This window comes from Peromyscus eremicus, chromosome 20 (genome assembly GCF_949786415.1).
Source record: "Peromyscus eremicus chromosome 20, PerEre_H2_v1, whole genome shotgun sequence".
Lineage (NCBI taxonomy): Eukaryota > Metazoa > Chordata > Mammalia > Rodentia > Cricetidae > Peromyscus > Peromyscus eremicus.
Window position 1 is genome coordinate 4165687 of NC_081436.1, and position 272369 is coordinate 4438055.

At 48.1% G+C, this 272369-nt stretch overlaps 6 protein-coding genes, 2 long non-coding RNA genes and 1 pseudogene across 24 annotated transcripts; 6 read left to right on the plus strand and 3 right to left on the minus strand.

The window, feature by feature from the left end:
• Positions 1-506: 506 nt before the first annotated feature.
• Bcdin3d (BCDIN3 domain containing RNA methyltransferase) lies at positions 507-35238 on the plus strand. The gene is made up of 3 exons (XM_059247980.1): positions 507-632; positions 28440-28841; positions 33509-35238. Exons 1-3 carry the CDS (start codon positions 507-509, stop codon positions 34130-34132), a joined length of 1152 nt encoding a protein of 383 aa, XP_059103963.1. The 3' UTR covers positions 34133-35238.
• Positions 35239-71405: 36167 nt separating this feature from the next.
• Nckap5l (NCK associated protein 5 like) lies at positions 71406-83772 on the plus strand. Its single transcript, XM_059247383.1, has 11 exons — positions 71406-72843; positions 73225-73293; positions 73379-73417; positions 74047-74166; positions 76405-76518; positions 77503-80126; positions 81583-81739; positions 81895-81976; positions 82236-82544; positions 82630-82772; positions 83040-83772. Exons 1-11 carry the CDS (start codon positions 72733-72735, stop codon positions 83247-83249), a joined length of 3978 nt encoding a protein of 1325 aa, XP_059103366.1. The 5' UTR covers positions 71406-72732; the 3' UTR covers positions 83250-83772.
• LOC131896636 (uncharacterized) lies at positions 72450-74764 on the minus strand. Of its 3 annotated transcripts, none has more exons than XR_009375478.1 (4): positions 74300-74764; positions 74032-74091; positions 73276-73525; positions 72450-73015 (listed from the first exon to the last, which is right to left on the minus strand). It is a non-coding gene; the product is annotated as an uncharacterized LOC131896636 (long non-coding RNA). The 3 variants fall into 3 exon arrangements; XR_009375480.1 differs by having other exon boundaries at positions 74032-74049; positions 74431-74758; XR_009375479.1 differs by lacking the exon at positions 74032-74091 and having other exon boundaries at positions 74431-74755.
• A 12102-nt stretch (positions 83773-95874) lies between the features above and the next one.
• On the minus strand, positions 95875-115854 carry Tmbim6 (transmembrane BAX inhibitor motif containing 6). 4 transcript variants are annotated; one of them, XM_059246893.1, is made up of 11 exons: positions 115026-115272; positions 114684-114813; positions 104982-105064; positions 104516-104624; positions 102187-102307; positions 101090-101138; positions 100905-101002; positions 100630-100709; positions 99983-100083; positions 99211-99286; positions 95875-97572 (listed from the first exon to the last, which is right to left on the minus strand). In XM_059246893.1, exons 3-11 carry the CDS (start codon positions 105035-105037, stop codon positions 97549-97551), a joined length of 714 nt encoding a protein of 237 aa, XP_059102876.1. In that variant the 5' UTR covers positions 105038-105064; positions 114684-114813; positions 115026-115272; the 3' UTR covers positions 95875-97548. The 4 variants fall into 4 exon arrangements, with proteins under 4 accessions (XP_059102876.1, XP_059102874.1, XP_059102873.1 ...); XM_059246891.1 differs by having other exon boundaries at positions 114684-114860; XM_059246890.1 differs by lacking the exons at positions 114684-114813; positions 115026-115272 and adding an exon at positions 115727-115854.
• An 85-nt stretch (positions 115855-115939) lies between these two features.
• LOC131896307 (uncharacterized) lies at positions 115940-120721 on the plus strand. The gene is made up of 2 exons (XR_009375431.1): positions 115940-116095; positions 118370-120721. It is a non-coding gene; the product is annotated as an uncharacterized LOC131896307 (long non-coding RNA).
• Positions 120722-143560: 22839 nt separating this feature from the next.
• Positions 143561-196670, plus strand: Fmnl3 (formin like 3). The gene is given in 28 exon segments (XM_059247690.1): positions 143561-143827; positions 175178-175261; positions 177608-177688; positions 178341-178417; positions 181234-181317; positions 184207-184359; positions 185454-185562; positions 185718-185794; positions 185972-186065; positions 187473-187547; positions 187663-187773; positions 188053-188202; positions 188622-188723; positions 189636-189918; positions 190350-190418; positions 190501-190625; positions 190839-191041; positions 191814-192048; positions 192151-192219; positions 192327-192407; positions 192496-192625; positions 193145-193305; positions 193845-193946; positions 194276-194368; positions 194641-194764; positions 195492-195509; positions 195512-195614; positions 195616-196670. Coding segments are annotated over 28 exon segments (3345 nt in total). The 5' UTR covers positions 143561-143701; the 3' UTR covers positions 195842-196670.
• Positions 196671-196890: 220 nt separating this feature from the next.
• Positions 196891-220264, minus strand: Prpf40b (pre-mRNA processing factor 40 homolog B). 12 transcript variants are annotated; one of them, XM_059247685.1, is made up of 26 exons: positions 220150-220264; positions 212356-212436; positions 211517-211660; positions 211201-211266; positions 210526-210553; positions 210270-210295; positions 210044-210154; positions 209624-209744; positions 209509-209533; positions 209094-209303; positions 208778-208904; positions 208631-208695; positions 208025-208189; positions 207815-207923; positions 207350-207500; positions 205625-205758; positions 205002-205116; positions 204768-204859; positions 199212-199328; positions 198905-199042; positions 198600-198695; positions 198417-198503; positions 198104-198281; positions 197774-197835; positions 197537-197680; positions 196891-197454 (listed from the first exon to the last, which is right to left on the minus strand). In XM_059247685.1, exons 1-26 carry the CDS (start codon positions 220150-220152, stop codon positions 197362-197364), a joined length of 2688 nt encoding a protein of 895 aa, XP_059103668.1. In that variant the 5' UTR covers positions 220153-220264; the 3' UTR covers positions 196891-197361. The 12 variants fall into 12 exon arrangements, with proteins under 12 accessions (XP_059103668.1, XP_059103664.1, XP_059103666.1 ...); XM_059247681.1 differs by having other exon boundaries at positions 197537-197701; XM_059247683.1 differs by having other exon boundaries at positions 198405-198503.
• Positions 220265-230052: 9788 nt separating this feature from the next.
• Positions 230053-248280, plus strand: Fam186b (family with sequence similarity 186 member B). The gene is made up of 8 exons (XM_059247516.1): positions 230053-230324; positions 233096-233321; positions 234722-234904; positions 237946-239542; positions 240339-240531; positions 244736-244914; positions 245572-245754; positions 247947-248280. The coding sequence occupies exons 1-8, from the start codon at positions 230229-230231 to the stop codon at positions 248173-248175; spliced, it is 2886 nt and encodes a 961-aa protein (XP_059103499.1). The 5' UTR covers positions 230053-230228; the 3' UTR covers positions 248176-248280.
• Positions 248281-269375: 21095 nt separating this feature from the next.
• Positions 269376-269498, plus strand: LOC131897297 (small nucleolar RNA SNORA70; annotated as a pseudogene).
• Positions 269499-272369: the final 2871 nt, after the last annotated feature.

The window sequence follows — 272369 nt, forward strand, 5'->3', positions numbered from 1 at the left end:
AGATGTGGGTGGTCAAGCCCTGGCATCTCTAGGGGTTTGTTATCCCCCCACCCCCCATGTCACCCAGCCTGGCACTCCAAGATGCTGAACTGAGGTTTTCACTCCCTGGAAGACAGCTGGGAGGCAGGATTCCTGGCTTCTGATCTGGCCTGGCTGCCCATGGACTTGTGTTTTGTCCCCAACCAGTGCCAGTGTGGGGCAGGGAGAGGCACCAAGACACTTCCACTGATTTCCTTCTCTAGTTCTCCACCTGGAGGGCCTCTCCTAATCTCTGGCTTCAGTACTAGAAAGGTTTAAAGCACCTCCCCCACTGACCTGCCACCCTCACACTGGCCAGTTTCCCAGAATCCACTTGTCCAAGTCCTCCTCTTCTGGGATAATCTATGCAGAGACTGAGGGCTGAGAAATTTTTCCAAGGCTAAGTTCCAAAAAAATTGGGGGGAGGGGCAAGCCCTCAACCATAAATAATGTGACCCGGGCGGGCACCAGCCACAGTGATCGCAAGGATGGCTGTGGAGGTGGGGAGGCCCAGCAGGGTTCGCTTCAGCCTGCCACCCAGCCCGCAGCTGAACGGGCAGTGGGGCCAGAGGAAGCCCTGGTGTCGAGCCCTGGTGTCGACCCCTGATGGAGCAGTGAGGAGACCCAGGAACACCTGGGTGGGTCTTGGCAGGAGGAAGGGCGGGGACAAGAATGCAGGATTATGAGGAATGTGGGATTATAAGAAACCAAAGCTGGGCAGGTGTGGCAAGCCGTGAAGGAGGAAGGACTCCCACTGGCCCCTCACATTTTTAGCTTGGGTGGGGCCGGACCTATGACGGGGTAGGTTGAATTTCCTAAGGTTAGAGGGAGCCAGGAATCTATCTGTGATGAGAGGTACAAGGTCCCCTGAGGTACCGTGGGCAGATACGGAGGTCCCAGGAGGGAGTAGTCACATTAAATCCCTCACTCCCCACACCAATTCCTGGGTCCGTGTACAGCTCTTTTGGTATAGCCCGAGGAAGCCACAAGATTAAGAATCTTGGTTCTTCCATTCCATGCCCTTTCTCCTGTGGGAGTCAGGGTCCCTCAAGCACCCTCATTCCAAAAGGCTGAGAGGGGGTGGCAAGTTGGGAATTTTCCATAAGGACCTTGCTGCCCCCTTCTGGCTGTTAGAGGAAAAGCAGACTCTGGCTTTTCAGATAAAGAATCAATCCCTGGTGATAGTGGTGAGGGGCAGGACTTAGGGCCCCTGTCCTGAGTCGTGTCCGCCCCCCCCCCCCCCAGTGTCAGAGGACAGAGATCTATCTGCCACACACCCAGATACTGCTGCCCTTTTGACCTCAGTTCCCACGGGCTCCCCAGGGTCCCCTGTGTGCCCTTCTTTGACCTCACCTGCTCAGGACGTGTGACTGATCGGAAATGAGAATAAAAGCATTTACTAAGACACCTGAACTGTTTGCTTGTGGCCTCCGCCGGCCTTTGTAGAGCGTGTGAAGTGTCACTCAGCAGTGGGATGTAGCTTTCGTGCAGAAGCTCGCTGTAATTCCCATCTTTGTTTTCGTGGGGGGAAGGTGAGGAGGGGTCCTCGTACTCAGTTACACCCTTTCCTGAGAGCCTTCTGCAGACAGACCCAAACTTGCCTGGTCTGTGAGAGCCTGCCTTTTCCGGGCCCTTCTGGCAGAGGAGCCTTCCTTATTTTGAGCAAAAGTGTTTCCTTTAAGTGGAGTATCCAGGCATCCCCCAAAGCCGCAGCTTTGAACCTGTAAAACTCGAGCTGCGGGCGAGTGGGGTGTGTGTGTGTGTGTGTGTGTGTGTGTGTGTGTGTGTGTGTGTGTGTGCACCCCAGAGCCACACAGCTTACAGCACATGGGCAGAAGCACCGTTTGAGAGCAGGGGGGTAGAGATCTACGCCAACCCTTTTATTTTACATAAGAGGAAATAGAAGCAAAAGTTTCAGTGTCCAGCCCAAGCTTACGAACAAATTACCACCTGGGACGAATCAGTAAATGATTCTGTCCAAAGGTTCCATGAGTGACAGATAGTTTGTTTTTGTTGTGTTGTTTTGTTTTGTTTGTGTTTTTTTGTTTGTTTTTTACTTTTTGGGTTTTTGGGGTTTTGTTTTTTGTTTTTTGTTTTTTTGGTTTTTGGTGTGTTTTTGTTTTTGTTTTTTGTTGGGTTTTTTTTGGTTTTTCGAGACAGGGTTTCTCTGTGTAGTTTTAGTGCCTGTCCTGGATCTCATTCTGTAGACCAGGCTCTGTGTCCCTAGTGCTGGGATTAAAGGTGTGCTCCATCTCTGCCTGGCCAAGTGATGGATAGTTTTATGTCAACTTGACACAAACTAAAGCCAGAGAGGAGGAACCTCAATTGAGAAAAGGCCTCTGTAAGATCGGGCTGTAGGCAAGCCTGTAGGGCAGTTTCTTAATTAATGATTGATGGGGAAGGGCCCAGGCCATTGTGAGTGGTGCCATTCATGCGCTGGTGGTCCTGGGTTCTGGAAAGCAGGCTGAGCAAGCCAGTAAGCAGCACCCTCCACGGCCTCTGCATCAGCTCCTGCCTCCAGGTTCCTGCCCCATTTGAGTCCTGTCCTGACTTCCTTCCATGATGAACAGTGATGTGGAAGTGTAAGCCGAATGAACCCTGGCCTCCACAACTTGCTTTTGGTCATGGTGTTTCCAAGTATGTGGGAGGGGACATGATCACACTGGGGGAGAATATTATCCAATAGAAATTCATCTGGGGGCTGGGCACTCGGGGGGGGGGGGGGGCAGAGCCAGGCAGATCTCTGTGAGTTCGAGGCCAGCCTGGTCTACAGAGCGAGATCCAGGACAGGCACCAAAACTACACAGAGAAACCCTGTCTTGAAAACTATCTGGGGCCAGGAAAGAAGTGGTAGCAGGAGTCAGGGATGGTGGAACATTAGTAGCTTGCATTAGGCAGCCGGTGCGTACAAAGCATGCCAAAGCAGAGGACGCACAACAGCCTCAAGTCCTGAGGAAACACTCCTCCTTCTCTTCCTTCTTCTCTCCTTCCTTCCTTTTTCTTCTTCCCTCCCTCTCTTCCTTCCTTCCTGTTTTTTGATTGTTCTGTTTGAGATAAGAGTCTCAGGTTAAGAGCACCGACTGCTCTTCCAGAGGTCCTGAGTTCAATTCCCAGCATCCACGTGGTGGCTCACAACCATCTGTAATGAGATCTGGCACCTTCTTCTGTATACATAATAAATAAATCTTAAAAAAAAAAAAAAAAAAAAAAGAAAAAATGAGAGGTAAACAAAGAGTCTCACCGTGTAGCCCAGGCTGGCCTCGAACTCACAGTCTTACTGCCCTGAGCTGGGATTATATGCATGTATCACCCTGTCTGGCCTGTACATATTCATTAATGGAACCCTAGAAAGAACCAGTGCTGAGATAGAGTACAGGGGACCTGGGGACCTCTGACTCAGGCCTCTGATGGAGCAGGAATGGTGGGGAGGGAGGGATGGAGCGGTCTAGGTTGGGGAGAGGGAACACTGGACTCCTGGGCTTCTCCCAGCCACCACAGCCTTCAGCCTCCTCCTCTCATCCCCTGACTGTCTCCATCAGTCTCCTGGGGCTGCTGTAACCAACGGTCATGAACTGGGTAGCTTAAGACAACAGAAATGGTCTGTTCCACCCCAGTTGTGGAGGCCTGAGGCATGCTCGTGCCCTTGGGCGGTACTGAGGACTGCTAGTTTTCTTTACCACCGTCTTCCAGACTCTACCTGCTTCATCCCGAGGACTCTCCCCTGCCTCTCCTCCTCCTGCTTGAACCTATAGCCTGCTGCACATCAGGATGATGGGCTCAGGACCAGATCCTCCTTCTAGAAAAAGACCCAGTTTCCACGAGGTCCCATGCACACATATGGGGTTGAGGACTAGGACATATCCAGGTGGACCACTGTCAGCCCACTACACAACCCACTCCCTCTGGAGGCAGCTGCTGACTCCACTCCCTCCCCTATGGCTGAGAGCCTTCATTCCCATTGCCAGTAAGGCTGGACAAATCTCACAGCCTGGCCCAGCTCACATATACCATCCATCTCTACTCAAGTATGTCTTGAGTAGAAAACCTGCTTGCTGACTCCTGGACCATGCCCTCCTACACCCCACAGAGAGTCAAGACACTTTCTTCCCAGCCCACAACCCCAGCCCCCTCCATTCTCTTTTCTGGGAAAAACCCCTTCAAAAGCAGCAGCCTTGCTGCCCCTTACCGTAACACCTCTAGTGCCTTTTGCTGGCTGCTGCCTCTTCTCTCTCGAGCCCTTATATAAGTAGCCCAAGTGCCCTGGGCTACCATGCTGGAGAGACCATGGGCAGGTACTCTCCCAGGAGCGGCAGCTCAGCCTTCCTGCCATGCTCACCAAGGTGGCAGCCACATGAGAAAGAAGCCAATTTGGAAGCGGCCACTCTAACTTCAGCTGCTTCTGGCTCAGGCACTTGAGTCTTCCGGGCTGAGGTCCAGGATGTCATGGCACGTGGATGAATCTGTCCTGTCCAAATTCCTAACCCACAGACCCTATGAGCACAGTTAAATGGCATGGTGTCGGGGTGTATCATGTAGTACAGGTCGGATGAAGAAAGAAGGTGCTCCAAGATGAAATTTTAAGGCCTATGTGGCAGCAGGAAGATCCAGCCTCTTCTGATGGACTGAACCCCAAACAGCCGTACAAATGTATATTTATTGAAAGTTACACAAAGTATTTCCTCATACCAAGGTCCCTAATCTTAATTCACATGTCTTACTGAAGGAGAGCATCACATGCCTCCATGACTCTAGTCCTTTATTATGTATCGTGTGCAACACACAATAATACAAGAGCCTCAGGTGTGTCACAGACCAAAGTCATGGGATGGCTGCAAAGCTCCTTCTGCAAAACAATCACTGTTTTCCACAAGGATTCTTCAAGGTCAAAGCACTTCTGAAAAAAAAAAAAAGTTGTTCATTCTGATATCTACCCCATACAGCATGGTTTTGGGCCACTAAGTCTAAAGTCATTTGCCAGGCAGCAGGTCCCCAAAATCATATGCTGTGTGGGGGTGGCATATGAGGGACTCGAAAATGTGTCTTCCTAGTTCAGACTGAGAGGGATCTTATTCAAACCAACCCGGAGGAGAGCTGATTTAGATGTAATTCTAGACCTCAGGCCTGAGGCTGTGCTGGAATGGGATGGGATCTGGGGAGGTCTTGGTGGGGAGTGAGTGTATTTTTGCTGAGCTGGAGGCTAAACTGGAGCATTTAAAAGAATGGCTCCAAATTCTTTGCTCAGTGGAATGTGCTGGAAGTGATATGTGTGAGTCTCGAGAGTTCTCTGGCCCATCGATTTCAGCAGTAGTTCTAAGCAAACTCTGACCGGCCCTCCATGGTTCACACGCTTTCTCTTAAGCAAGTCACCATGGCGTTGAGGTAGAAGGCGCTGCTCTGATTGGTTGTGAGATATGTATTTGCCCCCAGCAACCACGAAGTGCAGGCCTGAAACACCGGAACTGGGGGTGGAGACAAGGAGACTCTGGGAGCTCACTGGCTGGCCAGCTTAGCAGAAATGGTAAGCTTGCAGTTCAGTGAGAGATCTTGTCTCAAGGTAATAGGGTAGAAAGAGACAGAGCACTGGTTCTCATCCTGTGGGTCACGACCCCTTTGGGAGTCACATAACAGATATCCTGCATATTAGCTATTTATATTATGATTCATAACAGCAGCAAAATCACAGTTATGAAGTAGCAAAGAAAACAATTTTTGTGGTTGGGGCTCACCACATGAGGAACTGTATTAAAGGGTTGCAGAGTTAGGAAGGTTGAGAACCACTGATACAGAGGATGCTATCCAATGTCCTGCTTTGGCCTACATATGTGCATGTTACCTACAAATTTCATGTGCATGCCCCATCTCTCTCTCTCTCTCTCTCTCTCTCTCTCTCTCTCTCTCTCTCTCTCTCTCTCTCTCTCTCTCACACACACACACACACACACACACACACACGGGAATGGCTAGCTGCCTAGTGTAGTTGGAGCACATGGGATATGGAAGCGAGTGGGGAGTGAACTACAGAAGAGACATGTTATGGAGAACCTGCCATGACTGCCAAGGAAGGGAACTCAACTCTGCTGGCAGAAGGCACATGGAAAGTGGCTAAGTAGAGGCATAACGGAGTCAGATCAGTGTTTGAGAAACCACTCTGAAAGACCATTCATTCTCTGACTAGAAATCGTATTTCCAGATGTATAGTTGGAAGTTTCTCTGGTCCTGCCCTGCCCCCCACCCCTGCGTCCCACAGCCACTTGGTCCCAAGTAAAGACACAGAGGCTTATATTATTTACAAACTGTATGGCCTATGGGTCAGCTTATATTAGCTAGCTCTTTCAACTTAATTCAACCCATTCCTATTAATCTATACGCTGTCACGTGACCATGGCGTTACAGGTCTGCTGGCATCTTGTTGCTCCTTCGGCAGCTGCTGGCATCTCCCTCGACTCCACGCTCTCGTCTTTAGCTTGGATGGCACCGCCTAACCTCATCCTGCTCTGCCATAGGCCAATGCAGCTTTATTTATCAACCAATCAGAGTAACACATATTCACAGCATACACAAAGACATCCCACAGCATAGATGTTCATCCTAAATAAATAATTTCCAAGGAGGAACAGGGTTGTTCACAGGAATATTATTCATAGGCGTAAAAGTTGGGGCAAGTAAATATTAAATAATAAAGGCTGCTCAACAAACTGTAGTGTGCATTCCATTAAACATTTATCAGCCACAAAAAATTATGAAACAGGTAAACATTTACACAGTGCTCTATAGTTTGAATATGAAATGCCTCCCACAGGCTCCTGTGTTGGTGCTAATTTTTGGGGTGCTCAGGAGCTTTGAGGTCAGGCCTAGATGCAGGAAGCAGGCACTTAGGGGAACACTGCTAGAATGCAACAGGCAAGGCCTCTCGTCTAATTCCCAACGGAGTTCAAATCTCTCACATCCGTAGTCTTTGCCATCTACACCCCTGTCGGCATTCTAGTCTTCGGGGCTCCCAGGATCACTCCTGGGCCCCATGACAGCGTTCTGAGCCCCAGGACTAGATCTTGCCTCACCTTTTCCATTTTCTCTCCGCTCTCTGCCTTCCACAAAGCTGGCTGCTCTCCAATGTGCTCCCACCATGGCGCTCAGCCTCGACTCAGGCTCACAGAAATGGAAAGAGCTAACCCCAGGGCAAGGCCGCCGAGTCAGTTGGTCAAATACAGCCTTCTCAGCTTGAGCTGTGGTGTCAGATATTTTGCCACAAAAAGCCTAACACTGGCCGGGCGGTGGTGGTGCACACCTTTAATCCTAGCACTCGGGAGGCAGAGGCAGGCGGATCTCTGTGAGTTCGAGGCCAGCCTGGTCTACAGAGTGAGTTTCCCAGGAAAGACGCAAAGCTACACAGAGAAACCCTGTCTCGAAACACACACACAAAAAAAAGCCTAACACTGAAAATCAATAGTGGCAGCAAGACTGTGTCTATGATGGCACAGTCATATGGATCCTAAGCCTTTCTGGTTATTTTGCAGGAGGGATTTGGTAAAGTTTAACCAGGCTAGAAAAAGCTTAGGGTGCTCTACTGGGGCTTACTGAGTGATCCTGGGAGCTCAAAAGACCAGAACGCTGACGAGGATGTAGACAGAAAAGACTATGGACATGAGAAATTAGAACTGTTGGGAATTTAGACCATAGACCATTCCTGTTACATTCTGGCAATGAACCTGTCAATATTTTGTCCATTCCCTAAGACTTTGAGAGAGGCTGAGTTAAAAGGTAATGGTCTAATTAATAAGGTGGGGGAAATTTCAAGGGAACCCAACACTCGGGCTGTGGCATTGATATTACTCGTTGCTTTTAGTCGAGTTTACAGTACTGAGAATTATGACCAAAAAGGAGAGGGAAAAGGTTTTTTAAAACTTGCAGTGTTTCCAGAAAAGAAGTATGTATAGGGGCTGGAGAGAAGGCTCAGTCATTAAGAGAATTTGCTGCTTTTGCAGAGGATCTGAAGGGGCCTGCAGAGAGCAGGAAAGGAAATGTACCTGCACATGTCAGGAAGCAGAGAGGGAAAGGCTGCAGCCTCCGAGAAACCAGCAAAGGAACGTGCCACAGGAGAAGGGAAGCCTGCTGCATTAGCAATTTGAACCTGCTTCATTCCATAAAGAGCAAAGGGAGACAGCAACCCATTTGAACAAAAACCCAATGAAAGAAAAAGAGAGGTGTAAAGTTGGTACCAAAGAAATGTGTGATGGCTGAAGAGGTTGAGGCCTTTAAAAAGAAACTAAGTATTTTTGCATTGGGAAAATAGGAAAGACATCTTGGGCTCATCACAGGAATTGACTGGACCTCACCAACTGCAGTTCAAGGATGGAATGGAGAAGCTTCGCTGAGAGGGTGGAGCCTTCTGCTGAGAGGGCGGGGCCTTCTGCTGAGAGGGCGGGGCCTAAGCTGCCACAGCGCCTCCAGAAAGAGGAAAATGTCAGGAACACGGACGCAGCCAGGAGGCTATAGGTGCAGGGCTAGCCAAGTCCTCTGGCACTTACATCATGCCATTGTGTGCCCTGGAAGCCAGACACGGAACTACAGGCTCGAATGTTTGTCGTGTTGTGTGTCCATCTTGTTTTGCCCTGATTCTTCCTTGCCATTCCTGTTCATCCTTTTTCCAATGGAAATATGCACACTGTGCCACAGATTTTGAAAGTACATATGAAACCTTAGATTCAGAAATATAGGATAGCTAGAATATCTTTAATTTTGCCAAATACAAATAGACTAGACATTGTAACTATAATTCTTGCTTGATAACTGTTTATTACATATAATTTTATTTATATTATTTTATATATTATATTCATTTATTATATTATATTATAAAACTAATAATATATAATAATATTTATATATATTAAAGTTAAAACCTTTCTTTTTGATTAGATAAAATAGGGGAAGTAGTGGGAGTTGTCTTTCTGTACGCTGTGAATATATGTTGCTCCCATTGGTTAATAAATAAAGCTGCTTTGGCCTATGGCAAAGCAGCTTAGAAGCAGGAGGGAAATCCAAGGAGAGAGATAGGAAAGAGAAAGGTGGAGTCTGGAGAGACACCAGCTGCCACCCAAGGAGCAACATGCCAGTAGACCAGTAAAGACACAGAACACATGGCAAAACAGATTAATAGAAATGGGTTAATTTAAGATATAAGAGCTACCTAGCAAGAAGCCTGCCATTGGCCATACAGTTTGTAAATAATATTAAGCCTCTGAGTGATTATTTTATAAGCAGCTGAGGGACTGGGGGGTTGGGCGGGACCGGAGAAAACTTTCAACTACATACATTATTTTCTTTCTGATTCTACAGTGGTGTAGAATTTGCCTTAAGAGAGTTTGCCTTAAGTCTCAAGAGACATAAACCTTGGATTCCTGGAGAGTGATGCAGCTTTCAAGACTATGAGGATCCTTGGAGATGGGCTAATCACATTTTGTACTGTGAGATAGACACAAGCCTTTGTGAGGTCATGAATGGGATACTGCTGTTTAAAGAGATATATTTTGGTGTCAAGTTGACAGGGGATAGACTCATAATGGTTAGCTTCGATTGACAGCTTTGGATAGAGAAGTACCCGGGAGTTTAGTAGACTCATCTGAAGGGGCTGTGAAGTGTTCCAGATGCGATTAACCTCAGGAAACCCACACTGAGTATGGCTGGTGCCATCCCATCATCTGGGGACCTGGACAGAATAAGGAGTGGGGAGGAAGCATCCAGCTAGTGCAGGCATTTTCTCTCTGCTTCCCAGGCTCGTGATGTGAGCTGTACTCTGCCAGCCCTTCCTGAAATGGACCGAAACCACTGAAGCCAGAATAACTCTCTCTCGAGTGCTCGCATCAGGCATTTTGTCAGTGACTAGGACCGAGCACAGACTCACAAAACTGAGTGATGCTCAATTAAAAAGCAAATTACAAGGGGTCGGTGGACCTGGAGAGTTTTCTCTCCGGGTTCCACCAAGCCCCGGCAGTCCGACAGCCCACTTATAAAATAAACACACAGACACTTATATTATTTAAACTGTTTGGCCTAATGGCTCAGGCTTCTTGTTAACTGTTCTTATATCTTAAATTAATCCACTTCCATTAATCTATACCTTGCCACGTGGCTTGTGGCTTACTGGCATCTTCACATGCTTCTTGTCATGGCGGCGGCTGGCAGTGTCTCCTTCCTCTGCCTTCCACTTCCCAGAATTCTCCTCTCTCCTTGTCCCACCTATACTTCCTGCCTGGCTACTGGCCAATCAGTGTTTTATTTATTAACCAATCAGAGCAACACATTTGACATTTGTCGGTAAGTTCAGTGGTTCAGTGGTTAAGAGCACTGGCTGCTCTTCCAGAGGACCCGGGTTCAATTCCCAGCACCCACATGGTGGCTCACAACTGTCTGTAACTCAAATTTCCAGAGTCCTGCCACCCTCTTCTGGCCTCTGTGAGCACCAGGCACCGAAGTGGTGCAGAAGCATACATGAAAGCAAAACATACACATAAAATAAAAGCAATAAAAAAATTACAAAGTAATATGTATAGTCCTATTTTAATGAAAAATATTTTTGCCGGGCGGTGGTGGCGCACGCCTTTAATCCCAGCACTCGGGAGGCAGAGCCAGGCGGATCTCTGTGAGTTCGAGGCCGGCCTGGGCTACCAAGTGAGTTCCAGGAAAGGCGCAAAGCTACACAGAGAAACCCTGTCTCAAAAAACCAAAAAAAAAAAAAAAAAAAAAAAAGAAAAGAAAAGAAAAATATTTTTATAACTCTTCCTTATAATCAAATGCCAACTAATAAAGTTTTTTAAATTTATTTCATGTGCATTGGTGTTTTGTCTGCAGTATGCCTGTGTGAAGGTGTAGGATCCCCTGGGACTGGAGTTACAGACAGTTCTGAGCTGCCATGTGGGTGCTGGGAATTGAACCCGGGTCCTCTGGCAGAGCAGCCGGTGCTCTCAACCACTGACCATCTTCTTGCTCCCTCCAACTAATAACATAAAAGGAAGAAAATAATTATAAAAGTATCACATCGCAAAGATCAAAGTGTGACTGACTGGCCAAGAACCATCAACGGATGTGAAAACTTTTCCATCAGACTTTGACAGAGACTTGTTTCTCTTCCTGTGGTGCTGGGGATAGAGCCAGGGAAGCCAGAGAGCACTCTACTGCAGAAAGGTAGTTCCGGTCTTTGTGTTTTCTTGGTGGGTTTTTTTTTTTCTTTTTTTTTTTTTTTTTTGAGACAGGATCTCATTACCCCGGTTGGCCTCCCACGCATGCTCCTCCCACCTCTGCTCACAGACCTGAGTGCTGGGATCACAGACCTGAACCGCTTCCTTTTGTTTAAGCAGCTTTGTTGGTAAACAGTTCACGAATGGATATTTCACTCTTTTAACATGCTCCGTCAAGTATCCGAAAAGTGACACAACCATCACAACCTAATTGTTGAGAGTCTTTGCTCCTGTTCTCATTACAGTGAGCACCCCGTCCCTCCATCATGCCTCCTCAACCACTGCAGCCAATAATTTATTTCCTGCCTTCAGAGACTTCCTTTCTGCCTTCCCTCCCTCCTTCCTCCTTCCTTCCTTCCCTTCCTCCTTTCTTCCCTTTCTCCTTCCTTCCTTTCTGTCTTTTTTTTAGACAGAGTCTCATTAGCCCAGGCTGTCCGTGAACTCACCAGGTAGCCAAGGATTACCTGCAGGATCCTCCGATGCCCATCTCTTGAGTGCTTGGTTACAGGTGTTGCCAACACATCCAGTCTTATGCAGCACTAAGGACTGACCTGGGGCATCCTGAATGCTCAGAAGAAACTCCACCAAGTGAGCTATTCCCATCTAGAAATTTACTTAGTTTGAATATTTCATAAAATATTCTACCGTATAAATCTACCATGTTTTATAAATCAATTGAGAGACATTTAGGTTATTATTTTTTTCTATATGTAATAATATTGCTATGGATATTCTTGTACTTTTTTTTTTTCTTTTTGGTTTTTCGAGACAGGGTTTCTCTATATAGCTTTGGAGCCTGTCCTGAAACTCACTCTGTAGCCCAGGCTGGCCTCCAACTCACAGAGATTTGCCTGCCTCTGCCTCCTGAGTGGTGGGATTAAAGGAGTGCGCCACCACCACCCGGCTCTTGTACATTTTTTATGTGGGCATACTTTCTTTTCCTTTAGAAACATATTGGGGACAGGGCTAGGGAGATGGCTCAGTCTTAAGAGCACTGGCTGCACTTCCAGAGGACCACGGTTGGAGTCTCAACATCCACATGGTGGTTCACAACCATCTAACTTCAGTTCCAGGGAAATCAATGACATCTTCCAGGCTCGGTGGGTACCAAGCATGTAAGTGGTCACAGACACACATGCAGGCAAAATACCCATACAGGTAAGATAAAAATACAAATAAATAAACCTAGAAATAGACTTTGCTGGGTCAAACGTTGCATCCTTGCATGGTTCCAGAGATGGACCTGACGGGGGCAGCAAGGGAAAGAAGGAATGACAGACACTTACCAGACAGAAAGCTGGAACAGAGTGGACTGGGCTCTTGGATGGAGAAACCTCAGCACCCTGGAAGCTCAGTGTGTTTATTACACAGAGAGATGGCGTTATTGTGTATGGCTGAACAAAGAGCGGGGTTTACGGTAAAAAGCTGGATCAAGGAGGCAGTTAAGTTGATCTCAGTAAGAGGCTGGCAGGAAGCAATCTTCAGGACCTAGACACCAGGAGAAAGCTCCAGAGGACATCCTCTGCACACTCTGTCAATGTCTGCCTTGCTGTTTCCCTCTGAACCTCAGCCCTCAGGTGGGGTGGTGGTGGGGTTGCTAATTTGCCATGGTTCTGAGGCTAGGATTCATGGCATGGCCGGCTCATGTCAACAGCACACATTCACTCAGAACTTCACACTCTCAGGGCTTCCTCTGCTCAGGGTCAAATGTGTCTGTGTTTAACCTTTTGAAGAAATGCTAAGAAATATTACATGCTTCCAAAACGGCAGGACCACTTTAGACTCCTACCAACACGGTGTTCTGATTTCTCCAACACCCAGGCAATTCCTGACTGCCTCAGCCATTGTGGTGAGTGAAGTGTCTCGCTGTGGATTTGCATTCACTAGTAATTAGTATTTATTTGGGGTTCACAAATAAACTCTTTCCACGGATTAATTTTTTATTACAAAATAGAAAATTATAACATGACAGCAACTAGATTCTACCATAATCACGAATCTAAGTTAACATGGCAAATGATGGCACAAGTTGATGCCATGTGCTAGAAAAGACACAAGTCTACTTACAAGATAACTGCTGGGAGTGTGGCATGCACCTCTGAGCCCGTCATTCCAGATGCGCCGGCAGGAGGAGGATCACGAGTTCCAGATGAGCTATGCGATGAGATCTTTCAGAGAATCAAGGCCTGGGAGCATAGCTCAGTGGTGGAGTGCTTGTCTAACACACACACACACACACACACACACACACACACACGTCTCTGGGTTCAATCTCTAGCACTGGAAAAACAAAACTCAATAAAACATCATTCCAAAGCCCGAGTCTCAGCTGCAAGAAACATTAGACATAGTCAGATGAAGGCTATCCTGCCAACTGATTAGCTTATATCCTCAAAGATGTTCTAGAATGTACACCCATATGAAACCCTCGAAATATTCTTTCTTTGGTGCTGTCTTCAAAGGAGAACATTCCCACAGTTGTATTTGAATAACATTAAAGGCTTTATTTGTCTAATGTTTATTGAATATACACACACATTTTATATTTGCTTACAAATAGTGGGGGATCATAGAGGGATATACATTAAAATGTTAATCGTGGGAGCTGGAGAGAGCTCTGTCAGTAAAGTGCTTGCAAGAGGACCTGAACCCACATTAAAAAGATGCTGTGGCTGCAGGCTTGTGAGTCCAGTGCTGAGGAGAAAGAGACACATGGACTCCAAAGATCACTGGAGATCAGTGAGTTCCAGGCCAGTGAGAACCCTTGTCTTAAAAGAAGACAATGGCTGGAGAGATGGCTCTGTGGTTAAGAGCACTGGCTGCTCTTCCAGAGGACCTGGGTTCGATTCTAGCACCCACAGGATGGCTCACAATGGTCTGTAACTCCAGTCCCAGGGGATTAAATACCCTCTATGACTGCCACAGATACAGATACCAGGCATGCATGTGGTACATAGACACACATACAGGTAAAACATCCCTACACATAAACAATTTCAAAAAATATCAGGATAAGCATGTGGAGGCCCACAAAGGTTCCTAGTGAGATCTGAGCTTGCTTTACCAGCAGGGCTGCATAAGAGGATGGTTGGACCATGGACCTGGGTGGACCACGGACCATGGGTTTGGAAGGGTCTACACTTGGTTGTATCTAGCAAGGGGGAGGTCTTTTGCCTCACCACTTGGCATTGTTATAAAAAGCCCTTTTGAATAAAGTTCTGGGCCAGTGGATAAGGATCCAGGCCCTCCCGAGCTATCCTGTGTTTCTGTCTCCCCTCTCCCCTCTATCCTTCTATATAAATATTTCTCACTTCTACCTCCTCAAGAGTACCCTGGGGTAAAAGTGGGAGCAGGTCCCCCATATAGGCAGCACTTGAGAAACAAGAGCTGAGGGTGACTTCTAATCTCCATATGCATGTACACACACCTATGCACACACACACATACATACATACATACATACACACACACACATTTATGGTTATCTGAAGAAAGTAGGTAAGACTAGGTCTTTTCTGCATACTGTCTACTAAATTTTCTATACTGAATTTATAATTTAAAAAAATTTTTACTTATATTTTATGTATGCATGTTCTGCATGTATACCTGTGTGCCAGAAGAGGGCATCAGATCCTATTATAGATGGTTGTGAGCCACCATGTGGTTGCTGAGAATTAAACCCAGGCCCTCTGGAAGGGCAGCCAGTGCTTTTAACCGTTGAGCCATCTCTCCAGCCCCCTGAATTTATAATTTTTACTAAAGGATTTATTAATGTTTCTATACTGAATGATTATATAACTTACATAATAAAATATATTCTAAAAGGAAGTTTAAAAATTACATAAATACAGCTGGGTGTGGTGGCTCATGCCTGTAATTCTAGTAACAGGAAGCTGAAACAGAAAGATCGTGAGTTCAAGGCCAGCCTGGGTGACACAGTAAGTTCCAGGTTAAGCAGGATTACAGAGCAAGCTCCCCCTATACACACACAAGTCAATAAAACAACAAAACAAAACAAAAAAAAACAGAGGAAAAAAAAAGAAAGGAAGGAGAGAGAGGACAGAGAGAGGTGGCCTTACAGCAAGCCTCTCTCCTCGGTACACAACTGTCCTTTCCTGAATATCATGTTCTCTGTCCGCTTTGTAACACTGCAAAAAGTGTGTGCTTGCCTTCTTGAGTGTGTAACTTGTGTGCACTACTTGTGCTCAGGAGTCCATGGAGGCCAAGAGAGGGAACTCTTACTGGAGACACAGGGAGGCTCAAACAACATTCTGAAAAATCCACCGACATTTTCTCTAAGAATCAGAAAGGGGGCTGGAGAGATGCCTCAGAGGTTTAAGAGCACTGCTTGCTCTTCCAAAGGTCCTGAGTTCAATTCCCAGCAACCACATGGTGGCTCACAACCATCTGTAATGAGATCTGGCGCCCTCTTCTGGCCTGCAGGGATACATGCAGACAGAACACTGTATACGTAATAAATAAATAAATCTTTAAAAAAAAAAAAAAAAAAAAAAAAAAAAAAAAAAAAAAGAATCAGAAAGGGAAGCGGAGGGCTCCAGAGACATGGTTCCTAACATTTTCTTTGCCATAGCTTAGGGTGAGCTCCTGGGTTTTTCACTGTAAACTAACACATGTTCATTATTGAAAGCTCAAAATATATTGTATTTGAAGAGAAAAAAAAACACACACACAACAGAGCAGTTATAGGGGATGAGGGGTCGGCTTAGCTAGTAAGACGCTTGCTGCTCAAGCATGAGAAACTGTTCACAGGGTCAAGACTCTAAACTCTGTTCACCACTGAGCTGTGTTGTACACAGTGACTGCTTTGCTTTTCCAGCGCAGTTTTGCAGTTCTGAGTGTTAACTACTGTTGTTAGTTGTTGGCTCACTTTCTGAATTTTCTAAGGCCTCATCAACAGCTCAGCGGGTGGTTCTCCTCTAAGGGGGTAAGCATTCTCTCCGTGTGTCTACATTCATTAGACGTTCCGTTAACTTCGTGTGCTGACGCCCACTGCTCTCCAACGGTCATTTGACTGTTGTGACTGGCACTGGTCACTCTGTAGATCGGACCTAGCTGCTGTCCAGGGCTGCTCCTTCCTCTCCACTCTGTGGCTCTCCTTCACCATTCTCCTCTCTTGGAAACTGCCTTCTAGAGTCTATGAACATCTCTTCTTGGTTTTATAAGTCATAATTCATTTAATTTCTGTATCTTTGTGTGTATGTGTGTGTGTGTGTGTGTGTGTTTGTGCGTGTGCAGGGAGTGTGCGTGCCACAGCACACGTGTGGAGGTCAGAGGACAAGCTGTGGTGTTTACCCTCCATCTTATTTGAGACAAGGTCTGTTGCCCTCCACTGTATGCCCAGGCAAGCTGACTCAAGCTTCTACCTCTGCTCCCGCCTCATCATGGGAGCATTGGGAAGGCAGATGCGTGCTTCACACCCAAACTCAGGTGACTTCTGCGGAGACTCTGGTCCTCATGCTTGCCTCTGGGTCTTCTTCTCTCCAGCGCATTCTCTGAGTCATTTTGGGGGAACACATTCTGCAGCAGCTTCTTAAGAAAGAACTTACAGAAGAAAATGCCTGTGGCTCCTTAAATGTTAGCAGTGTCTTCAATGTGATTTTGCACTTAACTAATCATTTGGCTATATGTAGGATGAAACATTGAAAATCGTTAGATTTTCTGAATTTCTTCTGAATTGTTAGAGCAGGGGTTGGAGAGATGGTCGGAAGTCAAGAGCACTGGTTACTCTTCTAGAGGACTGGAGTTCCATTCCTAGCACCCACACGGCAGCTCAAACTGTCTTAACTCCAGTTTCCAGCGCCCTCTTCTGGTCTCTGTGGGTGCTACACACACAGGGTGCACAGATACACATGCAGACAAAACACCAATGCACATAAAATAAAAGTAAATCTTCTGTTTTGGTTTGGTTTTGATTTTTTGAAACAGGATCTCTCTATGTAGTCCTGGCTATTCTGGAACTCACTATGTAGACCAGGCCGGCTTCGTCCGCATGCCTCTGCCTCTGGAGATTAAAGGCATGTGATTGAAGGCATGTATCACCATACCAGACCCCAAATAAATAAATCTTAAAAAGTTAAAAATAAAATATAATTGTCAGAGCATTGTCCTGCTGCTTCATGCTACCAGCATCTCTGTTTAGAAACCCACTGTTACTATGATTGTGAAGTCTGTTTTGATTCTTGAGTCCGGGTCTTGTGTAGTCCAGGCTGGCCTCAAAAATCACTGTGTAGCCAAGGATGACTCAGAACTTCTGATCCTCCAGCCTCAGCTCCTGAAAACTAGAATTGCAGGCATGTGCCACCACACTTGACTTATGTAGCCCTAGGGATCAATCATAGGACCGTGTGCTTGCTCAGTGAGTAATCTACCGCCTGGGCTGTATTCCCAGCCAAATATCTGCTTTTTAAGTTAATTTTTCATGGCGCTAGATGTATGACTCAGTGGTTAAGAGCACTTTCCTCTCTTGCAAGGACCCCCAGTTCAGTTTCCAACATCCATGTGACCTCTGACAACCCTCTGTAACTCCAGTTCTGGGGATCCAGCGCCCTCTTCTGGCCTCCTCTGGTACCGCATGCACATGGTACACAAATGTACATGCAGACAAACACTCATACACCCAAACAATAAAAATGAATGATTTTATTTGAAGACTCTGTATTCTATTTTCCATCTTTTATCTTTCTTGACCTACTTTGTGGAATACCCAAAAAAAAAGGGCAAGGGAAAGAGACAAAGAGTAGCACCATAGAAAATGCAGCTCCTGTTATAGCAGTGGCGGCGACCACTGCTACTGTTTCTGGGATTACCATTTCATAATTGGTTACTACAGTTAGCACAGTGGAGACCCTGGCAGCAAAAGTAGCTACCACAGTTAGTTAATCTTTCATTCTATTGGGCATAATAAATTTAATTCAGGCCGGGCGGTGGTGGCGCACGCCTTTAATCCCAGCACTCGGGAGGCAGAGCCAGGCGGATCTCTATGAGTTCGAGGCCAGCCTGGGCTACCAAGTGAGTCCCAGGAAAGGCACAAAGCTACACAGAGAAACCCTGTCTCGAAAAACCAAAAAAAAAAAATAAATAAATAAATAAATTTAATTCAATAATTATATACATTTCAATTGGCTTTGAAAATTATAAATATATAAACTCAAGTTCCATTTGCTTTTGGGATACCATCATATAAGGACTCCAGTTTGCAGTAAGGTTCATTAAGGAAGGGAATGGCTCAGTTGCCTTTAGCCTACTGGCGTTGGGTGGGTTAGGACTTCTGTTAGTCTTTTTGTGTCAAACACACAGATTGCAAGCCCAGCGCCACTTTGAGATCTTTGGCAGCAGTTAACTCTGGAGCTCACACATGATTGAGCCTGTATGATAATGAGTATTCAGAGATGGGTAATGCCTGGGGGGCGCTCACCAACCTAAGACAGAGCGCCTGTGTGGCCTGGGCAGGCATCTCCATGACGGTTAAGGTGACCTGCTGACTTCCCACGCAACCTAAGTCAGAAGCTTATTTTTTAGTAAAAGGGGGACCTGTAGGGCCCGCCCCCCCCTCCCCCCGTTTTGGGTAACTGTTGCCTTGCTTGCTGACCTTGATCTTGATACCCTCCCTATGCTAATTCCCTGCCGGGTTCCACCCTCCTGAATGCTTAAGGGAAGTTCCTTGTCTGTGTATCCTGTATATTGGGCATTAATAGCTTAGATGCAAGATTGTAAAACATCGGTAGTGTTTCCCATTGTACTGTAAGCCTGTATTTAAGACCTCCTCCCTCCTTCAATAAATGGCATTCAGCATTAAAAAAAAAAAGAAAAGAAAAGAAAATGCAGCCCCTCTAGGCTCTTATCCTGACAAATCCAAGCCTTAACTAAACCAACAGTTTGTATTAACACCAGACAGAGAATTCAGTCACATTGCCCACATTATCCAGAATGCAAAATACTCAGGCTCAAATGACCTGTTTCTTCAATAAGTAACCTGTAAGTTCTATATTTAGGAGACAGTCTCTCATTATGGTTCTCAGGCTGGTTCCAAGCTCCTGGACCTCAGTGGCCTTCATACCTCAGCTTCCCAAATAGCTGGGTATATGGACCACGGTGCCCCGCTCATGTATGTGTCATTTATGTTTAGCTGTTCTGGTTGACAGATTACTATTTCTAGTATATATGCATATATAACAGTATAATATATGTAATATTATTATATATTAGAAATAGCCAGGCAGTGTTAGTACACACCTTTAATCCCAGTACTTGGGAGGCAGAGACAGGTGGATCTCTGAGTTCAAGGACAGCCTAGTCTACATAGAGAGTTCCAGGATAGTCAGGGCTACACAGAGAAATTCTGTCTCAAAACAAATTAAAATTAAAAAAAAAATAGTAATCTGCCGAGCTAGATATAATGGTGCACACTTAGAATCCCAGCACTCAGGCATCTGAGATAGAATTCCCATGAGTTCAAGCCCAGCCTTTACTATATAGCAAATCTGAGGCCAGCCAGGGTTAGAAAGGAAGACCCTGTTTTGTAAAAACAAAGCAAACAAATTAAAGGAGAATCTGTCAAAATGTTTCTCAGAGTGTCTGTGCCTGTGACATTTTCACCAACAAAGTGTGCCACACTTGGTTTCTCCCCATCCCAACCACTCGAGCATATGTCCCTGTCTTAACTGATGGGGAGGAGTGTTTCATGGAGGTCTTAATTTTATAATTTCCTAAGGAATGGTTATGTCTAAAGCATTTGTATTTATCTGACTTAGTATAGCCCTTCCAGTGAGCTGCCTCCTAATCTTTTGCATATTTTAGTTGATTTTATTAAAGTTTTTTACTTTAGAGTTTTAAAAACTTTACATATTTTAGATGCAAATCCTTTTGAGATATGTGGCTTGCAGGTGTCTTTTCCCTGATTGTAGCTTATCTTTCTATCCACTTAAGGGAGTTTTTCTCAGAGTAAAATTGCTTCATTTTGGTGAATTCCCATTCACTGATTTTTCTTTTCATTTTAGACAGGGCCTCATTCCGTAGACCAGGCTCTCCTGGAACTCACTCTGCAGACCAGGCTGGCCTGGAACTCAGAGATCCACCTGTCTCTGCCTTCCACGCTCTGGGATTAAAAGCATGCACCACCACAGCTGGCCTGATTTTTTACTTTGTGAATCATGTTTGGTTTTACATATTACTCTTATTTTCTTGATTCAAGTAATGGATATATATATATCTGTGTGTGCTCATGTGTATATAGGTGCATGCATGTGGAGGTCAGAGGTCAACTTCGGGTGTTGTTCCTCAGGACCCTAGCTGGCCTGGAACTAGATATAGAGACAGAGCTAGCTTTTAACTCACAATGATCCTCCTGATCCACCTGCCTCCCCAGGCCTGGGATTAAAGGCACAGGCAAAGCCAGGCATGGTGGTGCACAACTTTAATCCCAGCACTTGGGAGGCAGAGGCAGGTGGATCTCTGTGAGTTCGAGGCCAGCCTGGTCTACAAATCAAGTTCCAGTACAGCTAGGATTGTTATACAGAGAAACCCTGTCTCAAAAAAAAAAAAAAAAAAAGGCACAGGCCATCATGCCTACCATCATCTTGTAGCTTGAAACAAGGTCCCTCTCTTGGACCTCCAGATCAGTTATTAGGCTGGACTAGCTGGCCAGCAAGACCCAGGAGCCTTCTGTCTGTGCCTCCCCAGTGCTGGGGTGACAAGCATGTACCATCATCCTTGATTTCAATATTTTCTTAAATCTTGGGATATTCAGGTTGAAATTCTCTGTCTTCACACTCTTCCTCCTCTTGTGTCTATTGATAATCTAAATTATTCCAGCACTATTTCTTGAAAGGATGTGAAAATGGCCCCCATAGTCTCATATATATGAATGCATGATCCCCAGTTGAGGTACTGTTTGGGAAGGACTAGGAGGTGTGTTGTGGCCTTGATGGAGGAGGTGTGGCCTTGTTAGAGAAGATATGTTGCTGGGGGTAGGCGTTGAGGGTTAAAAGGCCCATGCCAGGCCCAGTGTCTCTCTCTGCCTAATGCCTGTGAATCAAGACGTAATGCTCTCAACTACTTCTCCAGCACCATGCCTGCCTGCCTGCCACCATGCTCCCCACTGTGAGGATAATGGACTGAAACTTCACATACATGAGACACCATAGTTCTGTTTCCTATTTGTTTGTTTGTAACAGTTTGTAACAGTTGAGTGCCTCAAACTCACAGCAGTGGTCTTGCCTCAGCCCTCTCTCTGAGTGTTGGGATTATATTTATATAGCACCTCACTTGGCTGAGAATTCTATCATTTATTTATTTTGAGACAGGATCTCACTCTGTAGCCCTGGCTGAACTGGAACTCAGAGATCCTCCTGACTCGTCTCCCTAGTGCTGGGATTAACGGTGTGAGCTACCACACCAGACTGAGAATTCTATTTTAAACTTTTTTTAAAAAAGCACATTTTTATTTATTTGTGTGTGTGTGTGTGTGTGTGTGTGTGTGTGTGTGTGTGTGAAAGTCAGAGGACAACTTGTGGGAGTTAGTGCTCTCTTCCCACACCACCCTGTGGGTCCAGGGGATCAAACCAAGGTCATTGGACGTGGAGGCAAGCACTTAACACCTGCTGAGCCATCTCGTTGGCTGTATTCTTAACTTTTTGAGGAGCCTCCATACTGTCTTTCATCATGGTGGCACTAACTCATATTCCCACCAATAGTGTCAGAACAGCACCTTGTCATTTAAATGATACTCAGTGTCTGTCCTGTGAAGAGCAAAAACAGGCTCCCTGTGGAGCTAGTCGTTTGAGCTCAAGCTTCCAGGCTTTTGTCCCTTGAGAACTCTCCAAGAGTCTAGCGATGGTCCAAAAGCCATTAAGTTTTGCAAGATTTCAAACACTTGGCTATTTCGTTGCAGTTGGCTAAGGCAACTTATTTCCCCTTGCTCACATCTCCCTGCCTTAAATGACACAGCAGTGCCCATGAGCATTTGCGGCATCCAGCGAAGGTAAGCTAAATTGGAAATGTCCCCCCTTTGAGGCTATGTCTACGATGTCTAGTCACAGCCATAGTTACTACTCACTGCACAGTGCAGGAGCATTCTACGGCTGTATCACATCCACCCATCGTGTGAATCACCCAGGGTTGTGCCTGTGTGTACACATCTAGGTCAGATCAGGGCACTAAACGTGTCCGACAGCACCTAGAACTGGAAACCTGTGGGAGTGGAGAAGAGTCAAGGTTTTAACATCCATGAAGCCAGAATCTGGTCTGAGGGAAAAATTTCCAATCATCAGCCATGCAAAATTATTAACAGAGAATTCCATTCCATACTGACACCAGTGAAAACAAGTTTATCCTGTTGGCAATATACTCACTAATACAATATATAATTATAAAAGCACCGTGTGTGTATGTGCATGCGTGCATGCATGCATGCGTGTGTGTGCGGGCGCACACACATGAATGTGTACAAGCTGTGAACTGAACACCCAGAGCCTTGTGCTTGGCATGCTGGGCAAGCATTTTACCCTGAGCTAGATCCCCAGTCCTCATTTTTTTTTTTTTTTTTTTTTAGATAAAGTCTCGTTATATAGCTCAGGCTGACCTCCGAGTTTTAACCTTCCCGCTTCCGTCTCTGAGTTCACCACCACATCCAGTTCATCCTTTTCCTTTTTTATGGGAACCATACAAAACATAATTTATCAAAATTCCTGTGTTTAGACTAGCAAGGGCTTGGTGAGTACAGGAAGTTACTGCCAAGTCTGGACAGAGAAAATCAATTTCCAGAAATTGTCCTCTAGCCTGCCCCTGTGCATCATGACACATACGTGGTTTTTAAAAAAAAAATGTAATAAAAAAAATTAGGGCCTGGAGAGATGGCTAAATGGTTAAGAAAATATCCTGTTCCTACAGAGAACCCAAGTTCAGTTCCCAGTACCCTTGTCAGGCCGCTCATAACCAACTGAGACTCTGGCTTCAGGAGATCCAAAGCCCCTCTTCCTGCCTCCTCTGAAACTACACTTGTGTGCACAAACTGTCCCTACCCCATACACACACTCTAAAAATAAAATCTTTCTTTAAGTCTAAAGAACTCTTATGTTTAAATGTTTGATGACTTGACGTAAAATGCTGCTCTCAGTGCAAACGAAAAGGTTTGTGTGGCGGAGGGGGCTGCAGAGACAGCTTAGCTCCTGCAGAGGACCCGGGTTCAGTTCCCAGCACCCCAGCAGGCAGCTCACAACTGTCTGTCACTCCATGGGTGTCACTCCAAAGCATCCAACACTCTCTCTGGCCTCCTCAGGCACTACATGCTGCACTTACATGTAGGTACATAAAAATAAAATCACAATAAAATATTTCTGTTTTTAAAGAAGTTATGGGCTAAAAGAAAATTTAATCACATTTTTAGAATATGACCATAAACTTCTGATTCCTCTTGCTCCTACCTCTAGGGTGCTAGGATTGCAAGAATTCCTAGTTTTTATGTTGCACTGAGAAAACACTCTATCAACAGAGTTACATTCCTAGTACTAGAAACTTTTAAAAACTCAAACATGAGGAGAAATTTAACCCTTTATGCTAAAATAGAAATGGTCCCATGGGCCCAAAGAAACTGGCACTGTTGGGAGGTGTGTGGTTTTGTTGGAGGAAGTGTGTCACTGGGGGCAGGCTTTGAGGTCTCAGAAGCTCAAGGCAGGCCCAGTGTGTCTCAGTCTCTTCCTGCTGCCTGTGGATCAAGATGTAGGACTCACAGCTCTTTCTCCAGCACCATGTCTGCCTGCATGCCGCCGTGCTTCCCACAATGCTGATAATGAACTAAACCACTGAACTGTAAGCCACCTCAGTTAAATTTTTTCTTTTATAAGAGTTGCCGTGGCCGGGCAGTGGTGGCGCACGCCTTTAATCCCAGCACTCGGGAGGCAGAGCCGGGCGGATCTCTGTGAGTTCGAGGCCAGTCTGGACTACCAAGTGAGTTCCAGGAAAGGCGCAAAGCTACACAGAGAAACCCTGTCTCAAAAAACAAACAAAAAAAAAAAAAAAAAAAAAAGAGTTGCCGTAGTCAGGGTATATCTGCATAGTAATAGAAACCCTAACTAAAACAATGCCTTTAAAAAAAAAAAAAGGTAGATGGGCTGTAGAGACGGCTCAGCACTTAAGAGGACTTGCTACTCTTCCAGAAGACCCAAGTTCTATTTCCAGCACCTATGTTGGGCAGTTCAGAACTGCCCATAACTCCAGTTCCAAGGGATATGATACCCTCTCCAGGCCTCCAAGGGCACCCACACACGTGGCATACACTCACATAGACACACAGTATACTATATAAAAACAAAAATAGCTGGGCAACGGTGGTGCACACCTTTAATTCGGCACTCGGGAGGCAGAGGCAGGCGGTTCTCTGTGAGTTCGAGGCCACCCTGGTCTACAGAGCGAGATCAAGGACAGCCAGGACTGTTTCACAGAGAAACCCTCTCTCAAAAACAAAACAAAACAAAAAAAAACCAAAATCATCATCATCATCATCATCATCATCATCTTAGGAGCTGGAGAGATGGCTCAGCAGTTAAGAACCCTTGCTATTCTTGTAAAGGACCAAGGTTTGGTTCCTAACACCCACATCAGGTAGCTCCTGTCTACCTGTAATTCCTGTTCCAGGAGTTACTGTCCTCTTCTGGCCTCCAAAGGCATTGCATACACATGGTGCACATACATATACTCAGGTATGTACACAGACATATCAAATAAGTAAATGTTTAAAGATAATAATAACAGGCCGGGCGGTGGTGGCGCACGCCTTTAATCCCAGCACTCGGGAGGCAGAGCCAGGCAGATCTCTGTGAGTTCGAGGCCAGCCTGGACTACCAAGTGAGTTCCAGGAAAGGCACAAAGCTGCACAGAGAAACCCTGTCTCGAAAAACCAAAAAAAAAAAAAAAAAAAAAAAAAAAAGATAATAATAACAATCTTTAAAAAATAAGGTATAGAGCACACTAACATCAACCTACACCCCACACACACACAGAGAGGTATCAAATAGCATTCAGCAAAAAATGGGGGTAACATTCTAATGCAACCATTACTCCAACTATTACAGGAATTTTTAATGATGTTTTTGATAAATGCTAATGTTTAAACTATGTAATTATTATAAATGAGTTTTCTCTTCTATAATTTGATGTTTATAACTTGGTGGTTTGTTTTAGTTTTTGTTTTTTCTCACAGAGAAATCTCACATCCTCTGTCATTAGTCCCAACTCCTGACCCAGTGAATGGCCTATGGCATAAATCAGATGCCACAAGACACAGCTGACCACAGTTCAGAACAAGCTCCCAGGAGCTGCTGCAACTGTTTGAGACTGGTTCTTCACACAACAGGACCAGAACCCCAGGCTGATCAGATGCCATACAATGTACACATTAAAAAAGGTAGCAGAATGGGTCACATTAAAATGCTTCTTTATGGGGCACCTCTAAAGCATTTTAGGTAGCCAGTAGCATCATTAGGCCAACACCTGTCTCTGCTTCTGGAAGATCCTATGTGGAATACTTTTTTACACTGTGTGAATATATGTCACTGTGATTGGCTTAATAAAGAAGCTGACTGGCCAATAGCTGAACAGGATAAGGTTAGGCAGGAAAGCCAAACTGAGAATGCTGGGAGAAAGAAGGGCAGAGCTGAGGAGTTGCCAGCAGATGCAGAGGAGAGAAGCAAGACGGGCATGCTGTACTGAGAAAAGGTGCCAAGCCACATGGCAAAGCATAGATAAGAAATATGGGTTAATTTAAATGTAAGAGTTAGCTAGTAAGAAGCCTGAGCTATTGGCTGAGAATGTATAATTAATATTAAGGCTCTGTGTTGGTTATTTGGGAACTGGTGGGCAGGAAAGAAAAGTCCGACTACCACCCTGCCCTTCACCCTCTCGCCTGTTGCCCATTTGTCTCGTGACCGACAGCGTTCTGAGAACACAAAGATGTGCCCACCTCCTAGTGAAATTAAATCCTTACTGACGAAAGCAAAGGACATCTAGCACCTCCACCGAGTGCTCAAAGGTGTTTAGGGAAGGTGACTCAGGAACCTGAAGAACTGAGGGTTAAGTGTTTGTCATAGTGTCCTCTAGTGACAGAGCAGGGTTAACTCAGTTTACCAAAACCTGTCCAGCACAGGATGTCTCCCACAAGTCATTCCTGTACTCAGGAGACTGAGGAAGGGTAGCTCAAAGCTAGAACAGGCATGTAATGAGCTCAGGCCTGACTGGAGGATAGAGTGAGACACTGCCTCAAACAATCTAATGACACTTATCTACGACAGAGAGAAACACTGTTGGTTTTCTCCCTAGACTTTCTGTTTTACTCAATTCCACTGTGACTTTTGGCCGTTACTTTGTGTCTTTGAATCTTATAAGAAGAGAGTGAAATAGGAAATCAGGCAGAGATGAAAATACAAAGTAAAGACCGGCAAGAAATAAGGACCTCAGCTGGACATGGTGGGCCTATTATAATGTGGGAGGCGGAAGCAGGAGGATCAGGAGTTCAAGGTCAGCCTCTGCTACACAGCAAGTTCAAGGCCAACCTAGACTCCAGCATGAGAGTCTGTTAAAAAAAAAAAAATTTAAAACAAAACACACCCAGTCAGGCAGTGGTGGCGCACGCCTTTAATCCCAGCACTTGGGAGGCAGAGGCAGGTGGATCTCTGTGAGTTCAAGGCCAGCCCGGTCTACAGAGAAAGATCCAGGACAACCAGAGCTGTTACACAGAGAAACCCTGTCTCAAAAAAAAAAAAAAAAGAAAAAGAAAAGAAAACACACTCATGCACAGGGGTGAGGTAGGGTGGGGGTGTCCCTAGAGACCTATTTGAACCCTGTTGGGACTTCTATAGAGGTCATGCTGCGATCTCTTATAGGTTTAGCACATCATTGGCCTAATAGAGTGGAAGATATCCATAAGACGGGCTGGTCAGAACACAACTCCACTGGTTGATTCTGTCTGACATGCTGGGCCATCCTCACTTCTAATCTGAACTTGCTTCTTAGGCTTTGCGGTGGTTTGAATAAGAATGACCCCCCCATGCTCATATATTTGGATACCAGGAAGTGGAACTCTTTGAAAGGATTAGAAGGATTAGGTGTGGCCTTGTGGGAGGAAGTGTGTCACTGGGGGTCGGCTTAGAAGTTTCAAAAGCCCATGCCAAGCTCAGAGTCTCTCTCATTGCCTATGCATCAGGATGTAGTTCTCAGCTACTGTTCCAGTGCCTGCTTGCATACCTCCATGCTCCGCACCATGATTGTTAGTTTTTCGGCTGCATTGTGTTCTTACCCTGCAAGGAAATGCCACGAAACACGACAGAATCCGCTAACAAGAGTTTTATTAAAGGTAAAGGGACAGAGAGTGAACAGGCCTGCAGGAAACACGTGTGTGGAGAAGAAGAAGGAACCGGGAACATGGCGCCAGATTTTAAAGGCTGGGCGTGGACAGATCAGCATCACTACTACACGCAAGTGCGTAGATCACATGGCCACGTTGCGCGCCTACGTGGCTAGTGGAAAGTCACGGATCTTGGTCAGGCGAGATGCCCTGACCCGGAAATGGCTATCCTGACCTGGACCTGGCTAGTCGGAAGTGTCCGCCAGGCATATGCGAACACGCCTGACTGTGGGGGCTTGTTGTAAACCTTTCAATGATAATGGACTAAACCTCAGAAACTGTAGCAAGCCTCCAGTTAAATGCTTTTTTTTTTTAATGTAAGAGTTGCCGTGGTCACGTGTCTCTCCTCACCAGCTTCCCCCGTCCCTAATCTCTGGTTTAGACCACATGTAAAACGTCGTAAGTATTACTATTTCTTATGTGCCTGTACATGTGTGTGGAGGCCAGAGATTGGTGTCACGAGTCTTCTACCTCTTGCGACAGAATCTCTCAATAAACCTGGGGTTTACCAGTTCAGCTGGGCTAGCTAGCCAGAAAACCCCAGGGACCCGCTAATTTCGGCTTCCCCAGCCCTGGGATTACAGGCATGCCCCACCACACCCAGTTTATTACGTGGGCGTTAGGGATCCGAACTCGGGTTCACATGCTCACACAGCAGGCTGAATCTACACTGACTGAATCTACAGCCCTCAGCCCACTTTTCGGCTGACTTCATCCCAGCATCTCTCTTCCAATTTAACTTTCTCCGTTCCACTTCGTTTTTCCCCAAATAGATCCGGCGGTGTGGTCACCGATTTGCACCCTGTAGAGTTTTCATCCTACAAATGAAACAGCTGAACATCTCTGATCCCGCGGACCTCTCCCCTAGGCGCACGCGCGCTGGCGCTGCGCTCACCCGCCGCAGGTCCCGGGCTTCCGGTTCCGCCTGGGCCCAGGGACCGAGGCTAATGGCGTCGGCGGCGAAGTCGGCCCCAGAAGAGGCCGTGGAGACTGAGGATCCGGGCGCTCTGCAGCCCGGAGCCGCCCCGTTCGGCAATTTCCCTCATTATTCTCGCTTCCACCCTCCGGAGCAAAGGCTCTGCCTTCTGCCCCCGGAGCTTCTTCGACAGCTCTTCCCTCCCGAGGGTCCCGAGAGGAGGCCGATCCTAGGGCTCGACGTGGGGTGTAACTCCGGGGTGAGTGACGCGGGAGGGATCGGAGCGCCGGGAGCCCAGCAGGTGTCGCCTCCACGTCCCCTGTGGTTCTGGCCTGGGCGCAGCATCAAAACTTGCCCATAGTGGGCTTTTAAAGAATAGCATTGACAGACACGTGCACGTCCCAGCGCCCTCCCCCCCCCCCCCCCCAGTTAGGAATTTTGAGTAATCCACAAATTCATTCCAAATTCCCGCCGGACCCGCGGGGGAGGAGGACCGTCTAATCTCACTTCCGGCATTTGCCTCCTCTACTGCTTTGCTGGCCTCCTGGCTGGGGAACGGGGACCCACATCTGGGAACATTGGTTCCTAGAAGAGAAGAGCCAGGGCAACAGAATCATGTCTGAAACTTAAGGCTGCAAATAGACAGTGCAGGCCAGACCTGGAGCCAGGTGCGTATTTACTTAAACCTTGTGCTAACAGAGTATAGCAGTGAACAGTAGAAAGGATCAAGAAAGAAAATAGATCGTTCTGCTAGAGGAGGGAGGCCGTAACCACCCTGCCCACCGCAAAGTGTTTTTAGGCATGTAATGATTATAAGTCAAACCACATGCAAAATAAGGAAATGCCAATCTCACCTGTTCATAGCCACTGGGATGTCTTAATGGAGCAGGCAGTTTTACCCCATGATTGCAAATGCTTCCAAAGTTAGGGCCAATCCCCATCAGTCCAGAGTGGGAGCTAGAGGGATGTGGAGGGAGAGCTTTACTCTGATGATGGCGGAAGAGACTGGGGTTGCCAGCGTGTAATGCTAGCATTCAAAAGACAAGGGTGGGCATCCCCACAAGTTCGAGGCTAGCCTGAGCTATATGAGACCCTGTTTCCAAAAACTACAGAGAGAGAGAGAGAGAGAGACATTGGTAGATGGCTGAAGACCAAAGCTCCCGTTGAGTGGAGCTTTGGAGCTAAGCAGGTGGGCTTTGTGTCCCTGTGTTCCTATACTGTGGGAAAACAGATAAAAAGATTTCCTGAAAGGAACCTGGAAACCACCGAAGATTTTAAAGTTGAAAGCAGCGTCTATAAAAACACACAGTTTTTATAGAAAAGACACAGTTGCAATTGACCAAGGCAGATGTTCCCAAATATGCATTTTTTTTTTTTTAATTTTACATAGCGTCTCACTGGGTAGCCACACTGCCCTCCATATGTGTAGACCATGCTGGCCTCAAACACAGTTTCAGAAGGAGGAGGGAGGTAAATTTAGCGGTGTGGTGTGGGTTCTTGTGCCTTCCAGTGTGACTTTGAACTACATTGTTAGCATGACTTCACAGTTTATTAGAAATCAGACTCTCAGCCTTTACCCCACATCCACTAAGTCAGCATCTGTATTTTAAGATGACTCCCTGGATGACCTGTATACCGTTGAAGTTAGAAGGGGTGCTAGAGATACAGCTCAAGTCTTCAGAGTGCTCACTGCTCTTCCAGAGGAGCCAAGTTCAGTTCCCAGCACCCTCGTCAGACAGCTCACAACCACTGTAACTCCAGTTCCAGGGGATCAGATGTTCTCTTCTGGCCTCTCTGAGCACCCGCACACATATGGCATATGTAAGCACCAAGACACGTGCACACACATAAATAATAAAAGTAATTTATTTAAAAGATAGGAAAGCCTGGTGTGGAAAAAGGAACTTAATGTAGCCTAAGTCTTACTATGTCATTGGCCATGTGACTCTAGATAAGTAAATAACCTGGATCCATATATATATATATATATATATATATATATATGTATGTATGTATGTATTTATTTATTTATTTTTGGCTTTTCGAGACAGGTTTCTCTGTGTAGCTCTGGCATCTTTCCTGGAACTCACCCTGTAGCCCAGGCTGACCTCAAACTCACAGAGATCCACCTGCCTCTGCCTCCCGAGTGCTGGGATTAAAGGCATGCGCCACCACCGCCCGGCTTGATCCATAATTTTTAAAATGCAGAGTTTTTGGTTAATTATACCCTCATTAAAGCACATAAAACGTAAGTCTGTACTTTATGATTATAAGGCAACACCTTTATAACCACTGTCAGAGTAAAGAAAAAAAAATAAAGCATTGTCTGTACCCCAGAGGGTCTTTATGTGTGCCATTTCCTATTTATAGAAGCCTTCTTCACCCACGGGTGACAGCTAGCCTGTTATCACCTTGCTTTTGTTTATAGCTTACTCCTTCTCTATCCCTGAACAATCTAGTTTAGCTTTCCCACCTGGGTTTTTTTTTTTTTTTTTTTTTATAAAGGAAAACTTACATGTCCATTATGTCAGTACATGTCTGTAATACCAGCATTTGAGAGGCTGAAGCAGGAGAATCACAGAGACCAGCTTGGTCTACATAGTAAGACTTGTTTAAAAACAAACAAACAAAAACAAAACAAAAAAGGAAACTTGCCATATGTTTTCATTGTGACTTGATTTTCTAGTCAGTAGTATGGAGTTGAAAATTCAGTCAGTGGTAGAACTGAAAATACTCTATTTTGGTGCATTAAGCCAAGGTACTCAACTTTATGCTGTCAGTAATATTCTATCTTTTTTTTACCCTCTTTGGATTTTTGAGACAGGGTTTCTCTGTGTAGCCTAGAACTCACTCTATAGACCAGGCTGGCCTGGAACTAACTCAGAGATCACCAGCCTCTGCCTCCCGGACGCTAGGATTAAAGTGTGTGCCACCACAGGCTAATCTTCATCCTAATGACTCTTATTCTTACTTGTCCATGCTACTGTTAATGGACACGTGAGTGGTTCCCACTGTGGACGGTCTTCCCTGCATGAAAAGTTGCAGAGGTAAGAACAGGAAACACCTTGGAAGAAACTATGTAAAACAACGTGTTTGAATTCGCTGTGGTTGCATAACTATGGTTGGTTACGCAGGGATGAGAGGGTGCCGTGTTTGAGAGTCAGGGGCATGCTAAGATGGTAAGAATCGTGTCATTACACATGGCTAGAAAGACTCCCAGCGACTGGAGCTGGTAAAAGGTCAGGCAGTAGAAATGAAGGCTGTGGAGCTGAAGGCTGGATTAGTACTTCTAGAATCCGGACTTTGCCATCTACCTCTGAGAAACAGATTTTTACAAGATGCTGCTTGCTGTATTCACCACCTTCCTGATAAGGGACACCCCTCACGCTTCTGAATTCCTTTCCTTTGGCGATGAGACACCCGGAAAAAGAGAATGAGTTTGCCAGTGTATTGTTTAAGCTGGAAGACACTGCTCTGGGCTCTTTGCTGCCTTCGCCACATCATTTGGGCTGTAACTTCCAAGTGCACAACTCGATCTGTGTCAGTGTCAGGATATAGGTGGCCAGGCATCGTGTGTGCATGTAATCCAGCAGTCAGGAGGCGGAGGCAGGGGGATCAGGAGTTCAAGGCCATCCTCAGCTATATAGTGAGTTTGAGGCCAGCATGAGCCACTTAAGAGTGACTCAAAAAAATAAAAACTATTATGAGGGTGAGGAGAAGCATGAGGGCTTTTGGAGGACGTGAGAAAGGAGAGGAGGTGAACTACTTGCTATTCAGCCTCTCTGAAGAGCCGAATTCCACCTTAACCTTTGAATCTTGAGTTCTTTAGAGGGACAGGTTTAGTTAAGTTCCCTTTGTAGTAGCTTTGCAAGAGTCAGAGCCTGAGGGCACAGATTTCCCCCTGGCTGCGGCCCTTGTGGCCTGACCACTGCTGGTAGTGGCACAGTTGCTGCTGCTGATTCGGACAGCCATGGCTTAAAAGGCAGCAACAATTAAATAAAAGGACAACAGTTGGCACCCCACACTGGGTGCCAAATTGTTTTTCTCTTTTTGGGGGGCTCCCCTGCAACCCAGGTCCCAAATAAATCACTTGTGGAGGCTTCTTCTTAATTATAACTGCCTGGCCTCAGCTTGGCTTGTTTCTTGGCAGCTTTCTTTGAATTGTGCACCTACCTTTTGCCGCTGGGCTTTCCCCGTTCTCTTACTTTGTAAATCTTTTTTTTTTTTTTTTTTTGGTTTTTTCGAGACAGGGTTTCTCTGTGTAGCTTTGTGCCTTTCCTGGAACTCGCTTTGGAGACCAGGCTGGCCTCGAACTCACAGAGATCCACCTGGCTCTGCCTCCCGAGTGCTGGGATCAAAGGCGTGCGCCACCACCGCCCAGCTACTTTGTAAATCTTACTCTCACTCCGTGGCTGGCTGGGTGGCTGGGTGGCTGGGTGGCTGGGTGGCTGACCGCTGGAGTCCTCCTCCTTCTCTGGCTACTTCTTTTTCTTCACTCCTCCATCTCTTTTCTTCTTCTTCCTCCCAGATTTCTACTTCTATTTATCCTCTCTGCCTGCCAGCCACGCCTGTCTTTTCTCCCGCCTTGCTGTTGGCCATTCATTTCTTTTTTCAGACCATCAGGTGTTTTAGACAGGCACAGTAACACAGCTTCACAGAGTTAAACAAATGCAACATAAACAGAAGTAACACACCGTAAAATAATATTCTACAGATTATAGGGTTTAGAGCAGGTGCATTACAGCCTGCAGCCCCTGGAGGGCGCTGAGAGTCTGCTCATGAAAAACTGTGGCCTCTTCAGATTATTATGTTAAGAGCCTCACATCCGGTACAGTCAGAGGTAAGGGGCAGTCTCAAGGATGAGAGATTTCTTTTTTACTGGCTGTTTGGGAGCTGCAGTGACAAGGCTCTTTTGGATTCCTCTAGGACCTGAGTGTGGCTCTGTACAAACATTTCCTTCCCCTGCATGATGGGGAGACCTGCTTAGGTGCCTCCAGAGAATTCCGCCTCCTCTGCTGTGATATAGACCCAGTCCTTGTGGAGCGAGCTGAAAAAGAATGTCCTTTTCCTGATGCTTTGACCTTTATCACCCTGGACATCATGGATCAAAGGAACAGAAAGGTTCCCCTGAGTTCGTTCTTAAGCCAGTTTGGGCGTTCAGTTTTTGACATTGTCTTCTGCATGTCAGTAACCATGTGGATTCATCTGAACCATGGGGACCATGGTCTGTGGGAGTTCCTGGCCCATCTCTCCTCACTCTGCCAATACCTCCTGGTGGAGCCACAGCCCTGGAAATGTTACCGGGCAGCTGCAAGGCGCCTCCGAAAACTGGGACTCCATCATTTTGATCATTTCCGCTCCCTCACCATCCGAGGCGATATGGCCAGCCAGATCGTGCGGATCCTGACGCAGGACCATGCGATGGAATTCGTGCACTGCTTCGGCAATACCAGTTGGGACCGAAGCCTTCTGCTGTTCAGAGCAAAGCACACCATGGAGACTCATGCAACCCCTGAGTCGCCGACAGAGAGACAGAAAGGAACAGATTAGGGTCCTGAGGACAGTAGAAGGACACAGCGGGAAGACAGAAAGACACTGAAACTTTCATACTGAGAACTGCGTTCGCATCCTGGAGCGATCGGCAGCCTCCAGACCTGGCAGGGGCTTTTGGCAAAGTGTCGAAGCAAGCAGCTGAAAAAGAATTGGTGTCTGTGTTCCCTATTGTTTGGATAGGCCCCGAGGGGAATGAATTCATAGAGCAGTGAGCTAGGCAGTCTGGGTAGAGATTGTGGTCCTGGGAAATGAAACTGCTTTTGGAAGTTGTTTTTGTTTGCTGGGGATCAAACTCAGGGTCTTTAATGTGCTAGGCAAATGGTCTACCACCAAGCTACATCTCCGGCTCTAAGGGGTTATTTATAAAAAATAAGACCAGGTTAATCTTAGACTGTGTCATCTTTCTCATTTTTATTTTTATTTTATTTTTATTTTATGTGCATTGGTGTTTTGCCTGCATGTATGTCTGTGTGAGGGTGTCAGATCTTGGAGTTACAAACAGTTGTGACCTGCTATATGGGTGCTGGGAACTGAACCCAGATCTTCTGGAAGAGCAGTCAGTGCTGTTAACCCCTGAGCCATTTCTCAAGCTCCAAACTGTCATTTCTTTGAACTCCTTAAGTCCAATCTGGTGTCTTCAGGCATTTTCTGAACCTGCTAGGCCTGCCTTGAAGCAAAGCCTCACAATGAAATCTGCAATAAGAGGTCCTGGACTGGCTACAGGAAGTGGCCAGTAGGGAAGGCAGCTTACCTTTCTAGAGCAGGCCAAGCCTCGAACAGTAGTTATAGACACTAGAAAGATTCGCCAACCAGCCTTTAAAAAAAAAATACTTAGAAGTACTTAGACACTGGGTGTAGTGGCGGATGCCAGCACTTAACAGACAGGGGCAGGAAGATTGGAGTTCAGGGCCAGCTTCAGCTACATAGTTTGAGGCCAGCCCGGGCTATAAATTAACACCCTGTGTTTAAACAAACAAACAAACAAAACCAAAGCAATGACAGCAGGTGTTTAGGGCTCACAGTAAAGCTCAGTTGCAGAGTGTTTACCAGATACCTGTAAGGTCTGAACCCGAGCCTTCGTCTCATCCCCCATCACCTCCTCAAAAAAATTTAGTTGTGACCCCTGAGGTAGGTGGAGATTTGTGATTTGGTTCTGCAATACAGCTCAGCAATCTTGCTTTTCCTCCCTCTTCCCCCTCTCTCTTTAGTTTTCAAGACTAGGGCTCAAACACAGGACCTTGCACACACTGGTGAGTCTGCCCTTGCACACACTGGTGACTCCATCCCGGCCTGGTTTGGTTTGGTTTTGCTTTTTTTAATTTTTGTTTTGTTTTGTTTTGACACAGACATCTCTATGTAGTCTTGGCTGTCTTGGAGCTTGTTATATTGACCAGGCTGGCCTTGAACTCACTGAGATCCTCCTGCCTCTGCTTTCCAAGAGCTGGGATTAAAGGTTTCCACTGTCATGCCCAGCCTTGTATTCTTTTATTGTAGCAAAATGTATGTGACAAAATTTGTCATGCTAGCCATTTTTATTTACTTTATGTGTATTTTGTTGTTCTGCATGTATATCTGTGCACCATGTGCATGCAGTGCCCAAAGACACCAGAAGAGGGCGTCGGATCCCCTGGAACTGGAGTTAACAGATGGTGTGTGGGCCATGGGTCCTCTGTGAGAGCAGACAGTGCTGTCAGCCACTGAGCCATCTCTCCAGCCCCCGGGCTGGCATTTTTAAGTGTACAGTTGTGTGGCCTTAAGTATGTTCACAATGAAGGTTCTGTGTTTAGCAGGCGCCTTGATTCTGACACAGGTGAAAGAGATACCACTGATGATTTAGGATTCCATCTAGCCTTCTGCATATTTTTCCTGTTACTTTAACTTACCCACACCCCTAATGGCTCTTAAATATCCTGGGAGCTCCGCCCCCAGGGCTACAGACTAATACTTTCCTGTTTTGTAATCATAATCCCCTGAAGTAGTTATTAGGCATCTCAAATTCAAAAGATCCCAAAAGCAAACTAATCCTATTCCAACCTAATCCTGTTGTGGCGTTCATTCATCGCACACGCTCGAGAATCCAGTGGGTTCCTCCTGTCTGCTCCCCACACTGAAATCGGTGCACAGTCCCTCCAATTCGGCAACAGCACGTGCATCCCATTCACTGCATCCGTGTGGCAGCACCTGCCTTCCAATCCGTGCCCTGTCTTCAGCCAGTTTACCTACACACCTGAAATAGTGCCCTCCTCCTTTTCCTGAGCCAGACAAGCCAAAGGATCAGAAGGAATTTTTCAGAATAAAGTATTAAACAAAAATAAGGTGCTGTCGCTTTGTGATGACAGTCTGTCAACATGCTGCGGGCAACAGTTATGCTTGTTAGAGCAAAGGCTTAGAGGGGAAATGGCAAAAAACAGGAGTCTTACTTGTTTTCCAGGAGAAGGAAGTGTTACAATGAGGAGCTCTGATTGAGGGCCACAGAACATTTTAAATGTTGGAGAGCGTGGGAATGGAAGAACAGAAACAGCGCTAGCTTGGGGTGGTCTCAGAATGGTCACAGTTGGAGACAGAGCTAAGTTTCCTCCTCTGTATATCTTTTTTTTTTTTTTTTTCAAGACCAAGTTTTTCTTTGTATAGCCCTGACTGTCCTGGAGCTCACTCTGTAGACCAGGCTGGCCCTAAACTCAAGAGATCCACCTGCCTCTGCCTCCCGAATGCTGGGATTAAAGACGTGCGCCACCACAGCCCGGCTTCTCTGTATATTTTAAGTCTACCATGCAGCTCTGCTGGGTGCTGTCTGTCACCGTCACCAGAAGGGTGCAAAGAATTTAATCCGTCACTGTGTCGGGCTGCACAAGACTCACAGCGTGTCCACATGCCACCCCGGGAGGCTGTGAGTGTTAGTAGAAGGGACTTTACTGTGTGATTAGGGTCCTAAACTAGGGTGGTTAACTGGGATCCCCTAAAAAGAGGGGCAGAGATTTACCCACAGCAGAATGACGGAGGCCACAGGTTGGGAGATAATGAGGAAGGACTACAAACCAGGGGATGCAGGCAGCTTCTGGAAGTTAGAGCAGGCAGGGCATGCATCCTTCCCTGCGTTCTCTAGAAGGCATGCAGCCTGCTGATCCCTTCACCTTCGATTTCTGGCTTCCGGGATTATATGAATGTTTCAAGCCACTAAGCTTGTGATTTGTCACAGCAACAGAACGGCACTAACGCGAGCTTCTCTCTGTGGGACTGACTGAAAGCCTCACACGGAACCTGGCCCAGATAACTTCTGCTCGTTCTTGTCTTTGTAGCCCAGGCTGTCCTAGAACTCTGTAGCCCAGGCTGGCCTCCAACCCACAGAGATCTGCCTACATCTGCCTCCCGAGTGCTGGGATTAAAGGTGTGCACCACCATGCCCAGCTGTCCCAAACCACTTGATGCAGGAAATGGTCTCAGTGACCAAAGGATGTGCAGGAGCTTCATCTCCACAGTTAGAGGGGAGTACTTCGACCATGAAAGCCTTTAGGTCTGAGGCCGACCTGTTCACTAGTGACATGCTACTGAACGAGCAGTTGCTTGATCAGTTAGGAGGAACCGCTGTACTTCATTACGAACTGCATGGCAGCTAGAAGAAAATGTGTAATTAGTGCTCATAAAGATGAGGCCCTGGATCCAAGCAAATAATGACTGCTTAATTGCTTATGAGAGCCGTGAAGACCACGAAAATACCTTTTCTCTGAGAAGAGATCATCTGTATATCAAACCAGTGTGACTAAGGCGCTGGCATCAGTAGGTTGAGCCTTTTCAGGCCTCAGGACAGATATAAACAGAGAAGGAGGCTGGATATACTTTAACGTTTGTAAAAAGACATGAGCTGGGTGTGGGGGCTCCGCCCATAACCTCTGCACTTCGAGGCCGAGTCTGAGGACAGTGTGGAGTATACATTGGAGCTGCAGGCCAACCTACTATGTGACAAGATCCTGTATCCAAAAAAAAAAAAAAAAAAACTTTAGGTATGTAATCGAATATCTCCAAAATGTTTTCATTCAGTTAGCAGCAGAGTGAGACCCACCAACCCCCCCTTACACTGATGATTCCAGGTCTGGCATTTTTTTTTTTTTTTTTTAAAGATTTATTTATTTATTATGTATACAGAAGAGGGTGCCAGCTCTCATTACAGATGGTTGTGAGCCACCATGTGGTTGCTGGGAATTGAACTCAGGACCTCTGGAAGAGCAGTCAGTGCTCTTAACCTCTGAGCCATCTCTCCAGCCCTGGCATTTCAATACAGGTGAGGTTCATCTCCATTTGGATCAGTTGTATTTCAGATGTTCATTGGCGTGTGGCTAGTTCATGTACTTTTATGGCAAATTAGGAGGTTTCCTGTTAGGTCCTTCCATACGCCTGTCAAGCTCTTAGCTGCCCTGGGATAGCTGGCACCCGGGAGCAGATTAAACCCTGTTTAATTCAGCCTGTTCTACAAACTAAAGTTAACAAGGAGAAGCTGATAGCAGCTAATGTGGTCATAAGCTTCAGGAAACGAAGTCCGTCAGCTACAGTGGGCACAGGAGACTGGGCAGGAGAGACAAGCTGTCACTGACAGGATGTGGAATGATGGGCAAGGAGCAGTCCCTGTGAGTCTGAAGAAAGGGACCTTTGGCCAGAGCAAGAACACACAGGATGGGCTGGTGACAGGCAGGTGTTAGAACGGAGCAAGTGTAAATTTTGTAGTACTTCCACATATAACAAAATACTCAGAAGCCACAGGCATTTGACTAAAAGAGGGACAAAATAAAGCTTTATGAGAACCAACTAAGACAATTATTATTATTATTTTGTTTTTGGTTTTTTTGAGACAGGGTTTCTCTGTGTAGCCCTGGCTGTCCTGGAACTCACTCTGTAGACCAGGCTGGCCTTGAACTCACAGAGATCTGCCTACCTCTGTCTCCTGAGTGTCGGGATTAAAGGTGTGTGCCACCACCACCTGGCAGAAAATTACTTTTAATATATCTGACAAAGGACTAATCTCATACACAGCTTGTGATTAACTTGCAGACAAAACACCCACATACACAAAATACATAAATATTAAAAATAAAATAAAAAAAAACAACAGGTTGCAACAACTAGCGGCCCGTGCACTTGGGAGGCGCAGGCTGGTGGATCTCAGTGAGTTCAGCTCCAGCCTGGTCTACAGTTTCAGGCCAGCCAAGGTGACATAGTAAGGTCTTGTTCAAAAACACCAAGGTGAGCGCTACTTAGGAATGACACTCAAGTTTTCATCTAGCCTCCACATTCACACATATTCACACACGCATACGCACACAAACTCGAGCGCATACGCACACATGCACACGTTGAGAAGGAAGGGTCTCCAATATAAGGATGATGTGAATGTAAAGTTCTGCTTTTGGCTGGATGTGATGCACTAATGTAATCTCAGCGCTCAAAAGACTAAAGAGGCTTTCAAGTTTGAGGACTATGGGACAGCCTGGGCTACATAGCCATGCCTATGGCAAAAGAGGAATGAAAGAGAAAAGATCCTGCCTTTGTTTCTTTCTTTCTTTTTTTTTTTTTAATTCGGAGCTGAGGACTGAACCCAGGGCCTTGCGCTTGCTAGGCAAGCGCTCTGCCACTGAACTAAATCCTCAACCCGTGCCTTTGTTTCTTTTTAAAAGAGTAGACAACACAGGATTACCAGTGCACTCGAGGCAGGGCAGTGAGTCCAAGGCTAGCCCGCCGAGCTTGTCAAAAAAACAAACTAGGGCAGACAAGATGGTTCAGCAGGTAAAGGTGCTTGCCACCAAGGCTGACAACATGAGAATCCAGAGCCAACACAAGAGAATGAACTCCTGGAAGCTGTCCCAATAGCCACACGTATACTGTGGCATGTGTCCTCCATGACAATAAACGAAGAAATCTAAGAAAAAATGGAAAAGAATACATACATTCAAGGTAATAAAAAAATCAAAGCACCCTTATGAACAGGTTTAGTCATATCAAAGGACCAAGGAAAGGATAAAATGGCTCATTGCTGGAGATGGAAAACATAACCAAAAAATCGAAAGTGTCTTTGTCTTAGAGTATGTGCACTCATTTTTATTGTGTATGGGGGGGGGCACATGTGCGTGCAACAAGGCCAGAGGTTGGTGTTGGAAGTCCTCTTCAACAGCTTCACCTTATTTTTTTAATGTATTATTATTGCATATAGTATGTGTGTGTGAATGGAGTGTGTGTGTGTGTGTATGAATGAAGTGTGTGTCTATGAATGCAGTGTGTCAGAATGTAGTATGTGTTAATGCAGTGTGTGTGAATGCAGTGTGTGTGTATGTGAATGCAGTGTGTCTATGAATGCAGTGTGTCAGAATGTAGTATGTGTTAATGCAGTGTGTGTGAATGCAGTGTGTGTGTATGTGAATGCAGTGTGTCTATGAATGCAGTGTGTCAGAATGTAGTATGTGTTAACGAAGTGTGTGTGAATGCAGTGTGTGTGTGTGTGAATGCAGTGTGTCTGAATGCAGTGTGTCAGAATGTAGTATGTGTTAACGAAGTGTGTGTGAATGCAGTGTGTGTGAGTGTGTGTGTGTGAATGCAGATGCATGTGTGCCATGTAGATGTCAAAGGCCAACTCAGGAGTTGATCTCTCCTTCCACTGTGGCTCCTGGGATCAAACTCAGGTCACCAGGCCTGCATGACAGTAGTATTTACCTGCTAAGCCATCTTGCTGGCCTTTAATTTTTTTAGATAGGGTTTCTCACTGAGCCTGGATCCCACTGATTAGCTAGACTAGCTGACCAGTAATACCCAGGGATCCTCCTGTGCCTGTCCCTGCCTCTGCTTCCCCAGAACCAGGATCACAGGCACACGCTGCCTCACAGGCAAGGTTTCCTGTGGGTGCTGGAGATCCAAACTCAGGTCTTCAGGCTTGCTCCTCCCCAGCCCCTGTGTACACTGTATGTGGTGTAAGTGTGAGGCACGTGGGGTGTACACACACATACAGTGTGGGTATGTGTGTGTATGCAGGCTTATGGTGGCCAGAGATTGACATCAAGTGTCTTCCTTGATCACTCCATCGTAGTTTTGGAAACAAAGTCTGTCCTTGAACCTGGAACATATTAATTGACTAGGCTGGTCAACAAACTCCAGGGATCCATCACCCCACGCTGCTGCTGTTACAGATGTGCACCACCACACCATGCCTTTCTATGTGGGTGCTAATGGTCTTAACGGAGGTCCTCACGTGTGCCTGGCAGACACCTCCCTGACTGCACCATCTCCCTGGCCCTGATGCACATACTTTTAAAAGATTAAATTTAAATAATTTTCTAAATTAAGCAATGCTTTCCTAAAGCTGACTAAAACAACTCTTATGGATACCCTATTGCCTCATTCCTGTTCACCTATATCTGCCTAGTTTTTTTTTCTAACAGCACAGCCAAGATGTTTGGAAGGTTTAAACACTTCCTGTCTCCATTACTGACTACATATTTCTTTCTCAACCATTCCATATCTGGTTTTGCCGGTCTCCAGTGATGTGTGGCTAAAGTCATAAGAATGTCTGTGCTGACCCCACCTCGGAAGCACTGGAAACTAGTTGGTCTTTGGACATCTGGCTTGGACTCTGGTGATGACATCCCTCTGGTTTCCTTTCTCCTCTGGAGACCCCTGTCTAATGTTGGCATTCCTTGGGGTTCTGTTACAGCACCCCTTCTCCTTCTGCATGAGTTCCTCCACCCTGTAGTGCCCCCAATTTTTTAAAAAAATTTATTTATTTATTATGTATACAGAAGAGGGTGCCAGATCTCATTATAGATGGTTGTGAGCCACCACGTGGGTGCTGGGAATTGAACTCAGGACCTCTAGAAGAGCAGTCGGTGCTCTTAACCTCTGAGCTATCTCTCCAGCCTGGTGCCCCCAATTTTAATAACTCGTAGATTTCTTTAGTTCAAATCCTCTCTTGAGCTTCAAAATTATTTACCAAAAGCCAACGTTATTGCTTCTCATCCTTTATTTTTTATTTTATTTTACCTTTTATGTGTATGAAGGTGTTTTGCCTTCATGTGTATCTGTGCATTACATGTCTGCCTGGTGCCTGCTGGGCCAGAAAAGGGTGACAGATTCCCTGGAACTAGAGTTACAGACAGTTGTGAGCCTTCATGTGGGTGCTGCTGGGAATCAAACCCAAGTCGAAGAGCACCCAGTGCTCTTAACCTCTGAACCAGCTATCCAGCCCAGCCCCCAACTCCCCCCGCCCACTGGTATATATTCATTGTGCATAATATATCATAAAAAACATGTATTTTGACTGTACTCATCCTCCCATACCATCCTTCCCCCCATTTCTGCTGGTCTCCTTTCCCCCAGTCTCTCTTCTGCGTTCATGCCATATATGGACGTGAGTTTTAGCATCCTAATCTTTTCATATCATGGCACACATAGGAAATGATGGGATTTTCTATCTTGGATGATGCAATACAGCATGGACAAGCTTGTCCTAAGGATTGATGTGCAGCATGTCTGTACACATACCCCCCTCCCCACCCCCGGGAAACAGCACTGGTCAGTGTGCAGCATGTCTGTAGCCTCCCCTGGAACAGCACTGGTCAGTGTGCAGCATGTCTGTAGCCTCCCCCGGGGAACAGCAGCAGTTGGGAAGGAAGTACTCACCCTGGACAGGCATTTCCAGCTGGATGTCTTCTGGGCATTTCAGTGTCAACCTGTTTGGAAGTAAGCACGCCATCTCCTAAACCTTCTTTCTCCAGCATCTTTTATTTCAGTGTGTGGTCCTACTATCTGCAAAGTATACAGTTGAAAGGTCTGGCCTCCTCTCCACTTCCTTCCACTTATAATCCCAAGGTCCATTGCCTCTATTGCTATGAATTTCATTTTCTTCCCCCCCCCCCAGATAGGGTTTCTCTGTGTAGTTTTGGTGCCTGTCCTGGATCTCGCTCTGTAGACCAGGCTGGCCTAGAACTCACAGAGATCTGCCTGGCTCTGCATCCCGAGTGCTGGGATTAAAGGCATGCGCCACCACCACCCAGCAGTTTCAGGTTTTTTGAGACATGGTCTATTATTCAGCCCTGGCTGTCCTGAAACTCCATAAGTAGACCAAGCTGGCCTTGAACTCCCAGAGATCCATGTAGCTCTGCTTCCTGAGAGCTGGGATAGAAGTGTGCCACACCAGGCCGAGCCTGCTATGTTTTAAGTCATCTTATACCCATCACTTCTATTATTTTCTACTCCAGACCACATCCCTTCTCCTTTTTCTCCCCAGTTGTTATAAATATTTTCTGTCTGGTGTCCCTGACTTCAGTCTTACCTCTGTCCACATTGTGACCATAGTGGTCTTTCCAAAATATAAATCTGAAGTCAGGTTTAGTGACGTACTTTTGATCCCAGCACTTAGGAGGCAGAAATAGGCAGCTCTCTGAGTTCGAGGCCAGCCAGGTCAACATAGGGAGTTCCAGGCCAGCCAGGACTACACAGTGAGACCCTTTCTCAGAAAAACAAAACACAAAATACAAATCTGATTTTGCATCCCTCCAGCTCTATCCCCAACCCTCACCTAAAACCATGCCAAGGCTCTGCTTTGCTCCTAGGATAAAGTATACCTTTTACACTGCTTACTTTTCCAAAGTCATCCTTGCTACTCAGCCTAATACTGTATGCATAGGGCCTAACATAGAGTAAAGGCTCAGCAAAAATTTGGGGGACTGAACCCAGGACCTCACACATACTAGGCAAGTACTCTACCACTGAGCTGTATCCCCAGCCCTTTTTTTACTTTTTGTTTTGAGATGGAGTCTCATTTAGTTGCCTAAACTGGCCTTTGAAATCACTCTGTAGCCCAGCAAGCCTTGAACTTGTGATCTTCCCAAGTAGTGAGGACTACAGGCCTGAACCATTGGGTCCAACTCAAAAAAGAAGTTCAAGGATGTGAGCAGACCCATCATTATCTTGCAGGTGAGAGATTTCAAAGTATATTGGCAATGACTTACTCCTACTGAGAAAATGAATGAAGCACTAGCCAGCTCCTTTTTTCCTCTTACTAGGTAGTAGTAACGTCTAGATTGTGTCCTGGAGTTGATCCAACTTGAAGACTAGGCAGGTAAGGGTGTTCTGAGAAGCCAGTTAGCAACCTGACCACATCTTAATGCCAGAAGTTCTAAATCTAGGTCATCTTATCAACTGATATAACAACAGTAAAGTGACTATGGTGTCAGCCTCTGAAGATGCCCAACACTGAATGGCTGACCACATGGTATCAAAGCAGAGAATCTGGGGAGATGGCTTTAGTGCTTATGAGTACCTGTTCTTGCAGCGGACCAGAGTTAAGTCTCAACACTCACAAGGTGTCTCACAATCATCCATAATTCAGTTCTGGGGGATCTGATGTCCTCCCCTGACTTCTGTAAGCACTAAGCACTCAATTGGTGCACAGATACCTATGCAGGCAAAACACCACCCATGCGCAAAAATAAATCAATCTTTAAAAACAGTAAGAGTATGCTATTCAAATGCTGGTGTGAGTGTTGAGGGCGTGGCTCTCCAAGGTCATGATTACTATACACATAGTTATGCCATACCATCACACAGGGTTTGTAAACAGCAGCCTGCAGCTCCAGACAAGGAAAGGACATGATTAGTGATGGAGAATAAGAATGGAGAATCAACTTTGGGACTTCCAAGTTTTAATAAACTGATTAAAAACTGAGTCAAAATGTAGTAAGCCTCTTCAAAGAAAATAACCATGGAGCATTGCTACAGTTTCACATCTTGTCTCTGGAGGAAGGTCTGTGAAGCATAAAGTCTGCCAAAATCTGACAGCCAAAATATCCAGTGTGTGAGAGCCTGTACGGAGGGCAAGGACAGGCAGATGTTCTGTCTATGTTTATTAAATAAGGGTAAATGTGAATGGAGAAAAAATCCAGACGTGGTTTGCTTCCAAAAGTTCAGTTACTTGCAAATATTCCAAAGTAGTCAGAAATGCCTGGCAGACTCAAGATTTCCATCCCAAGCACAGGATACAACAGATACATCATTCATATTGGACTTTAAAGCCCTTTGAGGGAAGAACTGTGTCTAATTGTTGTTATACTCCTAGGATTAGCCCATTAATCCCCATTCAATAAATACCGATGACTGGGCAAGGATTAATTAGTCCTGTAGTGTTCCAAAGATGCCATAATCGAGCATCAAGAAATCCGGTGAAAAGGGAATGAAAGGCCATGGACTTGGCCCCATATCGAGTGCTTGCTTGACCTGGGCATGGTGGTACACCTGCAAATCCTAACACCTAGGAGACTGAGACAGAGGAATTACACAGTGAGAACCTTGTTTGTTTGTTTTGTTTTTAAATCCAAAAGACTCCTTTATCCATATGTTCATTCTGTTTTCCATACAAAACTTCCTTCACTAACTCCCACTGGCTTGCTATCCCATGCCGGTAGTTAGCTCTTTACCGCTCTCTTGTCCTGCCTAGATCCTACCAAGTTTTCTGTCTTCAAAATCCCGCTTTAAATGAGATGCCTTCTTCAGAGAGGAACTCTTTAATTAATCCCAGCCAACCTGACCACCCTATGTTCTCTTATGGTTTATGTCCCTTTACTGGACTAATTTCACTTTAAGGCTTATCCTGTACACATACGACAGAAGCCATTTTAATAAAATATACAATGTATACCCATTGGACATCCAGGCCAGTTAGTACAATGCAGGTTGCGAAGGTTAATCTTATCCTCAGAAGGGCAAGTAAGTGTTCAAGGACCAAAACGGTGGCAGAAGCTATAGGATCACAGCAAGTTCGAGGTCAGCCTGGCCTATTTCGTGAGTTCTTGGTTAGCCAGGGTTATATAGGGACCCCGTCTCAACAAACGCCTAACAGCAAATAGACCAACGAGAATGGTCCTGAGCTCTTAGGTTGCTAGGGCCTGCGTGAGTTAATTAGCTTGTTTCCTCTAGCCAGTGGTCTGAACTACACTTCCCTCTTCCCGGATAGGAAGTGGTTAAAAACCAAGGCAGTATCCTATTTCTGCGCTAGAGATCTGCCTGCCTCTGCTTCCCGAGTGCTAGTGTGAGGATTAAAAGTGAGAGCAATCACGCCTGGGTCTGCCTTGCCTCCTAAACCTGTACTGCTTTCTACAAATGGTGCCTGTCCCTCGCCCAGTTTCCAGCTATCTGGGAAGACCCCGACCTAGAGAAGGAAAAGAGAGAGCATTTAAGGCCAAGGAGACACTCGGGCCTCTTCCCATAGATTTACTCCCAACACGTAAGCAGGAATGGCAAATTACAAACACGCTCTCAACCACATACACGTGCACGCCCAGACCCACAGAAGCTGACGCGCATGCCCGTGGCCGCGGGAACCTACTTAGTTTTCTCTGTTCTAAATGCCCCCATTCCCGCCCCGCTCGGCGCGGCCTGGCATCCCCAACCCCGGCACTGGGAAGGTTTTGCCGGTCAGCTCGGGCCTGGCGCAGAGTGTGTCTCCGTCGAGGGGGAGGGGAGGCCCTTCCCACCCGGGCGGAAGCGGCGCGCGCCGACCGGGCAGACTTAGCTCTCGTCCTGGGAACATCTGGACAGAGCTGGGAGGGGCGCGCGCCCAGACTGAGCTTGGATTGGCTGCGCGGGAGGAGGGAGGCGGGGCCTCTCCGAGGGGCGGGGCTCGCTGGCCCCTTTAAAGCCTTGACATCAAGAGGCGGCTCCGGTACCCCCCTTTTTCTGTCCCCCCCCAAGATGCGGCCATGGATCCGGCGGACCAGGCCTGCCGGGCTCAGCACCTGATCTCGGTGAGTTCAGGCCTGTTTAGCCTTTAACGGGCTGTGAGGCGGGGGGCCGTACGCCCTGGGCGGGGGCCGGGGAGTGTGGAGTGAAAGGCTCTCGTGGCAGCTTAGGCTCGAAGGGGCCGCGAGGCTTCCGGCCCACACCTCGCCGCCTGCCAGTCCCTCCCGCCGCACTCTCTCAGGAGGGGGTCCTGCTGTGACTTTGTCCACCCCCCACCCCACCCCCTCCCGCCCCTAAGCGCCATCCTCGCGCACACTCGGTGGCCCCGGAAGGGAAACTTTCGGGAGTGGGGGATGTTCCGGTGGCGGGCCTCCCTCCCTCTTTGAAAGCACTGACCTTGCCCCCACTGCGCCTCCCACCCTACCCGTATCCCGCGGTCCCGGTACTGTTTAGCGGTGCTGGGTTGCCGAGGGAGGGGGCTCTCCCCAAAGCGCAGGCGCACACCGGAGCCTGGGGGCACCCCTTCGTACTCCTTCAGTCCCTGTGGCCCGGGGCTGTAGGGCGTGGGGGAGGCGGGGAAAGGCGGAGTGACCGGGTCTTGGGAACAATCCTACTGAGGCTCTGAGGGGCTGGGGAAGGAGGGAGCTGAATAGAGGCTGAGGGGGCAGAAGGGCTGGGCTGGAGCGTGGACAGGGCAGCCCCGACAGAAAAGGCTTTCTGGGTTTGGGCTGGGGTGCTAAAAAAAAAAAAATGCGGGGAATTTATCTGTGCCTGACAGTCCCTTGGTTTAGCAGGCCCGGGAAAGCGGCGGTTGGGACCCCAACTCTCTCTTTACATCCCGGGCAGAAGGCCCCTCTTGTCTCTCTAGCCCTGGCGCTGTCCCAAGGGCACAGAAGGCCTTCACCTCCCCATAGGTCTGGCTTTCCAGAGGGTTCAGCCAAACCCACCCAGCCTGCCTAGCAGCTGCCTTTTAAAGACCCGCTTCCTCAGGAGCTAGGGGTCTTAATTAGGCTTGAGGGCTTCCTTAGCTTTAAAGGCAATCTGTCATTTTCCTCTCCAGGAACTCTCTTTTGCATTCTCCAGTGGGTCCTCCTGCTTAAACACAATTGTCAGCCAGAGGAAGTGGTAGGAGACAGAGGCCGGGACCAGAACTGGTTTGAGGAACCATGGAGAAAGAGTCTGTCTCACTATTGTGTGCCCAGTCCTTTGAGGGGAAGTGAGCAATTGCTTTGTTGTAGACCCTCTTTTATCTTACAGACACACACACCCCCAATCTGGCCTGAAAGCCTGGCTCACGGATTTTGAACCCCAACCCCAGGGTGAGATGAATGGACTTTCTTGCTCCAGAGAGACCACGAGTATTTTTGTCCAGAGAGGTATTCCCACAGTAATCCTTTGGTTCTGCCTTCAGCGCCTGTGGTCTGTGCCTAAGGTGTCTTTGGCTTCATAGTACCCTCCTCCAGCTCCAGCCTTTGGAGGGAAACCCTAGACAGGGAGACTGCGGTCTCGGGCTGCAGAGAACTTCATCAGCAGGCAGGGAAGGTTTGTGTGTGCGCACTGAGTTGCTGTCAAGATGGCCAGAGTGAGGAGCTTTGGGCCCTGCGCTCCCAGCCTTCTCTGACCTTGAGCAAGATAGTTTGCTTCCACGGGGCTCAATTTCCTTCATCTTCAACACTCAGCAGTAGGAGCAGAAAGATCTAAAAATCCCTCCCACTGGTGGGCGACTGGAGAGGGGTGGAAGGTCCTCCAGCAGGGTGTCTCCATTAAGAGCTAAAATGCTGGGCCACAGTTGGTGAGGATTAGACTTTTGGATTGAGAGAAGAGAACTCTGTTCTGCCTCTGAATAGTCCTTTCTGCTCACCCTGGTGCCTTGGGATATGAACTCCTGCTGGCTCAGACTCGGCCCACCCATCAAGGTGAGACATCATGACTGGGCCAGTCTTTGAGTTGGATCTTTGGGGAGGGGTTGAGAGAGGAGGAGGCAGCCAAGGGCCAGCGGGGTAGGCAATTCCCAGGAGACAGTTTGCATCTCAGCTGTTGGGACTTGTTTTAGGATCTGAGCCAGAGAGCCCAGCACATTCATCCACCCTCTTGTGGGAAGAGGGCAAGGAGGGCCCCACCGCTGTTGCCCATCCTACCTGCTGGCTCCACACACTGCACCTCTGTACTCGCCCCAGCTCCCAAGCAGCGAGGAGGAGACGCTGCCACAGCCCTGTTTTTCCCAGCCCCCTTACCTCTTTGAGGTAGGGCTCTCTCAGGACTCTGGTATTCCAGGTTAGGACTTGCTTTCCAGCCCAAGAGCCAGAAAGCTTCATGGTCTTGTTTATTTTCATCCTTGGTCTCCCAGGTGAAGGGGAGTATTGTCGGAGACTGTGGTAGTTAAAGAGGCCCTGCATTGTCTCTTACTCTGCCAGCTGTCCTAGGCCTGGGGAGCCCGCTAGCCTCAGCCCTGCTACCCTGTGTTAGGAAGCTTCTGCAGGAGGCTTGTAGGTTAAACCCCAAGAAACCTCCCTCACGGCTGTGAAGCCCTTGAAATGGATAATGGAAACTCCCAGGGAGGTCAGTTTCCCAGAAAGCAGTTCCTGGTGGAGTTCCTATCAGAGTGAAGGATGCAGCTGTTGCTAGGCAGACGCGGCAATCCCATCTTGCGGAATGGCTCTGAGGCAGGCCAGCCCGAGGCCCTGTGGAGGAGAAAGGACAGCCCAAGTGAGGGGTGAGGGGCCCCGGCGGTAGACCCAGGTCACCAGACCTCTGTCTCCTAGAACAGGTACTCTTTTTCACTCCTGCTTCCCTCAGCCCCTCCCCCCAGTCCCGTTGCTACTGCCGTCTGTCCGCCTTGACAACCAACCCAACAACCCTCGCCTCCCCTGAACCTGGCAGCCCCTCCAGCCTGTCTGGCTGCACTAATGGAGTGATTGGATTTTCTATACTTGGAGTTTGGAGGTTTTGATTGAACATGCAAATTTATGTAAATCAATCTGAGATCTGCCACCACATCAAAACAATGTCGAGCCTCCACAGGCTGGAAGGAATCCGAGAGAAGAATCTAGTCCAAGGCCTGCCTTCAAGTTAGAAATGGGGAAACTGAGCCGGGTATGGTGGCCCATGTCCTTTAATCCCAGCGCTCAGGAGGCAGAGGCAGGTGGATCTCTGTGGGTTTGAGGACAGCCTGGTCTACAGAGTGAGTTCCAGGACAGCCAGGGCTGCACAGAGAAACCCTGTCTCAACACCCCCACCCCAAACAGGGAAGCTGACAGAAAAGAACGTGGTGGTGAGTGCCCCAAGATGGGATTCAAGCTTCGCGCCTCTGGTTTACGTGGTTTTCTGCCTTAGTCTCTCATTCATGAGAGAACTGGTTGTGTTTAAATCAAAGAATGCTGGTTCTTGAACTGAAGTAGCTATTTAGAGCGTTAGCCTGGGGTTCCCTGGGTGCTTTGGTCAGCTTCTAACTGGCTGAAGAAAAGCTGGAGCAACAGATGAGATCATTGATGGCTTCCTGCCTTGGCTCTTCCGGTTCCCTGGGAGCTGAGGTTTTTGTTTCCAGCATCGGCACAGGACTAGGCACACACAGTAGGCTGTGCTAGGCACACACAGTAGGCTCTGCTAGGCACACACAGTAGGCTCTGCTAGGCACACACAGTAGGCCGTGCTAGGCACACAGTAGGCTGTGCTAGGCACACAGTAGGCCGTGCTAGGCACACAGTAGGCTGTGCGCATAGCTGCAGAATCTTGTTATCCGCGATCCTAGTTTGAGTTCCCGCCGCTTCCCTCCTTGGATACAAACGGGAAAGGCCTACTGCGGGTTTCCACCTGCCCTCTTGGATATGGGGCCAGCAGGGCATCCCCTGCCGAGCCCCACTTGCTGTGGGAAGGATCGCATCATTTGAAGACCATTGCCAAAGGTGGATAGGTGCTATGGTGATAAGCTTGTTCCCAAGAAACAGTTTCACAGTGACATTTTTTTTTTCCTGTGCCGAGGATTGAACCCAGGGCCTTACAAATGCCAGGCCCTGTCCTCACTTCTTGACTTGCTCCACTCCCTGACACTCCATTGCCTCTTGTACTGTGCTGTGACGTGCAGCTGTCCAGAGCCCTCTCTTATCCTGTGGTCCCCTCGTTTAGGGATGATGGTTCAGGCAGCCGTGGGCCTGCTTCTCTGCACTCCAGGAGAGTAGAGCAGGGACTCAAAGACAAAGGCCATCACTCCCTGCCAGGGCTGCCCACTCGGTCCTGCTGCAACCTTGTGAGAAAGCGTGGGACACACATCTGGGGTCTGTCTATGCCTTCCACCCCACCCACATCTGGAGTAAACGCACTTCTCGTGAACATGTTCCTAAAACTGCCGGTGCGGAGCCGACATCTCCAGTTCCCAGCTGCCCCACAACTTTCAGCACCGGTGTCTTAGCTCCAGTGGAGCAAGGGCCTTCTCCCTGGGCCTCAGTTTCCCAGCCAGGGCTCATGAATTAATAACACATCATCATTGGGGTGTGGCACCTGCTCCATAATTACCGTTTTTCTCAGCTCTGGGAGTTACGCAGATGAAAGAGGTCTGAAGGGGGCAGGCTGTTATTAAGGTGAATTATCATTGTTGTTATTACTGATTTCTAAAAACCCAGTAGGTGCTTAGAAGAACCCAGTTAGGTACAGCATCCTGAACCTTGTGCGGGTCCTTGAGCTCTGGGAGCTTAATAGTACTCAACTAAGCTTTTTATTTAAAAAAAAAAAAAAAAAAAAAGAAAGAAAGAAAAGAAAAAGAAAAATTACAGGGCCAGGGATGTAACCTAGTAGTAAAGAGCTTGAAAAGCCCTGGGTTCCATCTCGAACACTGGTTTGTTTGTTTAAACAGCTCTTTTAAAAGGAGGGTCGATCCATGCTGGTGTTTGTATTGTCACCCACAGGGCCTGAGCAGTAGGTCTGCATTTCTCTTCCATCTCAGCCTAGATTTGCTTCTGACCCCAGGGGGAAGCTATGAAGGACCCTAGAACCCCTGGGGGTGTGGTCCTGGGGTTCTCAGGGGCTAAATTTCCAAAGGCTGGTTCACTTTACACCAGCTGGATTGAGGTAGGGGCTGTTATTGGTCTTTTTTGTGCAGGGATGTGTTGAGACATCCCTGTAGAAATTGCCCACAGCAGCCCTGGGCATTTCTAGCAGTCATTTGCCTATCTTATTCCCACCTGACTTAAAAGTCTCCCCTGGATCAACCTCATACCTCTTAGTACCCAAGTTGTATGTGGATTGGAGGGTGGTCTGCTTATCCTGCTGTCTGACTGAGACTTTGCTCCTTCCCAAGGATCTAGATTAGTGGTTCTCAACCTTCCTAATTCTGCGACCCTTTAAAACAGTTCCTCATGTTGTGGTGACGCCCGATCATAAATTATTCTTATTTCTACCCCACAACTGTAATTTTGCTACTGTTATGAACCTTAATGTGAACATCTGATATGACCCCTGTGAAAGGGCCGTTTGACCCCTCCCCCAAAGGGGTCTCGACCCCCCAGGTGAGGACTGCTGGTCTAGATGGCACATAGCTCTCGCCACTTTCTGAGTAGTGCTGCTGTGCCCTCACCACAGACTGGGGACACAGCAGCCTCTCTTACCCCGGAGAAGAAAGGGAGCCAAGACGTTGGTACGCATGGTCAGAGTCCACACACACACACACACACACACACACCTGGCCAGGCTGCCTCACCTGCTCCGGGGATGTTTTCTCTGCTTATTCGTGCAGGACTGTGGCTAGGCACAGCTGGGAGACACTTTAGAACGAACTTGGCTAGCCCATGGTGATGGTACAGGCCTGTGATGCCGGCAAGACTCCCTCAGAATGGCACTTGGTCAAGTAGTTTGTTTGTTTTTTAATTGTTTTTGTTTTTTTGAAAGAAGTGCTTACTCTGTAGCTCAGACTGGCCTCCTGGAACTCACTATGTTACCCAGAATGGCTTCAAATTTGTAGTCATTCTTCAGCCTCCCAAGCAGTGGATTACAAGTGTGAGCCACTCCACTTATATTTATTGTATTTTTGGAGTGTTGGTGACGGGACCCAGGTCTTAAGGACATATCCCAGACAAGGGTTGTACTACCCTTGTACATCCACTGACTCCTTGAGACAGGGTCCCTCTACGTAGCCCTGACTGTCCTGTAACTCTCTGTAGGCGATGCTGGCCTTGAATTTAAGAGATCTTCCTGCCTCTGCCTCCCAGATGCTGAGATTAAAGGCATGTACCCAACCCCAGACTCCTTATATATTTCAAAAGTTATTTTAGCCGGGCAGTGGTGGCGCACGCCTTTAATCCCAGCACTCGGGAGGCAGAGGCAGGCGGATCTTTGTGAGTTCAAGGCCAGCCTGGTCTACAAAGCGAGATCCAGGAAAGGCGCACTACACAGAGAAACCCTGTCTCGAAAAACCAAAAAAAAAAATAAAAATAAATAAATAAATAAATAAAAAGTTATTTTAGCCAGGCATGGTGGTACATGACTTTAATCCCAGCACCCTGTAAGTTTGAGGCCAGCTTGGCCTACGTAATGGGCCTACATAGTGAAACTCTGTCTCAAAAAAAAAAAAAATTGTATTTTAGAGCAAGGTGTTCTGTAGCCCTGTACTGGGGTCACAGCATGAGAGGTGTATGTTATGCTTGAAGCTTAGAATTTTGTTTGGTTGTTTTTTTTTTTTGTTTGGTTGTTCTTTTTTTGGGGGGGGGCGTTGGGGGAAGATGTTGTTTGGTTTTGGTTTTAGTTTTTTGAGACAGGGTTTCTCTGTGTAGCCCTGGCTGTTCTGAAACTCAGTCTGTAGATCAGGCTGGCCTTGAACTCACAGAGATCCCTGAGCCTCTGCCTCCCGAGTGCTGGGATTAAAGGTGTGCACCATCACCACATGTGCAGCCTAGAGTTTAATTCTTCAGTCGATTTTTTTTTTTTTCACAAAGTTGAAAAATCAAACTCGTTTTTAAAAAGGCGTGCAGTGAGAATTCATCCCCCATCTTCATCCCCTTCTCCTGGATAGTGTCTTACTAGTTTCTCACTTAAGCATCCAGCTGTTTTGTCTTTGCTGAGGATCCAACCCAGTACCTGGTGTGTGCTCGGCAAACCCCCTACCACTGAGCTACACCTCTCACTGTGTAGCCCGCCAGCCTGATCTGCAAATAGAAGCCTCCTGCCTCAGCTTTTCCAGTGCTAGGGTTACAGGCGTGTGTCACAGGCGTGCTTGCCCCTGCAGAGTTTCTTTATACAAGAGCAGACAAACACACGCGTGGATTCTCTTTCCCCCTCACCTACCCTGCCCGTCTGGTCTCTTACTGGTTGGCAACCCTGAGTGTTAGAGGGGTTCCCCACAATCTGGCTGCAGGCTGCTTATAGCAAAGTCACAAGAACTTCAGATGTTCTTTCTGACAGCTGTAGAGGCTGAGGGGTACAGGACCAAGCATGTGACAAACACTCAGTGTCTTGCAAAGGACGGATTTCCGGTTCAGAGATAAAGCCTTCTCATTCTATTCTCGTGTGCTAGAAAGCGTCTAGAGGTTCCTCCAGGAGTTAGACAGATGAAAGAGGCCTGAGGAGCCAGGCTGTAATTAAGGCCTCTGTGTTTTGTTTTTGTTCTTGTTCAAAACAGATCTCACTGTATTCCAGGCTGACCTTGAACCTGAACTTTGGTAATCTTTCTCTCAGCCCCCTGAGTATTGAGATTACAGGCATGAGCTACCACTACCAGTGCGTAGCCTCTCTTGTAAGGTCACTGATTTCATCCTCAAGGACACCACCCCTAACCTCGTCACCTCTCGGCGACCCCCACTCCTTTACTCCTTTACTCTCACCCTGAAACTGACAATGTCGTGGGGAGTGGTTTACAGATGTTGCAGCCAGAGCACCCCCCTCAGGTTCCCGCACTTGATTACAAATCACTGTCAGAATTCATCGGCCAAACGCTGATCTTCACTCAGATGCCGGGATTCATGTCCAAACCAGCTGCGGAGGAATTTTTAAGCTGTGCGAGGCCACTCATGAAGCCAGCAGATATTTTAGAACTTCCTATCAAGACAGCCCACATTTATCAAGCGACTAAACAGCTGTAAAATGCAGCTGTGATAAGGGCGCTAGGAAAGGCCGCGTGCAGCCCTGATGTGATTGTCACTTACTGTATACATGTAATTAGGATACCGTGCCCCATAAATCACTACAAATCTGTCGACCTTAAAGAAAAGGCCCGTACTATAAGAGTGAGTACTCGCAGGACCTGCCCCAGCTTGGTGCGCATTCATGTGAGCGGAGGCGCGTGCCGAGCTGTGTGGCTGGGCACTGCTGGAAGCAGGCGGCTGGCCAAGGCTGCAGATCTGCACCACGTGAGCTGGAGTGCTGGCTTTCACAGGCTGGCTCAGTGGTTCTGTTCTCTCCACTTCCCAAGTGTGGGGACGTCGTAGGCCCTTGACTTCTTCTGTCCGAGACGGAGACTCTGCCAGATGGTGCTAATGGTACTCCGTCTTTTCTCCCCAACCCTGGGCCCACAGCCCTGCTAAAGCTAAAACCTGCTCTCCCTCCCTGCTGCTGATGGGAAGTTTGGGGGTGCTCGCTTCTCATTTCCTCTGTAGACAGCACCTCACTTCCTGTGCCCCCTCCCCAGAAGGCGGCCAACACTCTTGCCTCTGCCCTCTACGGTCCCTTTCCTCTCCTCCCCCACTGCTTCCCTGGGAATCCTTCAGGCCTTGAGAACGGCAACATCAAAGCTGGCTGCTAGTTCCCAAAGGCACCATGAGTGACACACAAACCACACCACTATCCTTTGTGGCCGGGAGGTTCTGCCCAACCACAGTCCCTTCCACGATATCATCCTTCTGTACCCAGCTGGCAGAGATGTCAAAGAGGGCTCACTCCCATTTTACAGAGAATAAAATTGAGGTCCAGATGTGTTCATGGCCTTTCTCAGTCTCTTCTGGGGTCAGGCTCTAGCCAGAACCAGAATCCAGAAATCACACTTCCATGTGCAGGCGGATGAGAAAGAGCAGAGAGTGGGAGCCTGTTGGTGAAGTGGACCTACAGTCCCCTCCAGGTCCAAACTGTCAGCTTAGGAGGGGACATCTGGGCTTGACCCACTGGAGCTACCTGAGTGCAGAAGGCTGGCCAGAGCCTGTTTCTGTTTCAAAGAAATCCTGGTACAGAGCTTGGAGGAGCGGGTACTGGGGTTAAACCTGCGGAGCTGGAAGGCTCCCGGACCAGCTTTCTGGGACTGTAGGTGAGCCTGAATCAGCCCAGCAGTCGCCTCCACTGTCCCCTCCTTCACCTCCACTGTCCCCTCCGCAGGCCTCTGTCTCTGGCCTTCCTGAAAGCCCCAGCATGGGTCTCTGATTACACCCAGGATCCCTTCACCCCTTTTAAATGTGTGTTTGGCGCATGCTTGTGTGTGCAGGTGCGTGTTCCTAGGGCAGAAGGTGACACTGGTGTTGTGTTCTGTCACTTTCTGCCTCCTTCCCTTGAGACATGTTCTCTCATGAACCTGAAGCCGGCGGGCTCCTGGGATCCAGCCGTCTCTACTCTCCCAGTGCTGGGGTGACAAGCAGAGGTGGCCATGCCTGGCTTGTATTCGTGTATTGGGGATCCAAACACAGGTCCTCTTGAGGGAACTGCAGCTAACACTCTTGCGGTCTCCCCATCCCGTGTCCTGTATACGGACTCCTACCCAGGGATGAGAGAAGAGTTAGTGTCCACCCTAGATCAGAGCTGAAGAACACTCAGCTCTGGGCACCCTCAGATCCACTGCGCTGAGTTGTTCGGTTCACGCCTGCAGCCCAAGTTCCCTGCGTCCTTTCTTCGTGTGCACACTGCCTCTGCAGAGGGAGCAAATCAACCAGTGAAAAGTACGCACATTTCGGGTGGAAGGCACAACCTTTGTCTTTTGTTTTTCTAGACGGGGCTTCTCTGTGTAGCTCTGGCTGTCCTGTAGACCAGGCTGGCCTCGAACTCACAGAGATCCTCCTGCCTCTGGCTCCCGAGTGCTGGGATTAAAGGCGTGTGTCACCACACCTGGCTCGCAGTGTATTTTTTGTTGTTTGGGTTTTGTTGTTTGTTGTAGTAGTACTGGGGGTTGAACCTAGGGCTTTACCAAGGTACCCAGGCTAGCCATAGCCTCAGTCTACAGCTCAGAATGGCTTTGGACTTCAGATCCTCCTGCCTCAGCCTCCTGAATAGGTGAGATTACAGGTCTGTGCCACCAGGCCCAGCTCAACATGGTAGCTTGGCATGTTTTCAGAGTCACTAAATCAAGCTAATTAGCATATGCATGGTCTCCTATGTAACTGTAGCTTGACCAGTGCTGTCCCATCCTCAAGCCCCAGCCCCTGGGAACTGCCATTTCACTCTGAAACTACACAGTCCACTTTTTCCGATCTCACATATAAAGGAGAGCACGCGGTAGGTACGTTTGTGGACCTGACTTGTTTCATTTAACATAACGTCCTCCAGATTCTTCATGTGGCAAATGACAAGATTTCCTTCATTTTTAAGACTGAATAGTATCCTTTAATCCCAGCACTCGGGAGGCAGAGCCAGGCGGATCTCTATGAGTTCAAGGCCAGCCTGGGCTACCAAGTGAGTTCCAGGAAAGGCGCAAAGCTACAGAGAAACCTTGTCTTGGGAAAAAAAAAAAGACTGAATAGTATTCCGGCGTGTTTGGGTCTCGATTGGTTTGTCGTTCATCTTAGGACTCTGGTTCCGTGTCAGGCTATTGTCATAATGTGCAGTCAACACGGGTGCAGATAGCTTTGCCCGCTGGTTTCATGTCCTTCAGCTGATTGCTGGGGATGGGGTGTTTCTTTGTGGGTGTTTTGAAGGGCCTCTGTACGGCTTCCAGTAAGCACTGTACTAGTTCACACTCCTGCCAGCCACACTCCCTCTTCTCTGGGTCTTGACCAACACGTGCTCTCTTTCACCTTTTGATAAAGCTATTGTAATAAGTAGGAGGTGATATCTCATTGTGTTTTGATTTCTATTTCCCTGATGGTTGGTGATGGCGAGCATTATTTATACATTTATTGGCCATTTGAACATCTTTTGAGAAATACCATTTCAGGTCCTTTGTCCATTTAATTTTTTTTTCTAACATTTATTCATTTGTGTTTTCAGGATTGAGCTCTGGTCATCAGGCTTTGTGGCAAGCACCTTTACCTACTTTTATTTTATTTTATTTATTTATTTTTTTTCCAGAGCTGAGGACCGACCCCAGGGCCTTGCGCTTGCTAAGCAAGCGCTCTACCACTGAGCTAAATCCCCAACCCCTACCTACTTTTAAATTAGGGCATATTTGTTTACTTTGAGTTCTTCATATATCTTTAATGTTTTTATTTTTTTTTATATATTTATGGGTGTTTTGCCTGCATATCTTCTCTGTGTGCCACTGTATACCTACCTGGGGACCAAAGAGGCCAGCCGCCACATCCCCTGGAGTTACAGACGGTTGTGAGCATCCATGTCGGTGCTGGGAATCGAATCCAGGTCCTCTGGAGGAACAGGCCGCCATCCTGAGCACTGAGCCTCCTCTCCAGCACGTACACTTCTGGTATTAACCCTGTCGAGTGTGTGGTTCACAAGCATTCCCCCACTGTAAGTTATCTCCTCACGTTGCTAATCGGCTCATCAGTCAGTTAGCATGCAGCTTTCTGGTTTAATAGGATCCTATTTACCTGATTTTACTTTGGTTTGAGGCACTGTAATCCCCAGACTCCTTGCCCATAGAGTTCTGTGGGGCTTTCACACCATCCTGCTTTGACTGCTGTAGCTTTGGAGGAGAATTTTCAGTTAGGCCTCCGGTTTGGTTCTTTTTGCTCAAGATTGCCTTGTCTACTCAGTCTTTTATGGTTTCACACAGACATTGACCTTTTTTTCTCTGTTTCTGTGAAAATTACCATTGGGGTTTTGATAGGGGTTGCATTGAATTTGTAGATCGCTGACTAGCCTGGAGACTCCAGCAGTGCAGTCCATGGACATACGCTGTCTTTGCGTTTAGTCATCTTTTCTTCAATTTCCTTCATCAGTTTACAGGTTTCTGTGGAGAGGTCTTGTATCTTCTTTGGTTTATTCCGAAGTATTTTACTGTTTCGTGGTTATCATTTTATTTTAATTGTATGGTGTTTGCCCGCCTGTATGTCTGTGTACTACCTGCCCGCCTGTATGTGTCTGTGTACTACCTGCCCGCCTGGTGCCCTCAGAGGGTAGAAGAGGGTGTCAGATCCCCTGGAACTGGAGTTACAGACAGTTGTGAGCTGACATGTGGGTTCTGGGAATTGAACCTGGGTCCTCTGGAAGAGCAGCCAGTGCTCTTAACCACTGAGCCATCTCTCCAGCACCCTTAACTTTTTTTTTAAGATTTAAACTTTTTTTTTTTAATGAGTTTATGAGGTTTGAACCTTTGGGGGGTGAGGGGTTGAGACAGAGTCTCGATGGGTGCCCCTGGCTGGCCTGGAATGCACAGGGATCCACCTCTGCTTACGTAGTTTCCTGGGACTGAGCTCAGGTCGTCAGGTTACTCAGCCAGTGCTGTCTACTCAGCGAGCGTCTCACTGCCCTTATTTTCTGCGCCACATTATAGAATGCTGCTGGCTTTCATACGTGTGTATGTTACACCCTTACTGGACTGCAGAGTCCAAGAAATCCAAGAAGAGCTTGTTTAGCTCTGAGCGAGCGAACTGCCCGAGAGCCCAGCATCGTGTCCGTCCAGGTGACGTGTTGCAGGGTTGGAGAGTGTCACCCAGGCCTGGGCAGGAGCTGAGAGCTTTTTGGTTTTGTTATGTTCTCTTTCACAATGCTGGAAATTGAATCCAGGGCCTGGTGCAGACTAAGTGAGCACCTCAGCCACTCAGCTATGTTCCTAGCCAGAAAGTAAGGACATGCTGGCGGGGCGGGGCATTTCGAAAGGACATGAGAGAAAACCTGAAACTCAGTAGCAAGCTGGAGTCTGAAATAGTGATGTACTACTGGATTATAAAACAAAAAACAAAACTTAATTAATCCCAATAATAGACATATATAATTAAATAAGTGGAGATAGGGGTCAACTTTTCCTTACGGAAGAACTTCCAGTTAATGAGTGTACGAGGAGTGAGGGAAATTGAATCGTAACACTTCCCATAAGCAAGATCGATTGATGAATTCTAGAATCAGTAGGTGGAAATATGAGAAGCAGAATGGTTGTATAATCTTAATGTATTGCTTTCCAGAATATTAATTGCAAAGAGAAAATATAGTTTGTTTTGAGTTTGGATATTTGGTTTTTTGGAGTGTCTCACTATGTAGCCTTGGCTAGCCTGTACTTCCGGTGTAGACCAGGCTGGCTGCAAACTCAAATGTGATTGCCTGCCTCTGACTCAGGATCAAAGGAGTTCAATGCCAGGCTGAACCAAGCGTCGTTGTTATTATTATTATTATTATTATTATCTTGCTAGGGATTACATCCAAGAACAAATGGAAGACCAGTCACTGTGCGTGTGCAGTAGACGCTACAGGTGACTGCCACCTTGCCGAGAGACCCCAGTGAGAGCACCCTCCCTCCTGAAGTGAGCACACGCTGAGAGGCGCTGTCTGCTAGCCCTCTCCCGGCATAGCCAGCTTGATCAGCAAGAGTTAGCATCATGCAAACCCAAGTTAGGAAGATAGTCTGCAAAACGTTCCAGTTCCCTTCCAAAGTATCCAGGTCCTGAAAGGGGGGGCAAGACTTAAAGAGCTGCCGTGACCTGGTGACTGACTGTCGTGTGGGATTCTGGGAGAGCAGTAGGAAAGCTGGTATGATGTGAGTAAATCCTGTGATTTCATATTCTAAAAATTGTTCTGCTAAAGAAAGCCATACAAGTGGTAACATGCTACTATATATTTTAAATATACACACAAACACACGCACAGAATAATATGAGAAGTTGGAAAGCTGAGAAAAGTCCAAGATCAAAACGACCCCCTTAAGGAAATAACTGTTCTCCCACAGAATGGGGTGAAATATTTACAAACCACAGGTCCTAAGGGGTTTCTCTCTAGGACATGTAAACACTGATGTCTAGAAAACCCAGTTTGAAAATGGACAGAGGATCAAATAAACACTTCTCCAAGTAAAACTTTAAAAATGGGGGGGGGGGGGGGGGACACAGAAAGATGGCTCAGCTGTCACTGGCTGCTCTTCCAGAGGACCCAGATTCAGTCACCAGCACCCACATGGTGGCTCACAACCACCTGTAACTCCTATTCCAGAGGATTCAGCTCCTCTGACCTCCCCGGGCATTGCACAATGATATACAGACTTAACATGCAGGGAAAATACCCACATATGTAAAATAAAAAGAAATTAAATCTCAGCGCCGGGGGTGGGTGTAGATGGAGTTTTCCTGCCTGGCCCACAGTCAGGACAAATCTCTGTCACCCGCCAGCCCCACAGTCCCTCAGACCCAACTAAGCAAACACAGAGACTTATATTGCTTACAAACTGTATGGCTGTGGCAGGCTTCTTGCTAACTTTTCTTACAGCTTAAATTAATCCATTTCCATTCATCTATACCTTGTCACATGGCTCGTGGCTTACTGGCATCTTCACATGCTGTTTGTCATGGTGGCGGCTGGCAGTGTCTCTCTGACTCAGCCTTCCACTTCCCAGCTTTATTCTCCTCCTTGTCCCGCCTACACTTCCTGCCTAGCCAATGGCCAATCAGTGTTTTATTTATTGACTAATTAGCAACACATTTGCCATACAGAACATCCCACAGCAGGTGGGGGCTGGCTAAAAAATGGCCAACATTGTAGATCACCTGGGATTTATAAACCAGAACCACAAGAAGAACTGGTATGGTGGAATGCATATTTAGTCCTAGCACTCAGAAGGCAGAGGCAGGAAGATCTGTTGTGAATTCAAAGCCAGGGTCTACATAGCAAGTTCCAGACCAGCCAGAGCTATATAGCTACAAAACAAAACCACAGTGAAATACCAGTTCACACTGTCAAAAGTGACTGGGGTCAGAAAACGAGGTAACAAGCGGTGAGGGTGTGAAGAAACTGCAGGCCTCATCCTTTGGTGCAATGTCAACACTGTGTCTGCTTTGAAAGACAGTCTGGTGTTTCCTGGAACAGCTAGACCTGGGTCCTGGGGCCCAGCATCTCCGTAGATCGCTAAGAGAACTGAAACCGGCCGCCATACACAAACGTGCCCATAGATGATATGGTTCCTACCAGGCAAGAGGCGGAGACAGCCCCAGTGCTCACCTTCAGGTGAGCGGGTAAACAGAACGTGGGCTGTGCACACAGACTCGGCCATAAAGAGTTTACAGCAATAAAGCTTACAACATGGGTGAACTCTGAACACACTGTAAACAGGGTGAAAGGAGCCAGTCACAACAGGCCACTTACTGTGTGACTCCATTCCAGCACAACGCCCAGAATAAAGAGAGCATGGAGACCGGAGACAGACAGTGGTTCCCTAAGGCTAGACTGTGGGAGCTGCTAAGGAGAAAGACAAGAATGTCCTCAAGTGGGTGTGCTTGGCGCCCTTACCCGAGTAAGGGAAACCTGTTGAGTTGTCTGTCCTTTTCTGTGGATGTCCTACTGAGGCAAGGGCCCAAGTATCCCAGGCTGGCCTTCAGCGTGAGATCCTCTCATCTGTGCCGCGCTCATCTGAGCATGCCGAGATGGTGTGCCACCGTGCCCAGCGCGTACACTGTGAGTGGTGGACGGTATGGATGAGTTCTGCTGCCGGGAACTGGAGGAAATGCAGGAGGAAGTGCCCAGAGACGGGAAGGGAAATGCTGGCTGGATGTGCTGTTGTGGTGATGCTGCTACTCAGGACCTGAGTACAGAAGTGAGAGGCACTTCGGATAGTTTTGGTTTTGTTCTTTGTAGTGTTACATTTGGTTTGGTTTTCTTGGTTTTTGTTTTGTTTTATTTTGTTTTTGAGAAACTTGGTGTTGTGTGACAAAACTTTTTCTGGAGAGACACAACACACACATCTACTCACCCCAGATAGGGAACCCACAATGGACCAGAGTATGGATACCACCAAAGCCCAGCTTGGCGAACCATTCAGTTTTATTGGGGTCACTTACAGGAGCAGAAATGACTCACAGACAGCTCTGTCACGGAAACGACTCTAGCATGAGTGACAGCTCCCAAAGCTGGGGACCTGGAGCACACTGCACAGCCTGCGGGCAGCTTGGAAGGTTGGAGAGCGTCCCTTCCAGGTGCCCCAGGGTTTTAACCCTCTCCAGGCAGCTGGGCTGATCTCTGCTTCTTCCTGGCAGCTGCTCTGGTCTCTGAATCTTCTTTGCAGCTTTTCTCCGCTGGGAGTCTTCACTGCAGCTTAGCTCTTTTGGTCCGAGGGACTCAGCTTTTATTGCTTACTCTAGGGGATGAGTAGGTAGGGAGGATTCCTTTTGAGGGTCTTACCATGTAGCCCTCAAGGGCTGGAACTCAGTGTGTAGACCAGGCTAGCCATGAGCTCATAGAGACCAACCCTCCTGCCTCTCTGCCTCTGGAGCTCTGGGATTAAAGATGTGCACCATCATGCCTGGTGAGAAGATTCTTATAGGACTAGAAAAAATGTCCCGGCATGAAATTAGAGGGGACTCCTACTGATGGCTTCTTAACCCTCTGGGGACATGGGATGGGTAGCCAACAGGAGCTTGGCTCTTCAAAACTGGTTCAAGCCTGGACGGCAGTGGCGCACGCCTTTAATCCCAGCACTCAGGAGGCAGAGCCAGGCAGATCTCTGTGAGTTCGAGGCTAGCCTGGTCTACAGAGTGAGACCCAGGACAGGCACCAAAACTACAAAGAGAAACCCTGTCTCAAAACACAAAACAAAACAACAACAAAAAAGCTGTTTCAATCTGGCCCTTGTGAACCCCTGGAATCTCATGACTAGGGAAGTGGGAGAGCAGGAGTTCAGGCCAGCCTCAGCCACCGTAAAATGGTAGGTGGGTGGGTGGGTGGATAGATGGCTAGATAGATAGATGGATATGATCCATATGATGAATGAATAGATTAGATAGATAGATAGATAGATAGATAGATAGATATGATAGATGGATAGATAGATATGATGGATGGAAAAATGATAGATGGGTGATGGATGGATAGATAGATACAGATTATAGTTAGATGATAGATTGGATGGATATGATCCATATGATGAATAGATAGATTAGAGATAGATAATTGATAAATTATAGATGATAGAGAGATAGATATGATAGATGGATAGATAGATGAATAGATACATAGAACTTAATTTCTCAGGTTAGCCATCATTCCCACCTGTAGGTAGTGGTAACATGATAAACTGAACGTTTCCTCTCAATCCTGGGTGGCTCTGTTCTGGAGGTGATGACTGTGCAGTAGCCTGGCCGGCAGAGTGCTCATCCCTGGGTTTGATCTCCAGCACTGCAAAGACAGAATGAGACACAACAGCCAGATGTGCTTCTCAAGCCATTCGGTGTGTGGGCTCTCTGCCTTTTTCTTTAAGGGAAGACTGATTTAGTCTGTAGTTTATGTGCTTCATTCAAACCGTTGCTTTAGACCATGGCAGGATAGAGATGTGGTAGCCAGGAAGCAGCAGGAAAGAACCCACTCTGCCCTCCTGCTGGCCTTCCACTGCTAGGTTAGAACTAAGAGTGTTAAATATTTCATTCACTTAAATATAAGGTGAGTGGGGGCCGGAGAGATGGCTCAGCAGTTAAGAGCACTGGCTGCCCTTCCAGAGGCCTGAGTTCAATTCCCAGCACCTGCATGATGGCTCACAACCATCTACAATGTGATCCAATGCCCTTTTCTGTCATGCACACACACAGAGAGAGAGAGAGAGAGAGAGAGAGAGAGGAGAGAATAATAATAATAATAATAATAATAATAATAATAATAATAATAAAAACCTACCTGCGCTAGGTGGTGCACACCTTTAATCCCAGCACTCGGGAGGCAGAGGCAGGCAGATCTGGTCTACAGAGTGAGTTCCAGGACAGCCACAGCTACACAGAGAAACCCTGTCTCGAGAAACCAAAATAAATAAGTAAATAAAACCTATCTGGGCCCTTAATCCGGGTAATCAAGAAGCAGAAGTAGACAGATCTCTGAGTTCAAGGCCAGCCTGGTCTATATAGCAAGTTCCACCCTGTACCAGGCTTTTTCATTTGGGCCACCAGCCAGCTCCCAAATCACGACACAGAAACTTATTAGTTTTGAATGGTCGGCCTAGCTTAGGCACATTTCTGGCTAGCTCTTTTAACTTAAATGAACCTGTTTCTCTACTTGTTGTCTTGGGCTTATTACCTTTCTGACTTCTGTCTGTCTTACTTTCACTGCTTCTCAGTGGCTGGCCGGCGGCTCCCTTGTTCTCTTCTCCTCTCATTCTTCCTTCTCCTGAGCCTCAAGAGCCTAGCTGTCTCCTCCTATTTATTCTCTCTGCCTGACAGCCCCGCCTATCCCTCTCCTGCCTAGCTATTGGCCATTGAGCTTTTTATCAGCCCAATCAGGTGCCTTAGGCAGGCAAGGTGGAACAGATGCAACACATCTTCTCATAATTAAACAAATGCAACATAAACAAAAGTAACACACCTTTACACAGTTAACGTAATATTCTGCAACATAAACAAATGTAACACATATTTGCCTAGTTAAACTAATATTCCACAACACCACCCAGCCAAGGCTATATAGTGAGAGCTGTCTCAAAAAATAAATAAATAAATAAATAAATAAATAAATAAATAAATAAATAAATAAATAAATAAAAAAAAAAAAAGTAAAATAAAAATTTAAGAAATAATAAAAGTGATAACATATTTTATGAAAATAGTTATATATTCTGTAACAAAAGAGGGGATGTCAGTGTTGTCAATTTTTGCAAATCTGGCATCTGATTTGGTAGAAAGCCGAGAGATATCACATCTGCTTCCATGTCAGTGTGTCGTCATCATCATCATCGTCATCATTGTCCTCATCGTCGTCGCATAGTCTTTGGGAAATGCCACTAGAGACAGGAGAGGAGGCGAGTAATTAAGGTAGACAGTGTCTTCTTATTATGAAAATAGTTTTTACCTTGTGGACTACTTGACAGGGCTTCAGGGTCCCCAGGCCACTCTTGGAGAGTTACTGTTCTAGAACAGTCTCCACGTAGTGGGAAAGGGCTTGTTCCTGAGAGATTGAATGGCCTTAAGTCACACAGCAGCTAAACTGTGGAGCTGGGCCGGACTATGCCCCCCCTGCCTTCTGGTCTGAGGTTTTTCGCATCCCCTTAGCTGGGCCGGGCTGGCTCTTGGCTGGCCTTTTGGGAGTGGGGCCTAGGCTGCCTGGCTGCTGGGCCCCTGGTGTGTGGTCCTGTAAACAAACCTCTCCCCTCTCCCCACCCCCAGCAGCTGCTGTTTTTGTTGTTGGGTTATGCCTTGGACAGGGAACAGCAGAGCTCTGAGAGCCGAGGTGAGGAGTGTTGAAATCTAGAAGACTTAGGGGGCTAATAACATGCCGCCCTGCCTAGGAGGGTAGGCCTGGTCCTGCTAGGAATCGGGTTTGGAAGAACTTGCACCTCTGTGGTAGGATCTTAGAGTGCCCCGAAAGGAGTTGGAGGGAGGATGCGGCAGGCGTTACTGCAGAAGGACCACTGCGTCTCTGGACCAGTTGTCTGACAGGACACACACACACACACACACACACACACACACACACGCACGCACGCACGCACGCACACACGCACGCACCACTCTTGTCTGCCTCCTTTCCCAATTCTGGTCAGAATCCGTAGGTACTTTGGGCTAGAGATGCAGTGGACTCTCAGGTCTTCCCCTGCTCACACCCTCTGCAGCCCAAGGCTGCTCCTAGCATGCTGTGTGCCTGCTGTGGGTGTGAAGGTTACTGTTTGCAAGTGGAGTCCTGGGTGTGACAGACTGGGATTCCAGAAAGCAGCTGGCAGAGGAGCTGAGCTGGTTGGTTTCCCAGAGGATTCTTTTATTTAAGTGAGTCTCTGCCTCCCTGCAGCTGCCCACCCCACCCCACCGCCTGCCCCTGGCTTTTCTCCCAGGAGGACTGTTGGGGGAACAGCTGGGAAGTGAGAGGCTCCTCAGGGCCAGAAGGTCTTGGCTGATGGCCCAGGTGAGGAGACACACACACACACACACACACACACACACACGCACACGCACACGCACGCGCACACACACACACACACGCACACTGACTAAATGCCAGTATTGCAAGATCTCTTGAGGTGCAGGAACTTCTGCCTTTCCTAACCATCTAGATTTAAGGGGGAGGGGGGAGGCAAAGGCCCTGAGCTTTGTATGCACCAGACCTGGTGTTGGGATTGGGAGATAAGAGTGGTTTCATGACTGATTAGAGGTAACCATGACTCAATTCATTGAGAAAAGTCTCCAGGTTACCCAGGCATTTCTTTATCTGTTTGTGGCCAGGTTTCCTGTAGCCCAGGATGGCCGGATTCCTTTACCTCTCCCTTCTAAGGCCTGGATTACAGGCATGAGCCACTGAATCTTTGGGCTTAAAGTTTTTACTTCATTTATTTATTTTTGGTTTTCATTCATCTTGCTTTTAAGACAGGGTCTCACTCTAATCCAGGCTGGTGTGGTATATCTTACTACATGTCCCAGACTCCCTCAACTCCCAGCTGTCCTCCTGCCTCAGTGTCAAGACGACAGGTGTGAGCCACACACCTGGCCAACCAGACACATGTAACCCACAGTTCCCCCTTCCCTGTCTGCTGCCGCCTCAGCTCTCTGCTTGCTCTTCCTCCCTCCCTCCCACTGAGGTCACTTTCCTGAGAATCAGGCCCTTGTGAGAGGAGGGGCCTCTTGTTTGCAATTCTGGCAGAAGCTTCCAGTTCAAGTTAGAGTTTCCAAACCCAGCTGCCTCGTCCCTACCCAGCCTGGTTGGCATGGAGTGCTCCAATCCAGCCTTTCTGATGTACTAGGAAACCATGTGGAGGATGTCTGCAATCCTGGGATACAAGCCTGGGTTTTCCCCAGCAACTGGTGTGACCAAGCACAGGACCTTGGGGCCCCCAGGGAGGAGGAGAGTGCTTGGCCTCAGAGGCACAGTGACATCCCACAGTACAGCCTCTGGAGAGACAACTGATGCTGGCTTTAATGTGACCCGTCATCAGGAGGGTTCCTGTTGGGTTGGGCTTGGAGCTGGAGGTGATCATGTCACTCATGCGTTCTGGTATCCCCAGAGGGCCACAGGAAGTTTCTTTGAAAAATCTTTAAAATTTTTCAAGAATAAATGGCTCTCACTATGTAGCCCAGGCTGGCTTTGAATTCATAATACATCTACCTAAACTCCTAAGTGTTCCAAATTTGTGCCGGCACACTAGCTTCTTTTATAAATCTTCAGCTCCAGCACCTTCAAGGCAGCTCAGGATATAAAGTCATTTCCCAGCAAGCCTGCCAACCTAGGCCCACATGATAGGAGGAGGGAACCAACTCCCACGAGTTACCCACTGCTCGCTCTCTCTCTCTCTCTCTCTCTCTCTCTCTCTCTCTCTCTCTCTCTCTCTCTCTCTCTCTCACACACACACACACACACACACACACACACACACACACACACACGAATGTAATAAATATAAAAAAGTGTTCTGCTCACACCCTGGCCCCACATATAGGCAGAGACGCAGGTACAGATCTGCTTCTCCTCAGCACCGAGTTTAAGTACAGGACTTGTCCTGTGACCCATCCCCAGCATGGCTGACAGCTTCTTGCTCCCTGCTTTGGAAGCCTGCAGACTCCGTCCTGAGTTGGCCAAGGCCTCTGGTGAAGGGGACAACGCCGTTTCTCCCTCAGTGGGAATGACTCAGTCGTCCTTGTGGCAACCCTTGCAGAGAGCTGCAGGAGAGACTGTCACTCTGGGTGGCTTAGAAACATTAAGTCGGGGCTGGAGAGGTGGCTCAGAGGTTAAGAGGTCCTGAGTTCAATTCCCAGCCACCGCATGGGATCACAACCATTTATAATGAGATCTGGTGCCCTCTTCTGGTGTTCAGGTATACATGCAGGCAGAACGCTGTATAGATAATAAATACATAATCATAAAGGGGAAAAAAAAGAAAGAAATGTCAGGTCATCCAGTACATCCCCGCGGAACTCAACACCTGCCTCTGCATCTGTAGGGTTCAGATTTGGAGAGGGTGGTGCTTCTCTTTGGGATGTGTTGGGTCTCCACCTACTTCAGCACCTAAAACTCCAGTGACCAAGTTCTGGCCCTCACTCCTGACTGCGTTGCTTTCTTATCATTTATGAAATTACCTCTGTCCTCTTTGGGTTCTATTTCATGTCGGGCTTCCCCTAGCTTCAGCTTTATCATTTCTGGACCCTGCCCTATTTATCCCATTCGTCTCCTCCACCTTCCCAGGGCACAGATGTGTGCACATGTGCCAGCTGCTCTTTCCTGGGCCTGCTATGGAGAAAACAGTGCAAGCTAGAGGGAAATCTGGTGGCCACTGGGCATCAGGAGCCACAGACTGGAGCTGGGGGACGACATGGAGATCCCAGAGTTGAGGGTGAGGGCAGAACTGTTGAAGGGTGAATGTAACCTGGGGCCTTCTGAGTCTTAACCCTTATATGTGTGTGGGAAGGGAAATACTTCTCAAGATTGTTCTCATTTTTCCCAGGCCCCCATTTCTAAATATATCAAATGAGATAATGTCGGCAGCAAATCAAGTTATACTCAGCTCATTTGACAATGTTAACATAACAAAGGGCTTTATTTCTTCAAAGGCTTATGTGTGTGAGTGTTTTGCCTGCACTGTGTAAGTGCGCCACATGTGTGCACTTGGAGGTCAGGAGAAGGTGATGAATCCCCCGGAACTAGACTTACAGGTGCTTGTGAGCTGCCATGTGGGTGCTGGGAACTGAACCCTGTTCCACAAGAGCAGCCAGTGCTCCTAACCACCGAGGCATCTCTCCAACTGCCAGGACTGTACCTTTTTGTAGAGTGTTTAAAAATAAGTATTACATAGTTCTTCCTTTCCTGCCCACTACGGAACGCATGCACACAACAAGGAAGGAAGACTTCCTGGGCCTGGGGTTGGAGCTCAGTGGCAGAAGCTTGCCTGGCATGCCCCATGGCCTCTGGCCCTGCCCTCTGCCCCCGTCCAAAAACAATCAGAAAGGCTTCTCTCCTTTGCCTGTTATCTCTGGCCTCGAAACTGCGCCCTGACTCTAGTGTAAAGGCAGAGAGCGCCCTATGAAGCCTGCGCCTGCCCTGTGCTGACAGGCCAGGGGACTCACAGGGAAGGTCCTCAGAGGACAGAGCAGTCCAGGCGAGGCAGCGCCGAAGACCTAAGACCCTTAGCCCTGCAGCTAAGACCCGAGTGTGGAGGGCCTGGAACTCAGGCTTACTGTGTATGAGCCCAAGGTCCCAGCAGGCTTTGCTGCCTGATCAGCACGTGGTGCTAGCAGAAGTGTCCAGTGGGTTCACGCTGGACACCGTATCCATTATCTCATTGTGTCCTGCATCTGCCCTCTGTACTGAGTAGCCTTATCCCCATTTCCTAAGCCAGGAAAGTAATTCTCTGGAGTCAGTATCTCAGCTTGAGTCCGTCGAGCCGTGGCGCTCCAGGAGTCCACGCAGCAGGCTCTAGCCACTGCTAGAGCCCCAGGAAAGCTTGAATGTGTTCAGCTGAGACCACAAAGGAGGGGTATCCATGCCTGTCCAGTGTGAACCGGTCACGTGATTGTGGCAGCTCCTTTACCCTGAGAAAGCTGATAACCCCGGCCAGGGTTGTTAGAGAGACTGGATGCAAGGATACAGAAGAGTTCTGGCGCTGTGTGCACACAGGGTAGATTCAGTGTATGCTAGGGCAGCTGTTCCTCGGGTTGCTCCAAAAGACAAGCATTGGGAATAGAATTCATCTCCTCCTCTGATTGCAAAGATTAAAAAAGACAGTGTGGGCTTCAGAGGGTCACATGGGACAGTTGGTCTGACCTGTGAGGCGAATGACTTCTGGCTGAAAGCTGGGGACCTTGGCACTGGCCCTTTCCTCTGCCGAGTACCTTTCCCATCCTGGGGTCTCATCTAGACCTCATGCAGGCCCCTGCCTGTTGTCAGACCCAGGTGTTGTCTCGTGCCAGTTGGTCTGACCTGTGAGGCGAATGACTTCTGGCTGAAAGCTGGGGACCTTGGCACTGGCCCTTTCCTCTGCCGAGTACCTTTCCCATCCTGGGGTCTCATCTAGACCTCATGCAGGCCCCTGCCTGTTGTCAGACCCAGGTGTTGTCTCGTGCCTCACGGCGTCCGCTAAGGAGAAACTTTGAGAGCAGAACGGCAGGGCTCTCAGCTTGCACTTAGGCCCTGCACCTGGCACAAAGCCACAGGCCACAGGTACCGAGAGAGTGCCTCACTGACATCATCTCCCTGTTTCTTTACAGGTGAGGTGACCGATCTGGCTGCCAGAGTGAACGTGCCAGCCTGGGTGAGGGGCAGAGACCGGTGAGCAGCCTGCCCATGCTGGGGAGAGGAAGTGAGGAGAGGCCTGGGGGCCAGAGAGGCAGCGCTGTGCCTCAGTGTGGAGGACTGAGGTTTGGGCGCCGAGAGCCTCCCTTCTCCCGGATCCAAAATTTCCAGTTCCCTTTCATGGGGCCTTTAATCAGGCGAGGAGGAGGCAACGGAGCCCGTCCCACCAAGGTCCCCGTTTACAGTGTATTTATTCATGGCTTTGTGTCGCTGTGCCCAAAGTGCCTGACAGAAACACCTGAATGGGAGAGGCGTTTGGGGTTTTGGCGAAAAAGACGTTGCAGAGTGGCTTCGTTGGGTGGCAAAAGTGTGAGCTGAAAACCGTTCACAACCTACTGACCAGGAAGCTGGGAGGGTGGGCGTAGGGACTGGGCTATGTCCTCCAAAGGTCCTAAAGACCGCAGAGCCTCTCAGAATACTGCCACCAGACAGGGACTGTGTGCTCAGGACGAGCCCATGGGGGCATCTCATAGTCAAGCCATAACATGGTGGGACGCAGATGAAAGATGGAGCCTTGGCATTTAAAGCTAACAGCAATGGCAGGAGCCTCGTTGACAGGAGGAATAAATAGCACACTGCCAGCCAGAGCTCCGCTGTGCCTGTGTGGCCTGGGTAGACTGGTCTCTCGTGTTCAGTCTGTCTCCTGCATGCTCTGGAGTCCCAGGAGAGGGCCCCCTGACTGCATCCTGGGTCTATTTCACGAGGACAGTGTGAGTTTGGGCAGGGAAGTGAGTGTTGTACTCATGTGCTCAGAAGCTGGCAGTCTCGGTCAGGGAACCAGGACAGAAGCACAAACTGGGCTTGAGAGCCCAGGCGACAGTGGGAAGACCTGGCTGAGCGGAAGACAGGCAGCATCAAGGGGTGTCTGCAGAGAGGTCAGCACCGCACAGCTGCCCAAGCACGGGGACCAGTGGCGGCTTTAAGCTCTCAGGGTACCCGGGTCATTTGGAGCCAGGAGGGAGAGTGTCGGAGGCACGCAGGATACTTCCCGCTGTGCCAAGGAGGTGAGCTACTGTGTTGGTGCTGGGAACTGAACCTGGGTCCTCTGGAAGAGCAGCCAGCTCTCCAAACAGCTGAGCCATGTCTCCAGCCCACCTTACCTTTTCAGATCACCTTGGCAGACTTAATTTTTATGTGTTAACAGCGAGTAAGATCGGTTGAAGTTGGTGTTATTTTGTAAACAGGGACATCGCTTCACAGGGCAGCTGATTGATTTGCCAGTTTGTGGTGGATCCTAGCAGAGAATTGGGGGTCTAGGCCCCTAAGCAGGGTGTGGGGAAGAGCTGGGGTCGCCCAGCCTGACCTGAGTTGTTACATCACCCCAAGTGTGACGGGTCACCCAAGAGTTTGTCATCCTCCTTCTCATTTCTCCTCTTGCCTGTGAGTACCCTGCCAGGGCTTCGCTCTCTTGTTCCCAGGGCCTGACACCCAAGGCCATGGAGCCGCCCGCGGGGGGCACTGGAAGCCTGAGGCCAGCGGCTGGTGATGATTGCAGCGTGGAGCTGGGCACCTGCCACGAGCTTCTGCACCGACTTCGGGAGCTGGAGGTGTGTGGTGGCAGACGGGGTGGGGCAGCAGTGCCGGCCAGGACCCTGGAGTCAGGGCTGCCCACCCAGGTCAGTGTGGAGAAGGCTCGCCAGGCTGGAGGAGGCCGGGGGCTTGGTGAAGTTCCCCTGAAAAGCGCTTCCTTCCTCTTCACTCGCCAGCTCGGCTGGCAGCCTGGAAACAAGACACATGCACAGTGGGGAGCTAGCGTACCCCAAGTGTCTTCCCTACACTTAGGACTCTGCCGGCTCCAGGGAAAGTGGTGGTCACAGAGACTGCTGAGTAGGGCCCAGGAGTTGACAGACAAGGCAGAGCTCATCCGTCCCTTTCCGCAGTGGTAAGAATGAGCCGCCAAACTTCCCCTTTCCACCTCACCCCTGTAGGCAGAGAACTCGGCACTCGCCCAGGCCAATGAGAACCAGCGGGAGACTTACGAGCGCTGTCTGGATGAGGTCTGTGGGGTGTGCCAAAGGACAGTGCTGGGGATGGGATGGGTGGACACGGCACCAGCTCAGCTCCGCGGCTTTCTGTCCCCAGGTGGCCAACCACGTGGTGCAGGCACTACTGAACCAGAAGGTGAGCGGATCCAGGAAGCTCTCATGCTGCCACCCAACCGCCCCAGATAGACCAGGATGTAGTCGGGGCCATCCTGGGACTCCAGAGGCCTGCTCGGTTAAGCCTTCACTAGGGACCAAGAGGAATCTAGGAGGAGCCTGCCTTTGGCCCTCCCTCCTCTCCCCTACCCCCACTGTCTCTGAGGCCCATTTTTCTCTACCGGGAGGGAGGCAAGGGGGTTAGGTAAGGCCAGATCCCGTCTCTGAACTGTGGGAACTCTGGACTCAGCGCCTTCCCTTCCCCTGAGCCCAGCTGATTTCTCTAGGTTGTGATAGCCTCCAAAGCAGTACTGACGTACGAGGCTCAGTGGCCTTGACATGTCTCCTGAGGATTGCTGTGACGTGAGCCACTTGACTTTGGGGTCTCCCGTGTCTTAGGTGGCCTTTTTTTGACATGATTTCTAGAGGGAGGAAGTTAGCTTCGGAATGGTGACAGTGACAGACACTGGCCTTTCCAGCCCATTAGTAGTAAGCCTAGAGCACACGTCCCGGGGCTGTCGCCGTGGATGCAGCTGGCTGGGGGTGGTCTGCTCATTTCACTGTCCCCTCCTGCCTCCCCACCTCTGCTTCCTGTACCTCCTGGGCGGACAGGACCTGCGAGAGGAGTGTATCAAGCTGAAGAAGAGGGTGTTTGACCTGGAGCGACAGAACCAGATGCTGAGCGTACTCCTGCAGCAGAAACTGCAGCTCACAGCCAACTCCCTCCCTCAGGTGGGCAGGATGCTTCCCCTTTCTCCTCGGGGTCCGCTTCTGCGGCCCTCCCTCAGGTGGGCAGGATGCTTCCCCTTTCTCCCCGGGGTCCGCTTCTGCGGCCCTGCTGGCACCAGCACTCTGTTCTGTTCACCTCAGAGGAGCAGGGTGTGAGGTGTCCTCAACGCAGGGCTGTGGACATGCAGGGAAGACCTACCAGACCGGCAGGCCCGGACCTTAGCTGAGGGAAAACTCACTGAGTCCCCCCTCAGACTTAGCTGTCACCTCATTTCCAGGTTCTCCCCCACAGCTGGACAGCATCTTTGTTGTTGTTGGACAGGGTCTCACTCTGTAGCCCTGGCTGACCTTAAACTTGAGGCAATTCTCCTGCCTCAGCTACCCAAATCCTGAGATGATAAGTATGGCCCTCCCTCCCAGTGTACCCTTCTTATTGACAGAGAAAATTCGAATTTGCTCCAGCTCTGTGTGGGGAGTTGGGTGGAGGTTACCAATGCAGTTATTTCCAGCTCCCGGAGGCCCCTGTGGCCACTGACGTGGCCTCCTTCCTAGCCAGGGACAGGGCAGGGCTAAGCATAAGCAACCCTTAGCTTCATGTCACAGAGAGGACAAGAAAGGCTCGTCACCATGGTAACTGGATGCACACGGCTGCACATACTGGCCTCTGGCTCACACCTTCACTGGCACTGGTTTCTGCTGCAGCCTGGACCCTGCTGCCCTGGGAACAGTGGGAGGCTCTGGGGATGGGTCCCAGGTTCAGCTGTCACTGGTGCCACTCCGTCAGGAACCCTAAGGATGGGGTGAGACACAGAGAGAAGGTCAAGAATGGTCTAGAAGTCGAGGGGAGCAGCAGGTTGCTTCTGAGGGGCAGCCAGCCCCTTCCCGCATCCTGACAAGAAAAGGAGTCCTTTAGCAGGGAGGAGCAGAGCCGTGTCTGTCTGAACTTGTGTCTCTCTGAATAATGCAGCCTGGCATCCGATCCCGAGCTGGTCCCCAGTCCACAGGGCAGAGTGCAGTCATTACTGCCCTGCTGGTGTGCCCTCAGCAGGCTCCCCCAGTTTCAGTGACTGGTAACGGAGCAGAGAGCACTGGGGCCGCTGAGGGTTTGTCCAGTAGTAGATCCCTCTAGTCTGGGTTACCATGGTGCAATGGAAAATTACAGACCTTGGCCTCAAAGAAACTGGGGTTGAGTTTCTAACTGAACTGCTTCTTAGCTAAGTGTGACCTCGGGCAAAATATCAAACTGTGTAAACTATAGGTTTTCCCCTTATAAATGGGCATAAAAATGCTTACATTATGTGTTGTTGCAAGGATTAAATGAGATAATATAGAGTGCTTAGTTCACAGAAAATCAGTAAATGGCAGCAGTTTAGTGTTATTAATGTAGTTCCCAGGGTGCGCTTCGCCAGGTTGAAAGCTCCGTCGAGCAAACACTAATTAAGCTTCTCTTGTGAGCCATGCCTTTGCCAAAGCCCGAGGAACTGAACTGAATCTCAAGGTCCTGTGGGTATTAGATCCTGTGCAGGTTGGGTGTGGCCCTGGAAGGCCGAGACCACTAAGAGGCATGTCCATGCACAGCCATGCTAGAGTTAAGTGTGGCAGTGCTACTCATCCCAGGATGGGGACAGTTGGCCCTCAGAGCAGGACTAGGGGCCTGGGGAGATGACTTATTCAGTGGTATTAGTATATGTTAGGGCTGTGTTTAATCCCCAGCACCCCGTGTAAAAAGCCGGACATGATGCTGTGCACTTACAGTCCGTCTTTGTCTTCTGTGGGCTGGAATTACAGGCTCTCGTGCCCACCTGGCATTTATATGAATGCTGGGGAGCTGAATCCTGCACCTCATGGTTGCGTAGCACGCTGCCCACTGAGCCATCCTACCAGTCCTGCCTTGGTTCTCTTCAGCCCTTCCATCTCTGTGTACTCAGACCCTAGGTGGTCAGAACAGGAAGGGACCTTCATGGTAGTTTCCTTTGTAAGTGGAAGCAAAGTTGTGTTGGAGCCGAGAGGCACACTGGGTTAGATCTGCGGCAGTCCTCTGGGCCCAGGACATCCCTCCCAACCCAAATCCAGTGTGCCCGGCTACTTCCATTTCACCTGGACCCGTCCTCTCTTCGGTGCTCCTGCTTTAGGCCTACCTCACTGCAGAAGAGCCGTATAGTGGTCAGCCACATGGCTGGGGGGCAGTGGGTCGGAATGCCTGGCTCTGTGAGGGTCGGTGACAGCCGTGACTCTCTGCAGATCCCGTTCACCCCGCTCCAGACACCATCCGAACCACCAGCCTCCCCGTCCCTGAACGCTGCTGAGGAACCAGCCGCCTCGCTGCCCTTAGGACACAGTGCTGGGCAAAGAGAGGTAGGAGCGGGGCTGAGCTTCCTGTCTGACTGCCTAGAGGCTCCGCTGCTGACTCTTAACAAGTCTGAGGGGAAGGGCTGTTTCCTGTGCACAGACTCCTGTCCAGGCTGGAAGTGTCAAGAAAAACAGGCCCGCCCCTCCCCCAGCCATGGCCCGCAAGCAGATGAAGTCATGCGGCAGGAGTCAGAGCTCACACTTGCAGACTCATTCTGTGCCGGGTACCAACTCTGCAGGACGCCTTGGGGCTCTTTTCTTTTATGGGCTAAGCGTAATTACTATCTCATTTCACAACTGACACCCCAAAACTTAGGGGTCAGATGACTTGCTGAAGGTCGTGTAAATGAGGTGGACCTGGCCTTGATCCACTCTGACTCCAGAATACGTGTAGTTAACCACTGTACCAGAACAAGAAAGGACTGGGTCCCAGAGAAGGCTCTGCATGGAGTCCTCACAGGTCCCTTCTGCTGGCCCTCCTGCCTGCTGGTCGGCTGACTGGGAAAGGCCCAGGCTTGCCTGTCTGAGTGACTTAGGTCCTGGCTATGATACACCCTCCTCCTGAACATCTCTTCTTTCTGGAGCCAGAAAATCAGGCAGGCCTCCCTCCATCCTGGAACAAACAGAGCTCAGAGCAGTAGCTGGTGAGGCCTGGCGATGTAAGGAGCAGTGGGGACAGAGGCAGGACATGGGGTAACCAGTCTGCTCCGAGTGTGAGGTACAACAGCCATGATGTAAGGAGCAGTGGGGACGGAGGCAGGACATGGGGTAGCCAGTCTGCTCCGAGTGTGAGGTACAACAGCCATGCTAAGCAGGGCTCAGCCATCCTTGAGGAAACTGAGCCATTGTATCCCAAGAGCTGAGTATCCCTTCACGGGACAGACGGAGCCAGACAAGGTTGTCCCCAGGATACTCTCTTATGTTTGTCTTAAGGTCTGGGCCTTACAGGCCAGCTACACAGTCTCTTCCTCACGCCTTCTCTCCCCTCAGGTGTGTTGGGAACAGCAGTTGCGGCCAGGAGGCCCAGGCCCCCCAGCCACTCCACCTCCAGTGCTGGATGCCCTGTCCCCATTTCTGCGGAAGAAAGCTCAGATTTTAGAGGTGCTTCGAGCCTTGGAGGAGACTGACCCTTTGCTCCTGTGCTCACCCGCCGCCCCCTGGCGGCCCCCAGGCCAGGGCCCCAGCTCCCCAGAGCCCATCAATGGCGAGCTCTGTGGCCCACCCCAGCCTGAGCCCTCACCCTGGGCACCCTATCTGCTGCTCGGCCCTGGGAGCCTCGGGGCACCGCTGCACTGGGAGCGACTCTTGGGGGGCTCCGGGGAAGAAGGAGGCATCCGGCAACCCTGGGCTCCCAGCAGGGCGCCCCCACCAGCCCAAGGCCCCAGCTCTGGCCCACACTGCGCCCCAGGCAGTAGCTCCTCCTCCTCTTCTGACGAAGCAGGGGACCCCAATGAGGCACCCAGCCCTGACAGCCTACTAGGTGCCCTGGCCCACAGGCAGGTGAACCTGGGCCAACTCCTGGAAGACACGGAGACTTACCTCCAGGCTTTCCTGGCTGGGGCTGCAGGCCCTCTCAATGGTGACCACCCAGGTGCTGGGAAGCCATCCTCACCAGATCCAGGACCCCCACAGCTGTCCAAGTCCAAAGGCCTCCCAAAGTCAGCTTGGGGTGGGGGTACCCCAGAGGCCAACAGGCTGGGATTTGGTGCTACCTCAGAGGGCCAGGGGCCCCTTCCCTTCCTCAGCATGTTCATGGGTGCAGGGGATGCCCCACTGGGCTCCCGGCCTGGCCACCCCCATTCTTCATCTCAGGTGAAAAGCAAGCTCCAAATTGGGCCCCCTTCTCCCGGGGAAGCCCAGGGACCCCTTCTTCCCTCTCCAGCCAGAGGTCTCAAGTTTCTCAAGCTGCCTCCAGCCTCAGAGAAGGTCCCCAGCCCAGGAGGCCCCCAGCTCAGCCCCCAGCTCCCCCGGAGTTCTCGCATCCCCTGTCGCAGCAGTGGCTCCGACGGCAGCCCCTCCCCACTGCTGGCCCGCAGGGGTCTGGGTGGAGGAGAGCTGTCCCCAGATGGACAGATGGACAGGCTGCCCAGCAGCCCTTCACCCTGCTCTGCAGTCCCAGACTCTGCGCAGCTCAGACCCTCCCCCTCAGCTGTGTCCACTACGCTGTCCCCAGGACCAGCAGCGTCTCCCTGCTTTGACAACATCCTGGACCTTTCCCGGAGCACCTTCAGAGGGTCGTCCCCAGAGCCACCTCCATCCCCGCTGCAGGTGACCCCCTACTCACAACTGACTCTGGAGGTACCCCAGGCCCCTGAGGTCCTCAGGAGCCCTGGGGCCCCTAGCCCTGGCATCTCAGAATCCTGCCCCTATGGAAGCCCCCAGGAGAAGAGTCTAGACAAGGCAGGCCCTGAGTCTCCCCATCCCAGCCGCAGGACTCCAGGTAGCTCATCCAGGAAGCCTGGCCAGGGATCAGGGCGGCGACCTGGTGACCCTGGCCACACACCTCTGCGGGACAGATTGGCAGCCCTTGGAAAGCTGAAGACAGGCCCCGAGGGGCCTCTAGGTCCGGAAAAGAATGGAGTGCCAGCCCGGCCTGGCACTGAGAAGGCCAGGGGGCTAGGGCGGTCGGGAGACAGTACTGGAGACATGCCTCCCGCCACGAGGCCTCTTGAACAGCCAGAAGCCAAGGGCGTCCTGAGAGGAGCCGTGGCCTTAGGCACAAGCAGCCTGAAGCAGCAGGACCTGGGACTGACGGACCCTGGGGCCCGAGTCTACTCGTCCCACTCCATGGGGGCTCGAGTGGACCTGGAACCCATCTCACCAAGGAGCTGCCTCACCAAAGTGGAGCTGGCCAAGAGCCGGCTGGCCGGGGCTCTGTGTCCCCAGATGCCCCGCACGCCTGTAAAAGTGCCAACCCCAGCCCCCAGCCTGAGCAAGCCCAAGAGCCCTCACAGCAGCCCCACAAAGCTGCCCTCCAAGTCACCCACCAAGGTGGTACCCCGGCCCGTAGCGCCCCTGGGCACCAAGGAGCCCTCCAAGCCTGACAAAGGGAAGGGCCCACCTTGGGCAGATTGTGGCGGCACCGCTGGCCAGCCCGCATCCCCAGTGCACGGCCCCGCCGCCGATCCAAGCCAGGGCTCCGAGGGGCCGGCCCCACACTCGGCCATTGAGGAGAAGGTGATGAAGGGCATCGAGGAGAACGTCTTGCGACTCCAAGGTCAGGAACGGACACCAGGCTCCGAAGCCAAGCACCGCAACACCAGCAGCATCGCCAGCTGGTTTGGCCTTAAAAAGAGCAAGCTGCCGGCTCTGAACCGCCGCGCAGAGGCTACCAAGAACAAGGAAGGGGCCGGCGGAGGCTCCCCGCTCCGGAAAGAAGTCAAGACGGACGCCCGGAAGCTGGAGGCTGAGAGCCTCAACATCTCCAAGCTGATGGCGAAGGCCGAAGACCTGCGCCGGGCTCTGGAGGAGGAGAAGGCCTACCTGAGCAGCAGGGCCCGCCCACGGCCGGGGGGTCCAGCCACAGTGCCCAGCTCAGGTCTGGGGCAGGTGCAAGGCCAGCTAGCCGGCATGTACCAGGGCGCAGACACCTTCATGCAACAGCTACTGAACAGGTGAGGGCCTGGGCCCCGTCGGTAGATACTCGGTGGGCGAGGGCTACCCTGGCAGTTTGGGCTTCCCAGACGTCCAGGGGCATACAGTGCCACAGAAGCCTCTGAGCTGGTGACCTGACCAAGAAGGAGGGTTAGGATTGAGAAGAATGGGGTTCACACCCCTGTCCTCGCTGGCTGATGTCGGACACAGAAAGACTAGCTCTCTTTTGACATGCTACCTCCCTGATTCCTGCCCCCCCCCCCCGCAGCCCCTCAGGTGCCTGCATACACTAATTAAGTGTAATTAATTAAATGTTCTTCCTAACCAGATTGATGGAAGTCTACCTCAGGGAGCGGGTAAGAAAGATCCCTTTGCCTCCTGCCACTAAGGAAATTGTGGTTTAGGGAAGGGGACCCACTTACAATGTTTACTCTGTCTAGGCCAGTTGGGTAAAGGGGCTGAAGAACTCAGGCCCTGTGAAGGGCATTCATTTTGGGCTACCATGTTCTCAGAAATCCCAGGGCAGCAGGCCGGACTGTGGTATGTAGCCCCGTGTGTGAACTGGTCTGCCAGTGAGCTAGAACACCATGACTCGGGGAGGATTTGAAGGTGGGCTGCCATCTACCGCTTTTTCCCGCCCCCACTGGCTTCTCTGCTTCCCCCTGCCCATCATAAGCTTCGGGAGGCGGGGTCATCCATATGTCCCTCTCCACAGGATGGCCAGCGGGGAGTACCTCTGTAGGGCCAGTACCGTTGAAGGGTCCGAGGCTGGTCTGTTAGTCCCTTTTGAATCACTAATTAGATGTGTGTCCAAGACAAACTACTTTTATAAAGAGTTTCATTTTGGACCATGATTCTATAGATCCATGGATCATATCTGGTGATTACCTTCTGCTTCCAGAATCCTGTTATCCCAAAGTGTCATGGGATGAGATAGTGTGCATGCATGGCTCTGTTGGTATCTCTCCCTCTGAAAGCTACCGGTCACGGGGGCTGAACCCTAATGACGATGCCTAATCCTAGGACTTCCTGAAAGGTCCTACCTCTGGAAGCAGTTTCATCTTTTGTTTCTTTGTTTGAAACAAGGTCTCAATATATAGGCTGTCCTCAAACTCCCTGTGTAGACCAGGCTGGCCTCAAATCCACAGCTCCACCCGCCTCTGCCTAGTGCTAGAATTAAAGGCATGTACCACCATGCCCCACAGCATTTCCATCTTTTTTTGGGGGGCGGATTTGAAACATGGTTTCTCTGTGTAGCCCTGGCTATCCTGTCGCTCTGTAGATCAGGCTGGCCTCGAACTCACAGAAATCCACCTGCCTATTAAACACATGTGCCGCCACCTGGCCAGGGTTTCCATCTTAATACCTCAGTAGGAGCGATACATTTTAACACCTAAAGCCTTGGGAGACTCTGGCTAACTGGACCTTGGCACGTGCTAGGCACCCAACTCCCCTCACATCCCCTGTTGTCCCTAGGGTGGATGGCAAGGAGCTGCCCCCCAAGAGCTGGCCCAAGCCTGAGTATGGGGATTTCCAGCCAGTGTCCACTGACCCCAAGAGTTCCTGGCCTGCCTGTGGGCCCCGGAACGGCCTGGTAGGCCCTCTTCAGGGCTGCGGAAAACCTTCTGGAAAGGTGAGTTCTTGGGCAGGGGCTGCGTTGAGGGCCTGGCTCTATCCTTTCCAGGCACCCGCATAGTGCCTACCACCCAGCCTCCCGTACCCCCAGAGCCATTGTGGGGGCTTTAGGGAGTCACTGACTGGACACTCAGATCTCCTGTACCCACACAGCCCGGCAGTGAGCCAGGTAGGCGGGAAGAGATGCCCTCAGAGGACAGCCTGGCCGAGCCGGTTTCCACCGCACACTTTACAGGTCAGCAGGGTCCTCTTCCCCACTTCACTCCATCAGGGCCAGTGCCAGATCCTGAGTGGCATCTTGGTGCCCAGCCCTGACTCTTGGGCATGAAGATCTCAGTGGCTGCCCTTCGGGGCACCTCTGTCAAACTGAGAGAGAGTTTCAGGGGTGGGGGTGAGTTCTGTGAGACGAGCCTTTTAAGCCAGGAAGTGGGGTGGCCTGAAGCTGGGAGAGAGCACAGGACTGAGCCTCCTCCTTCTGTGTGCCCTCTCCACAGCCTGTGGCTCCTTGACTCGGACCTTGGACAGTGGCATTGGGACCTTCCCACCCCCAGATCACGGCAGCAGTGGAACCCCCAGCAAGAATCTCCCCAAGACCAAGTCAATGCGCCTGGAGCCCCCTCCAGGGGCACCCCCAGCTCGGCCTCCAGCCCTCACCAAAGTCCCTCGACGTGCCCACACGCTGGAGCGGGAGGTGCCAGGCATTGAAGAGCTGCTGGTGAGTGGGCGGCACCCCAGCATGCCAGCCTTTCCTGGACTGCTCACTGCTCCTTCCGGCCACCGAAGCCATCAGACCTGTCCTGATGGTGAGTGTCCCAGCAGGCAGGAGGACATCCCAAGAGGATCCTTCGAGCTGGACAGATGCATCCACTTTCCCTCTCTCCTGGGCAGATCCCTGTGAAGACCCAGGCCCTCCCCCACCTGTCCAACTGGCCAAGAACTGGACCTTCCCCAACACCAGAGCAGCTGGAAGCTCCAGTGACCCCTTCCTGTGCCCACCCCGACAGCTGGAGGGACTGCCTAGGACCCCCATGGTAAGCTTACAGAAGGGAGAAAAAGAGGTCTGGCTGTCGGGAGGGAGTGACGTGGAGACAGATGTCCCTGGTAAGGTGTGCTTACAGCCCGCACAGCCAGAAGGAGGCGAGGGTAGGCCTGCCCACCGGCCCACTTTAGGAGAGGGCCTCCATTCCTCCCCAGAACCTTGGAAGGGCTGTGCATACTAAGAACACCAGTCTGCCTCTGTGGACCCTCCAGCAGGCCAGGTGCATAGGAGGCGTCTCTCAGAAGTCCTTCTTCTCTAGGCCCTGCCCGTGGACCGGAAGCAGAGCCTGGAGCCCAGCTGCACATCTACGCCTCAGGGCCCAGCGTTTGGGGGCAGTCGTACCCCCAGCACATCGGACATGGGCGAGGAAGGCAGAGTGGCCAGTGGAGGAGCCCCCGGGCTGGAGACCTCAGAGTCTCTAAGTGACTCACTCTATGACTCACTGTCATCCTGTGGGAGTCAGGGCTGAGGGGCCGCACCCACTACAGTCCCTTCGGAGCTAGGGACCCCAGACTGGGCCTGCTTTCATGCTTCATCCCTCGGAGCCAGTGAGGCTCAATCTGAAGGGACCAAGGAGAAGGTGGATAAGAAGGTGACAGGGGTCCCTGGCATACCCCACTGCTGCTGTGGATGAGACAACCATGCTCAGCTCAGGGAGAGACCTCACCCCTGGTCCCTTGACTCGCCCAGAGTCAGGCTCTTCTCTAAGGGACTGGGGGCCCCAGGCTGCTTTGTCCCAGCTCCCACTTCAGGCGGAGCCATCTGTGGTGCTGGGCTTCCTGCCCGCCATCTCTGCCCAACCTGGCTGCAACCCTGCCCCAGAGCCCCCGGGGGGCCAATTTTGGAAGCCCCAGGCTTGTGGAGTTTGGGGGTGAGGGGGACAAGTTGCCTTCTTTTCTGCCCTGGTCCTCCCTGCTATCTGAATGGTGCTGCTTCCCTTCCCCACGTCTTTGGGGTCTGTTTGTCTGTCTTCATCTTCGTTTATATATATATATATATATATATATACACGTATACATATACATACATATATATATATATATATATATATATATATACACGTATACATATACATACATATATATATATATATATATATATATATATATATATATATATATATATATATATATATATATAAGCGTCTGGCCAGCCCCCATGCCCGACCCGCACAGCGGTTAATTTATCTGTTGTTAAAAAGCAGCTGCTCTGCTTCCAGCCTCTGCTATGATATCCCTAATAAAACGTGGAGGCCTCTCTCTCCCCACCGTGGATGCTGTGTGCCAGCGTCTGCCTCTGTGTTAGCTTCTATATAAATAACCCCCTGAGGTGGACGGGTGGGTAGGAAGAGCACCCCAGATGCTCTTAGGAGGCTGTGTGCCTGCCCTTCCCCTAGAGGCCTGGCTAGTCCTCTAGGAGGTGACTTGTGGGTTGGTGAAAGAGGCCCTGTGTAGATCTGAGCTTGGAGGCTGCCCCTGACGGGGCCTGGTGGGGCACAAGGCTGGGCAGCCTTGGAGAGAGATAGGGAAGAGGACTGTGATCACGCATCCAAGCCTCTCTGTGTGCCGGGTGGGGACAGGCGAGGTCAAGAGCGGCCTCACTGGCTTTGCATGCAGAGGGAGCAGTCACTGACCACCTGGGCAGAGATGGGAGGAGCCTGGTGGGAATTCTCTCACACTCCACACACCATGCTCTCTTCCCATCCATCCCTCTATGGCTGCGGAGCACTAGACCAGAAGCCAAGGGTCTTTATCACTAAAATTGCTATTTTAAAAACGGAATCACTACACACCTCGGCTTTCCCATCTGTGTATGAGATTGTGCTAGGCCAGGTGGTCCCATCGGCTGCTTCCCCGTAACGTTGGCAGTCCGTCAGTCCACATCTGGCCTCAACCTTCTTCCCCTAGTTGATGTCATCATTGAAGAAATGATAACAGTTTGCCAGCCTTCATGTCCCCGCCTCTTCCTAGGTGAGCTGAAGGAAGTCTGCAGCCTCCGGGCATGCCTCTTGGCCCGTTATTGGCTTAAGCCTGATGTATTACATCATTTCCTGTTAGAACTGCCCTGGCCTTCAAGAGGCCATCCCTTTCTGGAAAGGAGTTTGGTATGGTGGGTTGAGTCTTATCTCTTTCCCTGCAAAGCTAAGACAGAAGGGTCCGTCCATGTTCTCACCAGGGCCTGGTCGGTGTTCTCCTAGGCTCTGTTCTTGGGAATCTGAAAATACCAGGTGCCACTGGGGTCCCTGGGCCAGTGTGAGTTAACTGGAGAAATGTCCCAGGGCAAGACAGGCTGCATGAGCCATGACAGTTCCTGAAGGCAGCCTTGCCCGCCATGGTTCTCCTGCGTGATCCTCTGTCGGCTGTTGTAACAGCCGCAGCCCACAGCCATACTGTACCCACCCCCCCAGCAGAACCCAGTTCCGACTGAAACAGTTTGGGGGAGGAGTATGTTTGTTGATACTCCAGGGAACCCAGTTCAAGGAAGGCCTTGGCTAAAAACCTTCGTCCTGGCTGGGGCAGAACACTTGGAATCTCAGTGTGTGAAGCTGCTTGTAAAGTTGCTGTGACCTCACCCCTAACTCAAGAACAAAGGGCGAATGTCCGCCTTCCCAAAGTGCAAGACCTTGCCTGGCGTCCCGAACACAGGGAGCCCAGATGCCAGACACGTGCCCTTCCCCAGCCGGCAGGGCATTAGCGAAGGCCTGAGAGCAGATTCCACTCACTGCTGCTTTTCCTTCTGCCGGACGGCCAGAAATGTTAACTGAGCTTTTTGTCAGGAATGCCAGTGGTTTGTTTTCTGTCCCTGTTTCTAGTCCCCCCACACACACACACACAAATAGTATGCTTTGTTTCCTTTACCAAAAAAAAGGTTTAAAAAATTTAAAAAAACAAAAAAGCATGCTCAGGAGCAAACTCTACACACCCTCCCTCCTTCCCCTACACACCCTCCCTCCCTCCTTCCTCTACACACCCCCCTCCTTCCTCTACACACCCTCCCTCCTTCCCCTACACACCCTCCCTCCTTCCCCTACACACCCTCCCTCCTTCCTCTACACACCCTCCTTCTTCTCTGAAGTACTTCAAGTGTATAATCTCTCTGTCTCTTGTCTCTTCTCTCTTTTTTTAGTTTTTTGAGAATGAGTTTTTCTGTGTGGCCCTGGCTGTCCTGGAACTCACTCTGTAGACCAGGCTGGCCTCAAACTCACAGAGATCCGCCTGCCTTTGCCTCCCGAGTGCTGGCATTAAAGGCATTGGCCACCACCACCTGGCTATAAGTGTATAATCTCTTAAAGACACAAGTTCATGGTATGTATTTGTGGGCAAGTCTATGATTTTAGGAGCCAAACTTTCTTTAGACTTTCTAATTATTAAAGACATGCAAATTTTGGCTGGTTAATAACCATCTCTAGCCAGGCGGTGGTGGAGCACGCCTTTAATCCCAGCACTCGTGAGGCAGAGGCAGGTGGATCTCTGTGAGTTTGAGGCCAGAGCGAGATCCAGGACAGGCACCAAAACTACACAGAGAAACTCTGTCTCAAAAAAATAAATAAATAAAAATAACCATCTCTAACCCAAGTTCTTGCTGTGTGAACATGAGGACCTAGTCCAGATGTATAGCACCTACATAAAAGCCAGTAGTGAAAGTGTCTACCTGTAACCTCAGCGCTGGTGTGGGGCAAAACCAGGCAGGTCTCAGGGCTTGATAAGTAGCCAGTCTATTCAGATGGTGAGCTGTAGTTTCAATAAGAGACCATCTCAATAAATAAGAAAGCAAGGCTGGGCAGTGGTCATGGTGCCTTTAACCCCAGCACTTGGGAGGCAGAGCCAGGTGGATCCCTGAGTCCGAGGCCAGCCTGGTCTGGATCGAGTTCCAGGACAGCCAGAGTTTCACAGAGAAACCCTGTCTCAAAAAATAAATAAATAAACAAAACATGGCAAGTACCTTTAAAAGTGCAGTCTGTGGATGTGGCTCGGTTGGTGGAATGCTTTCCTAGCATGCAGGAGGCCCTGATTTCAATCCCCACCATGACAGAAACTCACTGAGGCAGCTGGAGAGATGGCTCAGCAGTTAAGAGCACTGGCTGCTCTTCCAGAGAACCTGGGTTCAATTCCAGCACCCGTACAGTGGTTCACAACCATCTGTAATTCCAGTTCCAGGGGACCCGACACCCCCTTCTGACCACCATCAGCTCCAGGTATGAACATGGTACATGCACATGCATGCAGGCAAACACACATACACATAAAATTTTAAATTGTAGAAGCAGGAGAGATGGCTCAGTGGTTAGATCCCCAGCGGCCACATGGCCTCTCACACCTGTTGAACTCTAGTCCCAGGGGTTCCTGTGCCTTCTTCTGCCCCCGAGTGCACTGTACAAATGTAGGGCGCAGACATACATGCAGACCAAACACCCATGTACACAGAATTTCCAAAGAGCAGTGAAAGCTTTGAGAATTGTGAGATTGAGGAGACAGCCACAGAAGAACGGGATTCAGGGGAAGAGAAAGTCAGGATGAGGCTTTCGCTGGATGTGGAGGCGCACATCTTCAATCCCAGCACTCAGGAGGCAGAGGCAGAGCGATCTCTGAATTTGAGGCCAGCCTGGTCTACAGAGTGAGTTCCAAGACAGCCAGGACTGCTACACAGAGAAAACCTGTCTCAAAAGAGGAAAGAAATGTGGTCTTAATGTTTTTAAGACTTTTGCTTGTATATTTGTTTGTGTTTTGAAACAGAGTCTTGCTACATAGCCCAGGCTTGCCTCAAACTTGAAATCCTCCTGCCTCTGCCTCACCAGTGTGAGGCTGACAGTTCAGTGTGTATCGTTATTACGCCGTGTTTCTGAAGCACTGGCATGTATGTTTCAATGTGGTGCAGAGGACTTTTCTCTCCTAGACTCCTTGCGAAAGGGTCACCAGCTTGTCGCTCCACCGTCTGAATGCACTGTGCTTATTTCCTATGAACAAGGACACTTTGTTAAATATTCCAAGACACCATGAAAATCAGGAGTTACTATTGAACAACCCCCTAGGCCTGGCTTGGGGCATGTACCATAGTACTAGCTAGTTCGGAGGCTAAAGCAGGAAGACATTGGAACCTAGAAGTTTGAAGCCAGCCTGTGCAACATACTAGACCAATGTCCTGAATAAACAATACGCCTGCAAGATGGCTCACCGGGTAAAGGCACTGGCCACCAAGCCTCAGGACCTGAGTTCAATCCCTGGAACCCACATGGTAGGAGGAGACTGTTGGCTGCAAATTGTCTCTGACCTCTAAACAACAACGTAACTAGGTTAGCTAATTAAGTTATTAGTGTAATAATAAGATATCGTGGAAGATCTTCAACTAAACGGAGTGATGGAGAGAGAGGTGTTCCTAGTTGGAGAAGAGGGGACGATGGGAGTAATCATCTAGTTTAAAAACACAACTGGAGCCGGGCGGTGGTGCACACCTTTGATCCCAGCACTCGGGAGGGGGAGGCAGGCAGATCTCTGTGAGTTTGAGGCCAGCCTGGTCTACAGAGTGAGTTCCAGGACAGGCACCAAAACTACACAGAGAAACCCTGCCTCGGAAAAAAAAAAAGAAAAAAGAAATTAAATTTCGGTCCTTGCCTAGTGGAAGTCAAGCAGGTAGCATGAGAGTGTCAGGGAGGGGTGTTTCTCTAAGGTAGGAGAGCTCCTTGGACTAAATTTTATTTTATCTTTCTTTTTTTTTGAAGACAAGGTCTCATTATGTAGCCTAGGCTGGCCATGAATTCATAACAATGTTCTTGCCCGTGCTGTGGCCCCTCCAGGCCTGAAAGTGTAGGGCCACTATACCACGCTTCCGTTCTCTAAGCAACAATAAAAAATCCTTTCTTAGCAATTGAGAAAACGTTGCCAGTAGATGGTGCAAGGGAGGCAGCTTCGTGGTTTGCGGGGCTGCACTGCCACCGTGCGGTGAAAAGCGGAACTACAGTGCGTTCTCCGACTCGGGGACAAAGCACGGAGAACCTGCATGGAAAGCCGTCCCTGTCCATCTTCACAGGGCTGGAGCTCTCCTTGCCAGTTCCCTCCACCAGCCTTGCGTCACCGGAGACACATTTCCTACAGCCAGTCTCAGTGTAGCTGGGGCTGGCAAGGCAATCCCTTGTGAGGTTGGGACCCTGCAGGTGAACTTCCACACCACACCTGTCCTTTCGTCCCTTTTTTTATCCAGTCCCGTTGCGTCTGTAACAGACACTCCCTGGGCACCCAGCAGGTGGGAAGCCCTGGGCGGTGGACACTGAATGTTTGCGGCACTGTGGACCGGCGTGTGGCGGAGGGCACCAACACAGCCGCCAAGTTAGTCTCGGGGAGGGCTCTGAGAGGACTTTCTAGACAGGCTTCAGATGCTTAGTACACTCTAAGTGGTGGGATTCCTGAGACTCTGTCCCGCTGCCTTCCCCTCCACTCACGTCCTCAGCTTTCTGGAGACGGTAGGATGCCTTCCGATGCGTCTGTTGTTGCATCTGCCATGATTAATGTCCATACCGAGGATGTAAGGTTTGTTTATTCAGTCAAAAATGGAAGAGTAGCCGGGCGGTGGTGGCGCACGCCTTTAATCCCAGCCTGGTCTACAGAGCAAGATCCAGGACAGGCTCCAAAACTACACAGAGAAAAACAAAACAAAACAAAAAAAGAAGAATAACTGAATTGTTGCCAGTTTTAGGTTATTAGAACTAAAACTGGAGATGGGGATATAGTTCATTTGATAGAAAGCTTGCCTAAAGTGCACAAAGCCTGACCTGGGTTCAGTTCCCAGCTCTGCATAAAACAAGATGCAGTGGCAAGGACCTGTAATTCTAGAACTTGGGAAACAGGCAGGAAGGTTAGAAGTTCAAAGTCATCCTTAACTACATAGGGAGTTTCAGGCTAGCCTGGACCATGTGAGACCTCGTCTCAAAAATGAAAATAAGTAGGGACGGTTCAGCAGTTAAAAGAACACACTGTTCTCGCAGAGGATTTTGATTTCCAGCATCCACATCAGGCAGCTCACAGTTGCCTGTAACTCCAGCTCCACCGGATGTGACAACTGTGGCCTACACACACACACACACACACACACACACACACACACACACACACAGGTACGGGGTACAGCTTTTGTGAGAACGTAGTTTCTTTTTCTCTAGGATACCCAGCATTGCAATTGCTGGGTTGAACGGTTAATGTAAGCACCCTAAAAAAAAAAAAAAAAAAAAGTCCCCCTGTAGCTGGGTTGTGAGCGGCTGGGTTGTGAGCGGCATGGCCTAGGTGCTGGGAGCAGAACTCAGGTCCTCTGCAAGAGCAATACAAGCTCCTAACCACTTCTCTCGAGCCTTCTAAGTGGCCTCTTAGCATATTAGACAATACACCAATCAGCCTCATAGTATAGAGGGGCTGAGTTTGAGGTCTAATTTATGTTTGATTTTATAAGAGGCTGCACCCCCCTCCCATCCCCAGTGATTCAGAGGGGGCCGGCTGCTCCACACTTTGAACAGCACTCAGTGTTATCAATACCTACATATATGTACACATACATTCACACACATATATACATACATATTAGCCATATTTCATGCCTGCTTTAGTTTATATCCCCCTCATGCTTGATGAGCTAATTTCCCATGACATCTGGATTAGCCTTGCTCCTGATCTCTGGCTTCCCTCCACCTCCCAAGTGCTGGACTTACAGCTCAGGCTAGCCTAGAACTTACTGTGTAGCTCAGGATGGCCCCTAGCCCCTGGCAGTCCTCCTGAATTAGCCTCTTGAATACTTTGATTACAGGCATGAGTCACTACATCTGGCTAAAATTTTCTTTTTTTTAATTCAAGATTGGACTCAGGGCATCACACATGCTAGGCACCCTAAAATTAATTTTAATTGACAAATTATATAATGATGTCTATATACATTGTAGAACAAAATCACAAACCTCTGGCCTCATCCTAGGCATTACCAGACAAGAGCTCTGCCACCAAACTACATGCCCAATGGCCCCATTTTTTTCCTAGTTTACCACTTAGTGTTTTTTAATTGAAATTTTAATTATTTTCTTATTTTTAATTATGTGTATTTGTGTACATCCATGTGTGGGTATGTGCTCATGAGTGCAGTGCTCACAGAGGCCTGAAGAGGGCATCAGATCTATGGGCCCTGGAGCTACATTGTGAGCCACTGGACATAGGTATTAGGAGCTTAGTTACTCTGGAAGAGCAGGAAATGGTAGTAACTGCTGAGTCCTCTCTCCAGCAGCACCCCCCCCCCCACTCCCATTACTGGTTTTTACTCATCACATCTGGGTGGTGGTACTTAATGTTCCTGTAATGTCTTTCCTGTAAATAGTATCTAGATCTAGAACTTCTTAGGATTTAGATTTAATTGTCATTAAAAAAAAAAAAAACCTTATTGGTAGTGCGGTCTCCTTCTGCCTGGAGTAATAATGTCACATTGCCTCTGTTAACATGACCCTGGTGAAGGCCACCATCATCTGCCTTCTTACATCACAGGTTTTCAAATTAGGGATACATTAACACTGTAATTCCTTCATCCCTTATTGGAATATTTCTGCGTGGAAATGCTTGCTCATGTTTCTAGAAATAAAGTTAGGAAGGCTAAAATGCTGTTCCCCTTTCCAAATATTTAGAGTGGCTAGTTGCTAGGTGCCTCCAAAGATGACTGATAAGATAGTTTAAGAATATAGTGAAATGGGGCTGGAGAGATGGCTCAGAGGTTAAGAGCACTGGCTGTTCTTCCAGAGGTCCTGAGTTCAATTCCCAGCAACCACATGGTGGCACACAACCATCTGTAATGAGACCTGGTGCCCTCTTCTGGCCTGCAGGGATAACATGCAGGCAGAACATTGTATACCTAATAAATAAATAAATAAATCTTAAAAAAAAAAAAAAAAAAAAAAAAAAAAAAAAAGAATATAGTGAAATGGGGCTGTGAAATGGCTTAGCTGGTGACTACCAGGACCGCAGAGATGCATATGGTAGAGATGTGAGAGCTGGTCCTCTCACTTCCACACATGGCTAGTGTTGATCAACTGAGCTACACCCCAAACTTTAAAATTATTTTTAAATTGACAGACATACTCAAACACACACACACACACACACACACACACACACACACACACAAAAATAACAATTAAAAGTTACACACACACACACACACACACACACACACACACACACACACACCGCTGTAGCTGAGGATGTAGTTCAGTCGGCAGAGTGCTTTCTCAGCACACACAAAGCTCCAGGTTCACACCCCACCACCAAATAAAACCAGATATGGTGGTGGCAGATGCTAGCAACTGCACCACTTGGGAGGTGGAGGCAGGAGGATCACAAGTTCAAGGCCATCCTAGGCAAGTTGGAGACCAGCTCGGGGTGACATGAGTCCCTGTTTCAAAAGTGAAAAAATAAACACATACTTAGATTAAAAAAAACAAAACAAAACAGGGGGCTGGAGAGATGGTTAACGGTTTAGAGCACTTGTTCTTAGAGAGGACTCAGGTTTGATTCCCAGCATCCACATGGTGGCTCACAACCATCTGTAACTCCAGTTCGTGTGCCCAATGTCCTCTACTGACCTCCACTGGCACCAGGTATGCATAGGGCACACACACACGCACGCACGCACGCACGCACGCACGCACGCAAAACATTCATACCATAAACTAAACCTAAGCAAAAATTCAAAGGAAAAACAGGCATGATGTCATCATTCCAGCACTTGTGAGGCTGATGCAGGGAGATAATTAGGTCAAGGTCAGCCCGGGCTACATAGTAAAACTGTCTTAAAAAACCAAAAGGAGGGGCTGGAGAGATGGCTCAGCGGTTAAGAGCACTGACTGCCCTTCCAGAGGACCTGGGTTCAATTCTCAGCACCCATGTGCTAGCTCACAACTGTCTGAAACTCCAGTTCCTGGGGACCCGACACCCTCACACAGACCTACAGGCAGGCAAAACACCAGTGCACATAAAAATAGGGGGAAAAAACTTTTAAAAACAAAAGAATTTTCTAGTTGTTTCCACTGTAGTTCTTACGGATGCTTGTATCGTTCCATGTTGAGCGAGCAGCATTTTCCTTGGGTCTGCCTCGGAGTCTGGTGCTAGCCATCATAGAGTTCACTATGTAGCCTAGGCTGGCCCCTAACCCTAGACCAGGTGGTGGGGCTCAGCTAAGCTTGCTTTGGACGGAGCATCCCAGGCTCACTTCTTGATGTAGACCTCTCAGCACCAACAGGCAATCTGGTTGACTCCAGCTGGAAACAGGGACTGAGTCTGGAAAAGGCCTTTTGCCTGCTAATCTCTGGTCGGCAGGGTGTAAAAATCAGGCTTTTGGGTTTCCCAGTGTTCTCTGTTGCCCTCGGGGCAGCCAACTCCTTACTGCCTCCTACTGGAGTCCTTGGTAACTGCCTAATTCCCATTCCCAGTTATTCTCCTTAACCCACACAACCTGTGCCTCCTCTCGCCGCCCCTTAGCCTGAAGCTTCCATTCCTCCAGCCTTCCCCAATCTCCCTTCACCGCACCTCACTTCGACTCAGCCTCCAGGATTTAGCCTTAGCTCGTATCATCTCCAAAGAGCATCCCAGACCCACCAGGACTGTCGCAAGCCCACAGTGGTCACCTGTTCAAACATGCAAATGTTTGTGTGTACGTGGAGGCCTGAAGTCACATGTCTTCCTCAATTGCTCTTCGCTTCATGAAGCAAATCCACAGCTTGACCTTCCAGTCAGGCAACTTCTTGTCCTGGCGACTCCACCTCCGCCTCCCAGGCTGTCCATGCCAACCCTACTTTTACAAGAGTTCCGGGGACCGGAACTCAGCCAACTTGTACTGCGAGTGTTGATCCCCTGAGCCTCCTAAACAGGAGGTATTTACAGGTAGCTCTCCTGTGCTAGAGGACAGTGACTGTCCACACTGGGAGAAAAGACACCCCTAATACAAACAATGGGGACTGTCTTAGTTAGGGTTTCTATTGCTATGAAGAGACACCATGACCATGGCAACTTTTTTTTTTTAAGATTTACTTGGGGTTGGGGATTTAGCTCAGTGGTAGAGCGCTTGCCTAGCAAGTGCAAGGCCCTAGGTTCCGTCCTCAGCTCCGACAAAACAAAAAACAAAACCAAAAAAAAAAAGGATTTACTTATTATGTATACAGTGTTCTGCATGTATCCCTGCAGGCCAGAAGAGATTACAGATGGTTGTGAGCCACCATGTGGATGCGGTGAATTGAACTCAGCACCTTTGGAAGAGCAGCCAGTGTTCTTAACCTCTGAGCCATCTTTCCAGCCCTGACGATAGCAGGTCTTACAAAGGAAAACATTTAATTGGGGTGGCTAGCTTACAGTTTAGAGGTTCAGTCCAGTATCATCATGGTGGGACATGGAGTAGCAGTCTCTTACATCTTGCAGGCAACAGGAAGTGGTCTGAGACACTGGGTGGTATCCTGAGCATAGGAAACCTCAAAGCCCACCCCCACAGTGACACACTTCCTCCAACAAGGCCACACCTCCTAATAGTGCCACTCTCTGGTTACGGGGGGCCAATTACATTCAGACCACCACAGGGAGGCTCCTCGTCCAGTGCAGAAGCATCCACTGCTGCAGCCCATGTCTTCCTCACTCTGGTTCTGGCCGGGAGAAGCTCCCGTTGTCACCCTGGGATTAACGTTGCTGAGGGAGGCTGAAACGAGGTTCACTCCTGCAGTTCATATTGGTTGCAAAGATTCGGGGAATTGATGCACTTTCCCTCACCCAAAGGACAGAAGGCTGGCAACGCCCCGGAACTCTCCTCAGCACACAGGAAGAGATTAGGACTCTGGCATCGACGGCTCCTTGTTTTGTTTTTCTGGGCAGACAATTACTGCTACCTTGGTGTGACCTTGAAGTTAACTGATCCGATGTAGTTAATGCATCACCTTCTCTGGCTAGTAAGACAACAGGGTTGAGATGAAGTGGTGGTGGAGACCCAAGGCCAAACCCCGAACCCATACAAGGGGGAGAACCCACTCCACAGTTGTCCTTTGACCTCCAAACATGTGCCAAAACCCACCCCCAACAATAAACTAACAATCCTGAAGACCACCTCACAGGTGCACTTACATGTCACTTTGCATGGTGCCTGATGTTTAAGAGTCAAATGTGGTGTGCTGAGCTGGAGAGGACCCTGCAGTTAAAGTACACACTGTTCTCACAGAGGACTCTAGTTCAACTCCCAAACCCACAAGCAGTTTCAGCATCCTGTAATTTCAGCTCCAGGGGCTCCTATATTTTGAAGTAAAAAATCTAGTGCTTGTGCCTCCCTTCCACACAAGGATAAAACTAGGTTTTAAAGTCCTTAGGATGAGCCTTTTTTCAGTGGAGGTTCAAGAGGAATTTTCTCAAGGTGAGAACGTGTCTGTGTTTAGCTGGGACAGGGTATGGTGGTTTGATGTCCCCGTAAGAACTACTGACCACTTGGTCCTCAGTTGGTAGAACTGTTGGGAAGTGTGGTCCTGTTGTCACTGGAGGTAGGCTTTGCCCGTTAGAAGATTCTTACCATTTCCACTAACTAATCTCAAATAAACCCTTCCTTCTCCATGTTGCCCTGGCCACGGTGTTTTATCACAGCACAGAAAAGATACTACAGATGGTGGTGGTTTACGGGGTCCAAACAGACCACCTGGAAGCAACCTGGATGGCTAAGAGCAACCAAATCCTACAGTCTAGCTGAATAGAAGAGTTCAGCTAAACAGGGCGAGAACGGACCAAGCTCGTCTTACACACTTACAAGGATTTTATTCACTGGTGCAGAGTCAACTCAAGTACTTGCAGGGCGAGTGATCTGCACTCCCCAATTTGGAAGCCGGTGCAGATCCTAACTAACTCTACTAGCCACTACCACCATCGAAGGTTGAGGGGAGAGGTGCAGGCCGTGGCATGCTGGGGTTCCAGGGCGGGAGGCCTAAGTGTGCTCCTTGCTTCTGCTTCTATGAGAACATGGTGAGTCTAGTTAACTCCCAGCTCCCACCAGCAATATCCCAAACCGTACCCCAACCCCCACCCAGCCTGCCCTTAGAGTCAACACACTTAGACATCAGGAAAGGTTAAGGAATTTTCTTTATTTTTTACAAATTAAGACTATGTAGATATATTTTTTAATCAAAACACCTTTGTCTTCACAGTATGAGTTAGAGAATGCAGCCTGAGCTGGAAACTGAAGAACTAGGAAGTAAAAACGGCAACGACCCCTGTATTAAAAACCCGTTAGGCGTTTTCTTTAAAAGTAGTTTTATATCTTCTCATTCTTGGCACTGTTTCTAAAGAAAAACTCCTTTATCCCAAGCAAACAAGCACAAGAGGTGGGGCTACGTCAGATCCTCGGGCCTTGCAAACAAGCCTTTTCCTGCAGAGCTGCTGATGTCCCTTAGGTCAAGGCCAAGCCAGGGCGGAGACAGCAGGCCTACAGGGCAGTACCCGTGGCACTGAGCCCGTCCGGGGCACACCACTGCACAGGCAGTGTCCCGGACAGTAGACAGGAGCCACCGTGTTCAACTGCCCTGGCTGTGAGCAGGAAGGCGAAGGCCATCCCGCTGGTAACGGGCTCTCAGTGGCTGGGTTCCGTGAACTGAAACCACAAACAGCCAGGGCCACGGCAACTCCCGGTGCCGCTCTGTGCAGACTGGGCCCCCGGTTTGGCCACCTGGCTTCTGCCTAGACCACAAATTTCTAGAAACAGGTGAACAAACCAAACTAAAGTGCATCTGTAAGTGAACCTCCTGCCTCAGATCTCTGGCCTGAGGCTCCACTAGGGTCCAGGCAGACAGACAAAAATGCACTGAAGAGCCGTGGAGTGCCACCTTCAAGTCATCACAGTCAAGACTCCCGCAAGGCAGTGCTCGGCTGGTGGAGACTTGTCCCTTGCTGCAGTCCTTACAGAGGCTTTTCTGGGAGGATTCAGTACAATCAGCCTTGAGGCTCAACCATCCCCCTTTCCTATCCTTCCCCCAAGACTTAACCATAGCCACCCAGTGGAGGCCAATCAGTAACAAAGGTGATCATTTTAAAAAACCAACAACAACAAAATACAATAGGGAAACTTGAGAGCGGCCATATCTACCTTGCCATACATACAGAGCCCTTCACGATGCCCAGCAACAGCTGTTCTGCCCTTTGTACACAGGCCTGCCCACCCCACAGATGGAAAGTAGGTGAGTCCCTGAGGGCCCCTCAGGGGTGGGAAAGGGAACACCCACAAATCCACATTCCCTCCATCATGGCAAGGGAGAAAGGCGTTTGCCAGACCAATTCAGGCAGCGGAGGAGGAAGAGCACCCACCAGAGTCGCTCTCTGGCAGGCCAACAACTCAGGGCAGGTGAGCTCCTTCCCAGGGCAAACACACTGCCCAGTCTCACTGGACTGTGAAAACCAAACACAAGGCCCTAAGAGGCTCCAGCAACAGTCCAGAGGGTCCATCTGCAGAGGCGTGGCAGGAAGGCGGACATCTGCTCCTCACTCCTCATCTGGGTGGACTGGCTGCCTGAACAATGCAAGCATGGGCTGACAGAAAGGGAGCGTGGAGAACCTCAGGAATATGAAGCCAAACTCCAAACTATATCCACTAATCAGTTTTTTGATCAAAAGATTCAAAATAGAGAAAACCACAAAGTACAAAAGCTTTTCTGATGCTTTTCATTATCATAGAACACGACACCTGTAATGTGTGCAGAGGAATGAGGGGCAGGAGGAGTCAAGCTGGGGAGGCCGACAACCAAGTCACTTCTTCTCTTTCTTCTTGTCCTACAAATGAAAAAGAAAATCTACCTAAGTGTTTTTTCCCCCGACAGGCAAATCCAAATGAGCACAGGCAAAGGCCGTGAGGGATCTGGACAAAGAGGATGAGAAACGCTTGCAGGAACTCAGTCTCCCAACCTCAGGTGCAAGCCCAGACAGGAAAGAACCGAGTTCAGCAGCTGAGAGGACAGCGTTATCTCCACGGTGTCCCGTCCAAACCGCGGCCAGCCCAAACAGACCCCAACCCACCTGTCCCTGCCTTCAGCCGACTGCACTCACTACCTCGTACTCCTGAGCCAGGCTTAGAAAGGACAGCTCACGGGCTCACTGGTTTCTCTACAGTGGGACTAGACTGACTAGTAAACTGCTGTTTGGGGAAAAATTATTATTATTAACGAAGGGATGGGACTGGAGAGCCAATCCAGCAGTCGCGAGCCCTGGCTGCCCTTGCGCAGGACTTGGGTTTGATTGCCAGCACCCACACAGTGGCTCAGAATTGTCTGTTGAGGTCCTAACTGTCTCTAACTCCAGTTCCAGGGAATCCAATGCATGCAGTATACATGGATACATGCAGTCACTCATACAGATTCATAAGAAACTTAAAACACAATTGAAAGAGATTAACAAGTGGATAAACTGATCTACTTCTGACAAAGGACAGCTGTCATTACACAATGTTTTCTACAATACCTTTTTTCTGAGTCTTAACTATCTTTGTAACCTTAAATTCTTCGTAAGGGCAGGGCAGTGGTGGTGCATGCCTTTAATCCCAGCACTTGAGAGGCAGAGCCAGGCAGATCGCTGAGTTCGAGGCCAGCCTGGTCTACAGAGCAAATTCCAGGACAGGTTCCAAAGCTACAGAGAAACCCTGTCTTTTTTTTGGGGAGGGGTGGGGGTGGGGGTGGGGGGTGGTTTCAAGACAGGGTTTCTCTGTGTAGCTTTGCACCTTTCCTGGATCTCACTCTGTAGACCAGGCTGGCCTCGAACTCACAGAGATCCACCTGCCTCTGCCTCCCGAGTACTGGGATTAAAGGCGTGCGTCACTACTGCCCGGCAAGAAACCTTGTCTTGAAAACCAAAGAAGAAAAAAAAATTCTTCCTAAGGTACACTGCTTTCACAGCCACCAAAGCTGTCTGCCATTTGAAACTCATCCCTGGGATTAGTTAAGATTTAAGGAAACTGTTTTCACTTGGTCTTTTTTCTTTGTTAGTGAAGACTGGGTTCACCCCCATGGTGAATACCAACTGTCCCCACCTCACACGCACACAGGTGTGCACAGCTGCACTAACCTTCAGCTCACACGCACACAGGCGTGCACAGCTTCACTAACCTTCTCACACGCACACAGGCGTGTACAGCCGCACTAACCTTCTCCTCACACGCACACAGGTGTGCACAGCCGCACTAACCTTCACCTCACATGCACACAGGTGTGTACAGCCGCACTAACCTTCACCTCACACAGGCATGCACAGCCACACTAACCTTCACCTCACACAAGCGTGCACAGCCGCACTAACCTTCTCCTCACACACACACAGGCGTGCACAGCCACACTAACCTTCTCCTCACACGCACACAGGCGTGCACAGCCACACTAACCTTCTCCTCACACGCACACAGGCGTGCACAGCCACACTAACCTTCTCATTTAAAGCCAGGACCAGCATGAGCTTCCTGAAGAGTGTGACAAAGTCTAAGAAGAGGTCCACGCAGTGCCTGAAAGACAAGAGTTAGCTCACTCACAGCACTTCCCACACCTCCACCCGGAAGCCCCCACAGTGCCAGGCAGAATGCCCATCTGGGAGTCACTCCCTCCAACACTCCAACCCCCTGTCCCCCAGGAAACAATAGTCTGCTATCCTTTTCAACTCAACAAATCCACGAGGCATCATGAGACCAGGCTTTGTACTGAACAGAGACCAAGTCTGAACCTGGAACTCCCAAGAACCAATGACCAGTGAAGAGCCCCCAAAGGACTGTTCTACTTAAATTATGCACACCCTCTCATCGTTCCCACTGAAAACAAAAGGGAAAGTCCTTTACTCCTGGATGCTGGGGCGGAGGCTCTTCAAACTGTGCCGTGCTGGGGTCCTAACCCGGCTCCAGTGCCACAGCTTGTCTGGACTGTTTGCCCAGCACGGTGAAGCCCTGTATCTAATCCCCAGCATAAACCACTGGCACATGCCTGTCTGTAATCCCAGCACTCAGAAGTAGAGGATCAGAAGTTCAAGGTCATCCTCAGTTACACTGTGAGTTCAAGGCCAGCCTGGACTACATGAGACCTTGCCTCTTTAAAAAAAAAAAAAAAAAATCAAAAAAAAATCAACAAAATTTCACATGCGTGTATAGCTATGGAATGGAACAGTTTGTGTCAACCTTTATTCAATGCAGACCAATTCTTCTCACACTTACCAGATGTAATCCTTATCTCCATTTTCAGCCTTCTCAATAATGAGCTGAGTATCAAAAAGGACAAAGCCGCACATGACCAGCAGCCCCATATACAGATTTGCCTAACAAGAGAGACAGAGAGAGTTACATGTGGTAGACGTAGTAGTGGGGAACCACATCACATGCTAACCCACAAGACAGCCAAGTCTGAATCCCTTCTCAAGACACAATTCTGTTTTCACCCCCTCAGGTCACTATTCTGGACTGAGGGGAACAGTCTCTGAGCAAGTGATTCTCCTCAGCTGCGCCCAACATGGCAGAAGGAAATGTCTCTGGAAGTGCTGAAGGTCTGTCGGGCACTGCCCTAAGAAAGGGAGGGCTCTAGAGAAGTCACCTCTTTTTCTTTTTTAAAGGTTTATTTATCATGTACAGTGCTCTGCCTGCATGTATGCCTGCGCATACCAGAGGAGGGCACCAGATCTCATTATAGATGGCTGTGAGCCACCATGTGGGTGCTGGGAATTGAACCCAGGACCTCTGGAAGAGCAGCCAGTGCTCTTAACCTCTGAGGCATCTCTTTAGCCCGAGGAGTCACCTCTTTGACTTAGAATTAGGTGAGAAAAATGTATGGGGCAAATGGCTGCTGGAAATTCTATATAAAACCTCACCTGGAATAGCCAAATGGATCCAAAGAAAAGGTTCCCCAGCGAGGACAAGAACATGAGGCTCATGGCTGACATCAAGATGCCTAGTAAGACAAGGCAAGAGTCGTCACGAGAAAAGCCAAAGCAGGGCAGAGACAATCTCATCAAGGCCATTTCTAACCGTCTCCCCAAATGAAGGCTTTTAATGCTAACCCGAGTCACGGGAGACCAGAGGTAGAAAAGGGGGCCACTGACAACTCTACCAGAGCAGAGCCCAGAGCTTGTTTTATGGTCCATACCTCCCAAGAAGAGGTAGCTCCGGCGCCTGGCGTAGAGTGCACTCAAGCTGAAGCAGGTGAAGATCATGGCCGTGCCCATGAAGGCAGTGGGGAGGATGCTGGGAAAGAAGAGGCCTGAGTTGAGAGCTGCAACTGTGTTTAGAAGGCATATTCACAAAGGTACAGAACACAATCCAACCAGTTACCTGGGATTGATAGCAATGCACAACTCCAAAGCAGGGCCCAGGCCAACTCCTAGAAAAAAAAAACCCCAGAACACAAAATTACCATCGATTCTGATCACAGGCATTCATTCTCATTAAAAACAAAAACAAAAACCATACAACTAACATATGAACCAAAGCAATTCTTTTACTCTACCCTTTCCTCATTTCAAGAGGATAGATAACTGAGTTAATTCATCGATCTCTCTCTCCCGTTAGCTCAAAGCCATGGATGTTCTCAGGAAGGACAGAAATTAGAAACAACGAACAAGCAGAAATGTCAAGTGCCATGTATCCCTGAGACTGTAATGTGGGCCAGATCAGTAAGAGGATGGAAACAGCCTGGCAGCCAGTGACCCCGCAGGATCAAGACCCCTGCAGTGAAGAGCGGCCAGACCAGTTTTCCAGGGGATCACATGACCACAGGAGAGCAACCTGCTGCAGCCCAGCATTTCTCCTACTCTGGCTATTTCCTCCCTGATAACCCTCCACACCTCCAACAACTAGTGTTCCCTGAGCCTAGTCTTCAATCTCTTCCTTTCTAAAATATCCTGAACACTGCACAGACTAGCAGAACCCGGTGCATTTGAAGTCCTTTATTCTATAGCTCCAATCATGTTTCCCTCACTGAGAATTCTAAAATCTACCTCCAACAAGGACGCAGTACAAAGCCCAAACAAAGTAAACACTCAAATCCAAGTGTGACTGACTGGAGGCTACAGATTAAGGAGACCAAGGGGCTGGAGAGATGGCTCAGGGGTTAAGAGCACTGACTGCTCTTCCAGAGGTCCCGAGTTCAATTCCCAGCAACCACATGGTGGCTCACAACCATCTGTAATGACATCTGGTGCCCTCCTCTGGCCTGCAGGGATACATGCAGGCAGAACACTGTATACGTAATAAATAAATCTTAAAAAAAAAAAAAAAAAAAAGAAAGAAACCACAGCGGTGTGATGGAATTTGGGGAACCGCTACAGAGAGAACTGTTCAGACAAACAAACCTATGTTACCAGGATAAGTCAGAGTTAAACAGGTTTTTAACACCTCTTGTGGCCCCAGTAGACAACCTCTTCACCTACCTGTGAGGAAAGCAAAGCCAGCGAGAAGTCCCAGTCTCTTCTGCTCAGTTTCATGGCTATGAGGTGTTGCCATCAGCCAAATCATCAAGCCCAAGGAGCCCAAGGCAGAGAGCAGGCCAGCCTGTAGAGCCAGTCAACACACAAAAATTCAGTTTCCTGTTTCCTAGGTTCAAATACTCATCTGAAATTTCTAACATTTGCTTCTTTTTCTAGCGGCAGAGGAAAAGGTAGTACGTTCTCAGAGAGAATGGAGGGAGAGAAACCAGGCTAAGACCACGATCGATGGATGCCAAAGGCCCTCTGAGGTCCTTACAGAACTACTCAGGTCGAGCCATACAGAAAAATTCGAGAAGCACACTGCATCTGTAGGACAGCAGCAATGACCCCTTCATGTTCACTTAAGAAGAAGGAAAAACGAACAATAAAAACACCAGCTGACCTGCGTTATTTAATCCCTAGGACCCAAATGGTTAAAGGAAGAAACTCGTCCCTGTGGCGCAGCCAGGTTCACACACACCCAGGCTCTCACACTCCTGGCTGACAGGATTAGGGAAAGTCTGGGGGAGGCTTGAACTCGGGATCCCGCAGCCTCTGCTCTGCTGGCATTACAGATGCACACAGATGTCTGGCTTCTGGAGGGTTAAAATCGCCCAGCTATTTCTGAATTTCCTACAGTAACATTACTTTTACAACAAAAATAACATTTTTAAAGGGAAACCCAGCCATGGGTATTAGGAGGAAACCACTGAGGATAATCATGGGCACTGCAGTTCCTGCCCTTAAAGAAAGGCACAGTTTCATCGCGGTCACTGTGTGAGAGGTTATACAGTTATGAAGTGGATGCTGAATGAGTGTAACTGAGTGTCCTGGGAATATACAGAGGTTTCTACAACGCTTCGGTCAGATTCTCACAAAATGATTAACACAGAGCCTTGCTGTATGTGTTTCTTTTTCTTCTTCTTTTTTTGTTTATTTATTTATTATGTATACAGAAGAGGGCACCAGATCTCATTACAGATGGTTATGAGCCACCATGTAGGTGCTGGGAATTGAACTCAGGACTTCTGGAAGAGCAGTTGGTGCTCTTAACCTCTGAGCCATCTCTCCAGCCCCAATATGTGTTTCTATTCATTCACAGAGCTGCTAAGGGTGTCTTCTCCCTGAAGTAAATCAACCATTGTATGAAGACAGCACTTTAGTACCATGTTGTTTCTGGCAAACTCAGGAAAGCAAAGGCAGGTCAGGTCATGGCAGTGTACACTTTTAAGTGCAATGCAGTACTTGGGGCAGGGCAGAAGCAAGCAGAACATCCAGCCAGAACTACATAAGAGCCGATCTAAAGTCTAAACCAGGCTGGTGTGCAGCTCAGCGCTAAGAGGTGTGTATGAAGGCCTGGTTCAATCTGGCACACACAAAAGAGCAGAAAGGTGGCATTGGGCCTGTAAAAGCAACACGTGTGAGTGAAGCATGATCCTGGAGTAGCTGAAATCCCAAATGCAAAGTCAGTCTGTATTGAGAACCGAGTGCATTTTACATTACTTCAAACAAACAACAAAAATACACAACAACCAGAAAGCAGAAAGACCTAGAACTTGCTTTGAACTCAAGGATCAAAGCCTTGTCCTTTTGAGTGCCTGGAGCAATTTTTCATATAACCCTTGGCAGGTGATTCCTGAACAAAAGGACAGCTCATTACAGTGGCAAATGTCAACACAGATATACCTCAGTATTTACGCTACAAACAGGCACTCTAAAGTCGGGCTACTAGGGAAACTTCAAACTTTTTGGTTATTCTTTAAATAAAAATAAAAGTGTGCCTCTGCTTCTGCGGGTCAAACCCACACTTCCCTCCCAGGACTACGAGCTGCTGGAGGTTTCTCCCAAGCATGAACATAATTCAATGGCCCAGTCCATACAAGTCCCAACCTTGCCCATTCTGACAGTGAATTATGTAACTGGTGTTTTGTTCCAAGCATTCCACAGTCACTGAGGCAACAAAGAAGAAAAGGTGGACGGGCACCGTGCCAAGGAGTGCCGGCACCTGGTTCACGTCTGAGGATGGGGTCTCGTGCGTCAGCCAACATCAGCTGCACACCTTTAGGGCCAAATACCCAGTGAAGAGATTTCTGTGTTCAGTTTCTAAGAGAGAAACAGTTGCCAGAACTGAAAACTTAAACAGTTTAATAGTGTCCTGAATTACTAGCTGGCTGAGTTCTGATATCAAACTACTGATAAAGATATTAAGGAGGGGCATAGGAATCACTACCCCCTTAAGCTGTTTTTTCCTAATGGAGTCTGTTGCCGCCCCCAGAGAGAAATGTGCTCTTACCTGAATGAAGTGTGTGACCACATGGACATAGGCCCCTGCCGCCGCCACAAACATACAGAGCGCAAAGCTGGCATAGACCTTCTTTAGGTGCTGCTGTGTCGAGGGAGTTCTAGGAAAGAGTGTTTATAACACATCATGTCTGGACTCATCTCTAATCTACAAATCGTTTCTCTGTAAGTGAAAGTTCTATTATGAACAGTTAGAGATACTTTGGGAAGATATTATAATAAAAAGAATGTTTGGAAAACGGGTTAACAGAATCTGCTAAAGAGCCCAACCCCAAATGCACGAGCATCAGTGCCAACCAGAACAGGTGACTTGTACAGAGAAGCCCCTAGAACCTGGCTTCTCCGCAATCTAGCCGGCGATTTGTTTACTGACATCTATAAAGTTACCCAACCAGGGAAAGAAACGAGGTATGACAAGAAATGCAGCAAGGGACCACAGTCAAGGTTAAACCACTTACATGTGGGAAAATTTTAAGAGGGCGTCAAAGTTGATCTTCCGATCAAATACGTTCATGGTTCCGAAGTCTGCTCTGCACACCTGCTGAAAAGAAGAAAAAGATTTTATAGGCACCGGGACATTTAAAAGCACAGGCACATTAAAAAAAAAAAAAAGCTTTTTTTGCAAGCTTTGAAAAATTAAAAGGCCCCATCAACTCCTTTAAAGAGGACAAAGGCATGAAATCATCTTCTCCCTAAAACTATTTTACCATCATGTGATTTCCATTATTTCAGAAGGTAATTACAATTCTTAAAGGACAACCATTTTTACCATTTTTAAAGGACAACTTCTGAGAGTTAGTTCTCACTGTCCACAGATGGACTAAGTGTTAGGGACTGAACTCAAGGTTCTCACAGCAAGGGCTTTGCCAGCCTTAGAATAATTACATCACTGTCTCCAGATACTAGAGAACTGTCTCAGGAAAGTACCTCAAAGATGTAAAAAAGAAAAAAAAGAAAAGAAAAAGAAAAAGTTGTAAGACCATTTATTTATTCCTTTCAGACGTGGTCCCACTATGTGAGCCCTAGCCAATACATAGACTAGGCTAGTCTGCAACAGAAACCCGTCTGCCCCCACCTCTGGAGTGCTGGGATTAAATGAGTGTGCCACCACAAAGGAATGAAGTCAACTCTTGTGCTAGGGCTTGCATTCTAGCTATATACATGCAGGCAGGCAATTTCCACTAACACACTTTAAACATGTCACGGAAGTCACAATTTTTAAAATTTCTGTATCTCCATGGAAGATACACAAGGTGGTGGTGCACACCTTTAATCCCAACACTCAGGAGGCAGAGGCAGGAGGATCTCTGTGAGTTCAAGGTCAGCCAGGTCTACAGGGTGAGTTCCAGGAAAGGCTCCAAAGCTACACAGAGAAACCCGGTCTCGAAAAACCAAACAAGTACACAAGGAAGAAATTTCTGTTTTGTCTATTTTTATAGTATTAGAACCTTTAAAAAATGTCACTGTTTTACTTTATGGGTATGTGTGTCAGCTGATGTGGGTGCTGGGAGCCAAATGGACCCTTGTGAACAGCTGCAAGTGCTCTTAAATGCTGAGTCACCTCCAGTTCCTGCCTAGTCATCTGTCTAAGACTCGGCCTTACTAGAGGCTCAGACTAGACTGGATCTCACTACACAGACCAGGCTGGCCTGGAACTCAGACATCTGCCTGTCTCTGCCTCCCAAGTGCTGGGATTAAAGGCGTGTGCCATCATGCCTGATTTCCTTGGAACCTTTCTTACAGAAAGATTGTTAATTGTATAAATATTCCCTCTATTTTCTTTTTAAAATCTTTGTTGTGCCAGGCAGTGGTGGCGCACACCTTTAATTCCAGCACTTGGGAGGCAGAGGCAGGCGGATCTCTGTGAGTTCGAGGCTAGCCTGGGCTACAGAGTGAGTTCTAGGAAAGGCACAAAGCTACACAGAGAAACCCTGTCTCAAAAAACAAACAAACAAAAAAAAAAAAAACAAAAAAAAACCCAAAAAACTTTGGTGTGTGTGTGTGTGTGTGTGTGTGTGTGTTCTCTCAATGGTGATGTATGCCACTGTGGACATGTGCTTGCCACAGCATGCATGTTGAGGTCAGAGGATGCTGAGCTTGGGTCTTGGTCCTCACTTCTTCCACTTTAGACAGTCATCTGTTGTTCACTACTGGAAGCTCCAGGCTAGCTGGCCTGTGAGATGCTAGGGATTCTATTGTCTCCGCCTCCTCTCTCCCTGTAGGAGCACTGGGGTCAAATATGGGAGCTACCTCGCCTGGCTTTTACATGGGCTCTGAGGACTCCCATTTAGGGCTTTAACATTTTCATGGGAAGCACATTACCCACTGAGCCACCTCATCAACCCACCTGATATTCTCCTCTTAGATTTCCTAAATATTAAAATTTGGCTTTGCCCTCCTCCACATTTAACAATATTTAATATAAATACTTAAAATATTTTTCTTAAACTGTGTAGACAACGCTCTAATAAATGCGTGTATCCAGAAAACACTCATCAAAACCAGAAAATAATGATGCAATGATCACCTGATTTACAGACCTTATTCAGATTTTCCCAACAGTTCCAGTAATTCAGACTGCATTTTAAAACCGAAGCAGGGCCTCTACCCACCTCTTTCCACTGTGACCTTGTGAGCCAAACATGGGCAGTGCAATACCCCACACCCATTTAAAAGCAAAAACTAAAACCCAACCAAACCATATCCAGTTACATCACACCAAGACCATTAAGCCGGATTAAGTTTTGCTCCTTCTATCTCACATGCAATCCCAAATAAACGCATTCAGTCTAAGAACTAAGATCTGATCGAGAGCTTTCATCTTTCCTAAACACACACACATACACACACACACACACACACACACACACACACACACACACACACACCAGTTCTTACTAAACACACAATGCCTACTCTATTCCCAATCCACCGAAGAAAAGGGCAGGGGGAAGGAAAAGAACCATTAGCCTGCAATCAGTTACAACCCTAAAGTCAACTTCTGAGGACTCATGGCCGCAGAAAGATGCAGTTTGGAAAGGTCGCCGCCGCCGCCCCAGGGGTTTCCTGAGGCTCTCTTCCCTCCAAAGAAGCAATCACAAAGGTACAGACTGGCTTTCTCAGACGGCCTCCTTTCTCATTACCACCCTACTTACCCTGGCTCTTGTTAATTCAGGGTAAGAACGGATCTGGTGAGAAGCCGCAGACCTCACCAAGCTGCTGCTCTCCTCTCCAGTCACCGGCCTCTCTCTGCGCCCTCTTGGTCTACATGGTGCAATGATTGCAGACTGTTGCATGGCCAAGCAGTCTTCCACACCCTGAAGAGTGCACTCTCCAGAGAGCACACTTACAGGATGGCACAATCCAGCAACTGGAAAGTGTCTTAAGGCTTCCATTAACACTCCTAATGGCATCCCCAGAGAGAACCTGCAACCTCCACAGCCAGGTTTCTCAGTACTCCCAGTACAAGTGCTACAGCACCTCTTGCTTCCAATTTCAATCAGCAATAGGGGGAGGGGGCCTGAATACCCAGGGGATGTTAGTCAGAAAGGGGCAATACTCATGTAACCAGACCCTCTGAGGAAAAGCTCTGAGAGAACACAATGGCAAAAACTCTTCTTTCCCAGTTTGCTCTTTGACATGTTCCAGAAAGTACTGACTGCCTCTTTCTGGGGCTTTCAGTTGATTAAAAAAAAAGTAAGAGAGAGGCTGGAGAGGGCTCAGCAGCTAAGAGCACCTGCTACTCTTTCACAGGATCAGATTCAATCCTACCATCCACATGTCAGTTTACAGCTGTAACTCCAGCTACAGGGGCCGCAACTCCCTCTTTGGAACTCTGAAGGCACCAGGCACACACATGGGGCACAGACATATTTGCATGCAAAACACTCAGTCTTTAAAAAAAAAAAAAAAAAAAAAAAAAAAAAGCCGGGCAGTGGTGGTGCACGCCTTTAATCCCAGCACTCGGGAGGCAGAACCAGGCGGATCTCTGTGAGTTCGAGGCCAGCCTGGTCTACAAAGCGAGTTCCAGGAAAGGCACAAAGCCACACAGAGAAACCCTGTCTCAAAAAACAAAAACAAAAACAAACAAACAAACAAAAAAAACCAAAGGTAAAGCAAAGTCTGTGTAAGAATGAGGATTAAAGGCCTGCACCGCCATGCCCAGTCTATTTCAAACATTAGGTGAAATATGCTAACTACAGCAATTTACTACTGTTAGTGCAGAGGGGTGGGAGGGTAATGAAAGGTCCAAGGGGCAGCTCATATAAAATAAAAGCACTTGCTTTGCAGGCCTAATGCCTGAGATCCATTCCCAGCAAAACAGTGCTGACTCTCACAAGTTATCTTCCAGCCTCCACACAAATGCTGTGTCACGTACACACCCATGGTCACATACACATCACATACACACAGTGATAAAACTTCTGAACTTATTTTTAAAGTAGTAATGTACTTACTTAATGTATATGCCATGTTTCATTTTGGAAATGTTGAAATGTAAGGGGAAAAGCAGGTCTCAGAAGGCAGGAAATGTAACTGTGCTCTAGAGTTGTTCCAAATTGAGCAGAATAAAGGTGTAACTGGAGATAAAATATTCCCTCGAGGTTTTTTTCCCCCTTTCCTCTTTTCTTTTTTGAGACAGGGTCTCACCATATAGCCCTGGCTGGCCTGGAATTCACAAAAGAAATCCACCTGCTTTTGACTCCCAAGTGGTAGCATTAAAGGTATATGCCACAATGCCTGGCCCTGACCTATACATTAAAAAAAAAAAAAAAAAAAAAAAAAAAATCTAAATTAGGATGTTTTGTACAGCCAGACCCTCTTCTGTATTGGGCCATGTGTTGGATTTTCCTTTTTTTTTTTTTTTTTTTTTTTTTTTTTTTTTTGGTTTTTCGAGACAGGGTTTCTCTGTGTAGCTTTGCGCCTTTCCTGGAACTCGCTTTGGAGACCAGACTGGCCTCGAACTCACAAAGATCCACCTGCCTCTGCCTCCCAAGTGCTGGGATTAAAGGCTTGTGCCACCACCGCCCGGCGGATTTTCCTATTTTTAAAGAGGCAATGCTTTATGTTTTTGTCAAGGGAAAAAAGAAATACTGGACTGAAGGAATAGCTCAGTGGTAGAACACCTGCCTAGCACAAGTGAGGCCCTAGGCTCAGTCTCAGATACTACAAAAATACACATCATTCCAGTGTATATGGGGGTCCAAATTGCTCCAAAATTCACTGTAGTATTTCTGACATACAACTAAAATTATTACAAAAATCAACAAGCCAGGTATGGTGGTACACCTCTGTAATCTCAGTACTTGGGAGACAGAGGCAGGATAAATTTAACATTGAGGGTAGCCTGGGCTATATAATGAAGCTTAGTTTTAAAAAGAAAATCAGCCGGGCAGTGGTGGCACAAGCCTTTAATCCCAGCACTTGGGAGGCAGAGGCAGGCAGATCTTTGTGAGTTCAAGGCCAGCCTGGTCTACAGAGTGAGATCTACGAAAGGCACAAAGCTACACAGAGAAACCCTGTCTCGATAAAACAAACAAACAAAAAAAAGGAAAATCACTGGTCTATCTCATCATAAACTATAATTCATACAGAAACCTAGAAAGAGATCCCTAGTTCTAGAAATACTAAACTCTGAAATAGTATGAGGGATTATTTACACAAAATTAAATGACAGTGCCTTCTGGGGCATTGGGAATTTGTTTATACTGCATGTATAAAGGAAAAAGAAATGCTCAGATGTTTTAGTTACAACCAAAATTCTTTGACTCTGCACCTCATTTTATGGCTGTATCTTTAAGGCAGCATAACTCCAAATATTAACAGAGCCTATCAAAATTTGTTATGCACATATTGCTAGAGTTTTGTTGAAGTGTCACCAAAACTGTGGTGACAGGGGCAGCCTCCTCTGCTAGAGCCAGCCCAAATCACAGAACAAAAAGCAAGAGCTGGGAGGAACATAACGAATCCAGCATGGAAGGTTGGACAGGGCAGGGGTTCAGCAGTGCCCTGGGTTTTATAGTTGAGACCTACTAAAAACAAGACCACCCCAGCCTGAGGGCACAGGGCTCAGAAACAGAGCACTTGCTGAATATGACCAAGGCCCTACATTCAATCCTCAGGACTCACGAACACACAAGCACATGCATGCACAACAAAAACTCCCGGCCCTACATCAATCCTCAGTACTCACAAACACACAAGCACACGCACGCACAACGAAAACTCCCAAGCTTACTGCACAGTTTTACCGTGACCTCCTTTGCTTGGCAGGATAAAGCCCAGCCTGTCTTGTCAAATCCCGTTTCTGTCCCAGGGACCTTTCTTACCCTTGTCCTAAAACAAAAGATTATTATCTAATAGTGGTCATGCCTTCAAAGCCTGACTGAATACGCACACACAAACCCTGTAAGCACTGGGGACAGCTCAGTGACAGAGTGCTTTCACAGCATGTAAAAGGCCCTACCACCCATCACTGAAGAAAAAACAAAACAAAACAAGTCATTTTGTTTCAACACATATACTAAATACAGTACAAATGAAATATGCAGAAGCCTCTAAACCTACTGCAAACAGAAAGCATCACAGTTGAAAACTACAGGAGTTATTGCCTCAATGTACACAATCTAACATTAATAAGTCCAAGAGACACATTTAGATATAGATGCTAGATTGTGAATTACTATTTTGTTTTACCCTCCCACTATGTAACTTCAATTTCAACTATCTTTTTGTTGTTGTTGTTGTTGTTGTTGCTTTTTGAGACAGGGTTTCTCTGTGTAGCCATGGCTGTCCTGGAACTCACAAAGATCCACCTGCCTCTGCCTCCCGAGTGCTGGGATTGAAGGTGTGCACCACCACTGCCTAGCTACTTCAACCATCTTGACTGCTCTCCTGCACCTCTATAAGGGACCAAATTGGTAAGTAAAGAAAAATCCCAGGGCTGATGACTGATTAAATGTGTTCACCACCAAACCAGACACACAGAGTTTTTGATCCCCTGGCTCCACACGTAAGAGAAAACCAACCCCTGACTGCTGTACTCTACTCTGACCTCTATACACAGGCTCCCCCCCCCCCCAGGAAATGGAATCTTAAAGGGAGGGACTAGTTTCCGCCTCCGTATACCCACATCCGGCCTTTGAACATCCGGTGGCACTGCAGATGGAGCGCTCATCAGTCCCGAGCACCAAACAAAACCAGACCCTTCACTTAGAAGCTTCCACAGCAAGCTTCCGGTACTGAACTTCACTGTGCTCCAGTGCCCTCATTTACAAACCTGTAACATACAACACTCTACTTCATGTGAGATGGTACAACTAAGAGCATAGAGTATCACACTGTGCATAGGACAAGCTCACCAAAAAGTCTGGGTTTAGTAGACTTCTATTTAAGCCTGACTTACATAGATCATGAAAACTATTTAAAAATATGTAACTCTCAGCGGGTACATCATGAAGGCTTAATACTTCTTTATCAAGAAAGTGAAGCAAATAGGTAAGGAGGAAGTCCAACAAACAAATTTGAAGGGTCCTAATAAATCCCATTCCTAGTTAAAACTACTTCTGTTTAAATGGCATACCTTTCCTCTAACACATTTACTGGACCTCCTGCCCCAGAGGGCCACTAGGTGCTTTGATAGGTGGCCATGGCAGTTTGTTCAAGTTAACTTAGTTACCAGCTTGATGCTTTTGCTACTCTAGGAGGTAGTCGGCTCCGTTTCCAGATCATCCAAGGTACCCTGTTTCTGCGAGGGCTGGGCCTACATCATAAGGAGACCCGAACCCTAGAGCTCTCTCTTAACTTGACCCCAAATCCCTGCATTTCTCTCTGGAGAGGGCTACCCCAGAACCAGTCATTACTGAAGGGATGCCTTCCACTTTCAATTCTTCTGAGACAGGGTCTCTCTATGTATCCCTGGCCATTCTGAAACTCTACGAACAACCAAGCTGGCCTTGACCTCACAGAGGTCTGACGGCCCCTGCCTCCTGAGTGCTAAGATTAAATGCGTGCACTGCTACACTTGGCTCAAATTTATTTTTTTGAACCAAGTCTGAAACTACTGAATCTCCCTCTCTAAAACCACAGCTCGGAGAGAGAAGTGAAACATTAGAAGGTTTCAACGTCCTAAATACATAATCTTCCATTAGAAACCAGTAATCTCTCCCCAGCTAATACCTTGTTTATCCCCCCCAAAAGAACAAGCATAGGGGCTGGAGAGACGGCTTAGTGGTCAAGAGCATTGGCTGTTCTCCCAGAGGACCCGGGTTCAATTCCCAGCACCCACATGGCGGCTCACAACTATAGTTAACACCCTCACACAGGCATACAATCAGACAAAACATCAATGCACACCAAATAAAAATAAGTTATTTAAAAAAAAACAAGCATAAATTAGGAACAAAAGAGTCCTAGAACTTCAACATTCCTTAGCTGGCCCACTCATAGTGGAACCCACGCAAATGCAACGCAGTCTCTACAGCCTTTCTCTCTGGTCTTGAATACTGTATTTGGAGAATATGTACTTCCATGAAATTTGGTTAGAAACTTTAGAGGAACAAAACTGGAAGAGACAGAAGACATTTGTACCAGATCCTATAGCCAAGTCAAAATAGCAAAAAAAACCTCAGACATGAGAACATCATGAGTGGTTTTCCCAAAGGGGACTAATACCTTTGGGTAGTTTATGAAACAAAGTGAAACTCTTCAAGTCAGTACATTATCTCCAATGACAGTATCAATTTGATCCCTTCTGGATGTGCAGGGACAGAGTTCAAGATGGGAGAATTAACACAGCAGGAGGACAGAAAACAGGCAACTCACAATCTAGTATTTAAATGTGCGAAAGTGTTTCACTTGTACCTTAGTTGTTAAATTGCACACACTGAAACACAACCCCTATTATCTTCACAATTAGTCCATGAAAAAAAGCAGGAAACAGTCCCACATTAAAGTTTATTTTAGTAACAGTGTAATAGTGGCAAGAGAACCAGACCTAGAGTTACATATCCTGCCTTTTCTACCACATAACCTTGAGAAAATAATTTTAATTTAACCTCCTCTTCAATTTTAATATACACACAATTAATACCGGTTCTACCAACTCTCAATAAGAAAAATATGTATACCAGGCAGTGGTGGCTCATGCCTTTAATCCCAGTAGCACTCAGGAGGCAGGGGCAGGCAGGTCTCTGGGTTCGAAGCCAGCCTGGTCTACAGAGGGAGTTACAGGACAGCCAGGGTCATACAGAGAAACCCTGTCTCAAACAAACAAACAAACAAAACAAACCAAAAAAAAGGTGTATGATTTCTTTGTAAGGCGCTAAACTGACATTAGTACTGACTTGACCAACATAGGAAAGTTTTTGGTTTTGTTTTTGTTTTCGAGACAGGGTTTCTGTGTAGTTTTGGTGCCTGTCCTGGATCTTGCTCTGTAGACCAGGCTGACCTCGAATTCACAGATATCCGCCTGGCTCTGCCTCCTGAGTGCTGGGATTAAAGGCATGCACCACCACCGCCCAAGCCAACATCAGAAAGTTAAAACAGGTGAGTCAGAACCAGATTTAGGTCTCCTGATCTTTACAATACACTGCATTTCACCCACAATAGAAAAGTAAACTTTGATTAAGGCAATTTCATAACTCTCCAAAACATGTTGATCCCTACCACACTGGTGTGTTTTTTTAGCACTTCTACAAAGAACATTAACTATATCTGTAATGAGGAAAAACTGGAAATGCTAAGTATTCAAATTAATTTTTCCTTTTCCTAGTCATTAGGAAAGGCAGTCTTCGTTCAGAACAACAGAGAGAGGAGAACAAGGTTGTGAAACCGTATTTCCACATAATGAATAATGGAAAATCCAAGTTACAGACTGTATTTCTCAAGGACTCAAACCATTCTCTACTGGAGGAAAACCGAAGAGACTCTAAATGTCAACTTACTCTCCAAGCTAGAACAGAAACAGTATTAGACAATAAAGAAACGCCAAAGAAAATAAACGTAACAATTACAGACTTGAGTGTAATTCAGAAGCCATGAAAACGTGATTATGCAATCCAGAGAAATCTTTCTTGAACCGTCTCTCTTAAACTACCCCTAGAGCCCCAAGGTAAATTGTACATAAATATCAATAAGTAACTAGATATTCTGCCATTGACCTTTAACCTTAAGTGCCTTGTCTGTGTTTCCGGCAGTCAGCTCTTCTAAAGTGTTACACATTCACAAGTGTTTGTGTAACTGGAGAGTCTCAAGTTCAAAGTGTTTTGTTGTGGTTTGGTCAACGGCAGCCTGATTGGACAGGAAATGCAACCTGGCCTAGCACGAGACAGCTTGCTCTTGTTGTTGGTAAGAAGAAAAAGGAGGAAAGAGAAACGACAAAGCCTACTTATCACAGGGTTAGTTAAGTCGCTCCGAGGGAAAGAACCGCCCATCGCCACCCTTCCGGAGCAGACTTTGAGACTCCCACGGGGTTCAGGGCCAAGCGATCAAGGCCACCTCACCTGTCCAGAGATAATCTATCAGATCAGAGGGGGGCTGCTCCTTGGGGCTGGGAAGCCGGGCCAGCCCCGGATCTTCTCACCTCCGGCCTCTACCGTTGGCTTCCAGGTAACCAAGGGACCCCGCGTGTCACAGAGAAGTGTGACATCACCCGGCCCGCCGTGACAGGGCAGTCTGCCTAACCAGGCCTACCTCGAGTCCCCGACCCCGGCGGCTCACCAGGCCGGGCGGAGGGAACCCGAGAAGGCGCCGCGGGGCGGCGACCGCGGGGTGGCGACCGCGGGGTGGGGCGGGAGCGCGCACACACAACACAGCTTTCCCTTTCGTTTTCCTCCAAGCCAGGAGCGGGGGGGAAACCTGCCTCGAATTCAAGCCCTGAGCACAGCTGAGGTGGAAGACGGTGGGAACCGGAAGGGAGCCTGCAGCAAGCGAGGGTCGCTCCGAGGCCTCGGCCACAAAAACCAGGCCCACACGCCCGGGAGACGCCGCAGACTCGCCCCCGCCCCGCCCCCGCCCGCGCCGCTGCGCATGCGCCGCACCCGTTCCTCCGCGTCCCTCGCGGCCCAGCTCCGATCTCGACGCAGAGCCGGCCGGGTTCCGAGGGAACTGAGCTGTCCGAACACGGAAGCTAACTGCCCACTCCCGCTCTTGCTCCCCCGGCTTCCCTCGCTCCGGGCTCGCCTAGGCCTAGCTCCGCACGTACCTTCGCAGCCCGCCGCTCAGGAGCTTCCCAGCTCTGCTAAAACCGGATGCGCTCTGAGTCTCCCGGAGCTGGCTCTGGGGCTCTACCCACGCCCGCCCCCCATGGAAGCCCCGCCCCCGACCCGCCCAGGAGAGTTCTCATTGGTCCTCGGCGGCACGGCTGCCTTTCCGTTGGCTGTACGTTCATAAACAGCAGCTGCTGACGTCAGGGCCATCCGCTTATGCCCTTGTCAATCAAGACTATGGCCACCAACCGGCACCGTAGCCCTAGGCCTCCGCCTTCTTCCCTGTCGGAAGGAGGATGTCTGTCGGTCGCCCCATCGAGTAGAGATAGTGAAGTGGGGTGTGTCAGTCCCCAGACCGCTGCCAAGTGAGATCCCATGACACTATCGACCATAGCGCTAAAAAGTCCCAAGATGCTGGTTTAGGCCTCTGGTGGAATAGTAAAGAGGGGAAACGAAGGCAGCCCAGCCGACCTCCTCCCTGGGACCTTCTAACAGGGGATATAGTGGAGCTCAAGCTTCGTTGCACCTTTGAAGGTCCAAGGTCCCCAGGCTGGAGGTCACTGTCTAAGGCCACATGGTGGTCCTGGAGCCCCAAGCGAACGACCGCCTTCCTATTCACCTGCAGGGAAGTGGGTGGTTCTTCATAGTTACCAAGTCAGGTGTGAACAGGGCAGCCAAGACTGGTCTTGCAGTCCTAACCAGCTCTTTGGAGACCTGGCCAAGGGAGGTCAAAGAGCAGGCGTTTTCTTTAAGGCGTGTCCCTAGCCAGAACACAACCGGTTCTTGGCCAGCATTGATTACACAGCAGAATGTTCCCTCTTGGGAAAGATTAATTTATCAAAATGAACAAAAATATTTAAAATTAAGCTATTATGGCTAAAGAAGCTCCATTTTATGCTAGGCATCCATCTTGGTAACCACTGGACCAGTCCCTGAAACATAATTTCCTAATAATGTGTGTGACTCAGTGAGTGCCCCCCACCCAAAAATGTACAGCTGTGACTATCTACTTGTTATGACTAACTGCTTCTTTTGCTTCTGTAACTTGCTTACACAGACACCCAAAGATTGTTTTGAGTTGCCTTAATCACTTAAAGGGCAGAACAGAACAGTTTTTATTGACTTGCATAGTGAAGCCCTTCTCCATGCCCCTCCTTCACAGCAATCTCAAATTTAGCCCACAGATTGTTCTTCCTGCTAGCGGTTCATCTTTATTTATTTATAACTGGATTGAGTCTATGGTCTTTTCCTAGGACTTCCAAACTCCATAACAAAACAAGAAAGAAAAACTAACAAAACTTTGATTTTTTTTTTTTTTTAAGGATACGGAGTCTAACTCAGGCTAGCCACAAATTCAGTGAGTATTACACTTTTCAGGCCAGGCATGATGGCACAGGCCTTTAATCCCAGCACTCAGGAGGCAGAGGCAGGCAGATCTCTGTGAGTTCAAGGCCAGCCTGGTCTACAAAGTGAGTTCCAAGACAGTCAGGGCTACACAAAGACATTCTTGTCTTAAAAAAACAAACAAGGAAGCAAACAAACAAACAAACAAAAAACCCCAGGCGAATAGACAAACAGAAAGTAGTATAGCCATACAATGAAATATTACTTAGCCATAAAAAAGATTGAAGGCTAAAGTGTGGTAGTAATCCCAAACGTTGGCTACATAGTGAGTTCAAGGTTAGCTTAGTGTCTTAGTCACTGTTGGATTGCTGTGAAGAGACACTATGACTAAGGCAACTCTTATAAAAGGAAGCATTTAATTGGGACTTGCTTACGTTTTAGAGGGTTAGTCCATGATCATCATAGCAGGAAGCAGACAGGCATGGCACTGGAGCAGTAGTGGAGAGCTTTACATTCTGATCCACAGGCTGCAGGCAGAGTCTTCCTATGCCAGCAGCTGCTCTCAAATAACAATTCAGAGTCTTAATATTAATTACAAATGCTCAGCCAATAGCTTGGGCTTGTTACTAGCTAACTCTTACATTTAAATTAACCCGTATTTCTTTTCTATGCTTTGCCACGTGGCTTGGTACCTTGTCTCAATTCAGCATGCCCATCTTGCTTCTCTCTGTGTCTCCTCACAACTCCTCTGACTCCACCCTTCTTCTTCCCATCATTCTCAGTTTGGCTTTCCCACTTAATTTTGTCCTGTTCAGCTATTGGCCAGTCAGCTTGTTTATTAAACCAAACATAGCAATATATATTCAAACAGTGTAAAGGAATATTCCTCAACAGGCAGCAGGCAGAGAAACAGGGGAGGGGGGTTGGCTGGGCTCCCCACATCAATCATCAATCAAGAAAATGCCCCACAGGCTTGCCCACAGGCCAATGTAGTGAGAGTATTTTCTCAATAGGAATTCCCTCTTCCAAAATTACTCTAGCTTGTGTCAAGCTGACTTAAAAGTAGTCAACACACTGCCGGGCGGTGGCTGCGCATGCCTTTAATCCCAGCACTCGGGAGGCAGAGCCAGGTGAATTTCTGTGAGTTCAAGGCCAGCCTGGGCTACCAAGTGAGTTCCAGGAAAGGCGCAAAGCTTCACAGAGAAACCCTATCTTGGAAAAAAAAAATAGTCAACACAACAGTATACTAAAAAACCACTAATATATGTCTTTGTTTTGTTCTGCTGGAATTAAAGGTGTGTGCCATCATACCCCACATTTATTTACCTGTTGACCAGCCTTTGGGTACTTTCTACTTCCTATTATGAACAATGCTGCCACAATGCTGCTGTAGAAAACTATCACCAGATGTGAGCCCTTGAACAGCTATGCACTAAATAAACATCTTTTCCTCATAAAGTTATACAGCCTTGAGTATTTTGCTATAGTATCACAAAAAGGACTAAGCCAATTGAAAGTTCAATTGTTAGGTCATATTGTAACTTTATTATTTACACGTATTTATTTGAGAGAGAGAGAGAGAGAGAGAGAGAGAGAGAGAGAGAGAGAGAGAACCACTTTACTTTCTCATCAGCAGTACATGAACGTTCTAATTTCTCTATACTGGTAGTTTAAAAGTAATTGGCCCCATTATCTCATAGGGAGTAGTGCTATTAAGAGGTTGCCTTTGTTGGAGTGAGTATGGCCTTGGTTGGTGAAAGTGTGTCACTGTGGGGGTGAGTTTTGAGGTTCCCTATGCTCAGGATACCACCCAGTGTCTCATTTGACTTCCTGTTGCCTGCAAGATGTAGGACTCTCAGCTACTACTCCAGCATCATATCTGCTTGCAGGCCACCATGCTCCCTGTCATGATGATAATGGACTGAACCTTTGAACTGTAAGTGAGCCACCTCAATTAAATGTTTTCTTTATAAGAGTTGCCATGGTCATGGTGTCACTTCACAGCAATAAAAACCCTAACTAAGACAATTACTGTTCCAAAACATAGTGAAGGGAGCATAGTAAAGAAATACTGGACCAAAGCAAGACTGAAAACCAGCTGGCAAACTCCAAACTCTGCATCTCCATGTCTGATGTTAACACACTCTTCAGATCTCCAACTCCATTCAGTTTTGTGGACTGCAACACACTTCTTTCTCTTGGGCTGGTTCCATTCCCTGTTAGCACCTTTCCTCGACAGGTATCCCACGGCTCTGGCATCTCTAACATCTTGAGTTCTCCAAAGCAATCCAGGCTTCAACTTCACAGCTTCATGCAATGGCCTCTCTACTAGGCCTTCATTCAGGGACACTCCTGACACATGCCTGGTCTCAGCGGCTTTCTTTAGGCACAGAGCAAATTCCATAACTCCTTTCTTCTATCCTTAACTCTAAAGCCACATGGCCAAAGCTGCCAAGTTCTGTTGTTTACTAGGGTTGGAACATGACTCCCTAGTTCAAGCACATCTTTACCAGCTTTCTATCCTTCACTGCCTAAGCTTGGCTGTCCTGAAACTGGATCTCTAGACCAGGCTGTCATCAAACTCAGAGATTGCCAGCCTCTGACTTCCCAGTGCTAGGATTAAAGGTGCCCACCACACCTGGCTCTAAGCTTTTCTTTAGTTTCTTTTCACAAATTGGAAACTTAGCTGAGTGGGATCTTGCCCTGAGGTCACCGTGCCCTATATTCCATTTCCTAATCCGTTTATCTCCTTAATCATAGGATTTAGCTCCATTCCACTTCCTGGTGCTCTTTTTCTCCTCAAAATTTACAGTTTGTAATTTACCCTGCTCAGCTTGCTCCTTTTCATTAATAATATTTATTAAGCATGAACACTAGTAACCATACGATAGTCTACAACTAGGCTGTTTTGAGATTTCTTCTGTCAATGGAATTAATCCAAAACTCTTCACTTTAAGCCTCAGGCAGACTCTTCTGACAAGAGCAAAAGGCAGCCACTTTCTTCACCAAAATATGACCAGGGTGTCATCAAACTCGGAGGTTGCCAGCCTCTGCCTCCCCATTGCTGGGTTTAAAGGAGTGTGCCACCACCATCTGGCTTGTGAACTAATATCTTACTATGGCTTATTTTGCTAATGATCAATTATGTTGATTATCTCTTTGTGTATTCTTACTGCCCATTGAATATCTTATTGGGATAAATGCCTATTCAAATCCCTTTTCCATTTTTAATAGTAGCTCATTTACCCCTTTTATGATTGAGTTGAAAATAGTCTTTGTGTGAGATAGGCTTTCATGTATCCCAGGCTGGCTCTGAAATTACTGTGTTGGAGAACGGATCTGAACATTTGCCTCCTAAGTGCTGGAATGATGTAGAGCTGGGGAATCACACCCAGGGCCTCGAGCATGCTAGGCAACACTCTGTCCACCGAAGCACATCCCAAGTCCTGTAAATGTTCCTTATATAGTCTGGGTACTTGTTAGATATATGATTTGCTAATATTTTCTCCAACTTTATGAGTTGTTTTTCTTGTTGATGGTTCATCGAAGCAAAAACAGTTTACTTTTGATATAATCTATTTTTCTTTGGTTGTTTTATGTGACATTATAAGAATGCAATACATTTTAATTAAAAATGTTTATATAGATTGGATCCACAAATCATTTTCCTGAAGCCTCTCGTACCTTAAACAAAACCCTGTTTGGGAGGCTGGGGAGATGGCTCTGGTTGAAAGACTCTCTGCTAATCCAGAAGACCCTGGTTTTATTCCCCACACCCACTTGGTAGCTACAACGGGCTGTAACTCCAGTTCCAAAGGATCCAATGCCCTCTTCTAGTCCTGGTAGGCAGTAGATGCATGTAATGTACACACATACGTGTAGGCAAAACATCTGTACATGTAGCTGGAAGTTTCGCTGGTCCTGCTTGACCTGAGGTCGGGAAAAATCTCTCCCATCCACATCCTGCAGCCACTTGGTCCCAAGTAAACACACAGAGACTTATATTAATTACCAACTGTATGGCCTTTGGCAGGCTTCTTGCTAGCTAGTTCTTTCATCTTAAATTAACCCATTTTTATTAATCTATGTTTCGCTGCATGTTCCGTGGCTTTACCTGAGTCCCATTACATGTTGCTCCTTGGGCGGTGGCTGCCGTCTCCCCTTACTCTCCTTTCACTATCTCTCCTGGATTTTCCCACCTGGCTCCATCCTGCCATGCCATAGGCCAATGCAGCTTTATTTATCAACCAATCAGAGCAACACATATTCACAGCCTACAGAAAGACATCTCACAGCATATACACATACACCTAAGTAAAAATAAATACAAAACCTAACCTTGGTTCCACAAGTGAGGAGTGGGGAATTACATCATGCCTTTTAAAGGCTGGTGTTACGGTTTTACCGAAAAATGTTCCCCAAAGGTTCATGTTTGAACACTCGGTCCCAAGCTGGTGATGCTGTTTGGGTAAGTTATCGAACTTTGAGGAGGTGGGACCTAGATACAGGAAGTGGGTTTCTGGAAAGTGGGTCTTAGGTGCTGTAACTAGACCCTCCTTCTAGCTCTCCCTCCTTCTCTCCCGCTTCTCGCTACCCCAGTCCTGATTCCCTAGCATCTTGAGGAAGTGAGGAATCTTAGCCACATACCCCTGTGGGGCCACCCTACCACTATGCCTGCCCCCCTGTAACAGGGCCCCAGATCTTAGCACAACTGACTCCATGACTGAGGTACCTTCTTCTAGGCCATAATCAGCATGTAAACAGCATGTAAACCTGCCAAAATGAGAACAAAGACCTAATCCATCAAAGTCCACAGTTTTGGGAAAGTCTCTGAATGTACTTTCATCTAAATGTACTTCATTTATCCCTGACTGGGTGGACAAGAAGAGAACACACCAAGAACATGCCAGTCCACCAAGGGCTCAGCCAGCAGTGCACCAGAGAATGAACCAGTTTCAGAGTAATTATGAAGCCTTTGTCCGGCTTCTTCCACAGCTCTGTAAAAACCCTAGACAAGGAGGTTCAGCAGCTTTTCCTCCCTTGGAAACCCCTCCCAGGAGTTTCTCTCACTTTAACATCTCAATTTTCCTTAATTTGCCACTTTCCCTTAAATATCTCTTAAATGTATTAATACTACTATTATTATTAGTGTGCGTGTGTGTGTGTGTGTGTGTGTGTGTGTGTGTGTGTGTGTATGGGTGTTTTGCCTGCATGTATGTCTGTGAACCACTTGCATGCAGTGCCCTCAGAGGCCAGAAGAACATTTCAGGTCCCCTGGAACTGGAGTTACAGATGGTAGTGAGCTGCCATGTGGGTGCTGGGAATCGAACCTGGTTCCTCTGGAAGAGCAGCCAGTGATCTCAACCACTGAGCCATCTCTCCAGCCCCTCCTTAATATCTCTTAATATATCTTGCATTCCACTTTGCTTCCAAAAGAGTCTGCATCTTTAACTTCATTGGTGTGAGACAATGAACCCAAAGCCCCTGTCCCAGACAGACCTTTGGCTGCTGTGAGTATTTGGCACCTTAGGTCCTTGGGTTAAAAATAACTTGACCAAGAAAGGTCCAGGTGCACTCAAAACTCAGGTTGTTGTAGGCCCTTGTCTGTTTTGTTTTGTTCTGTTTTTTGTTTTGTTTTTTAATTAATTTATTTATTATGTATACAGTGTTCTGCCTGCATGTGCCCCTGCAGGCCAGAAGAGGGCACCATTACAAGTGGTTGTGAGCCACCATGTGGTTACTGGGATTTGAACTCAGGACCTCTGGAAGAGCAGTTGGTGTTCTTAACCACTGAGCCATCTCTCCAGCCCCCTGTTCTGGTTTTCAATACAGGGTTTCTCTGTGTAATCCTGGCTGCTGTGGAACTCACTCTGTAGACCAGGCTGGCCTCGAACTCACAGAGATCTGCCTGCCTCTGTCTCCCCTGAGACTAAAGGTGTGCACCACCACCGCCCAGCATTGTAGGCCTTCTTACCTGAGAAATGGGGGCTTTTTTTTTTTTTTTTTTTTGCAGGAAGCAGTTTATTGTGACCCAGCACCGTCTTTCTATGGCAGTGGTTATCAACCTGTGGGTGGCAACCCCTTGGGGTAGAATGACCTTTTCACAGGGGTCGCATATCGGATATCCTGCATATCAGATATTTACATTACAATTCACAACAGTAGCAAAATTACAGTTATGCAGTAGCGACGAAGTAATGATATGGTTGGAGGTCCCCGCAGCTGTATTAGAGGGTCACAGCATCAGGAAGGCTGAGGACCATGGCTCTGTGGGAATGTTCATCAAAGCCTGAGACAAAATTTCCAGAACAGATTTTTATAGGTTTCTGGTTTGTCTCCGTTATAGGGTGATTTACATTCTGATTTGATACATTCAACTACTGGGCAGTGAGGCTAAAGACTCATAATGGACAGAGATAGGAAGGAAGGGGCTTTCAGGAGATATGTGGTAAAGTTGCATGTACAGTCAAGGGCAGTGTGACCCCTTCCTGTGTGGCCCTGTCTTAGTCAGTGTTCTAGTGCTGTGAAGAGACACCACGACCACAGCAACTCTTATAAAGGAAAGCATTGAACTGGGGCTGGCTCACAGTTCAGAGGTTTAGTCCATTATCGTTGTGGTGGGAAGCATGGCAGCATGCAGGCAGACACGGTGCTGAGCGGTAGCTGAGGGTATTACAACTGGATCTGCAGGCAGTAGGAAGAGAGAGCCGCTGCCAGGCTTGGGCTTCTGAAACTTCAAAGCTCAGCCCCAGTGACAGACTTCTCTAACAAGGCCACACCTATGAGCCTCACTCAAACCAACACAGGCTCTTTCCTGTTTTCTTCCCCTTGGCTCACAGGGGCAGTGTCAAAAGGAAATGTTTCTCTCAGGTTCAGACAGTCAAGTACTCCAAAACCGCGGCAGCTGTGGTAAAAGGAGATCAAGCTACTCTGGGGGTTGGTGGAGGGATGGGGTGGGGAATGAGTTGGGGGGCAGTTGGGAGGACAGCAGAACTTGGCATCAGCTACAGGGCATTAGTTCTGTAGGCATGCAAGATGGCAGAGGGTTGTGTAGCAATTTCCTCCAAATTGAAAGTCATTCCTGGAGAGGCTCAGGAAACTCGGGAAGTAAACAACCTTAAGTCTGGAAAAGCAGAAACACAGAGTTTACAAGGCTCCTCCTCAAGGTTGTAAAAGCAGTAAACAAGTGCTGGGCAACAGAGACTCTTCCCCAGGTCCAGTGGCTTGCCGGAGAGTTTCCAATCTGCCAAGCGCCTGCTGCGCATTGTGTGGGGAGCTCCAGGGACGGAGCTCTTAAGTTTTCACTCGTGCTGGTGACTTAACTTCCTCCATCACCCATGCTCCTGTAAGTAACCCCTGACCGGTATTCCTGTAAGTGACCCCAATAAACTCATTGGTTTGCCAAGTTGGACTTGGATGGAATAATTTCTTTGGTCTTGCTATCTGGATATGTAGACATCGATTTATTCATGTTTCCGCAGGAAAAGTCACGAAACAAAGAGTGAGAGGCCCACGGAGGTTTACAGCAGGGTTCCAGAAAGCCACTGAGACCAGTGGAAAACTAGGGTTTTGTTAATACATTCCAAAAGTGTGTGTGTGTTGGGGGGGGGGTGTTATTTGTTTTTTTATCTGTTAGGTCAGGCTTAGGAAGGTGGGGCAAAGAATGCCTAGTTGTAGGATAAACACACCAAAGATAAATTGTAATTAGGCCCTGAAACATTCCATGCTCCTCATACCACTGAAGTTCTGGTCAGTCTTTGAAGGCCTAGCTTCTCCCTAGGATAGGGGAGGGGAATGGTGCCCGTGACTATGTGTGCATGTATAAATGGAGGCCTGAGAACCTCTGATGTCATCTTCACAAATGTGGCCTATCAGCATTAAGCCAGGGTCTCACATTAGCCTGGACAGAGTGGCCAGCTAGCCCCCGGGATCTTCCCATCTCCACCTCCTTGCCTTGTGATTACAAGTACAGGCCACCATGCTCCACACTTTCAGGGGATCAAAGTCAAATCTGTATGTTTGTGAGGCGAGCACTTTATTGAGTGGGTTATCACCCTGCCTCTAGACCCCCTTTTCTTATAAGTACTCAAATTTAGGTACTTCATTATAGTAACAAAAATAAACTAATAGACTGAGTCTATGGCCTCACTCCTTGGATCTCCACACGTTTCTAGCAGTTTCAAGCAATAGGTTACAGAATAGTGATGCTGTGTGACTTCTAAGGCACACAAAAAGCTACACACCCTAATCCTAGATCTCTCTGCTTTCGGTGTATGCTTCTGGCTTGTGAGCTTGAGAGTCTTTAAGGGAACACATGTGGGTGCTTTGGCCAACAGTCCCAGGTGAGCCCAGTTTGGTAACGGAGCCCCCAGATGATCTCCTGTGCCTGGACCAAGTTCCTATCACAGCATCCATAGGCCAAGTGAAATAGTGGTTGTTTCATGTGACTAAGTTTGAGGTGTTAATGGCACACTGCACATTCTGTAAATTAATAAGAACAAAACCAACACAAAACAGGCAGATGTCATCATCTGGGTAATTAACAGCCATTGCAATCAGGGATGCATGTGGTGCAGTCATACATGCAACCAAAACACCTATATACATTAAAATTTTTTTAACTAAAAAAGTTATTAAAACAACATTTGTGAATTGTAAGCAACAGGTACAGGAATACTTATTATTCTCTGCATTTTCTCTATTCCTCCCACACTTTTCATATACATATAAGTCAACTTGGTAGCACTCTAGCTTTAACTTATAAAGAGTTTATTCTGGCTGGTATTGGTAGATGTCTCAGTCTGAGAACCAGTGACCTCATTTTTTCGGGCCTCTTGTGTGGGTAGCACACCATGTTGGGAATGAATATTGGGGCCAACCACTTTTATCATGAGCCAGGAAGAAAAACCATTTTAAGGAACCAACAGGGGTCCTGCAATCCCCTTCATGGACATGCCCCCAATGATGTAATGATCACACATGGCTTTACCTCCTAAAAGTCCTACTGACTCTTAAGAACCTAGGGACCAAGCCTTTAATGCATGAACTTTGGGGGAGACACCATCATTCAGATCACAGCAATATATAAATGACTTTTTTTTTTAAAGGTTTATTTATTTATTATGTATACAGTGTTCTGCCTGCATGTGTCCTTGCAGGCCAGAAGAGGGCACCAGATCTAATTGCAAGTGGTTGTGAGCCACCATGTGGTTGCTGGGAATTGAACTCAGGACCTCTGGAAGAGCAGCCAGTGCTCTTAACCACTGAGCCATCTCTCCAGCCCGACTTTTTTTTTTTTTTTTTTTGAGACAGTATCTTGCTAGGTAGCCCAGGCTGGCCTTGTATTCACAGTCCTACGGTGCTAGGATTACCACAGGAAGTAACCACAGCAAGCTAACCAAAATTTAAATTAAAGGACCCCTATTTGCTCCAGGTGTGTACTATATGCATCAATTTTGAGTTTGTGTTGATGACATCAGTTTAAGAAGACAGAACAGGGATGGACGAGACAGACACGTAACAGACGTTATCTGCTTTACCCGTTCATATTGTCCTCCAAGCTTAGAAGGTATTAGAATTTGCCTGGCCCAGAAATCACATGTATCCATGCACTCTGAATTCTAAAGACCTCTCTCTCCTGTGCTGTCCCAGACCAGAGGCAGGGATCTCTTAACTGTCTTTTGGTCAGGCAGTGGTGCACACCTTTAATCTTAGCACTTGGGAGGCAGAGGCAGGTGGATGTCTCCGAGTTTGAAGCCGACCTGGTCTGTAGAGTGAGTTCCAGGACAGTCAGGGCTGCACAGAGAAACCCTGTCTCCAAAATAACAACTAAGAAAACACTGTCTTCTGTTTCCATCTAAGGCACAGTCTTGCCCTTCAATACGCTGCCAATGATGCAGACTGTTTGGCACGCGATATTTGGTCCCGAAGCTTGCTTTTCTTGCCATATTTTTCTCCTGAGGCACTAAATAGAAAGGCAGCTAACTGTTTGATAGGGAATTAAGAAGAGATGGAACAAGGGCAAATACCCTTTTTTAAAATTTCTGTTTTGCTACTTTATGTGTTTGGGTGTTTTGCTTGCATGTATATCTGTGTGCTAGATGTGTGCTTTGCACCTGTCGGGTCCAGAAAAGGGTCTCAGATCTCTTGGAACCGGAGTTATGGACAGTCGTGAGCCACCATGTGGGTGCTGGGAATCAAACCTAAGTCCTTTGGAAGAGTACCCAGCGCTCTTAATGGATGAACCATCTCTCAGCTTAAGGCAAGTATTTTTTTTTTAAAGATTTATTTATTTATTATGTATACAGAAGAGGACACCAGATCTCATTACAGATGGTTGTGAGCCACCATGTGGTTGCTGGGAATTGAACTCAGGATCTCTGGAAGAACAGTCAGTGCTCTTAACCTCTGAGCCATCTCTCCAGCCCTTAAGGCAAGTATTTTAAAATGTCATCTAAGGTATTCAACTACTGCTAACGTAGGCGCTGTATTCTAGATCCTTCTATAATTTTGCCTTGTCAGCAAGATAGCTTAGTGGGTAAAGGTGCTTGTCACCGAGCAACACAACCTGGCTTAGTCCTTGGAACCCAAATGGTGGAAGGAGAGAACTGACTCCTGCAGCTTGTCCTATGACCTCTACTCTTGAACCATGACATATAAGGGCGCCTGAGTGCAACATGCGCACACGTGTACACACACACACACACACACACACACACACACACACACACGTGTACACACACACGCACACGTACACATGCATGCACACACAAAATAAATATAATAAAAATTAAAACCTCAAAAGATTCCTAAATCTCCCTTATTTTTCCATTCCATTGCCTGTTTTTAGGTTCCTAGTCTAGCTGCTAATATCAAGCTAAGTTATGTATATCATTCCCCACCAGAGCCAGGAAGTTGTTTTTCAGAAATCATAAAAACATGCTTAGGAAATGGTCCAAGGAAACTCTGTGGCTCTATAGGAGAAGTGTCCAGGGAATGTCTATCACCCAGACTGCTCTGAAAATTCTCCATGTGCAGATGTCTAGGATCCACTTGTAGATCCACATGTAATCAACCATCCATTTGCCAAAACTCATTTCTAGAAATTGGGACAGGCAGATTACAATAGCTGGTCTTGTTGGTTGTTTTTGCTCTTTTGGGGGGCCTGCCACCCACCCCCCAAATAATCACACACAGAGGCTTATTCTTAATTATGAATGCCTGGCCTTAGCTTGGCTTGTTTCTATCCAGCTTTTCTTAAATTATCCTGTCTATCTTTTGCCTCTGGCTTTTATCTTTCTCTATTCCTGTACACCTTTTCTTCTTACTCCGTGTCTGGCTGTGTAGCTGTGTGGCTGGGTGGCTGGGTGGCACTGGGTGGCTGAGTGGCGCTGTGTGGCTGGCCCCTGAAGTCCTCCTCCTTCCTCTCTTGTTCCTTGATCTTTCTTCTTTTTTTCTTGCTCCTCCCAGATTTCTCCTATTTATTCTCTCTGCCTGCCAGCCCCACCTATTTCTCTCTCCCGCCTCTCTATTGACCATTCAGCTCTTTATTAGACCATCAGGTGTTTAAGACAGACAAAGTAACACAGCTTCACAGAGTTAAACAAATGCAACATAAAAGACTGCAACACATCTTTGCATCATTAAACAAATGTTCCACAGCATAAACAAATGTAGCACATCTTAAAATAATATTCTACAGCAAGTTGGTCACCCTAAACTCAGGGTGGAGTTGGGCGCAGAGGTTGGCGGGAAGGTAGCAGGAGAGGCAAAAGCTGGCAAGCTTCTCCCACATAATGAATTTGGAGGAAAATCTGCTGAGTTTGTAATCATTTCAGAGAGCACAGATATGAATTACGGGGAGCAAAAATGAAAGGCTTTGGAAAGGCCCTTAAGCTTTGTAACTTCCTCATATTTGTAGTCTGAGACCCTTATCGGTTTCCTGTTAGTGAGCAAATTACAGCCTTGTGATTGCAGGTTGTTTGAATTTTCTCCTTAAGTCAGGAATGGTGCTCTGTGCCTGCAGTCCCAGCTACTCAGGATGCTGAGGCAGAGGGTTACTTGGATTCACAAGATCAGGCCTGTGCAGCTGCAGCATAGAGAGGTCCTCTATCTCAACTCTCCTTTGACCAGCTTTGGCTGGTCTGGAACTCGCTATGTAGAATAGGCAGGCCTCAAACTCACAGAGATCTGCCTGTCTCTACCTCTTGAGTGCTGAGATTAAAGGCATCTATTACCACACCTGACAGTTCTTTTCCTTTTTAAAAAATATTTTTTGTGTAGGGGGGCTGGAGAAATGGGGGGCTGGAGAGATAGGAGGCTGGAGAGATGGGGGGCTGGAGAGATGGGGGGCTGGAGAGATAGTGCACTTGTTACTTTTGCCTAGGACCTGGCTTGAGTCCCAGCACCCACATGGTGAGTCCCAACCATCTATAACTCCAGTTCTAAGTGATCTGATGCCCTCTTCTCACCTCTATGGATATCAGACTTATACACATATGTATATTCAGCAAACACTCATACACAAAAATAATCTAAAAAATTAAATGTATTTTTGGTTTTATTTATTTTTTGAAGTGCTAGAGCTCAAACCTAGGGCCGTGTGCATGCCACTCTACCACTGAGCCAATCCATTTTTTTTCTTTTTTGGGATTTTGCTTTTTATAATAGCACTGACTAACAACTGTTGTGTACATTATCCAGTGTATTCATGATGGTTTCTATGTAAAACATTCAGTCCTTGCGATCACCCTGCAAGGTAGGAACAATGATTACATTACAGATTAGAAAAGGTTCCAAAAGTTTGCTCAGTGTCAGGACCTGAACTTGAGCTCTGGGCATACCACTCTGGAGCCAGGCTGTTAATCATTACACACATTAGTTACACTTCTCACAGCACAACATTGTTAATGTAACTATAACATTCTATGAATTTTTAAAAACAAAACCTTGGTAAGAAAATGGTAGTTCTACTTAACTTTACCAGGGGAAGAGAGAGCAGGAGGGTATGTAAGAAGAGAGAAGCAGATTCTATTTTTATTTATTTATTTTTAAATTTATGAGTGTTTGCCTGCCTGTATATACACCAAATGTGTTCCTGGTGCCCACAGAGGTCAAGAACTGGAGTTGTAGACAATTGTTGGGCTGCCATGCTGAGAACTGAACCCTAGCCTCGGCAGGAGTGCCCTTAACCACTGAGCCATCTCTCCAACCCTAGGTTCTGCATTTCTGAAGCTAGGGATCTGGGTGTGCTAAACAGAAGACACAAAGCAGGTTGAAGCCTCAGTGTAGGGCCAGGATGGAAAAGATAAAGTGAGGACACTGGGAATGACTGAGGTCTTAGTCTAATTTTAACCTTAGTGAAGGTAGGGTGGCTCCTCCAATAAGTGAGGATAACATGGCTCCCCTAAAGTCATTTCTTTTTCTTGGACCTGTCCTTATCTACTTTTTTCAATTTTCAGATTTGTTTTATGTGTATGGGTATTTTGCCTGCATGTGTGCCTGTACACCACCTACATGTCTGGTGCCCAGGGAAGTCAGAACAGGACATCTTGGATCCCTTGCAACTGGAGTTATTCTTTTTTTTTTTTTTTTTTTTGGTTTTTCGAGACAGGGTTTCTCTATGTAGCTTTGCGCCTTTTCCTGGAACTCACTTGGTAGCCCAGGCTGGCCTCGAACTCACAGAGATCCGCCTGCCTCTGCCTCCCGAGTGCTGGGATTAAAGGCGTGCGCCACCACCGCCCGGCAGAACTGGAGTTATAGATGGTTATGACCCACTACACAGTTGCTGAGACTCAAACCCGGGCCCTCTGCAAGAGCAAGTGCTTCTTAATCATTTAGCCATCTCTCCAGCTTTGTCACCATTTTCCCACCCCAAACAGATTGCCAACCCCCTTTACTTCCTCTGGTCTCCTCCAGCATGTTCAGCAGGTAGACCAGATGGTGGATTGCCAACCCCCTCTACTTCCTCTGGTCTGCTTCCAGCATGTTCAGCAGGTAGACCAGATGGTGCATGTGTGTAGCCATTGCTCTACACTAACCCCTGTAGCATCAGTCACAATTGATCTTCTAAATCTTTGCTGCATTCTTAAGGTTTCAATGTACTCTCTACTCCTTGTCTCTACGTAATAGCTTTAAAACAGCTTCACAAGTTGAAACTCCTCCCTTTGAGAGAGGAACTCTAACTCTCGTCATTTAACTATTGGCTAGATTTAGTGACTTGGTTCTTTCTTTTCCTTTTATTCCTTCCTTTTTTTATTTTTTTGAGACAGGGTCTCTCTACAACTCCAGCTGTCCTAGTATTCACTGTGTAAGCAAGATTGGCCTCACACTCACAGAGGTCTGTCTGTCTCTGTCTTCTGAGTGCTGGGATTAAAGGTGTGCTCCCCCAGGCCCAGCTAGTGACTTGTATCTGACAAACAGTGGAAGTGATGGGGTGTGACTTTGGAGACTAGATTGTGAAAGGTCCTGTGGCTTTCTCTTTTCTCTTCTTTCCCTTGGATCATTTGTGGACATCTGTTGTGTCAGGGAGACATTCCAGCAGCCTTGTGGAAAGGTCAGGGTGTTAAGCAACCACATGTTGGTCAACAGCTTGCAAGGAACTGGAGCATCTTATTGACAACCATCTGACAGTGTGTGCGTGCGTGTGTGTGTGTGTGTGTGTGTGTGTGTGTGTGTGTGTGTCTATGGATTAAAGCATTCTACCACTGGTCTATAGTATAAGTCCAAGTGAGACATCTAAGGGTGGTCAAGAAAGAGCTGGAGAGATGGCTTGGCAGTTAAGGACACTTGTTTTTGCAGAGGACCTGAGTTTGGTTCCTAGCACCCATGGTAGGCATTTTACAATAGCCTGTAACCCCAGCTTCACAGGATCTGATGTCCTCTTATGACCTTCACAGACATCTGCCTCAGGTGCACATACATGCACACATGCATACACATGAACAAATAATCTTTTAAAAAGACTTCAGATTGCATCAGCCAATGCCTTTATTGCTGCCTTCCAGGAAACCCTCAACCAGAAGCTCCTAGCCTAAGCCTTTTGCAGATTCCTGACTCAGAAAGGTGTTTGTTTCAAGTCTCCAAGAAACAGAATTCATATTCTTACTCAGCTTCCTTTGTAATGTAAGAAGACTTGATAATGTAACAAAGCTTGAACACATCAGAGGTGCCACCCCTTCGAGTGAAGAGAACAAAATGACACGCGTTAGCATGGAAGGAAGTGAGTTGGTGACTACGTATCACCGACCGGAAACAGCTCAAGTGGGGGAAAGGCTAATTTATGCTCATGGTTACAGAAAGATTTTGGTCTGGCTCAGCAAGGAATGCACAGCCAAGTTCAGGGCAGCAGAAGCTACGTGGGTGTGGTGGATAGAGCCTCTTCCATTATGTCCCCCCAGGAAGCAGAGAACACAGGCTGGAAGCAGAAGCAGGCAAAACCTTCTGAAAGCCCACTCCCAGGGGCTGCTTCTGCCAGCCTGGCTGCGCCCACGAAAGGCTGCACAGCATTCTAAACAGTGGCAAACAGTGAAACAAGTGTCGAAATGTGAACCTGTGGTGATCATTCCAGATTCTAAGCCTAACATGAGGCCTGTGCCTGGAATGGCTTTGAAACGGCCATTCGAGCTAATCTGTGGCAAATGGGAACAAGCGTGGTACCCAGAGAGGGGAGTTCAGCTATTGGAACGGAGAAAGCTGGCTTGGGTGAGGCTGGCAAATGGCGAAGGGGGAGCCAGGAGAATGGACGTTGTATGTGGGGAATAAACAACCTGGATTTTGTTGGAATTTCATTTTATTTTTATTGTTTTCAGTCGCCAGTGCTTCTGACTGCTAAATCCAAAAACCGAACGGCTGTTTCTAAGCTTCCTCTAACGTGCGACTACGTCTTTCTCCGGCTCCTCACGCTGACTCTTTCAGGCAGTTGCCCGGGTTGCTTACCAGCAACGCATTCTCCCTTTCCTCCAAGGTCAAACTGGAGTTGTTCCCAGCTCTCTTCTCTTCAACAAATATTTGCCCCGTCTCTCTTGTGAGCCAGATGCTGAACTAAATATTAGACATGGCCTTGTGCAAATAGGCATGGTCCTAAATCTTCTGAAGTTTTCACTTTAGTGGGGAAGACAGATGTCCAACAAATAATCGTATAAATTAAGTAAATACAGCCAAAGCCTAGGTTTTTCCCCCAGTTCAAATGTCTGCTTCCTTTTTTTTTTTTTTTTTTGTTGTTGTTGTTGTTGTCCAAGACAGGGTTTCTCTGTGTAACAGCCCTAGCTGTCCTGGAACTGGCTTTGCAGACCAGGTTGGCCTTTGCCTTTTGAGCGCTGGGATTAAAGGTATGTGTTGCCACCGTCTGGCTTCTGTCTGCCTTCCTTTTAAAATAGTTTAATTTAGGCATAATGGACATATAGCAAATGGTAAAAATATATGTAAACTTCAATTTTGTGAGTTATTTATTTGTTTTTTTGAGACAGGGTTTCTCTGTGTAGCTCTGGAGCCTGTCCTGGAACTCACTCTGTAGACCAGGCTGGCCTCGAACTCACAGAGATCTGCCTGGCTCTGCCTCCCGCGTGCTGGGATTAAAGGCGTGCCCCACCACAACCCGGCTTCAGTTTTGTGAGTTTTGACAGGAAATCATGATCATAGCCGTATACCCGCCCCCTGCCCCCATCTCCTCAAGCCTCTTTGTAATCACTCCTACCTTCGTCATCTTCTATCCCCAAACAATCACTGGTCTGCTATCATCATGATAGATTAATTTGGATCTTTTCAAATTTTACAGAAATGGAAACATTGGTTTGACCTCTTTCACTCGGATGTACTATTTTCAGATTTGGCTATATTATAGTATACTAGCCCATTACTTTTAATTCCTGAGAAGTATTCTACTATATAGATTACTATAAGGTATTTATCTATTCACCTGTTGATGGACTTGTGGATCATTCCCAGATGTTGCTTTGTTTGTTTTGAGACAGAGTCTGACCATGGAGTTCTGGCTGGCCTGAACTGATTCTGGAGAGCAGGCTAAGAGATCTACCTGCTGCTGTGTCCAACTATTGGAATTCAGATTATTTCCCATTACACACCTTTGGGTAAATGGCAAACAAAACAAAAACAAATGACTGCTATCACATGAAAGATATATGCTTAGCTTTTTAAAATACTTATTTTTACTTTCCTTTTTTTTAAATTTTTATTTAGTTTTATTTTATGTGCATTGGTGTTTTGTCTGCAGGTCAGATCTTTGAGTTACAGACAGTTGTTAGCTGCCATGTGGGTACTGGGATTTGAACCTGGGTCCTTTGGGAGAGCAGTCAGTGCCCTTAACCTCTGAGCCATCTTCCAGCTCCTTATTTTTACTTTCGTGTGTGGGTGTCTCACCTGCATGTGTGTCCCATGTCCTTGAGGAGGCTAGAAGAAGGTTTTAGATCCTTTGGAACTGGAATTTGATGTTTTTGAGCCAATGTGGTGGTTTGAAGGAGAACGTCCCCATAGGCTAAGATTTCTGGATACTTAGTTTCCAGTGGTGGTGCTGTTTGGGGTAGGTTTAGGAGGTGTGGCGGTGCCGGAGGAAGTGTATCACTGGAGGTGGGCTTTGAGGTTTCAAATCCAGGAGCCTGTTCACATCACTCCGCTTAATGCTGATGGCTGGAGATGTAAGCTCTCGGCTTCCTTCTAGCTGTGCCACCATGCCCCCACTCTGCTATCATGATCCCTTAACCCCAAATAAACTCTTTCTATCAGTTGCTTTGGTCACGGTGTTTTATCACAGCAATAGAAAAGTAACTAATAAAGTCACTGTGTGGGTGCTGGGAACTGAACCTGTGGCCTCTGCAAGAGCAAAGAAAGCTCTTAACCTCTGGGCCATATTTCCAGCCCCTATTTTAAGATGTTAAAAGATTATGTGTCTGAGTGTTTTGCCCGAGTGTACATATGTGCATACAGTTCCCGTGGAGGCCAGAAGAGGGCATAGGATCCCCTGAAGCTGGAATGACAAACTATGATGAGCCACTGTGTGGCCTGAGAACAAAGCTCTGTCTTCTGCAGGAGTGACGCTGGCCCTGACGTCTGAGCCATCTCTCCAGCCCCATATATGTCTAGATAACTGCCAAACACTTTCCCCAGCGTGGCTGTATCATTTCATACTTGTACACAAGCCGGCCCCGGAAGTTTAATTTCTCTCTGTATACTCACCAGTAGTATAGTCAGACTTTCAATTTTTAGATATGCAGCATTAGCTCATTGTAAATTGACTAAATAAGTCTTTAATTTTTTTATGGTGCTGGGATTCAAACCCAGGGCGTTGTGTATGTTTTAGGCAAGGGGCAAGGACTCAACCACTGAGTTACATCCCTTGCCTTTCCCTGTAATTTCAATTTGTACCTTTGTAATGACAATGATGTTAGATTTTTTGGGGGGAGGGTACTCAGATAAACTAGGGCCTGAGCTGGGGCCTTGCAGGTGCTACCACTGAGCTACACTCCCAACTCTAGTCACTGGTTTTAGTTCTTGAAACAGTGCCTTTCAAAGAGTCTTAGTAAGTCACACAGGGTGGCTCATGAATGTAATCTTTACATTCATAAATTCAAGGTCATCTGCAGCTACAGAGTGAGGTCCAGGCCAGCCTGGGCTAGATCTTGTTCCAAAAAACAAATAGTTTTAGTTTTGCTAGGTATGGTGCCTCATGCCACTTGGGAGACTGAGGCAGGAGTCTTGAAAATTATTATGGTCCAGCCTTAATCATCTTCTTCCCAGGGGCCCAGAAAAGAAGCTACAAATGGTGTGAATTATTTTTGGGAAAAGAATCTAAGTACATCAAGCTCTTAGTCCACTTACTTCATTCCTCTGGGATAAAGTTCTATCTACACAGATTCTATTCTGCTCTCATGTCTAGCTCCTTTCTTGCCTGATTTCTCTACCTTTATCTGCTGTCCCCTCTAAGTTCTACCTTAATTCTCTCATCTTAGTTCTGCCCCATCTTGGTCTTTCTCATCTGGCTCTTCCCCATTTGGCTCTTTCTTATCTTCCATCTCATTTTTCTAGTTCTCCAGTCAAAATCCTCTCTCAGTCTCTGAGGTTTACAGTTATAAACCCATGCAATAGCTATGCTCTAGCTAAAGCAAGGTCACCAGGCTTGAATTCCTACAGGGTTATGAAGGCAGACAAGAATTTTCCTCGGGCAGTGACTGTTAGGCTTTCTTTTACAACCCAAAAGGGGAGTGGTAGGAGGAGGTGGTCAACTAAAAGCTAAAATCTGTTACTATATCAGAAAAAGGGCATTTATGTGCTCCAACTACATTCCTAGAAGTGATTAGGTAAAAATGTTAGGAGTCTATAATGTTAGTATAAATACCACTAAGGCTGTGTAAGAAAGGAGGGTCTGAGCTTAATTTACCTTAATTTGGAGATCATTTGGCCTTGGATGCTTGATAGGAATTTCAGATAAAATACAGTTATGAGTTCTTGGAAGCATACATAGCATACAAGAAAAACATTGCAGGAATCCGCTAATGTGTATACAAAAGCTAAAATATCACCAAGACTTCTTAAGCCATGGCTTGACCTTTGGAAAAGTTCTTGACCTTTCTTAGTAGTAGCTTTGTGATTGTAGCTGAATTCCATTACGTTTTCCTGTGGCTAGCAGCGCCGGAGGATTGACGTAGGTTCAAGGACAGCCTGAGGAACAGAGTGAGACCTTGTCTTTATAATAAAAGAATTTTTAAAAAGAACCATGACCCATACAAGATCCTATACCTTTAATACATTTGAGGTCTCTGTGTTGAATTCCTAGAGGGAAAAAAGCACTTTTGTTTTTGTTTTTCGTTTTGAGAGAGTGTCACTTTTGTAACCTTGGCTGGCTTCTAGGATTATAGGCAGGAGCCAGTCTCATGGACGTGGGTCACATTCAGAAGGGACACAAAGGACAGTTGGCCAGTGCACCAGGCGTTTTCTTTTGGGCCACCAGCCAGCCAGCTCCCAAATCATGGCGCCGAGACTTAATATTAGTCATGAATGCTCAGCCTAGCTTAGGCTTGTTTCTGGCTAGCTGTTTTAACTTAATCTATTTCTCTTTATTTGCCTTTTGCCTTGGGGCTTTTCACCTTTTCTTTCTGTATGTCCTACTTTTCCTGCTTCTTCCATGGCTGGCTGGCTGGCCCCAGGCATCTCTCTCTCTCTCCCTCCCTTGCTCTCTTCTCTTCTCTTTTTCTTTCAAACCTAGATTTCTATTTATTCTCTCTGCCTGCCAGCTCCACCAATCCCTCACCAATCCCTCTCCTGCCTAGCTATTGGCCATTCAGCTTTTTATTAGACCAATCAGGTGCCTTAGGCAGGCAAGGTGAAACATATGCAACACATCTTTTCATAATTAAACAGATGCAGCATAAACAAATGTAACACACTACTACACAGGTAAACACAGGTAAAGTAATATGCCACAGCATAAACAACTGTAACACATCTTAGTATAGTTAAATATTCCACAACAGCCTAGGTTTTGTTTGTTTTGAGACAGGGTTTCTTTGTGTAGCCCTGGCTATCCTAGAACTCACTCTGTAGATCATGCTGACCTTGAACTTACAGAGATCCACCTGCCTCTTCTTCCTGAGTGCTGAGATTAAAGAGGTGCACCACCACTGCCTAGTGCTTACCTAGTTTTTAATTCTGGTGAATACCAATATATTTATTCTTTTATAGATTGCACATTTAGAATCATAGCTAAAATATTTTGCCAAACCTAGGAAATAGAAAGGGTCATATTGTACCCTGAAAGGCAGACCTTAGGCCAGCACCAGACACTAAAGCAGCCACTGGGTGAACACTGGGCAAGGGATGTAGGTGCAGAGGAAAAGACCCAGTTTCAGACAATAAAACAAGGAGTGAACTTGCAGAGAAGCTGTGTCATAGCTACGGTGGTGAGCATTTTCCATCCATCCCCACAAGCCAGTGTACTTCCACCACAGTGGCTAGAGGGCTAAGACTGTTTCTCAGACTGAGTTGCAGCCAGCATCATGGACTTGGGTCAGATTCAGAAGTGACACAAAGAACATCATCCTGCCGGGCGGTGGTGGCGCACGCCTTTAATCCCAGCACTCGGGAGGCAGAGCCAGGTGGATCTCTATGAGTTCGAGGCCCAGCCTGGTCTACAGAGCGAGATCGAGGACAGCCAGGCCTACACATAGAAATCCTGTCTCGAAAAACCAAAAACAAAAAAAAGGACATCATCCTGATCCTGACCCTTTGAATATTTCACAAGCAGGGTTGCGGAAGGTTCCTTTCTGCAGCAGCGATTCTGTGATAATCGTAGCCTTGCAAACATTGAGAACTGGTTGCATCAGCATCAGCTCTGCCAGCATCCTGATGTAACTGCAGGATCCCTGGATTGCAGCTGCAGCCCGTGCTCCTAAACCCAGCCATCAATGGAGATCTCCAGGGGCCTTTCCGCTCCTGACGGGCAGGAGCAATTTCTCTAGTATAGCCTTTCTATCATCATCTAGAAGTCATTTCTGGAGTTCCAGATCACCTACTTCCTGTAGTTCCACTATTCTGGACTTTCCAAAGGATTTTTAAAGTACTTACAGTGTGTGTGTGTTGTGGGAGGCTAGCTCTCCCTTTTTTTTTTTTTTTTTTTGCTTTTGTTTTTGTTTTTGTTTTTTGAGACAGGGTTTCTCTGTGTAGTTTTGATGCTTGTCCTGGATCTTGCTCTGTAGACTAGGCTGGCCTCGAACTCACAGAGATCCACCTGGCTCTGCCTCCTAAGTGCTGGGATTAAAGCATGTGCCACCAGTGCCCCACAGAGGGAGTGTTTCTAAGCACCCAAGAAAGGAGGTAGGAATAATAGAGAGGCTTTCTAGATGCAGGGTGAAGGGTGGTGTTGGGGGTCTGTGGAAGGCAAGAATGGGGTGGAGAGAGAGGCAAGAGTCAGTACCAACAGTTGGCTTAAGGGAGAGTCTGAGGGACCAGAGAGATGGCTTGGTGGTTGAGATTGTGAACTGTTCTTGCAGACAATGTGAGTTCAGTTTCTAGAACCTGCTTTCGACAGCATGTAACTCCAGCTCCAGGGGATCTGATGCCTCAGGTCTCTATGGATATCTGTACTCTGCACACACACACACACACACACACACACACACACACACACACACACACTTTTCCCTTAAAGAGAAAAGCCAGGTGTAGTGGGCACCCCTTTAATCCCAGTACTCAGGAGGCAGAAGTAGGTGTATTCTATGAATTGGAGGCCAGCCTTGTTCCATAACAAGTTCTAGGACAGCCAAGCCTACATAGAGCGACCCTGTCTTAAAAAAACTGGAAAGAGAGAGAGAGAGAGAGAGAGAGAGAGAGAGAGAGAGAGAGAGAGAGAGAGAGCGCATTCTGGGCTTCCTAAGAGACTAAGGTTGTGTGTTCTTCACTTGATCTTAGCCAAAAGGCCGAGACGCAGTCAGGTTGTGTATTCCTAAACTAGCCTCAACTCTTCAATCTTCATTATTCTCTCACTTCCTAGGAGAAAATTAGAATGATATGAAAATTTGAAACTAAAGCCTAGGGTTGGAGCCAGGCTAACCGATGACTTGCTAGATGGCCTTTTAGACTGTTTACTCGCTGACAAAATTAGGATAACATCTCTGGCTCATGTTGTAACGATCAAATCAGACGATAGACAACATTTCAAATTATAGCATGTACCAGAGATGGCTCCGTGATAAGGAGCTTGCTGCCAAGGCTGATGACTTGAACTTAATCCCCAGAACTCACATTCTAGAAGAACGTAAGCTGCCCTCTGACTTCACGAATATCACATGGCATATGCACACACACACTTACACAATTAATTTAAAGGCTGCCCAACATGGGTGCTAGGAACTGAACTCCAGTCTTCTCCAAGAGCAATTATGCACTCTTAACCACTCAGCTACCTCTTCAGCTGCAAATACATTTTCTTTCTCTCTCTCTCTCTGTCTTTCTTCCTCTGTCTCTGTCTCTGTCTCTCTCTCTCTCTCTTTCACAATATAGCCTGGCAAGACTGTTTGGGCTAGTGACCTGGGTTCCAGCCCCAGAACCCACATAGATGGGTGGGGAGAACCAACTCCACAAAGTTGCCCTCTGACTTTTGCACGTGTGTCATGTCGTGCATGTGTGCACGCGCATGTGTGTACACACAGACACACATCCTCTATAAATAATAATAAATTTACATTAAAAATTATAAGACATGCCTTACCATTATTTATCTCATAGTTAATAACTCTGGTTGATTTAGTTACGACTGTTCTCAATTCTTCTCCTTCCCTGATTGGGTTCAGCTCTTCTCTATTCTCCTCCATACTGTTTCTGTAGACCTTTCTGGATTCTGAAATGCTCTTACGGAAATCTTCCCAGAGAGTGTACTTGAAAGCTGTCCAAAAACTGAGTGTAGTGGCAAACACTTGTGATCCCAGAACTTGGGAACCTAAGGCAGGAGAATCATTAGTTCAAGGATGGCCTGGGTCATGTAGGGAGACTTTACCTCAAACAACCAACCCTAACTTGGACACAGAGCTATCTCTAGAGCCCTGTACAAGATTCTCCTTCAATCGGCTCCAGCCTGCCTTCTATTCTCTCTTTATACACTCTGTGCGTTGGCCTAATTAAATCTTACTATTGCTCAGCCTCCCACATTCTTTATCGTCCATTTCCTCCACTCCCACAAGGCCTTGCTCCATTCCTGGTCAACATTCCTTCTTTCTCCTAGGCTTTGTCTTGGGTTTTCTCAGTAGCACTTTGTATGCATTCCTGTCGCAACATTTATCATACTGTTTGGTAAACATTAGTTTGGGAGTCTACTAGACTCCAAACTTGGAGCCCCTGGAAGAAAGACACCTGTTTATCACTGGTTATTCCTTACTGTTGGGACAAATGGACATTTCTGGCTGAAGAAAAGCATTTATTTGAAGGACTGGAGGTAGTAGGTAAGATAGGAAAAGTGGGATAAAGAGGCATTAAGGCTTGAAGATCATTATATAGATCTTTTAATACCAGGAGGGAAAAAAAACCATTGGCTATGAGTAAGCAGGGAGTTTACAGTGAAAGCAGTCCTCTAGTGAGCCCCAGAAGATCCCCAGAGTATGTAAGTCTGGTAGTTAAGCATGAGCAACCAAAAGCAAAATGCTGATGACTAAGAGACCACACAGGGACCAAGCATGCTGTCGGGCATCCTGTCAAGTTTTTTTTTTTTCTTCTGCTGCATGTTACTTGAGTATCCATGAGTATGATGAATTAATAGTGATTTATTTTCCCCCTTTGGAGTCTCAACTTTTGTTTAGTCCGAGTCTACAGTTTTATCATGACGTGTCTGCTCTGGAAGTGTCTGTAAAAGGAGTCGGGAAGGGGGCTGGAGAGGTCGCTCAGCAGTTACGAGCATTTACTGCTTTTCCAGAGCGAATGAATCCAGTTCCCAGCACCCACGTCAGGTGGCTCACAACCACCTGTAACCCCAGCTCCAGGGAGTCTAACACTTTCTTTCTCAGGTACCCTTGTGCACATGCAGACACCAAGACATAAATAAAAACAAAACAAAATTTTACAAAAAGTCCGGTAAGTGTATGTTTAGGGTAGTGGGGAGGGAAAAGAGAGAAAGATAGAGTTTGGCTGATTTGCCCAACGTTAGAAGAGGACCACATCGGGAAGAAGGCATGCTGTTGGGCATGCTCCCAAGTTCCTGGTACGTATTACTTGAGTATCCATGATAAATGAGTGTGCCTTTTTGCTCACAGATGCATCTTCAATGCTCAGAACAGTATGGGACATAAATAATCTTTTCAACAAGTACTTGTCGAACCAATGACTAAGACATTTGGGTGATAACTTGGGGGAGGTTAGATCCAGTTTCTCAGTATGCCATTTGAATTCTGCCTGGACCGCTCCGCTGTTCTCGGCACAGGGGCTCCGTTCTCAGGCGGGTTTGGGGGTGATGAGCAAAGGCAAGGTAAGCAAGAATAACTGCAGGTTTGCATTGTAATGATTCAGAAAGCCCAAGTGACAGAGCCTCTTCCCTGACTCTTCCTTAAAAGCCTCGAATAGTCCCACACACAGCTGGGCTTAGGTCAATTTACAGTCTCCAAACTCGGGCAGTCCTGGGTCAAGTCCTGCTCCTTGAGTAGAGGAGCAAAGTCCAGTTCCACTTCAGCTGAAAACAGGAACTAGTGGTTCCCTAAAAGAAAATGGGGTTCTGTCACCAGAAGAAGGGGGACAAAGGCTGACAGAGATGACAGGTGTCCATCGCCCTGTACATAAATCTTTCCTTCCTCTCTGTTTTCATACCAGCCCAGTGAACCTGTGCTCGTTGATAAGATCTTATTCTAAATGCCACCCTCCCATCTCTGCCTGTCTGCAAGAGGCCTTCCTCATCCCCGGATGCCTGGTTCAAATACATCTCCCTCATGAGTCTCCTTTTGAACGGGGTCCCATCCTTCTTAATACCAAATTCAGGGCCAGGGAAGGGCATACAGACTCTGCTGCATGGCATACACTGAATCTCCTGACCTGTCCGGAAAGCAGGCATTACCACATTCACAGTGTCCATGAGAGCACCAGGGTCCAGAGGTCTGTCTTCAGTTCCAGCAGAGCTGAGGGCCCGTGGGCAGTGGAAGGACCACACCAATCTCTTTCTACCAAGCCTAGCCATTTCCATAATCCACCCTTCATTCTCCAGCCATGCTGTCTGTGTGTCCTGTTTGCATTGTACCGGAACTTGAGACCCGGAGAAGAAATAGTTTACTTAAGGCTCCAGGTGCGTTAAGGAAGGTTTGCAGAAGACAGATACCATTGTTGGATAATAAAATCCTTCCGTGAGCCAGGTCTGAAACAGACATTAGGGCACAGTAATCATTTTTTTTTTTGAAATGTGCATTAGTGTTTTGCTTACATGTATGTCTGTGTGAGGGTGCCAGATCCCCTGGAAATGGAGTTATAGACAGTTGTGAGCAGCCATGTGGTTGCTGGGAATTGAACCCGTGTCCTCTAGGAGAGCAGCCAGTGCTCTTAACAGCTGAGCCATCTATCTCTCCAGCCCTCATAGTAATCATTTTAACCATCCTTTCAAATGGATGTTTCCCCCCTCCATTCGATCAAGGCTGGGAAAGTGGTGTTTGTAACTTCTCTGGGGTTACATACACTGCTCTCACGATTACTTATTATTTTCTGAGACAGTCTGGCTGTGTAGTCACAGATGGTGGTCTCGCTCCTGAGCGCCCGCGTGTTAACTCTGCAGTCTCCGCGCGCCCTATGCCAGCCTCCTGCAGCAAGCGCGGTGATTGGGTGCCCCGCGAGGGCCACCAGGGCGCGCTCGCAGCTAGGCGCGAGGCCGCCGAGGGCGGGAGGCTCTGTGATTGGGAGGCGCGGCTGTCAGTTAGCCGCGGGCGGGGCGGGGGGCGGGGGGCGTGGCCTGCATGAATAAGGCGCGCTTCAGCGCGTCGAGCGCTTCGCCGCCGCCGCCGCCGCCGCCGCCGCCGCCGCCCGCCGGACGACGAGGCGCCCCCTGAGGGGCGGAGGAATCGGGCCTGGGGAGCGGGCGCTGAGGGAGGAGCCAGGTCGGAGCTGCAGAGGGCCCTGGCGAGGAGGTGGAGGGCTGAGGCCCGGAGGAGGCCCCCGCCGCGATGGGCAACCTGGAGAGCACCGAGGGCGGTCCGGGCGAGCCGCCCTCCGTCCCGCTGCTGCTGCCGCCCGGCAAGACGCCGATGCCCGAGCCGTGCGAGCTGGAAGAGAGATTCGCCCTAGTGCTGGTGAGACCCGCGCGGCTTGCTGCCTTCCCGCCGCCCCCCCAAACCCCCGCCGGGGCCCGCCCACCCCCCGCTGCCCGGTCAACCCCTGACCCTGCCAGCAGCGCCGGCTCGGGCGGGGGCTCGCACGGAGCAGCCCGTCGGGGGTCGGGGAGGAGGGGTCCCCAAGCCCCGGACCTGCCCGCCGTCCAGACTCCTCCCCACTTCCCTCGGACTTCCCGGTCCGCGGCCGGAATTCCATTCCCGGGACCTCGCTGGCGGGGCGATTTCGGAAGCTGTTGGGTCCCCAGCCCAAATCAGGCTTTTCCTCCCGCGTGAGAGTGGTTCTCGCGGCCCGACGAAGATGTTTCGGGGCGGGGGGTGGCGGGTGGGGGCGGAAAGGGAACGGAGAAGGGGCTGGCTGTTCTTGGGGGGTGGGGTGGATGGAGTACGGAGTGATGCCATTCTTATTCAGAACCGCATCCTGCTAAGTTAGAGTGCCTTTGCCTGGGTTGAACATGTGGATAAGCCATTTGACTAGGCAATTTTTTCCCCCCCAATTGAAACAATACACAAACCATTCCGCCTGATTTTCCCCCCCCTCGTTTCTTGTTAAGCCTTGGTGACTGGTTTGTGTTCCTTTGCCTGTGGTTCTTTGTAGTCCTTCTGTGGTTTCAAAAGGGATGGTCTATAAAGATGCACTTTCAGAGCCGACTTTGGGATTCTCCTTTGCTCTGGGACTTGGACACTGATGTGAATGGCTTTGTGACTAGGGAGATAGTATAGCAGGTACCACTGAGATGAAGCTGGACCATGTGTTGAAGCTAAACGTGAAGCTTTAGAGAAACTTGAACATCTGCTAAGAGAGAAATCTAGAAAACTCGGGGAAATAGCTTTAGTTCCCCCAGAGAACTCTTAGTAATAATTCTGGTGCATTGTTGGTATAGCCCGAAGGGCTGCCTCTGCCGGTGAGGAGGGATAAGTTGTAGACTTAGCAGCCTTCTTGGATTTCATCTGCCTTGGAAGAGGGAGATTGCATCTGTTGGCAGCGGTGGAGCTGTCTAGAGATCCTGCCTCTGCAATGTGGAGAGCCTGACATCAGCTCACTGGCACCAGCTCGGACTCAGAGAGTCCAGGATGTTCCAAAGAGTTGTTCCAAGGGCAGCAAGCAAGGATCCCAGCTTTGGCACTTGTTTCACATCAGGGGACACCTAGAGGGGACCACTCAGGAACTTCAGCTGCCCCTGGGAAGAAGCAAGATCAGTATGCTCGCACACCTGTGGTGTATCTGTACCGCATAGACGGACGCCTTGGTATAAGGCACTGGCTTGGATTAGGACTCCTGGGATCAGTGTCCTGAGCAAATCACCTCAGGCCGCAAGCTCTCCAATCTCTGCTGACCCGTCTATGTGGGTCAGATTATGTGTCTCCACCAGAAAGCCAGGCGTCTGTGGTCTTGACTCAGCACTGATACAACTTCCCCAGCCAGAGTGTTTTTTAGGGGGGTTTCCGTAAATGCAGTGGGGTTTGTGAAGCCCTCCTCCGACAAGAGCAGGCATATCCTGTGACTGGGTATGTAGCACAGAGTAGCTACCTTCCAGCGCTTTCTGAACCTCAAACTCCTTCGGGGGAATACAAGTGATCTCAGATCTGAGTCACTGTTGAGATCAACTTCAAAGTTGACATTACTGAGCACATAGTGCATGGCAGACTTCCACTTTCATTCAGTCTACACAACAGCCCCATGTGGTAAGTGCTGTTATTACCCACATTGTAGAGGAAAGTGGGACTCAAAGGGATTCAGTAGTAACTTAATGTTAACTACCTGACCAGAGACTGAAGAAAACTGTTTGAGTTAATTCTGACTTGAAAGTCCATGTCCTAAACCAGGATTCCAGGATGTCACTCTTCACCTATCAAATAGCTTTTCCATAAACCCAATCTGTTGCTTCGAAGCTGACAGATTGGGAAAGAAGGTGACAAAGGAGCAGCTTGTCTGTTTTATATCATCAAGAAAAGAAAGTAGCCTACACTGAGCACCTACTCAGTGTTGATACGTTACACTGTCTAGTTCTCAGTCCTACCAGTTCTGCCGGGACCAAATCATCAGCTGCAGCTCCTGTTTGCCATCATGAGTAATACTGCGGCGAATACTTGCCGTGTATAACTTTCCTTAGGATAGAAACTTTGAATTGAACTTGATGAATTATAGGGCTATAAATTGTTTTTTATTTTCTAAAAAGTTTATTTATTACTATCATGTGTGACTCCACAGATGCAGGTGTTATGGCTTGAATGTAGAAGTCAGGGGACAACTTTTGGGAACCCTTCCAACGTGGGTTCTGGGACTCAGGTGGTCAGGCATTTTTACCTGCTGAGCCATCTTGCCACCCCTGTAAATTGCTTTTAAGGTCCTTAGTGTAGGTATTTGCAAATTGTCTTTCAAAAACAACAGTGTGGTTTGGTATGGTAGCCATGCCTGTAGTCCCCCGTGAGGCCAAGGGAGTAGAGTCGTGACATAGTGAGTTACATCGTGAGCCACTGTCTCCAGAAAAAAATGAGTGTTCCTCAGGTGAGGGAAGAGGATTGGGGATGGCTTTTTCCCTCTTGATTATAAAGTAATATATTTTAATTAAGCAGATTTGGAAATTACGGAAAGAGATGACAATCATCTGTATTAGTAATTTTTTCCTAGTAATATTTTGACAAACTTAAATATATTTTAACAATTAGGATGATACACCAGGTTGTATTTTAAACTGAGTTTTTCTTTACAATTTTAAGCATTTTGTAATTTTTTTGGTTTTGTTTTCCAAGAGAGGGTTTTTTTTTTTTGTTTGTTTGTTTGTTTTGTTTTTGTCTGTGTAGCCTTGGCTGTCCTGGAACTCTCTCTGTAGACCAGGCTGGCCTCGAACTCACAGAGATCCGTCTGCGTCTGCCTCCCGAGTGCTGGGATTAAAGTGGTGGGCCACCACCGCCCAGCACCTATTTTGTAATTTTTAAAGTGTTCTTAGTATCATGGCTGTATGACTACATAGTACTCCACAGTAGAGTATTTTATTACTACCTTATCTTGTAAATTTCTTTTATCTCTATTTTGTTTTGTGATGAATTTCCTATGCACAAATATTTGTCATCATCTCTGATTGTCTTAGATAAATTTCTAGAAATGATGTTATTGGGCCAAAGGATAAATGCTTTTTTGAGGCCATAGAGACCTATGCTTTTTTAGGTTTTCGAGACAGGGTTTCTCTGTGTAGTTCTGATGCCTGTCCTGGATCTCGGCTCTGTAGACCAGGCTGGCCTTGAAGTCACAGAGATTCACCTGCCTCTGCTGCCCGAGTGCTGGGATTAAAGGTGTGTGCCACCACCACCCGGCAACCTATGCACTTTTTAAACATTTATTTTATGTGTGTGACCATGTTTGTGCCGTGGTGTGTGTGTGTGTGTGTGTGTGTGTGTGTGTGTGTGTGTGTAAGTCAGAGAGCAATTTTCAAGAGTTGGTTTTCTCATTCCGCTGTGTGGGCTCCCAATATGGAACTCTGGTCATTAGACTCTGAAGCAAGTGCCCCCACTCACTGAGCTATCTGGATCCCCAAGACCTAACTATACCTTCTGTTAATTCTATCAGTGACATTTTCTGTCCACCCTAGTAACAGTATTTTCTGTCTACCCTAGTAACTTAGTATTTTCTGTCCACCCTAGTAACTTAGTATTTTCTGTCCACCCTAGTAACTTAGTATTTTCTGTCCACCCTAGTAACTTAGTATTTTCTGTCCACTCTAGTAACTTAGTATTTTCTGTCCACTCTAATAACCTAGTATTTTCTGTATACTCTAGTAACTTAGTATTTTCTGTATACTTTAGTAACTTAGTATTTTCTGTATACTTTAGTAACTTAGTATTTTCTGTATACTCTAATAACTTAGTATTTTCTGTATACTCTAGTAACTTAGTATTTTCTGTATACTCTAGTAACTTAGTATTTTCTGTCCACTCTAGTAACTTAGTATCTCATCCTCCCTCCCTTTCCTCCTTCCTTACTTTCTTCCCCCTTCCTCTTCCCCCACAGTGCTTGGGCTCTAACCCAAAACTTCCTTCATTCTAGACAAGTGCTCTATTTATTTGTTAGTTTGTTTTCTGAGACAGGGTTTCTCTACATATCCCCAACAGTCCTGGATCTCACTCTATAGACCAGGCTGGTCTTGAACTCACAGAGATCTGCCTGCCTCTACCTCCTGAGTGCTGGGATCGAAGGTGTGTGCCACAGTGCCCTCGTTTTCTTTATAAGCTACTTCTGGATGGTTTAGATTTTAGGAACTTTTGTTTCTTTGATTATTACAAAATGCTATGTTGTTTTACTTTGCGTTTTTCTGAATGTTTTGTCGTAAGTGTTGTCTTTTGTTCTTTGTTGGGGGTTTATTCTGTATCCGTGTGTCTATGTAATAAACGTATGTTTTGTACAGTTTCACATTATGAATCTTTTTCACACATGAAAGAGCATAAGTAACTGTCCTGTAAGGATAAAGTATGTGGAGTTCTTGGAATTGCTCCCTGCCCCTTATGCTTTTCACCTTCCCTGGAACGAGAAGCCTCTAGTGCTGGGCTTCTTGAGTCTGTGTGTCCCACAGCTGGGGCAGTCCAGGTGGCAGGCACACACTCTGCCACAGTTGGTGAGAACAGTGGAAATAACTAGTCTTCAGTGAAGTGAAAAGAGAAGCCGAGGTGGAGAGGAAATGAAACCGCAGATCTTCCCCCGAGGCTTCTTGGGAAGGCTAGGCAGAGTCAAGGGCTACCCTGTGGTCAAGACCAAGGTATTTGCCCCAGAGCTGACTCTGGTGACCCCATAGGACACCAGTGCTGTCAGCCTGCAGTCAGCATGTGGCCTGCTCTGCCGGGCATCTGGCCTCCATTTTGGGGAGACGTTTCTCCTGCGTTGGAGCTGAGCTGCTGTAGTGGCAGGGAAGGCCGGGGTTCATTCCAGTTTTGGAATACTTTTTTTTTTTTCTCGAAATACTTTTGAAAAAGAGAAAGTATCTTTTGAAGACGGGGAAGGTGCTGGGGTCACTTAGCCTCCCTTCCCTTGTCCCCTCTGGACAAGAGACTTCAGGACTCACTCTGTGAATAGCTGTAGAGGGAACAGGGTCTTAAGGTTCTCTGTCTGTGGGAAAGTGGGGTGGATAGGAAAGTCTAGAATGGAGCTGAACTGGGTAGCTCCAATCCCTGAGTTTTCTCTGCTTTCCTTCCACCCGGGACAGAGAATCTCCTAAGAAAGGTGTGGAGGCCTCCCGCTGACATAGTCCTGCTGGTGCGTCTGTCTGTCTCTGGAGTTTACCTCTTTCTGCCCTCTCTCCTCCTGTCTCTGTTCTCTTCTGTCTCCTCATGGCACAGGTGTGGCCTGGGAGTTTGTGTGGTGGGTAGGGAAGGACCTAGAGAAGATTTGGCATGTGTGGGAGCTGCGTCTCTTCAATCGTGAACTTTACTAATCTCCGTAGGCTCAGTCTGTCAAGTTCTTTGAAAAGTACTGTAAATGACTTCAAGTATCCTAAGGGACTGGCTGAGTTCTTGGCATGGCAGGATTTAGGCTGTGCTATACCAGTGGAGTTTAATTCTTGTGTGCCTCTCCTCCTCTGTTTTTTAAATCACCTCTGATACTCCTCCAGGGCTGGAGTTGCAGCCTGTTGGTTTTGCCACTGGGTGCCTAGTGCAGTAACAGGAAAGATATGTGCTTCCCGTCCCCTTTTCCTCTGTGTCAGCTCGGAATGGGGACTGTCACATCCTTCGGTTACCCAGCCCTTTTCTAAGTGAGAGCTGGGCTTGTGCCTGGGGTTTGGTTATTTTAAGAGATGGTTATTCTGTTTTAAGAACTGCTTAGACTTCAGAGTTTAGCTGTTTTTATCCATTTCCTTGCAGGGAACTGGAGACCCAGTCACTCTGTATAGTCCCTATTTCCCATGAAACCATTAAAAAAGTGTCCCTCACCTCTCCAGTCCCTCCCTTCCCACAGAGGAAATAGCTGGTTGGAGATTTGCTGGCTCAGACTTGGTTTTAAAGAAAGGCTGTTAGTTTTATAATCAGGAGACTTAGGTTCTGGTCCAGTTTTGTAGTCTCTTTTTCATCTGAAAGTCTGTGGACAAATCTTATAACTTAAACTTTTTTTTTTTTTTTTTTTTTTTGGTTTTTTTCAAGACAGGGTTTCTCTGTGTAGCTTTGCGCCTCTCCTGGAACTCACTTGGTAGCCCAGGCTGGCCTCGAACTCACAGAGATCCGCCTGGCTCTGCCTCCCAAGTGCTGGGATTAAAGGCGTGCGCCACCACCGCCCGGCTAACTTAAACTTTTTTTAATTTAATTATATTTCAAGTCATTTATTTTGTGTTTGTGTATGTATGTGGACACATGTCTCTTCTCTCCTATCCTGTGGGTCCCAGGGATTGAACTCAGGTTGTCAGGCTTGGTGGGAAGCGTCCTTACCTGCTCACCGTCTCACCATCCCACATCCTTAGCCACTTTTGTTCTTTATGACATGAATGAGGATAACTTCTTACTCACAGCGTTTTAAGGGTACTCCTGGATCCTAACGTGATTTTCAGCTGAGGGAAGGGTTGGCCTATGTTGGAGTCTTGGGGAACAAGCAAGGATGTTTAGGTTATTACACTAACTGCTGTTGTGTTTGGTAGACAAGTCCAGGGATGTTAAACATCCAAAGTGAATGGATATGGCCCCACAGTTGCTTGTAATCCCAACCCTTGGGAGGCTAGCCTGGGCTACAAAGGGAGATTTTGAAAACTTCTATTGTAAAGGAATAAAAGTAAAGATAGAGCCATAGCTTATGAACTTATACCTTAGGAAAGAAGTAGACCTTTTTATTACCCTTGTCTACGGGTAGTGCTCGGTTCTTCTGATACAGTAGGTGCTATCCTAAAACCTGTCAAAGACTTTGGCATAAGCATGCTACCCCTTCCCTCTTGTCAGCCCATTAGACCAGTGTAAAATCAAAGGTTTTTAGTTGGGAATGTTTTATCAAGAAACACTTTTGTATGGCTAGGATAGAGTTAAGACAGGATCTTTTGTAGCTCAGGTTAGCCTAGAACTCCTGATTCTGGCTTCTACCTCCCAAGTGCCAGTATTACAAGCATGTGGTACCATGCCTAGCTGAATTTGCAAGTGAATTTGATAACTGTTTTGACAATTTGATAATTGTTTTTTGAATAACAGATCCCTTTGAAAGTCTGTTCAAACCCATGGCCTCCCTCATGCTCATGTTGCATGTATGTGGTGTTTTGAGGGCTTCGGGGCCTGTTCTCGGATCTGCCAGGAAAGTCCTGGCTTTGCTTGTCAGAGAGGGGAAAAGGATAGAGGGTGAGGAGACGCTAATCCAACAGTGATCTGAGTGTGTGGTAGGAGGGAACCCTAGTTAATCACTCCGATAGAACGATGCCTCTGCTAGTGGTAACGACAAAGGCATCTTGTTGAAGTTTGCCTGGTCCCCATTCAGAGTGAGGCGTTCAGACTCCTGGACACTGATTTGACTTTGATTAAGGATCTTTTGTAGTGGGGATCTGGTCTACTCTTTTGAGGTAGAGGTCCAGTTCTAAAATTCTGGGAATATCCAGGTGGGAGTAATTACATTACTTTTGAGAAGTCGTGGGGAACAAGTAACCTCTCTTGTAGGGGACAAAGTTTAAGTCGTCCTGTGACTGGAGGCACTGCCTGTGAGGAACAGCAGCTCCTTTCCTCTGGGCAGTGTTCTCCCAAAGTGTCCAGATAGAAGGTAGAGTTGGCTCCCAGCACGTGCTTAAGAGGACGGGAAAGATCTGTCTTCAGCAGTTGCTTCTCTGATTAGATCTTGTCCATGTAATGACAACAGTCTGACCTGCACCTCCCCCACCCCCCACCCCCCAGACAGGGTTTCTCTGTGTAGCTTTGGGCCTGTCCTGGATCTCGCTCTGTAGACCAGGCTGGCCTCAAACTCACAGAGATCCGCCTGGCTCTGCCTCCCGAGTGCTGGGATTAAAGGCGTGCGCCACCACCGCCCGGCTTTTTTTTCTTTTTAGAGACAGGGTTTCTCTGTGTAACCCTGGCTGTCCTAGAACTCGCTTTGTAGACCAGGCTGGACTCACCACTGCCCGGCTAAATTGTACCGTTCTTGACTGCTTAGAATATTTTAAAATAGGGTTGCAGAGATGGCTCAGCTGATAAAGACTAGGCTCACAACCAAAAATAGAAGAATATTTAAAATATTTGTAAAATGTTTTTTGAACAAAATTTGACATCTTTGTGGGATTTATATTGAAAAAATACTTTGTTCAGAAATGATGGCACATACCTTCAATCCTAGCATTTGGGAGGCAGAGGCAGGTAGATCTCTTAATTTGAGGCCAGCCTAATCTACATAGTGAGACCGTTTAAAACAAAACAAAGCAAAAGAAAAAAGAAAAAAATTTTTTCAAAACAGTGCTGACTTGTTTTATTTCTGAGTAGGGTCCCCCATCTCCTTTCAGAAATGTCTGTAGGGTTTGGACTTAGCTTGTAGAAGTTGTTTTATCTGTTGGGTATATGGCGTATGCTGTTCCATGGGTGAGTTCATCTAACTCGACAAGAACTCTGTGAGGCAGTTATTTTACTTGTGCTTTACGGGGGATGAAGGCAAGGCTTTGCGTGCTACCCAGGGAAGGCGTCCATTTAAATGTCACGTAGGAAGGCCTTCCTAAGACATGTTTCAGTTGGGCTTCTGTTGGTGCCGAAAGGACTCCTAGAAAAACCACTTCCAAAATGATGCTTAGTCTTTGTTTTTCTTTATAGATTTCAAATCTGCAGAAAATTCTTGACGAGAATCTGAATAAAACCCCAGGCATGGTAGCATCTGCACCTGTGATCCCAGGTCTGGGATTCTGAACCGTGCTCTTACCCACTGAGCTGTCTCTCTCTCAGTATATGTTATTCTCATCATTTTCTTTTTCTCTGCTGCCACTGTTTCCATACAAGTCGGTATCAGTAGCTTGTATTCCAGCCAGGCAACCTTCTTCTCTTGTCTCTCTCCATTCTTCCATCTGTTTCCACAAAGCAGCCTAATTTAAAGTACTAGCCTTTCATCCAGAACATCCTTTCTACATTAGGGCCTTTGTACAAGCTCTACCTGCCTAGGGCGCCTTTTGCCTGAATCTTTCAATGACTCATTTTAGTTTATAACTTAGGGCTTCAGCTTTTGAATCACCACCTATGGCTCAAAAGCCAGCCTTGCTTATTATTTTCTATCTTAGAATCCTGCTCATTCCATTGTGTTATTTTTCATTTTGAAATTATTTAATTGCATATTTATCTTCCTACATTACTGACTCCCTGAGGGTGGGGACATTATATCTGCTTATCATTGTACAGCCAAATACCTGGTATAGGTAAACATCATTTAATTTTTGTGGCTGATGGAAATCTCCAAGATAGGAGTGTGTGTGTGTGTGTGTGTGTGTGTGTACAAAAATAATAATCTAACGAGGTAGTTCACACCTTAATGCTTTATAATAGACTACATGCTTGTGTGTAAATATGTAGAAAAAAGGCCTAGAAGACTCACTACCTAATTGTGTTGACCCCTGGAGGGGAATGAGTAAGCTGGGATTGAATAAGACTGTAAACATCAGGGTAGATTGAATTACTCAAAGAACATACACTTTTCTGTTATGTATCCTTCTTTTAAGGGAAATGGAAGAATAAAAATGGAGTTGGATGGGGGAACCTCAACTTTGAATGATAATATTAAAAAGTTTCTCTTACTTTACAGTGAGCCAAAAGATGAACAGGAGAAAGAAAGGACACCAATGAGATTGGTAGCTAGGTCCTGCCCGTGACATGCCCTGTGGGGACCTGTGCATCACGTTAGAGAGAGGCCCTTCTGCCCTGAGGCTGCATTTTAGATTGTTGAGTGGAGGTATCCTGGTTACTCAGACACAGGCAGATTGTATATTTTCAGTCTCTTGCATTTCAAGTCCAGTTAAATGTTCACCTCTCGCCTTGGCAGAGGTGTGGTGATGTCAGCCAAGGAAATAAGCTCCGTACTTCACTGAACTGAGCTCTTCAGGGTTGGCTCAGCAGCTCTGACCCCTGTGGAAGTGATTTTCTCTAGATTCTTGTCTCTTAGGAAAAGGACAACTAATAGTGTTTTTAAATAATGACAAACAGGAAAAGAAGATATAGTGAATGTGGCCACATTGGGAAGAGGGACAAATGACATCTGGTGACCTTCCACCGAGGGAATCTTGCAAATAATTCTTGATAACTTTTATTGGGTGGTAATGGAATGCCAGCACCAAGCCATCACTCTGGCAGAAACATCTCATTTCTTCACCATGATAGTATAAAGCAGGACTTGTTAAAGCTGAATGAAGGGTCTCAAGCATGCTGTACACATGCTCTACTACTAAGCTACGTCCCCAGCCTGAAGCAGTTATTTCTATTTTGTAGATGGGAGAACTGAGGTCCAGGAAGGTTAAATGGTCCAGGATTAACAAGTAATAAGTAGTCAGGATTGGAATCCAAGCATTCTGACTCCAAAGCCATTGTTGTAGTTCAGTTTGTTTTGAAACGTGATCTCACACTGCAGTGCCAGACTAGCCTGGAATTCACTAGCCCACACAGGTGTGTAACTTGTGCCTCAGCCTCCTGAGTGCTGGAATTACAGCCTCATACCACCACCCTGCCTCCAAAGCCCACATTCTTAACTCCATGCTCCTCTGCCCAGAGTTGACCTCTCCTTGCTTGCAGTTGGACATGGTGACGCACACCTGTGATTTGAGCTCTTGGGAGATGGAGGCAAGAAGATCAGTAGTTCAAGGTCAGCCTCATCTATATAACATGTTTGAGGACAACCTGGGATAATAAGAACCTGTCAAAAAAATGTAATTACAAGATAGGAGCCAGCCCCAGTGTGATGGCGCATACACTTGGGTGGCTTTGAGGCAGGAGGATCAGGTCAGGGTCATCCTGGGATTCATAGTGAGTTTGATACCAGCTTGGGCTATATAATGAGTTTCGGGGCAGGCTTGGATACATAGCAAAGTCTTGTCTCACAAAACCAAATGAAAATAGAGATAGGATTATGTCTTTGGGAGGCAAAGGATAGACGAAGCGTGAAGCAAAGGCCTCATTTAGGTCAGGAGTCTTAGATCCTCACTTTCCTTTCTGTATGCACGGCACTCTCCTAAGTGCCCTGGAGTATACCAAAGACGTAGACGGTGCTACCTGAGTTGGAGAGACAAAATGGGTATTGAGGACTGTAGTTTGAACTGGAGCATTAAGCCAAAACGTCTTCTCAGGTCATCTGTGGAGCCTGTTGTAGGAAGTCAGACACTGCTTGACATCTTGTCTTAAAAGTGACTAGGGTAGGTCAGCAGAGAGACAAGAGCAGGATGGGAGGAGACTGAAGAGGAAGAATGAGCCAGCTGTTGAGAAGAGCAGCCAGAAGCCTGCCTTTTGTAATAGAGGAGCCTATTTACAGAGACATGAGCTTGGATCAGGTTGGACCACCAGTCCACAGAGAGTTCGGCCTGAAGATTTACTGATGCTAGAAAAGGTTCTTTGGAGGCCCTGCTGCCCAGCCTTTCATCGGGGAATGCGATTTGAGATGAGTTGGTAAGTGGCCCCTGGCCATTCATGAGTTTACTCATTAAAAGTTGGATGGTTGAAATACATGAGAAATAAACATTTGATCCTCAGAGGTTAGAGAAGCAGAATATTTTTAAAAAACTAGATTGGAAAGGGTCCCACACGTTACACTTGAACCTTATGTAGATGCTTCCATTTTTAGTAACCAAACTTTAAACTCATTTTCTTTTTCTAAATCTGTCTTTCCTTTTTTAAAGGTGGAAGGGCATCTTGTCCTAAGCAATTTCTGTTATTAACAGTGCTTAGGGGTGGGGAGATGGTTCAGTTGGTAAAGTGCTTAGGGCCTGAGTTTGATCTATAGCACCCATGTAAAACGTTGGGCAAGGTGTTCATAGGCCAGTAGTCCCAGTGCTGGGATATAAGAGGATCTCTGGGCCTTGCTGGTAAGTCAGTTTTGCAGAACCTGTGAGCTCCAGGTTCAGTGAGAGATCCTGTCTCAAAAAGTTAGATGGCAAGCCATTGAGGAACACACCCAGTGTCAGCTCTGGCCTCTGCAGACATGTTCACACATGTGCGTAGATACACATGGTACATACAAATACACAGAATGCTTTGCTTGTGGTAGATTCTCAACAGATGTACTTCACTGCATCATGACAGTGATTAGTGTTACTCTCCGACTGCTGCTAGTGGTGTGCATGCTGTGTGTTGGGAGGTGAGGGTGAGAGAGTCCCTTTGCTAGCTAATTATGCAGGCTAGGTGTCTGGGGTCCTTCTGGACTGCTGCTCTGTCCACCTTCCCTCTACGACTGCCACTCTTAGTTGGCCTGTTTAATGAACTTGGTGGTTTCCCTGTTTGAGTCGTGCAGGACCTAACTCTGTTCTCCATCCATCGTCACAGCTATATGCTAACTTCTGAGGTGTGTTGGAGGGAGTGTTCTTGGAGTAATGAAATTTCAGGAGACGGGAAACAATTGCACATTCAGGGAACTGAGAGGCCAGATTGGTTAATGAGGATCTTAAAGAGGTCTGAGAAGCCATCAATGGTGAGCAGGACCCAGACCATGTGGGGGTTTGCCAGTCTTAGAAGTTTGAGAACAGTTACGGAGATGCTTTTCAGGCATGGTAAAGCTCTACCCTGCTCTGTAGTGTTGGGAGAGTCCTGGAATCTCTCCTGCTCTGGTCAGCAGCCTGCCTGAGGGCCGGGATCCTCTCTAGGCTCTGCGGAGAGGGGTGGCCCTCTTGATCATTTCAGGTTTGACTGGTGCTCAGCCCTCAACTGCTGTACTAACTAACCCTCAGGCCAAAAAGGGCCGTGTCTCTGCTGGGCTGTCCCAGGCTTGGCGTGCCTATCCGTGGCCGGGGCCTATAATTTGGTGGGTTGGCTGGTTACAAAAATAAAAAGTGCGACCTATAACTAAAGCTGAGTGGATTCAGTGAAGAGGGAGCTTTTAATTTGCCTGGGCTGTACTTACCAGAGAAGTAAGGCGTAGTTCCAGGTTCTGCTTTAGTACCTGCTGTAGGGCCCACTAAGGGCTTGTGCCTGGTGCTGAGATGTGGGGACTCTAGGGGAGGGATTTTGAGGGGGTGTTGGGGTTCAACCATAGGCTTGATACGGTTCCCTAAGAAGTAAACGTTATTCAGTCTTGTCTCTCACATGTGTTTCTCCTGTTTGATTGCATTAACATCCATCCATCCATCCATCCATCTTTGTTCAACAGTATTGAGTGCTTTTTGTATTTTAGGCATTAGTGATATCACGGTGATCAAGAGGGACAAAGACGCTGGCCTCAGAATCCACATTGTTGTTGAAAAGAACAATAAATCAATGTACAAGCATATAAAATAATATTCAGTGCCACATAGGAGGAGGGAGACGGGGAGTAATGGGGATGATGTTTTAGTTGAGATGGTCATGTATTTTCTGTGGTCGCTGAGGTATAGGGAAAGGGTGAAAAAGCAATAGGCTACGTGTGTAGAGCCTGGATCCCAGCACCTGGAAGTGTCTCGGAGGAAGAGGCTCCTGTGGCAGTGCAGTCAGCCTGGGTGGAGATGAGAGGCAGTGCCCCTCTGGGGCCCAGCTTGTTCCTAGTCCAGGTGGACCCAGTCAGAGCCTGTGGTTGTTTCTTCCGGGCTCCAGATGTCAAAACTGTCTGCAGGGCCGGCAGGGTGCTGATTAACTGTAAATAGATGCCTGTCTTCTCAGGACTTCTCAAGGCTGATTCCTGGGGTTTCCTGAAGGGACTGTTCTGGACAGAGGAGGAATGTGAAACCGGCCTGGGGAACAGCTGCAGGGGTGATGGGTTCCTCCTGACTTTATCTGGGTGCATTTTTGTAAGAGCTGAGGTGAGGGGGTTTGGATTTGAGTCTTTTTGTTGTTGGTTGGTTGTTTTTCGAGACAGGGTTTCCTGTGTAACAGCTCTGGCTATCCTGGATCTTGCTCTGTAGACCAGGCTGGCCTTGAACTCACAAGACATCTGCCTGCCACTGCCTCCCGAGTGCTGGGATTAAAGGTGTGTGCCACCACCGCCCGGCTAAGATTTTTTTTTTTTTTTGAGTCAGAGTTCCTATGTCCCAGACTGATCTCAAACTCCCTAAGTAGGCAAGAATGAACTTGAGTTTATGATTTTTCTGCTTCCACCTTCTGAATACTGAGATTACAGGCATGCTCCACCAAGACCAAGTGCAGTGCTCAGGATCAAACCCAGGACCTCATGCATGCTAGGCAGGCACTCTACCAACCAATTCACATCCCTAACTTAAGAAGAAATATTCTAAAAGCATTAACCTTTTGAATCGGGGGTCTTGTATTAGGAAGCCAAATGAAAATGCTCAAGAAATGAATTATTGGGACTGGGTAGATGACTTAGCACTTAAGAGCATTTGTTGCTCTTGCAGAGGACCTGGGTTCAATTCCCACCACTCATATAGTGAGTGACTCATGAACATCTGTAACTCCGGTTCCAGGGCTGACCTCTGTGGACACTGGGCACTCGTGTGGTACGTATACATATGTACAGACAAAACTTCATACACATAAAAACAGAGAGAAAATAGAGAAGAAGTATGAATTACCATTCATGGGTGGAGACTGTTTTCTGTATCTCTAAGTTGCAGAATCACTGAACTGCCCACCACATTTGTCACTTGGCTTTGCCATCTGATGTTAGCCTAACCGTGACTTGTCCATAGGCTTTAGAGACTGTCAGGGACAAGGGTGACCCTGGATTCCTGTCTGTCTGCCCTTTAGTGCATTTTGTTTCTGGTGCAGCCATGGAAGGTTCTGATTTTTAGAGCATTCCGAACTTCGGTGCATATATTAAGGCCAAGACAGCCATCACAGGCCTGCTGAGGCTGAGGATTGTGTCTGTACTGTATTGAACTCTGGGTTGTTGTTACATGGATTCATTTTGTGGGCTGGAGATTCCACATCCCTTTCTCCTCAGTGCAAACTTTGGGGATGATACTCTAGAATGGATGGACCAGAGGATACACAACTAGGAAAGCCTCCCTGTACTGTGGACAGACTTCTTGTTTGTGGTTATTTTGTTTTCACTTGCTACTCAGGAGGATGAGCCTCACACAGCACACATGGGCAGGTCCTTGGAGGCAGGACTTTGTGAATCCTGCTCTGAGAAGAGCTCACATCTATCTGCTGGCTTTATTTGGGCACATCTGGTATGAGTTCTAGATTAATAGTCCAATAGCAGCTCTTAATTGCTTCCTTTGGGCTTTTTAATTACTGCTAGCATGGTGGGTGACTAAGGAATTAAGAATCTCTTGAACATTTATAGACCAACAGGTTCTGGTATGTTCCCAAAGCATTTATCTGTCATTTCCCCAAAATATCCATGTTTAAAGTTGTGAACATAACCTTTGGACTTGAGGGGTGGCCAGCTGAAGAATATCAGGAGGCCTTTGCCTCTCCGTTTACTCCTTCCAAGAATTGTAAAGAAACTGTCTAGTACTTTCTGCTCCAGATACTTAGGGAGATGTCACGACAAAGGCATAACAGCCTTGGTGTTGCCAGCTGCTCCTGATACCTTAGTGGCATGGAGCTTACTCCTCCCACCTTTTTTCTGAAGCAAGGCTGGTGAAGGTTCCCTTCGGTTTCCTGCAGGGACTCTGAAGCAGTGAGCTGGAGATGGCCAGTGTCATCTACCCTGCCTAGAGACAGGGACAGGGACAGTGTTTCGGCCATCAAAGGCTCAGCAGGTCTAGTGTAGCACTCATTCACTCGGCAGGCATTTATTGAGGGCTTAGGACTGTGTTAATTGCCAGAGAGCTAAAGATGACTAAGACGGTGTCTACCCCCAGGAGTTCAGGCTGGAGGGGGAGCCAGATTCACTGAACATATAATTACATTATGTAGTTGGTTAGGTTCTGGTATAGATGGGCAGGAAGCATAGGTATAGGCCTGGGAGCACTGCCTGCAGGAGGAAATCCCTGCTGGCCAATGGGATGATAGGATTTGGACAGAGCAGGAGAGAGAATGCACTCCAGATAGAGAGAACAGCATGGTCATAGACTTGTGAGGGAGACAGAGCGTGATGTGCTCCAAGAATCTTTTCAGAGCAGCCCACTGCTCTTGTGTAGTGCAGCTGAGAGCAGTGGGAAATGAAGCCAAGTTGGCCAGGAGGCCTTGGATGCCACATAGAAGGAACTGTACTTCATGCCTTTTCCAAGAGAGTGTTGTGGTCACATTCTGAGTTGTGTGTAGGTCAGTTCGATGCCCCATAGGGAGGAATCAGCAGGGAGGAGTACTTGAGTAGTATATGACGGTGGAAGGCACACTGGAGACCGTAGGACAGATTGAAGTTTCAAGACTGATTAGGTTGACATTGGGAGGATGGCATCTGAGACTTCTAGCTTTCTGGATTAGTTAAATGGAAGTTCCACCAGCTGAGGGAACACAGGAGAACGACCTGAGAATGGAAAAGATGAGGCCAGTCTTGAGACATGTGAAGTCACAGTACCAATGGGAATCTGGGAATACCCCCTCCTGGGAAGCTGGAGATTTATCGGGGGAGCTCGAAAGAGATTTTGGAGACTGAATGTTGTAACTGGTCAAATAAAGCCTGAGGCCTTTGTATTCCCCCATTTCAGCCCTCTAGGAACAGGAAGGGACACTGAGAGGACTTACATAGTGTCCCTGGGAACAAAGCAGAATTGTTGAGATAGTGAGGAGGCTGAAGAGAGTGATTTATGCTCGAATGAGTCTGCAGGTTTGCAGACCACACGTTGAGCCAGAGGAAGTCAGAGGCGGCTGGGAAAGTGAGGGATTAGAGGTAAACCAAGAATGCTAGAAATAATCTGCTAACATCTTCCCCTAATCTCTACAGATAGGCAAGCTGTGGCCTCAGAGTTTCGTGAATTGTCCCAGATTCCCCCAGCTGTTCTGATAGCGGGGCAGCTTAGTCAGTGCTTCTGGTCTGTTTCCTGAGCTCTGGTCCTGCCTGTGCTAAATCCCTGGATAGCATGTATACAACTGCTCTAACCCGCAGAGCGCTTGGCTTGTGTCCTGTATTAGCTGTTCAACTGCGTGTGCATATGCTTTAAAGCATCTTGATGAAGAGGTTGTCGTCTTCTTATTTTACGGATGGGAAAATTGAGGCTTTGATAACTTTTCTAGGATCTCATGACAAATATTTTAAAACAATATGACCCAGATTCATGATCTTAGTCAAGGTCTCCTGACCAAGATTCAAATCTGAGTCAGCTCTTGCTTCCAAAGCCTAAGCTATTTTTTTCTTGTTCAATTTTTTTTTTTTTTTTCTTCAGACAAGGTCTCACAGTGAGTTCTTGGCTGGCTTGGAACTCACTGTATAGACCAGGCTGGCCTGGAGCTCATTAAAACTCTGCTTGCTTCTACCTCTCAAGGCTAGGATTAAAGGTACATGCCACCACATCTGTCACAGCCTAAGCTGTTGTTACTGCAGTATTTTGTACAATTTAGGATGTTACTCGGCTCTAAGACCATGTGTCTAGGAGGACAGTTTCTTGTCTCTGGTTGTGCAAGGTAACTCTTACTGAGAAACTTTAAACTTCAGGTGCACTTACGCATGCCGTCAGCTGCTTTCACTCAGTCCTGCTAGGCAAGGAAGCATCGTTTAATGATCAAAGCTGCCAAACAAATCTAGTTGGACCTTCTTGAATTAGAAATGGAGTTTCCCACCCTCCTTCATAAAAGCTGATGGCAGGACATGGTAGAAAAGCATGTAAATCTGGGTTCTGGTACTTTTTTTTTCTCCCAGTTTTTTTGTTTGTTTGTTTTTGTTTTTTCTTTTTTTTTTTTTTCCAGTTTTTTCGAGACAAGGTTTCTCGGTGTAGCTCTGGCTGTCTAGGAACTCTCTTTGTAGACCATATTGGCCTTGAATTCATAGAGATCCACCTGGCTCTGCCTCTGCATCCACTTCCAGAGTGCTGGAATTAAGGCCTGCACCACATTGCCCACTGGGCTGGTTCTGGTACTTTCTGTATGACCTTGAACCAATTGGTCTCTAGTTCTTCCCTTACTGGGTTAACAGGTGAAGGAGCATTCACCTCCAGGGGTTGCTAAGGGCAGTAGATTGGAAACAAGTGCCTAGCGTATGAAATGCTCAGTAATGTTTCCTTCTAATCTTTGATCCTGAGTAAAAGGTCTCACTCTGTAGCCCTGGTTGGCCAGGAACTTGCTATGTATACCAGGCCTCAAACTTACAACAACAGATCCACCTACCTCTGCCCCACTAGTACTGGGATTAAAGGTGTATGCCTCCGCACATGGCCAAGAGCTATCAGGATCTCTTTAATTTTTAAAATGCCACATATACATGTTTTTGTTTTTGTTTTTTTAATTTTATGTGTGTGGCTGTCCATATGTCTGTGCACCATGTGCTTGCCTGGTGCCTGCAGAGGCCAGATGAGGGAACTGGATTGTTGGAAACTGGAGTTACAGATGGTTGTAAGTCTCCATGTAGGTGCTGGGAATTGAACCTGTGTCCTCTGGCAGAGCAGTCCTTGCTCTTAACTGCCGAACTACCTCACCAGGCCCTCGAGGTCTCTTTAGATCATAGGAGAGGAATTCTTAGTGGTCCAATTACAACAGGGAGGTATTCTCATCTAAGTGGATAGTCCAGTGCAATATAAAAAGGCTGGAACAACTGAATACGATGACATTGAGATGTGGGTAGCTGTCACCTCTGTCAAGCTGTGGCCTTGAAGGCATGAGGGGTGACAGCTTTGGAAGACTGAGATTAAGAGTGGACTGAGTTCACTGTAGTTCCTCCTAAAGAGGATAGAAGCCAGGAGCACTGTAGACATGCTCCATTTAAGAGCCGTTCAGAAAGCAAGGAGGACAGAGGGCTTGGAATGCCTCTTCTCAGCTGATGTGATATGTGACAGATATGTGATATGTGCCTGGGCTGGGCCTCATCTTACCCTTCTATAAAACAGGAATCCTGCCCCTCCCGCATGTGTTTAGAAGTAGGAAGGGATTCATTAAGTTTTATGGTTGGATAATAAGCTCCTAGATTTATTATGAGACTCCTGGAAAGTCAGAGCCGGGCCAAGGCAAGTGCACTGGGTGCTGGCTGGAGTGCTGCCTCCCGTCAGCCTCCTGTCTCCTTGGACAGCCCACAGTTTCTACTACATTTCTTCTGCTTGTGCCTCATACCCTTGCCTAGGAGCACGTGTGTTTCTGGGCCAAGTCCATACCCTCATGGAGTGGGCAGTCTAGTTCAGGAAATCATGCAAAAGGTGAACAATGAACAACTGAGGAAAAAAGTGTTTTTTCTATGAAACCGTGTAATTAAAGGGCTGAGCAGAGTGCCTGGCCCAGAGCAGATGTTTATAAACTGCAGCTTCCCCTCGCTGTAAATACACAAGAGTTTTTGTAAGGCAAAACAGATTTTCTGGTGAGATGGCTCTGTGGGTAAATGACCTACCTATGTTTGATCCCTAGAACACACATAGTAGAAGGAGAGAACTGACTCTGACTTACACACACACACACACACACACACACACACACACACACACTCTAAAACAAGAACAGGTCCCCCTCTCCCCCGGCACAGTGTGGATGTAGAAGACACTTAACAGCTGTTAAAAGAAAGTCTGAGGTTCTGCAGATGCTGTCACCTGGCTTCTTGCTGTCATCTGTGTTCAACTCTACAGTATTTCTTGACGTCGCTGTAGATGGCAAGGCCTTGGGCAGTGTCTGCTTTGGGTTGTGTGCTGACAAAGTTCCAAGGACAGGAGAAAACTGCAATTTTCTGAGCACAGAATACAAAGGACTTGGTTACAAAGTTTCTCTTTTCACAGAATTATTCCAAGATTCATGTGCCAGGGTGGTGACCTCATACCCTATAGTATCACTGGCTTCAAGTCTGTCTACAGGGAGAAATTTGAGGTTGAGAACTTTATTCTGAAGCATCCAGGCCCTGGCATATTGTTCATGGAAAATGCTGGACCAATGCTAATAGTTCCCAGTTTTCACCCCACCCTCCCACCCCTCCACCCCCGCCAAGACTGAGTAGTTGAACAGCAAAGCCTGTGGTCTTTTGGAAGGTGAAGGAAGCCGTGTAGCACTTTGTTTGGGTCCATGGACTGCAAGACCAGCAAGAGGATAATTATTGCTGACATGGACCACTCTGTACTATTGACTTGTATGCATCTTAACCAGCAGATCGTTCCTTTTCATAGCCCTGGAGAGAAACCCTCCACCTTATCTGCTCCAAATATCTTCTGATGCTTTTTGTTCTTACTGTAGTATTTTTGTTTTGTGTGTAGTTTTGTTTTGTGTATATAGTTTTGTTTTGTTTGTTGTTTTCTTGACACAGGGTCTATATTTTGTAGCCCTGGCTGTCCGGAGCTCCCTTATAGAACAGGCTGGCCTCAAACTCACAGAGATCCACCTGCCTCTGCCTCCCGAGTGCTGGGATTAAAGGCGTGCGCCACCACCACCCGGCCTCGCTGCAGTTCTTTAGGCTCCACATTTTTTTTAGTCCTCTCTAAGTAGCTGAATTGTAAAGTTCATGATTATGAATGAAAACTAAGCAAGAAAAAAATGTTTGCCTATAATTGCTAACAGGGAAGTGAGCCCTTCAGAAACTCAGAGGAATAAATAGTATACAGAGGTCTGGGTTGTTGGTGAGGGGAGGGTTCAGGAGGACAATTATAGTTATCCAGCTGAGCCCTGAAGGGCATACAGGTTAGAAAGGCAGCTGAGAGGGCTAAGGCACTTCCTGGACCCAGAGTAGGTGCTATGTAGGAGTAAAGTTCAGGATTGGGGTTAGATCTAGATCCAGTTCCAGCCCTCTCCCATACTCTGTGTGACCCCAGGCAAGTTCCACAGCCTTACCTGTAAAACAAAGAAGTTTGTTGTTGTTGTTGTTGTTGTTGTTGTTGTTGTTGTTAGGATTATGTGTGGTGACCCACAGAGTGCTGATGACGGTTTTCTCAGTAAATGTTAGCTTTGCTCATCATTACTATTATAATTTAAGTAGTATAGTACCATCCTACTCACTCCTGCTTGCTTACCTCGGGGTTCATAAGCCCCTTTGTTATTGGACTGTTTTCTGCCCATAATAATTTCCTAAGTGCACACTATTACGCAGATCACTTGTAGACTCCTGGCCTTGTTATGATGTTTTTGTGCTTGCAGACATCTGCGATACATGTTCTGATCTAGAGTATCACCATCTTTTCCATTGCTTTGCCTGACCCTCTCCTGCTTGATGTTCAGAACAGAATCCTGAAGCTTTTCTTCCAGTAATCCCTGCTTGCTTCCTCATCTAATCAGATGCTATCTCCCAGGGACCCCTTGGGCAACCTCTGCCTCTTCCTCAGCAGAGCCAACCACAGCTCACCCTAGCTTTCTGGTCGACCTTGCCTCAGGATATAAGCTGTCCAAAGATAGTAATCACTCCTTGTTTGTTTCCTAGTCCCAGATTCTAGTTTAGTGTTTGATGTGTAGTTTCATAGCTAAGTGTTGGAATAAAAAGCCCGAGCAAAGTTTGCATTATGTGTAACATTTTCTATGTGGGTTCTGATGTAGATGTTTACATACACTAACTTAACTTCCCCAGTCTCCATAGCAACTTTGCTAGGTAGGCACTATTCCTATCCCCATTTCACACATGAGGAGATTGGGTCTCACAGACATGAACTCCTTTCCCAAGGGTACAGTAGTAACAAGTGATGGAGCCAGGACTCCATCCCAGACACTGTGCCTCTACAGTCCTTGTTCTCACCACTCCATTCTGTTCCCAGGAGTGTCACTGAGAGCCATCGAAAGGATGTTTATTGAAGGTCCAAGATAGGGTGAAGGAACATTAGTCATAAGTCACAACTCTATGGCCACATTTAAAAAGAATTAATAAATGTGTGGAGACTGTTGGAGCAACTCTCACTTAGGGGAGATTTGTTAGAAGAGGCAGGATCTCACCTGCTGTGAGCTGGAGGAGGGGTGAGGCTAGGTGTCGTGGAGAAGGAGACAGATGGCAGGAGGAAGAGGAGTGTCTGCATGGAGAACGAGGTTTGCTCAATCTCTAGTGAGTTGGTGGTGACTCTGTACTCAGAAGCCATCGCCTAGCAGGCTCTAGAAGGGTGACTGTGGTTAAGGAGAAGAAAGGGAGAGAATAGGCTTCGATGGCGACCTGAACTGAGACTTGGAGTGAGCGCAGGAGTTCACTGAGGGAAAAGCAGCCTAAAGAACACAAAAGGTAGAGTATAGGTGAGTGCCCGGAAGTTCCAAGGACGGTGGTGAGATGTCAAGAGAGTTCTCTCTGTTCTCGAATAACAGGAATGGAGCAGGACCAGAACAAGGGACCCAAGGGACCCAAGGGACCTGGTGGAAGGCTGGGCATCAGTCATTTACTAAGCACCATCATTATTCGGAACAGAAGCCTGACCTTTGCTTTGAGGGATTCCTGTTGTAGTTGTGCCTGGATGAGCAGAGAACAAACAGGAAGGCACATCATATGGAATGTATTCGGACTGCACTGATGGTCCACGGCTATGGTCACAAGGAGCACGTCTTCCTGTCCTCCCCCCAGCCCATCCCTGTCTTCCTTCTTGGAGATAGTCTTGCTCAATTGCCCTGGCTGGCCTTGAATTCACAATCCTCCTGCCTCATCCTTCCAAGGAGCTGGGATTACAAGTGGGTACCACCGTGCCTAGTGGCAGTCACCATAGCAACCGCTGCTTTTAGTTTTTCTCTCTTCAGTCCTAGGTTTGTCCCTAGAGCCTTGTGCACGCCAGGCAAGTGCTCTACCACAGCATCACATCCCCAGACCCAGGGAGTTTGGTTTACTATATAGGAGGCTTCAGTTCCAAAGCCACCTCTCTTGGTTCAAAATAACTGCCAGAGTCCAGCCATTGTGTCTGTGTTCTGCCCAGCTGCAGACAGAACTGAGAAAGGAGCGTCGGCTTCACCCCTTTAAGACTCCTTTTCAGAGACCGCACACTCTGTTTACATTCCACGTGGTCACACAGCCAAACTGAAGTGAAAGAGAAAGCCATGGAGGAAAGGAAAGCTAAACACTGCTGAGGAAGAGGAGAAGCTGGGGGAGAGCAAGTGGGCCTGGCTGTGTCGTTTGGACATGCCATTATTTGAGAGTGTGATTTGTGACAGCTGTTGGGTTTTGATACAGGTAATAATGGGTAGGAGGGATCTAGAAGGCCAAGGAAGCGTTGGTCACAGGCAAATCGTGGGGCCAAGAAATAGCAAGAGGGCTGGTTCCGTGAGAGCCCAAATGGTAAGCTGTTCCGAGATGCTGAGGCCAGTCTGGAGAGAAGCTCAGCTCCCAAGCACGTTCTGGTAAGATGTGAGGAGCAACCAGCCAAGGACTTCTTTTTTGTAAATGATAAGGAACCAGAGTTGTTTTTTTTTTTTTTTTTTTTTTTTTTTTTGGTTTTTTGAGACAGGGTTTCTCTGTGTAGCTTTGGAGCCTATCCTGGATCTTGCTCTGTAGACCAGGCTGGCCTTGAAATCACAGAGATCTGCCTGGCTCTGCCTCCCGAGTGCTGGGATTAAAGGCGTGCGCAGGGTATTTCTTTCTTTTTTTTTTTTTTTCTTTTTTTTTTTTTGGTTTTTCGAGACAGGGTTTCTCTGTGTAGCTTTGCGCCTTTCCTGGAACTCACTTGGTAGCCCAGGCCGGCCTCGAACTTACAGAGATCCGCCTGGCTCTGCCTCCCGAGTGCTGGGATTAAAGGCGTGCGCCACCACCGCCCGGCCATGCGCAGGGTATTTCTGAATCAAGAAAAACTGCGGGGGCTGGAGAGATGGCTCAGAGGTTAAGAGCACTGGCTGTTCTTCCAGAGGTCCTGAGTTCAATTCCCAGCAACCACATGGCGGCTCACAACCATCTGTAATAAGATCTGGCTCCTTCTTCTGGCCTGCAGGGATACATGCAGGCAGAACACTGTATACATAATAAATAAATAAATCTTAAAGAAAAACTGCGATTCACCTTATGTGCCTGGGTGTTTGGAAGCCATCCTCATTCCTGGGGAAGAGGGAAAGAAGTGCTGGAAGTCGATTCGCAGTAGAAGGTCAGGTGCCCCTGAGCGCTGAAGTGAATACTAAGAACATCGGTGTAGTGACGGTGGGACAGGAAGGGAAGGCTAGGTCAGAGGCCTTGTAAGGGAGACTCACTGTGTCCCAGTGAGAGAGCTGCTGTGGTGTGAGGAGAGAGGGATGTGACCCCAGAAATCCTCTCGGGACTCCCAAGGAGTTCCAGGGAAAGAGGGAGAACCCTGGTCGGCTAAAGGAGAGTGGCAAGCTGTGCCCAAGACTCCTTGGCTTTGGAAAACCTGTCACCCCCCCCCCCCCTCGGAATAGTTTCCATTCTGCGTAACTGGGGAGTGTGTGGGTCTGGCTAACCACGAGGAGGGGCTGAGGAACCAGTGGCTGGATCAAGTTGCTGTGGTGGTAGTTTCATTGGGCCAATGGTTCAACTGGAAAATGACATCAGCAGTTTTGTCTGAAATGGGGTACTCCTCAACTGGTAGGCAGAAGGGTGTCCTCAACCAGGAGCTGGGCCCAAGCCATCTGTAGAAGTTACCTGATGCTCGGTGTAAGCGCAGTAGTGTGGTGGAGGGTAGAGAGGGCTTTCCTGGTACTGGGGACACTGTCATTTTCTTTTGCCTTCTCAGCATCCAGTAGAGGAATCCTCCAAGGTGACAGAGAGGCCTCAGGGGTATGATTGCTAGAAAAAGTCATCTCTGTCTGAGTTGTGCCGGCCTTCAAGGACCCTTCCTTCATCTGATTTGTCTGGCGTGAATTGCAGAGCTCAACTGGAGACATCTGCTGAATCCATTTCTTTTTCCTCCAGGCTGCTTAGAGACTTGGCCCATAACTGTTCAGCAAGTCATTTCTGGTTGTAGAGTCATCAGTGACCACAGGAGCACGTTCTCCAGACATAGTTCTGTGCTGGCAGCTTGTTCCCAAAATGATGGCTTCAATTAAAACAAATCCAGAAAGGCAGACTTAAGCCACTGCAGACACTTAAGTCAAAGAAAATCACACCCACTTTTCTGATGCCGTAAGGAGGAGCCCCAGCAACTTTGCTTTATGTCTCCTAGTAGCTCAGGCCTCGAGAAAACTGTTTGGCAGAGCTGTGCACTCTATGGACTCCTGTGCATAGGGTCCCTTTCCAAGGAGTGGGGGAGTGGCATGGGGTTGGGTCCCTGCACTGTGAGCCTATGGAGAACAGGCTGGAGTCTCAGGGTCCGGGGAGGTGGCTGTTGCCCTCCCTGCCTCCTGTTTTAGAATACTGCTGGGCAGGGGGGCTGGCTGCATTGTTTGCCCGCTCGCTCCTCAGTCTGTGCTTTGAGTGCCCTTCCTATGATTCTCTTTCTGGAGCAGAACAGCTCTTGTCCAGAATCTTTTGTCCCCGACTCAGACTCATTCTCCAGATCCCTGCTCTGGAAAGGATAGAGGAAGTGGGCAAGAGGAGCAGTCTTGAGCTTTGTTTCCCAGGCTTGGCAGTGAAGACTGGATTCTGGGTCGGCGAGGGCTGCAGGGAAGTCTGCCTGTCCATGGGTTTCATCTCCACTCCTGCACTACCCCAGCCAGTCATGGGCCTGGGGAAAAGTGTGGGTGTTTGAAGGGGCTGCTGCGTTTCCTCTGTCTGGATGTTCTAATGTTAGCTCCCGGACCTTTGATTGGGCTCTGATTTGTCTGTTTCCCTTTGACAGGACTGCAGTGTTGGGGTGTCGGGAGGGGCGGTGCTGAGACAGTGAGATAAACAGTGATGCAGAGGTGGCAGCAGCATGGGGCGGGTGGGGCTGGCCGGGCAGCCCGCTGTCTGGGCGGGCTGGGTGGAGGAGGACTCCTGCCCGGCACACTGGCCAGCTGGCTTGTGTTAAAGCACTGGCTGAAAATAGCTCTCATTGTCTGGGAGCTGCTACTGCAGCAGGGCCAAGGTAGGAGGGCCTGATGCCTCTTGAGCGCTCCCCCTTTGGTCGCAGTGCCCAGCCGGCCACAGCTGTGCCCGTTACCTACCGGTGGAGACCTGCGGAAGGCTGGCTGGGCTGTTCCAAGCCTGTCCTCCTGATGTCTGGTCACGGCCCTTGTGCCTTGTGTTGCCATCTTTGTCACTGGCTTTGGGGCAGACTTGTGGGTTGGTGAAGGGGATCCCATTAGGAGCTCAGGCTGGCAACAGTGCTAACTCTCCTCCTACAGCAGCCTCCTCAACTTCCAGGCTTTTACTTCCTGCCCGTTTCCTACCTCTGCTCCTCTGTCCACTAGGTCCATCGACAGATGCCAGGGAGGCTTTGGTGGCAGCTGTATCTGGGGCACAGCAGCATGCTGAGAAGCATGTGGTACCCAGGAAAGCACTTTCTGTTCGCTGTGGGGAGGCTCTAGATTCAGCTCTCCAGGATTCTCCATCCCATGGCCCGAGCACAGGGCCTGGAGCATCTATGCTCGGAGACAGGCCCAGCTTAGGAAACTTGTTGGGAGGTGGTTCTGCAAGAGAAAATATTAAAAAGAATCACCAACTCTTCCTGGTTTTGCTGAAAGTAAATACCATTTGTGGCTGTCCCTAAAGTCCTCACAGCCCTTTTCCCAGGGATGTTCCAATGTTTCTAGCCTGTCTATAGGTGCTACGCCATTTTCGTGTCTGTTCCTAGATTTGTCATGATCAGCTGGGGCTAGAAGTAATGGAGCAGGGAGTTTTGGGTGCTTCCTATTTCTGTATGTTGGGTTTTCCCCAGGCTTGGCCCAAGAAGACTGGCAGAGCAGGGGTGAGTCCCAGAGTAGGCGTGTAGCTTTTAAGGAAACTCCAAAACGCCAGTATTTCCCCTTCCTCGGAAAGAAAGGAGGAGGGGCTGAGTGGACTTGGGGTGCCAGGCAGGCAGGAGAAGGGAACCTCTGAGAGCAGACCCCGCCCTTCCTCCTCCTTAGCTTTCCTGGGGCAGACAGGGATCAGGTTGGGGGACGTAAGGAGACATGGTAGAGGAATAGGACCCCTTATTTATACAGGCCCCCAAGTAAGAAGCAAGCCCAAGCAGCCTTGCTGGAGAAGCATCAGATCCACAGCTTTCAGCTTCTTCCATCATGGGCCTCTAGTGAGGCGTCTTCTTGTTACCTCTGACAGAGACCAGGACCCAGACTTGCTTTCAGTTTGAGTTCAGCTCCCTTCTCCCGTCTCCTACTGTGACTGTTTTGGCTGTGATGTGTCTCTCTTCCTCCCTTCCTGGGTGGGGTGTGTCTCCCCCTTCCCCAAAGATGGGGTGTTTAGATTGACTCTAGTCTTAGAGGAAATCAAAGAGGGATTTAAAAAGGGCTCAAAGAATTACACTTCTTTCAGTGTTGAGAAGTGGTTGCCGAAGGACAAATGAGAACAGACAACCCAGAAGCAAGAGGGCAGCTGTGTGGATGCCAAATACCACACTGGCTTTCCAGAACGAAAGGAGTCTTTGCCAGTATCCACCATATTCCAGATGTGTGCAGGTGTAAAATAGTCATCATCTGATGCTCAGAAACCCCCGCAGGATAGTGAGATGTGCTGGATGGATGAGTCCAGTGAACTTGGTAGCTCTGAAATGCCCAAAGTGGATCTGGGGCAATCTGGCTCCACAGCTGGTGCCCTCTGCCTTCTTTCTTTCTGTCCAGCAAGACTTGCATTGAGGACTTAGCAAGAACTGAGCTTCTGTCTCTGAGAGCCCACTGTCCAAGGAACCACGGAAACAGGCTTCTGACTGAGGCTGGAGCCGTGTCTCTGGAAGCCAGGAAGTTGGCTTCCTCTGGACATTGGACCCTGCCAGATTTATGCACATTATCAGGTGGAGGCAAGAGCCATCATGCTCTTGTCTAGCAGCAAAGGAACTGCCTGGCCAGTGGCTCCCGCCATAGTCAATGCTTTGCTCTGTGAGAATGCTAGAGGTTGCGGGTTTTTCCTTCCCATCCCCTTCCTGTTGCACTCTCAGCCCTGACAAAAAGGAGGCTGGGGCCGCTGTCATCCAGAAAGCCGTGGAAGCTCTAGACAGGAGGGGGTGGGCCTGCTGTGAGGGCTGTTGGGTACTTTGCCACCTATTTCCACACTGCAGGGGTCTATCTTCTTTGAGGATTTAAATTTTGACCAGGTCCTTGATGGGTCACTGTGGTTTTAAGACAGGTGTCCCAGAGGGGGTTATTTTGTTCAGTCTTGGAGCCTGGAGAGAGTCAAGCATTTCCTCAGCAGCACACCTGGCAGGGAGATGGAAAGCCGCAGCTGCCCACAATGGTTGGCCGAAAGAGGAAGTTGGTGTAGACAGGATGTGATGTCTGCCACAGTAGCAGTAGACTATTCATGCTCTGTACCAGGGTCTGAGGTTTCTACTGCTAATGAAACAGCTGATGACCAAAACACAGCGTGAGGAGGAAAAGACCTCTCCACTTCCAATCACAGTACGTCATCAAAGGAAGCCAGGGCCGGGCCGTGGAGGAGGAGCTGGGGGCCGTGGAGAAACGTTGCTTGTGGTTTGCTCCCTCGCTGAGCCTGCTTCCTTCCGGGACCCAGGACCATCTGTGCAAGGGTGGCATACCTCAGTGAGGGGAGACCCACCTGCATCAGTCATTAAGAAAAATGCCCCACAGGCTTGCCTGCAGGACAGTCTGGGACATTTTCTCAAGAGAGGTTCTCTTCCCAAATGACTCTAGCGAATGTGAAGTTGACAAAACAAATAAATAAAAACAAAAAGGCCAGCACAACCAGCGTTTTTTTCTTCTGCAGGAAAAAATAGGAAGTTATTTTCCTGGCTCAGACGTGATAGCAGTATCATTGGATGATGGTGCTATGCCCAGGGTGTGTAGAGCCAGGATTAGTCCTGGGGACTCTTTCTGCCTAGTTTTCTCTTCCTGTTAGCCTGTCCCCCAGCTGGCTGGCCTGCCTTGGACCTTTGTGTCTGTTTGTTAAAGCGCCCCCTCCTGTGTGTCACCCACACACAGACAGTTGACATCGGCCATCAGCAAAGCAGTTCCTGAAGGCGGGCTGTGTCTGCGCATCCTACCGTCAGTTCAGTATCAGCTGGGGAGATGCAGGCCGCCTCTGTCGTGTAGTTCAGGCAGAGACCAGGGAAGAGTTGTGAGGACATTGTCTCTGTCTCGTCTCTCTAGTCCTCCGTTCTTCCATTTGTAACTAACTGGACTCCTCCACCGGCCTCCTGTTTTGAACCCTAACGGTCCTGTTTTCAGCCAGGATGTGAGCCCACTGTTCCTGGGGCCTGATAGCCATGGACCCACCATCAACTTAGGTCTCTGTAAAATGTGCTGAGAGGAGGAGACTGAATGTAGATTGCATCCTTGGGATAAGATGAGTGCACAGATGGCGTAATAGTATGTGTGAGATAAGTACATGATGGATTATGTGACAGAAGTAAATAATATTTAAGGGTTTTCCTGTTGGTCCCTTAAGTAGAATACCTGCCCCCTGGAGATCCTGAATACACCATTCATTTAAGGATGAGGATGGGGTTAGATAGGAGTGAAGCCAGTGGTCAGGCTTGGGTTACCAGGGAGTGAGAGCCGGGCTTACAGTAACAGGGAGAGGTGAGAGGGAGGTCTTCCGGGAGGTCAGGTGGGTCAGACAGCTGTGGCACCTCAGATGGGCATCTTGTTTGAGTCCTAAGTGGGGTGTGCAGGTGCTGTGATCTGATTAAAGTGTCAGACTGCTATTAGAGGCAAAGCTTGTGACCTAGAACAAAGCCAGTCATGACTTAGGGGACATCTGACTGAAGAGAGGGGGCCAGTCATGTCTGCAGGGGACACAGGGGAGATCTACACCACGTACAGGCAGACTTTAGACCTTCCTTGCACTGCACCGACTGTTCATTTAGTACATAGTAATGAGCAAAATAAAATAACTCATGGTCTATCCTTCAGTATTTTATATTAGGATGTCTTTTTTTTTTTTAATTTATATATTTATTATGTATACAGCATGTGTGACTACAGGCCAGAAGAGGGCACCAGATCTCATTACAGATGGTTGTGAGCCACCATGTGGTTGCTGGGAATTGAACTCAGGACCTCTGGAAGATCAGTCAGTGCTCTTAACCTCTGAGCCATCTCTCCAGCCCCTATATTAGGATGTCTTAACGGGGGTCTGGACAGTGCCCTGTATTGGCTAATCGGGAGGGTAATCATTTGTAATTAATAACAAGTAAATTGCTACTGCTTTTTTTTGTTTTGTTTTGTTTTTTTTGTTTGTTTGTTTTGTTTGAGTCAAGGTTTCTCTATGTAGTCCTGGCTGTCCTGGAACTAGCTCTGTAGACCAGACTAGACTCGAACTCACAGAGATCCGCCTGCCTCTGCCTCCTGAGTGCTGGGATTAAAGGCATGCGCCACCACTGCCCGGCTTGTAAATGTTTTTCTAAAAGTGTGTAAATGGTTCTCTTTGGATAAATGACCTCATTCACTTGCATCTGATTCATGATATTTGGCTCTCAGGTCATGGCAGAGAAGCAAATTGAAAGTGGCTTTCAGAGTTCGGTCTGTCTTATGCTAAGAAGTATCTTTTGGTACTGGAGAAATGGATGGTTCAGGGGTTCAAAGTAGGTACTGCTCTTACAGACAACCCAAGCATCCATGTCAGACAGCTCATAGCTACCTGTCGTTCCAGCTCCAGAGGATCTGATACCCTCCCTCTTCTGGACTCCTAGGGCACATATACACACACACACACACACACACACACACTTTAAAATTAGTAAAAAATCTTTTTAAAAACATCTTTTTTACAGTATGGCCTTTCCCAGTTTGACTTACCTCATATTACATGAAGTATCTTTTACAGTATGATTTATGTGTATATGACATATATGTGGAATGTCAAAGAAGGCTTCATAAAACATTTATACTTCCTACTTGCAATGAATCTTGGTGTCTTCTATTTAAATCTTATTTGCATTTGTAAGTATTTTGTGTGTATACTTTGCATAGGTGTGTGGGAGCAAGTGTGCCGTGATGTACTCAGGGGAGTCAGAAGACAGCTTAGAGGAGTCGGTTCTTGACTTCTGCGTGGCTCTGCTCTGGAGATTAAACTCAGGACAGACTTGGGGGCAAGCACCTTTACATAATTTTGCATTCCAAATAAAGTTAATTTTGACTCATTAGATTGATTCTCTGACCTTTAGTTTGGAAAATATTGTTCAACCAAACTTGACTGTTCTGGTGGGGAGACAGGAAGTGTCCCCCTTCTATGCTGCCTTAGCAGCAGTAAGAGGGGAAGGGGAGTTCGTGCCTTCCTGCCCTCCAGGTGAGTATGTGGTGGGAGCTTCAGCTTGCTGACTTGGGTTCTCTCCTCAGAGTTCCATGAACCTGCCTCCTGACAAGGCCCGGCTCCTGCGACAGTACGACAACGAGAAGAAGTGGGATCTCATCTGTGACCAGGTATGAGGTGGGGTCTGTGTGACCAGGTGTGAGGTGGGGTCTGTGTGACCAGGTGTGAGGTGGGGTCTGTGTGACCAGGTGTGAGGTGGGGTCTGTGTGACCAGGTGTGAGGTGGGGTCTGTGTGATCAGGTGTGAGGTGGGGTCTGTGTGATCAGGTGTGAGGTGGGGTCTGTGTGATCAGGTGTGAGGTGGGGTCTGTGTGACCAGGTGTGAGGTGGGGTCTGTGTGACCAGGTGTGAGGTGGGGTCTGTTTGATCAGGTGTGAGGTGGGGTCTGTGTGATCAGGTGTGAGGTGGCAGTCTGTGTGATCAGGTGTCAGGTGGGGTCTGTGTGATCAGGTGTGAGGTGGCAGTCTGTGTGATCAGGTGTGAGGTGGGGTCTGTGTGATCAGGTGTGAGGTGGCAGTCTATGTGATCAGGTGTGAGGTTGGCAAGGTCAGGGAGTTGACAGTCTGTGTGATCAGGTGTGAGGTGGCAGTCTGTGTGATCAGGTATGAGGTTGGCAGTCTGTGTGATCAGGTATGAGGTTGGCAGTCTGTGTGATCAGGTGTGAGGTTGGCAAGGTCAGGGAGGTAGCAGTCTGTGACACCTGGAGAAGACAGTTAAAGCCAAAGCGTGTTGGCAGGAGCCAGCCTTGATACGGGGTAGGTAAGCTGACTTTGTTCAGGGGCTGCCTAGTGTACAGTGATGCAGTGGCCTGTGCAGGGTCATCTGTGGATCAGGTGGGCAGTTCCTCCAGAAGACTGTGTTCAGTGTAGGACTGTGGCTGTACCTGCAGGCTATGCTCAGGGACTCTGTTACTCTGGCCCAGACAGGACAGATAGTGGGGTGCTTCTCCTGTCAGCCACAGACTTCTAGGAGGGAGATGCCCTTGTCCCCTTGTGTAGTCAAGGACCACAGCTGTCCTTGCATGGATAGTGTCTAGAGCTGAGTAAGAAGAGAAAGCATTACTTTGCTGATAACCAGGGTATTATAACACTCACTGCCTAGGCTCTTTCTCCTGCACATTTGTCTTTGAATGCAAAGCTCAGCATGGTGGAGACCTGGCACAGTGTGGGCATTATGTTTACATAGCACTTAGACGCTGAGCTTTGTCATGAACAAATCTGTGGGTTTTTTTTCTTTTCAGGCTCTGAAAAAAACATAATAGCTAATGTTTGAGAGCTGATTATCTGTCAGGAATGCCACATATAGTAAAATATTTCATTTAACCTCACAAAATCCTCTGATAGTCCTCTTTCAGTCAGAGAACCCAGAGCCAGATTGGTCCAAGACATACAGGTGCCAGGTCTTTGCTGGCTGTTCTCTTCTGTCGTGTCCTGTGCTTGCCACGAGCTGGCATTATGATTCTGAGGTCCACATCCAAGCTCTCGCCAGGGAAGGGTTTGGAGGACAGCAGTGCTGAAGTTACTTCCTTGATAAGCCCTCTCCTTTTGTTTGGTTTTTTGGAAACAGGGTTTCTCTGTTTAGTCATGACTGTCCTGGAACTTGCTCTGTAGACCAGGCTGGCCTAAACGCAAAGAGATCCTCCTGCCTCCGCCTCCCTAGTGCTGGGATTAAAGGTGTGCACCACCACTGCCAGGCAAATTCTTTTTTTAGGTTACATAATTGCAGTTTTTCTTGGAGTCTTGTTTGTTTTCAGGTCCTGTTTCCTAACATTATGTCATTCTCCTGGATCCTGTATGCATCTCTTCCCCTGAGCTCTTCAGATAGCTTCTTTGTGGAAGGCTGTATAGGACCAGAATGCTGAGGGGTTTGTTGAGTCTCCTCTTGGGTGGACCCGAATAGAGAGGCCATAGTCCTGTGATCTGTGGAAGGGTATTGAGAGAGAACCCAGCTGAGAACAGCTTTCAGCATTGGCTTGCTGGGGTCCAGTTCCTAGGCAAAGCACAGACAATGTACCTCCCTAAGACTAGGAACACAGCAAAGCTAGCTGAGCTCCAACTGCAGAGTTTAGAACTACAAAAGCTAGATTCTTCGGGGCAAAGCTCCCCTCACTGTGGCTTCATACCTGCCTGCCAGTTGGCCAGTTCTGTATTCACTTTAGGTACTAGTCACAGCTGGGGTCTCTGCCTCTTAGCAGGCAGTAGACTAAAACAGTCCCTGGCATAGAAAAGCATTGTAGATGCTAGGGAGCATTGCCTGAAGAGGAGCCTGCCCGCAGCCACAGGTGGGAATGTGCCCAGGGATTGGTCAGGGAAGGGAACCTAGGGTTTCGATGATGCTAAGGGGCAGGTGACATCTGGAGGCTGAGTCCCTCAAACAGCTCTGTAGGCATTCTCCGTCCTTAGACCTCCATGGACTTTGTGTTTCTGTGTGCACACACATGTGTGTTTTTTCTTACAGGAACGATTCCAGGTGAAGAATCCTCCCCACACCTATATCCAGAAACTTCAGAGCTTCTTGGACCCCAATGTAACACGGAAGGTGATGTATAGGACGGAAAGGCCCTGTCTTGCTGCCCTTCATCGTCCTGGGGGGTTGAGGCACAAACCTTTTGACTTGGAGCTAAGTCTTTTGACACTGATTTTTGAATATTGGCAGTTAAATATCTGGGCTTTGAGGCCTAAGTGACTATCCAGTACCGGAGGGAAGGTGCGTAATTGCACATTGTCATCCCCATGTTTTCTTTTCTGCCTCTTTTACTTGTAATATAAAGATGCATAGCGTATGCCTGTGATCCCAGTACTTAGGTGACTGAGGCAAGAGGATTGTGAGTTCCAGGCCAACTTGGGCTACATAGCAAGATGCTGCACACCCCCTTCCCAGACAGACAGACAGACAAGGTTGATGGAGGAAGGGAGGTTAGAGAGATGACTCAGCAGTTAAGGGAACTTGCTGTTTTTCCAGAGGACCCAGGTTTAGTTCCCAACACCCACATGGTGGCTTACAACTCCTGTAACTCCACTTCCAGGAAATCCAACATCCTCTTCCGGCCGCTATAGGCAGTGTATGCATATGTACACAGACATACATGCAGGCAAAACACTCATACACAGAAACATAAATAAATAAAATCTTAAAGAAAAGTAGTTGACAGGGAATGTCTGTCAAGTGACAAAAGATTCCATGTTTACAGAAGTTCAGGAGGAGAGTACAGGAGTCAACCAAGGTCCTGCGGGAGCTGGAGATCTCACTTCGCACCAACCACATTGGGTAAGTCAGGCCCAGCCATCCTGGCCTCGCTCCCTGGCACCAAACACTGTCAACCACACAGCTTTTGGTGCCCTTTGTTGGTTTATCCTTCCTGCCATGAAGCAAGGCTGTCCCTTGAATAGAATTTGGCTCTACAGAGCTCTAGATAAGCCCTTTCTAGCTTTTCTACCCTTCAATTCTGCCAGCTGCTGACCAGTTACTTCTGGCAAGCTTGGGGCCTCTCTTGGGGTCCTGTGGCTTTGAGTAGAAGACATTCCCATAGCAGCTAAGACTGGAGTCTGCCTGTGGTCTGGTCCTGGGCCAGGAGAGGCCCAGCAAAGGTTGGGATGTGAGAATATATTATATTGATAGATGAAACCTAGTGCCTAATTGGTGACTAGTTAGACTTTTTGGTGCACAGATTATTTGTTTGAGAAAAGAAGAAGAAGAAAAAAAAACAGTATATAAGCAGAAGAGGCTTCCTGAAGCACCAAAGAAAGATGTGAGACAGAGAGGCCTGGGCACTGGGCGTCTCCTGTCCTCATAGGTCCTGTTGCTGTCAACACATTGAGATCTGTGGGGGTCTTTCAGACCGAGTGGGGTACCAGGTGGTGCTGAGGGAGCTGAGGGCTGATGCGGCGAGGGTCGGAGGGACAGTGCCTCAGTCCCGTGACGCCGTTTCAGCAAGAGTGAGAAAGAGATGAGAAGAGGCCGACAGAGGTGTGTGCACACCTGTGCAGAAAGGGTAGTGAGGTGGGACTCCAGCACCTCAGGTAGGGGGCCTCAGTGGGTGAGCAGCAAAAGGTGAGGTGGGGTTTCTGGGCAGATGCCAGCCTAAGTCCCTAAGCTTCCTGAGAGTAAGGTGGACAGAGCCAAATGACCTCATCAGCTTTTCCTCTCTGTCAGAGCAGCAGCCCGTGTGTCTCCCTCCAGGCCAGACCTGCCTGGAGCTGTTAGGGAGAGGATATCTGTCTGTAGCCAGCTGCAGCAGCAGTCAGAAGGGAAGCGGCGCAGGAGAGGACAGGAAAGGGGACAGTTCCTGAGGTTGGGAGCTGGGCTGTGCTAGCAAAGCCTGGCTTCCACACCAGGCATCTGTGACCCAGACATGGAAAGCCATGGAGAAAGGTGTGGCCAAGCCCTCCTATCCCTCTACTTCCAAAAATCTCACAGAAGGAAAACTAGGAAAGTTCATCAGTCAGGCTGTGTGTTTGGTTAAGAGTGACACTGTGGCCGTCCTGGGCACCATCTGGTACCTGCACCAGTCCTCAGGGCCCTTCTCAGGTCTTGCAGTCTTCTGTGAGGGTGGGGGTCTGCTCTCCTTAGGAAAGGGCCACAAAGTACCAGTCCCTGTGATTGGCATAGTTCCTAGGCCCCAGGGCTTCTTGGCAGTTGCCTCACAAGTTGGAAGTCTAGAACCAGCCCCTGGCTCCCAGGGAAGAGCTTAGTTGTGACATTTTAGAAGCCCCTGCCGTCCAATCTGAGGCTTCTCTGGTTGGCTCTATGAAGAAGACAGACTCTTTCTCTTTAGGAAGTTTGTCTGGCTAGTGAGGGGTTATGGGGGGTTTCGCAGGACTGAGCCCACTGGCAGTGGATGGGGGTTCATGCTGCAGGGTGACGCTGCCCCAGCGCAGGATTCCAGAGCTCTCTAGCTCTTCTGGTTTGTATTGGTTTTTCTGCCTTGTCAAAATGCCCTTTAACCTCTCCTTCAAAGTGTCAGGATCCCTAAAATAGCAGTGTAGACTCAGACAGGAAATGAGAAGGGGGTGGGGAGCTGGAGAGCAGACAGACAGGAAATGGGAGGCCTGTCGGCCCCCAGAGAGGAAGCTCACTTCAGGCGGCTCCAGTGTCAGCTTCAGCTGAAGCTTGCTGCCAAATCAGCCAAGCCTGGTGCTCCAGGTCCAGCCTCTCTCAGCTCCGGGTGTGGCTGCCCAGCATGGAGCTGGTATCCAGCTGTGGGGTAAAAGCCCTGCAGGGCAGATGGAGACAGCTGCTTTATGTGGTCCCATGGAGATTCCAGAGTGAATAGAGCGCTCAGGGGAACAGTGGGTACAGTGGACCGAACTTGTCATACAACAATCCCACCAACTCTGAGGGAATTGGCTCTTCACTTTTATTCCAGAGATGGCATGGTCCAAAAGGAAAGCAAAAATGCCCCAGGTCATTGTCCTTCTGTCCGCCCACCTGCTGCCTTCCTTCCCACATTCTCATGTGACTGTGGGAGTCATGACATACTGGAGTTTGAGTTCCTAAGTGTCCTCGACCTTTTTCGGTTTGCCAGACTCACTCCAGTTGAACACAGAACTCACACAACAATCTTTGCTCATTGCTTCTCAAGACTGAACTCAGTGGACAGCCCCTTGGCCCAGTAAGGATCTCTGACTGAGATTTATGGCATAGGGGACTTGCTGGCTTTTTCAGACACAGCTCTCTGAGTGGTAAATGCTTTGGATGCCTCCTCAATTCTTCCAGCACACAGTGGGAAAGGGCTTTGTGCCTAGCATTGTATCAGATCAAAGGGATACAGGAAATAATTGGGTTATAGCCTTGGCCCACTAGGAGAGACTGGCTGGAATCTTGTTGGCTGAAGCTCATCTGTGATAAGGCAAGTGGTGTTGGAAATACTTTCCCTATCTCTGGCTCCCCTGCCTGTGGGAGGTCCAGCTCCTGACAAGATCACAAATCGATGTTGTAGATGTTGGTTTTCAGGATTTTCTCAGCCTGACACTAGGTTCCAGTAGGATACAGGAGCACACATTTGTTGCTAGATTGCTGGGTCAGAGCCCTCCACTAAACCAAACCAGTTTACAGACTCCATCCACTGTTTCCTGTGTCTGCAGGTGGGTGAGGGAGTTTCTCAATGATGAAAACAGAGGCCTGGATGTGCTGGTGGATTACTTGTCATTTGCCCAGTGTTCTGTCATGTGAGTACCACAAGGGCTAAGGTTGGGGACCCACTGGGAAGGAAGCACATAGTCCAATCTATTTAGAACGGTGAGGGCTGGGGATGCAGAGCAGCGGAACCATGCCTGCCATGTGCTGAGGCTGAGGGTTCAGTCTCCAGCCTGGGAGGAGATGGGGGAGGAGGAGAAGGAAGGGTGAGATCCCAGCAGAGAAGATGGGAATGGGCAACTCAAGACAGGAGGAAGTAGCCCAGGTGTTTGTGTGGAAGTGAGCAAGGCAAGACAAGGGACGATCAGGAACCAGCAAGGGTCGGCCTGTTAGCTGGAGTGGAAGGCATGTTCTGGGGGAGCGTGATGAGAACGGTATGGAAAGGGAGCTTGGAATCAAAACCCAAATGACCTAAGTGCCAAACTACAGGCTAAGAAAACATTCCCTGGCTCCTCAGGGAAATGCCTTGGTAGGGTTTATCCATTTCTACAAAATTGAATATTCATGAGGCACTGAGATGTGAGAGGGTTACTACAGGCCTGTTGTTGAAGAAGTGCAGTGAGCATGACCTTTGACCTGAGCAGATAGATGAAGCATTTGGGAGCATTTTCCAAATACCCTTTTCACGTGGAGGCAGTTAGCGGTGGGTTGGCACAGGGGTGATGGCGTGGCGAGGTGCATGAATGCGGGCTTGTGAGTCACCCAGAGTTGGGTTTGGGTCTTAGTTGTGTTGTGCGCTATCTGTGGAACCTGGAGCAGCCTTGTCCTCCTCACTGAAGGGATTAGATGAGAAGGTATGTCTGACACCTAGCATTTGGAACATAGGCCTCCTCTGTGGTGACTGCTCTGTTGTTAATTTATTACCTGGGTGATATGCCTGCCTGTAATTTCCAGATGTATGGAAAGAAGGCTGCCTGTGATGGTAAAAGACGCCACCAACATGTGCGATCTTACACCTAGACAATCAGCCTAGGGAGACTGGGTCCCGGTTTTGCTCTCAACTTCCCTTGGTGCCCTAGTATTGAATGTTCCTAGTCTGGAGAAGCCCAGGCTTGAGCCTTGGACCTTGCCTAGACTTTAGCTTTTATGCTGTCCCTGCCCTTATGCCCAGTGCGTCTCCTCAACGGTGCACACGGAAGCCTCTCCCAGATGCTGCTTCGTTGTAACCCTTCCCAGGTCATCTTCTTTAACCTAGAGTAGATCACTCTCCATCCAGATCTCTGCAGAACTCATACCTCATGATCCTCCTGTCCCTTTAAATAATCTTTTTATAGAAAGAAATAGAAGAAAACAATTTGCTTAAGTGAATTTTTAGTTCAGAACTTTTATAGTAAAAAGATGTAGATCGTTTCCCCAAATATGCCTGTCTTTCTTGAAAAGCAAACAAACCCCAGTTGCTCTCAACCAAGAATACACCAGACGTTTAATGCTTTGGTGTCTAGGGCAGTGCCTTTGAGTGCAAAGAGTCCAGGGAGTGAGAGAGAATATGTTTTGGGAAGCCTTGAGAGGAAAGAGGTGTGTCCGCTAGGTTGAGAGAAGGTGTGCATTTGTAAATGACACATCCCATGCCTAGGAGTGCCATGGTTGATGGGTGGACATCACCCCTGTCAGAACTCTGAACCTGACCGGATTGCCTGTTAACTTCCTCCTGAAGTCAGGACTCTGATGACTACTGCAGCCTCCTCTGGAGCTTCCAGCACCTGTGGTGTGCCTTGTTCCAGAAAGCCCCGGCCTTTGACACTGGGCACTCATGTGGAGCCAGATGTCCTGTGGGAAAAAGCCTTTGGGAGATATGCCCCAGTTCTTAGTGGCTACAGGGGAACAGGGGAGGAGGGATGGGCGAAACTGCTTCTCAGGGTGTGTACTCTGTGAAGAAATGTAAGGGACGGCCCGGGTGGTGTGTAATCTCGGTTATCCTCTTTGCCCTGAGCACAACTCTTATGGTAAGGGACACGTAACAGGAAGTAGCCCAAATGACACTGACTTCTCCAGCAGCTGGAATGCCCCATCAGCCTCAGCCTACGGTTTTCTTTCGTCTAGGGAAGCTGAAGCTAGGGAGGAAAACACAGAAGCCTCCTGTAGTCAATCGCAGAAAAAAAGGCCTGGAGTGTAGCTCACTGGGACCTCCTGTTAGCATACTAGCCTAGCAGGATTAGCTCTTCCTTGACACTAAAAAGCCAAACAAAGCCAGTCCACAGAAGCCAGTGGTAGGATAGGACAGTGATGTACTTCCTAAGCTTCAAGGACCAACTTTGGATTTTCAGGAACCCCATTGTTTTCCTTCCAGGCCTATCCAATTCTTGATGACCTAGCTACTTTAGGTGCTCTGAGTACTTAGGCCACTGCCGTTGTCCAGTGAGCGAGATCTGCAGCTGGTCCGTCCCTCTGCTCTCCTGAGTATAGATTTGTTTAAGTAGAGCTGTGGTGATTTGAGATGTCCCGTTTGAAGCTAGGAGCACAGGAAGCCAGCCAGCCCCCCGCAGTCCTTGGGCCACAGAGAAACCTTCAGGTCCCCCCTCCCAGAGCTGTTTGAGCCTTCTCTGCCCTGTCTGACGTCCATAGCTCCAACCAGGATTAGGTCTCTGATGCCTAATTCTTTTTTTTTTTTTTTTTTTTTTTTTTTTTTGGTTTTTCGAGACAGGGTTTCTCTGTGTAGCTTTGCGCCTTTCCTGGAACTCACTTGGTAGCCCAGGCTGGCCTCGAACTCACAGAGATCTGCCTGCCTTTGCCTCCCGAGTGCTGGGATTAAAGGCGTGCGCCACCACCGCCCGGCGCCTAATTCTGTTTTCTGCTCTTGCTGCCCTTGCTTTGTGTTGCCACAGAGGCCTGAAGAGTGGGAGGTGGGCTTGCTGGGGGCTTGGCACAGAGTTCCTCTTGTGTACGTGCCTGCGTGTGCGCATGTGTGTCCTTCCATGCTCCAGGTTTGACTTTGAGGGTCTGGAGAGTGGTGATGATGGTGCATTTGACAAGCTCCGGTCCTGGAGCAGGTCCATTGAGGACCTGCAGCCGCCCAGCGCCCTGTCGGCCCCCTTCACCAACAGCCTCGCTCGCTCTGCGCGCCAGTCCGTGCTCCGGTATGTGTGCGCTTACCCTGCCTCCCTGCCCCCTCCCCCCCAGCCCTGTCCAGGTCTTGGGAAGCCGGTGAGTGCTCATGCCCCTCCTCCACTCTTGCTTCCAGGCTCAGCTCTCTTGCCCTCTGCCTGCTCGCCTGTCTCTCATCTTCTCTCTGTCTCCCTGACACTGCCCAGCAGTCTGTCCTGGGTAAGTACACGGTCCTCAGCTGTGCCACCCCACCTGGAGTTCCAGCTCTCCCTTCCTCACTCTGGAGCCATTCCTTCCTGACCTTGGGCAGGGCTTGGGCTTTGCCGGCTGATTCGCCTCCGTGCCCTCGTGAACCAGTGGCTTGAAGCCCAGCCCCACCTGCCTGCTGCTCCTTCCTTTCCCTTCAGGTCTTTCCTAAGTCATGCTTTCATTTGTCTCTGGGTTCTCAGGAGCAGTCCTGTTGGTGAACTGGATCCCTCCTCGGAGCCTTTTACTAAGAGGCTGTCCTTGCACACCCATAGCTTTTTCCTTTGGCCTGTCTCCTCCACGGCTCTGCTGCTTTCTCTCCTTGGGTGTGTGTCTTGGACACTGCTCACCACTCTGGTCTTGCAGGAACAGATTCCATGTGTGTTTCCTCTTCTCACAAAACATTAAGACAGTGGAGGAGTGATACAAAGCCAGGCATAGCCCTAGCCTTCGGAAGGCCTGTGGGGGTCTGCTCTGCCTTCGGGGGCTTTAGAATGAGGGGAGAGCAGAGATGCACCTGTCCCCCTGAATGTGCCAAGATGTGGTAACTCACAGTGAGGGCCGGGAAGTCTCAGATATGTGTCTTTGTGATCCATCCCAAGAACCACAAAGTCCTCGAAACAGTCTTGTATTTCCGAGGGTGCCTGGGGTTAGCATGTTTGACAGAGTATAAAGCTAGGGGCCTGGGGAGTTGCTGACAAAGGCCTGTCCCAAGGAGGTGAATAAAAGCTGACTCCCCTGCCTCCTGCACCCTGGCTGTCTTAGCCATTGGTACAAGGTCCTCTTTCCCCCATTTCTTCTGCTTCAAGGGCAGCCTAGTGTCCTAGAGCCTTCATCAGCAGTCTTGGCCCCAGCCTGACCACATGGCACTTTCCCCCAGGTACAGCACTCTTCCTGGCCGCAGGGCCCTGAAGAACTCCCGCCTGGTGAGCCAGAAGGATGACGTCCACGTCTGTATCCTTTGTCTCAGAGCCATCATGAACTATCAGGTAGGGGTGATGCTCACCATGGATGCACTACTTCTTCTGCCTCATATGTTAAACCGAGACAGCTGAGCACCAGCTTGTGAAAGATTTGCTAGCGGGGGACCTGCTGGCTTCCCCTTTCCCACCGTCAAGGGCCTCTCCTCTCCTTTCCTTTGCAGTATGGCTTCAACTTGGTCATGTCCCACCCCCATGCTGTCAATGAGATTGCACTTAGCCTCAACAACAAGAATCCAAGGTGCGTTCCTTCCTTCCTCATTGTGCCCAGATATCTGAAGATCCTGACTTATCTTTGACAAGTCCTACCTGCTTTGGGGTCTGTCAGTCAGGGTCTCCTCTGCTGGAGAAGTGTCTAAAGACATGAACTGTGGTGGCTTGGATGGGACTGAGGATGTTAATCTTCCTTCATCCTTAGGACCAAAGCCCTGGTCTTGGAGCTGCTGGCAGCTGTGTGTTTGGTGCGGGGAGGTCATGAAATCATCCTTGCTGCCTTTGACAATTTTAAAGAGGTTAGTCTTCTGCATGTTCTCTTGCTGCGCCCCCCTCCCCCCCTTTGTGTGTGTTAGAGGAAAATGTGAGGATCCCATTTACTGGGATCTCTAGTGATTTTAAAATAACTGCTTGCCTGAGCAGCCTGCTTCAGAGTGAGAGCAGAACTAAAGAAAAGCAGAGCTTAGGTCTCTAGATCTTGTTCCATGACACCTCCCAGTTGGCCAGTTAATGATGCTCTGGGATAGACTGCAGTGTCTAACCTGATACTGTCAGAATCACCAAAGGAGCTTATTGAAAATGCAGACTGGGGCTGGAGAGATGGCTCAGTAGTTAGAGCCTTTGCTGACCTTGGAGAGGCCCTGGATTCAGTTTCCAGTGGCTCACAACTGCCTCTAGTTCCACTTCCAGAGGATCTGGTGCCCCCTTCTGGCCTCCACAGGCACAGTACACACATGCATATACGTTTATGTAGGCAAAACACACACGTTTTTTCGGCTCTCCTCCTGACCCCCTGGAGGGGAGCCTGGGCATCATCTTCACTTTATAAGACTCCCCAGGTGGTTCTGCTGCAGCTAGCCCACAGGTGGAATCCAAAGCAAGTATATTCTCAGGGAAGGAGAAGGCGATTAGTTAAGGAAGAGAGAACTTGGGTGTGGAATTTTCCCATCCTGAGGTCTACCTCTGAAACCCCAGTTTGCTTGAACATGGGATTCCTCAACATCCCGCCACAGCTGTGGGCCCACCCCTTCCTCCTCTCTGGGCCTCTTCCCTCGCATCCATTGTTTGGTTCAGGAAACAGCTCTTCCTCCTTAAAGTTCAGAAACCCAAAGGAGTCCCCGACCCTTTTCAGCAGAGGGCTTTGCTGCGTACTGACTCCTCCTCCGTGTTCCCCTGGGGCCCAGCCTCCTGCCACAGCCACGGCTCAGCTCCTGTCCTCCTCCTGTCGTGTGACAGCTTCCGATCTGCTGTGTGTCTTTCTGGACTACTTTAGAGACACCAAAATCCTAGGCTGTACTGGATTCCCTCCGTGGTGGAGGGTTAGAGACCCGGGGCCAGATTCCAGGTCCTGGGTTTTCTTCTGGTGTCCAAAATGGCACAGTCCCTGGTTAGAGTTAGGGTTAATTTGTTTTTGTTTTATTTATTTACATATATATTTGGGTCTCTTTTATCTGTTTGTTTGGTTTTTGTTTTTTTAAGACAGATTTTTACTTTATAGCCCAAGCTGGCTTCAGACTTAGGCAGTCCTCCTGCTTCGGCCTCCTGAAGGCTAGCTAGGAAGTCAGGTGCCAGCCACCATGCCGCACCAAGTTGTGGCTAACTGGACTGAACCATGCCTTTGCCACCGTGTTCCTGGGAACCGGAGGCTGGGGCCTTAGGTTCTGCAGGGTACAGACCCTTCCCCTGAGGAGTGTTTGCGCCTTCAGGTGTGTAAAGAACTGCATCGGTTTGAGAAGCTAATGGAGTATTTCCGGAATGAGGACAGCAACATTGACTTCATGGTGAGGACCTGGGACAGGTGCATGCCATGCCCATCAAGGCTTTGTGCTGCTGAAGCCAGGCCACACTCACAGTGTGTTCTGAGAGTCCGCCTCTCACCCCGCGCCCCCCCACCAGGTGGCCTGCATGCAGTTCATCAACATTGTGGTGCACTCAGTGGAGGATATGAACTTCCGGGTCCACCTGCAATATGAGTTTACCAAGTTGGGGCTGGAGGAATTCCTGCAGGTAAACTGGTGAGGGTCTTGAAAAGGTGAAGTGTTGTAGGGTAGAGAATCAGCCTAGACACAGCACAGAGGGCCTAGATGCTTCTGGAACCTGCCTGTGTCCTTTGGCCTGAGATGGAGGCTCTTCTGCCAGTGTCCATCTTCCCAATGAAGCAGCTCTATCAGGGCCAAGCAGGCATGGGTGGGGCTGGAAGACCCTGGCTGCATGCTCTCGGAGGTAGTTAGGAAGCAGTGATGCTTCCTCTCAGATCTCCACTGACTCCCGCACTTCTTTTCTTAGAAGTCGAGGCACACGGAGAGCGAGAAGCTGCAGGTGCAGATCCAGGCATACCTGGACAATGTGTTCGATGTGGGGGGGTTGTTGGAAGATGCAGAAACCAAGAATGTCGCCCTGGAAAAGGTGGAAGAGCTGGAAGAGCACGTGTCCCACGTAGGTATCCTTGGCTTGTCAGGAGCCACTGTGGAAGGCTGGGAGAATGGGCACAACTAGGTTCCAGGAACCCTGAGCTGACCTGCCTGCCTCCAGATTGAGCCACAGGAAGGCTCTTGAACCACTGAGTCTCTCTAGACCCCACTCTGGCCCAGGCCACTGGACACTACTCACTGGAAGGTGCTGACCTCCGTGCCTGGGTATAAGATGGCCTTAAACTGGGGACGGACTGCTACCGTTCGCCTTGTACCTGTTGCTGTTTCGTAGTATCAGGACTCCTGGCCCCTGAGAGTCATGTAGGGAAGCCACTTGAACAGACTGCCTTTGGGGCACTGCTTTTCAGGTCCTGGTTTGGCTTCAAGTTGTGCTGAGTGTTCAGGCTCGAGCACAGCCTTGAACAGGCCTTCTCCATTTTGTAGCTCACAGAGAAGCTGCTGGACCTGGAGAATGAGAATATGATGCGGGTGGCGGAACTGGAGAAGCAGCTGCTGCAGCGGGAAAAGGAGCTAGAGAGCATCAAGGTGCCAGTGGGGGACAAGTGGGGGGCTGCCGCTGACCCGGGGCCCAGTCCACAGGGCTTTCCCCTTCTAACCAAATCATGTCAAGGAAAGAAACTGATCTATCTCAAGGCACTCAGGCAAGGGTGGACGGTGATCTTGAGCTCCTCCCCTTTTCTATCTGGAGAGAGGTTGAAGCTAGAGTTTGCCAGACTCAGAAGAAAGTGGAAGCAGCCATCTTCTTCCTGCCCACTTGCTGGCTTTTTCTCCAAATGCACCTTAGCTCTGCTTACTGAGCATGCTCAAAGTAGCCCAGGTCTATTTATTAGACTGTCTACAGGTGTCCTCTGAAGGGCAGGACTTCTTGTGTTCTTGCACCTAACTTTATAATTTAATTACAAAGCCGTGCTACAACCTCCTTTTGCTTGCAGAAGAGTATGATTATTTGGCTACTGAGCTCAGCTCAGTGTGTATCTGCTCTTCCCTACTAAGTACTATACAAGGAGCTAGGGGGATACAGAGCTCACCAAGACAAGGCTTATCTGTGAGGCTTCCATCTGAGCAGTTATCCACAGACAATAATGGAGGTCTGTGGAGAGAGCAGCTGTGCCCATCTGGCAGGGGACCAATGGGAGTTTGAAATGAGGGGCATCCTTTTCCTCAGCCTTGAGGGGCCCCTGCAGTGAGAACAGGCTTGAGCAGAGTGAAGGACATATCAGGATACCCGAGGAAGCAAGCTGACTCTTCCCCCACTTGTGCCCACTACACCTCAGCTTTGCTATCCTCTGACCGGGAATTTCTTGTGTGTTGAGCACCCTCACTGAGATGACCCCAGCTCCTTGAGAGTCTGTCTATTGGGTAGGACTCCTGCCTCCCAGGGGAAGTGATTGTTAACCCTCAGCCCATTCTTCCTCAACGTTGCTGTCTGCCTGATAGGAGACGTACGAGAACACAAATCACCAGGTGCGCACTCTTCGGAGGCTCATTAAAGAGAAGGAGGAGGCCTTCCAACGCCGACGCCACCTGGAGCCAAGTGCCCGGGGCCTGGAGTCCGCAGGTGGTAGCGAGGCCCTAGCCAGGATAGGCCCTACAGAGTTGGGTGAGGGCATGCCACCCTCTGACCTGGACCTGCTGGCTCCAGCCCCACCTGCTGAGGAGGCCCTTCCTCTGCCCCCTCCACCGGCTCCACCTTTGCCCCCACCTCCTCCTCCACTACCAGGTAACTGAGACTTCCAAGCTGGGAGGGGCAGGTTTTTTGTGAGGCCAAGACCCTAGTCTCGGGGAGCAGCTAGGAAATTGCATCATTTGAGGGCTGGGGGGATATCAAGTCAGGATGAGAGGGCTAAGGGAGGACCAGAATTTGGGGAATCAGATGAAGGAATGTTGGAAGCAGGTTTTGCTTCAAGGATCTCTGGGTGCTGCTCTTAATTACTCTGAAGGTAGCCAGGCAGAGGGCTGAGCTGTGGCAGAAGAAACCCCGTCAGCGATGCTAGTCACTGTCCCGTCCCCTTCAGCAGCCTGGATTAGCTTGATCAGACTCTCCACAGCATCCTCTCTGGGTCTCTAAGGACAGGTGATGCAGGCAGAGCTTGAGCAGCCTGGAAGGAGTCTTGGGACCTCTGGGTCACTGTGGCATGTTTTCTTCCCCAGACAAGTGTCCCCCTGCCCCTCCTCTCCCTGGCGCTGCTCCTTCTGTGGTGTTAACAGTGGGCCTGTCAGGTGAGTGTCCTCAGGGCTCTGGGCAATGCTGGTGGGGTTTTCCTTGGCCCTTGCCTTACACCCAGCCTCCTTCCAAAACTAGCCATTCGAATCAAGAAACCTATCAAGACCAAGTTCCGGCTGCCAGTCTTCAACTGGACAGCACTGAAACCCAATCAGATCAATGGCACTGTCTTCAGTGAACTTGATGATGAGAAGATCTTGGAGGTGACAGGGTTCTAGGGTCCAGAAGGGTGGGGTTGGGGTCTGAGGACCAAGATGCCCTTACAGCCAGATCTGGTCTTGGAAGAGCTTTTGCAGAACAGAACTGATGTTATATCAGCTTTAGGGACCATGATTGGGTCCTTGCAGGGCATGTGGCAGCAGGCGTTGTCACAGTGTGAGCCTTCAACATCGTCCCTTCTTATCTGCTTCTGTCAGGACTTGGACCTGGACAAGTTTGAAGAGTTATTTAAGACAAAAGCTCAGGGTCCTGCCCTTGACCTCATCTGCTCCAAGAATAAGACAGCACAAAAGGCTGCCAGCAAGGTGACCCTTTTGGAAGCCAATCGTGCCAAGAACCTGGCTATCACCCTTCGCAAGGCTGGGCGCTCTGCTGAGGAGATCTGCAGGGCCATCCACACGTGAGGCTCCCACTAACGTGGCCCTGGTCCCCAGACAGCTATTATCCCAATCTCCCCACAGCAGTGGGTTCTCTTAGACTCCAGGGCTCCTGACAGGACTTGCTCAAACTTCTCAGTCATCCACTGGCCCAAACAGAGCACATCGACTCCATGCTTGGTGTCAGACACAGTGAGAGGAACTGAACATTCAGCCCAGAAGGAAGAAGTGTGGTAGAAAGAGTGTAGACGGGGTACCGCCATGTTAGCAGAGCACAGACAGGAGAGCCAGGTGGCTGAGCACTGTAAGGGAAGACGTCCCAAGGAGGGTCTTAACTAAGACTGAAGGAATTGCACAAGTTGATCCAAGTCAGGACCTGGAGGAAGCAGCATGGTATACTGAGTACTGAAACTGAAATCTGCCTTTAGTGTTTAGGCCAGACAGGGTAGAAAGTGGGCAGAGGTCTTGCAGGCCACATTCCAGTTGCTTTAACTTTCCCATAGCTGCAGAGGGAAGACATTGAAGGACTTAACAACAGGAGCAAGGGGGTCAGGCATAGTCTATGTGTCTGTAGTCCTAGCACTTTCGTAGCAGAGGTAGGAGGCTCACAAGTTTGAGACTACCCTGGACTACATAGCAAGATCCTGTCTGAAACAAACACGGATATTCCCCTAGGAGTACTGTTAACATGATGACAGATGAAGCAGTGTGCTCTGCCTCGGGCTGAATCCTGTGTGTTGGGTGAGGGAAGATGTGGACAGATGTCAGACCTAAACTGCTGCTCTTCCTGCACAGGTTTGACTTACAAACACTACCTGTGGACTTCGTGGAGTGCCTGATGCGCTTCCTGCCCACAGAGGCCGAGGTGAAGCTGTTGCGGCAGTATGAGCGTGAACGGCAGCCCCTGGAGGAGCTGGCCGCTGAGGACCGCTTCATGTTGCTCTTCAGCAAGGTGGAACGGCTGACCCAGCGAATGGCTGGCATGGCCTTCCTGGGCAACTTCCAGGACAACCTGCAGATGCTCACACCGGTACAGCCTCTTCCCTAGTCACCCTGTACTGCTGTCACTAGTCATGGCTGCGGTCCATCCTTCTCCCAGCCTGGGTGACTCGGTGTTCCTCCTGTTTTCCAGCAACTGAATGCCATCATCGCAGCCTCTGCCTCCGTCAAGTCCTCACAGAAGCTGAAGCAGATGCTGGAGGTTGGGAAAGGGGGTGACTGGGGTGCTGGTGGTCCCCAGTACTACTAGACAGAGGAGGAAGTCCTTGGGGCTCTCTCGTGACCTGCCTTCTGTGCATCTTCGAACAGATCATACTTGCATTGGGGAACTACATGAACAGCAGCAAGCGAGGTGCTGTGTATGGCTTCAAGCTGCAGAGCCTGGATCTGGTAAGGTGGCAGGGGCAGCGTGTGCAGGGCCTGGAACACCGTGGTTAGAGCCAGGGTGCTTAGCTCTGTTGCCGCCCCTGCCTTCCAGCTGCTGGACACCAAGTCCACCGACCGCAAGATGACACTGCTGCACTTCATCGCCCTGACGGTGAGGGAGAAGTACCCAGACCTGGCTACCTTCTGGCAGGAGCTGCACTTCGTGGAGAAGGCTGCAGCAGGTGAGCGGCTCCCTGCCTGCCTCCGGCCCAGGGCAGTCTCCGGAAGCGGAGCAGGAGGAACACCTGGGCCCACTTCTGGCTCTTACTTCTTCCTTACTACTTCAAACTTTCCTCTAAAGCCGTGAGCAGGGGCCACTCCAGAGGGAGCCCTCCTCTGAGCTCAGGTGGGATCAGGCTTCCCTTAGGCTGGCCTGGAGATTGCATTTCTCTACCATTTATACGATGTGGTTAGAAAACCTACACAGCCCCTACACACACGCAGTTCTGCTGTTTCTGCCCTGCCCATGAAAAACCACAGCAGGCCCAAGGCAGCTCCCGCTTGGAGACCTGCAGTCTCAGTGGTTTGTCTTCCTTTGCTACCTTGTTCATTGGGGTCATGAACTCTGGCCCTCTACTCCTTCCCACTGCTGAGAGCTTAGTCTGTTTGACGTGGACTTATGTACATGAATGTCATTGGATGTCTATGCCATGGGGGAGAATGAGTCTGCCATAGTCCTGAGCAAGCCTCTTGGTAAATAGTATCCCTGGAGAACGTGCTGCTGGATGTGAAAGAGCTGGGCCGGGGCATGGAGCTGATTCGACGGGAATGCAGCATTCACGACAACAGCGTCCTTCGGAACTTCCTCAGTACCAATGAAGGCAAGCTGGACAAGCTCCAGCGTGATGCCAAGACCGCTGAGGTGAGCCAGGATTTGGAGTAGGCAACAAACATCGAGAACAGCACTCTCCACCTGTGGGTCGTGACCCCTTTGGGGGGGTCGCATGTCAGATATTTACATTATGATTCATAACAGTAGCAAAATTATGGTTATGAATTGGCAATGAAAATAATTTCATGGTTGGGGATGACAACATGAGGAACTGTACTAAAGTGTGGTAGCATTAGGAAGGTTGAGAACCACTGGGCTAGAGCCAAGACACTAGGCAACTTTGTGTCAGCATCCAGCTACAGTTCTATGGGGCAGCTGGCCAGCTGTTAGGGAGCATGAGGTGGGCGTAACAAAGGACTTTAAAGACAGCAAACATCCATCCATGTCTGGAGTTAGGACTCTTGGGAACCTTGGGGACACCCACATTCTCTCTGGCTCACAGGGGCTTGGGGAGTTGGTTTTCCTCCCTTCGGCCCTAGGCTTTGCCTTTTGTGGGCCTTCTGTCCACGTGTGAGTGCTGGGCTTGTCGCCCCCAGGATGACCCTTCTGTCTGCCCCTTCTTTACCCAGGAGGCCTACAACGCAGTTGTGCGCTACTTTGGCGAGAGTCCCAAGACCACACCTCCTTCTGTGTTTTTCCCAGTATTTGTCCGATTCATTCGTTCTTACAAGGTAAGTTGAAAAGTTTCTAGAGGAGTTTGGCTGAGAGAAAATGAGTAGTTGGGAGAGAGCCTGTGCTTCAAGTCCGAGTCTTTTTCCAGTTCCTGAGGCCTAAGAAAGGAACCATGGAAGCTGGTGACAGGCCTCTTAACCATGAACTGGTGGGCAGGGTGGGGGCCCAGCCCCTTCCTTTCATTGTTTGGAGCAGGAAGTACCCCTCCGGAGGGTGGCCACCTGGGGTGAGCTGGTCCCTCTGCCACCCACTCTTCATGCTCAGTGTCAGCCCCTCCTTTCCCAGCCTGTGAGAGCCTCTCGCTCCCCCTCTCTTGGTTCTCTTTAAGGAAGCGGAACAAGAGAATGAAGCTCGCAAGAAACAGGAGGAGGTGATGCGGGAGAAGCAGCTGGCTCAGGAAGCCAAGAAGCTGGATGCCAAGGTGGGTGGGACCAAGGGCTGGTCTGGAGGGCAGGGCAAAAAACTGAGGATGCAGGGAGCAGGGAGCCAGAAGGACGTGGAAAACCAAGACACACCCACCCACACTCCCTCCCTTGGAGTGCCAGGAGGAGGAGTCCAGAGGGAGGGCAGACCCTGACGGACAGGACATAGGGCTTCTCTCGGTAGGGCCTCTTCAGACTGCATCTCGGGACAGGAACCAGTTGCTTGTCAGGTTAATGACGACTTCCTTCCCCTTCTAATATTTGGCCCTAGACTCCATCCCAGAGAAACAAGTGGCAACAGCAGGAGCTGATTGCAGAACTGAGGCGGCGCCAAGCTAAAGAACACCGACCTGTTTACGAGGGGAAGGATGGTACCATTGAGGACATCATCACAGGTGGGACCTTTGTCCATTGGGCCCAATTCCCAAAGCCTGAGCTCACCCCCTTTGGTCCCTCTCCCTAGTCTGTTTCCCTATAAAACCTGACCACGATCTCTCCTGGGCCATAGTGTTGAAGAGTGTCCCTTTCACGGCCCGCACTGCCAAGCGGGGCTCACGCTTCTTCTGTGATGCAGCCCACCACGATGAGTCAAACTGTTAGCCCTCAAGGCTGGGGCCCCTGACAGGTACTGGGCACCATGGCTGCCCTCTCTGCATGCCTTAGAAGCATCTGGTAGCAGCCTGCCAGGGATGGAGACACACTTCTTGCATGCTGCATGCTCTGAGAAACAGTTTATCCCCTGCATGTTTCCTCCCACTAATTCTGTCCTAGCTACTAGACCCAAGGGCTAAGGAGTCTCTGGCCAGAGTTGGAGCGAAAGGTCCTGATTCCTGAGGTCCCATTCCTGGGGTATCCAGGATCCTGGCCTCCCCTAAGAGCTCTGGCAGTAGCTGCTACTCAGGGACACATGTCCCATGACCTCTGCTTCTTGACATCTAGTTGGCTTGTGGTCTTTTCCTGAGTGGCCTTCAGATCCTATGTTGTCCTCTGAAAACAACCAGCAGCTTCTGTAGCTGGTCCTCCCTGATCCTCCTCATGGCTGACTCCTTCTTCCCTGTCCTCCAGAAGGTATTGCCCTGCTCAGTCTCCCTGCCTGTTCACATGCATATGTCTTTCCCACAGGCTTCAACCACCAGCCCATGGTCATTCGCAACCAAGCCAGGAGTGCTGTACCACCCAGTGGCCCTCCTCGGGCTCCAGGTCCCCACTGAGACCCTCGTGGAGGCAGAAGTACTTTAATTCTGAGACCTGCAAGTCTGGACAGTGGACCCAGGGCCCGAGGCCCAGCAGAAGGCTGTGCTGTTCCCGCCACAGCCACTCTGGCTCTGAGGCTGGATCTTCCCTGTGCCACTGTGGGTACTAGGGCTGTAGGGGCCTGGCACTTCTCTAGTGCCTCCCATAATACACCTTGCCCCCACCGTCTTCAGCTTCATTCAGGGCTGGGAAAAACCACTTCCAGCTTTGGCTCGTGAGGGCAGATGGCCCCTCTTCCACTAGAGTCTAATGGGATGAAAAAGGAGGATGTTGTACTCTCTCTATATTTTTTTTTCTTTTTGCAGTCCCATAGCTCTGGTCTAGAAGTATCCAGGCCTATGGATCCCTGGACTCTGCCAATATGAGATCATCTCACAGAGTAAAGCCCTTCTTTACCTGGGCTCACTCTGCTAAGCCCTGGTAAAAAAGGGTAGAGGAGCAATGTCAGGATGTCAGGCCCTCTGCCTTCTTGCACACTCTACCTGAGGCATGTTTTTTGCCCTGCCCTCCAGACCCTTGGTCCCACCCACCTTGGCATCCAGCATCTTGGCTTCCTGAGCCAGCTGCTTCTCCTGCATCACCTGCTTCTTCCAGGAGCTTCTTGCTCCACTTCCTCAAAACCAAAGGACTGTGGGGGAAGACTTGAGGCTTTCAAAGATGGAAAGGGAGGGGCTGACACTGAGTATGGAGAGCGGGGCAGTGGGACCAGCTCACCCCAGGTGGCCACTCTGGAGGGGTACTTCCTGTTCCAAACAATGATAGGAAGGGCCTGGACCCCACCCTGCTCACTGTCTTCCCACTGATTGAAGAACAGAGACACTGTCTGCACCAGCTCCAAGACTGCTAGAGGAAGGATGTGCCAACATCTCACCTTTCCTCAGCTAGGTGGATTCTGGCTGGGAGCAGGCAACATAGAGGATCGTCATAGACTATTTGCTCAGTTCCCTGTTAGGGCCTCTGACCCTGAAGGGAGTTTGGGGGCACTTTGTCTTTGTACATGTACCATTTCCTTTCTCTCTTGTACATAAACCCCACACCCTCAACAAAGTCTTGTGCACCAGGTTGTCTTCTCTTCCCTGGTTTGGGGGGGGCTAGGGTGGCCGTGAGAATGTAAGAGTGGGTGGGGGCTGTGTTTGGCTCCATCTCAGGAGTGATAGCCTAGAGGGCTGGGGAAGCCTGGCTGGGTGAGCTTCAACTCAAAAAGATGTTACAACAGTAGTGCCCTCTGCTGCTCTCCAGTGGTTAGCACATGAAGAGGACAAAGTAGTTGTAGATCATGTTATAAATATTATTTAAAAAACAAGAACAGAACACATACATCGGGTCCCAGGGGTAGAGGAAGCAGTGGTGGAGCCCCAGGGCCAGGTCAGGCAAGAGCAGGCACTGATGCTAGAGGGTGAGGACCCTGCCCTCTGCCGCCCAGGCTGTGTCCACCAGCCTGTCTCTCCTGGAAACCCCTTCTCACACTTCTTAGCTACTGGCATCACCCACCCCATGTGATATAGACTGCCCATCTCTGGTCTGGGGCTAAGGGCAAGGACTGCACTAGTTTCTGAGAACTAGGGGACCCTTGAACACCAAGAGCAACCTTGAGAGGTGCTAACAGTAGTGTGTTAGGGTGGGTAACTTTAGGGAAAGTGGACACAGACCAGACAGACGAGGAGTCTGAGGCAGATGGTGAGGATGGCCCTGGGGCCACTGCCTCACTAAGTCCCAAGGCAGAAAGTAGCTCGTGGGGTCATTGGTGGTCATCCAGCTGCTGTAGGAGTGTCCGCCTCCGCCTCTCCAGCTCCCCCTCACTCAGCTCGCTTTCCGATGTGTCCCAGCCTGTCTGTTGAGCAAAGGTGTGGCTTACCTGAGCCCCCTGGACAGTGTGTCACAGGCTGGGGCGAAAGCCAGGTCCATCCATTCACCTTCTCCTTCTTGATTCCAAAGCCTGGAGAGCGGTTGGGGAGCTCTGCCTGCCGGAGCTCCCTGTCCTTGTCCTGCTCTTGTTCCCTGTCTTCACTCTCCTTCCCAGCTTTCTCTTCGGGGTCCGTCTCACTCTCAGGACTGTTCTGTAAGAGTTCAGAGCCCATCTGAGCGACGACTGAGCAGCACCGCTGGAAGGCAGATAAAATGGACTCCAGGACCTCAAGAGTTCTACTCACCGACTTGTGTCTTCTCTTCTTAGTTTTCTTTTTTGGTTTCTTGGCTTTCCGAAGACCATGATCTATAGATTTAAAAAAATCCTTACTAAGTCTCACTGGGGGAAAGAGAAGGCTCATCCTCTTCCCTGCACATTCTTTCTAGACTCTGGCTCCTGGTCTGAAGAAGGCTGAATCTGGCTTCCCTTCCTCCATCCAGCTCCTTGCCCGCCTGGGCAGGGATGGGAAATCTCGCCCGTCGCTAGGCCCTCCCATCTTCCTAAGCCCTCGAGGGGTCTAGGACCTGCTGTGCCTCCACTGAGTCAGGACCACAGGCTCCCAGAAACCGCTTACCCGGCCCAAGGGGAAGGTGGGAGGATGGGGAGCCTGGTCCTCCAAGGGCAGCACCCCCACTTTCTACTGAATCAAGTGAGGATGAGGGTTCAGAGCCAGACTCTGAGGGGTTCCGCCGCCTCCGCTTGGGGGGCCGGAAGGATGGTGGGGGCAGTTCCTCTTCATCTGACTCAGAGCCCTGGACAGACAAGAGACACAGGTCAGCCCAGAGTTCTGTCCTTTAGAAGCCCTCACCTGAGAGCTGGGGACAGGGTCCAGAGCCAAGAAAGGAAACAGTCCAGCCTCACCCACGTCCCTCTACCTGCCGACTCACTGAGGGTGAGTGAGAACGCTTGCGATGGTGTTTCTTGCCCTTTCTGCCATGCTTTCGGCCTTTGGTGTGGAGGTGCTGGCATTCAGTCTGCTAGAGGCAGAGGGAGAGGTGAGAACCTCCCTTCCTGTCCCAGCGAGGCCTGCCTTTTCTAGGATACCCGATTCGGGTGGCCAAGTGCCTTACCTCCAGCACCTGCAGGAACTCTCGGAAGAGCCGGATCCGCTCCGACTCCAGGGTGATCTGCTCAAAGGCTGAGTCGCACACAAAGCGCTCACGGACCTTGAACGGGGAGAGCACTGCTGATCAGACCAGGCCCTGCCTGGCCCAGCTTGGACACGCCACGAGCACTGGGCAGGGCTGGGGCAGAGGAAGGAAGGGAACTGGAGCTGGCCCAGGGCTTGTGCTGTGACTGGGGTGGGCCCTCAGTGGTGGAGAAGCTCCGCTGCCCTCAGGCTTGAGGGTGACTGGGGCCAGGCTGTGCTCCTGACCTCTTCCCAGGCAGTGCCCAGCTCCAGGGCAGGCACGGCCTGCCTCAGCATGCTTCGAAAGGCAGCTTCTCGGCGTCGCGTCCTTCGTGCCTCCTCCTTTTCCCGTTCCCTCTCCCGTGCCTCTGCTTTCTCCAGCAGCTGGGGGCAGAGGGAAACAACAGGGTCAGGCATACATACTGTCAGAGGTCGGAAGGTGGGGTCTGGACTCCGGCCATCATTCCCCAAGCCCAAGATAATCAGCAGGGTAGTGAGAAGGAGCAAGACACTGGGATAAGTGAGAACCACCCAGCCCTGCCCATCCCCTCACACTATTGAAGGTCAGCTTGATGTTGCCTGCGTCCAGCGCAGCAGCCCTCTTGTCAAAGCTTATGACGTGGGCGAAGTCCTCAAAGGCTGTGTTCACCTCCACACAGAAGCCCCGGTCCTGTGGGCACAGCAGTGCGTGAAGGCCAGGGGCACCACAGGCCCAAGACCCAAGGCCAACAGGCAGAGGATCAGGCTGCAGGGCGTTCAAGCCTCTGGCCTCACAGAGGACCCACAAGACTCGTAACACACCTTAGAAACCAGGCCAAGTCCTCATCTCTCAGCCCCTTCCGACCTGTGTGGGTCATGTGGAGCCAAGGAAGTCAAGAAGCTTCTTCAGTCTTGATAGATGACTGAGTTTTGCACAATTACATCTTTTCCTCTGGCCACAGCTGGACCTTCCTGCTGCTCATGGAAGCTGCCACGCATTCCTAACATCTGGGCTGTACCCTCTGCCTCTCGTACTGAGTGCTCACTATGTAACAGGTTCTCTGCTGGGTGCCTGACCCATCTCCTCTAACCCTCTCTTCTGTCAGGTCAGCCTCTCATTTGATGCAGACAAGAGAAATGCAAGCACTTGCCCTGTGGTATCTCAGGTCTCACCCAAATCTGGCTCCAAGCACTACACCCACCCTGACTGCCGAGTTCCTGGAAGAGTTGTTGGCCATCGAGTGTGTCACTCTCCAGCAATATTAAAAACATGCCCACTATCTGAGTGCATGGCCAGGCTCTATTTCTCGTCAAAAAGCCTCCATGTCCCAGTGAAGTTGAGGTGAAAGAGTGACATGAGAGGTAAATGGAACACTGTCACAGGCCAGCTTTCCTGTCCCTCCACACAGACAGCCTCCTCCAGTCTCCCTACTTGCTGATGCCAGGTGCAGACTCTTGCTCTCCCCAAGAGTCAGGCTCCAGCCCTTCCAAGCATACCCTTCTTTCTGTAGGAGTGAGGACACAGCCAGAGGACTCTGGGTATACAGCTCAGTCTACCTCCCTTGAGACTGTGGGCCTCACAGAAACTGATGCTCTCCATTTTGGCTAAACTATCAGGCTTGGATCATGTCTCTGCCCTGCTTCAATGCTGGGGTTGCAAACACACCCAGACTTTATGTGGTGTTGAGGATTCACACTCAAGCCCTTATGCTTGTGCGGCAAGCATCACCTCCCTAGCAGTCCCTCCATAGGGAAGGCTTGACTACATCCTCTTCACTGTCCTCCCAAGGAACACACAGCTCCCTTTACTTAGATAGCCCGCCATCCTGTTTTTAGCTTCTCAAGCTAGCTGTTTCTTTTCCTCACTTTCAATTCCTTGGACACAGCACAGGGAAAAGAAATAAACATTTATCAAGAGTCTGTTATAAGCAAGACACTTGACAAAATGTTTTTTTAAATGTTATTTCTTACAATGTGGTATATAGATTCTCCCCAATTTATAGAGGATAAAACTGAGGCTCAGAAGCACAAGACAAACTTGCCAGAAGTTACTTCACTGTGAAATATATGCAGTACTCTCCTCTCCATGACTCCTGTATTGTGGCCTCTCTAACTTCCCTTGTGTGGACACATACATATGTTCCTGAGAATCGCCCTTATACTATTATTTGTATTATTATTAGTTTCTGTTTTTTGAAACAGGTTTCTCTGTGTAGCCCTGGCTGTCCTGGAACTCACAGAAAGATGGCCTGCCTCTGCCTCCCAAGTGCTGGATTAAAGGTGTGCCCCACCACTGCCTGGCTTTTTTTTACTTACCTGATCTACATTTTCCCTAGCAGTTCCGCCCCTCATCTGCTGATTTCAGACCCATACCACCTGGCTGTTCTAATGCACCACTCCCTCCCACACCCATCGTTAATCTTCTGGCCCAGACCTCCAGTCTCCTATCTGCTCAGGGTCCTGCATTGTCCCAGGAGATGAGACTATGGATGGGCCATGGGAACTGAGATCGCCTGCCCCCAAGCTGGGAGGGAGCGCCAATGAAGGAGTAGAAAGTGGAGCTGTCCAAAATAACTGCTTTCTCAGGTGGTGTAGACAGGAGCCCAGCAGGCCATTCTACCAGTTACTTTGGCTAAATGTTAAGTAATAAAATGTAGCTATATCTCAAGATAGGTATTTATAATTTGCAGGATCACCCTGTGCAAGATATGTTACTTGCTTTATTCCTTCCTGCCCTGGTTGCTTTTAAAAGTTACTTCCCAGGAATGCTTGTCTTCTGCAGCCAGTTCCTGTGTGTGTGTGGGTGTGTGGGTGTGGGTGTGTGTGGGTGGGTGTGGGTGTGTGTGGGTGGGTGTGGGTGTGTGCGCGCGCGCTTTCAAGACAGGGTTTTTCTGTGTAGCTCTGGCTGTCTTGGAACTCGATTTGTAGACCAGGCTGGCCTTGAACTCACAGAGATCCACCCTGCAGCCAATTCTTTCTGCTTACCTCTCACTGCTTAAAATCCTTAGTACTTAATTAAGTGCTGCCACCCACCGCCTGCCTTGCACCTCCCACCCTTCCCTGAACTTCACAGAATGATCTGGCTGTTCTACTTTAGTGGTTCTATCCCACTGAGTTTAAACTTTTGACTTTTTTCTGAAAAGAAAAACATTTTAAATATCCCCATCTTCTTATCTATTTTATTTATCTATAAATGTTAGAGTTCTCGGTCAGACTTGAAAACACTTTTAAACAAGTCCTTGGCAATCTCTAAATTGTTCTTGGTGACCTTGATAACCCTTTGATCAAAACTGAGGTCAGAGGGACATATAAAAAAGGTCACCTTTAAGCCAAGCAGTGGTGGCGCATGCCTTTAATTCCAACACTCGGGAGGCAGAAGCAGGCGGATCTCTGTGAGTTCGAGGCCAGCCTGGGCTACAGAGTGAGTTCCAGAACAGGCTCCAAAGCTACACAGAAAAACCCTGTCTTGAAAAACCAGAAAACAAACAAACAAAACAAAGGTCACTTTTAACTTTTACATTTTTAAATCATTTATTTTGTATGTGTATATGTGGGTATATGTGGGTACCCATGTGCCACGCATGTGAAATTGGTTCTCTCCTACCAATGAGGATTTCTGAGATCCAACTAAGGTCACTAGGCTTGGCGGCAATCCTCTACCCACTATGGCATCTTACCAGCCTAACTTTTTTTTCCCCCCAAGACCACCGGGTTTCTCTGTGTGTGTGTAGCCCTGGCTATCCTGGAACTCACTCTAGACCAAGCTGGCTTGAAACTCAGAGATTACCTGTCTGCCTTCCAAATGCTGGAATTAAAAGTATCCACCACCACACCCAGCCCAACTTTCAACTTTTTTTTTTTTTTTTTTTTTTTGGTTTTTCGAGACAGGGTTTCTCTGTGTAGCTTTGCGCCTGTCCTGGAACTCACTCTGTAGACCAGGCTGGCCTCGAACTCACAGAGATCCACCTGGCTCTGCCTCCCGAGTGCTGGGATTAAAGGCGTGTGCCACCACTGCCCGGCAACTTTCAACTTTTTTAACAAATATTTTTTAATAAAAATTTCCTATAGCACCTCAATGCACAAGAGATACAAGCTTTTCTTCTAGAAAATAAGGGAAGATCAACCTCCAAAATGTGCCACATGTATGTCAAGGAATCTATAGCCTCTTGTCTCACCTGCCAACTAGACCCTGCAATGGCTGCCTGAATAGTAATCCCCCTACCCTCTTCCATCCCTCTAACACGGTCTCTGGCATCACGGTATCAAACCTTTGTATCAAAGAGCACTGATAACAGAACAGGGATGAGTCCAGGGACAAGGGTGAGCTCAAAACTGTAGCTCCAGTACTGTTTTCACTTAAGATCTTGCGTGAGGAGCTGAACTCCCACCTCTTCACTAGCACTTCCCTAAGGACACAAGCAGACTGGGAAGCACTTCATCACCACCACCAGAGTTACCATTTACAAGATAATAATCTAAGCCTCCTCTTGGTTTAGCATCCAAAGCCCTTTGCAAAGCTCTAGTGGGCATGTGGTTCCAGAAAAATAAAGAAAATCCCAGGACAACATGGCGCATCTCACTTCAGAGTAATTTTGAAACATTCAACTCTTGGGGGATTCTTTCAGGTCTTTAGAGATAGGGTCTGTTGTGTAGCCCAGGCTGACCTGCAACTCACCATCCCCCTTCCTCAACCTCCAAGCACTGGGGTTAAAGGTGTGAGCCGCTACACTTGGTTTATTAATTCCACATTAAACAGGTAACTGTATTACAATGCAACATCCGTGGCTTTGGAAGGTGATCTACCTAACAGTACCCCATGTCCCTCTCAACTCAGACACCAAGTCACTATCTTCGGTAACCGGGTGTCCCTTGGTGGAACACTCCCCATTTTTGAGATGAGGAAACTGATGCTTAGAAAAGTTCACACAACACATAAGGGCTTTCACCCCAAGTCCTACTGCTAGTCACCGCATTGGGCTGTATCATCAAACACATATTATTTATTTGACTACTAGAATAGTATTTACTTTTAGAATGTTTGAATTACTATTAGAATTACATGTTAGAATACTATTTACTTCCATAAAGAAATACACTTTTTTCCTTTTGGAACACAAAGCTCCCTTCACTTGCTTACTCACATTTGTGACTCTGACAGACACGGACAACTATTTCTCCAGTAAAGAAAGTGGCAGGGCACCTGGGCTAGTAAATAGCAGCTGGCACTTGCCAGCACTGAGAAGACAGTAAAGAGGAGGGGAGGAGCTCCTCACCCTCTTCCTCTCCCTTAGAGGGCATGGCACCTCATCCAGTGTCCATGGCACGTCTTGTAGAATGAGCCCAGTGCTGCCAGACCACCCAGACTGGTAAGAGACACTGAAGATGCGGATTTTGATGTGCAGCCAGGCACAATGGTGCACACCTATGATCCCAGCATGTGGGAAGTGAAGTGAGGATTGGGAGTTCAAGGCCAGCCTGAGATACATAAGACCTTGTCTCAAAAACCAAAACAAACCACATTTTTGTGAAATCTGATTTTAAAACATTAGCAGTAAGTTCCAAATTCTTCCAAACACCCTACAGGCTGGAAGGAACATGACTGTGGGATATGAGTTTACAATTAGCTGTGCTTGCTTCTCAGGCCTGCTATACCCTTCCCATCCACTTGCCTTTGCTCCTGTAGCACCCCATGCTTACAACATTCTACCTCTCCCACCTACTCGTTCCTGATGGTGAGGTCACTGGGTCACTGTCAACTCTTCTGACTCCTGTCTCTGTAGTAACACTTGCCCCTGGCTAATAGTTCTCAAGTTTGTTTTAGGTCATGAGCTCCTAAGAACATAAGATGATTTGTTGCTTTGGTTTTTATTTTTCTGACACAGGGTTTCAACCTGGCTGGTACTCACTTTATTGCTCAGACTTGCTTTGAACTTGTGGCTGTCCTCCTGCCTCAGCTTCCCAAGTGCTGGGAATACTAATATGCATCACTACATCTGGCCAGAAAAATGTGTCTATTTTCATCCCCAGTGCAAGCTGCCCTTTCCTGAAAAACATTACTTAGGGAGTCCTGGTCTACAGTAGAGCTTACACACCCAGTCTCTGTCCATCCATAACACCAGGTCTCCCTCACCTTAAGAATGTCCTTTATAATCTTCTTCTCATCATGGAATCGAGCCTTCAACTCCTCCACATAGAACTTGAATAAGTCTAGAGGAGTAGAGCCTGCAGAAAGGGAGAGATGGGGGCCTGGCGGGCGGCAGCTTCCCAAGGCCCAGGGTGGGGTCAAGGACAGGACCAGGGAGTGGGGTGCAGAGGCTGGCAGGTAGGAAGCCAGACCAGACAAGGGGAAGCCTGGCTGCCTTACCCGGCTGGCCCAGCATGTTGGCAAAGCGGACATCAGTGCTGACTGCTGGGTACAGCTCCATCCAGGTGGACATGGAGTGCAGCTGCCCTGTCTCATGCAACTCGTCCAGGAAGGTCTGAAGAGGAAAAGGTCAGTGACAGGAGAATGAGATGAGGAGGGAAGCACGGCCAGGAACTAGGGAGGAGGGAAGGGGATGCAGACTTGGACAAGCAGGGGCCTCAGGCAAAGGAGGCAGAGATGAGGAGGCAAAGACACTACAAAAGGAGGAAAATGGATATACAAACAGAATAAGCCAGTCTGCAGGCAGTAAAGCAGAAACCTGCAGGCTGCACAGTTTCCTGACCTGGCTTCAATTTCCTGCTGTGACCAGCTTAGTCAACCCACTACTACTGCTCCCCAGCTGAGGACAAACTGTGTGGCTCCCACCCAAAGGCAAAGACACTTGGTCTAGCTGGCACCCATGTCTGAGGGTGGTACAAACAGCTTGTCTCCCTGAAGGGGCACTAATGCAGAGTGGCCTTAGAGGACGTGAAAGGGGCTGGTCCACAGACCACTCAGAGGCAAGGCACTACAGACTCTGGAGCAGAGCTGAGCTAACTCCGACCCCAGGAGTAGGAAGATACCTGAAAGGCCTCCCGGTTCTTCCGCTGCTCTCGCCGCTCCCGAAGCCGGGCCCGTTCCCGCTCTTCCTCCTCTTCTCTCTCCAGAGCTCGGATATGCTCCTCAAAGCAGATCAGTGCATCTTCTTTGTCCATGTCTACGTGCAGGGAGCAGGCTCAGCAGGCACCGTACCAGTGGGACAGCCCCTCAGACCCCATTTTTTTTTTTTTTTTTTTTTTTGATTTTTGGTTTTTCAAGACAAGGTTTCTCTGTGTAGCTTTGGTGCTTGTCCTGGATCTTGCTCTGTAGCCCAGGCTGGCCTCGAACTCGCAGAGATCCGCCTGCCTCTGTCTCCCGAGTGCTGGGATTAAAGATGTGCACCACCACGGCCCAGCCAGACCCCATTTCTTAAGAATGCTTCCCCTGTGGGTGGCTAGGGGCTCTCATGGGGTGGAGAAAAGGGAAGCAGAACTATTTGGGAGCAGTCACTAGTGGTAGTTCCTGGGGAAAAGTATTAATTGCATGGAAAAAATTAGCAAGTACTCAACTGATGAATTTAGCTTTTAGAAACCACTATATAAACCTAGTTATCTTAGAATCTGAGGCATCACATCTTAGGGAACTGGAAGTCAATCAGGCTTTGATGCAGCTTTAGAGGGTGAATTATTCTGTCAAGACCACAAGCCAGTAATTCCTTACTACAGTTAAGGCCCACAATACTAAGACAGTTTAAGACCATCTTCACATGAGCAGAGATACCGCCACCTCTGAGGATTTCATATTTCTATCCAAGACACACATGTGTGTTCAGGTGTGTTCAGTGGACCCCAGTGCTGGGGGTAGAACTCAGTAGTTTATTTAGCACTTGCCTGAGTACCTAGATTCAGTTCTCAGCACCACAAAATAAAAAAGTTAAAACAAAACAAACAAACAAACAAAAAGATAGAGGCTGATGTAAAATATATGTAAGGTCCAGGGCACCATCCCTACTAAAACATATGTAAGGTCCAGGGCACCATCCCTACTAAAACATATGTAAGGGCCAGGGCACCATCCCTACTAAAACATATGTAAGGGCCAGGGCACCATCCCTACTAAAACATATGTAAGGGCCAGGGCACCATCCCTACTAAAATATATGTAAGGGCCAGGGCACCATCCCTACTAAAATATATGTAAGGGCCAGGGTACCATCCCTACTAAAATATATGTGAGGGCCAGGGCACCATCCCTACTAAAATATATGTAAGGGCCAGGGTACCATCCCTACTAAAATATATGTAGGGCCAGGGCACCATCCCTACTAAAATATATGTAAGGGCCAGGGCACCATCCCTACTAAAATATATGTAAGGGCCAGGGTACCATCCCTACTAAAATATATGTAGGGCCAGGGCACCATCCCTACTAAAATATATGTAAGGGCCAGGGCACCATCCCTACTAAAACGCGTGTGAGGGCCAGGGCACCATCCCTACTAAAATATATGTAAGGGCCAGGGCACCATCCCTACTAAAACGCGTGTGAGGGCCAGGGCACCATCCCTACTAAAATATATGTAAGGGCCAGGGCACCATCCCTAGCACCACCACACAGACAGACACAGCAGCAGACCAGAGGGACGATCTCAAACACTGGACCCCAGAGTCCAAGAGAAGCAGTGACTAAAGGTTAGGGTTTTAGTCAACAGGCAGGGACAGGCTCTGAGGTCTCAGATCAGTGAGCAAAGGGCAGACAGCCAGGCTTACTCTGCAGCTGCTGGTCCTGAGCAAAACTGGGGTTGTCCATGAGGTACTGCTGGGCCTGAGACCATGTGGTCTGGAAGTTGACACTACTCATCCCATCCAGGATGCTCTTCAAGGCCTGGATATTTCGACGCCGAAGCTGCTTGGCTTGTTCCTGGAAAGCGACAGGATAAAAGTGAGGCAGGGCTGGCAAAGGAGATCTGGAAAGAGGAGGTGGTTAGATCTAGGAGGGCCAGACTTGGGACTTTGGTGTCCCAGGAAAGAGGAGGAATTCCAAGTCACAGACCAGGGTCCTCCTTTCCCTCCCCCACCCAGGGCAATTATAGGCCCAGTGCAGAAATTGGGAAGGTAAAAGTTCCACACCAGCTTTCAATTCAGAAGGGATGCTGGCTGAGCAGAGAAATCAACAGCCATGATCCACAGGAAATTAAGGGCTAGGAGAATCCAGCCAGTGACTATGACCATTACCTTCTCCTTCTTAGCCAGGAAGAAGAGGACATCATCATAAACCTCTTTTCGATCCCTCTCAGGGACCACAGCCCAGACCTCCAGGTCCCCAAAGGTCTGTTCTGCCCGCCTGTGGAGCACACGGGCTGTCAGTAGGTAGAAAACAGAACCCTGCACGTGGGTGTTCTCAGGGTTCCTGAGCCCCAGCCCAGCCTAATACAGTCCTCTGACCGGTAGCGGGTGGTGGAGGTCATCCGTTCGTGCTGCTCCAGGAAATGCTGCAGGGTCTGTTTGGCCTCCTTGGCCCTCAGCCGGGCCTCCTCTTTCTCCTCCTTCTCCCGCTGTGCCTTGTAAGCATTAAATGCCTGCTTCTTCTCACTCAGTTTGGGCAAGGCACTGGAGTGGACAAGGTGAAGACAGGGAAGGACACAGCTTGAATCACCCTGCACAGCCCACAAAGCAGGTCTCAGGACATGGGGAAAGGTCTCCATAGCACCAAGCTGGGGATCCATGCACGGACTTAGCATACAGGTGTTCAGAATATGGGAAGGGATGGGCAGAGAGGGGAAGAAATACTGAGCCCTTTTGCTTAGGTGTTCTCAAGTCACCATCAGACACGTCTTGGTAGGGCCTCTCTTCCCTAATTTTAGTTCAGTTCAAGCCAATGCTCATTCACTAAGATCTCACGGCTGTACCTTTCCCTCTTCGCATCCCAGAGCTACTCTAGCTTTTCCTTCTCCTGCATTCCACCCCAGCCACTGGGGCCTGAGTGTTGAGTTCAACATCCTGGCCCCGTTGCTTTCATGAACAAGGGCTATCCCCTTCTACTCAGCCTACCTGTAACGGGGGTCAGTGACTACCATCTTCATGGCCTGTTCCCATGAAGCATTGGAAGGGACAGCCTGGAACAGAGAGGCATAGATCTTGGAGTCTGCTCACCTTCAAACACACCACAGGACCTCCCTAGGAGCCCACACCAAGCACCTTGTCCCTCAGTAGCTCTTTGAAGGCCTGCTTTGCCTTCTCCCGGTTGCTCCAACTGAGGCTGGATCTCTCTGGTTCAGGCCTAGCGTCCTCCTCTTCCTGTGGTAGCCGATGCTGTCCAGTAGAACTGGAGAGGAGAAGGGACTCAGCCACAGGGCCCACAATCCTTAGAGTTTTCAGTGCCCTTCACTCTCAGCGATGTCTTGTCCTTTTCTTGCTCCCCAGGGAGCCCTTCAGAGGTCAAGCTCAGCTCTTCCAATGTCCCTCCCAAGGCTCTGAGGAGAATGAGGCTGCAACACACAGGGGCAGCTCTCACCTGCTGGGACCCTCCTCCCGCTGCAGGAACCCCTGCTCCACAGGCTGGGCAGCCTCCAACACATCACAATCTTCACTTCGACCTGGCTCAGGTTCCAGGAGGGCCATAGGCACTGGGGTGGGACCGGGGGGTATAGGTGGAGGATCGGGCTGTGGCTGAGGTGGCTGTGGCTGTGGCTGTAGTGTCTGCAGCTGCTGGGTCTGCTGTTTTCTGCAGGCAAGCCAAAAGGGTGATGGTATACCAAAGCGAGGACAGCAAGGTAGGGTGGGCCAACTGCTCTAGCTTGGGAAAGACTGGGTCTAAAGCAGCTGACCCCATAAAGAAATAAGACTCCTCCTCCCACTGAGGAAGGATACTGGTGAACCCATTCCCTCCCCCAGGTGCTCCAAGAAGGATACATGGTCAAGTCACTTACCCTGCAGACTCTTGTTTGACTAGGGCTGCAAGGGGAAAAGGTAACAGTCACAGAGTAGCACAGGACTCAGAGTCGCCTTGCCCAGTCTTCCCCTTCTACCTCCAGGGCCCCTCACCCTCCAGGTCATCCAGATCCTTGGGCCGGGTCCAACGGGACTCCTGACTCTGGTTGTTGTAGTAGTATGGCTTCCCTGTGTCTGATTTGTACTCTTTCCAGGGACACTGGGACAGCAGCAGCTGTAAGAGGAGGGTCAGAAGTCATTAGCAGCTGGGCGCTCTCCAGCCTGTCAGGGGAGCTCAGGGGACCCAGGGAACAGAGGACACAGTAGTCTTTAGTTGCCACCTGGCCTTGCCTGAATGGGGAAAAGTGGACTTCCTAAGAGCCTAGGGCGGTAATTCCAAGGAGCATGGAGGTGGTCAAGGATCTTGGGGTCAGAGGAACTACAATAAATATGGTTAGAGACTCAAGGAAGGCCAAGGATTTGGAAAGGTCAGAGAAGCTAAGGGAGGAAGAGCCAGAAAGCCCCACTTAGGACCTCGGCCTTGGACTTGAGCGCGCTGGGCTTCTCCCACACGGACTGCTTGTCCTCAGCGTTGTAGTAGTAGACGCGCCCGTCAGGAGCCACATGCTCACTCCATAAGGCCCTCTGGGGGGAGGCACAGAACCGTGGTCAGGCTCCTTTCCCAAAACCTCTCCTCACCCTCAAGACTTAACCATCAGCCTCCCACTTTCTACCAGAGACCTAAGCTGGAAGCACTCACCGGAGGGCCTGTCCCAGGTACAGCAGCTAGAAAAGAAGCCAAAGGAAACCTACTAAGCCCTTGCTCAAACCCCCATCTTCTCCCCACTCACTCCTCCCTTATTCCGTCCCATAAATACCCCTCTGATCCCATCAACATCCCAAAATCCCTGGCATCCCAACAGGCATGATCCAGCGTGGGCTCCAGTCCATGGTCCCCTCTCCCCTGTGCCCCCCAACCTCCGAGCCTGGGGGGAGCAGGCCCCCAGAAGACTCACAGCTGGCGGTGTCCGCACCCGGAGCCGTCTGCCGAAGAAAGAGGAGGGGGAAGGGTTGGGGCCAAGCCCAGTGGCCCCCCAGGACCCAGGCCATGGGGGATGGAGAAGCAGGCCAGGCCAGGATCTGTGTGTCCTGCTCCCAGGGATCTCGGCCCTCTAACAGTGCTATCCCTCCACCCCACCAGGGCTGTGCACTCAGACCCCACGGGGAGTCGCACAGTGTAGCTCCTTTCTTCCGTTTCCACAAGTGAGAGCATTCTGTTGAGTCAGCTCCTGAGATCCATCTCTTCACAGTAGATGCCAAAATTCTACACCCCACTCAAGACTCCACTACACTGAGCAACAGCACAAGAAGGTGCCACTGCCTCTTTCCGAGGCAAAGAGGATGTGATGTGAAGAAACCCGCTGGCATGTCTAGAACGCGGAGCATCTGAATGAGTGTTCTTTAAGGGTGTGGGGTGTGGCATGAGAGGTGACGAGAGAACATGTTGTCTTTGGCAATGAGCGGGAAATAGACTGCTGAGGACGTGGCCGGCGAGGGTTTGATGTGAGGAAAATTGCCAGGGACCAGACAGACCCAACAGGAGGGAAAGAACAGAGTCCACATCCATGCACTCCAAGTCAGACCCACATGTGCAAGACAGAGCCTGCTTCCTGCTTGTCCCTAGCGCTTACCGCTGCAGTGACAGGTACCGCTGGCATCAGCATCCCTGGCATCATTGGAGGTACCATTCCTGGAATCTATAGATACAGACCAGCAGTCAAGGTTAGAGTCAGTAAGAGCTAGCCAGACCAGTCTCTGAGTATGCCCTCGCCTGGGGCATACTCTCAAGCAATCTTCAGGTTCTGGACACTCAGCATGCCTGAGTGCTGTTTGAATCATTCAGCAGATAAATCCATAGGAGTCTGGCCCGAAGCTTCCTTCCCCCCCATTTCTAAAGCCCCAATGCTTTTCCCAGCTAAAGATCTCCCCGTGGAAAGAACAAATTACCTGTGTGAGTGGTGGTGGTGCCCCCATTGGCGGAAGCATTGGGGGCAGTATGCCAGGTGGCATGGGGGGAATGGCTGGTGGTCTCTGACTCATAGGGGGCAGCCCCATTGGAGGAAAAGGAGGTGGGATCCCTGGAGGGGGCATCTAGAAATGAGGAAAGAAAAAGCCACTAAACAGAGCACACTGTCTTCTTACGGCAGAGACCACCTATCTCAGGCACTACCCAGTCCTCATCCTGGCCCAGAGGTGATTCCAAGGCTTTCATTTGAGAAGTAAAAGGCATAAAACTGTCTCCCTCTTCACTACTGAGGAAGACAGCTAACTGAGGAGCTCCTAGGCATAATGGCACACACACAGCTTCCTAAGCAGGGGAAGGAAAAGGACACAGGAACAGTACCAGTCTGGGGAGGCTGTACTCCCCCCAGAGACCTTCAGGTGAAGGGAGAAGGCTGGGATCCCAGTCTCCTGCCTCCCGTTCTTTCTAACTCACGACCACCAATGCTATTCCAGCCCGAACTCAGAGGCTTTCATAAAGAGAAGGTAAGGAATAGTGAAAGAGAAAGAAGCCTCTCCAGCCCTCACCCACTGGAGGTCTCCCCTTCCATTTCTCCAATCTTCAGCCCCCTTGTGTCCCAAGGACAAAACAAAAAGGGAGAACTGTCACTTATGGACTAGAGCTTTAACAGCAGCTCTCCCCACCCAGCGCTCAACACCACCCACCTTCCAAATACCAAAAGGGTGTGTGTGTTACAGGTCCTTGCTGGCAACGCAGCAGTGGGAGGTGGGGGCTGAGGGTGCAGGCTGGAAAAGCCAAGCCCAGGGAAACACATAAAACTTACGAAGGGTGGTGGCATCATGGGGGGCCCCGGTGGGAAGGGGGCAGGCGCTGCTGGGGGCCGGGGACCAGAATCGGGAACCGACTGTTGAGGGAGAGAAAAGTCATAGGACCCAGGATGGGCACAGAGATGGACTTTTGCAGAAGGGAAGCAGAGGGATGAAAGAGAAACACAAGTTCAGGAGGGAGTTTCCACGCCCCATTTCCTGCCCATCCTGAGCCTGAGCCCTGCAGAGCTCTGCTCTCCAGTGCTAGCCAGAGCACCAGCTGACGGAGCCCTTCATGTCATCTGTATTCTGGGAGTTCCCATTTTGCCAAAGCCACAGCAGAGGCACAGAAGGCTCTATTACAGGCATCTGGCTCTTCCCATGACATCAACCCATCCTCCTGCACGTCTCTCAAGCCAGTTAGGGGTATGTCTTCCCTTGGTCAATTCACTGGTTGAAGATTCAATCCAAAGCTGTTGGTCCTTTACAGCCCTAGTGCTTTACAACCAGCTTCCTTCTAACCAGACTCTATCACTCATCCACCTGCTCCCACTTCTACTCCCAAACACCAACCGGACCGTCCTCCACCCGATGGCTACCCCCCTTCCTTTACAAACCCTGAGCATGGACACAGGCCTGCACAGTCCAAGTGTTCCTGTCTTCCCTCTAACAGCTGACCACATGACACTATTTAAAGTGGTTTTCTCCACTTTCTTCTCTATCTGACCCCCTTCCTTACTTTCCTCATGTACACAATTTTATTACAACGTTTGCCTGGGTATGTTTTGCCCTACTACAGGGTGATGCCATTCCACAGAAGCAAGGATCACATGACTTGTTAAAAGCTGGATTCCTGGTACCTGCCGCAGGGTCTGGCACATAATAGATACTCAATAAATACTGAATGAATTTTTTAAAACAAATGATGCAAATTTATATATAGAAGTTTCCAATTCTAAAATGTCATTCTCTCTATAGAAATTACAGATGTATAAAATGATAGATGTACAAAGTCTTCATTTTTAAAAACACAGATGAGAATAAGCTTAACTATCCATCAGTAAAGATTCATCATACACAAACATAAAATGGAACACTACACAGTCATAAATGAGAATGAGGAAACTCATTACTAAGATACGGATCAATGTCAAAATCTTTTTTTTTTTTTTTTTTTGGTTTTTCGAGACAGGGTTTCTCTGTGTAGCTTTGAGCCTTTCCTGGATCTTGCTCTGTAGACCAGGCTGGCCTCAAACTCACAAAGATCCGCCTGCTTCTGCCTCCCAAGTGCTGGGATTAAAAGCGTGTGCCACCACCGGCCGGCCAATGTCAACATCTTAAGATACACTGGTAAGTTGGAGGGAGGCAAGGTGCAGTGAAGCTTTATCACATGTATAAACATCGGTGATAAGAGAAACAAAAGAAGGAGAAAAGGCTCTTCACAGTATGCCATTTTGTGTCTTATAAATATGCACCATATGGCTTTATTACCTGCTCAAAAATATTTGGTGGTGGGGGCAGCTGGAGACATGGCTCAGCAGTTAAGACACTTGCCTGCTCTTCCTGAGGACCTGTCTGGTTCCCAGCACCCACATGATAGCTCACAACTATATATAACTCCAGTTCCAGGGGATCTGACATATTTTATGGCCTCCATAAGCACCAGGAACAGACACACATGTAGGCAAACACTTAAATACACAAAATAAATCTTTTCTTTTTCAAGTATTTTGGGGACTAGAGAGATGGCTCAGTAGGTAAGAGCACTTGCTGCATGAGTATGAGTTTGGATGCCAGAACACACACACGCACAGGCACACAAGCTGTGCATGGCTGTAACCACAGTGCAATGGAGGGCTGAGACAAGAAAATCATTAGAACTTGCTGGATGTCAGCCTAACTCAGTGAAAGGCCCTGTCTCTAGCAAATAAGGCAGAGAAGGATGGATAAAATGCTTGCTACTTTCCTCTGGCCTCAGTGCATAGACAGACAGACACATTTATTGTTTTGTGTGTTTGTTAGTTTTTAAGACAGGGTCTCACTATGTAGCCCTTGCTCATTCTGTAGACCAGACTAGCATAGAACTCAAGAGATCCTCCTACCTCTGCCTCCGAGTGCTGGGATTAGAAGTGTGCCTGCACCCAGCTCACACACTTCTTAAAAAGGTGAAGATGGAGCTAAAAGGCGTTTCTTCTTCCTAACTGGAAGCTGAGAAGCAGCACAGGAGTTCTAGGGAGAGGCAGTAGCTTGGATGAACAGGAGCCACCCTATAACTGTTTCTCAGCTAACCTATCCCGAGGAGGCCTGGGCAGTTAAAAATGCTTTCTAACCTTTATTTCTAGAAATATCTGTCTTTTACCTTGTCCTAAGTAGTTATGTGCCAAGCTACTACAATTGACCCCATTCTCTACCTTCAACTAAGGGCACTGTTCCTGTCCTCTGGAAATCTTATCTGTATAGAATGTCAGAAACAAGTTGCCACGGGAGGAAATCAAAATTTGTCTTCTACTCTTCCACCCTGAGCTACTTTAACCTGCCAAGTCATCTTTGAGTCTTATCAGGCCCTGCCCACATTATCCAGTCCTGCCCAAGACAGAGACCTGGGGGTTACTATCTACAGTGTCCTCAATAATACATCCTAAGTTCTCTTAGCTTTACCTCCAAAAGATTCCTTCAGTCCTGGTACATTTCATTTTTTTCCTCAACCCACTTTTCCATCTGATCTACTATGTGACCTCCCAAACTCTTCTCCTCTTATCCACTTTTTAAAAAGATTTATCATATATACAGTGTTCTGCCTGCATGTATACCTGCAGGCCAGAAGAGGGCACCAGATGTCATTACAGGTGGTTGTGAGCCCCATGCAGGTGCTGGGAAGTGAACTCAGGACCTCTGGAAGAGCAGCCACTGCTCTTAACCGCTGAGCCATCTCTCCAGTCCCCTCATATCAACTTCTACCTGTACCTACAATACACTCTTCAAAATGTACTTCAGACCCATAAGCACCTGCTTAGAACAGTCATTTCCTACTGTTCTGAGAGTGAACAGCAAAGCCCTATCCAGCTAGGTCGAGGAGGCTGCCAATGACCTTGCCAGCCTCTTCCATACCCATCTTCTGTGCTCCAGCCAGACTCAGGCTTCCTCCCATCTCAGGCATTCCCCTGTGCACAGAGCACCTCTTCTACGTTCTATACACACTTCACAGCCAACACACATTGCCAACCCACCGCACTAGCCCAAGCCTTCCTTCATATGCTCAATACCAACCCTTTCCTGTCAGGAGTTCCCACTGGAAGTTTACAGGCATTAATTAGCATAACTCCAAACGTGCTGTCTCATGTGGCACTAAGACATACTCTACTAAACATGGATACTCACATGTTAGATTTAATGAACTAGAACATCTAGTGGAACTCCACTAAAATGGAAACAGAGGCAGAGGTAAACTGAGCACAGTGGCTCAACACTGTCATCCTAGCACTTGGAGATAGAAGATGATCCAGAGTTGGAGGCCACTGTGGGCCATGTAGTGAGTACCAAGCCAGCCCGGGCTGCTGAGACTCTGCCTCAAAAAATAAGTAATAAATGAGTTGGTGAGATACCTCGGTGGATTAAGGCACTGGCTTTCAAGCCTGAGGACCTGCATTTGATCCCTGGGACCCACATGGTGGAAATAGAGACCCGACTTCCACAACTTCTCCTCTGCCCTTCTCACATGTACTATAACACACGTGCATTCATCCAAAATGAGTAACAGAAATTTCAAAAAAAAAATTAAGGTGGGGCAGTTGTAAGCTGGAATGGACGCTTGTTTCTTGACTTGAATAGTCTTGGTAAGTCCCACCAAACTTAAGGGCCACTGGTAAGGCCTACCATCAAGAAAACACAATTTAGAGCTGGAGGAGACCCTGAAAATCGCCCCAAATGCACGCTCCCCAACCTTGAGACAGGGCATTACTCTGTAATGAGGCTGTCCTAGAACTCACTGTATATTCTACTCAAGCTCTAGCCTCAAATTTGCAAGAAAACAACCCTCTTACCTTAGCCTCCCAAGTGCTAGGATTATAGACAGGTGCCAACTTTTGTTTTTAGTTGTATAGCCTACACTAGTTTTAAACTCCTGATGCTCTTGTCTCCACCTCCAGCACAGGAGTGCCACCACACACCAATACTTCTCTCCTGTCACATGAGTAAAGTAAGACCGTACTGGCTAACTAAAGTCTCATAGCTAGTGAGATGAGCCCCGACTGAATCTGATTTGCCTCCCTTAGAAGCACAATGGCTGCCAGAGAAAGCAGGTATTTTTCATACCAACCTTCCCTGCAACTCCAACCTCATCTTAAGAATGTGTACAGTGGTGCCAGGCAGTGGTGCCAGGCAGTGGTGGCGCACACCTTTAATCCCAGCACTCGGGAGGCACTCGGGATCTCTGTGAGTTCAAGGCCAGCCTGGTCTACAGATCGAGATCCAGGACAGGCACCAAAACTACACAGAGAAACCCTGTCTGGGGAGCGGGGAAGAGAATGTACAGTAGTGCCTATTGCCTACCCCATAAAATCCCTCAACTTACAGTCAGGTGCTGGTGGCACATGCCTTTAATTTAGGAGGCAAAGGCAGATCTCTATGAGTTCAAGGCTAGCTGGGTCTACATAGCAAATTCCAGGACATCCAGAGCTACACAGAGAAACCCTGTCTCAAAATAAAAAATAAATTAGTAAGCTGGGCATGATGGCATATGCCTTTAATCTCAACACTTGGGAGGCAGAGGTAGGTAGATCAGACTGGCCTCGATCTCTGAGTTTGAGGCCAGTGTAATCTAGCGAGGGAGTTCCAGGATAGCCAGAGTTAGGCAGAGCAACCGTCTCGAAAAACAAAGAGCTTTTTTTTTTCTTCATCTACCATCCAAAGTCTTTCTATACAACCAATCCCACACTCTGGCCCAACCCGAGTCCAGGGCTTCTCAGTTCCTTTCTGTACAGGAACAGTTCGATTACCCTCTTGTTTTGTTCAAGACGATCGTGTTCCTTTTACATTATTGCACACCCCACATATACAGTCTATGTCCTTTCAGGATAGAGTGCACCACTTTGCAGAGTGGCATGTCCCTCTAAGAGTGTTTACTGGGCTTCTGAAATTACCCACCTCTCCACTGCAGTGCGGAGTTCCCTACATTTCAGAAGTGAGCTTTCTTTTTCTTTTTCCATTTCATAATGTTTGAAGACATGTGGGGTCACATGAGCACGTAGAGACCCAAAGCAATGTTGGGAATCATCCTTGATCAATCTTCCACCTCATTCCCTGAGGAAAGCAGTCTCTCAATCAGACCCAGAGCTCACTGATGCAGCCAGCCTTACTAGATGCCCTGCTCTGGCAGTCCAGTCTCTGCCCTCAAAGGCTAGAATTACAGGGAGGTGGGTATTTTTGTAGGTTCTGGGTAGGCAGCACAACAAGCATTTACTAAGCCATCTCCTGGGCTGGGTTTTCTCTTTTTTAAACTTCCCCAATTGCCTAGATAGGGCTCTCCACCTGAAATGCTTTGATGAAACACGGTCTGATCCCTAACCTTGGTGGGGCTTTTCATACAACCTAAAACACTGTTTGCAGAGCATAGCCTGTGATAGAAACATGTAGAATAGCAGAGATTCTTTGGCTTAGGGAAAGGGAGCTGGTATCAAATACTCATGTAGGAAAAGTTACATGACAGAAAGCTGTGTGTGATCATCTTCACACTGGATGGAGACTTCTGGCCTATTTCAACCAGTTACCCAGGGAAGACGGAGCAGGGGGATGAATGTAAATGACTATGGAACTTTCAGAGCCTTCCCTTCCCTGTACTGTCCTTTCTTTCCTCAAACACCTGCTCCTCTCACTGGCCGCAATACCAGTACAATTCTGGGTCGCTAACACTTTTGTGAACTCTGAAGTGAACAGTGCAAGAGGACAGAAGGAAAGAAGCCGAGAGAAGCGGACCTGTTGAGTTTCCCTGAACAGAACACACATTTAGGGGCTGGGGAGTGACAGTGAAATTGAGACCAGAGACCAGGGGAAGCATCCTGATACAAGATGTAATCAAGTCCCAGCCTTCACATCTAAGGGGCATCTCAGAACTGAGCATTCAGAAGAACAAAGAGAGAACAAGACAAGAATGGAGAAACAGAGGGGACAGAAGTAACAGCTAATGGTAACGGTTGCTTGTCACGAGCCAGACTCACACCAAGCGTTCACTGAATCTGCACAACCATCACCGCCTGAGGTTCTGACAGACTACTCACTTGACTATGGTCCTAAGAGGTTAACTGGTAGAGGCAGGTTTGGAATCCAAGCAGTTGGACCCCCTAAAGCAGCATCCCGGAAGGAAGGATGGTGCCACAGATGACATTTCTTAGCCTCATCTTTTCCTCCCAATCCTCACACAATCCTGAGATTCTCAGATAGCCAAGTGATCCTAGGTTGGCCTGGTCTGACTCACTCTCCCTCACTGAAGGAACTGTTATAAAATGAAGGCTAGGGATGTATTTCTCAGAAAGAGGCAGCCATCATCAGAAAGAAACATCGGGGTTGGGAATGTAGCTCAGCAGTGGAGCATTTGCCCGGCATTACCCTGGTTTCAACACACAGTGGAGTCTCCACTGACCTGCTGAGCCCCTCAGGACCAGCCCCTCCCCCAACCCCTTCCGAGCCTCTACTAGATGTGTAAGCCCTAGCATTTCTTCAGCTCCCCCCAAGAGCCTGGGGATCTTTCTAGAATATAACTTCTTGTTGTTTCTGATCCCCATCACCTCTTCACTCTCCTGAAGAACAGAATCTTATGTTACTTCTGGCTCTCATCTTTGGGAGCCAGAGTTCATTCACCCTCCTCTATTTACAGAGTTCTCCCATTCCTCCAACAGGATTCCCAAGACCCAGGCCCACCAGGACGAGGCCATGAAAGGTTTAAATTTCCTCCTACCCGCAAATCCCAGGGAATTTTTCCCAGTCCAGCTGAAGGATTCCTCTCCAACTTCACGCTCCCCGAATCCTAGAACCCACTGGCCTTAAATTTCCTCCTCAAAACCCGCCCCCTTTCGGAACTGATGGAGATTCAGTAGATCATTTTCGCCCATTTTCCTTTTTAAGAGTCAATGGGAAATCCGAGGCCCAAAGAAAGGGAGTGTGACTCGCCCAAGGTCACACATGGTTATTAGTTTGTGGAAGGCTGAGCCAGGGCTGGGACCCAGGGGCCTCTCTGCTCGTCCATTCCTTGGACTAGCTACTCCAGCTCTGAGGTGGAAAACCAGGAGCCTCTCTTTCCTCCAGCAGCCCTCTCCTCACCTCAGGAGGCAAGGTCTTGTGAACGGGTGGAGCAAGAAGGGAGTCGGTCCCCTCCGGCCCTCGGTGGGCACCCGGGGCTTGGAGAAGCCAGCCTGGGTCTGGGGGAGGGGCCCGGGGCACGCCAAGTAGCCCAGGAGAGGTCCCTGCGGCCCCCACCTCCCGCCCTCTCTCTTCCCCGACCTCTCCCCACAGGACCCACCCTTCCTTCCCTCCATCCCCGTCCCCTCCTCCCGCGGAGCCTCGCAGCTCCCCGTCCCCTCCTCGGCCCCCCGGCCGCACACCCCCCCGCCATGCTCCATAATGGCCTCCCCGCCCCTTCTACCCCCACTCCCCGCCCCCACCCCCCTCCCGGGCTCCTCTTCCTCACCCCTCGGGCCCCTCGCCCTCCCTCAGGGTCCCGGGCACCCCGGCGGCCCCCCCGCCTCCCCGGCCCGAGCCCGGGCCGCAGGGGGCGCTGTGGGACAGCCCCGGGCCTCTCCACCCCCGCGCGGGGACGTTACCATGCCAGAGCCTCAGAGCAGCTGGGCCGGCTCGGCCCACTCGCCAGTAAAAACAGTTCTGATTGGCCGGGCCTCGGCCGGGAGGGCGGGGCCAGTGGGGGGTCGCACCCCTTCGTGGCCGGGGCTCCGGTTGCTCTCGCCGAGGAGCGGAGCCCCCCAACCGGCCCGGTGTGCCCGGCCCGGCTCCGCCCCCGGCACGGAGAGCCAGGCCCCGCCCCTGCGCGCAAGGTCCTGGCCCCGCCCCCCAGGGGGCGGGGCGCGCCTGCTCCCGCCTCTGCCCGACCGCGCGCCCGCCGGGCTGCGCACAGCGGCGGCGCCCGGCTCAGCCCCGCCGCCCGCGCCTCCGAGGCCGCCGCCCGCCTGCAGGGCACCATTGTGCTCCACCGAGCGGGGCTTTTGTGGTTTTTTTCTTTCCTGTGCATTGTCTGCACTTTTTATGGCGTTAATTCAAAAACTATTCACTGAACACCTGTTCCAGGAACCACGTGGGTGCATGGGGTGCGGCCGACACATGCCCTGAACCCCGCCTGGCCCGTTCTGGCGTGCACACGGGCCTTCTCGTTTAACCCCGAGGTTACTTTTGGAATCTGGCTCCACAACGTTTATAATGTGAGATAAATGTTCGGTTGTGCAGATAAGGAAACTCAAAGCCACTTGATGGGTGTGCTGAAGGTCTTGGGCTGGTAACTGACGCCCGCTAGCCAGGGCTGGATGCAGAGCACCTCTTTTCTCCCCAAAATCCGAGTGAAGACGTTTCCTGTTTCCTCTGTGAATACTGGTGCCGTACTCGATCCTCAGCACCATGGCAGGTTCCTGAGCCTGAGTCAGGAAAACACACCTTGATGTCTCACCTTTATCAATAGTTGTGTAAAGTTTCTTGGATTCCTCAGGCAGGACATCAGGGGGAAGGGAAAACTGAGGAGGGAAAGGAGCCCCTCTCCCTGGGTCCTCATAGCCTTTCCTGAAGCCATCTCAAGTAACCTCAAGTAGCTCTCCCTTTTTCTTGTTTTTATATCATGTGTTGAGGGGCACACGGGTGCCCATGCGGAGGTTAGAGGACAATTTTCTGGAGTGGGTTCTCTCCTTCCTCTCTTTGGGCCCTGGGAATTGAAATCAGGTCATCAGGCTCGGTGGCAATTGGCTTTACCCACTGAGCCATCTCTCCAGCCTCTCCCTTATTTTTTTTAAAAAAGAACGTGTGTGTGTGTGTGTGTGTGTGTGTGTGTGTGTGTGTGTGTGCTGTTGCAAGCATGTGAAGTCAGAAGGTAACCTGTAGGAATCATGACCGTTCTCTCCTTTGACCATGACCGGGGATCAAGCTCCTGTGGTCCGACCCGGCAGCAGTCGCCCTTACCTTCTGCGTCCTCTCCCTTATCTTGATACACTCTCATTTGTCCTGATAGTTTTTTCTGCAGCGTAGTCAAGCGTCTGGCTTGACCTGCCTGGACATACCTAAGGGGGACAGAACTAAGGCTCCTGGCAGCAGTGTTGGGCATCACCCCACCCCACAACTAACAGTTTAACAGTGTCTAGACTGCCCCAGACCTAGTCTAGGAGTTTACAAGCCTTTTTGGAGCACAACAGAAGTGGTTCAGAGATTCCATGAGGTGGTTGTTGTTGTTGTTGTTGTTGTTTGTTTGTTTGTTTGTTTTGGGTGTTGTTTTTTGGTTTTGGTTTTGGTTTTTGGTTTTTGGTTTTGGGAGACAGGGTTTCTCTGTGTAGTTTTGGTGCCTGTCCTGGATCTCGCTCTGTAGACCAGGCCGGCCTCTAACTCACAGAGATCCGCCTGGCTGTGCTTCTAAGTGCTGGGATCAAAGGAGTGTGCCACCAGCGCCCAGCTACAATTTTTTTTTAGTTAGGTCTCTCGCTGGTCTAGAACTCACAAAGGAGACTAGCCAGTGAGCCCAGGGATCTGGCTGTCCCTGTGACCCAGTGCTGGGTTTACAGCTGACCCTATCATGCCTAGCCTTTTCACTTGGGTTCTGGAGAGTTCAGGTTCTTGTGTTTGCAAGGCAAACCCAGCACAACTGAGCTGTTAGGTTTTATATTTATTTTAGTGAGGCATTTGAACACAAAAACACATGGTTTTGTTGTTGCTATGTGGTTTGGGGCTTCACTTTTCTTTTTCTTTCTTTTTTTTTTTAGACAGGGCCTCAGTATGTAGCACAGGTTGACCTAGAATTTACTATACAGCCTAGGCTGGCCTTAAATTCACAGTCCTGCCTCTGCCTCCCGAATGCTGGAATTACAGTATGAGCCATCGCTCTGGGCAGACAGTTTTTTTTGTGGGGGTGGCGGGTTCAAGACAAAGTTTCTCTGTATAGTCTTAGCTGTCCTGGCTTTGAACTCAGAGATCTGCCTGCCTCTGCCTCCTGAGTGCTGGGAGTAAAGGCGTGCCCACCACCGCCCAGCAAGACAAGTAGGTTTTTTTTGTTTTGTTTTCGTTTTTTTTTTTTTTTTTTTGGTTTTTCTTTTAAAGATTTAAATGAATCTTTATTATGTATACAATGTTCTGCCTGCGTGTATGCCTTCATGCCAGAAGAGGGAACCAGATCTTATTATAGATGAGCCACCATGTGGTTCCTGAGGATTGAACTCAGGACCTCTGCAAGAGTAGCCAGGGCTCTTAACCTCTGAGCCATCGCTCCAGTCCCCAAGACAAGTGGTTTTTTGTTTTTTTTTTTTTTTTTTGGTTTTTCGAGACAGGGTTTCTCTGTGTAGCTTTGCGCCTTTCCTGGAACTCACTTGGTAGCCCAGGCTGGCCTCGAACTCACAGAGATCCTCCTGGCTCTGCCTCCTGAGTGCTGGGATCAAAGGCGTGCGCCACCACTGCCGACTAAGACAAGTGTTTTTAAAGGTCAAATAAATATATTAAAAATTTTTTCAAGATGAACAGCAGACCCTTGCTATGTTTATCTTCTCCCTGGAAACAACCTTTTTCACATCTTTTAGAGGTGTTTCTGTTGTGGTTCTTTTGGATTGTTTTTTGTTGTATTGTTGTTATTTGTTTGTTTTGTTTGGAATATCTACGTCCCTCTTCCAGCTTCATTCCTTCCCACAGGGTGGGGAATCCAAGAAGATACCCTGACTCAAAGCTACTTCCTTATAGATAATACTTTGAATGCAGGGAAAGTGTAAATCCCTACGCAGTTTCTTGTTGGATTCCCACATCCCTCCTCGGGGAGATCTTGCAGATGATGTGGGCGTCCCTGGGCCTGGGGAATAACCAAGGGCAGCCAGAGGCCACCGACCCCATGTGAGGTGCTCTCACGGCAGGACGGAGCTCAGAGGGAGGCCAGGGGCTAGGCACTGCCACTTTCTACTGCACAATTCTGGAGAGTCCAGAACTCTCATTTAGAACCTGGCCTGCCAGGTGCGGGGTTGTTTTTTGTTTTTTTTTTGTGAAACTAAATTTTAGAATGTGTTTTACTTAACAGTTTCGTGGCTTATGGTGTTGAAATATTTAGAATATGAATATTGATTTATAGTCTTGCCTCAGCCCCAGAATCAAGAAGGGCAGATGTAAGGATTTAGCTCTTTTCCTTTCCCTACTTATAACTTATACATCATTTATAATATCCGTCTACCAAATTCAATCCTGTAATAATTTTTCGCTTGTTTAATAGTTCTTACAACACTGTGATTGCCGTTCAAAGTGGAACCAGGCAGCAAGCCGATGCGGCTCCTTTTCTGCACAAATTCTCATTATTTCCTGGAATTACTCATCATCTGCTTTTGTTGTTGTTGTTGATTTGCTTTGTGTTATTTGTAATTTTTTATTAATTTATTTGTGTTTTATGTTAGTATGTGTGCCCACAGACAAGTTGTGGGAATCAGTTCTCTTCTTCTGCTGTGTGGAGTCCCGGGATCAAACTCAGGTAATCGGGCTTGGTGGCCCCCGCCTTTACTCACCAAGCCACCACACTGGCCCTCGTTGTCTTTTGTTTTGTTTTTTGGGGGGCAGTGTTTCTCTGTGTAGTTCTGGCTGTCCTAGAACTCTCTCTGTAGACCAGGCTGGCCTCGAACTCAGAGATCCACCTGGCTCTGCCTCCTGAGTGCTGGGATTAAAGGCGTGCAACACCACTGCCTGGCATTTGTTGTCGTTGTTGTTCTTGTTTTTTGACATGTTAAGTTTATTGTTCTCACATATGCTCTGAATATCCTTTTATAGCATCTTATGTGTTTCAGGTTGCAATAATCCATCTTGAAAACTTTCAGTTATTGAGTGATTGTATTTTATTTAATTCTTTTCAATCCACAATCTGTTTGCTACAATTTTATTTTATTACATTCAGTGTGTGTGTGTGTGTGTGTGTGTGTGTGTGTGTGTGTGTGTATTATTCAGAATTCAAACCCAGGGACCTTCAAACACTCTAGAACTGAGTCACATCCCCAGCTATGAGGTTTTAAAATAATATACTGGTTCTCCTGTTCTTGTGCATTTATGCTGTGAAAAAAAAAATCCTTAAGGTTAGGAGACGGCTCAGTCTGTAAAGTGCTTGCCTCACAAGTATGAGGACCCAACTGACCCCCAGATCCCATGTAAAAAGCCAGGCTTGGTGGTTCATGCTATCAACCCCAATGCTTGGAGACAGGTGGATCCCTGGGGCTTGCTGGCTAGCTAGCCTACCCTACTCAGTGAGTAACAGGCCAATGAGAGACTTTGTCTCAAAAAACAAGGTAGATGGCTGTCCCGAGGAATGACATCTGAGGTTGACTTCTGACCTCCACATACACACACTCACATGTACACATGCATGTGTAAACACACACACACACACACACACACACACACACACACACACCTGTCTGACATATCAAATCTCTGGCTTCATTGAAGCAGGCTTCTATACAATGGAAGGTTGGTATCACACAAAGTGTTATGAAGTTGAACTTACAATGTAGATGAGAACTCACAACATTTGCTTTAGATAACGACTATACAGACCACTAGATGGTTTTTTAAAGTTAGTAAGCGTCTCCCCCTAGATGTTTAGTGATGAGAGTGGCCTTTGGACTATGACGGAGGTATAGCAGCTGGCCGGGGAGCAGAAGGACTGATGTCCGGAAGCGTCCCAAGGGACAGGGGTCTAAGTAAGACAAGCTGCTTCCGAGACAGGAAGACTTGTCAACCCTTAAACTCTCCAGTGCTCCCCGAACTTCTAGGCATGTGCACTGGCTGCCTACAGCCCCACCACAGTCTCGAGCATTACATGTTGTAGTGTGTGTGTGTGTGTGTGTGTGTGTGTGTGTGTATGTGTGTATTGCACATGTGTGTTGTGGGTATGGATGTAAGAAATACTAAATGGTAGTCTTTTTGTTGAACACTGTAAAACGTGTTTATGACAATGAATTCAAGTATTTTTATCTCCTCACTAGGTAAAACCTTTATACAAATCCCTCACACACACTGTTAGAACTTTATTAACGCATAGGTCCTGCCTGCTGCACTGCCAGAATTTAGGTGACCTAAGTGGGCGACCCTTCCACTTACTTTGCACATATTCTTTTTAAAAACGAGCCAATCTTTTTTTTTTTTTTTTTTTTTTTAAAGATTTATTTATTTATTAGGTATACAGCATGTATGACTGCAGGCCAGAAGAGGGCACCAGATCTCATTACAGATGGTTGTGAGCCACCATGTGGTTGCTGGGAATTGAACTCAGGACCTCTGGAAGAGCAGTCAGTGCTCTTAACCCCTGAGCCATCTCTCCAGCCCAAAGCCAATCTTAAAAGAAGATCTTGGAGTTACAGACTGTTGTTAGCTGCCATGTGGGTGCTGGGAATTGAACCCTAGTCCTCTGGAAGAGCAGTCAATGCTCTTAACCGCTGAGCCATCTCTCAAGCCCCTTGTTCATCCACTTTTATGAGTAGTGCACTCTTTTTTTTTTTTTTTTTGCAATTCATGTGAGTGTTTTGCCTGTACTTAATATATGCCTACCTACCACATGTGTGCCTGGTACCCATGGAGGTCAGAAGAGGATGTCAGATCACCTAGAAAGGGAATTACAGATGGTTGTGAGCCATCATGTGGATGCTGGGAACTGAACCCAGGTCCTCTGCAAGAGCAGCCAGTGCTAGTAACCTCTGAGGCCCCTTTCCAGCCCCCATCACACCCTCTTAACCAAGAGTGAAATTGTATCTTGTTGAGACATTTCAACTGGAATGGTGGTCTCTTTCCTTGGGACCCCAAACTTATTTCTAACATGTGTGCCCATTCATACCTATTTACCTATTTGGGTACAGGTTTTTCTCTTGTGTGAATGCTTAGGCATGAGATTGCTGGGCTGGATAGTGTTATAAACAAAGTTGTCTGTTTTCCAAGGGGGTGAGTCTGTTCACGTTTCCACCAACAATTTGAGTGTCCCACTTTCCACTGTTCTCTTCCACACTTGGTGTGGTCCTGCTTTCACCTTTACCAGAGTTGATGTCCTGTTATGGTTTCGGCGTTCATTTCACTGATTAATGACATTAAGAATCTTTACATGCCTGTGTTTACAATTTTTTTTTTTTAATTATTTTTTTTTTTTGGTTTTTCGAGACAGGGTTTCTCTGTGTAGCTTTGCGCCGCCTTTCCTGGAACTCACTTGGTAGCCCAGGCTGGCCTCGAACTCACAGAGATTCGCCTGCCTCTGCCTCCCAAGTGCTGGGATTAAAGGCGTGAGCCACCACTGCCCGGCTCCTGTGTTTACAATTTTGAATATCTTCTTTGGTGAGATGGTATTAGTATAATCAAATATTTGATCTTTAAAAAAAAAAAAGCACCTGCTGCTCTTTATGTGTATGTGTATTTTGCCTGCTTGTTTGTCTGTGTACTATGTAACATAAAGTTCCTGCAGAGGCCAGAAGAGGACACTGGATCCTCTGGGACTGGAGTTACAAGCAGTTGTGAATTGCCATGTGGGGCCCTGGGAAGCGAACCTAGGTCTTCTGTAAGAGCAGCAGGTGCTTTTAACCACTGAGCCATTTTTCCAGCCCTCCCCAGTTCCTTTTTTAAAGACAAGCTCTCTTACAAGGCCCAGTCTTGAACAGGCTATGGATCCCAGGATGACTTGAATTCTCGATTCTTCTGTCTCTACTGCTTAAGAGCTAGAATTACAGGCGTGTGCCACCATACCTAGCAATATGTGCCTTTTAAATTTAAAGTCCCACCGGGCGGTGGTGGCGCACGCCTTTAATCCCAGCACTCGGAGCCAGGCAGATCTCTGTGAGTTTGAGGCCAGCCTGGTCTCCAAAGCGAGTTCCAGGAAAAGCTCAAAGCTACACAGAGAAACCCTGTCTCGAAAAACAAAAAACAAAAAACAAAAAAAAAAAAATTTTTTTTAAATCCCAGGTAAGTAGTGTACAGTTTGGGTCTTAGCCCTGCCCCTCTAGTCAGGATTTCTGTCACCCTGGCTGACCTGGAACTCTCTATGTAGACCAGGCTATCCCCAAACTCAGAGATCCGTCTGCTTCTACTTCCTGAGTGCTGGGATTAACTAAAGGCATCGCCACGCCCAGCTTCCTTTCTTTTCTAACAGAAAATCTGGGAATGGGTGAGTGGTGCCTACTCTGATGAAGGAACATGCTTACTTCATACACTGAATTGAAGACGTGTCTTGGGCTTTTCTTAATTAAATCCTACAATCTACTCATCAGTGTGGTTGAGCTTGAAAGAAAATGGAGAGGGATGGAAGGGGGAAATAAGAGTGTGGATAAGGAGTTGGAATGAAGCACCCAGGTTAGAATACTAACATTCTTCTCAGCTGTCACTAGGTGAACCTCACCCCTCAGAGCCTTGGCTGGCTTAGGTATTGTCGCTGAAGATGAGTTATTGGGGGTTGGGGTGTGTCCAGTGGTTGAATGTGTGCCCAGCATGCACATGGGTCTGGATCCGATCCTTACAGCAAGTGAGAGAGATCAAGAGAGGCTAAATTAAAAATAAATATTTAAACATAGTCAAATTAAAGATAATTTATGAACTATAAGATGTTCTGAAATCATGAAGGCCTAAAGGGCCATCCAGAGCAGATGTCAAGACAAACAAGTATCCACTAGCCAGGGTTTGAGTCTGGGACTACTCACTTCTGTATTGCCAGCACTTAGCCCCATGCGTAGCACCTGGAATATTACCAAAGGTGAGTGTTTGTTGAGTGACTAAGCAATGGAAGAATGAACATCCCTTCAGCTAGTAAGAGTGTTGATTGGTTGGGCAGTGGTGGCTGTAGATGTAACCAACCTTCTTATTAAATAAGAAACACAGAACCAATGCAAAGAAGAAAGCCAAGAGGTCAGAGCTAAGAGCTAAAACCTTACCCTTCCTCCTGCAGTGGTCCTACCTCTCCGAACTCACTACCCCTGTGTTAATGTCTTTATATAGTGTTCCCGTTCTGCCTTCTCATTGGTTGTAAACCCAACCACATGACCGCCTCGTCACGGCCTGTCTGTATAGGCCTCCAGGTTTTCCTTGCTTGGTATTGAGATTAAAGGCATGTGTGTCCAATAATGGCTGTATCCCTGAACACACAGAGACTTACCCAGCTCTGCATACCAAGTGCTGGGATTACAAGTGTACGCCACCACTGCCCTGCTTTCCTATGGCTTGCTAATAGCTCTGACCCCCGGGCAACTTTATTTATTAACATACAAATAACATTTTAATACAAATAAAATATCACCATAGGTGGCGCATGCCTTTCATTCCAGCACTCTGGAGGCAGAGGCAGGTGGATCTCTGTGAGTTTGAGGCCAGCCTGGTCTACAGAGTGAGTTCCAGGACAGCCAGGGCTGTTACACAGAGAAACCCTGTCTCAAAAACAAACAAAAACATCCCTTCATGAATGAATGTATGGTGAAAGACAGATGGGTATCAGGTAGTCATTAGTGGGTATGGCACCACGAGGAACTAAACTTACAATGTTTAATTCGTTATCTATTAAATGGCTACATTTTTAGTAACAAGGAACAACAGTTTTCATGTATATGAATCTGCATTTCATGTCCAGTCATTCAATAAGTGTTTAGCTAGTGTCCTAGTATGTGCCAGATACAATTCTAGGTCCTGAGCATACAGTGATATTCATTTGTTTTATTTGTTTGTTTGTTTGTTTGTTTAAAAAATACCTCCTGCCATGACTATCAACTTCAGCTAGTAAGAGTGTTGATTGGCCGGGCGGTGGTGGCGCATGCCTTTCATTCCAGCACTCCGGAGGCAGAGGCAGGCAGATCTCTGTGAGTTTGAGGCCAGCCTGGTCTACAGAGTGAGTTCCAGGACAGCCAGGGCTACACAGAGAAACCCTGTCTCAAAAACAAACGAAGAGTGTTGATTGATCCTTGATCTGTGGGGCAAAATCAAACATAGTTTCATTTAGTTATTGATTGACTCTGATTTTAAGACCAAATGTTCTCTTTGGAAGCGTCTAGTCAGCCTTCTGGTGTTGTAACAAAATCCTTGAGAAAATTAACTCAAAAAGGAAAAGGCTATTTGGCTCACCATTTTGGAAATTCCAGTCTGTGATCAAAGAGCCCTTCTGTTTCCGATGTGGTGGAGCAAAACCATGAATCAGGGAAGGAGGAAGGGGGAGGAAAGGGCTGAAGTTCCACAACCCCCTTCAAGTGTCCTAAGGACCCCCACAAGGCCCCACCTCCCAAATGTTCCACGACCTCCCCGTGGCACCACATTGTGGACCGGAACCTTCCACATACGGACCTTGTTGGAACCAAGATCTAAACTACAGAACTAAGTCATTTCTCCTAGTTTCATTTCTTCCTATTTTTTTTTGCCATTAATATTTAGTTTGGGAACACAACGTTTAATGATTTAAAAAAAAAAACATGTCAAGTACAAATAATAGCAGGTAATGGATGGAGATAGATGGCAGGAAGTTTAATCTTCTAATTCTTTAAGTCAAACTGATGATGTCACTAGGAAAGAGAGTCCGTTGGAACCTGGTATCTGGCAGTTACTAGAGGAGCTGTGGCTGAGCACAGGGTACCCGGGAACCTCCCTGGGCCCTTAACCCCCAAAGCTGCCAGTACTGTGTGTTCAGGCCTGTGCACAAGAGACACAGGGCATCTTGAGACTGAGAGAATTATCTGGAATGGAGAAGGACAATCCCCCACACTTGGTGACTCCCACATCAGTGAAGGCTATCATCTCAAAGATTGAGGCTGCCCAGCTAATTCGGACTCAGGAGGTAACCCCAGAGATGAGGAAACATCCTTCTGTTGGGGTCTGATGTAGAGGCTGGGGACTGATCTCACGTTTACACAAGATTCCAGCCTTTGGGGGTCCTGGGATACTTGACAACCTGGGTTTGCAGACAGATGAGTTCAGAGTGTCCACATCCTATATTTGACTTCTGTAGGGTAGGCTGAGACCAACTACCCCTGGAAGGCGGGGCTGTAAGGTAACAGCCCCTAGATAAGTGGGCAGGAAGCCCCTGGTCAGTGCCTAGTGATGGGTCCCAAAAGGTGGGAGGAGGGCAACTGTGTTGACAGATTACTAGAATCCCCTACGCTGTTCCCTGGGAACGCTTGGAGTGATGATCAAAGGCTCAGGTCACTTTGTATATAAGACTCTGATGCAGTTCTGGCTCAGTCTCCTCCATCTCCACCTAAGTCAGACTTGATGGAGTGGAATGTGGGTGGTGGATGTGGGACAGCAGAGGACACATTCTTCTGATGGGTCTGCCTTTATATGTTACTTGGCCTTTTTCCTTTGCGGCTCTTAATATTTTTTTCTTTATTCTGTATGTTTAGTGTTTTGATTATTATGTGGCGAGGGGACTTTTTTTTTTGGATCCAATCTATTTGGTGTTCTGTAAGCTTCTTGTATCTTCATAGGTATTTCTTTCTTTAGGTTGGGAAAGTTTTCTTCTGATTTTGTTGAATATAGTTTCTGTGCCTTTGAGTTGCTATTCTTCTCCTTCTTCTATCCCTATTATTCTTAGATTTGGTCTTTTCATGGTGTCCCAGATTTCCTGGACGTTTTGTGTTAAGACTTTTTTGGCTTTAGTGTTTTCTTTGACTGATGAATCTATTTTCTCTATTGTGTCTTCAATGTCAGAGATTCTGTTCCAGCTCTTGCATTCTGTTGGTTGTGCTGTAGTTCCTGTTCGATCAGTCAGATTTTCTATTTCCAGCCTTCCTCAGTTTGTGTGTTCTTTATTGTCTCGATTTCAATTTTCAAATCTTGAACTGTTTCCTTCATCTGTTTAATTGCTTTTTCTTGGCTTTCTTTGATTTCTTCCAATTTTTTGTTTGTTTGTTTTCTTCCATTTCTTTAAGGGAATTTTTATTTCTTCTTTAAGGGCCTCTATCATCTTCTTTTCCAAGACAGGGTTTCTCTGTGTAGCTTTGCGCCTTTCCTGGATCTTGCTCAGTAGACCAGGCTGGCCTCGAACTCACAGAGATCTGCCTGGCTCTGCTTCCCGAGTGCTGGGATTAAAGGCATGTGCCACCACCGCCCAGCTCATCTTCTTAAAGTCATTATTAGGATTAATTTCTCCTACTTCTTCTGTTTTGGTATTTTCAGGTCTTTCAGGTGTAGAATCACTAGGTTCTGATGTTGTCATATAGGTCTTTATGTTGTTGCCTGTAGTTTTGCACTGGTGTCTACTCATCTCTTCCTCTGCTCGGTGCAGGTGGGGTCTGTGTCTGAGGGTGGCTCTCTTGTTCTAATTGATAGTCTTGGTCCACTGGGAGTTCTTGGTCAAATTGGTGCTGATGGGCTCTGTTTCTCCAGGAGCAGCTTAATCCAATTGGTGTTAGAGGGTTCTGTCTCAGGGAGCAGTTGTTCCCAATCAGTGCAGGGTGGACTTATGGCTCCGCTGGTTGTTGGTGTCACATGGGATGGTTTTCTTGGTGAAGGGACAGGGAAAGAGGCCGCTGCCTGGTCCCTGGGGCTCCAATGGCTGGGGAGGGGGCACTTAATGTGCCCCTGGGGCCTAGGGGTTAGAGACCTGGTCTGCTGGTCTGGAGATGGGGCCTTACCTGTTCCCAGTCAGTGTAGGGTGGGCTTTATGACTCTGGTGACCTGGTTCAGTGGCTGGATGGCTCCTTCTCTTGCGTTCTTGGGTCATGCTCTGCTCGATCGCCAACTCCTCGCCAACAAGCTGATCTTGTTTCCTCAGACAGCAGGCTTCTGAGACCTCTCCCGAATGGATCTCAGCTGAACAGGTTGATCAGTAGGGCAATCTCACCAACACCTCCAAGTTGATGAGCCTTGCACGATTGGCAGCTGAACCCCGGGCCGGCTTCCAGCAGAATGCTCGGGTCCATTCTGGTTGCGTCCCATGGCGATGGCTCCTTCCCCGAGTGCTGGAATCAGCCCTCACCAACTCCACCTCTTTTGGTTTTTCAAGACAGGGTTTCTCTGTGTAGCCGTGGGTGCCCTTGAACTCACTCTGTAGACTAGGCCGGCCTCGAATTCACAGAGATACCCCTGCCTCTGTCTCCCGAGTGCTAAGACTAAAGGCATGGGCCACCATACTTCTGTCTCTCTCTCTCTAGGACACATTCTTGAACCTTTGATCCAGAGCGTTTCTTTGGGGTTCCGTTCTTGGGGGGTTTGCTTTGTTTCTTGGGTGTTTTGTTTTGTTTTGTTTTTTCTTTCCATGTTGCCTCTGAGTTGTGAAATTTCAGATATCCCAGCAAGTTCTGAAATTCTGAAGGTGTGTTCACTGTGGATCTTTAGTGTCGCTGAGCTTAATGATTAAAATGGTAAGAGCCAATGCTCTCTCTGTGTTCAGGGCACAGTTCTAAACACTTCACAATATCAACTCATGCCACTCTCCAGAAAGCCTGACATTAAGGACTATAATGAGCTAAACTTTACCTGTGAGGAAACCCTGGATCTGGAGTTTAGCAACTTGTCTGAGACCATGCTGCTAAGACGTGGACAACTGACCCCAGGATCTAGCCTCCTAACCTCTGCCATCTGCTGCCCTGCCCCCACCCCATACAGGATATTTCCACCCAGCTCTCGGACATCTTGGACAATGTCAATTGTGCCATCAATCGCTTCCAGGAAGAACTGGGATATGATTTAAAGGAAAAGGCAAAACCTCTCCAACCAGAGCAAAAAGGCAAGAAGAGATTCATCTTGCTGGAGAAAATTGCCTCCTTCTCCAAAGATGCTAAGGCTAAGGAGAAACACCTGTATGAGATCCTCCGCTGGCTGGGAGACTGGGGTGAGTCTGCAGGCTGGGTGGGGTGCTGAGAGCTGGTGTTTTCCCCCAAGACGCTGGTCCCTGCTGGCCCAGGCATTTCCGTTCTCCACCTAGGTCAGCACTTGTGAGGAAGGGCATGGGGTGGTGGGCGTGGGACAGCAAAGGACCCATTGTAACACTTCTTCCCCAGTGATGGATTCTACCACTCACATCACAGCACGCAAACTGTCCCCCCTCCCCACAAGGGCTGTCTCAGTCAGATCTTTGTTGCTCCTGCAAATACCTGGGAGAAAGAAAGGACAAAGGGTTCATTTTGGCTCCTGGCTTCAGAGGTGTCAGTGATGGTCTTTTTTTTTTTTTTTTTTTTTTTTTTTTTATTGTTCCCTCCATTGTCTCTTTATTGAGTGGTTACGTGTTGGCTAAACATTTTTTTTTAATTTTTATTTTGCAATACAATTCAGTTCTACATATGGTCTTTTGACCCCATTATCACTTGAGGCCCGAGGCCAGGCAGAACGTCATGGTGACAGTGGGATTGTGATAGAGGAGGTTCTCCACTCATGCAGCGGGAACTCAGAGAACAGGAAGAGGCCAGGGTCAAGACATACCGTTTAAAGGAACACCCCCCACTTTCTCCAACTCGGTCTCCTATCACCCCCCACAACAGTCCACGTACATTTTGAATCTATCAATGGAATAATCTACTGGTTAGGTCGGAACCCTCATGATCCGATCGATCCCTCGGGAAGTGCACTCACCCAGAGGTGGGGTTCCATCAATCCAGTCCAGACTGATCACCACACACGGGGCTGGGAAGGTGGCCCAGTGGACAGGTGTTTGCTGTGCACACTTGAGGACCTACGTTCAGACTCCCAGAACAGTATGTGCCTGTACCCTCAGCGCTGGGAAGTGGAGAAAGGTAGATCGCAGCCAGCCTAGCAGAAATGACTCAGTTCCAGGTTCAGTGAGAGGAGACACTCCACTGTCACCTCTGGGCTACGCACACACCCAGGCACACACGCACAGCAGCCTAGCCTGCCTAGTGAGACTCCACCACAAGCCGGCAGACAAACAAGCGCAACGAATGCGCTTGCTTCTACTTAACCCACTCGGTGGTCCAGACGCTAGATGGCGCAACAGGCGCAGGTTAACCAGCCACGTGCCGGGCTGCGCCTCACGTTGGCTGCCATCTCTCCGCCTGCCGCACTTCTGCATGGCAGGCCTAGAGTCAACCACTGCACACGGATTACCCGACTCAGTCCTCGCCCAACCCTTTTTCAGGGAAGGAAACCATCGCTCAAGGAAGAGATCTGCCCAATAGCTAGTGTCCCACGAAACCAGTCCACCCTGGGGTCTGCTGTAGGGCTCCATGGGGGTCCCCAGAGGACAAACTTCTCAGCCTGGGCCCCCACTCCGTCCAGGTGACAGTCTGAGCTATGAGATGAAGGACAGGAGGAGCGCGGAGGAAGAGGAAGCCCTAGACGAATGGATCGAGGTGATGGAGAAAGTGTTGCCTCTCTCCCTCATGGCCACCAAAGGAGGCATCGAGTCTCTCATCTCCCTTTGCTCCACTCTCATTGAAGAACAAAAGAAAAGGACACAAGGTAGGTTCCTGGAGCATCTAGGAGGAGAGCTGAGTGGGGACGGGCTGGATGCCATCTCAGGGGAGGAGGTCTCAGGACAGTCTGTAGGAGCTTCTGATCCTCCTCTTCCTCCGTAACACACATGCAGCAGAGTGGGAAGCCAGGATGCAGAGCTGGGGTGTTGGACTCACGCTGGTCACAGAGCTGCACTGCCCTGGTTGATCTCCCAGAGGACTGGGGTTCGAGTCCCAGCGCCCAGACAGCAGCTCACAAATGTCTATAACTCCAGTTCCAGGGTGTCTGTCGCCCTCTTCTGGCATCTATGGGCACTGCATGCACATGGTGCACAGACCAAAAACACTCATAGCTATAAAGTAAAAAAATCTCAAAAAAAAAAATTTTTTTTTTTTTTTTTTTTTTTTTTAAGATATAGGTAGGAGTGAGGTGAAAATGGGCCTCCGAGGGCTTCCTGGAGCTGTGGCCTCATGAGGGTTCTGGGAAACAAGGCTTAAAGGCCAGGAAAGCTGCAATTTATAGGCAGAGCTTGAAGAACATCTTTCCTCGCTCTTAACCCAGCTGCCAAGCCAGGGTTTGGTAAGCTTTGGTTGGAAGTCCCTCTAGAGCATTCCCAATTCTGGATTCTCCTAAGCCGGTCAGTCTCCAGCTTGACTAAACCTCAGAATTTTATCCTGTCCACACTAGACTGATCTGAGATTACCTCCTGCATTTTGTAGATGAGAGCCCTGAAGCTTGGAGAACAGAAGGGGCCACAAGAAAACTGGGGACAAAGCCCAGCCCCTTGCTTTGATTGGTCTTACTCAAGAGCGTGGGCTTCGGAGTGAGAACGATTTCACTTTGAATCCCACCTCTACCAAATTTGGGCTGTATGGCTTTGGGCTTTTTGTTTTTGTTTTGTATTTTTGGAGACAAAATTTCTCTGTGTAGCCATGGCTGTCCTGGAACTAGTTCTGTAGAAGAGGCTGGCCTCAAACTCACAGAGATCCGCCTGCCTCTGCCTCCCGAGTGCTGGGATTAAAGGCGTGCGCCACCATGGCCCAGCTAACATCTTTATTTTATCTCTATGAATCTGTTTCTTCATATGTAAAATGAAGAGGATATTATCTACCCTCAGGGTTGGGAAGAGGTGTGCATAGGGTATGAAATGTCTGACCACGTTTGGAATATGCCAGGCTTAATTAACAGTAGCTAACATGAACATTTCCATGACTTCTCTTGGACAAGTTTATTATCATTATCCATTAAGTGATGTTGATCCAGGTATGGTGGCTCATGCCTCTAATCCTAGTACTTGGGATGCAGAGGCAGGAGGATGTCTCTGAGCTCAAGTCCAGCCTGGTCTACAGAGTGAGTTTCAGGACAGCCAGGGCTATGTAGAAAAACCCTGTTTCAAAAGAAAAAAAAATGAAGTGAAGTTGAATGTTACAGGAGGAAGAAATGGAAAACGGAGACTATCCATCCCATTTCTTCACTACATCATATTTTGAAGTAGTTATTTGTATACTTATTTTCCTTCAAGAGTGTAAGTTTGTGTGGTTTGTTTGTGTGTAGGCCAGAGTTTAATATTGGGGTCTTCCTCAGCCACTCTCCATCTTATTTTTTGAGACAGTCTTTCACTGAACCTAGAGCTTTCCCGTGGGCTAGACTGGTTAACTAGCAAGCCCAGGAATCCCCCTGTCTCTGTTTCTCCAGTCACGGGGTTATAGGTGTGCCCAGTGTGTCCAGCTGTTTATCTTGGTGCCAGGGATCTAGACTCTTACGCTTACACAGTAAGTGCTTTACAACTGACCATCTCTTCAGCCTGACAGTGTAAACTCTTAAAGGGCAAAAGCCCTAACTTTTTTTTTTTTTTAACTCGTGGGGCTTGTTTATTGAGCATTTACTTTAGAACTTTACTTAGCCTCAAATATGTGCACTCTAAATCCTAAGAATTAGAATCTATGGTGCTTCCCATTTTTCTAAGGAGGAAACTGAGGCACAAAGAAGTTAGGAAATGTACCCAAGGCAAATGTTATTAATTAGATTTGGATCCAAGTGACTTAGTCTCAGAGTTCTGGACCCCAGGGTCCTACGGCTCATCTGACAAGGCCAGCGAGATGCTAGACGGAGCTCAGTGTCACTCAAGCACCGTGGCCCTTGCCTTGCATCCAAATCCAGCCGCTGCTTTCTTTGCCAGTGACGTTTGAGAAAACATTCCAAGATGATCGTTCCGTCAGTCCTACACATAGTAGGTACAAAGATGTATGATCATGGCCAGTCCTGGAAGAGCTGAGATCCGCCACTGGGGTTGCACATAGCACACATGCTCTGTGCTCACTGTATTCTCTTGGGATGATGGGCCAATGTGATCCCCCCCCACCCCACCCCCCACCCACCCCACCCCCACCCCCCCCACCCCCCGCAATGTAGGCAGGCAAAGATAGTTATTTTTTTGTTCATTTGTTTGTTTTGTTTCGAGACAGGGCTTCTCTGTGTGGTTTTGGTGCCTGTCCTGGATCTCGCTCTGTAGATCAGGCTGACCTCGAACTCAGAGATCTGCCTGGCTCTGCCTCCCGAGTGCTGGGACTAAAGGCGTGAGCCACGAGTGCTGGCCAAAGACAGTTATTAACATAATAATAATGAACGGTTGTAACAGATTCTCTATATGCACAGTTCAGAGGTAACAGAAGAGGAAAAGGAGACTTGTAAGTGGGGTTGAGAGGTTTGGGTAGTCAGCATTAAGGAGCCAAACTTGGATTCGGGAGCTGGGAAGGAGCAAGATTAGAAAAGTAACTCCTTGTGAGGGGTAGGCTGAACTGAGTGGAGCCTGGCAGCTGGTCCAGGCCCTTCTGGCTCTACAGGTGCTGTGCATGCAGTTGGTAGACCTAAGGCTAAGCCTGAAGCAATTTCAGGATCTCGGGAGTGTCTCCTCATAACACCTCTCTGGCTCACAGTGCCCATCCCAAAGAGGGGTGGGTAAGAATTCTGGCTCGGCAAGGTCTGGAGCATTTGTCTACTTCTTTCCTAGTGGGCTTTGCTGCCTTTCTCCTCTCCATCTCTTCCAGCATCCAAGCATAACTTCTGGCAGGACTGGCGGGAGAAAAGACCACAGAAGTCCTCGCTCCTCCCTCAGCCGCTGAGCCCGGAGCAGATGCTCCAAGACAAGAATACCACCTGCACGAAGGTCTCCGAGGTGAAGTCCATGCTGCAGGAGCTCCTTGACTCCACCATGTTCAACAAAGGGGAGGTCAAGGCCATCAGATACATGTCCACTGTCGTGGAGAACCTCAACAAGGCCTTGATCCTCCAGCACAAGGAGAACAGGAGTCTGGAGTTGAAATACAGATGTTTGCAGGAGGAGATGACCAAAGAGGTCCAAAGCCAGAGGCTGTACTTCCAGAAATCCATCCAAGTCCTCGAGAGCAAAAGGGACGCTCTGCTAAAGCAGGTAAAGGTTCTAGGGGGCAAATACCATGACCTCCTCACGATAAAGCATGCCCTGGAATTCCAGCTGAAGACCGTTCAGACTGCTGGTGGACTAGAAGAAACCCCTGAGAAAGGGACCCTTCCAAAGAAAGATACAGCCCTGGAAGAACCCCAGCTGGAGCTCAAGGAGGAAGGACGGTTGTTCTCACCTCTTTCCCAAAGCCACCTGGCCAAGGCCTGGGACAGCAGCACACCACCCGCCCAGCAGCCGCTCCCCACCACGGCCACAGACTCAAGGATCGAAGCCGCGTTCCCTGACCACACTGAGCACCTGGAGCCCGTGCTGCTCCACTCAGAGGCGCTCCAGTGCCCAACACAGTGGGAAACTCGGGCGGAAGAGGCCCCAGAACACGGAGGCAAAGACCAAGAGGACCACCCGTCCCCAGCGAGCTGCAGGAGGGCGCTTTTGCAGAGCCACATGGAGCACTGGGAGGAAGAGCTGGGCTGGGAGACCCGGAGGCAGCAGTGGCTGCAGGAGGAGGAGATGTGGCTGCAGCGGCAGAGGAAGTGGACCCTGCTGGAGCAGGAGCACCAGGAGAAGGTGCGGCAGTGGGAGGCGGAGGAGGCTGCCAGGCGGCAGTGGCAGAGACTCACCCAGCCCGAAGAGGAGGCACGGAGCCCCAGGAAGGCCGCCGCCGCCGCCGCCGGGGAGCGGAAGGGAGGTTCGGAGAAGCTGATCTTCACGCCCACCAGCCGGTGGAGGAACCTGGAGAAGTCAGAACCATCGTCAGCGCCTCCCCCGTGCCGGGCACAGTCTGCTCGCCAGAGCAGGAGGTCCCATTTACCCATGTCTGCACACACCCAGCAGCCTGGCCAGGGAAATCAGAGGATCCTGAGTTCAACCGAGTTGATACAAACGCCACGGTCCCGCCAGGTTTCTGCTAAACCCAAAAAATGTGCTTCTTTCCCCATCACGGGGACGTCCATCCGAAGGGTGGCCCGGCCCGCTTTGCAGAAAGCCCCAGTAACCCCCAAGGACAAGGTGTACCACATAGACATGGGGGGGCAGCTGAAGAACCTGCAGATCCTGGGTAGTACGGAATCAGAGCTGGCACTGCCACAGTACCTACGCAGCAAGGCCCTAGAAGTCACTGCCATTGCCATGGAACTGAGCGTCCTCAGGCTGCAGAACCTGTGCAAGAAGTACATCCACTACAGACGTTTCCAGAGCCTCAGGTAGGTGCCCAGCAGACACCCGGTACCCACCCAGCAGATACCCACCCATAGCCATACAGCAGATACCCACCCAGCACCCACCCATACCCACACAGCAGACACCCACTCAGCACCCATCCATACCCACACAGCAGACACCCACCAGGCACCCACCCACACCCAAACAGCAGACACCCACCCAGCACCTACCCATACCCACACAGCAGACACCCAACACCCACCCACACCCACACAACAGACACCCAGCACCTACCCACACCCACACAGCAGACACCCAGCACCCACCCATACCCACTGCAAAACAGGGTAGAGCCAAAACCCAGGGACAGATAAAGAATATGGACAGAAAAACCATGGGGGACGCCCCCAGGTCTCTTGGGAAAGGGGACTAACAAAGGCTATTTGGTGTCAGGCCTCGGACAAGGTGTAGGAGGTACAGCATCTATTGTAGGAGGTACAGCATCTATTGTAGGAGGTACAGCATCTATTGTAGGAGGTACAGCATCTATACGTTGTTCTCCTTACGGTGGGCTTCTCCTCCAAACCCACTCTCCCCATCTCCAACCCCTATTATCCTGACCTTCACTCAGTATATTCCCTACCACTGGCGTGACTTTTCCTTTCCAGCCTAGGGGTCCCTCCCCTCACACCACCTTCCAGCTTTCTGCTCATTCTCAGAGACCCATTCCTCGTTTTCCTCTCAAGAATTCACAAAGTGGAGGCCTCGCTCAAGTCAGCCGACTTGGAGGAAAGAGGAAGTCTCTCTACCAGCTAAGTCCCTTCTCTCTCTTCCCAGACAAGAAGTCATCAAACACATAGGAACCGCTCGGCAGATGAGGGCCACCTATAGGGCCCAGAGCCTCTATGTGTTCCTCGAGAACATCGACCGCCAGCAGAACCTCAGGCTGCAGGTCTGGACAGACAGACAGAAGGACCTGGAAGAGAAGCACCAGGAGTACCTGCAAAACATGGCCACCATGTTCCCGAAGGTGGGCCTCCTGCCCTGCCACCTGTCCAGTGAGGGGGAGCAGCGTGGGGGCTGGTGGGTGAGAGCCTCTGGGCTGGAGTATGAGGGAAGGCCGCTGTCCAGTGTGTGAATACAGGGAGGTGTGTGAGGAGGGGCCCTTCCCAAAACTGTAGAGAGAAAGGGCTTGGGGCTGGGGGAGCTGAGCCCTGCAGTCCCTCTGTGGAACTGGGACTCTCCCTGCTCCCTTCAGCTCTGGTTGCCCTCCAGGCCTGAGGCACAAGGGGGTCTCTTCACCCCCTTGCAGGGGCCTACAAGTTCTTCCTTGTTTTACTAGAACTTTCTTCCAGGCACTTCCTGACAAAGAATGCAGTGGAGGGTGAATGTTGGAAGACCGTGGTGGTCTGAAAGTATCCCTTTTTAAAAACTGTGTTATTCCATGTACACGTGTGTCCCCTTCCAATGTGGATTCTGGGGTCAAACTCGGGTCAGCAGGCGGTCATGACAAGCACCTCCACAGCTACCATGTGGGTCTTGAGAGGGTCTTTACCCAGGGTCTGCCCTCACTTCCAGCTGATAGGCGTCTACTCATGGAAGCCAAAGCAGGCCTCGTCTTCCCCGGCAGTTTGCAGGCTCCACTCAGTGCCTTTTCGGTTTTGATGCTGCGTAGAGCCCCAGACCGTCCTGAGTTCTGCTTCTCTGGGTTCCGTGTATCTTCCTCCCTCAGCTGACAGGATCGCTGTGTCCACATTGTTTGATAGTGTCAGGCTGCGCCTGTTACGGGCCTATTTTTGTTGACTTTATTGAGCATTTAGTCAGCCATTTCAATTTAGGAACTTAAGTCCTTGAGTTTTAGCACATTTTCTTAAATTATACAGTAGCAGCTCAGGTGTGATCTGCTGGCCCCGGGGACCCCCGGGACAGCTAACCTGTGGCCTGTATGCCCCCAGCAGAGGTGTGGATGAAGCCTCACACAAATCATAATGCTAATTAAAACATTTAGAGAGCAGGGCGGTGGTGGTGGCGGCGGCGGCGGCGGCGGCGGCGGCCGCCTTTAATCCCAGCACTCCCGAGGCAGAGGCAGCCGGATCTCTGTGAGTTCATGGCCAGCCTGGTCTACAGAGCGAGTTCCAGGACAGCCAGGACTACACAGAGAGACCCTGTCTTGGGGGGAAAAACCTAGGGGGTTGTTCTTAGCAACCCTTTGAGATGTAACTTGAGAATCACCAAAATAGTATTCATGGCTGATGCCAGGACACTTCACTGAAACTTTCCCTTGAGAAGCTTGTGTGCTTCCTGGGTAGATCTCATTTTTTTTCTCTTAACTCTCCTGCTTAAATTCTACATTTAAAATGTCTTTTGAATAAACTGACTCTTTGAGACCCACATCTATGCTTTTGGGTATGTTTTTCTTCTTTTCTTGAATGTTTTTTTTTTTTTTTTTGGTTTTTCAAGACAAGGTTTCTCTGTGTAGTCCTGGCTGTCCTGGAACTCACTCTGTAGACTAAGCTGGCCTCAAACTCACAGATTTGCCTGCCTCTGCCTCCTGCTGGTATTTTTAAAGAAAACCCCAACCCTGCTCATACTGGCTAGTCCTGAAATTTCCTGTCCATGTAGAAGCCATGAATCCTGCATTTTCCTAAGTCAAAATCCCTTAAGAAGAAAGAAAGAAAGAAAGAAAGAAAGAAAGAAAGAAAGAAAGAAAGAAAGAAAGAAAGAAAGAAAGAGAGAGAGAAAAGGAAGGAAGGAAGGAAGGGGTTAGGTAGAAACAGAGGCAAGAGGTCTATGGAATTATGTGATAAAGATGCGATCCCATCACGGATCCCATCACGGATCCCATCACGGATCCATCGGACCCATCGGTGTTTACCTCCTGCTGTATCCTGCCAGTCATCAGTTCTATGGGAGGCAAGCTCCTCCTGGGGCGGGAGGAACACTGGGGCTTTAGCTTTCCTGTTCCCCTTGCACGAGGTTCCTGGGGGATTCTAATTCCTTGGGGACCATTTTTCAAGAATCTGATAAAATGTGGGGTGCAAGTGTCCCTCTTTAGAACATCTTGTTCCCTGCAGGGACAGTTACAACTGGAGCTGTTCACTCATGCTTTCTACTCTGTGTCCTTTGGTCTATATCCCCCCACTTCCTGATCCACACCCCAACTTTGGTAACCACTGCTTTATTTTTTTTTACCTCTGTATATTTGAATTTTTCTCTATTAGATTCCACAGGTAAGTGTGAGATTGTATAATACTTTCTTTCTGCATCTGGCTTATTTCACTTAGTATGCACGCTGTAGCAAATCACAGGCGCTCCTCTTTGGAGGGACTGGGCTACGGCAGGAAAGAAAGGTAATCTGAGGTTAGTCAGCGGTGGGGAGAAAAGAGCTCCCTTGTACACTGTTGGTGAAGTTGGAGGTTTGGTTGCAGCCCTTAGGACGCAGTGTGGAAGCTCCTAAAGAAGCTGACATTGGAATCCCCAGAGGACCCAGCCATCTCTCTTTTGGGTATCTATGGTTTGAATTTAAAAAGTCCCCCACAGGCTCATGTTTTGAATTTTCAGTGTCCAGTCTGTGTCACTGTTTTGAAGGCCTTGGAGACTTCAGGAAGTGAGGTCAGGCTAGACGAAGTAAGTCATTAGAGTTGGACCTTGAAGGTTCTACTCACCTCTGCTCTGGTGTAGCTCTGTCTCAGCTAAGAGACAGAACAATGACTCTGAGGGACTGAAGCCTCCCTAAACCCAGGAGACAAAACACACTGTGTATGCACAGGAGAAATGAAGCCATCATAGCATCCTTTATAACGGGTGCGCTATGGAGACAATGGGCCATGCTGCTGCACGCCTGAAATCCTAGCATGTGGACAGCTAGGCAGAAAGTGAAATCATGAGGGCAGCAAGAGGCTCGGACAACCTCAGTCTGATCCCTGGAACACACATAAAGGGGGGAAAGAGAACCGACGCCATGAAGTTGTCTTCTGACTGCCACATGCCCCCCGTGGCACTCACATGTGCATACACGGAGTAACCGTAAACAGAGTCTGAAAGAAAGGCTGAACTATTATGCAGCAGCATTTTGTTCGTATGGTGTGTTACATTGACAGATTTTCATATGTTGAACCATCCTTGCATCCCTGGGATGAAGTCTACTTGGTCATGGTGGATAATTTTTTTGATGTGTTCTTGGATTCGGTTTGCCAATATGTTGTTGAGTATTTTTGCATCAATGTTCATGAGGGAGATTGGTCTGTAATTCTCTTTCTTTGTTGCATCTTTGTGTGGTTTGGGTATCAGGGTAACTGTAGACTCATAAAAAGAGTTTGGTAATGTTCCTTCTGTTTCTATTGTGTGGAACAATTTGAAGAGTATTGGAATTAGCTCTTCTTTGAAAATCTGGTAGAATGCTACACTGAAACCATCTGCTCCTGGGCTTTTTTTGGTTGGGAGACTTAATGACTGTTTCTATTTCCTTAGGGGTTATTGGTCTATTTAAATAGTTTATCTGGTCTTGATTTAACTTTGGTATGTGGTATCTATCCAGAAAATTGTCCATTTCTTTCAGATTTTCCAATTTTGTGGAGTACAGGTTTTTGAAGTATGACCTGATGATTCTCTGGATTTCCTCGTTGTCTGTTGTTATGTCTCCCTTTTCATTTCTGATTTTGTTAGTTTGGGTTCTCTCTCTCTCTTTGCCTTTTGGTTAATTTGGCTAGGGGTTTGTCTATCTTGTTGATTTTTTCAAAGAACCAACTCTTTGTTTCATTAATTCTTAGTATTGTTCTCTTGGTTTCTATTTCATTGATTTCAGTCCTCAGTTTGATGATTTCCTGGCGTCTGTTCCCCCTGGGGCAGCAGCCTTTTGAAAATGGCAAGTGTTTGTGTAAAGAATGCTGTGAGGCCCTCCAGCTCCGTGCCCAGCTTCACAGCTGGGTCTGAGAGCAGAAGGCCACTCTGTGCTGGGGCCCTGCCTGTGAGTGCCACCAATGTTCTACGACCTGGCTTCCTTCAGTTTTCTTCCTTCTGTTTCATCCACTGTCCAGATTCTTTACAACAAAAGAGAAAGTAGGAACTACCCCAGCAAGTGTCATGTGCTGGGGACCCTGGTTTAGAGTCAGAGGGCCTTAGCCTCGCCTCAGCCCAGAGCCCAGTGGGGTCAGTGACAATCAGGCAAGGCCTCCTGCCATCCTAGAGAGGCCTCTCTTCCCACCTTCCTGATGTCCCTCTGCTTGCTCCTCTAGCTCAAGCAAGAGTGGAACATCCACCTGAACAGCCCTGTGGTCCTCCCTGCTGCAAAGCCAGGGAGATGCAAGTCACCTCCAGTCCTACTCCAGAGAGTCCGCTCCAGTGGCGCCACCAACAAGCAACCCCCGCCGCCACCCAAGCAGCACCGGGAATCTGTGCCTCTGTGGATAGCTGGGTAGGTGTTGGCAGGCTGAAGGATGACAGCCAGTAGGATGAGAGGGCAGAGGGAGTGGGGGTGTGGGTGTGGGTGGGTGGGGGGGTGGGGGGGTGGGATGGGGATGGGGGGTCGGGGTGGGGGGATGGGGGGGTGGGGCGCAGCTAGCCTGGGGAAGCAGCAGCGAGCAAGGACACAGCAAACATCGCCTCCCTGGCTTCAAGGCCCATCTGCTCGGCTGCCCTGACAGGCTCTGGGCTCGGATCCAGAGACAGAATGTGTATGGCAATGTGTGGTTTCGAGGCGCAGCCTGACTGACCCTGAGAAAATACAGGGGAAACCCTTTATTTCTACTCTGTGTGTATTGACCCAGTATCTACCATTGGTCTATATGTAAACAAGCCAATTCTTCCCCACCGTGTGGCCTCCAGGCTCAGACATGGTGAGCCTCTGGGCAGCCACGATGATTCCCGTGAACACCTACCCCAAAGGGACCTGATTCAGAGCTTCAGCCCCAGGGCATGTGCCTAGAAAGGGAGCCTCAGGAACTAAGGCATAGAGCCTGTGTTGGGGAGGTTTGGGTGACACAGAGGTCTCTGTCTTGGACCTTGTGTCTCCTCGGCCTGTTCCCATGTCTCTTTGTCTCTCTTGATACTGTCTGTGCTCTCCCTCTCCTAGCCAACAAGGGAACCACATGGAAGCCGTGTGGAAGACCGATGTGGCCTCTTCAAGTCACCCAATAGAAAAGAAGACCCCTGCAAGCCTGTCCTGGGACCAACTAGGGGGATATCCAGACATCCCCAGGCTGTTGGCCGTGGATGAGCATTCTTACCACAGAGGCCTGATGTCCTTCAAGACTCGGTAAGGAGTGAGGGTTGGGGTGTGACCTGGATTCAGGGAGACCTGTCCATCAAGGGTGCACTGGTTCTACCCGACAGCTCAGGCACTCTCTTCCCAAACTCTAGTCCTGGACCCAGTTATTGTACCACACCAGAGAAGAAACACTTCCCTGCCTCATCCATTCACTGGCCATCAGCTTGGGTCCTGAGACAATACCACTTCAGTCCCTCACAGGACTTTCCGCAGTACTTGGGTTGCTGTACGAGTTTTACCTCTGCGCGTGCTCCTGGGTTTTCCACGGCTTTCTCGGGTGCCCCAGCTTGCCCTTAGTCTAGGGTTGTTCTAGAGCTAGAGTAACAGGTGGAAGGGCAGAGGCTGAGGGAAACCAAGAACTGTGGGATAGACCTAAGACCTGGGCCTGAGCCGTCTGTGGGGATTTCTTTTCCTGACTGCCTCAAAGAACCGTCCCTGGGGAGAGCAGCTGAGGACCAGGTGTGGGGACGCACACCTACATCCCAGCACGCCGGAGGCCCAGACAGGAGGACCTCCAGTTTAAGGCTAGCCTGGGACGGCGGCAGAGAGAAAAGCAGCAGGACTCGGAACCCAGTGGGCTGTTCTGGTTAGAGCAGGTTACCTCCTTTGTCTCTCTTGGCTTGAAGACATCACCACTGAAGACTCAAGGCTCTTTCAAGGGACCTTTTTCATCTCATCTGCTGCTAGTGGACCTGACTCTGTCCCAGAAAGATCTGTAGCAAAGAGAAGCCACTGGAGGAGCCTGCTCAGTGAGGCCTTCCTCTGCTGGCCCCTTCACTAGCTAGCTCCTCCAGTGTCTCTCTCTGTACTCCCAGCATGGCCCTGACTTTGCCCAGTCTCTGGGGGAATCTGAGGCCCACCCCTTCGTTCTTCCCATGTATAAATGCCTGGATAAACATCAGTGTACATACTACACTTGACTCGAGGCATTTGGGGCATTAGGATCTTTCCGAAAATGAAAGGAGACAGCGGCTGGCGTGACGACTCAGTCAGGAGAGGGCCGCTGCATGGGCGTAAGGACCTGAGCTCAGATCCCCAGCACCTACATTAGAGGCTACGCGTGGCAGCACCAGGAGGTGGAGACAGCTAGGTCCCTGGAGCTCACTGGCCAGCCTCCCTGGCCTAGTCAAATTGAGGAGCTAGAGGTTCAGTGAGAGACCCTGACTCAAAACATAAAGCAGAGAACAAGTGAGACACTCGATGTCAACCTCTGGCCTCCCCAGGCGCTCACACACGTACCACACATACATCCACACACCCACATGAGCACGTACATCCCCTACACACCCAAAGAAAGGTTGATGGGGAAAGAGAGTCCGAGTGAACAGCACCCAACCGCACCTTCCTTTCTTTTCTTCTTTTTTTTTTTTTTTCCATCTTTTGCTCACACTCTGTGGTATAAAAATTCTAAGATCCTTCATGTCTCAAGTAGAGCTGTTCCACCCACCCCTGATCCTCCACTGGGATCTCAGCCGCAGGCTGAAGCACTTATCAAAATATTGTTCCCAGCAAAGACAGCTTTCTCTCCTTGTAAGAGAATTTAGGTGAAGACAATTTTCTTCCCCCTTTCACAACTCTACAGGAGTTTATCCGACTTATCACAGTCCCAGGACAGACGCAGAGCCCTGCTTCTGTCTGCACTGGCACTCCAGGTTGGGTCAGCTCCCTGTGTCTTTTTAGGAGGTTCCTGTGTTGTGCCCAGATGCCAAGATGGTGTCCTTCGAAACCTTGCAGGCCCCCTTCTCTGAGGTCTCTGCTCTGCCTGACCAGCAGAGAGAGAGCTCCTGAGCTCTCTGACTGGCAGGCTGAGGGGAGCTGTCCTGCCCTTCCCCTGCTCAGAGCTGCTCCTGCACAGCCACAGCATAAGCTGCTCTCGTGCCTACCGAGAGGTCTCGGAGCACAGACTCAGAAGGCTTAGAACTTGGTGTCTGCGAAAGAGATTAGAGCAGATAGAAAGTAACAAATAAGGTTGAAAGGAGGGGAGAGGAAACACCCTGTGAAGTAAGACAAGATGTAGACTCAAAAGAGGAGAGGCCGAACCCCTAAGATTCAGCAGAAATGTCATGCTAAGCAGTTCTACACTCAAGTCAAGTCTGAGCTCAGCTCTGGATTTGTCCCCATGCTCTGGGTGGGCTGCATGGGCCTTGTCTCAGGTGCTACCCTACTTGTAACCATATTAGCTCTTTCAGTGCCTCAGCAATCCAAAGAAAGGAATGCCAGGAACCCTCAGAGGAGCCAGCTGAGCTTGTCCGCAAAATGTCCAGCCATTCACTCCCTGGATCCCTACAAAGCCAGAAGGATGGGGCGACTCCGGTTCCCGCTCCAACCCTTAGTGAGTCTCCAACTTCCGGGTCACTAAAACCCTCGCAGGGACTTGGTCCAAATGCTGGTTCCCAGCTGGTGCCTTGAAACACACGTCAGGTGTTACAAAGTTGCCCTAGAACTTTGAGAAACACCCTTCTCTTTCTTTTAGTCCCCATACTGTTAGTTTTTAATAAAATAGAGGTTGGTTAAGTCTCCTGTCTCATTGCCGAAAGCCTCCCCTCCAACTCCCCGACTCATCTTTGGAACCAGGCCCGAGGATTGCTCGAGTGGGGTCACTGACTGTGGGAGCCAACAAGCCAGGAGGCTGTTATCAGTGCCTGGCACGCAGGAGGTTAGAAAGTCTATTTAATCAAACACAAATAGGTATCTGATATTCAAGTGATTAGTAGAACAGCTCAGAAAAACAAAAGGCATGATAGTGGTACACGCCTGTGATCCCAGCACCTGGAAGGCAGAGGCAGGAGGATCAGGAAGTTCATGGTCATCCTTGACTACAGGGTTAGAAAGAATGGAGACACAGAGGTTCCCAATCTAGATGGTGGAGTTCAGGGGGCCCTCAGCAGCAGCCATGTGCTTGTTCAGCGGAAATCTGCTTTAGTTCATGTATTTGTCTATGAAGACCCGCCTACCTCCCCCAGCCTGCCTCATCCCCACTCAGCCTTTCCCAGCCTCTCCTAGAGACCAGACACAGCTGGCAGCAGATGTTCTAAGTGAACCCGTATCTAGGTTCTCCTCAGGAATAGTGCCTGTCTTTGGTTCCAGTTGAGGTTAAAGTGAAGGATGCACAGCCAGGTATGGTGGTGCATCCTTTGAATCCCAGCACGCAGGAAGCAGAGTCAAGAGGATCTCTACGAGCACAGGGCTACCATGAGTTCAAGGACAGCCACAGCGACATAAGGAGACCCTGTCTCAAAAATAAAAACAAACAAAAACTCTGGAAAGAAAAGGAGACCGTGGGCTTTATGAACGCTGTCAGGAGTAAGGTTCTGCTTTGAACCCTAGCTTAAGCCAAGAAGGATGCCTAGTTAAAGAGGAAGACAATGGCATTCAGATGCAGGTTGGAGACAGGACAAGCTCTGTAGGAAGAGGCAGTTTCCAGGCTTACTCTTTATGGAAAGCCTCATTGCAATCACATACAACATATTAAAGTACATCCACAGCCAGCCTCTGGAGGATCATGAGTTCAAGAACAGCCTGGGTCACATAGTGAGATCCTGTCTTAAAAGAATAATTAGCCGGGTGGTGGTGGCACACGCCTTTAATCCCAGCACTCGGGAGGCACAGCCAGGTGGATCTCCGTGAGTTCGAAGCCAGCCTGGGCTACAGAGCGAGATCTAGGACAGGCCCTAAAACTGCACAGAAAAACCCTGTCTCGGAAAAAAAAAAAAAAAAAGTAAAGCCTTCACATTAAATATATTGCTTCAAATAATTTGAAATGAATTTTGTTTTGTTTTGTTTTTTGAGACAGGGTTTCTCTGTATGTAGCCCTGGATGTCTTGGAACTTGTAGACCAGGCTGGCCTTGAACTCACAGAGATCCGCCTGCCTCTGCCTCCCAAGTGCTGGGATTAAAGGCGAGTGCCACCACCTCCCGGCCCAATAACATTTTTAAAGGCTTTATATATTTTCACAGTCTTGTGACGGTGCTTAAAGTTCCTAGTAGCTAGTCATCAGGATGGAGGACTTGGACTTCTTATATGTCCTTCAGTAAGATCTCTGGCAAGCAGTCTGTGCCTGATAGATTCCTTTCCTGCTCCACTAACAATCTGGGGAGTGCATTCGTGCATGTATGTGTATGTGCATTCATGCGTGTGTGCATGCATGTGTGTGTGTGTGTGTGTGTGTGTGTGTGTGTGTGTGTGTGTGTATGGTGCTTTTCTAGCAATGGGGTTGGGATACAGGATGCATTTTTTTCAGAACCGAGTTAACCTACTTGATCAAACAGGACGTTGTCTGCAAAACCAAAACAACAACAACCCAAGGGGAGCCAAGGAAGGCAGAGAGGGACTGTATGTGGGACTTGACCATAGCTCTGCTTGCATGGTTCATGGCCACAGGAGCCTCAAGATGAGGAGTCAGAAGTAATGTGGAAAGGGACCCGAGGGAAAGGTCTGTGTGGAGAAAAAGGGACAAGAATCTTTTAGAAAGAACCCAGGCAAAGAGCCAGGGATGGAAAGCCGTGTATTCCTGTCACATATACTGTGGGAGGTTGACTCTGAAGAGCAGGGTAGGCATAACTTCCTGATTAGATAAGTCATCTCAAAAAGAGAGGTGTGCACAGCTGGGATACTGCAGATGTCAGCGGGCCCACTGGGAAGGAGCAGGAGCCAATACCCTGAAGGCTCTGGTTTGGTGGAAAGCTGGACAATACCCATGAGTAAATGGGGACCTGGAATAAAGAACAGGAAATTATAGAAAAGGAAGTAAAAGATGGGGATTCTGGAAGTAAAAAAGTTAGAGGCTAGAGAGATGGCTCGGTCGTTAAGAGCACGCACTGTGCCATGCGGTGGTGGGGCACGCCTTTAATCCCAGCACTCGGGAGGCAGAGGCAGGTGGATCTCTGTGAGTTCCAAGCCAGCCTGGGCTACAGAGTGAGTTCCAGGACAGGCACCAAAACTACAGAGAAACCCTGTCTCGAAAAACAAAACAACACTGCTCTTGCACAGGGTCTGAGTTTGGTCCCCAGGCCCATGTCAAGAGACTCACAATGCCTGTCTGGTTCCACGAGCTTCAAACCTTCTCCTGAATGCCACAGACACGTCACATATGCACACACACACACCCCACGTCACGGACACGTCACATATGCACACACACACACCCCACGCCACGGACACGTCACATATGCACACACACACCCCACGTCACGGACACGTCACATATGCACACACACACCCCCCACGCCACGGACACGTCACATATGCACACACACACACCCCACGCCACGGACACGTCACATATGCACACACACACACCCATGTAAACATATACACATGATTAAAAAATAAAGGCAGGGAATATAGCTCAGTGTAGAATGTTCACCTTACACATACAAGGCCCCAAGTTTGATTCCTAGCACAAAAAATATTAAATATAAGTCTTTTCAAAAAATTAGTGTCAGAGATGAATTATTTTAACAAGGTTATTGCCAATCTAGACAAAAATAAAGGGAGTGGGAAACCCATGAACTTGAGACTAGGTCAATAGAAATGGACCAAATGTAACACCTACTAAAATCCAACTCCCCAAACTAGGCACTCAAGGTATGTGGAGCAATGTCAGATGACTGTCCCAGAAAGAGAGAGGCAAAAAAAATATTTCCAAATGATGGAAGAATAAACTTCAGATTCAAGCTCAGAGAACCTAAGCAGGGTAAATATTCAAAACAAACTAACAAAAAAACATACCTAATCATATCACAGAGAAACCTGAAGCCAAAGACAAAAGAGCATTTTCAATTAAATGTTTATTTTAATTTTACACACACAGGTGTTTTGCCGGCATGCATATCTGTGTATCACGTGCCTGCCTGGTGCCTAGGGAGGCAGAAGAGGGCATCAGATCCCCTGGGACTGGAGTTACAGATAGTTATTTGCTGCCATGTGGGTGCTGAGATTCAAACCCAGGTCCCCTGCAAGAGCAGCCAGTGCTTTATCCACCAAGCCATCTCTCCAGCCCCAAGAGGACGTCTTAAAATTAGCCTGGGTGTGCCTCAACAGTAAAGTACTTGCCTAGCATGTGTGAAGCCCTGGGTTTGAGAGTCAACCACACATGTACATGGACACACACACACACACACACACACACACACACACACACACACACACTATAGAAAAAAGAAAGCAGCCCTCTCATTAGAAACTTTGGCAGCCAGATGGTGCCTGAGGCCCAGCTGTTTCCCTGCCTTGTAGGTACACAAGATCACCAAGTAACCCCGGGAGCTATTAGCTCAGATTTCCGTTAGCCGCACTAACAATTGGCTAGACTACAACAGTGGCTAGCGTCCCACGAGGCACGGGCCCTCTAGTGCTCCACAGGCCTTTCCTCCCAGGCTGCATGCCATGAGGACCTGGGTGGGTTTCCTCGCCACCCCACAAAGGCAGCAGTCCCTAGTTGGGGAAGGCAAAGAGGAGCCTGGGTATGCTAACTTGAATGTCCCTCAACCCTCGGCAGGACCCTAGAACAACCAGAGCCTGAGTGCAGCTGGCTCAGCAGCCGGGGCTCGGCTGAGGAACCGCTACGGCTGCTTCCTGAGAGGAGCAGTCAGTAATAATGTGGGGCTGTCCAGAGGATTCAGGAGTGCTCTCCCATCATCCAGTGGTGAGTGACCTGAGCCAGGTTGTCTTGCTTCTTGGGAGAGTGCCTTGATTGCGGAAGCCACTAGGAGGCAGCAAAGTGCTTGTTTAAGAGGCTCAGGGACCTGGTCCGGGAGAAGCGGCAGCATTACAGCCGCTTAGGAACCACAGCAAGGTGGATGGATGGGTACTGCAGAAGTTCAAGGGCCACGTGGGAGGGGCCGGCCCCCAGGGGGTCCACTGGGCGGGGCCGACCGCCAGGGGGTCCACGTGGGCGGGGCCGACCGCCAGGGGGTCCACGTGGGAGGGTGCCAGGCTGTGTGTGGAGAGCAAGTTCGGCGAAGGGAGAGGAAAGACACAAAGGATTCCGGACCATCCTCGGAGCATCTGGATCCTACAGATAATCTGTAGTGGCCAGGCTTCTCTCCGTCATGGTCTTCTTTGCCTGGCTGCCCATCCCCATAGGGCCCTCAGCACTGCGGGGCAGAAATGTGTCCTTGCAAATGATTATTTAGGCAACTACTTTTAAGAATTCTGCCAGGAGGCCCTCCTGTGGACTTCTGCCAAACACATGCCACGTCCTCATTCATTCATTCACTTACTCATTCAACAAATATGTGAAGCACTTGACACTAGGCAACCTGCCCAGAGGACTGTGCACACAGTAGAAACCAAGTCAAGCTCTGCTGAAGGACTAGGTCGCCCCTCCCCCGCCCGTGGACCGGCCTGCTCTTGCACCTGAGCTTTCGACTTGGCTGGGCTTCTGCTTGGAAAGCAGATCAAATTACATGACTTTGTATTTACCGGTTGATCGATGGTTTTTGAGACAGGGTCTCACTATTTAGGCCTCGACGGCCTGGAATTCGCTGTTTGCACCAGGCTGGCCTCAAACTCAGGTATCCACCTGCCTCTACCTCCTGAGTGCTGGGATTAAAGGATGTGCCACCATATCCAGCCACTGGTTGATTTCTTTTCTTTTTTTTTTTTTTTTAAAGATTTATTTATTTATTATGTATACAGTGTTCTGTCTGCACATATCCCTGCAAGCCAGAAGAGGGCACCAGATCTCATTACAGATGGTTGTGAGCCACCATGTGGTTGCTGGGAATTGAACTCAAGACCTTTGGAAGAACAAGCAGTGCTCTTAACCTCTGAGCCATCGCTCCAGCCCCTGGTTGATTTCTTAATCACTTTTTGAACACCTACTGTGGTGTCGAGTTTTGTACTAAGCACTGAGGACACAAATATGAACAAAACACTTCCAAGGAGCTTACCACAAGCACCGTGTCCTTGGAAGTTCTGAAATGTCACAAAAATAACACTAGGTTCTTATACTCTTGAAAACTCACCATCCATTCATCTGTCGGTCCATCCATCCATCCATCCATCCATCCACCTGCCCATCCATCCATCCATCTGTCCATCCGTCTGTCCACCACACATTCAGCGATGGCTTCCTGGTGTGCTGTGCTGAGATTTTTTTGTGTGTGACTATGACACTGGGATACCACGTCTCTTTCCACTCTGCAGACAGAGAGGTAAACTGCAGTGGCCTGGCAGGTCTGAAAAAGCAGCCCATGGCAAGTGTGTGGTAGAGCACGGGAGACAAGGAGAAGTGATGTTCACTCAGGAAAGGCCGTAGGGCTCAGAGGGATTTCAGTCAGTGTCGGAGGAGAGAAAGACAGAATTACTGCAGGGAGCAGGGTGGGCAGATATCTGAGGGAGGAGGAACAGACAGGGAAGTCGAGAAGAATAAAACCCCGCTTATATCCTCAAAGGTTTTCAGTCAAGTGGGAGACAGACTAGCAAACCTCACCATATCCTCCCTGTGACCTCTCCATGCTCTTGGGGGTTGCCCTCCACGGTCCATTAGTTATCTTCTGCCTGCCTTGGGGGTGCCGGGCACGACACCCCATTGCTTGGATTCTCTCCTAAGATGACTTTACCTTGCCATGTGGCTGCACTTGTCACGTAGATGAAAGAGATTCCCACATGCCCTCCACTTCTATCCTGAGAGCTGTGTAGCACACATACAACTGAGCACCTCTCTTTTTAACACGTTTATTAGATTTGTTAATTTTACTTCTTGTGTGAGTGTTTTTGCCTGCATGTTTGTGGGCGCAATGCATGTTTGTGTGCACAATGTGTGCATGCTTGGTGCTCACAGAGGTCACAAGAGGGCATTGGATCCCCTGGAACTGGTGCTAAACCGCCATGTGGGTGCTAGGAATCGAACCCACAACCAAACATCTCAAACGCTGCCCACTGTACCTTCACCAGCTCATCCAAATCAAGCCCATGTTTCCATTTCAGCCCAAACCTGCATTTCTCCTCTGCTCCTCTCCTTCTGCCAGGGCAGACACCTCATCTCTTGCACCCCCATATCAGTCGGTCCCCATTAGGCACCTTATGTGTCTTCTCTCTGGTGAGCACCTAAGTTAGGCCATCAACTGGGGTCTCAATCACATTTTAAAACATTTTGTGTGTGAGTGTTTTGCCGGCACATGTGTCTGTGCACCTGAGTGCCTGGGATCCACAGAGGCCAGACGAGGACACTGGATTTCCTCGAACTGGAGTTACACACAATTGTGAGCTGCTATGTGGGTGCTGGGAATCAAACCTGGGTCCTCTGGAAGAACAGCCAGTGCTTTTAACCACTGAGCCATCTCTCCAAGCTTCCGAGGTCTCTTTAGTTTTATTCTCTTGCAAACTGTTCCACACTAGGCTGGAGAGATCTCTACTGTAGATGTGATAGAACATCTGCACTTAAAAAACTTCCATGGCCATCTCTCTCTCTCTCTCTCTCTCTCTCTCTCTCTCTCTCTCTCTCTCTCTCTCTCTCTCTCTCTCATTGGTTTGTTTTGTTTCTCTGTGTAATAGCTCTGGCTGTCCTGGATCTCGCTCTGTAGACCAGGCTAGCCTCGAACCCAGAGATCCACCTGCCTCTGCCTCCTGAGTGCTGGGATTAAAGGCGTGTGCCACCACCACCTGGTGGCTCTTACTTTTCTTAAGAAAATATTTAATAACTCTGTAAAGCCTTGGTACCAGCCCTTCAACTGGCTACATGGTACTCCATTACTTAGACGTACTATACTGCTGATTGGTCCTCTAGTGATAAGTGTCTGTGTGTTTTCTCAACTTTTGCTATCAATGATTTAACTTTGTACATAGTTTATTTTCCATATATGTAGGTATACTGGATCAAAATCATATGGTGCTGTAATTCCACAAGCAATGATAAATTTGCACTTCAACCCATCATCAAATGTTTGCCAATTTATAGGTGAAAAATTATATTTAAATGTAGTTTAAATTTTCTTGTGAGGGACTTTAGTGTGTGTTTTTTTTTTTTAACTACGTCTAAGGGTCATTTATCTTTTCTGTCAACAACCCATTTTCTTATATGTTTTCTGCTCTTTTTCATATCGACTTGAAAAGGTTTTGTATACATAAAGCAAATTATCTCCTTTGTCTCTGGTATGGGTTGCAAACCTCCCCCCGGTTCTCCATTTGTCTTTGTTTATGGTGTGCTTTTGCTCTGCAGAAATTATAGATTTTTCTGTTGACAGAATTTGTCTTTCTTATGCTTCGAGAAATCTTGTACCATCTGAAAAATCCTCCCTCCACGATGATATTGTGAATTTGTAATTTTGCTCTTTTACATTTATTTAAACACAATTGATTCATATGGGTGTAATTTAGTGTGAGAGCTGAAGCAGGGAACCACATCATTTTTTTCCAGGTGGCTACACAGTTGTCTCAATAGTGCTAACTGTGTGATCTATCCCGTCCCTGCTGACAGACAATGCTGTCTTCATAACATACTAAATTCCTTTAATGTCTTGGATCTATTTCTGGTCCATTTGTTCTCTTGATGGAAACACTTAGCATGCACTGGCATTCTCTGGAGTTCACTGTACTATTTGGGAGGGCTTCCTCCCTCTCATTAACCTTCCTTTTCAAAATGCTCACGGCTAGCTGGTTGTGGCTGCCGCCACCATTTCGGTCGGTATAAATTTCCACGAGAACTTTATATTCAGGTTCCGTAGTCTATTGGTATTTTTATTAGACCATATTAAATTTATAGATTAGTTTATGGGGCGCTGACATCTTTATGACACTGGGCCTTTCTACTTGGAGATATACTGTGCCTTTCCATTTATCCAAGCTTCTTTCAGTGTCTCTTGCCAGCATTTTTAAGTACCTAGATCTAGCACGGTTATGATTCGATTGCTGTTTCATTTACTTTGTTGTTTCAATTGAATAGCACATATTTTATTTCCTTATACTTTCTAGTCAATCCATTTTAAAATGTACATTAACTTATGCCTGTTTTGCTTAAAGCATCAAGCCTGGTGATCTGGGTTGGATTCCATGTGCATGCACAAGCACACACACACACACACACACACACACACACACACACCCCACAAATAAATGTAAACCATGTCTTATTTGTATTTGCTTTTCAGTTAGTGTCCTTGGACTTTCTGAATAAGCCATGTCTTAGTTTGCTTTCTGTTGCTATGATTAGGGTCATGATCAAAAACACATGGGGGAGGGTGTATTTGGATTACAGGTCCCTCTTCAGGGGATGTCGGGGCAGGAGCTCAAAGAAGAGACCTGGAGGCAGAAACAGAAGCACAGGCCATGGAGGAGCGCTGCTTACTGGCTTTCTCCTAGGGGCTTGCTAAACTGGCTTTCTTATACAAGCCAGGCCCACCTGCCTCGGTGTGGCACCACCCACACGGGCGGGCCCTCCCCTGTCAATCATCAGTCAAGAAAATGCCCCACAGACTTATTTTTATATCTCATTCTTTTCTCTCCTGTAATTATATAAGCACGTACTTTCAAAGCCAGGTTAAATAAAAATAGCCACAGGAGCAAACCTTGTCCCACATTTCATTTTAATGGGATTAATCTAATTTTTTTATTAAGTATAATTATGAACTTTGGACTGTGTAAATTTTGTTTTGTTTTTGTTTTGTTTTGTTGTTTTTTGAGACAGGGTTTCATAACAGCCCTAGCTGTCCTGGAATTTACTTTGTAAACCAGACTGGCCTCAAACTCACAGAGATCCCCCTGCCTCTGCCTCCTGAGTGCTGGGATTAAAGACATGCACCACCACACCCAGCTGAGTGTGTAAATTTAGTCCCATTGAAAAAAATTACTATGGGGCCAGTGAGATGGCACGGTGGTTAAAGGTGTGGTTGCCAAGTCCGACAACTGGAGCTCAATCCCAAACCTGTCTGGTGTAAGAAGAGAATTAACTCACACGAGGTGTGCTCTGACTTCCACATACTTGTCATGACACATGTACACCCATACACAGAGAGAAAGACAGACAGAGAGAGGGAGAGGATAATAATAAAACAAATCTTTTAAGAACTAAAACCAAATGCCAGGTGTGGTAGCACATACCTTCAGTCCAGGCACTTGGGAGGCAGAGACAGGTGGATCTCTGTGAGTTTGATGCCAACGTGGTCTACACAGCGAGCTCCAAGGCAGCCTGCACTACATAGAGAGGCCCTAATCTCATAAAAAAAAAAAAAAAGAAATGAAACCAAGCAGTTTGACTCCAGATCCTGTGTCCCCAACCACTGTGTTCTAATCTCTCAGGAACCTGGAGTCCTGAGCCAAGATCCAAAAGGACCTGCCCAGGGAAAGAGAGCCGGACCGTGAGGACCTATTCTCCATCGCAATGGTTAACTAAGCTGGAAGGCTGACATCACTGCCAGCTTTTTCTTTTCATCCACATCCTCTGTATCTATGTGAGCTCTACTTCCTCTACTTTATCTTGAACTGCTCTGTATCTATGTAAGCTCTACTTCCTCTACTTTATCTTGAACGCTGGAAGGTCCCTGCACTGGTCTTGGCCCTTCCTCATTCTACCTATCTCTACTCTTCTCCAGCATTCACATCTGCATCTTCTGATGACTTTCTGTGTGTGTCTCCAGGCCTCTTTCCTAACCAAGCTCACCTCTGCCCTGTAAACTCAATACCTCCACCAAGACACCTCACAGGTGCCAGAAACTGAACCTATTTAACTCAGAGCTCTTTGTTTCTGCTCCTACACAATTCTGGGCCTCCCACAGACTCTTCCTTTGTAGTAATTACAGATGATTACTCAACAAATATAAAGCATGTACTTTAGTACTGGAAAAAAACAAAAGGGAAAAAAAAGACCCAAACAACTGCCCTCATGCCCTCAGAGCCAACAGGGCAGGGGTAAGGGATACAGAGGACAGGGTTTAAATTCTTAGAAAGGCAACTGAAAGCCTGGGAGATTGTTCAGTGTTGAGAGCCAGGCCACTCCAAGTTTTCCCCAGTCCCTGGTGTATGCAGAAACAATGTAATTCCTTGGAAAACCAGGAACACACTTGGCAAACCAGGGCCTTGGGAGCTTTCGCCTAAGGCCCTGATGTTTGGAAAAGGAACAGTTAGTAGTTCCTTATCTAAAACCAGGAATATGCTTGGCAAGGCCAGTGGGCCAGGCCTAGGGCCAGGGCCTGGGGATAGCTTCGCTTCCGGTTGGAGAACCCAACTCTTCTCCCCTAAGGAGCGATGGTTATCAGGCCCAAGGCAGTAAAGATTGCTTTCAACATGGAATCACAGCTCAGGATATTCTTTCTTATTTGTAACCATCAAGGGCTTAATAGGTCAAGAATAAGAACCAAATGAGTTAGGCCCTGTCTCGGAGAGGGGAGGGGAGAGCCAAAATCCACACTGAATTACAAGTTGACATGAGCTTCCCTGACCCAGACACTGCTCTGCTCCACCTTCCATACTTTTTTTGATCATTCTGCCCTAGCCACACTAGGATTCTTGCTCTTCAAATTCATCAGACTCCTTCCTGCTCCAGAGCCACACCGTCCCTTCTGACTGGGGGTTGTGGTTAATCTCCATCATCAATCTGATTTAGAATCACCTAGGAGACACTCCTCTGGGTATTTCTGTGAAGACATTTCCAGGAAGGTCTGACTGAGGTGGGAAGGCCCATCCTGGACACGGGTTGTACTATTCTAAGAGCTGGAGTTCCAAACTAAACAAAAAGAAGAAAACATGGGGAGCACCAGCGTGTCAGCTCTCCCTGCTCACTGACTGCGGATACAACATGACTGGCTGCCTCACCCTGCTGCTGTCATGGCTTCCTTACCATGACAGAATGCACCCCTCAGACTGTGTGCCAAAGTAAATCATTCCTTAAATTGCTTTTAATTGTGAGAACAGCAATAAAAGTTGAAGAGGCCTAACTTAACATTAGTGCAGCCGTGACAGGCTGCAGATGAACAATGCTGGGACTATACCTCACCATTACAATAACCAGGAAAAGCTACAAACTGTACCCCACAGGGGACCAATCAGAATTGAGACAAACAAGTACTAAATGCTCTAGAACATCAAGGATCGCTTACATAATCTGTATATAGCTTGCTAATTTCCTTGCTGCAACGCTAGTACCAATCCCTGTTTGACAAGACTTCTGTTACCTCACTCCTGCCCAACCAGGAGTTCAAGCCCCATCTGAATCTGGAACTCCCCTACACCCCCATCCTTTACTCCTTAAAAACTCTGCCATAACTGAGCTCAAGGCTCTCCCTGATCGAACTGCTGTGCTGGAATTGATGGGAAGCCCAAGCTTGAGCTTGCAATAAAGGCTCTTTGCTTTTGCATATGGACTTGGACTCCTGGTGAGGAGGGGGGTTGCTCATGACCAGGGTGTAACAAAAGTACTTAACACAGCAATGCAGTTCTGAGGATGGGGGACTGGTTTTGGGTTGGGGAGTGGAAGAGTTTGGGGTGGTCATTAAGAGGAATCCTAGAATGCTCTAAACAGAGCTTTTTAAGCCACTATGGTGTGAGTCTGGAAGAGCAGAACAGTAATGACAGGCAGATAGTGAATGCCACGCCTCTGGGGTGCTTATCAGGAGCTGGCAGCACCATTCTTGCTACATTCTGCCAAATAACCTGGCTGCACTCTGCTCATGCCCTGAGAACGTGAGTGAGACTGATGTAAAAAGTAATGGACTAATTTGGGGGTGTAGGAAATGTCATGACAACATAGTGTTCAGGCTATATTCACAGTCACTACTCACTAATCTTATCCAACTTTACAGTAAGAGAGAGCCAAGCAAAAAGAAAGGTGTCCTGCAGCCAATACCACATCCACTGAGACACCAACCTGTGAAAATTCATATTTGAGAGAGTCTAAATTAAGAATACCACTGGAAATATTCACTGTTTGAAAACAGCAACTAGCGAGACACTGTTTTCCCAAGTGTTCCAGGTTTGGTTACCTGTGTGTAAAAAGCCACTATAACTGTGATAGAAAGGGGACAGACTCCATCCTGAAGCAACAGTAGACCTTGGTGACACCCACATGGTATTAGTTTTATAAGCATTGCAGGACATCTGATCACACTCTGAACCCCAAGATTTTGTTATTTACTGGAAAAAATATGTTTCTAGTTGTGGTGTGGCTTAGTCCTAGCACACACCTTTAATCCAAGAGCTTTCTGCTTACTGCAAACAGGATTAAATAAAGTCAAACACAGGTCAAGAGGTGGAGCAAGCAACCAGTTGACAGGAAAAAAATCATAGGAAGAGGAATAGAGTAAGGAGGACAGACAGAAAGACACAGGCAGTAGAAGGGAGGGACATTCAGTTGGAGGAGTTTTGTTTGAGCTGGCACCGGAGAAAGCTCTCTTTCTGGGATGTCAGTAGAGGAAGAAGTTCAGCTGGGTGCTTTCTCTGCCTCTCTGAGCTAGCAGGTTTTCACACCAGCACCTGCCTCCTGAGTCTTTCTTGGTAAAATCTGAACAACTGAGATTTAGTAAAAAAAAAAAATTTGGTGGTCCAACATGTGGCACAACCACACAGACAGAGAGATCAAGCCAGCTGTGGACAAACTGAGAAGACATCAGATTTGGTAAGACACCTGGGAAGTCCTCAAGGAGAGAGTTAAGTCATTTTAAAAGGAAAAATCTTTCCCACGTTAAGAATGGGAAATATCATAACACAGGGTGTTAAGACCCCGTATAATGCTACTTCAGATGGCTTGAAAATAGAAGCAGAAAAATGAAAAGATAAATGACTTAGCTGAGATTGACAGAATACCAATTATAATTACTATCCATCTGGTAATTCATATTTTATCTTTAATAGTCATAGTGTTTTTTTTGTGACAAACATGAAAAGTGGATTGATAAGATACAAGCCTTAGAAAGACTTACACATGAAAATAAAAAAAAATACTCTGACACAGATAGAGGAATTTAGATAAGAACCTACCACACCACACATTGAAACTGAAGAGGGGCAGCTGAAGGTTATTAGAAAAACAACCTTAGTTTATCCAGTTACTAGACAAGAATGATCAGCAGATGATAGGCACTCCAAAAGTTACGTAGAAGTTAAGTGGAATCCTCTAGAAATACTAGATTTGAGATTTAAGGAAGCAGTCATTTTATATGGTATGCATTCACCCTATGTGGAGCAAATATTAAATTCATGGGCAACTCAGAACAGAGGTATCCCCCAAGACTAGAAAGATTTAGCAACAGCAATGTTGGAAGCTGGTCCTCAATAACAATGGCAAACATGGTGGAAAGAGGAAGCAAGGGCCACAGAACAACAAAATAAGGCTGGAGATATTAATATTTCCCAAGATCAGTTTCAAAGGCAGCTTGAATTTAATGATGACATTCAGGTGCTATGTTGATTAGCAGCTTTAAATGCTTGGACCATGTTGAAGAATCAGGAAAGAGGTCTGAGTTATTTACTAAAATTATGCAAGGCCCCAAAGAAGCCTTCACTGATTTTTTTGCAAAGATTGACTTCAGCTGTAAGTAGAATTGTTTCATATCCAGAAGTCAGACGAATATTAATTGAATATATGGCTTCTGAAAATGCTAAGTCAGAATGCAAAAGGGTGATTAGGCCTTTAAAGGTAAGATCAGCACCAATAGCTGAATGGATTAGAAATACGCTGATATGGATCTCACACTTATGATGATACTCTGATAAAAGTAAAAGTTTTAAGAAAACTTTTAAGTTTCTAAAAGTTTTAAGAAAAATCAAAATGTCAGATGTTTTTGTTTGTTTGTTTTTTTTTTGTTTTTGTTTTTTTTTTGGTTTTTCGAGACAGGGTTTCTCTGTGTAGCTTTGCGCCTTTTCCTGGAACTCACTTGGTAGCCCAGGCTGGCCTCGAACTCACAGAGATCCGCCTGGCTCTGCCTCCCGAGTGCTGGGATTAAAGGCGTGTGCCACCACCGCCCAGCCAATGTCAGATGTTTTAATTGTGGTAAGTAAGGTCATTTGAAAAGAGACTGTAAGCAAGACATTTCTAGAATTAATGTTTTTTCTAGAGATAATTCAGAAAGAAGGCCCTAGCCTTTTGGAGTATGTAGAAGGTGTAGCAAGGGCTGGAATTGGACTAATGAATGCAGTTCAACAAGGGACAGGCAAGGTAACCTTTTGCCATAGGGAAATGCCATGAGGTGCCTCCCACAGGCCCAATATCAAATTTGAATCAGTCATTCCTTGTCAGTATCAGAGAAACTCATCCACAGAGCAATTAAAAGACTTAATACCTATTGTTAAAAACAACACTGCTCTGAATGTAATCAAGGACAGAACAGCTAGCTTCAGTAGATAAGACAAAAAACTCAGGAGAGACCAGAAAACAAGTATTTTGTCAAACTGCTATAAATAATCAGAGACCAAAGCTAAAAATACATATAAATGGCATTGCAATTGAAGGTTTAGTAGACAAAGGAGAAGATGTTACAATATTTTCACCAAAATCTTGGCATCCAGATTGGCTATTTAGGAGGTAAATATTTAGCTTCTAGGGATTGGAACTTTATCTCAGGTAAAACAAAGTGCAAGATGGGTCAAGTGTATAGGGCCAGAAGGACAAATAGGAAAATTAAAGCCATATGTAGCTAATATAGCCATGAATTTATGGGGATGTAATTTGTTGCAGCAATGGAAAACACAGATTAACATTCCTCCAATCACAGAAACAAACCATAATAAAGAATGCTTTTGAGAAAAATATTAAAAGTTATTATCAAGAACAGTCACAGACCACTCAGGTTGTACATAAGCAGGACACAACAGCTGTTGGTCTTTCAAAGGTACCAAATGCCCTACCTTTAAAATGGTTAACTGACAAACCTGTGTGGGGGAATAATGACCTATGATATTAGAAAAATTACAGACAGCTGGTACAGGAGCAGCTAAATGCTCAATATGTTAAAGAATCAACCAGTCCTTGGAATTCTCCTTTATTTGTCCTTTAAAAGAAATCTAGAAGTGGAGAATGTTAACAGATTTAAGAGCCATAAATAGGGCTGGAGAGATGGCTCAGTGGTTAAGAGCACTGATTGCTCTTCCAGAAGTCTTGAGTTCAATTCCCAGCAACCACACGGTGCTTCACAACCACCTATAATGAGATCTGGTGCCCTCTTCTGGCCTGCAAGGAAACATGCAGACAAAACACTGTATGCATAATAAATACATAAATCTTTTTTTTTTTTAAAGAGCCATAAATAAGGAGATTCAGCCAATGGGCTCTTTACAGCCAGGAATTCCTTTGCTGCCTTTATTACCTAAGGGATGGTTTATTATACTGATTGATTTAAAAGACTGCTTTTTTACTTTGCCTTTATAAGAACAGGATAAAGAAAAATTTGCCTTCACAGTGCCTACTTATATTAGTGCTCAACCTGTTAAAAGGTATCAGTGGAAAATTCTTCCATAAGGAATGTTAAACAGCCCTAACTTATGTCAATATTTTGTACAACAGCCACTAAAAATAATTCATAAACAGTTTCCTCAATCTAAAATTTATCACTATATGGATGATATCTTACTGGCTGATTCAGACACAGATACCTCAGAAAAAATGTTTGCCTTGTTGGAGATTATAAATTGCTCCTGAAAAACTGCAAAGAGGAGCTTCTATCAATTATCTAGTATATAAGATAGGCTTACAGAAGTTTTGACTACAGAAAGTATAAATTAAAGGAGATCAATTACAAACTCTTAATGATTTTCAAAAGTTGCTAGAAGATATTAACTGGTTACAACCCACAATTGGATTAATTACTCAAGAGTTAAGTAATTTATTTCAAACCTTACAGGTGATAAGGACTTAAATAATCCAAGAAAATTATCAGCTGAGGCTGAGAGAGAATTGGCTCTGGTAGAAAAGAAATTACAGGATGCACATGTGGATTGATTGGATCCAAAGCTTGATTATATTTTATTTATTTTGCCTTCTACTCGTTCTCCTACAGAAATTCTGTTTTAAAAAGTAAATGCAATGAACTCTTTTCTGTTTAAAGATTTATTTATTTATTATGTATACAGTGTTCTGTCTGCAGGTATGCCTGCAGGCCAGAAGAGGGCACCAGATCTCATTACAGATGGTTGTGAGCCACCATGTGGGTGCTGGAAATTGAATTCAGAACCTATGGAAGAGCAGCCAGTGCTCTTAACCTCTGAGCCATCTCTCTAACCCCCACAGAAATTCTTATGCAGAGATAATATCTTAGAATGGATATTTTTAGCACACAGAGTAAAAAAAAAGTTAAAGACTGATTTAGAAAAGGTTTTTAAATTGATTCTGAAAGGAAAAAATGAGACTTTGTCAATTAGCAGGAGTAGACCCAGCAGAAATTGTTGTCCCTTTTACTAATGCTGAAATTGACTAGTTATGGGCAGAAAATGAACATTGGCAAAGAGTTTACAGTAAATTTTTTGGGAGAGATTAACAACAAATATCCCCAAAGCAAGAGATTTCAGCTTATTAAAAAGAACTAATTGGACTCTCCCTCATACAGTAAAAGGGACACCAATTTCTGGAGCCCCTTCATTCTATATTGGGAATCTATATAGTGCAAATAAATCAGGAAAGGCAGATTATAAATCAGGAAAAATAAGTGCAGTGGCTCAAAGCCCTTATGATTCAGTTTTTAAAAATCAGAGCTGTACACCATTCTTAGGTATTATTAGATTTTCCTGAATCTCTTAATACAGTTACTGACCCTCAATATCAGATCCCATATGGGTCTACCAGGTCCTGATTAAATTGATCAGCTATTGATAGGAAATGTGCTAGAAGCCTCAGAATTTTATAAGAAACACCATGTTAATAGCAAAGGCTTGAAGAAAGATTTTTCTATCGCTTGGCAACAAGCCAAGGAAATTATAAGGAAATGTCCTACTTGTTCTCTGTATCATCAATCTCCATTAACTGCAGGAAGTAACCCAAAGGTACTCCAAGGAATGAAATTTGTCAAATGGACGTGTTTCATTTTGCAGAGTTTGGAAAATTAAAGTATATGCGCCATACTATTGATACATATTCAGGATTTCAATGGGCAACTGCATTAAGTTCTGAAAAGGCTGATTCTGTAATTACAAATTTGTTAGAAGTTATGGCCATTTATGGTGGTACCTATACAAATTAAAATAGACAATGCTCCAATATGTCTCTAGTAAAATGAAACAGATTTTTTTGTTGTTGTTGTTGCATATTACAGGTATACCACACAATCCTACAGGACAAGCAGATATAGAAAGATCTAATCACACTTTAAAAGATATGCTTAATAAATAGAAAGGGGGCTGGACAGTGGTGGCACACGACTTTAATCTAAGCACTTGGGAGGCAGAGGCAGGTAGATCTCTGTGAATTCAAGGACAGGCTCAAAGCTACACAGAGAAATCCTGTCTCAAAAAAACCCCTAAATAAATAAACAAATATAAACAGAAAGGGGTAATAAAGACCGCTAGAGATAGATTACACAGTGCTTTATTAACTTTACATTTTTAAATGCTAATGAGAAAGGAACAACAGCTGCAGAAAGACATTGGATAATAGAAAAAAAATTGTTGAATTAAATCATCCTGTATATTTTAAAGACGTGTTGATCTCCAAATGGATAGATGTTACATTGGGGAAGAGGTTTTGCTTTTGTTTCCACAGGAGAAGAAAAGCTGTGGATACCAACAAGATTGATAAAGATTAGGTTCAAACAGGAAAGATCTTCTGAATAATGAGTTCATTAGACAGCTTGGTCATTCAGTCCAAACTAACTTATAAAGACTAACAAATGCCTTTCATTTAATCAAGTATGAAAAAACAAAACTAAAAACTAATATTTCAAATGATAATTCACCAAAGACACACTTATCTTACTGGCATGAAATGAAAAATGGGTTTTCTTGGGCTGGAGAGATGGCTTAATGGTTAAGAGCACTGCCTACTCCTCCACAGGTCCTGAGTTCAATTCCTAGCAACCACATGGTGGCTCACAATCATCTATCATGGGATCTGATGCCCTCTTCTGTCATGCTGGTATACATGCAAATAGAACACTCATATGCATAGAAATATGGGTTTTCTTAAACCACATGTCTTAATTCCATGTTAGAATGTAGATTACCACGTGGCCCATGCCATCTTGGATGTAGAAGCTTTTGAGTTTTCTTCTTAAATAAAATAAATAAAATTAAAAAATAAAAATAAATAAAAAGGATATTTTTGTTTGGTATTTAAATTACAGTTAAGAGATTTAAAATGTATTAAGTAAATTCAAAGGGACACTATAGTTCAAACTTGTTTTCTACATCTCTAAGAGCTAGAGTGGTTTGGAACTAAGATAAAATATTTGAGCAGAAGCTGGGTGGTGGTAGTGCACACCTTTAATCCCAGCACTGTGAGGCAGAGCCAGGTGGATCTCTGTGAGTTCAAGGCCAGCCTGAGCTACAGAGTGATTTCCAGGAAAGGCTCCAAAGCTACAGAGAAACCATGTCTAAAAAAAAAAAAAAAATTTGAGCAGGGCAGTGGTAGCCCATGCCTTTAATCCCAGCAGAGACAGGGGAATCTCTATAAGTTAGTTGGGTTCTAGAGTTACAGTGAACAAGGAAGTGGTGGTGGCGGCGGTGAGCGCCTTCAATCCCACCATCCAGGGATGAAACTCAGCTACAGCTCCTAATTGGTATGTCTGATCACACTGTGAACCCAGAGATTGCATTATTTACTGGGAAAACCTGTTTCTAGTTATGGTATGGCTCAGCCCTAGCACACACCTTTAATCCAAGAGCTTTCTACTTATTGTAAACAGGATTAAATAAAATCAACCATAGGTCAAGAGTTGGAGCAAACAGTAAGCAACCAGTTGACAGGAAAAAACCATAGAGAGTCAGGAGGACGGATAGAGAGATGCACAGGAAGTAGAAGGGAGGGACATTCAGTTTGAGGAGTTTTGTTTTAGCTGGCACAGGAGAAAGCTCTTTCTGGAAGGAAGAAGATCAGCCGCGTGCTTTCTCTTCCTCTCTGAACTAGCAAGTTTTCACCCCAGCATCTGCCTCCCAAGTCTTTATTGGTGAACTTGAATGATTGTGATTTAGTCAAAACAATATATTAGCATGCACAATGCAAGAGTTATGGAGCCATGGGAGCTTATAGCAAGGTTCCAGGAAGTCTTTAAGGCCAGGCAAGGTAGGGCAGGGTCAGGTTCCCTAGACAAAGGTCCTGAGAATACACTTTATGATGATGTAAAAGAAATACTTAAATTGCAATGGATGTTGGGGGACCTAGGACTGTGTGGGGGATATCTGTTGAGGAAAGCTGCAGGCAGAGAATGAATCTGGCCCAAGAGAAAAGCTGCACATGCTTCTGGTGGCAAAGCTGGAGAGCCAGGGCTGCTTAAGAGTTGGAATCCAGATCATTCCATCTTGAATCCAGATTCCAGACATGGAGCTGTGAGAGTATTTGCCTTGTAGGGTTTTGGTCTTGCTTTGGCCTCATCTTTCACATCAAGCACTTTACAGACTGAGCCACTTTTCCAGCCATTGGCCCGATCTTCCCTACATCCCTAGCACTCTCTCTTGGAATGGAAATATTTACTCCGTGCCTTTGTATATTGTGGGTAATTTGTATTTTATTTTACCTAGGCTCACAGTTAAGAGATTGCCTGAGTCTCATAAAGACTCTGAGGCTTTATACTTTCTTCTTCTCTTCTTTTTTGTTTTTTGTTTTTAGAGACAGGGTTTCTCTATGTAGCTTTAGCTGTCCTGGAACTCATTCTGTATACCAGGCTGGCTTTGAACTCACAGAGATCTGCCTGAGGCTTTATACTTTTGAGTAATTTTGAAAGTGTTAAGACTTTGGGGGTCTCCCCCCCCCCCCCCGTTAGGTTTCTTTCTTTCTTTTTATTTATTTTTTTAATGCTGAATGCCGTTTATTGAAGGAGGGAGGAGGTCTTAAATACAGGCTTACAGCACAATGGGAGAACCCTGGAGGGCAGAAGTTCGCTATCGATGTTTTACAATCTTGCATCTAAGCTGTTAACGCCCATTATGCAGGATACACAGACAAGGAACTTCCCTTAAGCATTCAGGAGGGTGGAACCCGGCAGGGAATTAGCATAGGGAGGATATCAAGGTCAAGGTCAGCAAGCAAGGCAACAGTTACCCAAAATGGGGGCTAGGGCCTTACAGGTCCCCCTTTTACTAAAAAATGAGCTTCTGACTTAGGTTGCGTGGGACATCAGCAGGTCACCTTACCCATCATGGAGACGCCTGCCCAGGCCACACAGGTGCTCTGTCTTAGGTTGGTAAGCGCCTGACTTTGGAGGTCTTTTAAAAATGAACTGACTTCATTTTTGCATTAAGAAATGAACATGAAGCCAGGCATGGTGGCACATGCTTTTAATCCCAGCACATGGGAGACAAAGACAGGCAGATATCTGTGAGTTCAATGCCAGCCTTGTCTACCAAGTAAGTTATAGGACTGCCACAGCTATGTAGAGAGACCCTGTCTCCAACAACAACAACAACAAACAAACAAAAAAAGAAAAGAAAGAGAGAGAGAGAGAGAGAGAGAGAGAGAGAGAGAGAGAGAGAGAGAGAAAGAAAGAAAGAAAGAAAGAAAGAAAGAAAGAAAGAAAGAAAGACAAAGAGATGAACATGACTGCAGCCAGTTGAGCTGCCCAGGTCCCTTTCTTCATGGAGGCCTGTGTGCAATGGCTGCAAACAGCAGCCCCCTTGGTAACACTTTTAACTTGCTGCCTGTGGGCTGCCCCAGGACACAGTGGCCAGGGTTCACACTGGCCAGGTCATCATGTCCATCTGCACTAGGTTTCAGAATAAGGAACATGTGATCAAGGCCCTGCATAGAGCCAAGTTCCCCGGCTTCTAGAAGATCCACATCTCAATAATGTGGGGCTACGCCGGCGGCGGCGGCGGCGGCGGCGGCGGCGGCGGCGGCGGCGGCGGCGGCGGCGGCGGCGGCGGCGGCGGCGCACGCCTTTAATCCCAGCAAGCACTCGGGAGGCAGAGCCAGACGGATCTCTGTGAGTTCAAGGCCAGCCTGGTCTACAGAGTGAGCTCCAGGAGAGGCACCAAAACTACACAGAGAAACCCTGTCTTGAAAAACCTGAAAAAAAAAAAAAGTAAATAATGTGGGGCTTCACAAAGTTTAATGAAGATGAATTAGACATGATAGTTGAGAACCAGCTCATTCCCAATGGCTAGGGGGTCAAATGCATCCCCAGTCACGGTCCCCTGGACAAGTGGCAGACCCTGCAGTCCTGATGGCTTTCATTGTGCTCTCCTATATCCCAAAACATGTTCACTAATAAATCTCACATCCAATCAAAAAAAAAAAAAAAAGTGAACACGAGACTTTAGGGTATGTTATAATTCATTTATTTTTTTGAGTGTTGGGGGGGTTCAAGACAGGGTTTCTCTGTATAGCAGATCAGACTGTCCTGGACTTGCTCTGTAGACCAGGCTGGCCTCGAACACACAGAGATCCCCCTGCCTCTGCCTCATGAGTGCTGGGATTAAAGACATGAGCCACCACCACCAGCCTGGTCTACATAGTAAGTTCTAGAACAGCCAGGGCTACATAGAGAAACAGTGCCTCAAAACAAACAATAACAGCAACAACAACAACAACAACAACAAACCCAAGAAAGGTGATGTATTTGACATAGCTCCAGTGGCACAACCAGCTAATGGACAGTTCCTACGTAAAGGTGATAAGCTGGAGTGTCAGGAGTGGATTTGTGAGTTAAACTTGTCATTTTAGCCTCATTTAGAGACACCTAGAAGACAACAGTCTGTGTCTGTGAGGCTGTTTCTAGAGGTTTAACTGAGATGGGAAGACCTTCCCTAAATGCAGGTGATACCATTCCCTGGTCTAGGGCATCAATCCTTCATCTCTCTGCACTATGGACACAACATGAGCAGTTGCCCCACACTTCCGACACCATGCCTTCCCTGCCATGTTTTGCATCCCGCTGCCGCCGCCTCTCCCCTCACAAAAGGTAAGGTAAGCCGGGCGGTGGTGGCGCACGCCTTTAATCCCAGCACTCGGAAGGCAGAGCCAGGTGGATCTCTGTGAGTTCGAGGCCAGCCTGGACTACCAAGTGAGTTCCAGGAAAGGCGCAAGGCTACACAGAGAAACCCTGTCTCGAAAAACCAAAAAAAAAAAAAAAAAAAAAAAAAAAAAAAAAAAAAAAAAAAAAAAAAAGGTAAGGTAAAACAACCCCTCCCTTCCTTAAGTGGCTTTTAACAGGTATCTTATCTCAGCAAGAAGAAAGACAACTCATAAACACTGGACCATACCAATCCAGTTCTTCACCAGACCAATCCCTTGTTAGGGCTGGTGATGTGGCTGGGTGATACACTGCTTGCCTGGCATGCCCCAGGTCTTCCATTCCTAGTTTAAAAAAATATAACCCGTTAGAGAAGAACACCCAAGTAATCTTGTCTAGTATAGATACTAAACTACACTATATTTAGCACCATCCACCAGACTGTGTCCTAGTTTGCTTCCTGTTGCCGAGACCAAAACACTACTACTAAAAGCAACTTGGGAAGGAAAGAGTTTATTTCATCTTCCAGCTTTCAAGTCACACTCCACGTGTGGAGAAAAGCCAGGGCAGGAACCTCAAGGCAGGCACTGAAGCAGACGCCATGGAGGAAACTCTACTGACAGACTCTCCACAGCTTGCTCACCTTGCTTTCAGTTACAAAACAGGACCGCCTGTCCAGGGCCAGTACCTCCCACCGTAGGCTGAGAACTCCTACATCTTTCCAATCAAGATGTCCCACAGACCTGGCCAATCTGATGGAGGCATTTTTCTCAATTGAGGTTCCCTCTCAGCAGATGACTCTAGCTAATGTCAAGTTGACAAAATCTAACCAGCACGGGCTGGAGAGATGGCTCAGTGGTTAAGAGCACGGGCTGTTCTTCCAGAGGTCCTGAGTTCAATTCCCAGCAACCACATGGTGGCTCACAACCATCTATAATGAGATCTGGTGCCCTCTTCTGGCCTGCAGACATACATGTAGGCAGAACACTGTGTACATAATAAATAAATAAATCTTAAAAAAAAAAAAAATCTAACCAGCACACCGTGTACCAGAAAACTTAATGTTTCGGGGGGAGGGGGGGAGATAAAACAGGTACATACTCATTAAATAAGTTAGTCCCAGTAAATTAAATGGAGACTTGAACCTGAGAGGTAGTCATAAACTGTCATGGGCCAGATGGGCAAGTCATCCATTTGACACTTGAATTCAGGACGACAGACGTTAGGCAAATGCTCTTCCAACGAGCTATGCCTGCCAGAGCTCCTACACTCTTGTGACCGTCGAAGGGGGAATGAAACAAACGGAATTACTAAAGTCCGGTTTCCCTAGCTTTCCCAGGCACCTCTCACAGCCCGCAACTCCCGACGTTTCCTGTTCTCTGGAAACTAGTTCTTCCCAGTAGTTCTCTGAGGGAACCCTTCCTCTGAAAGTGATTCGGTGGATCTCCTGGCACCCACGACTGCCCTCCACAGTCTAGGTGGAGTCCACTGACGTAACCGTTCCTTCTCTCGGGGTGTTTCCTTGGGGACGCGGCCACCATCCTCCTCCTCGTACTGTACATCTCCCCTGCTACAGCAAGTCT

Bases quoted from the DNA above. Each gene is read 5' to 3' on its own strand.
- Bcdin3d (XM_059247980.1), top strand. From the start codon at position 507: ATGGCTGTGGAGGTGGGGAGGCCCAGCAGGGTTCGCTTCAGCCTGCCA. The intron at 633-28,439 runs GTGAGGAGACCC...TTCCCCAAATAG, and splicing joins TGTCGACCCCTGATGGAGCA to ATCCGGCGGTGTGGTCACCG. The intron at 28,842-33,508 runs GTGAGTGACGCG...GGATTCCTCTAG, and splicing joins ACGTGGGGTGTAACTCCGGG to GACCTGAGTGTGGCTCTGTA.
- Fam186b (XM_059247516.1), top strand. From the start codon at position 230,229: ATGGAGAAGGACAATCCCCCACACTTGGTGACTCCCACATCAGTGAAG. The intron at 234,905-237,945 runs GTAGGTTCCTGG...CATCTCTTCCAG, and splicing joins ACAAAAGAAAAGGACACAAG to CATCCAAGCATAACTTCTGG. The intron at 244,915-245,571 runs GTAGGTGTTGGC...TCCCTCTCCTAG, and splicing joins GTGCCTCTGTGGATAGCTGG to CCAACAAGGGAACCACATGG.
- Prpf40b (XM_059247678.1), bottom strand. The intron at 209,534-209,623 runs GTGAGGGGCCCT...TTCCCCTTGCAG, and splicing joins GGATCTGGATGACCTGGAGG to CCCTAGTCAAACAAGAGTCT. The intron at 207,501-207,814 runs GTAATGGTCATA...GTCGCTTTCCAG, and splicing joins TCCTGGCTAAGAAGGAGAAG to GAACAAGCCAAGCAGCTTCG.
- Tmbim6 (XM_059246890.1), bottom strand. From the start codon at position 105,037: ATGAACGTATTTGATCGGAAGATCAACTTTGACGCCCTCTTAAAATTT. The intron at 101,003-101,089 runs GTAACTGGTTGG...CTTCTTTCCCAG, and splicing joins TGCATTGCTATCAATCCCAG to CATCCTCCCCACTGCCTTCA. The intron at 100,710-100,904 runs GTATGGACCATA...TTGTCTTACTAG, and splicing joins GAGCTACCTCTTCTTGGGAG to GCATCTTGATGTCAGCCATG.
- Nckap5l (XM_059247383.1), top strand. From the start codon at position 72,733: ATGGAGCCGCCCGCGGGGGGCACTGGAAGCCTGAGGCCAGCGGCTGGT. The intron at 72,844-73,224 runs GTGTGTGGTGGC...TCACCCCTGTAG, and splicing joins ACCGACTTCGGGAGCTGGAG to GCAGAGAACTCGGCACTCGC. The intron at 81,977-82,235 runs GTCAGCAGGGTC...CCCTCTCCACAG, and splicing joins TTCCACCGCACACTTTACAG to CCTGTGGCTCCTTGACTCGG.